Source organism: Mustela nivalis (assembly GCF_964662115.1).
Source record: "Mustela nivalis genome assembly, chromosome: 13".
NCBI lineage: Eukaryota > Metazoa > Chordata > Mammalia > Carnivora > Mustelidae > Mustela > Mustela nivalis.
In genome coordinates this window covers 1,110,040-1,397,004 of record NC_139032.1, presented here as the reverse complement: position 1 = coordinate 1,397,004, position 286,965 = coordinate 1,110,040, and the positions used below count along the sequence as shown (strand labels likewise).

Here is a 286,965-nt window from a genome sequence, read left to right as displayed (position 1 = left end):
CCCTCTCCTGTGTGGGGCACCCGGGCTTTTCTGGGCGAACAGCTTCCTCGCTGGTTCGTGACCTCTCTGCTCCCCGTGAGCTGCCCGCACAGGCCCAGCCCGGACCCCGGGGGCCGCCTCCAGCAGCACCCACTGTCATGGGCCGAACAGCCCTCGTTCCCGGTCCCAGAGCAAACCCGTGGTCCCTGCCGGTGGGGACCCGGCCCACCCACCCGAGTGACATCCGGGGCGGGGGGTCAGCGCACAGGCAGGAGCAGGGGTGTGGAGACAGCAAAGAGCGACGCAGCCGCCGCCGCCCGTGCAGTGCGCAGCCCTGTCCACAAGCACCGTTACGGCGGGTTTCTGACCTCCGGGCAGACGCGTCCTGAAGGGAATCGAAGGCTGCAGATAGCCTCTGCTACTTAGCACGGTGGCTTGGAACGTACTAGAAATACACGCTCCACACGCTCTTTGCTTTGGAATGAAAATCGCCCACGTGGCCCGGTTGGCAACGTCTCTGTCCCGGGGAAATGCGTCCCTCTCGTACCTGGAAGGACTCGGGTCACAAAGGAGGCGGCCTCCAGTGTGAGAGGAGTGTGGGGCCCACCGGGCACGGGCACAGCCCTGAGTCAGGAGGACGGAGGGTCTGTCTGCTCCACCGCACCCAGATGCCGCCTCGAAGGGCAATATTAGAAAAGGTCTCACCCCCCCCCCCCCCGCGTGAGCCACAAACCTGGAGTCTCGGTGAGCTGCTGCGCACGGCCGGGGGCGAGCCTGGAAGGCCGCCTGTCTGTGGGGGCTCCTTGGGACGGGCCCTGTCCCGCACCCGACACCTTGGTCCTCATCGCCTCTGTCAGCCCTCCAGAGCCTCACCACCGTCCCCGCCGCGCCACGAGAGGGTTTGTGCCCGGCGCCAGCCGCCCGCCCGGACACGGCGCTCACTGTCCCCCCCACCCCGCGGGCCGGAGGGAGGCTTCGGAAGGAACAAACCGGTTGGTTTCCTTCGTTTCCAAGTCCAAGTGGAACGCCTCCCGGGAAGGAAGCGCTACGCCGGTCTGCATTTCTTTTTCCTCCACCAAACTGTGATTTCAGTTTCGAGTCTCTTTAAAAACTTCCCCCAAATCCCTGGTGCTGTATCAGCGATTGTTAACGGTCTGAGCGGAGCACGTCGTCCTGCCGCCAGAGCGCATCAGCAGCTTGTCACAAACCAGACGCGCGGACTCACAGCCCCAGCGGGTCCCTCTCCCCGGCGGGCCGTTAGGAGACAGTTTCTGGCAGTGCCCGGGGTCCGCCCCGCGGCACAACTCCGCCCGCCTTCTGTTCCCGCTTCGGGAGGAAGCAAGTGCGTGTGCTGCCTTGCTGACATTTCCAGAGTCGCTGCGCCGGAGTCTCTCCAAGCTACCTCTAACCGCCAGCCCCTCCTCCCCTCACCCTTTCCAGCACGGGGGCACCTGGTGTGACAAACTGGCCCCAGGACCATGCAAGCCTAGGTGGGTGCCGTGATACCTCATCCTGGCTACAGCCATACCCATGGGCTCCCGTCTCTACACTGAAGTAGTGATAACCCGCCAGTTCCTAAAAACCAAGGGCATTCCTCGCCCGCCTGGGGACACACTGGCTGTGCACAATTGCACAGAGAAACGAACTCCAGGGGAAGGAACGGGAGCCAGGGAGGGAGCGGGTCAGGAGGGGGATTGGCGCTCCGGTGCTAGGAAGGAACTCTGTACAGGTGCAGTAGACCCACGGCCAAATGGATTTTCACAAGAGGTGACGGATTACCTCTCCCGGGAGGTATTGAGGTCGAGTCCTGATGGGCACCTGCTGGGGGATTTGTAGGGAGAACCCCTGGAACCGGCAAAGGGTTAGCCCGAATGACCTTCTTAGAATGGTACCCGAGGCATCACAATGCCCTCGCCCCGAGATGCCCTCTCTCCTGTCTTTTTGGGGTGAGTGTTTTAAAGTTAGGTGATGGTGTGCAAATCTGTGACTATATTAAAAACCACTGACTCATACACGTCCAAAAGGTAAATTTGGTGGTATGTTAATCATAGCTCAAGAAAACTCTGAAATGTTTTTAAAAAGTCAAAGGGGATATTTATTTTGAGGGAGAAGTTTTGCAGATAGTGTTTGTGGTCTTAGATTTTGTTTTAAAATGATAATAAGGGCTGACAAAGATTTCTCTCTTTACTGATGATTTTATCTCACACTATATTTGAAAAATGTTCAAAAGTGGTTCTTTTTATAAATTATTATTTTGAAATACTTGAAGCATACAGAAAATGACAGAAAATAACAAAAAAATCCATGGATCACCTTCCTAACTTTGTAGAATCCCAATATTTTATCATATCTCAGGTGGGTCTTTTATTACATAAGAAATAAAATTTTACATCATGGCTAAAACCCCTGAACACCAGGTCTCCGGTCACATCGCTCCTACTCTTTCCCCCAGAGTAACTGCTGTCCTAACTGTGGAGCTGGTAAGTCCCACACATATTTTTATATTTGTCCACCTCCCTCATCTATAAATCTCATTGTGTATCCATGAACAATGCACAGCATGTTCTGGCTTTATAAAATTATTTATAAATGTTCTCATGTTGTAAATACCGCTCTGTAAATCATTCGCTTTAGTCAACCTTATTATGTTTTTGAGATTTATCGATGTTAATTCATTCATTTTACTAAACAGAAAAGCACACAATCTACATTATATGGTTTTTACCAAAGTTTATTGATCCATTCGTCTGGATATGTACATTAAAACCACTGACGTGTTTACTCTCAGGAGTCGCAGTGCACCCATGACTCCTTGGGCATCTGTATGAGCTTCTCTGAGGAGCCACCAGCAGCACAACTGCCAGACCATAAGGGACGCATCTTGTAGATGCCACTATGCTGCCCTTCACCAAAGTTAGCTCCTTGTACTCCTGCCATCAAAGTCAGAGCTCCCAGCCCCCACAGCCCCCTTCAGAGCGTCCTGCCAGCTGTTACTCTGCCGATCTGCTTGCGGCTATGACTTTCAGCTTCTGATTACTAGTGAGATTGTGCATATTTTCATGTTTGTTGGTCTTCGAGGATATGTCACATGTGGGTTGCCTGTCTGTATCTTTTGTCCATTATTCCATTGATTGTTTGCTTATTCTCAGAAACTGAAAGAGTTCTTTATATATACTGCATACTAATCCTTGTCTGCTGTATATTTGCAAACAGACAGTCTCCTAGACTGCAAATTGCTGTTCACTCCTCCACACTGTCTTCTTTTTTTTTTTTAAAGATTTTATTTATTTATTTGACAGAGAGACCACAAGTAGGCAGAGAGGCAGGCAGAGAGAGAGGAGGAAGCAGGCTCCCTGCTGAGCAGAGAGCCCGATGCGGGACTCGATCCCAGGACCCTGGGATCATGACCTGAGCCGAAGGCAGCGGCTTAACCCACTGAGCCACCCTGGCGCCCCTCCACACTGTCTTCTATGCTTGTTTCTAACTTTAGTGTAGTCCAAGGGATTGAGGTTCTGTTTTATGGTTTTGCCTTTTGTCTTTTGAGAAATCCATGACAATTTTAAGATCATAAATATCTCCCGTATATACCATCAAAAATTTTTTATAACTTCGCTTTTCACATTTAGGTCTTTAATCAACCTGGAGTTGTGTCTGACTGTGGCGTGAGATGGAGATTTAATTTTATGTCTTCTGACACTTGTGCCCACTGCATTGATTGAACTCTTTATCATGTCGCTGATCTACACAGCCACCTCCCTCATCTATAAATCCCACTCAGAAGCAGGGCTCTGCTTCCAAGCTCCCTCTGTTTCCTCTGATCTATTTGTTTATCATTGTAGCTTTATAAAAAAGAATCTAATAAGCAAATTCTCCCACCTTTATTACTTTTGCTCATTTTATGCTACTTCTTCTTCTAGGTGAGTTTTTGATCAGGTTGATAAATTTCTCCAAAATATTTGTTGGACATCAATAATTCTTTGGTTGGGGCACCTGGGTGGCTCAGTAGGTTAAGCCTCTGCCTTCGGCTCAGGTCATGATCTCAGGGTCCTGGGATCGAGTCCTGCATCGGGCTCTCTGCTCAGCGGGGAACCTGCTTCCTCCTCTCTCTCTACCTGCCTGCCTCTCTGCCTACTTGTGATCTCTGTGTGTCAAATAAATAAATAAAATCTTTAAAAAAAATTCTTGGGTTAATTCGGGAAAATGGACATCTTTATGCTGTTGAGTTTTCCCTTCCATTGAGATCTTACATTAGTCTATCTTTTTTACGTACTTCAGTGACACCTTGAAGTGTCCTCCATAAAGACCTTTAACAACTTTTGTTAGATTTCTGCCTAGTTACTACATATTCGGGGGGCTGCTATAAATGGCATATTTCTTAAATTGCATTGTAGGTTGTGTGTTGTGAATGACACATTGATTTTACACACCCATCTTGTGTCCAGAAAAACAGCTAAACGCTCTCCCTGATTTTTTAATTTTTTATCTGTAGATTCCCTTGGATTTCTCTATGCACACCATCTTCTCATCTCTAGGAAATTTTGGCTTTTCTTGACTCCTGGGAATGCTGGCGTTCGTCATTTTCCGCCAATATCTTATGATAATAAGTAGCTCCAGTGAGTGACGACTGGTGTTCTCAGCTCGTCTCAGACTTCGACACACTCATGCTGAGGTTTCCCCAGGGGAGCCTGCTTGCTACACGTATTTTGTAGTGGTTTTTTTGTCTATGAAATTAAGAAACTTCTTTCGATTCCCAATTTCCTCTGATTGTGTGCTGTGAATGTATGTAGAATTTTAAACTGTTATTGTGGTGAATTATGCAAATAGTTTTTCAAATGTAATCTTACGTTCCTTAAAAAGGCCAGATTCGTCAGGATCAATTTGTTTTTACATATTGCTGAACTCCATCGGCTAATCTCCATCAGGATTTTCATGCTTGCACCTATGAGGACAACGGGTCTCCTTCCCATGCTGTCCTTGTCTGCTTCGGTAGAAAAAAAATAAACTCGCCTCACAACTTGAGTCAGAGATCAGCGCCTTCCTATTCTCTGGAACACCCTGTGCCACACTGGGATACCTGTTCCTTGACCGTTGGGCAGAATCCTCCTATGGCCGCCTGGTCCTGGCATCTTGGGCAAGGTACGAGGTGGAGTAGACTTCTAAACCGCTGGCCACATTTCTTGATGGTTAAAGGTCTACTCGCATTCTCTTTGCTTTTGAATTTTGCTGACTTGCACTTTTAGAGATAATTTTCCTCTCTGGTTTTTGTTTCGTCTTGTTTGTTTGTTTTTCTAGTATACTCTTATTTTCATCTCTATCTGTAATGACCCGCCTTCTTTCATTCTTAGTGTTGCAGATTTATGTCTTCTGGCTGTTTTTCTTCTCCCTCTGTGGGGGGACATGGCCACTGCCCACTCGCAGCAGGCGGGCTGGGCTCCTACCTCAGCCCTGGGAACGGCTCAGGCTCAGGGCCCATGAGCAGAAATGATGCTCTTCACATCCCGGCCAAGCCCAGACAGGCATGCGAGCTCCCCGCACGCTCTGGGCTCCCCCAAAGAAAACCTTGGAAGAGTTGGATTCATATCTGCACACAGCGTGGCTATGTGGGGCCGAGCTCCCGCGGCTGGACTTGGAAGTGACCGGAGATGGCCCTTGTTGGGTTAAGCCACGGAGATTCACGATTGTTTATTATCAGCTTGAGCCTAGAAGGTCCTGACAAATACTCAAAGATTTATACCCAATGAGATTCACAGGAGCATTACTGATAATAGTATAATTTTAACAACAGCATTAAATGTCAGAAAACGGGAGTTGGACAAATAAATTACAGCTAAGGGTATAATCCCGGAATAAATACAACAAATATAACTTCTCTGTTGAAGGTCTCTAGAAGCAGAGCAAGTGTTCTCACAATGAAATATTGAGGGAGAAGGGCAGAACAACAAAGAATTCACACAGTATGATCACATTTTTACTTAAAACTGTTGCTTTTAACTCAGGGGGAAAAATAAAGTGCCGGCCCCACAGCGTTAGCCGTGGTCGTGGCCGTGAAAGACACAGAGTTAAGGACCCACAGATGGCCGTCGGGGAGTTTGTGAGACGGCACTGAAGGTGAGCGGGACGGTGCTCTTTCACAGACACGGCACAGGTAAGCGAGGGCCGTCGTCCGAGGCCACACGAGCAGTGGCGGAGGGCATCACGGCGGTCACGGGGAGGGTCCGTCGAGCTTACCCGGTACTTGCAGCACCATTTTATGGGGCCCAAGGCCAAGTCATGCCTTATCCCTGAGTTTTGCAGACAGTCACGGGAATCTCAGGCCCCGCGCCGGTTGGCCATGGTCAGGGCGAGAACGGGGGGGCCGAGGCCTCTTCACGCCCGCAGGTCGGAACCGGCTTCCAGCTGCCGCACCCGAAGTCGGGTCGAGGCGTCAGAACTGGGCGCGCGGTGAACCAGCACGGACGGCCTGGCCATCCCCGGAGGTTTGAAAACCATCTCACACGTGGACTGTCCAGGAACACGATGGGCTTAAGAAGGGCGCTGGCTTCCAGAAACAGCAGAACAGCCTGAAATCGGCGGGCCACTGCAGGGCGGGCGAGGTGGCGGACGGGCCGGAGCCCTGTGCTTCCAGAAACGGCCATCGGGCCCATCAGAGAATGCTCGAGGGTCTCGACAATGAGTTAGGAGTTCAACGGTCCAACTGTTTCCCTTGCTGGGGACGTCCCTTGGGCTATGGAAGGGTAGCATCTCTGCGGGTCTTCCCAGCGGTGACACAGAGGAAGTGCATTCCTTAGCACAGCTGGAGCTGGAATCTCCTACAGAGATGCTGATTGTTGCTACCTGGAGCCGAGGCTGCAGCTCTGTGACGTCCCGGCCTCTGAGTGACCCGGCGGCACCCGGGTCGCCGCTCTTCTCTTCTCTCACGGCGGATACTCTCACTGTCGGTGCGGAGGGACTTCGGTCATCCTTGACACGATGGTGACGGTGGTCCATGCGTGTCTGACAGAGGCGTGAGCACAAGGAATTAAAAAATGTCAGGAGCCAAATCGGGTGGGGTTGTTAGTAGGCTCAGGGGGTAGCGAACTGACAGCCTGGAGTATCTGCCGTGAGTAACTCACTGGTCAATTTTTATTTAATGCTCACCTGTGCTCACCCAGGCATTGCTCTGGCTCCCAGGGACAAGTAAGAGTCCTACTGCCATAAAGTTGTTGCCGTTGAGCAGAACACGCAGACGTTCGCGGCCAGACGAGCGTGAATAGAGTGGGAGAAAGGCGGGCCGGTCAGAGACGCAGTCCGGAGCCTCCAGGCCGGGCGAGGGCGACGGACACCCAGGGAGTCCGCCCAGGCTGTGGCCTGGAGCAGAGTCTGTCTCTGGCCTCGGGAGAGGCTGATGGGTTGTGAACAGGTTCCTGGAAAAGGGGTGTAAGCACTGAGCTGTCCCCGGGATGGGGAACCTTCCAGCCTTACAGCAGAGTCTCAGATTTCTGAAGCGCGGAGGGTCTTGCGGAAGCCTGGCTCAAGCTGGCCTTTGTCAGATCGTTCGTCCGAGAGCAAGTTGGAGGCCGGTCCCATCGACAGTCGTACGGGCGCAAGAGTCCTCGGGAGTCACGCCGTGAGATGAGGGGAGAGGGAGACGGGGCGGGGGAGCCCCAGGCTGCAGGGGGGTCTGGGAAAGGCCCCTCACCAGCCCGCAGGAAGCGCCCCACAAAGACAGGCGCACAGAGCTGCGCATATCGGGCACAAAGGCCAGACCTGCTGCCCCGTCGTCTCCTGCCGCTGCTTCAGGGCCGAGGAGAACACGGCCTCCGCCTGAACGCTGCCGCCCGAGGCTGTGCGCTGACTGCACCCCTCGTCCTCCCTGAACGGACAGCCACACCGCAACCCCTCCGGGGCTGCCCACAGGGCCTCGCGGCTTGTTAGTGAGAGAACAGCCCGTCACGGGCAAAGCTGGGGCAAGAGTTAATTCGGGAAGAAAAACCTTAACTAAATAATTTACTCTATGGTCCTTTGGGAGACGGTTCTCCACGGTTTCTGGTGGCTCTGCAGGAACCAGGAGAGAGAAGCCGACTGGCCTTTGCCGCAGACCTTCTGTGCGAAGTCGAGTGGACGAGAAGAAAGGTGCGCCCCTCTGGACCCCGCACCGGGCATGCTGACTGCTCCAGACCAGAAAGACAAGGCCTCCCTGCGGAACGAAAGGCAGGCGTGTGTACGGAAAAGTCAAGTTCCCTGAGCGGGGGCTGCTGCTTCTGCAAAGAACCACCCTCCACCCCGCCGGGCGCAGATACCGCCTGACCCTCGGGATCGGGGACCCAGGAGTTCCCGCGGGGCTCAGGGAGGCAGCATGAAAACGCCGGTCCTCCGGCTGCTGTCTGCCGGGTAGCACGCTGCCCTTCGTCGCTGACCTGGGAGTCTCCTGTCTTCTGCCGAGGAGAGGAAACGGGGCGGGTTGACTCGTCGCTTTGCAGGAAGGGCAAAGCTTGGACCCTTCACGGCTCTTGTCACGGTGAACATATCGGGAGAGAAACCATCATGTCCGGGGGGGACTGTGAAGGCGGAGAAGCGTCAGCGGCCTTTTCAGGAAGGCAGCCAGGGCGCAGACGGCAAGGTCAGGCTCAAGGGAGGGGAGGCAGCCTGCGGGACCCCAGGCCACCGTCCGGGTTGTTTCAAAGGTCCTGTCTCTCAGGATAGATGGAGGGAAATGAGTCTTTGGGGAGCAATGGCCACGCTGGCTGTAAATAACCAGTATCTGTTTTAAATAATCACCGTGAAAGGCTGTCGCAGGACCGCGTTTCTGGATTATTTATAGGCTTCATAGGACAACCTAAGGAGCTGGGTCACATTTTAACGCTGCGATGCTTTTGGTCATAAGATAGTTTATCGTAAAGGTCACCACTTCCCTGGAGGGACGCCTGCCACCCCAGGAGCCTCGGGGGGCAGGTGGTCCTCAGCAAGGACTTCGGGGTCAAGCTCAAGGCCCTGACCCGGCCCGGGGCTGTCTCGTACAGTTTCCGTCTGCAGGTGCCCGCGATCTCCCCAACGCCGGTGTGGGGAGCCTCAGAGGTCAGTCCCACCAACACTGCAAAGCATGGCCTCCTCTTGGTCCGGGGGCACCTCCACACTTAGCTTTTATGCACTAGTGTGCCAAGGAGTCCGCCGCGGAGACACGGTCTCTCTCCGCCCCAGGCGGCTCCTGCCACTCCTCCCTCGGCTGCCGGGGACAGAGCTCCGCGGCGCCCAGCCGCCCAGGATGCCTTTCCCTGGGTTCTCCCGAGCTCGTCCTTCGGTGCCCTAGAACGGGCAGGAGGGCGCGTGGAGTTGAGCCTCTTCTCGTGGGTGTGTGAGGGAGGGACGGCCCTCGGGAGAGAACCCAGTCTGGGAAGCTCAGCGGCCACTGCCTGGCTAGCAGAAACAGGGAAGTGACAATGTTTGTCCAAATCTTAATAGTTTACATGTTCTCCCCCGTCTTATTCCTAAATTAATGCCATATATGGTATATATTTTTAATTGTTATTTTTTAGGTAATTGCAGATGTGCACGCGGTTCCGCTTCGCGGTCTGTCCACCTCTCACAAAACTCACGGACGATCGAGTCACGACACTGACATTAACACAGCCCGTCCGTGGCCCTCGGGTCCCCTAGTTTTCTATGCACCCGTGTGCGCGTGTCGTTCTGCATGATGCTACCAGACGCGCACACGGGCCAAGGTCCTAAGCATTTCCACATCCCTGGGGGCCCCCGGTGGATCTTTTATGACCACATCCAGTAACTTAATAACATTTCATTTTAAAAATAAATTGTACCGGTGCAAGTGTGCAACAGCACAGGCGCTCTGGAAAATGACGAGGCCGTTTCCTACACAACTAAACACGCAAGTCCCACACAGCCAAGAAGCCGGGCCTGCGAGCCTCCATCCCAGACACAGGAAGACTCACGTCCGCACGCGGACTTGCCTGTGGACGGTCCAGAGGCTCCCTTTGTCCGAGCCAAACACGGGAACGACCCAGGGGTACCTCAGCGGGTGAGCTGCGCCGGGAAGTCCTTCGGAAGGAACGATTCATTACTCCATAAACCAGCTGGTGTTACCCTCGGGGGAATGATTCTGAGCAGAAAAGTAGCAGCCCCCGTGAGCATGCATCGTGGGGCTCCGCGCCGGGGCTCTCCCGCAGGGACAGCCCGCGACATACACCTGCTTCCCACCTGCTCTCAGCACAGCCCCGGGACAGGCTGTGCCTCTGCACCGGCAGGGACCAACCGGCGGCCCCGCAGCGAAGCCTGGGTGCATGGCAGCACGCGATCGGCCCCTCCCCCGGCCCCCTCCTCCACTCGAGAAGTCTGTGCTCGGTACCCAGCAGGGGCGACTCAGGAACAGCGTGAGATCCAGCCACGGCACTCTGTCGTACGATTAAGCCAGATGAAGCGCGATCGCGCTCGGAGTATGTTTCCCGGAACCCCCTCCCATGGAACCCCAGCCCGCGGAACCCTCCTCCCGCCGCGGAGCCCCAGCCGTGCTACAGAGTTGGCCCCGGGGCCCCCCCATGGCAGACGAGCAGTGCTCGGGCAGCAGCCGGGAGGGAAGCCGACGCCTCCGTCTCCAGCAGGACGGCATGCGCGTCCGAGGTCCTCCCTTCCCCGGAGGCCCCCAGCCAGCAAAGCCCACCCAGTCCCCTCCCTCCCGCCTCCCCCAGCCCTTGAGGAATAAGAGAAACTCTTCCACCTGATGTGCACTTATAGTGTCTGTTCCTGAGGGAAGTCAAGAGGGAACAAGGTTCCAGCAATGTCCACCTCCCTGTTGGCGGGGGTGGGGGGAGGCGGGGGCCTTTCCACGTGCTCTGATGTCCCGTCGGCAGGTGTTCGGACAGAACCTTCTGCTAACATGTGCGAACGTGGGGACAGACAGGCCGGCACACTGTGCTCAGAAACCTTCCCCACGGCCCTGGCGCCGTGACGTCCAGGGGGACTCTGGGCTGGGCTGCACCGAAGCCGCTTTGTCCCGGAGTCGGGCCGGCTGGACGCGGGCGGGCAGCCCTCGTCGAGGGAGCAGAGCGGTCCACGGTCCACGGTCCACGGTCCACGGTCCACGGAGGATGCTGGCGGCAGGAGGACGCCACCTCCCCTGCCCTGCCTCTTTGCCCTGGACCACGTGAGCACGGCATCTGGAGCCTCTGGCCCGGACCCCAACACTGGAGGCTCCCACCACACACTTGAAAGGAGTTCGAAGGAAATGTGGAGATAAAGCCCAACGGGGCAAGCCAGCCCCATTTCCAGCCCAGAGAATCCGCTTCCTGCTAAACGCACGGAGGGAGGTGTGGCGTGGCGACGAAGCCGGCGGCGAGGGCTGGAACCTCGGCGACTCTGGTCCCAGGCGAGCGCACCTCGGGGCAGGTGGGGGCGGCTCTCGGCGCCAGGGACAGGGACGGGGCTGAGTGGCTGACAGCGGGAGAGGAGCCAGGTCCTCAGGGAGGGAGGCTCAGCAGGGCCTAGCTCAACCGCCCCGGGAAAGCCATCGCGAAGCTCCATCCCTATTTTTAGAACTCGGCATTTAAAAGGTCAAGAGCTTTCCCAAGTATTTATTTTTCTCTCCAGGGCTGCTGCTCTGATTGCAGCGACAGCCTCGCGCTCTCCCCACCCCCATCCCAAACACGGCTTCCTCTTCACCCGAAATGCCAAGGAACCTGGACATTCACCGTGCTCGGGGTTTGGCTTTCTTCCTCTGGCTCCGACCCTGACTCCCGGCACCACGACAGCATGGTGGCCGCTCAGGAAAAGCACGTGAATGCGACCAGACGCCCACCCCCAAGGATATGCCCCTCCACCTCCTCAGAGACGCCCTTCACCCACACCGTCACTGTCCCCTCTGTGCTGTTCACTCCAAGAGCAAGAAGACATGGCAAGGTACGGCAGTCTCCGGAAAGGCAGCGAGCGCGGGCCGGGGGGCTGAGCTGGGCACACCGCGTACTCACCATCGCGGGGCAGCACGGAGCACTGACGTGGTCAGAATCATCTGGTCAGGTGGCCACAAGTTAATGCTCACTTTCCAAAGTAGCCGGCCGTTAGATGATAACTAAAACCCCAAAGTCAAGAAAGAGCAGTGTCCAAAATACACAGGAATATGGAGGTTGTTAAACTCAGATGCTAATGGGGACTAGCCTTGAAGCAGACACAGCCCTCAGGAGCCCTGAGCAGACACAACCGGTGCAATCACACAAACAAAGCTTCATTTAGCTTATTTTGCAAGACTGACTGGACCCGGGTCATCCCTTGCTTGTGCCTCTGGGAATCATAGGCGCAACTTGAACCGCTTCCCAGGGCTGAGAGGGGGTAACCAGTGAGCAGCTCCATAGAACTGGAGAACATTCTAGCATCCTGACCATGCCTGGGAAGCCGCGATTTCTCCCCGTATGGGCTGCTTCGTGGCCGTATCCCATAGAACTGGAGAACATTCTAGCATCACGACCATGCCTGGGAAGCCCCAACTTCTCCCCGCATGGGCTGCTTCGTGGCCGTCTCCCTCTAGGCCTCGCTCCATGCTCTGATCTGAGTGACCCTGGTTTGCAAACTGCCTGTTCGGTCGCGCACAACTAACTTTTACTAACTGCTACTGCGGCGAGTCACTGGTTTGACTTCTGCTCTTTGCGAATTTTCAGCCCAGGTCGGTAGACAGTAGAGACCGTGGAAAGAACTGTGAGAGGGTTGGCTCCCGGGAGGGAGAATCAGGGATTGGGATGAGATAGGAAAGGGATTTTGAACCTGGTGACTGTCCTAACTCAATGAGCTTAATGAAGACATGAGTCAGGGCAGGAGAGAGAAGAGCCCCGGCACGGACCTGTGAAGGGAGCGGAGGAGTGAAAGGCGTGGGTGGACGGTGCCACATGTGGACCATATGCACCTGTTACATATTTGTCCTATCCCGAAAGCTTTTCATCTCCTCAGTTTGGAACAGTGGTTCCCAGATGGAGAGGGGAGGCAGGGGGTACCCGGGCTTGCTGAAGGCATTCTGAGAAGCCAGGCGGGCGACGGGCTCTGAGCCAGCCTGGTGGTCACGGTAGGAGATGATGGGTTATATTCGCCATTTCCAGATGCCTATTCAGACGGGAAAATCTGCCCCAACCCAAGAATGCGGTGGCTGCCAACCACAGGGAGGTGACGATTCTATACCACTTTGGAAAATAATATTTCATTTCTACTAAGGACTCTTCAAGATCTACAAACATGCAAGTTAGCCATGAATGCTAATGCTTTCTTATGAACTGAGATTGTGTCATCTGTAGCAATGTCACTCCTGTTAAGCTTTGACCATCAGCTGCCACGGACCCTTATTCAGCGCCTAATTTGTTTGATTTTTTTAAAAGATTTTATTTATTTATTTATTTGACAGAGAGGGATCACAAGTAGGCAGAGAGACAGGCAGAGAGAGAGGAGGAAGCCGGCTCCCCGCTGAGCAGAGAGCCCGACGTGGGGCTCGATCCCAGGACCCTGAGATCATGACCTGAGCCGAAGGCAGTGGCTTAACCCACTGAGCCACCCAGGCACCCCGTAGTTTCGTTTTTAGAACATTTTTAGTTCTGGAGTAACTTCTTCTTTATGGAAGAGTCAAAGGGCAGCGTCCCTTCCCCGGGCTTCCCCGACTGGCCTCATGTCACATAACCACGAGGCACCTGTCGACACTGACAGGGCAATGTCACCCCCAGCTAAGCGCCAGACTTCGCTCCGAGTTCACCAGTCTTCCTACTCGCGCTCTTTTCTGCTCCAGGATCCCACACTGAATCTGCCGTCCCTGCTTTTCATTTTTTTTTTTTAAGTCTTCGTCACAAAGCATCAAATGCTTGGCTCTGTCTTCAATCTTAGCAAGACCTCGTAAACCAGTCGTGTGGCAAAAGCAAGGCAAGAGGTAAACTGGATGTTCTTTCTATATCAGAAAATAAATGTTCCCCATGAGGTTCTGTCCGTACCTTCTTCTCCTAGACCCTGTGGCAGTGGGAAGCAGCCATGTGTGGCCTCTCCTTTGTCTATGCTTTAACTGTTGGGGTCCTCCAGAGAAGCAGAACCAACAGGGTGTGTGCACAAGGGGAGGGAGGCTTTGGATAGACAGTCTCATGCAATCCCAGGGGCTGCCAAGCCCCAAATCTGCAGGGGGGCGGGCAGGCAGAGACCTATGGGACATGTGATGTGATGTTGCAGTCCGAGTACTAAGGCCATCTGTTGGTGGACTTCCCTCTTCCTCTGAGAAATTCAGTTTCTTGTTCAGTCCAGTCCTTCAACGAATTAGATGAGGCCCACCACTTCAAAGAGGGCAATCTGCTTTCCTCAAAGTCCACCAATTTCAATGTTCACCTCCCCCCAGAACATCCTCACAGAAACGTCCAGAATAATGTTGGACTGCCTGTCTTGGCACTGTGGCCCACCCCGTTTGACACATAAAATTAACACACATCACAAACACTTCTCTTTTTCCACCGTGGTGTCCCACAAAAGACTCCAGAAAGGGGGTAGGGAAGCAACACTGGCCTGCAAGAACCGCCAGTGAAGCAGGCTCCCCGCCGAGCAGAGAGCCCGATGCGGGACTCGATCCCAGGACCCTGAGACCATGACCCGAGCTGAAGGCAGCGGCTTAACCCACTGAGCCACCCAGGTGCCCCTGGTTTGCACTCTTGAGGGGGGTCCAGTATGCACGTCCGGAAGTCTAGCCTGCTGTTTGATTTGAACAGGACATTCTCTGGTGTGCATTGGAATAAGGGGGGGGGGATGTGAACGTGAGATTCTGTCACGTGTCCTTCAAGAAAGAGGCATAAGAAGTGGCTCTGGCTCCGACCCTGGGGCACCCAACATGCATGAAGGGCTTTCCTAGAAAGGCTAGTCCATCTCCAAAGTCAAGAACAGTGAGCCAGAAAGCAGCCAACATCCCTTCTCAGATCCCTGGTGATCCTGAGTATCAGAAAGTAATGAAAGGGCAACCTGGCTGTGTGGGTCAAACCACAGAGACTCTGCTAGAAGAAACCCCCAAGGCCCGCTGGGTACCGCCCGCTGAAGCAGGGGTGAGTGCGGCACGGAAGCACGGGAGAACACATCCGACGTGGTTTCCATGCCGAGACACTCCTCCAGACTCAAGCGGAGGAAGGAACAGAAGCACAGGTGAACACAGGGCACAGCACCCCTACTCGGCGGAGGTGCTCTTGGAGCGTCCTGGACCTGGATGTCTAGACCCGGAAGCAAATCGAGACTCCTGCCAAAGGAGCTCTTAACTTGCCTTTATTTCCAGTAAATTCCACCCCACACCAGAGGCTACCCTTTGGGCTTTGAAATACAGACATCCGGGGAGGCGTAAAGGAAGAACATTGCGCAGCCGGTAGAAAATCTGTAAAGCGCCACATCGTCCAGCACTTTAGGACAAGCATTTAGGGGCGGGTCCTACGGAAGAGTTAGGTTCCCCTGAGAGAAATGCTCTCTCAGTCAGGCAAATGCAGATTTTTCAAATACGCTACAGAGCGCTGGGGTCACACACGACTCGCACGTGGACCCACAGGACGGGAGGGAGGTCGCGCACTGTCCCCCTCCGCGCACTACTGACCACAAGTGTGAGACAAGTGATGTCTGGGAAGACCCCGCCCCATGAGGCCTGGCACCACGTCAGAGCCTCGTCCTGCTGGGGTCCCTTCAGAGTGCTCATTCGATGCCCCCCACAGGTTTGCGCCGAGCTGCATGGCAGGGCCCTGAGACAAGGACCTGCCCATGAGGCCCTCCTCTGCGGTGCTGGGGGGGCGGGTCTGCGGCATCACTCACAGGTCCGCACAACGCAGTGCGAGCCCAGGGTAAGTGACGGACGTGCATTAATGCTAGTGCATCAGCACCGGCTTATTAATTACAGCACATCAAACACAGGAGTGCAGCGTGTTGGTGACAGGAGAACCTGCCTGTGCGACTCCATGAACCACCTGCTCCGTTATACTATAAATCTGTTTTTAAAAGATTTTATTTTTTATTTGAGGGAGAGACAGGAACAGAGTAAGAGAGGGGAGAAGGTCAGAGGGAGAAGCAGACTCCCTGTGCAGCTAGACACCCGACGCAGGACTCGATCCCGGGACTCCGGGACCATGACCTGAGCCGACTGAGCCACCCAGGTGCCCCTTATTCTATAAATCTAAAACCCTACTGAGAAGACCGTCAGAATCTGCTGAGGGCACGAAGGTTGGGGGAGCGTGACACGTATGGACCAACAGGACGTATGCACGGGGTGTTTCTGGGTGGCTGAGGGCAGCTCCGGAAAGACTTCATGATCTACCTTTTCATTCCCTCTGACCTGGGTACCACACGCATGCATTACCTACTCAACAATAAATACGATGTAAAATTCGGTAACACAAGAATAAAGCCGCTGACACAGAGCTAGTCCGTAGCTTCAGTAGAAGCAGAGTCCCGGGGAGCAGGAGAAGCAGAAGCAGACAAACCTGACTGAAGAACGGGGCGGGCCACACGCCCAAGCCTTAGATGCGCTCGGCTGGTTTCTGTTCTTCTCTTGGCCCAGGGAACACCTCAAATATTGGTAAAGTCCAAACGGCAGCCCAGATGTCCGACTTCTAAGCCACAGCGCGGTGGTCACACGGCCCCCCCGGCTCACATGGGACAACCTGGCTGGAGCCGAGGACACGGCCGTGGTCTCTACGTTTCCTCGTCCGAGTCTGTCCTCTGGCTCACAGACGTTTCCACCCGGGGACGTGGCTGGCTCTTCCGCTCGGCCAACGCCTCCCTTTTGGTGGGGACGTGCTCGTTCTGGCCGGAACCCTCCGGCCGCGGGAGACGGGGACGCCTCGTGAGAGACGCGCCACAGAGGTGAAGATGCCGAACTGTCCCCATGACTGCCCAACCCACAGATTTCTAAACAGATCCAGAGGACAAAACTGAACCCAGTCCAGCAAGGCAGTACACAGGGACCTGCCGGTTCATGAACAGACCAGGGCTGCAGCGCACGGGCGGGAAGAGTGGAGAGACCGTTTCCGTGTTGGTGTTCGTGTTTTCTGATCTAATAAGGAAAAAACACCAAACTCCTGTTAGCGGATCATGTTATTTTACGGCGACAAGGCGACAAGGGGCCAGCTCTTTCTTCCTGACAGTTTTTAAAATGCTGTCGAACACGTCACTTTGGGGTTACGCTATTTCTTCTCTTCGTCAGACTGAATGCTGTAAAGACTTCAACAGCATTCTACATTGCTGGCAAGGAGCTCCAGGACCAAGAAGCACTAATGTCCTCTGTTTAGAGCCTCCTTGAACTATCAAGTGGCTCTCGTGGCTTCGTGGAGTGGCAGAAAAATAACGCTTTACGTTGAGGACGTAGCTCACTCCCAGGAGAGGGAAGGGGCCAGGCGGGCGCTCCCGCAGCTCGGGATGTGGCTGCACAGCTCTTTCTGGGGCTAGCTCCCTCTGTTTCTCTCTCTTCAGCAGGTGCGCAGCCAGTTAGCTTCTGACTTTATTAGTGGGACTGAACTCATTGCAACCCTAGCCAGGGACGCTAACAGCCACTGTGCCCCGTGGGATGCTCCAAGGGTCCCACCCGAGTCAGGGTGCAGGGTACGGAGTCAAGCCCGGCGAGCTGTGGATGCCCCTCGAGGCAGCAGGCTGAGGCCCTGCGGGGATGAGGACTCCCCGGGGCATCAGGTAAGCTGCAGCTGCCCTGCTAGGTCTGCTAAGTCCAGTGTTTGCAGGTGGAAACCGGAACATGCCGTGATTGCAGGCACACCCAGCAGCAGCTACCGGCAGGGACACAAGCGTGGCTGAGGACGGGAATGACCCGTCCCTGTAGCCCGTATCAAAGGACTGGTGGGTCGTCTGGAGTAGTTGCTGGAGAACGAGGCAAGGACGGGTTCCTACATCTCTGTTCCCTCGAAGTCTCTGGAATCTACCTGCCCCTCTACTGCAGCCTGGCAAGGAAAGTTTCAAAAAGTCGGGATATAGGACCTTACGGGACACTTTGCCATCACAGTACCTCTGAGGTTAAAAGCAGGGGAAGGTGGCACCAGGCAGCGTGTCCCGCGCCCTCCCTGAAGAGTGAGCCTGTGGGACGATGCCCGCCGCAATCCCACTCACCGGAGCCCGCACGGACACCTGCCGCAGCCGCCTCCGGGCACCCGCGTCTCTCCGGCTCTCTGGGGGGCTGCCTCCCGCACGCAGGGGCTCCCTCAGGCGGGAACGTCCTAGGGGCAGCCCTCCGCCAAATGGGGGGGCTGGTGCAGAAACACGCCCGCTTCCTTGTCCCTGGTGGAGAGATCCTGAGTTCACCGGAGGGGCCCCGGTGGAGAAGGGGCCGCGTCACTCCCCGTCACCGGCTCGTCCTTCCTTCCCTCCCGCTCACCTGTGAGCCGGGCGTCTCCGTCCAAATACAGATTCAGAGCCCGTTACCGCAGGCTGCGCTGCCGGAGGGAAGCCAAGTCAGAGTCCGGCGTCCGCTCCCGACCAGCCGGCTGGTGCAGAGTCTGCAGGCAGTGTGGGCGAGCGAACGGAAGCTGTCCCAGCAGGGTGGGACAGAGCCACACGGGCGGATCAGCTGTAAGTCATTCAAACGGAGTCTAGCCGAAGATCACACCAGGACAGAGACGCAGACCCAGGGGCGCTGACCCTATCGGCCGTGAAGCTAACACTGCAAACTTTAGTCTGCAGCAGCGACGGGTCTGGCCGATGAGGACGAGGAAGACGGCCCGGGGGGCTCTGTCGGTTGAGCGTCTGGCTGGGTTTTGGCTCAGGTCGTGATCTCAGGGTCAAGTGTTGGAGCCCCGCATCAGGCTCCGTGCTCAGGAGTCTGCTTGAGATTCTCTCTCCCTCTGGCCTCCCCCCAACTCTCGGCCTCTCTCTGCCTTTAATAAAAAAAAAAAAAAATCTTAAAAGCAAAAGAAAAAGATGACCTCTGAAATCAGAGAAAGGAATCACACCCAGTAGTGAGGCCAGCACCAGGCCGGCGGGAGCATGCGCTCACAGCCACGGGGGCCGAGCATGGCGGTCGCTCGGAGGAACTGGAGTTTATGCAGAAAAATGTTACAGAGATAGTCACATTCTCACCCCGAGCACAACACATTACCTTACTCCTCCCCCATGGACAGTAGCTCAAGGTGGATCATGGGCTCGACTATAAAAACAAACAAAACAAACAAACAAACCAAAAAGCGATGAAACGGGAAAACTAGAGCTTCTTCAGGGTCTCGTGCTAGTCAAAGGGCTCCTAGATGTAGCCCAGAGGCATCGTCCGCAGAAGAAGAAAGTTGAAAAGCAGGGTTTAACCAAAATTAAAAACTGTTGATTAATTTTCTATTACAAGAAGGAGAAAGACAAGCTAGGGATAAGAAAAACTCATTGCAAACCTTATGTGCATCTAATCAGGAACTTGTATCTAGAATATATGAAGAACCTTCAAAACCCAACAATAAAGAAACAACTCCCATTACAAAATTGGCCCAAAAATAAAATAAATAAATAAATAAAAGAAAAATGGGCAAAATGCATAACACATCTTACCAAAAAGCATGCAGTGATGGCAAACATGCCCATGCAAAGATACTCCACGTTGTTATCCATCGGGGACACGACTTTAAGCCACGATCACCACACACCTGTCCCATCGGCTAAAACAGAGAACAGGGACACCCCCCATGCTCAGGGGTCAGAGGGACTGGACCCCTCATGCACGGCTGAGCCGGATGAACGTAGAACGCAGCCGCCACCCTAAGAAATACTTGGGCAGCTCTTTCTAAACCTGAACGTGCCACTGGCACACGGCGCAGCATTCCATCCGGCGGCATTTACTCCAGAGGAAGGAAAGCTTCTGTCTGCGCAAAACCTCGTACGCGAATACTCACTGGCTTTATTTGTAACACTCAGAAACTGGGAGCCACCACAGTGTCCATCAAGGGTGAGCGGTTAAGCAAACTGTGGTCCCTCCACACCTCTCCATCTCACTCAGCGGTAACGAGGAACAGGGTATTGGCCCACACGAGAACATGGACAGAGCTCCAGGAAGCTATGCTGAGTGAAAAAGAATAAAGCCAATCTCTAAAGGTTACATACATACAAACATGTGATTCCATGGATATGACAAAAGTATGCAAATAGAACAGGCGAGTGGATGTCAGGGGCCGGGGCGCAGCGGAGGGCAGTGGGTGTGGCTGCGGAAGCCATCCTGAGCCATCCGGGCGGCGAGGAAAATGACCTGAGTCTTGCCCGCCTGGAGGCCAGCACCCTGGCTGTGACATTGGATCGTAGTTTTGCAAGATGTTCCCGTTGGAGGAGCGTGCATCAAGGATTCACGGGGTGTCTCTGTGCTATTTGCTACAACTGCATGTGAATTGGCAATTATCTCAAGACAAAAACATTTAACCTTTGGGGCGCCTGGGTGGCTCAGTGGGTTAAGCCTCTGCCTTCGGCTCAGGTCATGGTCTCAGGGTCCTGGGATTGAGCCCCGCATTGTGCTCTCTGCTCAGCGGGGAGCCTGCTTCCCCCTCTCTCTCTGCCCGCCTCTCTGCCTACTTGTGATCTCTGTCTGTCAAATAAATAAATAAAATCTTAAAAAAATTTAATCTTTAAAAATGGAAGAAAACACACAGAGAAATGAATACATTTGGAAGAATTTCAACACCATGTTCATGCATAAAGGCAAGTATTTTACTGACTCTTAACACACATTAAAAAAAATGTTAAATGATTATGGAAGCCAGAGACTCAGTAAATAATCAGCTACTTAATAATCACAAACACCGTTTTTCAGTATCAGGAAGGTTTTTAATTCCCCCCCCCCCAACACTTCAGGAAATTCCTTCCTCAAAGCCTCAAATTGCTTCTACTATTGGAAACTAGAAGGATCTCGCTGGCATTGGCCTGGGCACTCAGCTACGGGGGTCTGGGGCGGCTGGGGTCTGCACACCAGGTCTCTCTCCACCAGCTCCTCTCTGGTTCCGGGGAGGAGCGCAGCATGGGGGACATGTGGGTGTCGGACAGCCGCAGCGCTGGCCCGTAGGACTGGGCGCGAGGGTGACTGGGAACGGCCCAGAATCGGAGGGCGGAGGAGACTACGTGCAAGCTGAGGCTCAACCGGGGCAAAGAAGGGACAGAAACGAGAAAGAGCCTCCCAGCGCGGGTACGAGGGCGGCCTGGGCGGGCAGCCCTGGGCCAGTGTCCTCGCCCACCGCCCCCCGCCCCCACCGCCAGCTTCCCCCACAACATTCAGAAAATGGCGATCACAAGCCTCGTGACCCTGTCTTGTGGCAAGAAATGACACCAAGTAGGGCCGGTAAATACGTGCGCCGAGGCTCCTCCCACGCACACCCAGGAGCGACACGGGGAAGAGCCAGGAAGACGGCAAGAGAGCCCAGCCGGTGGAAGAGGAGGAGAGGCACTATCTGCTGATTCAGAAAATGGAAAGGGAGGAGGCTTCTCAGAAGTGCCTCTGCTCCATGGAGCCGCTCAGCTGCTCTCCCAGCCGAAATAAAAGCTCTTTGAAAAGGCAACAGTTTGCTTAGAAAACATGCATTTAGAATGCCTTGCAATTATTGACACTCTCATGAGATCTTGGCAGAGCCGGGTCCCCCTGGCCGCCCGTGTGTGCCCACCGTGGGCGGCGTCTCGTTGATGAGGACGGGGCATAAAATGAGAGTCCGAGGACCCCGGGCGTGGAACGCCCGTGATGGGAAGCAGATGGCCGCGGGACTGAGGAAGCGCGGAGCCGCACGGTTGTCCACCTCGCTGGCCTGCATCCTGTGTGTGTGTGCGTGTGTGTGTGTGCGCGCGCGCGCGTGTGTCCTTCCCCTCCCCGCCCCTCAAACACTTGAGCTCAGCCGGGCAGCCGTCCAAATGATTCATATTAAATTCTAGCTATATTCAGCACAAAAGTCATCTAGCATCAGAGGATCAAAGTTACATCAACCAACAAGCACCGGGGAATTGATAAGCAGCTAAAATTAGGTCATCGCCTAGCAGCGGCTTTTGATGGATGAAGTGAAATTTAGCCGCAGGTTTGCTATATAAAGATCGGTTACAGATCTCTTCCTGCAGCCGCAATGAACTCGCAACAAAGTATCAGGCCCCTGATGAAATGTTTAATCATCTCCGTTTCCCAAAGGACTGCGGCCGGGATCCACAGGTTCCTTAGAAGAAGGTGCAGCTTTCTCAGCCCGAGCAGCGTAAATAAACGCATTTTCAGTCCCATGTCCAGAGCCTGACCGAGGCTTCTCCCCCCTCCTCCAGGCGAATTCTGCAACGTGATTTTAATCAGTTTTAAAAGCTTTCTGTCCAACGCCTCAGCCTGCGAAGGCTGACCCCGCTCCGCGTTTCAAAGTTCCTCATCTCCTTAGAGCCAGTGCAAAGCCCGATTGCCGGGCCTCCCTCCATCTGCCCCAGGGACCTCGTTTCTGTCCTCTGCCACTTTATTTTTATTTATTTATTTATTTGTCGAGATGGAAGCTTTAACAAATTTACCATTACTGTTCTTAGTTTCGGGGTGGAATTTAGTGACTCATCAGTTGCATGTAACACCCCGCGCTCACCACCCACCACCTCCCCTCCAGCCACCCTCAGTTTGCTCCCTAGAGTTAAGAATCTCTTATGGCTTCTCCCCCCTCTCGGTTTTCCTCTTATTTTATTTTCCCTTCCCTTCCCCTATACTCCTCTGTTTTGTTTCTCAAATTCCACGTATGAGTGAAATCATATGATAATTGTCTTTCTCTGACTGACCTATTTTGCTTAGCATAGTACGCTCTAGTTCCATCCACGTTATTGCAAACGGCAAGATTTCATTCTCCCCGATGGCTGAGTAACATTCCTTTGTACACATACACCACGTCTTCCTTATCCAGTCATCTGCCGGTGGATACCTGGGCTCTTTTTATAGTTTGGCTTGTGGACATTGCTGCTCTAAACACTGGGGGCAGGTGCCCCTTCAAATTATTACATTTGTATCCTTTGCATAAATACCTAGTAGTGGAGCTGCCGGGGAGTAGGGTAGCTCTATTTTTAACTTTTTGAGGAACCTCCGTACTGTTTTCCAGAGTGGCTGCACCAGCTCGCACCCCACCAGCAGTGTAGGAGGGTTCCCCTTTCTCCGCATCCTCGCCGACACCTGTCATCTCCTGACTTGCTAATTTAAGCCATTCTGACCGATGTGGGTGCTATTTCATTGTGGTTTTGATTTGTATTGCCCTGATACCAAGGGATGCTGAGCATTTTTTTATGTGTCTGTTGTTCATTTGTATGTGTTTGGAGAATGTCTGTTCATGTCTTCTTTCCATTTCTGAACCGGATTATTTGTCCTTTGGGTGTTGAATTTGATAAATTCTTTATAGATTTTGGATACTAGCCCTTTATCTCATACGTTGTCCGCAAATATCTTTTCCCATTCTGTCAGTTGTCTTTTGCTTTTGTCAACTATTTCTTTTGCTGTATGGAAGCTACTGATGAACCTCCAGTAGCTCATTTTTGCTTTTGTCTCCCTTGCCTTTGGAGATGTGCTCACCAAGAAGTCATTGCAGCCAAGGTCAAAGAGGTTACTGCCTGTGTTCTCCTCCAGGATTTTGATGGATTCCTGTCTCACATTGAGGTCTTTTATCCATTCTGAGTCTATTTTCGTGTGTGGTATAAGAAAGTGGCCCAGTTTCATTCTTCTACATGTGGCTGTCCAGTTTTCCCAGCACCATTTCTTGAAGAGGCTGTCTTTTTTTTTTTTTTTTCCCTATTGGACATTCTTTCCTGCTTTGTCAAAGATTAGTTGACCATAGAGTTGAGGGTCCATTTCCAAGTTCTCTATTGATCTCTGTGTCTGTGTTTGTGCCAGTACCGCACTGTCTTGAGGATGACAGCTTTGTAACAAAGCCTGAGGTCTGGAATTGTGATGCCTCCAGGTTTGTTTTTCTTTTTCAACATCTCCTTGGCTATTCAGGGTCTTTTCTGGTTCCATACAGATTTCAGCATTGTTTGATCCGGCCCTGTGACAAACGCTGGTGGAATTTCGATCAGGATTGCATTGAATGTGTAGATCGCTCTGGGCAGCATAGACACTTGAACATTTTTTCTTCTAATCCATGAGCATGGAATGTTTTTTCCATTTTTTGGTGTCTTCCTCGATTTCTTTCATGAGTGTTCTATAATTTTCAGAGTACAGACCCTTCCCTTCTCTGGTTAGGTTTATTCCCAGGTATCCTACAGCTTTTGGTGCAATTGTAAACGAGATTCCTTGATTTCTCCTTCTTTTGCTTCCTTGTTGGTGTGTAGTCATGCACCTGACTACTGTGCGTTGGTTTTACATCCTGTACCTTTGCTGAATTCCTGTTTCAGTTCTAGCAATGTTCGGATGGAGTCCTTCGGATTTTCTGCATGGAGTATCATGTCGTCGGGGAAGAAGAAGCTTTTGACTTCTTCTTTGCTGATTTGGATGCCTTTTATCTCTTTTTGTTGTCTGATTTCCCTCTCACTTTAGAACCACACATCCCCTTCCAGAATGGGACAGTTTCCTCTCTTCGTTGGTTGGTTTCTAAGAGTTTGGGCTGGAGACCGTGTTGCATGGGGTCTGGGTGCCTGTGGCTGCACCTCAGCCTGCCTGGGTCTGGATCCTTCCCCACGGGCCGAGTTGGTGCTGCAGGAACCCACAAGGTCTGGGTCAGAGGTCGGTCCCAGCTCCCAGAGGTGGCCACAGCGCCAGGCATACCCAGCACCAGCGGCCGTGCCCAGGGACTGCTGAGCCTCCAAAGGTAAAGACTGCAGAGGCACAGTCGGGCCTGGGTGCAGGGGTGAAGGGGCTTCCGTGGGCTCAGCCGATCACAGGGAGGCAAATGGGCCTTGAACTTAAGGAAGGCTAAGGACAGAGCCCCCTCACGAAGGAGACAGATTCCAGCCGGGGCGGTGGGCCCTGGTGCTGCCCCTCCCTCATTCCAGGGAAGGGGATCCTCCTGTACTGGGCCCCAGGAGAGCCGGGTATGGGGAAGGCTTGGGAGACGAGGGCCCTGTGTTAGGGCTGCGCCCCACCTCCCTGACCAGGGCTTGTACAGCCTGGACTCCCCAGCATGCCACAGAGGGGACTGCCTCGCCACGTGCCATGGTGGGCCGAAAGATGGTCCCAGGGAGCCGGCAGGGGGCGGCAGAGGTCAGGGAGGGACCTTCTGGACCTGCCCAGTCGCCCTTCCCTCTCTTCCCTGCTGGCTAGTCACCTAAGGCCATGATTACTGTGTTATCCCAGAAGCACCACCAGGCCTGGCAATGGCTTTTCATATGCAAATCTCATGCCACTTGCTTCCCATTCTAGCCAACACCCAGACTGGCTTTGCTGGCATGATAAACCCTCTGGGGCAGGCCTGCTGCTATTCTATTAACCCAGTGTTTAAGCAGCACGGCTGCTGAAATCCTACGGCTGTTCCCTGGCGAGCCCCTGGGGCAGGGACCCTACCAAGCGTCTGGTGAGGCGGCCTGGGTGGGGGGCAGCGGGAGCTCTCGTGGGGGAGCCCGGCTGGCGCGGCCGTTGGCAACAGGAACCACCGGACGTGTGCGCGCAGCGCTTGTTCTCGGCTGTGTCTGTGCCTGACTTGGTTAGGGTTCCCCGAGAAGCCACACTTGGATAACGTTCCCGTACTTGAAGCGTATCAGGGGGATTGTTCCCAGAGCTGGAGCAGGATGCAAGGCCGGGACAGGGACAGGAGACAGGTCAGGGAAGGCAGGAAGGGGCCCTTGTCACAGCTGTGGCCGGGGTGACTCAGCAGAATCGGGACCCCCGGCGCCAGGGGGTGTGTGTAAGCTGCTCCGGCCCCGGTGGAAGGTTGGCCGGGCGGGGGTGGGGGCATGACCTGCAGGTGTCCCGGCCCTGCTGGAATGTGGGGCCGGAGTGGGGGTGGCAGGCCCGCGCCGCCGGGAGTGGGGGTGTGGGGGGCTTGCCGGCAGCCCTAGCTGCTCCAAGAGTTGGTCCTCAGAAGCACTGTTCCAAAGCTCCGCTCTGAGCCCCAGGTCAGGGGGGGGGGCTTTCTGTCCGTGTCCATGGCCCGTCGCGTGCGTCTTCCACACAGCAGGTGCTGAGGTCGTGCCACGGGGGACGGCGTGCCCGTGGGTGGGCCCCTCCACCAGAGCCTATTGCCTGCGGCCTGGAAATCACAGCAGGTGCGTCTAGGAGTCACCTTCGTCTACCGCGCAGATGGTGCGAGCCGGGGCGGCGGACTCCGTCCTCCACAGTGGCCACACGCGTGGGCTTAGGCCATGCCACCAGTGCTCCTTAGGGTGCGACGCCAGCTTCCTCGCGAGAGCTGGCGTCTATACTCTGTCCCGGGATGTACGGTTGAAGCCTAAGTCCCAGGACCTCCGCCTGTCACTGTGTTTGGACACGGGGTCTTCGAAGAAGTAATTACATTTAAATGAGGTTGTTGCCAGGGGGGACAGTCAAGGTGACCGGTGTCCTTATGAGGGAAGAAGTCGGGACGGAGGTGCAGGAGGAGGAAAGTCCGCGTGAGGACACAGGGTGCAGACAGCCGCGGGCTGCGGACAGAAGGCTCAGCCCCAGCGAGCCCCTGCTCACACCGCATCCCCGGACATGCGGGCTCCGGGCCACGCGGCGGGGAACGCCTCCGTCCGAGCTGCGGTCTGTGGCACTTGGATCTGCAGCGCTGGCAAACTCCTCCCTAGCCGGGGCACACTTGGTCCCTGCCTCACCAACAGAAGGCCGCGCAGGCGACTCTGTGACTGCGGGTCTAGGTCGGCTTCCTGTCTCTCCAGGACGCACCTGGCCACCATGCTGTGTGGGGCCCCAGCTCGCCAACATGGGGAGACCCCAGCCGAGGGCGGACAGCAATCACCAGACGCTGGGGGACTGAGGCCACGGGGCACCCCAGGCCCCAGACTCAGGGTCCTTCGGTTGAGGTCCTGGGCATGGTGGAGCAGAGCCCAGCGACCCTCTGCGCCCCATCTGAATTCCCAGTCTACCCAGCCTGTGGGCATAGTGGCGAGCGGCACCATGAAGCAGCCTCGGTTCACCAACAAGAACACCCGCGAAGAGAAAGTCGTGACTTTCCAAGGTCACACAGCTGGAAGGAGGCGGGCGCGGGCAAGCGCCTTCCCTGTGAGGAGTGGCCGTCAAGGGGCTCTTACCGAGATGGAAGCTCGCCCAGCCAGCGGCCCGGGGGAGGCCCCTCGCGTGCGCACGCCGGCTGTCCACCCGCCACAAGGACGCTCCCCGCGAACTGTGTAAGCGAATCTGCTGGCCGAGCTCCAAGCAGTGGCATATTTATTGAAAACATTCCTCCCCAAAGAGACGGCCAGAACTGATTCTCAGCCGACGGCGTCGGACCCCTGTGCCAGCCCCGTCTTGGCAGCATGGTGGGGTTTCTGATCACTGGCAACGCTTTTAGTCCTTCCACAATTATCTTCGCAACCTGATATAATACACTTAAATCAGCAGACGCGGAATTATCACTCGGAAGCTTTATCTGGTGTCCTCATGCTGCGGGAGCCGAGGGAAGCAGCATAATTATACCGGTTTCCTTTTTCTTGCTCTCTCTGCATCTCCAAGTTCTTGCTAATTATATAATTATCTCTAAATTGTCCTGCTGGAGCGTTTGCGTCCCGCTCCCTATCTGGAGTTTCCACGCGCGCCGCCTGCGTGTCTCTCTTTGGGCAGACGCGGTGCCCGCCGCCAGGTGTCCGGTCGCAGCCCTCGAGCGGGGCGGCTGGCGCGGGGTCCACCGGCAGCTGCTTATCGGCGGGGCTCCCGGGGCCACAGGCGCCGACCCCTGCTTGTTTGCTGTTTTCTCGTCCCTGACTAGTTGGCAGCCTTTCGGGCACCACCCCTCGCCTCTGGGGTTTCCCACAAAGGACACATTTTTCCTTAGCTTCGACTTTCATGGAGATGCACAGGCTGGATAGTTCCTTTGACTTTTAGCCATTTTGTGTGCATGTTGTTCACCTGTCCTGGGTTTACGAGCCCAGACCCTTCGCGGGGTCTCTGCTGATTATGAGCAGCGGCTCTGCAGGTTCTGCTGGTGGTGACCCGACACAGCTGAGGGACGGTGCTGGCACGGATGGGCAGGGGAGCAGGGACGTCGGATGCCCAGCTTCCGCCTGTCCCTGCCGAGCACCGCGCCCTGGGGCCTCTTTACCCGGATGGCTGGGGTCGCTAGTGCACCGTAAAGCCCGAGCTGTCCACGGTGCAGGCTGCCCTCGCCTCTCTGTCTCTCGGCCGTCCCGCAGTCCGACAACAAAGGACGGCTGTGGCTGACCAGTCGACTGCAAGTCAAGGGACCCCCTTCTTCCAGAGGGCCCTGGAGTAGATCGCGAGCCCCCTTGCCCGCCACAGTCTCCCGCGTCTCGTGCTGCTTCTCGTCCTGCTGCTAGAATGGCTCTGCCGAGACCTCTCCGGGAAGATCACGTCCCGGTTTCAGTCCTGCTACCCACGTAAGGGCCCTGCTTGTTTCCTGCAGCAGCTTCGCTAATTAGAAGAGATTAACCTTGGATAGAAACACAGCCTGAACGTGCGCAAATCATATGAAACAGTGACTTTCCCCGTGGGACAGAGGGCAGCCTAAGGGACTTGTGTCTGTGAACAGCTGTGCCCTCAAGGCGATCCCCAGGCTGTTCCACCGGGACGGGGCTACTGATGTCCTGGGTTCGCAGGGACCCATACGGGTCACAGAAAGGTCATGGGTGGGGTTACTGCTCTGTTTCCCCAGCTCCCAGGGAATCTCAGTGAGGGGCTGGGGTCTGGAGTCCTGATCTGTACTGGAGCATGTGGCCTTCGGGTGGTGACCGCGCCTGCTTTCCTCCTGAAGTAAATGGGAAAGTGAATTCAGGTGAAGTCAAACTCACGTGTCACCTTGGGTCGCGGGTGCCTCCAAGAAGTTTCAAACCAGAAGAAGCATCTTCAGAGGCAGAGGGAGACAGAGAATCCCAAGCGGACTTCCCAGGGGGTGCAGAGCCCACCGCGGGGCTCCAATCACGCTCCTGAGATCTGACCTGAGCTGAAATTCAGAGTCGGACCCTGTGCTCGCTCCGGCTGCACATATACAGAGTCGGACCCTAACCTCCTGAGCCCCCCAGGCGCCCCCGCTCTAACTGTTCTGAAGGGCACGATTCAGTGGCCTTTCGTGTGTTTACACTGTTGGGCAACCATTTCCGCCCTCTAACTTCAGAGTATTTTCATTACTCCAGAAGGAAGCCCTGTGCCCTGTGAGCCTCCTTCTGACCCGCGGTCGGGCTCCCGCCCTCACCCGGTGACCTCAGGGGCCACACACAACCCCAGCACGCGTACGCCGGCTGCTCCCCACCGCCTGGCCTCCGTCTCCAGCAAACCCTGGCTCCCAGGCACCCCAGAAACCTTTTTAAGAAGGAAAGGCAAAGGGGCTGCCTGGGTGGCTCCGCTGGTCGTGCACTGACTCTTCATTTCAGTTTGGGTCGTGATCTCAGGTCATGGGATCGAGCCCTGCGTCGGGCTCTGTGCTCAGTGGGGAGTCGGCTCCGAGATTCCCGATGCTTCTGCCTCTAGCCCCCACCCCTCTGTCTCTCAAATAAATAAGTAAATTTTAAAAATGAAGGAAAGGTATAATATGGCTTATAAATATTTGTTCCTAAAATCCTCAATTTTTGAAGGCAGTTTAATGCTCCCTGGAACTTTACTGTATACGCACTGACCTGAGCAGATGTACGTGTGGACGTCGGTATGTGTCTACAGGTTTCTGCAGCTCAAATACACGGTTTGAGAGCTGCCTTTTAAGAATGTTATTTATCTGGGCGCCTAGGTGGCTCAGTGGGTTAAGCCGCTGCCTTCGGCTCAGGTCATGATCTCAGGGTCCTGGGATCGAGTCCCGCATCGGGCTCTCTGCTCAGCGGGGAGCCTGCTTCCTCCTCTCTCTCTGCCTGCCTCTCTGCCTACTTGTAATCTCTGTCAAATAAATAAATAAATCTTAAAAAAAAAAAAGAATGTTATTTATCAGATATTAAATTCTGCTGAGTCCTGTCTTCCCTTGACTGTCAGGACAGAGCTGGACCTCATGTCCCTGTGCGAGCAGGTGGGTTGGTTCGCACGTACGTGCAGGGGTGCTGCAGTCTGAACTGGGGGTACGGGGGACTCAAGGACACACTTGGTCCCCACACACAAGCTGACACGGGAGCGCACAGACTGGGGCTCTGAGCAGGGCAGCGGGTCAGGAACAAGCAGTGTCCCCGCCCTCTACCGACGGGACCTTGGGATTGCCGAGAGAAACGCAAGAATTCGTGTTCCTCTTGTGTCTGGGGTTTCCTCTTTCTGGGGAGGCTGCATCTCACCTGCCCGTGGGAAGTTCTTCCACAAACCTGCCTGGTACTGAGTTTTCTAAGTTCAATCAAAGTATGCCGCCTTCCCACCAGAGCCTTCGGGGGAGTATGAATGGACGGGCTCCCAGCGCCGGATTGCCAAGCCTCACGCTGCCCCCCAGTTCTCAGGGCACTTACGTTCTTGCTGCGTTTCGAGGGATCATGGGGCCAAGAGCTCAGGACATCCAGCTGGGCTGGGCAGCTGCCACAGTCCTATGTAGATGGTGACAGCTCCACAAGTCACCCCAAGGGCCGGTCGAGGGGTGTGCCCGTGCCGCCGAGCGCAGGACAGACTGACAACACGGTAGCTCGGAGACTCTGCACTTCCAGGACCAGGGGTAAGAGCCGCACAGAGCACGAGGCAGAGCGCTGTCCAGAGCCGTGAGGTCACGGTCACAGCACCAACGTGGTTTCCGTGTTTCCTCCTCTTCATATGTACTTCTCTGTGAACGGGAGTTATTTGTGGCGAATGAATATTCACCTCCCAAAACGAGACCCGCACGAGAGATGGACGCCACAGCCCAGAGAGGCAGATGAAGTCACCCTCACTAGGACGGTGTGTGTCATGCGTTCGCAGACCCCTGCTGCCGGGACCCGTGTTGCTTAGTCGTGGGAAACCGGAGATCTGAGCAGAGTGTTTGTGAGTGGCGTATACTGAAGCCAGTGAGACGGATGGACGGTGGACGGTGGACGGATGGACGGTGGACGGTGGACGGTGGACGGTGGACGGTGGACGGATGGACGGTGGACGGTGGACGGTGGACGGTGAACGGATGGACGGTGGACGGATGGACGGTGGACGGTGGACGGTGGACGGTGGACGGTGGACGGACGGACGGATGGACGGTGGACGGTGGACGGACGGACGGATGGACGGTGGACGGTGGACGGTGGACGGTGGACGGACGGACGGATGGACGGTGGACGGTGGACGGACGGACGGATGGACGGTGGACGGTGGACGGTGGACGGTGGACGGTGGACGGTGGACCACCGTCTGGGTGGTGAGGGTACCGGGTCCCTTTTAGCTTTTCTCTAAGTTTGCAGTTGTTCGTCATCGGTGTCGGAGAGAAAGCCTGTGGCCGAGTGTCTCTCACAGTTTCATCCTTCACAAACCCAAGGAGCTTGTTAAAATCAAACCCCTGCCCCCGCCAGGCCCCCGTGCGAGTTTCTGGGAGTGAAGACAGAGCCGCCGTTGGCACCCCGTGCCGCACTTCTTAGGGACCTGGCGTGTTCAAGACACGGGACAGACGTGCCCGGGAGCACTCACCCCGTACACCAGGCGCAGCCCTGCCTCTCAGCACAGGAGCCCACAGCGGCTTCTCCAACGAGCGGCTGTGGGCGCGACAGCTGGCCGCGGGGCCGGGGAGCAGACCGCCAGCCTCCAGCCTCTGGGGCAGCAGAAGCCTTCCCCTCGGACATCGGACGGTGGGGAGGTGCCCCGCAGCCACACGTGCGAATTAGCACCATGAGCCGACCCAGGAAACAGCCGGACAATGCTGAGGCTCCCCACCCCGCCCCTGCGGCCGACCCTGCAGAAAAGATGTACAAAGAAACAAAATGCCAATGTGGGTCTGTACCCAGGAATGTCATGCTGTGTGACCCTAGGGTCAGCTGTCTCATCTGCAGGGCCAGGAGCCAGATGTTAGTACGGGCCCTGCTTCAAAAATGGTTAAGAATTTCAGAATGGGGGCGGCGGGGCACGAAAACCACCCCGGCTGCCTCCAGGCGTGGGGCCCCGAAGCCGGCCCCGGGAGGCGTGTTCCGGGGGCTACAGCCACGGAGCCAGCGACACAGGGCACTTGAACGTTTGTGCTTTTGAAATCCATTATCTGGTCCAAAATTATACACATCCCCACCATAATCCCAGGAACAGCCTGTGTTTCCTAATTAAGTCACCGGCTCCACATGGTGTGTTTTGCACCTGAAGTGTGGCGGACGGGTTCTTGGTGCACCGCACACATGTCTCCCGGGCACCCAGGAGGCCTCTTGGTTCTAGAGGAACAGCGAGAAGGGGCAGAGTCTCCACATGGAAGTGACAGAGAAGGAAAGACACAAGTCTGATGACCACACGTCGCCCTGCGCTTGGGGACAGAGGGGCCGGGCTGGGGGCTGCACTGGGACCTCTCACCATTTTGAGATTCCCGAGCTCTCTTGTTTTACCCTGAAGGGTTAATTGTGCAGGCCATGGGCGTCCTGGGCTGTAGGGTGAGGACGTTTGAGCCCGTGGTCCCCCACGAACCTTCCCCTGTCCCTGAGCGTGCGCCCCGGACCCTGAGCCCCCCAGGCTACACGTGCCGGTGCCCCCAGCCCTCGGGAAGGACAGCCCCGCGGTGCCGGTTCTCCGCCGGGTTCGAGGCTCCAGGGCAGTGGGCTCCAGACGCACCGTGTGAGGCAGGTTTGTAGTAAGAACACTCCTGACCGGCGAAGACGAGGTTAGGGACGGGCTCCCTGGCCTTTTTCTCGGAAGAACCAGATTCCCCGAGGACGAGGCAAGCGCGGGGCCTCCGCGTCGGTCACGCAGGCCCTCCTCAGAGCCCCGGACGATGAGCCCGAAGTGTCGAGTAGGGCTGCGCCGGAGCCCTCAGCAAGTGGGACAGGGGTAGCTCCTGTCACGCCTACGGCCTGTGGCTGCAACGCCGCGGAAACGTTTGCCGGGACCCTGCACAGTCACGGGTCGCCTCGAGCCGCGGCTCCCTCCTTGGACTGGCTTCGGTGGGGCGGCTGGAGAGCGAAGGCCGGGGGGCGCCGCTCGCACTGCCGGGGGCGAGTGTCCGGATCCTTCCCGGGGCCCCAGTGTGGCTCCCCTAACTGATGCTCCCCCTCCCGCTCCCCGCCTAGGGACCCCTGCGTTCACACCTCACGAAGGTCTCCTTCACCCCCTCACCAGCGGTGCTGCGGCGCAGAAACACCCGGGGGCCTGGCGCGCTCAGACACTCGGATGTGAGCCGCGTGGCCGGCGGCACAAACGCTCACAGGGCAGGAGCGAGGTCGGCACAGAGAAGGCTGAACACACACACGCCGCAGAGGCCCGAGACACACGCAGGCCCCCGGGCACACACGGGAGTGCGCACAGGCACCCGCTCAAACACGCCGGCGGACAATGCTCACAGGATTTGCACCGTCGCTGCTGGAACCTCAAAGCGGGACTGTGGCTGGCTCTGGGGATGCAAGTGGGACCTGGCTGGCCACGTGGAGGCGGCCGGGGGCGTTAGGAGGGACACCTCGCGCCCATGCCGGTGACGTAAATCCTCTCCGCGGCCCCCGGGAGATGCGGTCAGAACGACTCAGTAAGCAGGCTTGGGTAGACCAAACGGGCCCGGGACCGACCCAAGGTCGGCGGCAGGCCCAGTGTCTGGGCCAGTGACGTCCAGGTCCGGCTTACCGCCCCCACACGCTGGAAATGAAGAAGGAAATCCCGCGTTCCTGTGTGTTCTCTGCCACTAGTCACTGGCCACGTGCTGGAGGAGACGCCCCGCTGGGTCCTGCTGGGAAGCGTTGGCCGTGGAGCCGTCTGTGGTCTCCTCGGAACAGAGACTGAGCCATGGAAGGCTCCGGGCTGCCCCGCACAGGCACGGAACCCTCTGGCCTCCTCTCCTTCTAGAACCGACGGTCCATCTTCTCCAGAGGAACGCTGCTCACTCTGGACAGCAGAAGGGTGTCGAGGTCGCAGGAACGGGCTTCGACCGAGCACATGGCCCACGGTTCCTGCAGAGAACCAGGCTCCGAATCACGCAGCGAGGACGTTAAACGTCGCAGTAAGGACGCGAGGGTCCCATGCGTGACGTTGGTGCAAGAGTCTCTCTCGGTCGAGCCCCGGGCTGCGCCCCTTCCGGTGTCCGAACCCTGCGCGGTGCGGGCGACCTTTGTGCCTGTGTCGCGCTGAGGAAATCAGGGAGTAGGGATTTTCGGATGCAGCGCACTCCGCCCCCCTGCCGCTCCCCTTCTCACGGCTGCATGCCCGCCGCGGAGGGGAAGGGACAGCGGGGTCCCCATCCGACGCGGATCTCACGGCTCCATCATCGTGAACGCACACTCATGACCCGCTCAGTGCCTGTCTGGTCACCTGCCCGCGCCGGCCCCGAGCAGCGCTCCCAAGCCCGGGCCCGTGGTGCCGGCAGGGAGGACCGCGGCTCTCCGGGGCGCCCTGCGGGACAGGCGTGGACACCTCAGCCCTTGCCCCCCTCCAGAAGACTGAAAGTCACCTCCAGGATGCGGAGGCCGGGGCGGGGACTCGGGTGGCGGCAGAGCCTGAGGTCCTGCCGGGACAGACCGAACACCGGTGGCAGGAGATGCCCCGCCCCGGGGGGGAGTAGCCGGCGGCCCCCCTTCCCGCCTGTGCAGCATCTACGCGGGTAAAAGACAACATTCAGCCGGCAAGCTTGCCAATCTAACTCGCATTGTCCGACGCCGATTCGTGACCAGGCGGCGTCCCGTCCGGCGAGCCAGTGCTGGAGCAAGCACGCGCAGGTCACAAAGGTTTTCTTAGGCCGCGGCCGGGCAAGGAGGTGCGAGCGAGAGGACGCCTTGTGCGAAGCCGGGACGGCGCTGGGGCGGGGAGCTGGGCCATGACGCCTGTGCCGTTGGGATGATCTCAGCAGCGCCGCCCAGGAAATGTCGGCCTGTGAAAAGGTCACATTCCTGGGAGAGGCCGAAACTGTACTTAAGTCCGGGTTTGCGGTCACGGGGAGCGAATGACCCCATTTGTGCGTGTTGTTTCCTAACGTGTGTGAGTCAAGAGGAGCTCCTGCCCGGGACAGGAGGCCGCGTCCACGGGCCTGGAGGACAGAGCTGAGCGCAGGACAGGCTTTGGTCTGGGCAGGAAAGGCGCACACGGGCCCTGGGAGCAGGGGCAGGGGGCACGGGCGGTCTGGAGACCCTGAGCCCGCGGGGACCTCCGTCCAGCACCCACCCGAGGCTGGACGCCCAGCTGGAAGGGACTGGGCCGTCTCTGCTCCGCCTGGGGCAGCCTCCGGTAGCCTTAGGACCCCGTGGGAGGTGCTCCCGAGGGAACCCAGGGGTGAAGGAAGCGCGGGGCCCGGGCCGGCCGGCCCTGCCAGCAGGAGAGTCGGCAAACGCCGCTCAGCCACAGTGGAGGGTGAGTCTGACGTGTCCCGTCGGCTCTGCCCCGCGTCCTGCGCGGCCTTTCTGTGCGTCCCCAGTGCCGGGGTCTCCCGTCAGCAGACAGGGGAGAGGAGGAAGAGCGGGGAGCCCCGTGAGCTCGGGGTTCGCACGGAGTTGGCCAGCCCCTTCCCAAGCGAGTGAGGGACACAAGCCGGAGTCCGCAGTGAGGACGTGAGCGCGGGAGGGCCGTGCTGTCCAGGGGCTCTTCCCGGAGCTCCACGAGCCCCAGGCCGGCCACAGGTGCAGGTGAAGCGGAGTCCGGCTCCCCCTGGGCGGGAGGGCGGGTCCGGAGGGGTCACCTCCCGAGGATGCCTCCCCGCAGGCAGCCCTGGTTGGGGCCTTACCCTGCCGCGCCACGGGGTGACACGGGCCACGCGCACGGATCGAGCTCAGGATTCCCGTCCGAGCGGCAAAGGGGACTTTCTTCTGTGGTGTGACCCACCCCGGACCCCTCTAAGGGCTCGGCTCGCGAAACACCGCAGACCCACGACCGGGAGGCAAACCAGCCAACCTGACTTCCCCACCCCGTGGCCCCTTTCCTCTCACTCGGAGGCTGAGCCAGTGCGCTGAACGGTGGAGGGACCCGGCGTCCTTCTCTCTCCTCACAAGGCAGGGGGCGCCGACGCCAGCCCCGCCGCCGGACGCCGGCCTCCCTTTCCAACAGGCCGGTCTGAGGCCCGCGCGCCGGAGGGCGCCTCCCACGCGGCCGCACTGTAGAGGCGACCAGGGCCGTCCTGGGGAGGAGGAGGCAGGTCCCCTCTGCCCCCGAAGCTGGCGGCCGGTGCAGGGGCTGTTGTTTCCAATTTAAATTCTCATTTCTTATTCTATTTTGAGATTCTCCCGGGGTTTGGGGAATGTCAAGACGTGCCGGTTGTGAAACGCGGAGTACAGACCGGTCACGCCGGCTGGAGGCGGGGGCAGAGGGCTGGACACCAGCCCCTCGGCAGGCCGGGCCTCCAGGACTGGGGAGAGAGCCCGCCGGCTGGCTGGGAAGAGGCTTCGGGGCACTCGCACTGTCGAGGCCGCCTCCGGACGAGGCCCAGCTCCCGGCACGGACAGACAGTAGGGCCGGCAGCCCTGGGCTGGAAATGCGGCGTGTCTGTGCGGCTGTGGAGCCTCCAGACGCAGCCTAGCTCGGACAACGGGTCCGTTCGGGAAGGCCAGCTGCTGAAGAGGTGACCCGACTCAGAAAGGCGGGGCGGGGAGCTGACAGAGGAGGGGGCAGGGCGGAGGAAGGCCGCCCCGAGATCCCACGGTAGCCCGAGCTCGTGCGGCAGAGCGGCGGGCCCCAGTAGGACCGTCCGGACCTCGTGTACCCTTCCCTGGAAACATTCAAAGACGTTTCTCTACCCTCCTCCCCCCGTGAGGCTCTGCAGTGCGTTTCTGGCTCTTCTCCTAACGTCTGAGCTGTAGAAAGGGCATTTCCGTCTCTAGGGACCCCCTGGCGTTCCTCTGGCATTCGGCCGGTTGGGGTGGGCTGGGTTACCGGATCAACACCGACGGAGCGCCAGGGAAAAGGGCATTCGGTGTTTTCTTGGCTCACAGAGAAATCGGGAAGTCAGCCTTGATGCTGCCGACAACGTTCCCGGTGTCCTGGGCCAGACCCCGCGCGGAGAGAGGCGTCTCTCGGAGTCTCACCCAGGTTCGCCGCCCCGAGGGCCGCCCAGGGCCAGCCTGGCCTTGGGGTCCCGCTCACTGCCGGTCGCCCCCAACCCCAGGGTCGCAGCCCTGCCTCGCCGCCGCCGGGGCTCCCCCAGGACACAGAGCTGGGAGGGTCTCTCTTCCAACTCTCCGCAGGCCGGGAGACAACGAGTCAGGAAGCGGCGGATCCGATTGCTTGAGGAGAAACTGCTGGAGGTTTTCAGACGAGTCCGGCGCGCTGTGCACGTCAAGTCACCGCTTGTGTCTACTTGGAGTGTGAATTTCCATGTTACTAGAGTTTCTTCTTTCTTGAGAAAGTGCTAAATATTTAAAGCTTAAAGTGGCCAGGAAAGTCATAATCTTACATTCAAAAAGAATCTCATTCCGTTCTAAAACTAGAGGTGGAGGAAGTCCCGTCGTTACAGTGAGGATTAATGTTGGATCGAGTCTCGGCACTGCGTCCTTTCTCGCTCGTTTTATTGACTCCCGACAAGCCCTCGCCTCCCACCAGAGCACGGGTCATAAAGGGGGTCCCAGAGGCGGGACGGTCTTCCCAGGACACTCTCGCGTGCGGGGAACGGGCCGGGCCCCGTCGGGATGCAGGGTGCCGCTCCGGGAATGTCAGCTGCGGCGCGGCGGGTAATTACACGCGTCTGCCGTCGGAAGAAGCATTCAGGAAACGGGCCTCAGGCATATCCAGTTCGTTGAAACACTAAGGATGTTCCCGTCCATGGTTTGGCCTCCTCCTTGGCACCGGCGACTTGCTATAGCATCGTCATTCTTCTGTGGGGTCAGGATGCTAACGGGGTTGCTGAAGAACTCGTGGAAATGCGCCAAAAAGAAGCACCTGCATGTGGTGCGGAACAGCTCTCGACAGGAGCAGCAAAAGCACAGTATTCTCCATTTTATCGGAGGCACTGAAGGGCACTTGAAAAAGAACCATGAATAGACCCTCACGCCCAAGACTCAGGTAACGTACTAGTGTCCTGAGCAAGTCTGGAAAGCTGTGCTTCCGGGCCCACCCGCTGGCCTCGGGGCCACCGTTCACCGCCGGGCGCTCTGGGCCGCACTGGGCTGGGCCAGGCCCTGGCGGGTGTAGACGTGTGGACTGCACACGTGACGCTCCCCACACTTTCTTCGCCGTGTTTCCTGGAGCTCGCCACGTGTGCAGATGTGATTCCTTATGTGAACGAAATGTGATCGACTTGACACTTGGCTCCTGCTGACAAATGTTCAGGTTGTTCCTAATCCAATGGCCCCCAGACCCCGCCGCTTGTTTGAATGTGCAGTTCCCTGAGACGTGGGCATCTTCATACGTGATTATCCCCGCGTGTGTGCTTCATTGTCTGCGAATCACCTACTTATCTCGCCCCTTTTTTTTGTTTTTTAATTTCACTCCTTGCAGGGTTCTGACCATTTCGTAGGCACTCTTGATATATTCTGGATATTATTCCTTTGGCTGCTAAGTACTTTCTCCCTATCTGTTCCTTGTCTTCTCCAAACGTTTCGGAACGTTTCTTCTGTTCCTTATCTTTCATACAGATGTGATCTCCCGCTTGCCAACTCAAAAAATAAAAAATCTTGTTTGGATTGTGATTGAAACAGATTTGTGTGATTTGGGAAGAACTGCAATATTCACGACACTGAGATGTGCCTCCAGAAGAACAGCGTCTCGGTACTGACCCGAACCGTTTCTCTGATAGACGGCCTCGGCCAAGTCATGGAAACATTTTCTGTTAATTCAACTGCTCACTTATTTAGGCCGCGGCTCGATTCCTTCAGCGGTGAGGGGACCCTTCGCGGAGCCACCGCAAGCCCGTCACACACAGTGCTCAGAGCTCTGGCCACACTCACTGCCTGTCCTCGTGACCAGCCTCACGGGCCAAACGAAGCCCTAGAAGCTCCCGCAGTCGGCCCTCACAAGCCGACCGCCTGAGCACCCACGGGAACAACAGTCTGGAAAGCCGCCGTCTAGAGATACACAAAGCACAGGCAAACGATTGGCGAACTAGGCAGTGGTGTGTGCGTCTGTCCGTGTCTGCATGTGTCCCTGCTTACATGTTTCTTCTGTGTTTATGTGCTTGGGTACCTGTGTGTGTACCCAGGTGTGTGTGTACCTGGTGTGTGTGTGTGCACGGTGTGTGTGTGTGCCTGGGCATGTGGAAGGGCATCCGACGGAGCACATGAGCGCACATGCGCGTGTGCATGCGTGTGTGTATGTGTGTTTGGGGAATGCCGCACGGACAGCAGAGAGCATCTCCTTCCGCAGCCCAACCTCAGCTGCGCAATGTGTCTCGGCTTCCAGCAGTCTCTAACCCCTGCGTCGAGCGCAGCTTTGCTGGTGTCGCTCACCCAGTGTGCAGAGGGACGCCCCGGCAGTCCCTGCAGAGTTGGTGTTAACACGGACACTGCATTAGCGGGGCCGGCTGGAGTGTACTGGTCTCTCAAGAGACGCTGCAACACACTCCTGAGACACTTAGACACATACGTGTACCACATTTGCATAAAGCCCGAGACAACCCCGGCATGTGGCCCACAGTGGGGGATGGGAGGCACGCTTAACATTTCTTCAAATAAAAAATTTATTCCTAAAATATGTATGGATTGGTGTCCTAAATCGCTTTAGCATCTAGAGAAGAATCGGTCCGTTCGCCGCCTCCCACAACATCTGTGTCCTGCGGCCGCGATCCGCCTTGTTTCCATCAGGCCGGCACGAGTGAGGGGCTGTCCCCTCAGACCAACTCTCTCCTGAAAGCACTGGGAGACTGAATTATGATCTGATATGCAGGACTTTCTGTAATTGTTGAAGCTGCTTCTAGGAAATCGGACAAAATCCGACGATGGTGTTTATCGTGTCCTTCCTTAGTGGGACAGACTGGCTCGTCCGCGCAGACGCGTCAGCGCTCCCGGTGCAGCCCGGAGCGCCACACAAAGCAGGTGGGCTTGGCTGTGCTGCTGCTGCCGCGTCCGTGTCTTAATGAAAATATCCGCCCGGTATGCGGACCTCCACGCCCACAGAAGGGTCCGGCTTGTCGTTCGGCGCTGTTACACAAGGTGCCGCACGCTGGGTGGCTTCATTCCCCCGGTCCTGAAGGCGGTAGGTCCAGGGTCGGAGGGGAAGCGGGCACCTCCTGGAGGGCACAGTCCCATCACAGGTCCCCACCCCGTGGCCTCACCTCATCTATTGCCTCCCAAGGCCCCCACCCCGCCGTGACCGTTGCTCTGTGGAGGTAGGGTTCGACACATGAAATCCGGGGACACAGACTTTCAGCCCATGAGAGGCTCCAAGCCGGTGGTGGGGTCTGCTCCGGCAGACAGACACCGACCTCCCTCGAGCCCCCTCCACAGGCTCGGCTGTAAGGCAGGGCACTAACCAGCTTTCCCCAAGCAAGCTAGCTCGGCCGGTGGCCAGGGAGCTGCTGCCCACCCCGGCCCCCCACGGCCGCACCCAGAGCACGCGGCGTTCCCAAGAGGCCCCTGCCACGGCTCCAGGAAGCGCCTCGCAGGCCGTCTGCAGTGGCAGGACCCACAGCGCTCTGCCCCTGAGCCTGCGAGGCCAGTGCTCAGCCAGGCACCTGTGCCCATGCGGCCACGACCAAGCGCTTCTCTGCAGGCCAGACACCGCGGTGAGGGAGTCCCCGGGCCCACGGGCCGGCACCTCAGCAATGCGGGGCTCGGCCTCCCGGCCTCTGCCCTCAGGGGACAAGGGGGACGTGAGGAGCTGCGTGCAGACCGGGGGGGGGGAGCACGCTGGAAGCCGCGTAGAGGGGCCGCCAGCAGCAGACCAGCCGTTCCCACGTGCTTGCTGCTGTGACGTCGGGAGGCAGCGCTCCGGCCGGGGAGACTGAGCCAGGGTGTGTGCAGCCATCAAGACCCCCCCGTGGCTACGTGCACCCGAACGAATGAGCTCCACCTGCACACCCGGAGCCCGCGCGGTGCCAGCGGAGGCCCGACCATCTCCGCGGGGCAGGCGGGGCTAAGCAGCCGCTGCGTCACTGGCATCAGTGAGGACCGGACCAGTGACAGGCTGGAGGAAATGGGTGCGTTCCCGCAGAGAAAGGAGTGCTAGCCCGGGACGCTAACACAGGACCCCGAGGACAGGCCCCCGGTAGATAAGCGGGTCACCAGAGGACCCTGTGAGTCCTCTTGGCAGAGGGGCCTGAGTCCCTGGCCTCAGAGGCAGACGGCAGAACGCAGGTGAGTAGTCACAGCGCGGAGTGCGGGGACTCGCCCTTCAGGAGGGACAGAGTCCGCTGTGGGAAGACAGAAAGTTCTGGGGGCGGACGGCGGTGCTGGCGGCGCAGTAGTGGGAAAGCACTTAAGGCCTCCAAACTCCACACTTAAAAGGGCTCAAGTGGTCGCTTTTAAGTTCTGTGTGTTTCGCCACAAGAAAATTTTTTAAATCATTTTCACCTGTTTCTTTATTTGAATATTTTTTCTATGAGAATATTTCTGCATTTAAGTTCATTTGAGATGTTGTAGGGTTTCCGGGAGCACATTTGCCCCAACGGATGTGGCCGCCTGGGTCGTTGGGACGGCTCGGGCTGGAAGGCACTCAGGGGCCAGTCACGGTGACAGTTCCAAAGTGCTGAAACATGAACACGGGGCAGCGTAGTAGCCACGCCCTGAGGGCCACTGGCCGGACAGGGGAGGCCCGTGTGCACTCGTGCACGCGCGTGTGTCCAGTGTGCACAGGCAGATCGCAGCTCATGGAGCAGAGCCCCGCCAGCCGAGGCCGCCTGTCATTTGAGAGGCGAGACCCGCCTCCGGCCCCAGGCCCCATGTTTATTGGCCTGTGACCTCGAATAGAGGCCCTCAGACGGGACAGGATGGTCTACACAATGGACCCTATTTTAGGGTAATTTTCAAGCTATTCCTATCCCCTTTAAAGCAAGCTGTGTATTCTCATCACAGGGAGACATGTACTACCCCTTCGGCATCGCGCGCTCCCACACGTGCGACACTCTGGAGCCCCCGTTTGACTGTTGTAAGATGTCTGCATGGTGCAGGATAAAACCCACATATTTGAGTCTGTGCTAACTAAAGTAAACAACACGACACGTAAGTCCATCGGGGAGAAGAGGTAGGTCACCGGCCGGAAGGTATCTACTGATGAGCCCAGGGAGAACGAAGACAGGACAGAATTGTTACCAAACACCAGAGTAATCACCGTCGCAGCAAGATGTGCCGAACGTTCATGGAGAACAGGGTATTGCAGGGTCTCAAAGGAGCTCCCCCAAGGTCTTGATCAATTACAAAGGCAAAAAGAATCATTGTACTGGGGCGCCTGGGTGGCTCAGTGGGTTAAGCCTCTGCCTTCGGCTCAGGTCATGATCTCAGGGTCCTGGGATCGAGTCCCGCATCGGGCTCTCTGCTCAGCAGGGAGCCTGCTTCCCCCCACTTCCTGCCTACTTGTGATCTTTCTCTCTGTCAAATAAATAAATAAAATCTTTAAAAAAAAAAAAGAATAATTGTACTGTTTTCTTATTTATTTTTACCTTAAAACTTCTAATATTTCTTATAAATATTTGTTTACCTTATAACAATTTAGAATACTCCTTATTTTTTCTTCTAGGAAATCCCGCAGCACTGCCTCAGTCCAGTACGCAAGGTCAGCAGCACCAGTCATCACTCCTACCGACATCACGAGCCCCAGCCCCGTGGCCCGGACGGCACGTGTCGCCTCCAGAGCTCGTTGTCACAGCGGCAGACCCAGACTCCGGGACATCCTACAAACTCCCAGACCAGGGCTCCTCCAAGTGCCAAGTTCCGAAGGACAAGGAGAGATGGAGGGACCCTCACGGCTTCCCGGGAATTAAATGCCACGTGGCAAAGTGGGGAGGCCTAAGGGGAAGCGCATGGTGCCGGGCTCTTCCTCACGCCGGACAGAGGCGCCGTGTTGCGACTCGCCTATGACATGGGAAGAATGTTTCCCACAGACGTGCTGGGCCACCGGATATCCACAAGCAAAAGAATGAAGCCAGATCCCTACCTCACGCCATGGACAACAATCAACTCAAAACGGATCACGAATGCAGGTGTAACATCGACAACCATACAGCTCTCCAGAGACGAACAGGAGTAAAATCTTTGGGACTTTGGATTATGGAATGATTTGTTAAATATGATACCAAAAGCACAAGCGACAAAAGAAAACATAAAAACAAAAGTGAACTTCATCCAATTAAACTTTTCCTTTGTGCAAACAAGACTATTAAGAAAGTGAAAACATCCACAGAATGGGACATGACTTTTACCCAGAATGTATAAAGAACTCTTACAATTCAACATTAAAAAAACAACAAATGTAATGGAAAAATGAGAAAAGGATATAATTATACACTTTCTAAAGAAAATGTACGAACAGCCAGTAAGCCCACGGGAAGGTGCCCAGTGCCATCGGTCGTTAGGAGAGCGCACGTCAAAGCCACACGGCGGTGGCCGCCGGGATCCACACCACAGCAGGGCCGTAAGGACGCCAAGTTGGCAGTCGGAATCTGCGAGTAGTTATTGCTCAAAAGAAAGCGAGGTGGTGCAGCCACTGTTTGAAATGACTCGTCAGTCCCTGCAACTGTTAAACACGGGGCGGCCATAGGACCAGCGATCCAGTCCTCCAAATCGACTCGAGAGAGATGAGACGCACACACACGCCCTTCGCCGCGGCGGGACTCGTGACCGCCGGGAAGGAGACCCACTTCAGCCCTGCATCAGCCGGGGAATGGCAAGTGAAACGGGACGGACCGTTCGGTGGGCTCGTACGTCGTGGGTGTGATCTGTCCTTCCTGGGCCATACAAAGGAACGAAGTCCAGAGAAGACAAAACGTGGATGGGCTTGGGGCTCCTGACGCCAAGCGGAAGCGGCCGGTGACAAATGACTATTGTAGGTTCCGCGGATATGACACGTCCGGAACAGGCCCTGCTAGAGAGGCAGAAACTACATTCGTGGTCGCCTGGGGCTCGTGGGAGGGTAGGAGGCGTCCGCTGGTGGAAAGGACACGGGTTTCCTCTTGTGAGGGGTGAAAACGTGGTGAGGTCGGAGGGCCCCACAAGCCCGTGAACACACCAGAAACGACCAGCTACGCTTTCAGGCGGTGATGTGTGCGGTTTAATAGGAAAGCTCAGCACAAATGTTAAAAACGAACGAATAATAAATGAAACCAAATCAAACAAGATCAAGCTCTGAGAAGCCAATTCTTCAGAAGTTTCCAGTTCCCGGCTGTCTTAGGATGTGTCCCCGCCCCCACCCCAGGGAGGGAAGGACCTCACGGGCTGCCCTTTTGCTTTCCCTTTCTGGGAACCTGTGCTCAGGCCGGGGCGCGTGTCCGGGCCCCTGCGTGACTCAGTCTCCATTTTCGCTCTTCATTCGTTTTCTTTTCTCTCGCGTCTCTCCCTGGGCTCTCTCGCAGCCATGCCCTGAGCACGGCCCAGGAGCCTGTGCGGAGTGGGGTTTCTGGGTTCCAGTTGTGACTTCTGGCTGCACGACCCTAACATGAGTCTGGTTAGAAATGTGTGGAAAGTGAGCTAAAACCAGCCCTTAGAACGAGGATCAGCGTCTCCCCTGACTGGGGAAAATAAATGCAGACTTCAGAGCACGGATCTTAGCAACACTGATTGGGTGGCTCAGAGGCCGTCAAGGTTCCTGCTTGTCTGGGGATTAATTCTCTTCCTACCTGAATCGCGGATGAGTGAGGCGTTTACGTTTGGCTCCAACAGTCCTGCTCACCGCCCATAACTCTGCCGTTCTGAAACGGCTTATCACGTGCCTGTTCGCTCCCGTTTTGTTCGTGCGCGACCTCCGGCCCCTTCCGGCCGGGTCTCTTGCTGCTCTCAGTTAACTGTTGGAGACTCCAGCTTCTGCCCCCTGCCCCCACCACCAAAGCCTAGTGTATCTTTTTCATGCATTTACTTACTTTTTTTTTTAATTTAAAAATTACCTAGCCCTGGAAAAATCGCCCAGAGTTCAGAGTGAAATACCAGTATGTCAACCATGATTTTAAATTTTCATTTCTGAAATTTCCTAGATTCTAAATTTCTCATGCACACGGACTACTTCCACGATGGCACAGTTATGAAAACAGCACTAGCGACTGGTCTGCTTTGACTCGGATCCCTGAGCCGAGTAACTTCAGAGCTGGCCTGTGCACGGTGCCGCTGCGGTTTCGGGAGCCGAGTTTACTCCGGGCTGCTGAAATGCCGTCAGGAGTGAAGCAGACAGGAGGGCAGGTGACCCGGCGGGACCCTCGGGTGACCGGCTCCACAGCCTGCCGCATGGCCACTCAGACACAAGCTCACGCACGGAGCTCAGGCGGACTCACCGTTTGGGAAGTTGGTTGGATCCGTGCACGCCGACGTGTCGGGAAGGCAAACGAGAAAACGTACACAAACTGGGTCTGAAACAATTCGACGTCCTTCTCAAGGCGACACCGAGCCTCTGACCAGAGCCGTCGCGTAGCTGTCTCGAAAGAGGCTCTGGGACTAGAAGTGGTCTTTGCCCTGCTGGCCGCGGTCCTGGGCTGAGCTCCCCCCCGGGAATTCCTCTGCCGACCCTGGCCAGGCCCGCGCTTCTGTGCTCTCCTCCGCGGCCGAGGGGATGGGCGTCCGCAGACGGACGCCCGGGACGCCGCAGGCGCCCACCGTCCTCGCCTTCCTGCTCCGGAGGCCGGCCTCCTGGTGAGCTGCCGCTGGAGGCCTGAACGGAAAGGCGAAGGAAAGGCCCTTCGCTCTGCGCGAGGCCCCAAACCCAACGGGCCTGGTGTCCTGACAGGAAGAGGGAAATCTGGACGCCGCGTCGCTGCCCGGAGCCGGCCACGGAGGAACACCAAGGGGCCCCACGACGGTCTGCTCTGCGGTCCTGAGCAGTCGTGGCCTCTGGCCAGCAGGGCAGTGGTGGCAACTGGGTCATGGGGACCCTCTCTAGCAGTCAAAACTGAAGTCTGAACAGCGAGGCAGTTGCCCAGCACCCCCAGAGGGAAGATACCCCCCCCCTGCCATTGCACAGGACCCAGCGGTCCCTCCTGGCCCACAAGCCCCGGCACGGCCGAGAGGCTGGCGGATGTGTCCTGCCCCTTGGTCACTCAGCCGCCGGTGAAGCACCTGTTAGCGGCTGTTTCGCTAGATGTTTGGGCCACACAGGGTGTTGTCTCCTCTCGTGGATTAGAGCAGCTCCTATGCCAGTCGCTAGGATGGAACCGACTGGTAGGCAGGGACGAATGCTGCTCACCAGATGTCCCCAGCTGTCCACCTTGGGCACAGGCAGCACGGCACCTCCTGACGCCCCCGACGGGTGGGCCTCAGGACTGCCTCTGGCACTGGGCGGCAAGCACAGCCGTGTGTCTCCCTCGAGCCCAGAGCACAGCTTGCCAGAGCGGCCTTCCTCCTCCAGGGTCTCCTTCCCTCTGCTTGGCGACGGCCACCCTGGGGGCGCTCACCATCCCATCAGCCCCGGTGACTGAGGGACTGTCCCAAGGAACAAAGCCCGTCAGCCCGTGGTGGACACAGTGCGAGAAAGAGAAGTCTACGGACTGAAGGGGCTCTTGTCACGGCAGCGACCAGCGTATCCCGAGTGGCCCAACAGGAGAGAACCAGTATCCTCTTTTTGGCTGATTATGGTCCCACAGAGGAAACGCACATGCAAGTAGAGGGGGTCACGAACGTGCAGTCCGCGGCACGGGAGTCTGGGCACAAGACGAGGCAGCGTTGCAGGACCCATCAGGAAACTTCTAGAGGAAAGTCCCCCTCAGTGGAGACGACGAGGCAGACACAGCACCGAGAGCACCGGGAACATAGGCTCGTGGACACCAGATGGCCAGGCGCTGCGGTGCCGGCCAGGAGGGGCGGGGCTGGGCAGTCTCCTGGAGACCAGCATTTGAATGGGTCCCAACCAGCAAGCCAAGAAGCGGTTCAGTGCCCTGCACTGAAATAGCTCCAGTGTGCAGCCAGGCTCCTGTCCCGCAGGACGTGCCACGGGCCCGGGGCGGGAGGCGCTACGTCGGGACCAGCGACGTCACAGAAGCGAGCGTGGGAGACGGGGAGGGGCCCGGGGAGGCCGGAGCTGCTCAGGGCTGCGCGGCTCCACGACCAGGCTGCCCTCCGGGGTGCTCTGCAGGCCAGCCGCCGTCAGGAGCGAGGCCCCTTTTAGAATCGGCCTCCAGAGACACAGAAGCCACGGGAGCTACAGGCTATAAATCCGGACGTGGCTAAGACATAAAGACAGAGGGACAAAGAGCCGAAGGGCTTTCCTTCAAGGAACGGGCCCTCGCGCGAGGGAGGCCGGCGAGCCTACTCGTGACGGCGCGCCGGGAGCTCGGGCGCCAGACGATGCTGTGATCCCGGGACAGAATTTCTTCTCCAGGAAACCTCAGTGTCTTTGCTCTGAACCCTTCAGTGGCCTGGTGAGTGCCGCCGTCGCTGTCAATGGTTACTGCCCTTTCCTCAGGGGCCGCTGAGGGCAGAGGTGAACCACGTCTGCTCAGTCCGTCCCTGTGGCCCCCGGGCGGCGAGCAGTTCAGGAGCTGGGACTCCAGCCGAGACGACGCGGCAGCTCCCCGTCACGGCCCCCAGACCACCGCCCCCGCCTCCTCCCCCAAACCGCAGCTCCTCGGAGCCCAGGCCTTCCCTCACGAAGCCCCTTCTTCCTCCCGTCCACACAGGACCGACCCCTCCCCCGTTTGTGGAGACACTTCGCTCCCCGCCCTCCCACTCCCCCCCCCTTCCCTGCTCCTGCGGGTGCGCTTGGATGGGACACAGTGGTGCCGGCTGAGTCACCGTCCGGCCCTTCGCCCCGTGACCTGGCTCTGTCCCCACCGTGAGGGAGGCCGTGGAATCAGCCTCACCCTCCTGCTCCCGGCCCTACCGCTGCACACTTGTCATCAGATAGTCATCGGGGCCCATGCCTAGCCCTCGGGTACGGAGCTAGGACATCCCCGGACCTCTAGCTCCATCATTCCCACAAGCCAGACCCCTCACGCTTCAGAAGCAAACGTTCTGAGGTTAAAGCAACAATCATCCCGAAAGCAATGACTTCCCAAAAGGGAAACTTTTGAGATACGCCTGAGCTCAGGCCATTATGAAATGGCATCTGGGCACAATAATGACCTTTCGAAAATGAGGTGATTTTCAGATAAACGTGTAGATAAACGTGTAGAGGGCGGAGGCGTAGGTCTGTAGGTGAGATATCGTCTCGTTTTATAGGAACTAACGTATCCAGGATCAATACACACAGATCCGTACCTACATCTACATCGACTGCCTCCTCCACGCGAACACCCACTAATACCCGTCCGTCCGTCCGTCCGTAGCCCTCCGTGCACTCTCCTACCCTCCTGCTCCCCCGTCCGTCAGCTACGCACCCACCGCACCTCCTTCTACCCATCCGGCCATCATCACCATCTTTCCCTCCGCCCGTCCGTCCGTCCGTCCGTCCATGCACTCCCCCACGCCCCCCGTCACCTGTCCGTCCACCTGTCTGTGCACGACCGTGTCCTTCGGCTCCAGTGTCGTCTTCCTTGCTTGACAATGGGAACGAGATCTCGACGTTCTCCTCTGTGTACACAGCCGAGGAACCGGAATTGTCCTCGGCTCAGCGGTGCGAAGGAAACCCCCGTGGCACCAAGCCGCCCTCTGACGTCGGGAGGCCTGGCGTCCTTCCCTGCAGTGTGGACTTGTTGTGACCCACTCAGGGAAGACAGGGCCCAGGACCACCTCCCAGAGACACACGGCAGCTCCGCAGCAGTCCCTGCTCCACAGCTCCGGCCACTCCCGGCTCTCACCGCCGGCCCAGCTGTCCAGAGCAGCCACGCGGGCCGATGCTGGGTGACGTGTCCCCCCAGCCCACAGCAAAGTGCAACATGGCCAAGGTCTGGGAGCGGCAGCCAGCTTGCGGGCTCAGGCGGTCAGCGGGGTGGTTACGGGGGCCCGTCAGGCCAGGGCAAGGCCCGAGGACTTACTCTGAGGCCTAGGAGCAGCTGGTTTTATGTTTTATTTTCCCCGTAACCTTCTATCGCTATGAAATTTCAGACAGAGAGGGAAGTTGGAAACAGAGCACGTGTCTGACGGCCACGTGCGGCAGACTCAGCGGCTGCCTGCATTTCCAGCGCCTGCTTTCGTGGGCACTGGGGGCTCTGTGTCTGCCGGCTCGGGTCATCCGGAAGCAGCAGACTCAGGACCGTCTCCCTCGGTTACCCCATGGAACAAAACGGACGCTAACCCCCTCCTAACGTGCTGGGCCCAAACCACGTCCAAATGTCCCCAGCTGTCCCCAGAATGTCCCTCAGAGTCGGTGGAGAGGGCTCGCAGGTCACCACCTCAGCTGCCCCCGACAGGCCGTGTCCCTGCGTCCTGCGGCACCTGGAGCCGCACCGGCTTCCTGAAGGGTCTGGGCCCTCGGGAGGCTGAAGAATGCCCACGTGTGTCCCACAGGCTGGGTCCGTCTCACTGATCGCTTCGGCCCCGTGGGGTTCGCTTCATCTTCCTGCGTTGCTACGCACGGAAAGGGACCCGGGTGCCCCCGCGACATGCAGGTCACACGTTTCTGTCGAGACCACTTCACAGACTGGCTTCGTGTCTCACAAAGCTGGTGCAGCTCTTGGGGGAGCTAGTGGATCGCAGGGACAAGGTGGGCCCCAGGGCCCTTGCCCCAGAGCAGGCCACGCCCTCGCACGTTACAACAAGCCTCGTTGCGATGCTGGGCCCCGGGGCCTGTGGTCCACGTCCCTCTCACGAGCGGCCGAGCACTGACGGTCAGCTCTGCGCCGAGGAGGACGAGCGTTCTGCCGCGTGGCAGGCCGGGGTGGCAGCCCCCGGGGTCTTCCGCCTGACGTGGGACGCTGGCCCGAACCAGGGCGGGACTGGGTCAGAGGAAGAGGGCAGCACAGGAGCGGGAAGAGGCACCAGAAGGCACCCGGGGAGCCTGCGGGGGAGCAGGAAGGTCTCCAGACGCGCTCGTTCCAGGGCCTGGGAAGGGGACCCCGCGACAGGGTGAGAGGTCGGAGGCAGGTCCCCGCAGCGCCCAGACCACGTCCTCCCGAGGCCGCTTCCTGACGTCGCGTGACGGGCCTGGAGACAGAGCGAGTGGAGACATTTTCGGACAAAAAGAGGATTTTTTTTTTATTATTCTTTTATGTATTTTTTATTCTGCTTCATTTTCTTCCTCCAAATTGCGATGTAACTGACGTGCGTCATCGTATGGGTTCGGGGTCTCGGCGCCGTTTCACGCACACGGACCGCGCCGTGGTCGTCCGGGAAGGGTGGGGACCGGCCACCGCCCACAGACACAGCAAAGAGGCAAAAACGAGAAAAGGGAACGTCTCCCTTGGTGACGACGACACTCGGGACCGACTCTCCCGCGCGGCTTTCCCGGCGTGCGCGGCCGTGCGAGCTGTCTCACGGCCGTCCGGCCCCTCCTCGCTCTCGCCCCCCCACAACGGCGGGTCCGAGCCTCCGACCACCAGCGGCCCTGTCCCCGCCCCGGCTCCTGGGAACCACAGGGCCCGTCTCTTTTCTCAGAGTTTGGTGGTTTTTCGCTTTAGGGTTTCTGTTCTGGTTTGGGGGTCCCTGTGTAAGTGGTCACACGGTGCGTGTCTTTCTCTGACTGACGTCACGTAGCGCCACCTCCTCGAGGTCATCCACGGCGCCGCAAACGCCCGAAACCCCCGCTTTCCCACGGCTCGGTGAGCCTCCGCGACGCCGACCCGCTGCGGCCTCTGTACCCCTCACCCGCTCGCGGGCGACTTGGTTTCCGCGTCTCGGCCCCTGGAAACAAAGCGGCTACGGACGCGGGAGGTAGAGATCTCTTCAAAATCCTGTTTCCGTTCGTCTGAGCATCGATCCGGGGCGGGACGGCCGGGTCGTGCGGCGAATCCATCCGGAACTTCCGAGGAGCCTCCGCGCCGCTCCCGGCCGTGGCCGCACAGCCTGCGTTCCCACCGCAGCGCTCGAGGGCTCTGTCCCCCACGTCCCCCCGAGAAGTGCTCACATCTTTCGCGCCAGTGAAGGCTGCCCCGCCCGAGGGGCTCCTGGGGGCGTTGTCGTCCCCCAGGCAAGTCTGCAGAACAGGGCAGGCCGTCTGGCCGGGTCTGGTGGGCTTGGGGCGGGGGTGGGAGGGCGGCCCGGAGAGGGTCTGGGTGTCTGGACGAGCCCCTGCCCAGGGGACCCCTCGGTGCTGTACGACGTCACACTCACCGGCGTGACCCAAGTGACCCTAGCCCCTTGCGGCAGTGGCTGTGCGAGCCTGTCCTCACTGCACACCCTGCACCGCGGGGACCGGGGACCCACCCCCTGGCCGGACCCGGCTCAGGGCAGGAGGGACAGCAGTTGCCCAAACTTCCTTATGTAAAAATCACAACGAAACAAGAACGGGGGCCTGCGTCCTCGCTGGCCCGGGCCGAGGGATCTGCTTACGCGCCTTTCCTGGCCGCACCCAAGGCAGAGCGGTCCCCTCTGTGGGACAAGGAGCATCCAGCCTCGGATTCTTCGTCTTTGGTTTTGGTTTCAAGCCCCACATGGATCCACAGACGATGTTGGGGACACGGAAGGGCGGCCCGAGACTCCGATGCCAGCCGGGTCGTTCACGCACGCCCCCGGCCCCACACCCCACCTGGAAACACCGGCAAGCGGCTTGGGAACCACTTCAGAAACTCTCCTGTCAGGCCCGGAACGGCGCACCGGGCCAGAGAGGAATCACGATGGACGGGAAGCGACCGCGTTGGACGCTCAGTGAACCCGCCCTGCGTCCTGCGGAGGCACGAGTGTCCCGGTGGGTGGACAAGGCAGTGCGCGCGGGTCAGTCAAGGCCGAGGCTCTCCTGTCCCCACGCCACCTCTCGCTCCCGCCCCCCCCTCGTCTTTCAGGAAGGAGCATTTATTTTTTGTTGTTGTGATTGTTTATGATTTTATTTATTGGAGACAGAGAGGGCACGAGCAGGCCGCAGCGGGAGAGGTACGCCGCCCGCCAAGCAAGGAGCCCAACGTGGGGCTGGATCCCGGACCTGAGATCGTGACCTGAGCTGACGGCGGACGCCCAACCCACCGAGCCCGCCAGGCGCCCCCAGGACGGAGCACCGGACGCATTCACGGAACGAGGAAGAAGGAGCACTTGGGTCGGGATGCGCAGAATCCCCTCAACGGGGGGACGTCTCCGGCTCAGAGCAAACGGGAAGCCCGGAGGACGGAGGTGGCTCCGTGGGGAACGGAGAAGGGCCCGGGGCACCGCGTGTGCACGGGGGGTGGGAAGGCGGGTGACGTCAGGACACGGGGCACCTGGCCTGAGGCAGCGGCAGCCTGAGGCCGCGGGGAGTGGCCGGGGGCTCGTCCCAAGGGAGCCCATGCGCTATAAAATCCCCCCCACACACACAGAGCCATGGGGCAGGGGCAGCTGGAGGCAGGATGGGGCGGCTTGCAACATTCTGTGGGCAAGAGTTGGGGGCCTGCAGTTGCCCCATGTGTCCGGGGACCCTCAGGCCTCTAGGAGCCACGGACGCCCCTCTGTCCATAGGACAGCCTGGGACCCTGAGAAACAGGTGACCGGGGAGGAGGCAGAACACCGGGCAGGGGCCTTCTGGAGCCCAGCAAGACGCATGTTACAGAGGCCCCAGGGACCAATCCCTCCAAGAGTCACGGTCACATCGTGTCTCTCCATCCTGTATCCAAGTACGACACCCCACGAGAGGAGGCGGGCGGAGGAGACCGCGTCTTCGCCACGAAGTCGTGTGAGCACAGGTCCTTTTGCTCGTCTCGGGGCGTCGCACGACCAGGCCTGGACATTTCTCCCAGGAACTCACAGCAAGGTACACAGGCGGCGGGCCTAGGGCAGGATTCCCGGCCTTGCTTCCAGTACAAGGGCTGTACACCCCACCGTCTCCTTAAAACCCGTCAGCAGGGTGATCCCCGCATCTTCCTCCCCACCCCCACGCCCCGGGAGGACCGTCATCCCCAGAGATGCCCAGGGTCCCTGCCCCCAGCTACTCTGTGCGGCCACCCGTATCCCATTGGGGCTGGCCCCGTGACCCACTAGAGAGGCTGGGCTGAGACTGCTCCAGGACCAAGACTTGGAAGCAGAGTCTGCGTTTGTGCTTTTAGGAGTCCTGGGTCACCGTGTCAGACGGAATGACGGCCGTCGGACAGATCTGGACCCGATGCCCGTTTTGTCAGTAGAGCTGTACTGGAGCACAGTCAGGCCTAGTCACCTCGCATGGTCTGTGGCTGCTTCTCCGTTACAACTGGAGGCTGCGGGCCAGAGGCCGTGTTCACAAAGGGAAAAATACAGAAAAACTTTGCAAACCCAGATTTAAGGAGTCCACACACCACACTCGAGGCCACAGACAGAAAGAGGGCCCTGCCGTTCCTCGGGGCAGCCACGGTGCCCGGGGATTGGTGGCTTAACCGCCGGGTCAGCGGGCCCAAGGAGGACGGGCTGTAGAAGTGCCCTGTGGACCCCGGCAGCCCGCCGCGTAGGCGGGGAACGGCAGCCTCGAGTCGCTGTGCTGGGTCAGCTGTCGCACAGTGGCCACCCAGACCTTCCTCCTCCTCCCGTCGCCCCACGGTGATGGGGCTGTGGCCCAGGTGCCGCCAAAGAGGAGACATGTGACCGTGGCCAGGGCCATTCCCGACGTGGCCAATAGCAAGACGGACCCGAGGGCAGAGCTTTTCTGGAGAAGCAGCATAACTCATCGTGAAAGCAGCGCCCCGACCACACACTTCTGTTTCCTGCCCCTCATACGTCACCCGACTTGGCAACAGTTTGACCACGCTCGGCTTTGTGGGTTTTTGCCTTTTCAATGAATCTGATCGTGACGAAGGCGTGGAGAACCTGGAGGGTCCCGCGGGATGGGAGCTCCTCCCACTCCCACTTGTGGGTTCTTGCAGAGGCCCTGAGTTCGGGAACGCCTGCTTAAAGAAACGGGCCTGGCACTTACGGGCCCTCGAGCGGCAGAGAGACAGGGAGGTCTGGGGCCTCGCCACGGTGCTCACGGTCGGCGGGTGAACCCGTCCACTCCCTCTGCTCGGTGCTGCCGTGACGCTCAGAACACACTGCTGTGTCCCGGGGGCTCCAGCGCACCTGGCAGAAGCCTCGGGGCCCTTTCCCTCTTGGAGTGGAGGGTGCTACCCTCAGAAGGCAACGGGCAGGGTCACGGTGGCCGACTCGGGGGATGCCGGGGGGACTGCCCGCCGGGGGAGCAGGTCCCTTCCCCAGATGACGGGTCAGGCGGGAGGCCCCACAGGCCTCCTATTGCACGGCCAAAGGGACTCTACAGATGGGTCCAAGGTGATAGATTTTTAAATAGAGCCCGTCCTGGCCTGACCATGGGGCAGAGGGTCCTGTCCGATCTCATGCACCCTTAGGCGCAGAAAACCCTCCCGGCCAGAGGCACAAGGACAGGAGGCGGCTTTGGACGTTGCAGGCGTGATAGGGCTGGGTTTGGAGAGTCCGGGGCAGGGGAAGCGGCGGAAGGCCCCCAGCCACTGGGCAGACCCCACGGGCGAGCCGCACCTGGGCCGGCTCAGCCCTGCTGCTGCGAAGCGCAGTCTCCTGGCCCCTGGGTCGCGCCGAAAAGCCCCACGGCCTGTCACGGGCTCGTCTCCTCCCAAGCAAGGCCGGCGGTCACCCGACTCTGCAAGACCAGTGCTTCTGGTTCTCACGACGCTGGCCCCAAGCACGGAGTTAGCTCTTTTCAGGGGAAGAAGAAAGGGCCAGTCCCCCTGCACACCAGCCACTGTAGCCTTGCCTGTCCGCGTTCACCAAGGTGCCCTCTCCGCTAAAGCTCCGTCCTCCACCGAGTGTGAAATCTCAGCGCTCACTCAGCAGGGCGAAGGCCGCCCGCTCCTGGCAGGATGGGCCCTTCTCCGTGGCCCTGGGGGTGCGGTTGTCCCGGTAAGCAGGAGCTCCGTGGTGTAAAGCCCAGCAAGGGGCTGCTGACTCCCTTCAGGGGAAACCGAGGCAGGAGGGAAGTGGGGACACAGGACGGTTAGCCCTGGATTTTACCATTTTAGAAGCCCTCCTGATTTTACTCAATACTCCACGCTCAAGGAAAAGACCTGATGCGCGCAGTAACGTACCTGCAGGAGAGAACCACGACCCCCTCAGACCGGAGCTCGTCCGAAACCGAGGCCTCAGAATGTTAGTCTCAAAATCCCCACGCACTGCTGAGTCCTGCTTCCTGGCCCCAGGGGCAGCGGCTGCCCCAGCCCAGGAGAGCGGGCAGTGGGAGGGCAGGAGTGTCCCCACCCGCAAGGCCCTGGCCTGGGGGCCGTCCTGGGCCTCAGGCGGCTGTGGATGCCGGGGTTCCCTCTGGGATGCGCTGTGGGCTCTGGAGGACTGCGGGGCCCCACGCGGCGGTCACAGAAGGCATCCAGCAGGTGCCCGTAGGGCTGTGTTCCTACCACTGGATCTCCGCTCTCTGCCTGCCCCAACCCCTCCACCAGGTCAGGCCACCCTGCCCGGCCTGGCCTGGCCCTGCGTGCTGCACGAGTGTGGGAGGGGCCGGCGGAGGCTGACGCCCGCAGGGAGGGGCACTCATGGGGACCGTGGGTGGGACAGAAGCCTGACCCCAGAAGGGCCTCTCAATGCCCTGAGCGGGGCTGTTATTGTCTGAATGGAGCTGGGAGAGAACAGAGCGGGGTCTGTCCTGACTCGGAGGGCCACGGCCAGACAGGCCTCGAGTGACGCTGGTCATGTGTGGATGCCCCCCTGCCCCCCGGGCCCCTCAAGGTCCATCATCAGGCCAGGCCGGGTCTGCGAGAAGGGAAGAGGCTCCAGGCTCAGGGACTGGCCCATTGCCACCAGCCAGGGACGACGAGGGACCGAGGGCTCCTTCTAGCACTGCCGTGTGCGCTGGCGGGAAGGCAGGGAGACGTCAGAGCCCTGCCTGCAGGAGCCCCTGGAAAGCCCACGGCTTCCCCTCCCGTCACGGGGGAGGTCAGCCAGCTTCCTCACCTCACCTCCTGGAAGCTCCGCGGCGTGCAGGGGCCCCGGAGAGGACCCTCCAGGGCAGCGGAACACACGGTGGGCTCCAGGCAGCGTGAGTCCCGAGCCCCGAGCTGAGGGCTGAGTCCTCACTGGCCCGCCGGGGTTTAGCATGGGTTCCCGGCTGCGACACTCGGAGCGAACATCAACCGAGGCCCTCGGCCTCCCCTGCACACTTGCTCCGAACCCTCCACTCCCCGGCCCAGCCCAGACCGCGACCGCAGCAGCTCTGGGGTCGGGGCAGGGCTTCACAATTTTAAGAACCGCCCCGGGGGCAGCAGGGGGTTCAGGAGGCGCCAGGCGGGCGGAGGAGCACCTGCCCAGTGACGGCTTCAGACCCCAGTGCCCCCCTGGGGTCCAGGAGCCGCCGACCGGGCACAGGCAGGCGGGGGAGGGGCGTGCCGCGCGCCGGCAGTTCCCACGGGCTCCAGGGCCCCGCGCCCACTCCGGCGGCAGACACACAGCCGTTCCCAGGCTTTATTTACTTCTGCTTGACTCCAGCCCCGCCGCCGCTTCACATAAAAATCCCACGTACCGGGAAATTAACAATGGCTCTGAAGCCAAGTGTCGGGCACAGGGACAAGGCCCTGCCCGGCTTCCACAGCAGCCGTGGGACGCCTGCACCAACGCCCGGGCTGGGAGCACAGGTCCCCGCTCCCCGCTCTGCACCCGGCCCCGCAAGCCCACGCCCCTCGGGGGGCTCCGACCCCCATCACCAACCAAGAGGTCAGCCAGGTGACCTCCAAGGGCCTGTGCTATGCACCAGGACTGTTGATCATAAATCAGCTTTGAGCTTTCTTTGTCACGTAAGCAGATGGTCTCCGACCGCCGCTGTGACTTGCAGGAATGAGGTACTTTGCACTGGGGTCACCTAGGCCAGGTGCCTTTCTTGAGAAGGGTGGGACCGGCAGGCCAGCGCCAGAGACCATCCCCCAGCATTCCAGAAGGACCCATGGCTCAGGCCCAGAGTCAGGAGGTCGACTGCACAGGGCCCGACGCTATTTCAGGCCTCCCAGGCCTTAAGCTGTGGCCACAAGGTTCAGCTCTGCGGGGGGAGCACAGACCACGGGGACACATGGGTGTGGCTGTGTCCCAATCAAACTTTATTCACAAAAGACGCGGAGGGCCCTGGCCCACAGGTGGTGATTTGCCAGCCCTTGGCCCCACCAGAGCAGCCGCAGCCGAGAATCTCCCGGGCCCGGCGGCACCGCAGGATCCCACCCTCTGGAGAGCCGCTGGCTGGGGTGGGCAGTCAGAGCTCACCTGGGCTTTTGTACGCCCCAGGCGCCTGCGCCCGTCAGCCCTCGCTCAGCTCCCCGGAGCCGGCGGCTTGCTCACCTCCGTGAAGGCTGCTCTCTAGGGTGCCAGCGCCCACACCAGCGCATGTCCCTTCAGGGAACCTTGGTGTCTCGTTGTCAGACATCTCTTGACCTCAGCGGAGAGGAATAAAAACTCTCCCCCCGGCAGGCGGCTTCACAGAAAAGAGCAGAGGCGTGCGGCGACATCGCCCAGACATGCCCGGCTCTCCTTCCGCACGGGGCCGAAGCAGGCGGGAAAGCCACAGTCTTCCCAGGGCTCGGAGGGCCCAGCTGTCCCCGCAGAGGGCCGGCACTGCCACCGGGCCCGACATCCTGCACCCGGGCTCCACCAGGAGCCTGTCACGGGCCTCGCCCCCTAAGTATGTTCCCTGTTTTCCTGCCTTGGGGTCTCCACCTGCCCCATGTGATGCTGGACTGTGGGTCTCAGCTTGCCAGTGCGACCAGGGAGCGGCAGGGGGCCAGGGAGCGGCAGGGGACAGGCCCCGGCCGCCCACCCACCTCCAGTGCCTGCAACCACTGGGCATTTAACAACACGAAGGGGACGTTCTGCGCCTAGTGGCAGTCCCCCCCGCAGCTCCACGGAGGAGGTGTGGCGTGGGCCTAGCGCTCCTGCTGTGGCCACTGCAGAACCAGATGGGGACACGGGCTGGGGTGCCCTAACTCCCTCACACCCACTGCCCGCCCACCCCCGAATCCAGTCTTCTGCAGGATTCCTGGAGCGCAGCCCCGGGGGCTGCCCAGGCTCACCGCAGCCCGGGGAGTGGGCTTCTGTTCCTTCTAGAGCTTCCTCCCTCCCGCCTTCCTGCTGTGTGAGCAGAAGCAACCCTGCAATCGCACCTGCCTCCTTCTCGCTTGCCCAGCCTGTCTCTCTCTACAAGGGTGACAGGGACGGGGGCCTCGCCAGCCACTCCCTGGAGCTCGGGCTCGATCCCTGGGGCCTGGGCCTCTGCTTCTGCAGCCGAGTCGTGGGAGGGCAGGCTTTGCCCTTCTGCCTGCATCGGCTCCAAGCCCTTCCTTTGGCTGCAAAGCCCTGGCCGTGTGAGTACGGCCTGTGAGCGTCGGCCACAGCAGCCTGTCGGAGGAGGAGGACGCCCCGCAGGCAGGCCGTGCCCGGCAGTGGGCACCAGACTTGCTGCCCAGACCTCCGTCCACGGCCAAGACCTCTGTCAGAGACCCGACGGGCGGCGGCACGTCCCACGGCTCCGGCGACCACCCACCTCCCCCAGGGTAGGCGACCACAGAAGGGCGTGCGCAGCCCAACATGCCAGCCCGAGAAGGGGGGACAGACGCCGTGCTCGCAGACCACAGCCCTGTTCTAGGAGCTGGCGGTATATATAGCGGAGCAGGATGTTTGCGGCGAGTCAACATTGCGCCGTAAATAAAATTTGAGCTGAGGACTGCAGAAACTTCTTCTTTTGCCTGCAACGTCGACGAGACGTTTTCCCGAAACCAGCTCGGCATGAGCCTTGTCTCAAAGACGCCCCTCTCGCAGAGGGCTCAGGTGCCTGCGTGGCAGGGGAGGTGCCTCCGCTGTCGGGGGGGGCCGGAGCCTGAGGAGCGTGGAGAAGCGCGCCCCTGGGTAGAGCAGCACGCTGGCCCTGTTCCTCCTCACGCCTGCGCTCTGTGGCCCCAGTGGCCCGTCTGGCCCCCGGCACCAGGCTGAAGACTTTCCGTAACAGGCTGCCCCTCGGTGTAGTCCCATGGATGGGGCTCACGGTTCTTTAAATCGAGGGCTCCAGGCGCCTGCTGGCCCCACGCTGGGACTGACCAGTGAGCGACTCTGCATGAACGTCAAGCCGCCTCGCGCACCTGCGCATCACGTGGACAGGGCGACTCCATCTCCAAGCCTGCCTTGCCCCAACTGTTGGGAAATGGAATTCGGCTCGTTGCATCGGAGCTGCAGGAGAATCCCGGTGCGGAGGGCACGGGGCCCGTGTGCGGGAGGACACCTCGAGGTCCTTGTGGCTGCTGCTCCCTGGGTCTGAGCTGACCAGCGCGGCCGGAGTGACCCGTGGAAACACAAGATCATGGCTCCGGGAGCTCGGCGCTGGGCGGCAGCGAGCTCGGGGGCCCCGTCTTCGTCTCGGACAACGCCTGCCCTCCCCCTCCAGGCCCACGAGGATGCCCCCGCCGTGGAGAGAGGCCAGGGGAGGCACCCCCGCTGGAGCCCGCCAGAGCTTCCAGCCGCCAGGGGCCAGCGGCACGCGGCTGCCTTCTTGGACAGCCGCCCAGCGAGGCCTCTGGGTGACCGCACCTGCAGAGCAGAGCCCGCGGGCAAGCGCCCCACCAGCCCGGCCCACACTCCTGACCTGCGGAACTGGGAGCAAAACCAAATGGTCGCTTTAAGCCGCGGCATTCAGAGTGGTTTGGGCTTCAACGGATGGTCAGAGCACTGAGGCCATGACTCTCAGGGACACTGCACTGGGCATCCTGGTGGGACATTCTAGAAAGGCTTCCTGGAAGAAGGAGTGTCTCGGGGCAAGGGAAGGTCAGGGCTGCGATCTCTCACAGAGAAAATCGCCAAGTGTCGGGCCAGCGGGGAGAGGGATTCCTGTTCTCTCGGGGGCGTGCAGGCCGCGGGAGGAAGAGGGAAGACAGTGACGACGTAGGCAGAGACACTCCGGAGTCCCCGCTGGGCTGACCGCGGAGGAGGCGCACCCAGCTGTCACCCGGGCCTCTGCGGGGGAGCGGCAGTCCCCTCTGCGGCCCCGGGGAAGTCGCGGCGGCTCTGCTGTGTGTCTGTCTGGCGGAGATGGCGGCAGCTGGTGACCAGGGCACGTGCCACTCTCCCCAAGGCTCTTCCGACATGCTCACGGCTGCAAGCGGGTGACCCTGGGCTCCCCGAGACGGGGCGGTGAGAGCAGCCGCCACATGCAGGTCCCACTCCAGTGGAGAAGACCGGGCCTCGCAAGGCACAGGAGCTGCCCGGGACCAGGTCTGAGGCCCGAGGGCTGGAGACGGTTCACAGGCCGCCGAGAAAGCTCACTGGAACGGAAGGTCCCGTGTCTGAGACCAGAAATCCAGACCCTGCGGCCGGAGCAGCGCCACGACAGAGGGGCCTGGTCTACACGCCGCCCCGTAAGGCGTCCCGTTCAGAACCTGTACGAGCCACACTCCCGGGCAAGGCGGGCGACCACTGGGGACGCTTCAGTGCCTGGGGGCGACCTTAACCGAGCCTCTGTGTCAGGGGGCCCGAGCGGGGTCCGGGATCGTGAGTGGATGCTGCCGTGGGGCCAGGGCCATACCCGGGCCAGCCAGGATTCGGACGAGGTCTCCGAGAAGATGGGCCATCATTTCACAGGAAACCGAAGGCTTGTCATATCAAAAAAAGAGGGAAAAACCCAAATAGGATGATACCCATTGTTCCAGGAAACAGGAGACAGGACAGAGCAAACAGCTCACTGCCGCGATCACACGAAGGCCGCCGCGTGGTCGCCTTCTGCTCACGACAGTCACGGACACGGCACTGCCAGTCACTGGTTCGCAGACTCTCGGCTCTGCAGGCCACAGGCCGATGGGCGGGCCGGTGCTCTGCTCAGTGCCCCGCGTCGAGGCTCCCATCGGGAGGCATCGGGAGAACCGTTTCCGGCCTCGTCCCCGCCCTGCCCAGATAATCTCCCCTTTTTCAGGTCAACTGATGCCAACCCCTTTGCTGTGCAAGGTGACAGGTGACACAGCCCCGGGAGCTAACGCTGGGGGTGGGGGTGGGGGGCCTGCTTAGGTTTTTTTCTTTTTTAAGATTTTACTCATTTGTGAGAGAGAGAGCACAAGCAGGGGGAGTGGCAGGCAGAGGAAGAGGGAGAAGCAGGCTCCCTGCTGGGGCTCCATCCCAGGACCCCAGGATCATGACCCGAGCCGAAGGCAGACGCTGAACCGACGGAACCACCCAGGGACGCGCCGGCCCCCACACTTTAGATTTCTGCACCACAAGCTGGAAATGGTACCTGAGGCAACAACAGACAAATCACAAAGACTTTCTTCTAGGAGTTTTATGTCCGTGATCATTTTGAGTTAACTTTGTGCATAGAACACGGGCAGGATTGATGGGTTTCTTCCCCCATGCAGATATTCAATTCTTTGAAAACCTTTCATTTCCCTATCGAATTGACTGGGCATCTTTGTTGGAAATCAGCTGACTACTGCTGTGTGGTTCTCAGTCCACTGACCTACACCCACACTACCTGATTACCGTGGCTTTGGAGGAATTCTGGAACCCAAGGGATATCTATCCTCTAACTTTTCAAAAATCGCTTGGACTATTCTAGTCTAAGTACAATTGGACTATTGTACAGCTGACCTTCAAACAATGTAGGGTTAGGGGTGCCAAACCCCTGATCAGAAATCCACACAGAACTTTCGACTGCCCCAAAGCTTAACTAAAATAGCCAACTACCGATCAGAAGCCTTACCAGTAACACGAACAGTTGGCTAACACAGTATTCTGTGCTATATGCATTATGTACCGTCCTCTTAAAATCGAGTCAGCTAAAGGAAAGGAAATGTTACTAAGGAAATCATAGGGAGAGAAAGTACTTTTACAGAACCATCCTGTATCTATTGGGAAATGATCCGCATCTAAGTGGACCCACACAGTCGAAGCCCGTCTTGTTCAAGGCTTGACTGTATTTTCAAAGTATATTTTAGGATTAGTTTCTCAATTTCTGCACACAGCCCTGCTGGCATCTTGACTGGGATTGCACTGAACCTAGAGACGAGTTTGCAGAGAGCAGGCATCTCTGTGACAATGAGTCTCTCTGTCCAGTAACGCGGCGCATCTGTCCACGGACTCACGTCTGTTAGAGTCTGTCAACACTGTCCTGCAGTTTATCTGTGAACAGGAGTGTGAATCTTCTGTTAAATGTGTTTTTAACTATTTCATTTGGTGTTAGAAATGGAATTCTTTAAAAAAAAAATGTCATCTTTCAATTGTTTGCCGCAGGTACATACATGTACAATTAATTTTTGTACATTAACCTTGTATCCTGCGATTCATAGTAGTGGCTTCATCCTGGAGATTCATGGAGACCTACCATGCACTCATGCCAATTTATGTCCCCTACCAATTATGTCTCCCCTACCAATTTATGTCTTTTACATCTTTTGTTGTTTTATAACCATGGGCTCTCAGTAAGATGACGACAAGTGAAGACTGAGCATACTTCCTTATCAGGTTCCTGATCTTAGAGAGAAAGTATTCAATATTTCAATAGTAGGTACAGTATTGTGTTAACTCTACGTTTTTCACAGATGCCCTTTATCAAATGAAAGAAGTCCTTTTTTTTTTTTTTTTGCTTAGTTTTCTAGAGGAAAAAAAACAATTGCATAATCATAGTAAGAGATGTTAACTTTCCTCTCTCAGCAATTTATTATCAGTTAGAGAAAAGTATCAGTAGACACATAGAGGAGCCAAACATCACCACTTACTTAACCTAACTGTTATCAATACATCATTACATTTACTTTTCAAGTACAGGAAAAAATGACACATACCACAAGTCTCAAAAAATGGAAGTGATCTGAAAATATATGGTGCAGATTCACTGACTGCAACAGAATTAAGTTAGGAATCAATAGCCAAATGATATACAGGAAAAACTCCAATATTTGGAAACTAAATGACACACTTCTAAATAACCCATGTTTTTAAAAACAAGTTGCAAACAATTTAGAAAGTATTTCAAACCTTAGTGGGAGTGCAGATACATTGTATCCAAATGTGTGGGGTGCAGCCAAAGCAGTGGCTCGAGGGAGAGCTATAGCTATCCATGCCTGTGTTAGAAAAGAAGAACGGGCTGAGGTCAGTGCTCTAATAAGGGTCATTCTCAAGAGCCACAAAAGAAAGCAAGCACAGGAAGCACAAAGGAAATAGAAGGAAGAAAATCATCAAGAGCAAAAATCAGCAACATAGAAAACAAACATCACCAAGAAATTACAAAGTGAAATCCTAGTATTTTCAAAGCAACAAAGCAGGTAAACTGATACCTGGACTAGTCATGGAAAAAATAATTACCAGAACATAAAGCATCGATCCCGAGCATGAAAGCCTGGTTGTCCCAGGGGATATGACAGATAGTAACAGGACGACAGGCCAGTTTTGTGAAGGACTTTAGGCCAGTCAGCTTGGTAACTTCACGAACTGGACAAATGCCATAAAAAATGCAACTTACCAAAATCTGGACATGCTTAAAGAGAAAATGGGAGGAGCCCTGTATTCATTAAAGATCTTGGCTTTGTCATCATAAACCCTCCCACCGGGGAAAGTCCGTACCCACCGAGCGCCCTCTGTGAACTCTGTCAAATATTCACAGAAGTAATAACACCGATCGCATATGCAAACACTTTCAGGAAACAGATATGGGGCACCGCGGTGTATTCCTGAAACAAGCATAATGTAGAGAGCAAAACAGTACAGAACAGAACACAAAGACGGAGGGGGCTTATTCTTCAAGTGCTGAAGTCAGAAAGGTAGCGCTCGGGGGAGACTCAGACTCGGCAGGTTCCGTGGCAACAGAAATGACTAATGTAAGGCAACAAGCACGGACTTCAACTCCCGACATCATAATATTAAACTTCATGCCACGATGTCTCTTCAGAGCTTGCCACGTTTGGTAATAAATCATCTTTTTAAAAGAAAAAAACACCGAAAAACCCTTACTCTGAGCAAAGAAACACAGAAATCCAAATATAGTATGTAGGACCCAGAAAAACTATGTGTTGGGAAGGGAACTGCAGGAGAAACGCACAGGAAAGTCCAAGAGGGATATGGCCCGGGCTCCTTGTCGCTGGCGGGGAGCGCGGAGTGTTCTCGGGGTGCAGCGGTGAACGCTTTGAACAGAAGTGAACACTTGCAACGTCTACTTTGACATTGTTCTCGCTGTGGTTTCTCCCTCTCTGCACCGAGGGACCTCCTGGCGCAGCAGATGCGGGAGGACTTCCTGAAGTAGCTCTTCGGAGCCTGCATGCTACCTGGAAGCCGGCGCCCGGTTCTGCCTGTGACTCCTGCGCCGTGAACACCCTTGGGGGCCGCAGGAGGCCGCACCTCCCCGGAACTTCTGATGGGAAGTTCAGGACCCTGGTTCTGACAAAGGACTCCGTGGCCGGCATCTGACAGCCCCGGGGTCTGGAAGCACCTGGTCAAGCTGGAGCACGGTGGCAAGCGGAACACCTCGCAGAAGCTGGTGTGGGGCGGCACACGCCGTCACCATGGGACTCAGGGTCCGAGGCCCTGGGTGCCGGCTGCTCATCCCGCTACTGGACAAGACCCCCAAGAGCAGCGACGGGATCTGGAACTGTCGCCGATTTCCACAGCCCTGCGGCCACCAGGTGTGGGCACGGGGCTCGGGAATTCAGGTTTATGATATTTTACACAAGCACCAGTCCAAAGAAACGGGTTCTTCAGCACGGACTGAGGGTGCTGCTCTGCTGCGGGACAGCAGCTCCCTAGCGCGGTTTTCCGGCCACGGGTTCTGGGGGAGCACCAGGGGATAGAGCACCGAGGAAGGGACGGCCGGATGACATGGCGGGGCTTAGCAGAGCCGAGGGCAGACACATGCTTTCCGGCATGTTCCGGGAGGACACAGAGCGGCTGGAGCCCCTGTCCAGGTGCCCCTGCGTGGGGGACCGCCGTCACGGCGTCCCTGCATCGAGGACAAGGCAACATGAGGCTTCTGCTGGAGACAAGGGACCGTCACGCCACGCGGCGCCTTTGGTGGGAGGCGGAGCACAGAGGCCCAGCTCACCTTGAATCTTCCGAGAGTCCTGAAACGAGTCTGTTTCTCTGAGTCGGCCCTAAGCTTCACTCGCGTGCGGGGCCTCGCACACGCAGGCTGGAAACGCCACGTCTCCCCCCCAGGGCCACCTCCAGCAGAGAGCACAAGCCGGCCCCCGGCCTGGGGTCGCAGCCCCGCTGGCCAGCACTTCAACCTCCCACATCGCCACGGTTCTCTTCTACAACGTGAACAGACTGCGACCTCCTTCCTCGGCTCTGAAACATGCCGACCCCTCCTCAGGAAAACCAAATCCCAGTGAGCTTCGCCATGGCCGCTGATGTCCTGGTAAACGCACCTGGGGACTCGCCCGGGCCGGCTGCAGGCGCGTTTGCCAGGAAGCGGGCCGTGCATCGTTTCTGTGGTTTGGCAGGGACATTGCCAAGCGGGGTGGGTTTGGGAAGCAGAGAAGCAAAGTCAGGTGGGTGAAGGTCTGGCTAGGCATAAAAGGACACTGGTGGGCGGTCCAGGGCTGGGACAGGCCAGCAGAGGCAAGGGCAGCCCCTGGGTCCTGGCCAGGAAAGGCCGTGGGCCCGACCCACCTGGCTCCTTAGCCACGGCCCCAGCTGCAGGGCTGTGCCCTCGGCATCCCTACTCCCATACGCCGTGGTTAAACACCTCCGGAGGAAGGGAGAAGCGGGCTCTTCAGGGTGCAGGGTGAGCAGAACTGGCCTGCGTCCATGAGGACCCGCACCTGCGTCATGCCCCGCCCGACACCCTTGAACCCCTCCTCCCCCGAAAGGCCTCTCGGACCGGCCGGCTGGGGATGTGCAGGAAGCCCAGGGACACGCTGTGCTGGCCCTCCCCATGCCAGGGTGTGTGGGGTGGGGACAGACGGCAGGTCAGTCCAGCGGTCCGTGGAGCTACCAGACAGCACCCATCATCTCCGTCAGAGGCCTGCCCGGCCCTGTAAGCTCGGCGTCTCCCCCAGGACCCCCAGCACCTGGTAGAGCCCCAACAGCACGGGCTCGAGACAGAGGACTGGGCCTCACCACACCCAGGAGTTGGTGGCCCAAAGGCTTGCCACAGGCCACCGTTGTGGCCACCTGTGCCTTGCTTCCATGTTCAGCGGCTGCCCTGAGGGTAGGGGCACCATGTCCCTTTCCCAAACACACTGTGCAGCGACAGCTCTACAGCTCCACATGGCCCCACCAGTGACCAGCTGGCCCAGTGATAAGGGCCACCCTCCTGGCCACAGCTGCTTGGGACAGAGGTATGTTCCTTGGCCAAGGGCGAGCCACCACAGCTCCACTCAGAGCCGAGAGCACAGGGCCAGCCCTGGACAACTTGCCAACTTGCTACCTTACGTTGGGGGCAGGTGCAGGGGGCCCAGGCTGGTTGTTGTTTGTTTGTTTATAAAAAGGGGGATTGGTGAAGGCTGTCACACGAGTACTAATTGCAGAAATGCAACAAAACCAGGACAGCTGTTTCTCAAGGACTGGGCTGGCAGCGTGCTGGGGCCGCGTCCCCTCCTGTTGGGGGTGGAGACGTCAACCCCCACGGCCAGGGGGAGACCGACTGGCAGGAATCAGGGTGAGCAATGGGGTAGTATCTGGGAAAATTAAAACAGTGCCTCCTCAACCCAGGGCCAGCCCTGCGGCTGCGAAGCCTCAGAGCAGCCACAAGGTCCAGCAGGAAAGCAGCAGCTACGAGGAAGAGCAGCCCCGTAAGGAAGGCTATGTTGCTGACTGGGGAAAATGTTCATGATTATTCTGAGTTCAAGAGAGCCAACCACGGGCCTGTCTGGAGAGTATGATGCTATCTTCTGCGGAAAAATGTACATGTGTGTTTACAGGTGTGCGTGTCTGTGCATGTCCCCATGCGTGTTCCTGTGTGTGTGCCAGCGTGCACGGGTGTGCATCTGTCGCACGTGGGTGTGCACATGTCGGCTTTGGGAAGCAGTCAGGAATAATGAGGTCGAGGACACAGGTATGAGGACAGTGCTGTTGGACATGCTGAGCTGTGCCCTGGCTGGGCACGGGTCGAAGCACTGCAGCAACCATGTGCTCTGTCCCATGACCACCCGGCCCGGGGCTCACTACTGCATATCCACTTCACAGATCAGGAAACTGAGGTAGCCAGTAGCCAAGTGACAACCCCCCCAGGCCCCTCGGCCAGTGTGCATCACATCCGAGTGCAGGAGACCCGCTTCCGAATCCCAGACCGCCACCACGGTTTCCCCGTCTGGTCGTGAGCGGCGAGGAGGACTGTCCAACACTTCAGGCGGCTGCGTGTCTTTTACTTTATTGTTTTTTTAACTTTTTGTCTTTTTTTTATTTTTTTACATTTTTGTCTTAGTTCTTTTTACTTTTTCTCTTTTCAGAAAGAAAAGTACTCAGTATTTCCAGTTACTATTTCACAGCTGAGCGCGGTGGCCCCGCCCCCTCACGCGGGCGGGCGCTGCGGGACGTCCCCTGGCCTCGGCCCCCCGGCGGGGGACGGACGCCAGCCCCGCGGAGACACAGCGGGAAGGGCATGGAGTTCCGCCCCCGGGCGTCGTGACCCCGAGGGGCTGCGGTGCTGGAGACGCTGACGAGATCCTCAGGCTGGGACCCGTCCAACGCGGCTGCGAAAACAGGAGGACTAGGCCTGCCACACCCTGCCTGTGGGACCCAGAGTCAGCGGGGGACCGGGAGACCTGTCCGGCCTCGTGCCCTCAGCCCCCCGCCCGAGGGGCTCCTCTCCCGCGGCCTCTCCTGCCGCTACTTTCACCGTTTTCTGGCTCCGGTTCCCGGGGCTGCTACGGAAGGGGCGAGCGGGTGGACTCCGGTGGTCCGTCGGCTGCACGAGCGCCCGTGCCAGCACCGCATCACGGCTGCGGACGCCAGCTCGGGCGAGGAGACGTGCCCGGCCTCGCGGCCCAGCCAGCCAGCGGGGGCTCGAGCTCCACCAGCCCCCTGCCTGCCCTCGGCCGCCGCCTCCAGTCCGGCCTTATGTAATCCCCCCGAGACGCGCGGGTCATCTGGTCTGGATACACGTGAACCCCCAGGGGAGCAGCCCGGGTCGCCCTCCGGCAGCGCTGGCTCCGGGCTCAACAGCTCCTGCATTACCCGCAGCTGCCAGAGACCCCGTGAGACGGCCGGCGCTAGCCGGGGGAGCCCTCAGAGGCCCCCCCAGAAGCAGAGGGCCATGTGGGGGATGGGGTGGTCTTCCGACGACAAGCAGAAGGACAAACTGCCTGCTCAGAAAATGAGGGGCATGTGGGGGCCGGGACAGAGAGAAGAGGCTGAGCCCCTGTGGGGAGCCCGGGTGGCCGTGAGGACCTTTAAGGTCCTGAGTCTTTGGAGCAGGTCCACAGACCCACAGTCTAAGACAACACCGGCCCCTCTGAGGCAGGAGGGTGCCCCCCCACCAAGCCCCAGCAGGCCAGGGATGCGGCCTGAGTGGTAGCCCCGCAGCTATGCAAGGACAGGCAGCCCCGCATCGGCCCAGAGGCACACACCTGAGCAAGGTCACCAGTGCACACCTGCGGGGAGTGGGCAGGGGCTGGGCCCCACAGCCGGAACCAAGATGGTACTCCAGAGAGACCAAACCTCTCCGGGGCGTCAGGGACCCTGGACCACAACCTGGGGATCTGCAGAGCTGAGCAGCGGGGTCTGCCTTCTTCAGAGTGTGGGGTGTGGTGTGTAGGTCGTTGTTTCTAGGTTTCGAGGGACTGAGGGGCATTCCAGAAGTCTGGCCTTGCCCCCTCGCCCACCCTGGGGGTCCTGTCTCTGCATTTGTCAGCGTTCCACATGCAAGCTCCCTGGGCAGGCACACGTAAGGGTGGGTGCTCCAGGGATAGCAGCAGGGACCAAAGGGGGTCCCAGCGATGGACACAGCCCCTGCAGGGAATACTGAGTGTCGGCACACGTCGTCCGGAAGTGGTCTCGTTGAAGCCCTGCGCTGGCTCACAAGGCCTCCTGCCTTCCTCTGCACAGGCCTGGCTACTGCTCTGAGCACAGACTGTAAATGTGTCCTTCTGAGACTCTCATGCCCGGTCCTTACGAGGGTCCGGGCATCCTACTTCCCCAGTGCCACCCGCGGGACGCGTGGAGATCCGAGGTCCCACGGTGAGGCCCTGGGGACAGGGAAAGCCCAGCCGCCCCGCAGAGCACTGTCCAAGTTCTGCAGGACAGCAAGGAAAAAAGGTGACGTGGTCTCGAGCACAAAGTCTGGGGATGGCTCGTTACGCAGCAACACCTGAACCACACTCAGGCTCCTCTGTGCCGCCCGCTCCGTCAGGGACCCGGGAACGGAAAGCCACGGTATGAAATGAAGGAGAATGAGTGAATCACTGTGCATTTAGCGCTAACGCCGAGAACCGGGCAACGGGACCAGAAGGGAAGGAGTCGCACGCGGAGCGCCCGGGTCACTCTGGGGTCCCCTTCTCCCTGGCTGAGTACAGACAGGCGCGCGCATCTTGTCCTGAGCAGAATACTGGCCCTTGGAAGACGTCCGTGTCCTTATCCTGGGACCTGTACATACGCCAGGCTTCTTACCCCGGGGGATTAGGACAGCAGAGGAAGGTAATTAGGAGAAAGGGAAGGTTGTTAATCGGCGTTAAAACGGAGAGGACTCCGGAGAGCCTGGGCAGGCACAGTGCGGCCACAGGTCCCGGCCGGGGCTAAGGGCAGGAGACGGTGGGCGGAGACGCAGAACCGGGGTAGCTGCTCTGTGGGTGCGGGTGGAGACGCGGGTCCGGGGACACGAGAACGCGGGGATACAGGGGACGCTGAGACACGGGCATGCGGGGCACGGGATGTGAGATCGTGGGTCTGGGGACATAGGGGACGCAGGGGTGCGGGAACGCAATGACAGAGGGGTGTGGGGACACGGGAGGCCTCCAACAGCTGGAAAGTCAGCACAGGGATCCTCCCCTGGGGTCCCCGAGGAAGCAGGCCTGCTGAGACCCAGACCTCAGCCCGAGGACACCCGGATCACCTCCAGGCCTCCGGAACCGGGAGATCGCAGGTGTGACCGTGGGGGGCCACGGGGTTGCAGGTGTTTATGCTGCTGCTGCTGCTGCCGCACAGAACGGACACAGCTCTGGGGAGATCAGGAACAGCAGAGACGCTGCCGGCACATCACAGGACAGCAGGGTCAGCTTGTGTCTCCGAGCTGCGCCTGCTGTTCCAAGCACGCGGGGCCCGTGTCCCCAGCGGTCGCACACTGCTGCAGTGGGACTCCCGGCTGCGGGTTGGGGGGCTCCAGCTGAGCGCGGACCACCACGCAGGGCTCCTGCTGTCGACCTCCGGACGGAGGCCGTGGTCTGTCCCGGAGATGGGCGGTCCACGGTGCGAACTGGGTCAGCATCTCGGGGTGAATCCCTACAACTGGAGGACGGAAGGCTCTTTTCCCGCGGGCGGTTTCGATTCCTACCACCCCCCTCGGCACAAACCGGTGAAATTAAGCGAATTCAGCAGCGAAGGAGACCCTAAGCCACCAACACTATCCGCGCCGGGCTGTAGGCTGGGGCTCCGTGCCTGGGTCCGCTGTGGTGGCCTCGTGGGCTTGGCGTGGACTCGCCCGGCCCTGCCCTCCCGTCCCTGGCACCTCCCTTGTCGCCTCGTCCCCTCGGGTACGTGACCAACCCCGTCCCAGGAGCAGTCACGCTCCTCAGCATACTGTGTGCGTCTGTGTCAGTGTGTGGTGTGGTGTGGTGTGGTGTGGTGTGCATGCATGGGGGTGTGTAGGTGTGTGTGCACGAGTGGGGGTGTGCGTGGGGGGTGTGGCATGTGTGTGTCTGTGTCGTGTGTGCTCTTGCACACCGGCCCCGAGCTGTCTTCGTTACTCCCAGAAGGCGTGTGCGGGTCAGGCACCGTGGAGCCCGAGTGGGCTCAGTTTCTGAGCAGAACCGAACCCTGCTGTCGAGCAGCCGGGGTTTGCTGTGCTTGATCATCAGGCAGCGGCTCTGGGAGGCCCTTTCTGTTGGCTGCCTGGAGCCCGTCCCGCTCAGGGCCAGTGGCTGGCAGGGACCTGCACGTGCTCGGAGCTTAGCTGGTCGTGGTCCGACACGGGAGCCTCCAGGGGTTCCAGGGGCTGAGCCCGGGGACTGCCAGGGGACGTACCATCCCCGTGGGCAACACGTCCAGCCACCCGTGACCGGTCCAGGGTCCACCCGCCGTTGGCATGTGGGTCATTTCCCAGATGTCCTGATGGCCCCAGGTACCTTGGGAGGGAGGCCTTGTGCTCCCCAAAGCCCAGTCCAGGTCATAACAGGTGTCCGTGTCGGGGAGTCCCGCCAGCCAGACTCCCCCCTCCTCCCCCCTGCGGAGCCTGGTCTTCCCAGGAGGGACCCCTGCCCACTGCCCCTGGGCCCTGGTGGCCGGCCTCCACCCCCCACCCCCCTCCACTCCCCCCCACCCCCGGCCTGACCAGCCTTGGCACTGAGGCTCTAGAACAACAGATGGGGATGTGTTGACACCGAGAGATTTAAGGGGACTCGGTTACAGCCGGACTGAAAAAGCTTTCTCTAAAATAAGAAAGCACACAGATTCCTCAACTCCCAGAAACTGCTGACAGCTTTGTTCTCAGCCCGGCAGGAGTAAAAAGAAGCTGACGATTTATTTTTGCAGGTTATGCTCATTCAAGTCTATTTTTAGGTCCTTTTCCTAAGTCAGTGCACTAGAATAGCACCGGGCTTGAGAACCACCATCTGCTCTGAGCAGCGAGCCCGGCTAGCAGGCCCGGGCCTGGCGCGCTCGGCCGCTCCCGGCTGTCCCCACGGACCAGAACGAAGGGCCAGCTTGCGCCCTGGGGAGGGGGCCCTCTATCCCACCGTCACAGGCCCTGAGCCCCGGGAGTGTCCACCGAACAACAGTTATGAGTTATTTTCTTTATAAACTGAGCACCACCAAAGAAATGCTCTTGGCTTTTACAAACGGAGCTCAGACAATCCCTTGCATTTAAATAGATTTCTTATAAAAAGGCCATCCAACCTTATCTCGGTCGTTGAGATAAAAATTAACCTGTGGAAACAGAAAGCCGCGCAGAAAGCTCTGAGGGGCCCCTTCCCCTGCTTTCCCGTGTCTGACAGCCACTCCCTCCCTCTGGAGCCCGTTCCTTCGCGATGCTCAGAGAGCGCCTCCCCCCCCCACCCGCCGCTGGTGACTCACACGCTTCTATGGAAGTGCAGTTGGTGCATGACGTACCTCAGCAGAGAGGGGAGCGGACATATGAGTAATGAGCTGCCCGGCACCCTCCGGAACCAGCACTTGCATGTGGTGCCCTGGGAGGCCCGGGGTGCTGGGCCACGGCCCTGAGCCCACAGGCCAGACCCGCCCTGGGGCTCTGCTATTTTTAGACTCCCCTAAACTTAGCTCACTCCACCCTCTCGAATAACCAGGATAAAAATACATTTTTCTCCTCCGGGTCCAAGGGAATTTTGCAAGGGAAACCGGACACCCAGGTGGTCAGTGACAGGCGTTTAAGATGCCGCAACCAAGACAAGCCTGTCCCGGGGTGGGGGAGGGGGCTCAGCTTGGGGAACCACCAGGCAGGATTCAGGGACGGTGGTTCCCAGGCACTGGCCCAAAGGGCCCATCTCGGGGTGGTGTCCAACTACGGACACCATGCGACCCATGGCAAGGGAGGCCCCCGATGGTTACTATTTCTGGCCTCTCTGAAGGTTTTCTGAAATAATCCCCCAGAGGAAATCACGCCGGCTCACACATGCACACACGCCTCCGGTCTCCCCTCCCCAAACACACAGTCCTTCTTGGGGAGACGAGCAGGGACAGAAGCCCGAGGGAAGCTGGGCCACGCGGCTCTGCGACTCGCGGTGCAGCTCCTCTGCCATTGGGAGCCAACAGGCCACCTCTGCCAGGCGCCCCCTCCCAGGAAGGGGCAGCGCTCTTGGCCCCGGCCCTTTCCAGAGCTGCCGCGTAGGCAGCCTCAGCCAGCCCGGGGACCCGCTTCCTGGGCCTCTACAGGGACTTTGGGACAACTCCAAAGTCAATGTTTACCCACCGCCCTGGAACTTCAGGGAAGCCGGGGTGTGGGAGGTGAGTGCGGACCGGAGTCCAAACGCTGAGCCCTCAGCAGGGAAGCCCTAGCCAGGACGAGAACGGTCCCATGGGGAGCACGGCGGCCGCCCGCATCTCACCCAGCCAAGAGCTCAAGTACCACGGGGCCAGGTCCCTCGCAGGGCCGCGGCTTTGGAAGGGGCTGTGCGTGTGTCGGGGGGTGGGCAGCCCCACTTCCCCCTTCTCTCTCCTGCTGTTCTCGGCCACGTGGGGCAGCGCTGTAGGCTCGCGGACCTTCCCCGTGCACGTCGTTCAGAAGGAAGAAAAGCAAGCGGCCTCCTTCAGAGGTGCTGTTGAGGGAGTGGGATGTTATTGAGGAAAAGTCCCCGGTGGTACCTGGCCTACTAGCAGTAGAAGATTCTAGAACTGACCCCGTGTGAGACACAGGGGCTCCTGCACTTCTCAGCTAACACCGGCGGTTCTGAGGGGCTGGCCCCACGTGGAAGGAACTGGACATGTCTTACCTCCGGGAAGAAAACGACTGTAAGTGACAAGCGTGGCTTAGGTGGCCGGTGAAGGGACCAGCTCTACGAGACGCCGCTCTCACGGAGCCGGGAAAGTGCGTCCACGCACAGGCAGCTGCTTCAGTGGGAATGTGGACTTGAAGCAGCCGGCGATCACCAAGCACTCTCCTCAGTGTCCTAGCTGTGGGGCGAGGGCAGAGGTGAGCGAGAAAACGCACGAGGAGCAGAGAGGCCGGGGGAGGCCTGCCCGGGGGTCCTCACATGGCCGTCGGTCGTCCTCACAAGCCAAGGGCGGGGACGTGACCTCTTCGTCTCCTCACCCCACGCGTGCTGTCCTCACCTCCGGCCACAGGTCCCGAGTCCTTGCCCAGATAGGTCTGGATGGAGCAGAGGTCAGCTCGCCCGCTGCCTGGGGGCAAGGCTGGAAGCCGGCCAGCTGGCCGGGGAGCGGGGAGCTGGGAGATGGGGCCACGGGCTGGCGGCCCCGGGAGCTGGCGGCTCCGAGCATGCCCTTCTCTGGTCTAGTTCACTGCAAGTCGGGTGTGTGTTACTCGCCAAATAAAAAGATCCGACGCGGGCCTCGGAGTCTCACCCTGCCCACACCCCTGCGCCGGCCGAGCCCGCGCCTTCGGTGGGCTGCAGCCGTACCTCTCTGGCCCTCCTCGCCCAGCTGCTGGAAGGCGGATCCCACTAAGCGGAGGTCCAAGGAGACCCAATCGCAAAGACAAGGCTAAGAGAATTTGGTGAGAATCACATTACAGGGTTGACAAGCTCTGCCCTCCCTGCACTAACCCCAAATGCGGTTGTGAGGGGATCCTTCGCCCCAGACAAGTTCCAGGACCGTCTACAGCAGCACCAACAGAAGTGAACGAAGGAGCCACAGAAAGACCCCCCCCCCCCCGCCACAAAGAACTTCTCTCCAGGGACCCACTGGGGGGACCATCAGCAGGAGGCTGGGCGGCGAGACTGGCTAAGGAAAGTGGGTCCGCCGGGGACGTCCGGCCTCCACCGACCCGGTCACGTCCCTCTCTGCTGCGGAGTGCTCGGAGCCGGAGAGCTGCCTGCGCTTCAGCCCGGGTATCGACCGGTTCCTTCCCTCGCTGGAACAGCATGCTGAGACCTGAGTCGGCTGAGCAGCAGGGAGGCCAAGCCCGTCTGGCTCTGGAGAGCGACAGAGACCGCTCGTATCAGGGGACGAGCCCTCGAGGGCTGGGCTCAGAGCTGGGCTCGCTTGCTGGGCAGAACCGTGCCGCGGCTCCGAGCAGACATGTGCATCCGTGGACATGCAGGGAGACGGCGCACGGCAGTGGGGGTCGTGGGGACAAGGATAACCGGCTGGGCCAGGGTTGGCCTCCGCGGCTGCCATGCTTTCGGCGGCCGGAACAGCAGCCCTCCCCCCGGTTGGAAAAGTCGCCTGCCCATCCTAGAGCTACACCCACAGCCACGGAGCGCGTGATCGACGTCAGCCCCGCTGAGCCCTCTCCGGGGCGCGTTCCGAGTTGGCGGTGAGGCAAAGGATCCCCTCACCCCCAGTGGGGAGCCGGGCAGCTGGGAGCGGCCACCGGGGAAGCCAGTCGCAAGACCAGTCCCCGAGGAGGAGGCTGCATGCCCGCGAACACGTGACGAGACACAGCATCCCGTCCCCGCGGCCGAGTCTGACAACGCCGCTCCCCGTCCTGCCCGCAGCTGTGCCGGGGGTCCCAGAGCTCTCTCTCCCCTGAGCTACCCTGGGCTGATTTCCTGCCGCTCACGGCCCAAGTCCCAGGACAGCACGCACCCAACTGGGAAGATTTGGAAACCTTTAACAGGAGGCAGAACTGTGTTTGACCTTTTTAGGCCCATGAAATCAGCAACCGCCGTCACACTCCCGTCCGCCCGGCACGGGCATGGGGGGGTCCCATCTCTGTGGCCCGAACAGGGTTTCATGGGAGCGACAGTCTCGTCAGTGTCTCCGTCACGCGATGGAGACACTGTAAAAACCGATCCCCATTTCTTACAGCAAATTAAAGTACGTAAAGGTAAAATTAAAATATGGTAGAAGAGTGTTCACGCACAAGCCAATCTCATGAAACTCCTCCTCCTGGAAGAAAAAACAACAAACAACCAAAAAACCCAAAAAACTAAAACCTCTCCCAGAGGCTTCTCCGTCTTGCTCTGTGGCTTTCAAACAGTTGTTAATCGCATTCACGTTAAGACACTAGAGCACATTTGGTTATTTCTGAAGCACGTTATTCTGAAGCTCTGTTTGAATCTGAGTGTTGCGAATATGTCAGGAAGTTCATCGTTCCCAGGACGTGCGCATCTGGGTAATGAGAACTGTCTTGTGCAAGTGGCCGTGAATCAGCGAGTGCTGTTGCGTAACGGGCTCCGGGGCGCGCGTCAGGGGATCCGAGCCTGGCGGTCCTGCCTCCTGCTGACCTTTCCCGAGGCAGAACTGGAAACGCGGGATGAGAGCTTCCTGCTGACGGACACTCATGGCCAGTAATTAAGTTGGATAATGTGGGGGAGCACAAGGAGGGATTTCAGTTCCTTCAGAGTCCTGAAGAGAACCGTCTTTGAAGTCCCTGGTTCCCGGCCCAGTGCTGGGGCTGACTGGACTGTGTTCCTCTTGATCATTATGAAAACCACCCATTAAAGTGGAAATAAAATATTCTGCTAAGTGATTCCTGGCATTTGTGTTAGAAACAATAGTCATAGCCCCACAATAAGATTACTTTATACGTAAGAAAAGAAAAGCAAAAAAAATCAAAGGCACTAGGAGCCCAAGCTGTACGCGTAATCCATCCAATCTGGGCCCGCCGCATTTGATGTGCTTGAGCAATACTGCTAGCGAGAAACTATTACTTCATCTTGCCAGTATTATCCAAAGAGAACACTTGCGAAATCCTCAAGACAAATATGCTGTAATTATTACATGAATAGAGAGCCTGTGCGGCAGAAACGGCCTTTGGAACATGCACTCAGGCCCGAGAGCAGCAGGGTGGTAATAAGCCACAGCAACAGCAATGCTGCTGTGTCCGAGCGGCCCCGGGAGTGCGTGGCGCCGGCCTGCTGCTGTCAGTGGCAGCTTGACCAGAAAGCTCTTCGGACGCCCACCTAACAGCCCACTGCACAGTCTAGTTAGAGGGTGGCTGTCCCCTGGCACGGATTAGACATCACAAGTCATCAAACTGCACCTTGGTTATTTTCATTTCACTCTTTGTTTTGTTTTAGAAAAGGACTCTTTTTTCCAAAAAGAAAAAGAAAAAAGAAAAGAAAAGAACAGGACTCTTTCTTGGATTCCATCACTAGCGAAGTCCTGCTGTGCTGCAAATCCTGCCCAAGGTCTGACAAGTTCAAATGAGCACACGGTTTGGTCACCATAGTTTCAATGTCCAGCAGTGGAGCGTGAACTGAGGAGCACGGGCGGAAAGTTCACACTCCTCCGGAAACACAGAACACCCAAGTGCCAGATTTCAACAATTACCTCTTGATTTTTACTACTTGAATTCTGCTTCTATGCACTGCTTTGCTTTACGGCTGTTAGCCTCACCGCCGGTGGTAGAGCACAAATCCTCCACCGACCAAGCCAGCCTCCTGGCCTGGCAGGCACTGCTGCAGCTGGAACAGCCAATTTTTGCTTCCCGGGCCTAAATGCACATTTAAAAGACGACACAGCAGTGAACCCTGTATTTCTCTGACTGCAGATACACTTAACATTTGGGGCATAAGGTGTATTTAGTATTGAGGGCTATAACAACAAGACAAGAATAAATATTATAATATGATTGATATAGTATTAGTATTAATGATAACATACTATTATCATGATTATTATTCAACAAACATCAGTTTTGATGTACCGGAAGTCAGGTGGCTACATGCCTTATTTTCCAACATCCGGGATACACGTGGTTTCGTTAGAATCGTCCTGTGGGCAGGCGCAGTGCGCATCTCCAAAGACCAGCTTCTCCGTATAAGCAGTAATTTCTAAGATCAACTTTTACAAAACCCAAAAACTAACCAGAAGCTTGCGAGAATCTGCTGAACACTTAGCCAGGAGCGGAGCTGCATCCCACTGAGAACAAGCAGCTCTGCGGCGCTTCGCACTGCCGCGTCTCCGGTCCACTTTCCCAGCTCCTGGAAAACCAACACTCTCAAAGTCTGGGTGGCCGTGACCTGCCCGCCGTCGTGTCTGTGACCCACCCAAAGCTCTTTCCTTAGAAACGTGTCATTATCTGACCTGTCGGCAGCAGCCCCGAGGATGGAGGACTGAGGAAAAGCCCTCCCCGCGGGCCTGGTCTTTAGGAGACCTGCCTCGGGGGCCCCTCCCTGTGAACAGCTTTGTCTACCGGGCATCTGCAGAAAACAATCAGTGGCAACTGCTTAGCATCAAAGTGACCTAAGGCAGTGACAGCAGTGGTACAAAGAAGAAATGGGCCAAAAAACTTAAAAGGAGAAACTGGAGAGTGAGATGCTGTACAGGGCTGTAAAATGCTCTTGACATGCTCCTAGGAATCTGGAAGGCAGTGTGTATATGCAGGGTTGTCTGCCCACACAGGGAAGACCTGAGAAGGCCCCAACTCTCATCTCTGGCCGACCCCAAGGCTCTGCACAGAAAGGCAGTAAAGGCTAAGGCAAGGCTGCCAACTGTCCCGCAAAGCACTGGAGGCAGGCACGGCCCCGACATGCCCACGGCGCCTGGGGCCCTTCCTGCTGCAAGGGTTTACAGGAACCCTGGTCCAGTCATTACCGGTCACTATACTAACTGGGTGGAGACTTCAGGGACCGCAAACAGCAAAGAACACAGAATTATGTCAGGCGTCCACGCTGCAACCCTAACAAACAGCAACCACAAACCTGGGGGAGGAGAGCAAGGCCCTGGTTTCCAGCAATGCCGTGTTTGATTATTTTATTTGTTGCCGTATTAGGTTATTTCAAATACCCGTTATTCAGTAACATATTGTCAGACGTGCAAAGAGGAAAGTGTCACTCTATACAAAGAAAAGAGGCAGCGACAGAAACTGTTCCTGAAAAAAGCAAGACATGGAATGTACTAGAAATGGTTTTAAATCCGTTAAATATCTTCAAAGAACCAAAGAAAAGAATAAGAACAATGTCTCATCAAACACGGACTGTTAGTTTTTAAAAAATGCAAAAAAGAACCAAAGACCAATTCTAAAGTCAAAAATATGCCTAGAACAAAAATTCACTAGTAGTCTCAAGAACAGATTTGACATAGCAGAGGAATCAATAAACTTGAACACATATCCGTAGAAATCTTCGAATCTGAAGAGTAGAGAGAAAAAAGTTCAAAGGAAAATGAAGAGCAAAGGCCTCTGGGATACTATCAAGTGTGCGAACATGCATACTGGGAGTTCTGGAGGGAGAGGAGGGAAAGGGGCAGGAAGGGTGTCTAAAGAGACCCTGGCCAAAGACTTCACAAATTTGAAAAAAGACATGATTTCTACACCCTGAGCCTCTGTGAAATCTAAGCAGGATGCACTCGAACAGATCCACACCACGACACAGAATAAACTGCCAAAAGCCGAAGCATCTTGCGAGCAGCAAGAAAGAAATGACTTGTCATTCACAAAGGGCCTCCCGAAGAATGAACAGCCGATTTCTCATCAGAAACCACAGAGCCCAGAAGGCAGTGAGATGACATATTCACAGAGCTGAAGTAAAAAGACTGTCAACCCAGAAGTAGATAGCTAACAAAAATTCCCTTCAAAAATTAAGAAGAAATTAAGACATTTCAAGATAAACAAAAACAGAGAATTGTCACTAGCAGAACTTCCCTACGATAAATTCTACAGAGGGAGCCTCTGGGCTGGAGTGAAGGGACACTGGCTGGAGAATAATTCAAATCCACTGGAAAACATTAAGTGTACTGGGAAAGGAAACAGCACATAAAAACAAAACAAAACAAAAAAACCCAACCCCAAACCCAGTATAAATGTTTTTCATCTTTACCTTTTTGGCTCCAATCAGAATTAAAACACAAGTGTGTGGGGCGCCTGGGTGGCTCAGCAGGCTAAAGCCTCCGCCTTCAGCTCAGGTCATGATCTCAGGGTCCTGGGATCGAGCCCCGCATCGGGCTCTCTGCTCAGCAGGGAACCTGCTTCCTCCTCTCTCTCTGCCTGCCTCTGCCTACTGGTGATCTTTGTCTGTCAAATAAATAAAATCTTTAAAACAACACACACACAAGTGTGTAAAACGAGGGTATAGAGCTGTTCTCGCAGACTTACCATGCATACAGATTTAAATTCTATAACGGAAACAGCACAGAGGAAGCAGAAGAGTTCAAACCAACACAGGAGCAAAGTTTTTGTACACCATTGGAATTGGTTGGTATTGATCCAAAATAGATTTTATAAGTAAAAACTGTAATTGTAATTCCCAAGAAAAAAAGTAAAAAAAAAAATTATAGCAAATGAAATAATAAGGAAATAAAAATGGTACACTAGAAAATACCTATTAAACGTAGAAAACCAGTAATGCAGGAAAAGAGGGAGAAAAAGATATGCCAGAAAGTGCAGCGGCAGACGCATTTCTTACCTTATCAATAATTACATTAAATGTAAATGATCAAACACTCTAATCAAGAGGCAGCATGGGCAGAACTAATTAAAAATACGATACAACTTTATGCTGTCTATAAGAAATACACTTTCTTTCCTTTTTTTAAAGATTTTATTTATTTGTCTAACGGAGAGAAAGCAAGAAAGGGAACACAGCAGGGGGAGTGGGAGAGAGAAGCAGGCCTCCCACTGAGTAGGATGCCCGATGCGGGGCTCGATCCCAGAACCCCGGGAACACGGCTGGAGCCGAAGGCAGAGGCTTAATGACTGAGCCACTGAGGCACCCCAAGAAATACTCTTTAGATTAAAAACCGTAAACAGGGTGAAAGCAAAAGAGGAGACAAAACAGATGGTGAAAACGCAAGCGAGAGAACCGGAATGGCCGTCCCAGCATCACACCGAGCAGACTGCAGGACAGTAACGGCCACTGTGGAGAAAGAAGCACATTTTATAATGACGCAGGATAAATCCATCAAGAAGACATAATGATGACGAATATATACGTGTAACAACAGAGTCCCAAAACATATAAAGCCAAACGGGACAGAACCGAAGGGAGAGACAGACAACTCACCGACCGCGCTCACAGACTCACCGCCTCACTTTAAATCACTGCAGAACAAGGAGAAGAGCCACAGGAAACAGAAGAAGGAAACAGAGGGCGCCCGGGCGGCTCAGTCGGTTACGGGTCGGCCTTCGGCTCAGGTCATGGTCCCAGAGTCCCGGCATCACACCCCACATGAGGCTCCTGCTCAGGGCGAGTCTGCTTCTCCCTCTTCCCCTCCCCCACCCCCTGCTTGTGTTCTCTCTCTCTGTCTCTCTCATTGTTTCTCCCTCAAATGGATAAATAAAAATACTTAAAAATCAAAAAAGAATGAGGGAGTCCTGAGTGGCCGTCAGTTAAGTGTCTGCCTTTGGCTTAGGTCATGGTCCCAGGGCCCTGGGATAGAGCCCTGCATTGGGCTCCGTGCTCGGTGGGGAGCCTGTTTCTTCCTCTCCTTCCTCTGCTGCTCCCCCTGATTGTTCTCTTTGTTAAATAAATAAAATATTCAAAAAAAAAAAAAAAGAAGAAGAAGCAGCAGCAGCAGCAAGACTACAAATGAACCAGACCTGATAGAACGCTCCTCCCAACAACAGAGGAATACATGTTCCTCTCGTACACACACGAGATTTCTCCAGGACAGATCATATTTTAGGCCACAAAGTTTCATTAAAATTTGCCAAGGACTGAAATTATACCATGATGAGACTGAAGGACATTTGTCAACCGCAATGTAATTATATTTGAAATCAATAATATAAGGAAATTTGGGATATTCACAAGTATATGTAAATTAAGGAATACAATCCTAAAAGACCAAAAGAACACAAGGAAAAAACACAAGAGAAATTTAAAAATACTTGGAGATGAATGAAAACAAAACCACATGTGTCAGGGTCCCCAAACCACCTTCAGGTTTGGTAATTCAGTAGGAAGACTCCTAGCGCTCAGCATACAGCTTACTCATGGCTATGACATATTACATAATCAACAGGATCCCAAGCAAAAGCAGCAAAGGAAAAGGTGTAGGGGTAAATATCAGGGGAGACCGGTCGCAAGCTTCCAAAGGTCCCCTCCCAGTGGAGTCACACAGGACGAGTGTGATTCCTCCAGCAATGAAGTATAACCAGATGTGTGAAGTGTTGCCAACCTCACTAGAGACTCGGAGCCCAGTTTCCAGGGGGTAGACAGGCAGGCATACTCTGCTTGGCAGATATCCAAATTCCATATCCCAGAAAGGAAAGCATAAACCATTTTGTTTGCACAGTGCAGGCATAACTCTTATCAGTTCGGGAAACGGTGGGAACTCCCCCAGATCTAGGTTTCCCAATGCAGGCCAGGGGCCGATCTCACAGCCAGCCCTTCCCGAGGACAGAAGCTCAGACCTGTTAACTCTTTTCCACAAACATATCAAAACTTATGGGATGCAAATAAATCATGATTAGAGAGACAGGTAGAGGTGTAAATGCCCATACTGAAAAGATCACAGATCAAATAACCTAAGATTCTACCTTGAGAAATTAGAAAAATAAGAGCGAACTATAGCCAAAGTAAATAGAGGGGAAGAAATAATAAAGATTAGAATAGAAATTAATGGAAAAGAGGACAGAAAAATATTAAAGAAAAGAAAACAAAACAAACCAAAGTTGACTCTGAAAGGTAACCCAACAGGCAAACCTAGCAGAATGGGCAATGAAACGAACAGGGAAGCCCAAAATCCTAAAATCACGAACGGGTTAGAGGGGAAACTAGCACTCATCCAGAGAACCGTGAACCCTGCCAGTGAATGTGCAGGACCCAGATGAAATTCACGATTCCTAAAAAGAAGCAAAGTACTGAAGCTGACTCAAGAAGAAACAGAAGCTCTGGATCGAGGTAAAACAAGGGGGTGACCCATCAAAGCATTTCCAACATAGAAAAGCTGAGGTCCAGATGCTTTCACGGATAAACTTTATATGATTGTAGTAGAATTAGCACCAATCCTACACAAACTCTTTTTTTTTTAAAAGAAGGAAATACGTCCTAAATCATTCTATGAAACCAGTATTATCCTGATACCCAAAACAAAGAAAAACACCACAAGAAAGAATATTGAACATTAATGTTCCTTCTAAACATAAACTCATAAATCCTGAATATAATATTAGCAAGCTACATCCAGCAAAAAGGGGTACACACCATGATCAACCAAGCAATTTACCCCAGGAATGCAAGGTGGGTCTAATATCTGAAAATCAATTAAGATAACAGCATATAGGTAGAATAAAAAATAACCACTGCATCCTCACATCAACAGACGCTGGCATGCGGTAGAACAGTTTAGAAATTAACCTTTTTGACAAGTTTATCAAGAAAATACAATAGGAGAAAAATAGCCTTTTCAATAAACAGTGCTGGGACAACTGGCTATCAACATGCAGGGAAAAAAAAAGTTGGATCCTACCTCACACCATATACAAGAATGAACCAAAATAGATTAAAAAATCTAAATGTAAAAGCTAAAACTGTAAAAATACTTAGACAAAACCACATCTTCATCACTTTGGGTTAGGCAATGGTTTCTTAGATATGCCACCAAAAGCACAATGAAGAAAAGGAAAAAATGAACTTCATTTCATCAAAATCTAAAATTTAGTGTTTCAAAGGACACCATCAAAGAAGTGAAAAGACAACCGATGCAAGAAAAGATTTATAGATCATATATCCAATAAGATACTCATATCTAAAGTGACTCGTACCCAGAAGATATAAGGACCAGTCACAACTCAATAATAAAATGGCAGCCCAATTAAAAATGGGCTAAGGGTTTCCACCGGTATTCTCCCCAAAAAAGATACACAAATGACAAACATGCATGGAGATTCCCAGCATCATCAGACATTAGGGAAATGCAAATCAAAAGCACAATGCGGTGCCACTTCACACCCACTGGATGGCTATAACGAAAGTCAAAGTCACCGGCAAGCGCCGGTGAGCACGCTGAGAAGTTAGCACCCTCATATGTTGCTGATGGGACTGTCATCTGGTGCAGGCACTTTGGAAACCAGTTTTGCACTTCCTTGAAAAGTTAAACATAAAGTGGTCACACGACCCAGTGAAACCCCACTTCTGGGTGAGCGCCTGCGACAAACGGTACCCATCGATCCACAGGACCCAAGCCGCACCCGCTGTTTGTAGCAGCGTTGTTGGTGACAGCACCAAAGTGGACACACCTAAGAGTTCGCCAGCTGACGAGTGGATGGACACAACACGGCGTGTGCATGCGCTGGGGAACGTCCAGCCCTAAAAAGGATGAAGTGTGGGTGCATATTACACACGGACGAACCCTAAAAACACTATAGTGAATGAAAAAAGCCAAAGAGAGGTTACTATCGTATGAAATTTATACAAAATGCCCAACATAGGCAAATCCAGAAACAGAAGAGTAGATTACTGGTTGCTGGAGGTTGGCGGGAAGCGCAGTCAGGAGACTGCCAATGAGTATGGGGCATCTTTAGGAGCCCAGGAAATAGTCTACAACTACACAGTGGTGGGCTGTACAGCTCTGTGAATACAGGACGATCACTGAACTGCACAGCTCAAAGGGTGACTTCTATGGTATGTAAATTATGTATTTTAAAAAATAAGTTGAAAAATCCACAAAAGTCAAAAAAGTGTCTTTTTTTTCAATTCTGATGCTAGGCCTCTAAACCCAGAATCAATACAAAATAGACCCCCCCAATGTATCCTTTCTTACTTTTTAAAAAGATTTTATTGATTTATTTTTGACAAAAACAGAGAGAGGATGAGCATGAGTAGGAAGGGGGGGGGGGAAGCAGGCTTCCCGCTGAGCAGGGAGCCCGACGCGGGGCTTCTTCCCTCGACCCCGGGATCACGACCTGAGCCAAAAGCGAGGCTTAACGGCTGAGCTGCCCAGGCGTCCCCCACAATGCACCCTAAACATGACTTCTCCGGGTGCCAGCAGCTGCGGGGAACTCTGCTCTCCTGGGTGACAGACACGCCGAAATCGTTTTCTTACAGATGTGGCCTCTGCTCTGCGTCTGCCGGAGGTCATGGGCCAGCACGGGAGGAGCCGCCCCGGGCCAGGACCCGGCTCCTTTCCCTGGCTCCCGTCGCCACTCCTCACGCTCACTTTCCAAGGCCAGCTCATCCCTGGGGCACACCGGATACAATTAAAACGGTCAGTTCTGCTGAGTTTTATGGGAAATTCAACACAAATTTTCCTACCTACACACGCAAACCGGTTCAGACGCGCACCGAGCGCACGGAAGGTCACACACTGTCCCTGAACTCGGGAGTGCAGGCGAGGGGACAGGCCAGGGAACACTGCTGGTCTCTGGAGGACAGCAGGTGGACGGTCGCATGCCACGTACACACTCCCACAAGGACCAGAGGGAGAGAACGTGCCCTTTCCTGTCGTGTGCCGGCGTCCACGGGAGCCACGGCCGCCACGCCCACCAGGCTCCCCAGGCATCCGAGTACCTTTCCACCAAGTCAGCTGGGCACTGCTGCTTGCTGGCGGGTACGGCACGTCACCTCAAATCGGGGCCACTTGTGAGCAAGTTCTAAGCCTCACAAAAAGTGGGCGGTTCCAGAAAGAGCTATCAGACAACTCAGAAGAACTGTGACTCAACCCACGAGAGGCCGTGAGGAGTTTGAACTTCTCGGGCGAACCCGCGCTTCACTTTCTGTAAAGGGCACACAGGTCCCGTTCAGCCGGCTGGGAGGCTGGAAGTGAAAGTGAGGAAACTGGTTTTGAAAAGGTCAGAAGAGGGCACTTGCCCATCTTCAAATTCCTCCGAACCCTCGGCCTGGAGTCATCATCACGATGGGGTCCAGCCCTGAGCCGTCACAGCCCCGAGCCGTGGTGCCACTGTTTCCCTCATCGGTGGCAGCGTTCTGTCCCACTCTGTGAAATGGGTTCACCACGTCTGATGAACCCACACGGGGTGGTCTTCCGGGCTGCACGCCACGGCCACGCCTCGGCAGGGAGGTGGGGGCCGTGGCTGTGTGGGAATGCGGCCCTGCTCCGGGGGTGGGCACACGCGCCCGCGGCGGCGGCCAGAGCCCCTCGGCATGTCCCCTACGGCAGCCGCGGGACAGCCGGCAGAACACGACACAGGGGCCTTCCTCAGGGACCTGTCCCTCCCCAGCGCTCCAAGCTGGCATCCGGACTCCTGCTCACGGCCAGGGTAGGGCCCAGCCACGGGTCGCCACGGGGCACACATGGTTCTCTGCGCCTCCTCTGACCTAGCCCACCCGTGAGCAGCCCCGCAGCCGGGCATCTCACATCTCAGCCCACGCCAGAGCAGAAGAGCACCATCTGGGGGACTCTGGGGACAGACATGGTGGAGCAGAGGGCCCTCTGCCCCGCCACGCCTGCCGACAGACCTGCCCCGATGGCTCACCACCCGCTTCTGCCCCTGCGGCCAGACCTGGGAGGGCCTCAGCAGCTTCTCCTCCTGTTGACAATCCTTGGGTCTATGAGTGACAGCACAGAGTGGCCCGTGCAAGTGTCCCTGGGGCCGGGGGCAGGTGTGGCTGCTCTGGCCGGTGGCGGCCTCTAAGGCCCCAGCGTCACCCTGCCCTTCTGACCCACAGACAGCTAGCGACCAGCTCTCCCCCACGGCTCTTTCCCTGGGTAAAAGACGGGTTTCTGGATGCAGCCCTGCACCCCTGTCCCCGTCCCAGCCCATCCCTGGTGAAAACAGACACCACATCTGTGGAAGACGGTGCTCCTGGCCGCAGAGCCCTTGGGCACGGACTTGTCCCATCTGGCTTTGAAAACCACCAGCAGCAGCCGGCAGGCCCGGGGGCGGGAGATGCGGAAGATGGGCGGGAGATGGGCTCGGCACCGAATTCAGACGGGACCTGGTCAAAGGGCTCCCGTGTGCCTTCCAGAAAAGCAGAGTGAACCTCTGACCGAGCCGGACCTGAACGCGAGACCCTGGGTGAGTCTGGCCGGTGCGGAGACAGCAAGACGCTCGCGACACTGCCCCGAAGGGCAGGGTGACCTGGGCCCCACGGGCTTCCTCTCCTGCGAGTACCACGGCGGACCTCAGCTCGCAGCCCGGGAGCCGGCGGAGCCGTCCGAGTCCCCGCGTGCTGGCTGCGAACGCGCACGGAGACGGTGGGCGGCCTGCCGTCCTCGGGCCGCCGGACACGCACACGTCCGCGAGCTCCCGGGTCGTGAGGAAACCACGGCACCCATCAGGGCAGAGGCTCAATCTGTCTCTCTCTCTGACACACACACACCAGCCGTCCCCCGGCTGACCAAGATGGCCCAGTCTCTGGCCCCAGCGACGGCTCCCAGCCCCACCACCCTCCGGCCACCACCCTGCGCCCCAGATGCCGCTCCTGGAGTTGCCAGAGCCTCTCCCCTGGGGCTGCTCCCGAGACGACTCCCGCACGCAGGACACGTGGAGACGGTCGGGGCCTCAGCTCCGGTGCCATTCCCCTGACAACTAGCCCGAGCTCTCTGTGATCTTGTCCATGTCCCCGTGAACCCAAACCGGCCACGGAATACAGTGTGTTCTGTACTTCCAGAGGGACTGACACCCTGCTGGCTCTGAGCTCACCCTGGTGCCCCCCGGGAACAGTCAGCTCGCTGAGGACGGCCGCCCCCCTACCTTGCCTCCCGAGGCTTTTCGCAGTGAAGGCCGGCCCCGGCCACTCCAGGCACACGTCTGAGCCCGTCCTCGGCGCCCTCCGTTCTCCCCGTCAGGCCGTCCTGCTCTCACGCCGCCCTGAGAATTCACCTGGAAAACAAAGGCCACACACCAAGGGCTGGAAGGCTGGGAGCCGCCCCTCTCCGGGACAGCCGGATGCCGGAAGGCTCCTGAAGAGAAAGGACTCCACGGTATGGGAGACAGTGGGCTTCTGGCACCCGAGACCCACAGGTGTTGTGAGCAGAGGGTTCCGTCCCTAACGCCCCAAACACCCCCGATCAGGAGCCTGTGTCACCTATGCAGGAAAGTGGCTCTCATTTTGCCAAGATTACCCAGGAACTGTAAAATGCTGCAGTTTTTCCTCTGTGACAAAGGTACACTTATTCTTTAAAATAAGAGCAATTTCACTGCTGTTTTGATGAAGCCTCACAGTGCTGAGGAACACAAGTTAGTATCTAATTGGGCGGGCAGAGGAAGACACAGCGCTATGATTAATTATTAGAGAACGCTGCCTGCCGGGATTTTTGGACCCCAGATCGGAGCGATTCGGGACCTACCACCAGAAGGGAGAGCCGTGGTCCAGTGAGCAGAGGGTCAGCGGCCAGGCCAGCCAAGGTCAAGCGCGCAGCAGACACAGGCCTCTGCCTGCCGTCGAACACGCCGCCCGCGAGGGACACACCACTGCTCTGGTCCCTACAGAGCTCTTTTCCAGGTGTGGCCAGGAAGCTGAGCTCAGTGACAAGCCAGGTTCCTGACAGCCGGAAGAGAGGGGAAGAGAGACTAAGGAAAACCATCGATTTTTTATTGAACACAATGAGCCAAGTTTTCAAGTTTTATTGAACTTGAAATAATCTTTTAAATCACAGAAAGGAGTCCAGAAAATCTGAGTCTTCTCTGGGCCCCCATGACAGCCCGTTTCGTCCCAGAGCATCTGGGACGTGGCGGCCTCTTGTTCTTCGAGAGAGAAGTGACGAGTGAGCCGGCATGCGGTCCTGCAGACCCCAGACGCTGGGAGGTGCTTTTCCCAGGAACCGGGGCAGTGCTCGGTTATGCGTCCTCTCTCCGGGCCTTCTGACACGTCCCGGGGAGGCATGGGGGTTGCCGCGGCGTCGCCGGCTCGTGTCCGCTGGACACGGCTTCGGTGCAAGGACACGCGAATGCACAGTGTGCTGGGGGGCCGGCGGGCACCAGCTCGCCCCGGCTGCGGCCTCCTCCCTGAGAGTCCCGGGACCCCGCGCCGGCGTCAGGACCAGGCCCAGCAAGGCCACTCTGCGGCAGACGAGACCCCGGCAGAGGCCGACGTCTACACTCTGGCGCCGCGCCCTAACACGGCAGTCCGCGCTCTCTGAAGCCCCAGGAGGGATGTCTCTGCTTCTGGACACACTGCAGTGACTTCCTCAGAACTCTGCCAGGCATCCAGCGGCGCTCGGTCCGCCGCAGACCCGGCATCCGTGAGGACACGCAGGTCACCCAGCGCGCGCGGAGCAGTCTCCCATGAACATAACTGTTCCTGCACAGTGAGAACGTGCTGCAGACAGACAAAGCGGCCCTGGAGTCTTTAAAGGACCACGAGAACCACGGCCAGCACCGCACCCGCAAGTCACCCCGTGTGATGTGAACGGCACGAGGCGATCGGAAGACGAAGCGTGCGCCTCCGCTTCGCCGAGCCCCTTCCCCAGGCCCCTCCGCCCCGGGCCCCGGCCGCGAACCTGCAGGTGAGCGCGACGCCCTCCCCCCACCCCCCGCATGGGAGCACCCGACGGGGACTCCATGCTGGCCTCCTGCAACTGAGCGCTCAACTTCCCCAGGTGAAAAACAAAAGTTTTGGTGATTTTTAAAAGGTCAAAGTCTATGTGCTTTCCAAGGAAGCCGCGGTGCAGAGCGTGGGAACATGCGAACAGTCATCCACCCACGTGCCGAATGTCCCCTCCCTGCAACAAAGCACAGCTGTGCTGCTTGGAGGGCAGCGGGCAGCCCCCAAGCCACAGGTGAGGAGGAGCAGGTCCCAGAAAAGCAGGGCTTCCCCAGTACCGCCAGACTCGGCCCTGGACACAGCCTCAGAGGGCAGTCTGCTCGGGTAACACACCAAAGCCAGCTCCAGCCTCCCGGGAGAGCCGCGAAGGTCTCCCCACGCTGCACTCTGAAGCCCACAGCTCTGGCCACGCATGTACACTGTTCCCTCCCCAGGCGAGGCCAGCAATGCAGACGTGCCCCCGAGCCCTCCATTTCTAGTCACTTGGCCTGGCCAGGGGTGAGTCGAGGAGACGGGGCTGCAGCGGCCGTGTTCACCTCCTTTCCTCCCTGAATCCAGGTGCCAGTGCCGGGGCGAAGCAGAGCCGCTGGGCTTCCCCTCAAATCCCTGACCCCACGCCGCTTCGACAGCCCAACCCGGGCGACACCACCTTCTTGGGGAGTTAGCCCAAGGGCCAGGCCGGGTGCTGGGCGATCTTAGGAGAACTCCCGCTCCAGGCCTCCTGTGGCCCCCCGTGGCCACGGGCCCCCGCTGAGCTCACACTGTCCACACTGGCTCTAAGACTACAGGGTGACCCGACAGACTCGGCACTGAAGGGCGGCTTCTCCTCAGATCAGGGTGCGGTGACTTATTTGGTTCAAAGAGAATCGGGGAACAGAAAAATTCCAAGTTTTCTTTCCACCAATTTTATTTTTATTTGGTAATTTTCACTCAGAGTCTTCCAATTCCTTTCTCAGTCTGAGATGTATTATGCGTGGATGTACTGTATAATCCCTTAGAAACTTTATTTGGTATAACTTCACATTTTTGGTATATAGAAATAATTTTATTTCGTATCGCAGCACAGTAGACATACAATCGATATTATTTCCTAGAATGTGCAATATATAAATTATTCACATTAAAAAATTAAGAACAGAAAGCCTCATATGCAGGAAATATTTAAAAATGTGTACCTATGTTGACTCTGTTTCTGACAGTATGCACTACTAGCTTTGTAAATCTGAAGGAACGCGACAAGACGCACATTTGAGCGACGTACACAGATGGGTCCGCTCCAGAAGCTGAACTCACTCGACAGAGGCTCACTTTGGTCGTTGGGTCTCCAGGCGCGGAGGCATGTGTGGGTCCGAAAGATCCTTCCAGAGCTACGCTCCTTACACTGGGGCTGCGAACATTTCTGTGTCTTCTACTCTCCTTTGTAGCGCGGGGACCTTTTCTCTTTAAAAGCAAGAAGACCTTCAAGCCTGTCTTTTGTTGGAATAGTCTAGAGAAACAAAACATTGTGTTACCTACACCAAAAAGAAGAAACTACGAAAGTCTAACAAGCTTTATTTAAGTAGGAGAAAAGGAACTAGAAGGCGATCGAAAATTTTGAGATCTACCCGTCGTTTGAACAATTCTGTGACCAAATTTACATTCTGATTCCAAACACACTTTGCCCCCAATTTCAAATGTACTTTAAAAAACCGACATACTTTATTTTTTAGACAATTTTAGGTTTACAAACAACTGAACAAACTTCAGGGTTGCCCCCTTACTGACACCTTGCGTCAATGCGGTACATCTGTCACAACTGAGGAACCAGGATCCACACGTTCTTTTTAAGCAAAGCCTGTATGTTGTGTGCACCATGGGTTCTGACAAAGGCACGATGTCACGGATCCACCCTAGAGTAGCCACGGAACAGCTTCCCCGCACCAAGTTCTTCATGTTCGATCTTCTCATCCCTGCCCTGTGCCGCCTTTCCAGAGGTCAGACCGTTGGAACCCTATCGTACCTGCAATTTTTAGACGGAAACCCTTACCTTAACAGTACGCGTCTGCGGTTCTTCCGTGTCTTGTCACTGAGTAATACCTGACTGCGTGCATGTGCCTGCACCTCCACATCTCAGCTGCTTCCACATTCGGCAGTTAGGAACTGAGCTGCTAAAACGCCAAGTGCAGACTTTGGTGCAGACATAAGCTTTCAACACAGTTGCGTGAACACCTAGAGCTACAACTGCCGAATCACATGCTAACATTATGCTTAGCTTTGTAAGAAATGGGCAAATCGGATCTTGTTTGTATTTGCATTTCTTTACACCGTGTGATGTGGAGCGTCTGCTTCTGGGCTCACTCGCCATCAGCGCATCTACTTTGGGCAGGCTCAGCTCTTCCACCTGCTTTTTAGTGGGTTGTTTTCTTACTGTTGAGTTTTACAAGCCCCGTGTCTGCTTCGGTGCGCGTCCTCTACCGGTGTGTACTGCAAAGACCCTCCCTTCCTGGGGCTTCTCTTTTCATCCTCTGCACAATGTCACTCCAGCGGGGAAGCTGTTGATTTCAATGAAGTGAAACACCAGTTTTTTCTTTCATAGGTTATACTTTTGGTGTTAATTTTAAAGAAGTCACTGCCAAACCCAAGGATGCCTACATTTTCTATGTGATATTTAAGAAGTTTCATAGTTTTCATTTTACATTAGGTCTATGGCCCAATCTGCGTGAGATTTTGTGAAGGGTGTAATGTCAGTGTCTACATTCATTTTTTGTCACTGAAGGCCCAGATGCTTCAGTACTACCCGTTTTGAAGACCATCTTTTCTCCACCGAACTGCCTTTGCTCCTTTGTCAAGTCATTTCATTTTCTATGAGTCTACTTCTATGATTTTCATATGAATTTACTTCTGGGTTCCCTATTCTGTTCCACTGATCCAACTGTCTGCTCTTTTGTCAACCCACGCTGTCCTGCTTACTGGAGCTTTACCGGAAGTCTTGGAGTTGGGCAGTGTCAGTCCTCCAGCTCTGCTCTTCTGCGTTACTGGACTGCCTAGTCGAAATCTTTGGACTTTCCATATGAACTTCTGAACTGGTCTGTCGATGCAGATCAAGTAACGTGGCTGAGGTTTTTACTGGGATTGTACTGACGGACTCTCTAAATAAAATTGAGAAGAAATGACTTCTTAGTAACCCCGAGGCTTCTTATCCGTGAACAGGTTGACCTGTCCATTTGCTTACACCTCCATCTCTTTCACCACTTAGTTTTCCTCCTATAGATCTCGTACTTTTTTTTTTGTTTAGATTTATACTTAAGCATTTGGTATTTTATATTAATGAAGATCATGTTATGCTTTTAGTTTCAAATCCCGGTTCTTTACTGCCGGCGTACAGGGAAGAAGCTGACCTGTCTACTACCCGTATCCTGCAACCTTGCTCTGCTGCTTCTTAGTGGCGTTTCTGTTGTTGATTCTTTGAGATTTTCTACATGGACAATCACATCTTCTGTGAAGTTTTATTTCTTCCTTCCCAATCTGTGTATCTTTTATTTTTTTCTTGTCTTATTACATCAGCAAAGGTTTCTAGTAGATGTTGACAAGGAGCAGTGAGGACGATGACCTTGGCCTGACCTTGGCTATAACGTATGACGCTGGCTGCAAGTTCTTCTATAGAGGTTCTTATCAGGTAAGGAATCTCCCATCATAGTTTGCTGAGTTTTTATTATGAACGGCTGTTGGATTTTGTCACATGCTTTTTCTAGATCTACTGATACGATCATCTGACCTTCCTGTTTAACCTGTTGGTGTGATGGTTCATGGTTTATAATGCTTTCTGACTCTCAAACCTGGCTTGCCTATCTACCAAAAAAATCCATTTGGTTCTTTTTTTTTTTTTTTTTTTTTTAAAGATTTTTTTATTTATTTGTCAGAGAGAGAGCGAGCGAGAGTGAGCACAGGCAGACAGAGTGGCAGGCAGAGTCAGACGGAGAAGCAGGCTCCCTGCGGAGCAAGGAGCCCGATATGGGACTTAATCCCAGGACACTGGGATCATGACCCGAGCCGAAGGCAGCTGTTTAACCCACTGAGCCACCCAGGTGTCCCCATTTGGTTCTCTTTATACATTGTATCCATATATTTTATACAAATCAGACAAACTGAAATTGTTTTTAAACACCTTTTTATACATTGTTGGATTTGATCTTCTAATATTTTGCTGAGAACTTTTACATCTAGATCAGATCAATGACCTGTGGTTTTCCTTTCTTATAATGTTGGGTTTTGGTATCAGGATAATACCGACCCAGAATGAGTTAGGAAGGGTTCCTTTTGCTTCTATTTTCTAGAAAACTCACTTAAAATTTATATGACTTCATCCTTAAATGTTTGGTAGAATTCACCAGAGAAACCATCTGGGCCAGGAGCTTCCTATTTTAGCAGCTTATTAATTATTATTTAATTTCTTTAACAAACATAGGGTTATTCAGATCATCTGTTTGTCCTTGTATGAGTTTTGGCATGCTGCGTCTTCAAAGGAATTGGTCCATTTCATCGAAGTTATCAAATCCGTAGGCAGAGTTGTTCAAAGTATCCCTTTATCATTCTCTCCGTGTCCATGGGATCATTCGAGGTGGCCTTTCCTGCATTTCTGATGTTGGTGATTATCTTCCTTTTTCCATGGTTAGTCTGCCTGAACGTCTGTCAACTCCACAGGTCTTGACAGAGAGCCAGCTTTTTCTTGTTGTGGTCTTTTCTTTGTTTTTCTGTTTCTGATTTCATGAGTTTTTGTTCTAAAGCTTATTTTTCCTTTTCTTCTGCTGACTTTTTCTTTTCTTTTGCTCTCCTTTTTCTACTTTCCTGAAGCGGAAACTTACTACTGATCCTAGATCCTCCTTCTCTCATACATGTGTTCAATGCCAAAATGCTGCTCTCCCTAAGCAGTGCTCTCAGTAACTTCTCCTTTGACACACGTGCTATTGGAAAGTACGCTGTTCAACCCAGAGTAAAAAGACTGATCCTACCATTACCAGGTGGGATTTCCCAGCTATCTTTCTGTTACGATTTCTAGTTTAATTCCACTGTGGTCTGACAAAATGCTTAGGATTCCTGTTCCTTCACATTTGGTAAGGTGGGATTTATGGCCAAACATACTTGTAAATTCTTCTCTGGACTCTAAGGCTGTCCATTTGTGGGAAGAGTGTAATTTTCTTCATTCGCGGCGTGTGCTCATCATGAAAGGTTGCAATGTACACTCGCAGACCAGGTGCAGGGGAACATTCCACTGTTCCTCCTAATTCAGGACACCGCCATGCTTAAATGGGAGCTCCAGTGAGTTTCCAATTCTCACAAAAGGTAGAACAAAATTCTTTTGCTACTTTGGATGCCCTAAATGAAGTTACATCTTTTAGAAAACAAGAAGGAAAGAAATAAAGGAGCTTTATTCCTCTATACAAAGTCCTACTAATTTGTGTACGAAACAGAAAACTGTATACACGGAATCAGGGAACTTTCAGTGGGCAGGAGGGAAGGCTCAGAACCACTGAGTCTCATACACGGATGCTCCCCCCGTAGGTCCACACCCACACCACTGCCTCCGCCCACCCATCCACACTGGAGGGAAGGTTCATATTGACACCCATAAAATATAACAGGAGACTGAGAGACAGCGACAGCACACATGGTACTAACTTGATAGAGTTTTCTAAATTAGCTAGACAAGAGACATTAGTGTATGGAAGAGAACCAGTGATTAAGGGCTAGTATAGTCAAAGAGCACAGACACCCACTTTCAACTCATTTGTATGATTTGAGAAGAGGTGTGGGCGTAGTCTTGCTCTGAGACATACCATTCACTTGACTTACACAGAAGGTTGACATGATTTTTAAGAGGCAGCCTCGCTGAGTCTGGAGTTGCATTACATACCTGAGCATAACAAGCTTCTTCGATGGCTAATCCTGTTACTAAATCAACCTGAGGATGAAAACATAATACATTTCAGCAGGAATTACTTTTCAAAACATGGAGCACTCGATATAAATTCAAACTCATAACACTGCTCCGAGAGCACAGAACCCTTCGATGACACACAGCAAACCGGCCGTGCGAGCAGCAGAGCAGGCTGAGCTGATGGCCTGCGCTCCAGTTCTGCCTCCGCCACGTGGGGGCTGTGTGACCGTGGCTGAGCTGGTTACGCTCTCCGTGGCTCAGAGAGGCTAACTGTACTGTCTACCACGCAGGGCGATCTCGCCTTGATAAAGCACGGATACACGGCCTGCCATGCAGAATGAGCCACAGGGCATTTGCTGTTAGTGTTGTTACAATTACACGAACATTTTTAAAACCATTCTGCTTTGTACATCTTTAAAACTGTATTTATTGCTAACAAATTCAACCTCTTTCTATTGCTAAGAGACCAAGGAAGATATGGCGGCCTCTGAGTCTATAAGAAAGAGTATCTTTCTGCAAAATTCTGGCATTTAAGCAAAGCCCCACCGGGGTAATGAACGCCCAAGTATACGGATGCCTGCATCACTCCCCCAGCCTGAGGCCTGTGCTCCTGAGAAGTAACCTCCCGGGGTAACCCCAGGACACGCCACCCATCCGCCTCGTTAGTGTGGCTCCCTGCGCAGAGCGCGTGGTGACGTAAGGCAGAGAGAGCTCGCTTCGGCTCTGAGCCTGGAAGTGCTTCTCAGGATGTTTTTTATAATGAACGGTGTTGAGAATACACCGAGTGACCTTTTCTTTTGGTGTTCTAGGAACCACCAGCCAATAAATCTCTTAGCTGAAGGCAGAGACAGGAAGCGTGCCACAAGCTGCGGGACTCCAGGGCAATTCCCGAGTTCTGTGATGGAGGCGAGTCAGGAAGAGCCTGAGCAGAATGAAATCAACAGTAGAGCTAAAAGCAAAAAAATAACCTAGCCTGCAGTAACAATAGCATTGAAACAGCTGGATTTGGGAACATAAAATATAATAAATTAAACAGAATGAAATGCCTACTACTTCCTCTGACAACAAAGTCGAGTATCAAGGCACTCACCTCCATCCCTTGATTAATTGCTAATTTTGCCACTCTCATTGCAACGGGTCCCTAAAATTCAATTAAAGAAATAAGATATTAATTACGATTTATGCAAATTATGTTGTATAAACCAGTAAAAATCAGAAATTCCCATTGCTGGCACCATGGCAAAGAAACATCCGAAGCTGTAAGACAGTTAATGGGAAATCCCTCCCGGCTGCGCAAGGTCTGAACAGCACTTGGAGCAGCTCCTACGTCGGCGACGCAGCCCGCTTGCAGGTCGGCAGGGGCTGTGCCCAGGAGGGGGCTGACCGCGCTCCAGCAGGTCTCCCTAGAAGGGAAGCAGGCAAAGAAAAGGAGGCATCGTGCTTGCCATGATAGCACACCCACGAACAGCCCGACAGGAGCCCAGGCTGGCGATGAGGCCGACAGTCCTGTCCGCGTCCGTCCTACACGCTGGCCCCGCCCTTGTCCTCCGCGGGCCCCTGTCCTGTGCAGACACTGGTGCTCCGTGGGCCCCCGTCCTCCGCGGGCCCCTGTCCTCCGTGGGCTTTCGGCACTGAGCACAATGACGATGTACGGGTAAGGCTGTGCCCTCCAGCCAGTGCTCCCACACCATACGAAAGCTTAGAGCCCTGATGCGTCCTTGGCGAGTGTGAGGGTCACAGAAGGGAGAACTGGGTGTCCTTGGGAGAAGGAGAACATGACTTCTGTCATCTTTGAAAACGAGAGTGCCCAGGTGGAATTTAGCTGTCTGATCACATTTTAAATCCCTAAGAACAGTTCCTGGGTCAGGAGCTAGGCCGCAGCGGCATCTCTGCAAGCGTCTCCCGGACTAACGGGCAGAGCAGGCTCGAAGTGAGGGGAGCCGCGGAGGGTCTGACGAACCAGTGACAAACGCCCGACGGCATGGAGCGTCCGTTTTCCCGCGCAGGGGCTCTGTCATCAACTTTAACCCAGCTAAGTTCTCTCCCTAATCCGGACACTTAATAAATATCTTTCTCAGAGGCCACAGGTCTTCGAGGCTCGCACAAGTATCTTTGTTAGAGCCCCCGGAATGCCGTCTGGGGGTGTGGGGCTCACACGAGAACCGTGTCTTTGAGAGCCTCCAGTCTTCGACTGTTTTCTGAAGCGCGCGCCTCTCAGCGACAGCCTTAGCTGTGCCCTCGTGTGCCCCAGATGACGCAGACAAGATGCCGTCCCGCTCCCGCGCGTGCACGCGCCCCCAGCCCCTCGTGAAAAGGCAGCGGGTCTGGGGCCCACTCCTGAGGATGCCTGGGTTGTACTGGGCAGCGAGGCTTACCTGACTAGAAAAACAGGAAACTGGAAATGCTAGCAGATGCAATGCTTATTTAACACGCCTCTTTCAAAACACAAAACTAACAGCTCTTCTTCTGGACCAACATTTTTTTCTCGAACAGGACAAGGGAACTAACATCCACTACAGATCAGATGGAAATACTAATTTTACAGAGGCTTTCTAGTTTCTGGAAGAGTAATCATTCAGTGACAAAAACTAGAAATAAAGACCACGGCCCCTCGAATTTCATTCTGTAACTCCGGCATATTGTACAGTCACGCATCTCCCGAACCATTCAGCATCTCCCTTGCCCTGGAGAGAAAGCTTAGGGGTTAGTGTCCTCAGAGGCAGGTCCCCCAGGCGAAAGGGATGGGCCGTAGGGACCCTGGCTTGGCCCGCGGTGAAGTGCTGCTGGCTGTCGGGCGGCAGGCGGGAAGGCGCGGGCACGGAGGGCACAGGAGAAAGAGTGACGAGGCCCAGCGGTGCCCAGGGACGCAGCTCACAGCAGGGAGCTGAGCACCGCCGGCCGAAGACCAGGAGAGGCCGTGGTGCTCTGCACGGGAAGGACGCACACCTCAAACACAGCCCTGTTTCGAGGCAGACCTGCACCGGTCCTAGAGCTGTAAGCCGGAGGAAGCCGCGAAGCCGGTCGTTAGTCAGACCCTCCTCCTCCTCACACCTGCGCCTCGGCCGCTCTTCAGGCGACACCACTCCAATCGCTTGGGGAAAGAGTAATACCGAAGTTTCAGTTTACCTTAAAACACTAAAAATCTTTTCTGCTTGCTCTCTCCATCAGCTCCGAGTGCAGGGCTCTGGTTACTTACACGGAGAGCAAATCCCGCAAGAGCGGAGTCCCGGGAGAGGGCGCCGCGGGCTGAGTGACAAGGACCTCGGCATCCGCACGGAGCAGTGTGTTTCCCAGAACCAACCGCACAGGGAGGCCCTGCCCGTCAGCAGTCGGGGGTCAGGCAAGTCCCGGCGGACTGGGGCCCCTGTCGGGCCACCGGAAAGTCTAACAGCACCTTCTGAGGAGGGACGCAGAGCTCCCAACAAAGGTGGAGAGCGTGTGCATTTTCCTAGAGGGAGTATCCGGAGATTCCCAGGACGCTCCGGAGCCCCAGAACAGGCTACGAGTCCTGTTTGCGCCAAATGGTGCAGTCGGAGAGGAAGCCACTCTGATTCCAGGACTGGCCGGGGAGTGGTAAAGCCAGAAGCCCCACTAGGGATAAAGACAAATCGCTAATTACTTGCACAGCAAAAGTCCTCTAATCTGTGATCTCAGAAGAAAGGAGCATCTGGAAAATACACTGAAGGGAGAGATGGAAGAAACTGCTGGAACGGGCCCCAGGATGCGCCCCGCTAGCCCTGCCTGCCGTCACGCTGCTCCTGGGAACATCTGCGAGGAGACGCGGCGTGTCCCAGACTCCAGAGCTTCAGTGTGGGCAGACCACGGCGCACAAAGGGGCTAAAACAGTGCCTACGTCACCGTAAACACGAACCCAAGGAGGGATGTCTGGGGGCTCCGTCCGCGAAGCGTCTGGTCATGATCTCAGGGTCCTGGGATCGAGCCCCGTGTCGGGCTCCTGCTCCGCGGAGGATCCGCTTCTCACTGCCTCTCCCTCTCTCCCTCCTCTATAGTGACGGGGGAGGACACACAAAGGCTGCTGCGCAGGCAGGTCACCTCACACCCGGCTGTGGCAAGGACAGCCCACGCTGCCTAACCGGCTCTGGTCTCCCCAGCATGTGCTTGTCAGTGGGTTTCAGCTTGAGGGGGGCTCAGGGTGACAGCCCATCCATGGCTGTTTCTCTCCACGTGCACAGCTCAGGTCAGAAGGGTCAGATGGTGAATGACGTCAGTTCCTAGGAAGCTCCGACCCATGTGCCGATGGGCGCGTCCGATATTACCGAGCCCGGCCACAGTGGGGGCCCCAGTCCACCTCCATTCTCCCGTCTCGATGCTGAAGGCCCTGCACGTTGATCTAGCTTACTGTTCCTGGTGTTAGGGCGACCAGGTACTTCTCTGCTTGGAAAACAGGACACGCACATCCCCGGCATGTGAGATGACTGTTGTGTCCATTTGCTATAAAGGTCTTTAAACAGAAAAAAGAAAAGAAAAGAAAACAGAAAAGCAATGTAATCAGCAATACCTGAGGTAAAAACTCCCGGGCTAGGTCCAGGGCCTTGCGGTAGGCGGCATCTCCCTCTGGGTTCTGTTCCAGCACGTGGCTGATCAGGCCCACGGCTTTGGCTTCTCGGCCATCGAGCACGCGCGCAGAGAAGATGAGCTCCTTGGCCAGGGACACGCCGATCGCGCGCGGCAGGCGCTGCGTCCCCCCTGCAGGGAGAACGGGGGTGCAAGCCGTGACTTCAGACCGTTCAGTCCTCACATCTAAACGTTTCACTCCTCGGTTTATAAAATAAACCAGGGCCACAAGTTTCTATGTCAAGATCAGTAAGCGGAGAACCACTTCAAGGCAGAATCCAGTTAGTTTATCAAATTAAGCCCACCCAAAAAAGAACGTGAGCATCTTCTGTAACCATTAAGCGATTCTGGCACGATTTAGTCCTTGCGACACGGCTGCTGTGCTCCCGAATCGCACCCACAACCGTAACCACATCAGCGCCCCCCCCCCCCACACCACGACGACCAGTGGGGGGCAAGCAGCTCCGTCCCTCCGTCCAGTCATCAGCGGGGTGACAGGTCCTCTGGCTCCGACGAAACTTGTCAGAGCCCGAGGTCTTCAACTCCCCATGTGCTCTGTGCAGAAGCGCGGACGGCAGATGAACCGCCCACTAACGTCACTTTAACAGAAAGAGACCAGGCGGTCACTGGCGCAGACAGCTCTGTCCCGGTGGCCCCGGAGCTTTCAGCACGAGCAGGAGGTACCCACTCCCCTGCCACCCACTGCACTCTAGCGGCAAGACCAGGATCTCGTTAGAAAGAAAGCTAGGCGAGAGCTAATATGCTTCCATTAATAGTCTTACCTGGAAGCCCCAGTTTCTACCAGTACGGATACGGAGTGACCGCGACACTAGGACTCATCAACACATCCCCTCAGGACGGCTGCGGGGCGCCCGAGGCCAGGGAGCAGGGGCAGGCGGGCTCCCGGGTGCGCACACCCGAACAAGCTCCCGGCGCTTTCTCTGGCCCACAAAGTTCAGATCTCTTTTTTTTTTTTTAATATGAGTTCCCAACACTTAAAAGTGGGTGGTGATTTCTGACAAACACTAGTTTCCCCCTGGAAGCCGACCACCCCTGCAGGGCTTGAGACGGACAAGCTCTGCTTTTGGTGAAACAACCTGAAAAGCAAAGCAACATCTTTTCTTCTTCACATCTCAATCCAAAGCGGCCAAGTGAAAAATAACGATCCCCAGTTCCAGAGGCATACTCCCTCCGCATGCAGCGCACACCCCGACGCCCAGCGCAGCACGCGCGCCCGTGCCCGTGCCGGGAGCACACAGCCTCTGCCGCCGGTATGCAGCCACGGCAGCACGAACCACGAGCGCTGATTTGGGAAACGCGCGTGATTCAGAAACACACACACACACACCCCTCAGCGAACTGGAAAGCACTGCTATTTTCAATACGGCCTGGGTTTGAACATCAGTGATCACTGCGTCTGTAAAACACAGCTTAAGTGTGCACACTGCCCAAGCAGGGGGAGATGGTGAATCTGCAGGTGCTTTACTCGATGGTGCTTTACTGCAGAAAATGTGGGTTTGAAAAAAAAATGAAGCATTGACAAATTTACACGAAACCATACACAGTGATATTGCTCCGTGTACTGAAGACAGGTCCGAGAACTTACGGGACACGGTGCAGGGAAGAGACAGGGTATTCACGGTGCTCCCGATGGCCGCTGACGAGAGGACAGACAGAAACACAGCTCATGCGGCTGAGGAGAATTCTCCGCAGACGGAAGAACTTGTGGAGACAGCATTCGTCCTGGGCACAGATCAGGAAACGACTTTCTCGTTTCTTGGAGAAGCTGGAGGTCGATTGCTCAAAATTAGCGCACGTGACCCGCAATGGTCCTTGGCAGCGTCACACGTACTCAGCCGGAACTGCGGAGCCCTGCAGGTCCGTGAAGCTTACGCCTTTCACACTATCATTTCATCCACGGTGTCCTCCCCCACGAATGAGGACTTTGCAGAAATTAAAGAAAGGAACAGTAACGAAACCAAGGCCATGGAACACATAAACTGCCTGAGCTGAACAGCACATACATCAGCCTCTGCCTGGAGAAACGGGTGCAGAGGGGTCCGCTGGAGGACGAGACCGCGGGGCGGGCTGAGCGCCATGCTGCTGCCGAGAGCTTTCTGGGTTTGCTGGAAACAGTGCACCAGAGGATCTAGGAGAAGTCTAGCCTTGGCTCACCAGCAAACACTGAAGCCTCGGCCTGTGGGCTGACATCACAAGCCATGCAGCCCAGGGACCCCGTGTACGTGGGCCATGCGGTGCTCGTCCTTCTGTGTCTGGCTTACTGCCCTAAGCATCTAGCCCCCCAGGTTTGTCCTAGTGCTCCTTCCTTCAGAAGGCTGGTAAGACTCCACCGGATGAAGACCCAGTTTCGTGTACTCCGACCTGAGGATGTCCCTCGGGTTGCTTCCACCTCTCGGCTATTAGGAATAAGGCCGCCATACACGTGTGGACCTGCTTCCTGTCCTTTTGGGTAGATACCCAGAGGCGGACTTGCTAGGTCATACAGAAAATCTCTATTTTTTTAGAAATAGCCATACTTTTCCCTACTAGCTGCACCACTAGAGCACAAGGATTCCAGTTTCTCCACATTCTCAGGAACATGCGCTCTTAGGGGGTTTTATCTCTTTTGGAGGGGGGAGGTTTGATGTCAACCAACCTAATGGGTGTGGAGGGGGATCTCGCTGTGGTTCCTGACTCCCTAACAGCCGGCCTGCTGACCTTCTGCTCACGTGCTTACTGGCCATCCGTGTATCTTCTTCGGAGAACACCTACTGGAGACCTCTGCCAATTTTTTAACCGGGCTGCTCTCCGGCACCGAGTTGTAGGGATTCTGTCTACATTCGAGACAGCAATCACTTACCAGGTACAGGAGTTGCAAATATTTCCTCCCATTCTGGGGATTGCCTTTCCTCTCTGTTGACTGTCCTTTGAAGCATGAAAGCTTTTCATTTTGATGAAATCCATTTTTTTCTTGTTGCTTGTGATTTTGGTGTCATATCCAAGAAATCACTGCCAAATCCCATGTCATCAAGCTTTTCTACCATTTTCTTCTAAGTTTTTGTAGCTTCACCTCTTACATTACAGTCTTTGATCCACTTGGGGTTACTCTTTACAAATGGCCCGAGAAAAGGGTCCCACTTCATTCTTCTGCATGTGGAAATCAGTTTTCCCAACACTGTTTGCTGAAAGGGGCACTCTTAAATAGTCACACAAATATGTCATTTAATTCACTCATTCCTACTGAAACCTTATCTTTAGGAAACCTGTCCGGTGAGAAGTTCTCTGGCCCCGTTTCTTCTGCTGCAGTCCGCCGGCAGGAATCAAAGACTGACGCAGAACTACGGTACCTGCCTTCAACCCTCGGCACGTTGACTTTGTCATTTCCAACTTCATGAAAAGACTGTGTCTGGTACAGTTTGCCTCGCTCAGTTAAGACGGACACCGTGAGCGACAGCTAAGAACAGAAGTTACTACCCTGTGCACACGATCGACAAGCAGCCTCGGGCCCCCCCATCCCGCCAACAGTGCCCCTAAAGAGGAACGGCTTATGTCAACACTCCTGCAGCTGGAAAGCGCTTCTGTGGACAACTGTTCTCTAGCGTAAGATTAAACGGAACACGAGCACCCGTCAGGGAGTCCAGGCCGCGAGCCGCATGGCGCCCGCGACCAGAGACAAAAGATGCGTGGCCGACACCTGCTGCCAGGGAAAAGGCACCAGATTTTCTGTCCCACGTGCACAGAGAAGTACTAGAGACGATGTATTTCGATTCACCTTTCATTAACTTCTGAACGTTAGATTCCAGCTTAGGTATTAGCGTTAGGTCAAAACAGACACGCCGTGTCGCATCTGTCGGCCGCTTTTCCTACCCCAGGCTCAGCCACGAGATCACACAACCGGCTAACTTCCCGCAGGATTTGAGTTTAGGACCGTAAAATGCCACCTCCAGACAGAGTCTCGGGGACCAAACCCAGCACGGGACCCCACTGAGTCTGTCCCCGGCGCAAGGAGAACCGCTCCACCCCGGCAGCGGCCCGGACACAAAAGGTCACGGAGCGCCTCGAGCCTCTGCGCAGAAGGTCGGGCACTGTCCGTCCCCCGCGCAGCTGTGCCTCGTGCTGAAGCCCCACTGTGCAGCTCGGAGAGTGGCGATTATTCGGTCAGCTGGCAGAGACAGGATTCAGACGTGTTCTGCTGACTGTTACCTACCACGGGGTAAGAAAGCACACAGGGCAGATTATGAAATGCACTGATGCTTGTTTTAGAAATAAAAGGTGTGTATCTGCTACGGACCGTATGTGATCACATACATAGGCAGACACACATATCAAACGTGCCCGGAGAGTTGTCTCTGTGAGTCAGAGAGTATCTGCTTTTCCCTCGTTTTTCATTCGTACAGCCTGGCTGTATTTCCAAAATGTTGTGCAGCGTATAGGAGCAGGACGGCAGGAGTGTGATCTCCAAGATGACAACACACGTGTGCACGCATTCAGCGAGGACGTGGGGCCGCTTCCAGCCCTGGGTGCACACATCCAGCCATGAATGAACAAAGCCCCGACCTCCTGGACCCCACACTCTCACCGGGAAGCCCACAGCAAGCAAACAAATCCCTACTGTCAGAGAGCAGACGGGAAAGTGCCGGGGTGCGCCACGCATGGAGCTTAGACGGGATGGCCAGGGAGGGGCTCTCAGGAGGGGACACTGGATCCAAGACCAGGAGAAAGTGGGGCGCGAACCAGTGCGCTGGTCTTGGGGAGACCATGTCTGACTCACAGAGTGCAGGGAGACGGGGCAGGCTCGAGCCCAGAGTAGGGACATGCGAGTGGCAGCAAACATGGCCCCGGAGGAGCAGGGCCAGATCTGGTGGGCCCCGGAAGGCCCCAGGGAGTACTCTGAGGGTGACAGGAAGACACTGAGCATCTGAGAGCATTGTCTGAAAAGAGGGGCATGGGAACACCCTTCCATGGTGAGGATCTGGGTCTGAGGACAAGCTACGGTCCAGATGAGCGAAGATGAGGAGCGCAGTATGTCCCCACTACTCGTTGTAGGTTCCGACAGGCTTGGAAGAACCTTCAAAACGAGTTCCCAAACGCTTTCAGTATCTGCCTTGTTTTGGCTGCCCCCATTCAAATCCTGGTTTTGCTTTTGGAGACCCCCTAAGGTACGCAGCCTGGGACAGTAGAAACTCCCCCAATGGAGGCCAAGGGGGCCAGACCCTCCTTCTCTCTGCCCCAGCACAGCCGGGCAGGCATTCAAGGGAGCTCTGGTCTGCAGGATGTGATTTCTTGGTGCTGGGCGTCCTGAATGGGTGGCTTATGGGCGATGCGGGGGTTGTAATGTGCAGAGCCGATGACCTCGGGCTTCTACGGACCCCTGCTGCTCCACCACCACCGTGGCTGTCTGATGCCAGGTCTTCCAGCTTGTGTGCTAAGCCTTGTTCTCTACAGACTCGGGCCACCTGACAGTAGATGTCTTTTTCTTTTAGGATGGCCGGAGTCCGTTTCTATCGTATGTTTCATGAAGGACACGGTCATTTAACTAGCAGTTTTGTTTTCCTCTTTCTCAAAACAGATGAAGCCAAATGGGAGTTTATCTGTTGTATTTCTTTGCAAATAAGATCCATTTGTTCAATCTCAAATTGATTGGTTTAGTGACCTACTATGTGCCAGACGCGCCCCAGGTGCTGGGCACACAGCGGTGAACCAGGCCGACCCCGATCTGAGAAAGCTTCCGTCTGAGGCAGACAGGGAAGGGAAGGCGCAGTAAAGCAGCACAGGGACAAGACGGAGCGAGCGTCGGGGCGAGAATTTAATAAAGGCAGGGGAACAGCTTGTGACAGAACCACCAGGTCTAACTGACATTGAGTGACCGGGGAGGGCCTGCTGGATACAAGCGAAGGCCGTGTCTGCGTCGTATCGAGCAGCCCACGAAGACCACGGACAGCACCCAGGGACGATCCCGGCCACGCGAGGCCCCTCCAGCGAAGCCAGGCCCAGGCCGTTCGGAGACGCGGTAGAGGCTTCGGCAGGCCCCCAGGGGAGGGACGTGAGAGGCGTGGAAGGAATGGGGCTGGGCAGGCTTCCGAGCCCACAGCCACCGTGCAGGCTTATGGCTCACTCTGTGGGTGGTGCAAAGAGCCTGGAGGGTTTGGAGCAGAAGGTGACATAATTCAATTTGCATTTTAAGAGATACTTTTAAACTTGCCAGAGGACAGACTACAGGCGCACGACGAAGGCAGGTGCCCAGCAGGAGGCTGCTGTGTCCTCCACGCGCCACAGGATGGCAGCTCGGACGGAACTAGAGTGGGGGGGTGAGGGGGGGCATTTGGTGCAAGTGTCCGAAACTGGTGAGAAATACACGGGCAGACAGGGAACCACTCTGTCAGCCGGCTCTCTGACCGGAGCAGAGGAAGGGGCCCCGCTGTTGACACCGGGAGGGCAGGAGGCGGCGGGGCACACGGCCTGTGACGCGGGCATCTTTTACGTACAGAAGTGCGGCAGTCAAGAATAGGACAGGACGCGCTGTCCCTGCTTAGCAAGCATCACTGTCCCCCAGACGGTATTCCGAGCCAGGGCCTGCATGAGATCCCTTGGGAGACGGGTCACAACACAAAGGAGCAGAGAGCGTGGGCAAGACCCCGGGAGGTGCCCGGCGCGGCGAGGGACGCAGCAGAAGCGCAGGAGGAAGGCAGTGCTCGGCTGCAGCCCACCGTGTTGCCTGGCTACGCCCCACGGCCCACGACAATGCTTCAACCTCCCTGACCGGGCACTGGGTCACATGCAGTGGGGGGGCAGGAAAGGTCACCTTCTTGCTCAAGTGTTTTGCCACCAACATAGGGAATAAAACTGGGGCTCATATTATTAAGAGAAAATGAAAACAGGTGATGAATTAGCAGTTGCCACCCCAAGTGGCAAAACTATATTAATCATAGAACAAGATGTTCTCATGTTTATCTATTATTTGTGTAGAATAAAAATACATTTGAAATGTTATAGTCCTGTTCAAAATTTCCTCCCATTTAACATCTATGAGTGTAAGAAGGCATCAAGAATCTTTCCCCTAGATCGTCTCTCCCGGGACTCTCTGCTTCTAAAGTAGCAACGTCCAGCTAAGCCGTGGCTTAGACCCAGCGAGCTTGTTTTTGCAGCAAAGGCAAGAGGTGAGCGTTTGCATGTTCCTACGATCCGCCCGCTGCTCCGAACTCCCTGCGGCCTCGTGGGCCTGCTGGCCTCCGACGCCACGGGGAGATGCGGGCCCCAACCCTGTCCTCCCAAACCCGAGTCCTAAACTGAAAGTCTAAAGTAAACCAAGCATAGACGCCACCTTCCTGCTGTTCCACTGACATCATGTGAACCGCGACAGCAAGCGTTCCCTGACCTTTCACAATCATACTGCCGCAGCTTCCGGGCTGCGGATCAGGTTTCAGTGGCATTTACAAGGTAGAAGAGGTTTCTGCTCTTTAGCTTTCCTTGTCAGCCTTTATCTTCTCCTTTCTCTTACAACTCCATGAGAAAAGAAGCCACAGTAATACCGGGGACACTTCCAACAAATCAGGCAAGTTGGAAACTGGGCAGCTCTCACATTAAGGGTATGGGCTCCTATAATGAGAAAGGATCTCTGACTTCTAGAAGTACCCCTTCTGAATTATGTCCAAGTCCCCTCTCATAAATAGAAAGCCAATTAAGGTTACTTTTTCCTTGAGTTGTGGAAGAAATACTGCAGGAAAACGTTAGCTGTGGATTAGAATGCCTACAGCAACCAACCCCTCTGAAGCTCTGTCAGGGGCTTCAGGCAGGGGCTTTCTTGACAGATCTGGCCTGGATGTTTACAAAACCGACTTCCTCTTGCTTTTATACCGAAACATCCAGGTCTCTGAGGAATGTGCTATGTGAACAAACATGAGCGTGTACTGGTCTCATGACCGAACATGTCACAATCATGCAAAACCATAAAAATATTTATCCTTCAATCTGTGACCAACGTTTGAAGTGTTGCAATACTTTCTGTTCCCTGAGGGGTTTTAGCACGTTGTAAAGTAAACACACACACACACACACAGAGGAATGACACAGGGGCACGTGGGAAGAAAGTCCTCACTGGCTACCCCAGCAGCACCCACAGAAACGCATCCGTGTGAGCTCCGTGGGTTTTATCCTAGAGAAGCATTGTTAGCAAAAGCTAAGAACTTTTCGGAATCGGGGCAGAGGAAAAAAGGTTGGTTATCGAAAATAGTTTTCCAGAGCACGTTCAGCTGACTGGCAACAAATCAGCACCCCTGTGATGTGGTTTCTATTAGCGCGCACTCCGGAACCCCTGCTCGACTATTCTCCCATTCACTGTAAAGGGAAACAGACGTGGCAAGGTTTTATTCATATTAAGAAAAAAAAAATGTACTTCTTTAAATTGTTTAATTTCTACAGAAAATATCTGAAGCACTTATATTTATTTTAACTTTTGAAAAGAGATACTGCGGTACACCAGATGAAAGATAAAATCTCACTTTCTCCAACCGTTTGAAGACTGCCATGGTGGACCTCTGCCCACTTCGGACCACCCCGCGTCCACCACCACCCTGCGCCGCGCTGCCCTCTGCTACTCTCTGCGGTGCGGGGGCTCTGAACTCCAGTGCTAGCCCTGAGGCCGGGGGTGGCTCCGAGGGGCTGCTGGCGGCTCCCACCGGACCCGAGTCAGCCCGGCACGGACGAGCGGCCGGCAAACGGTCTCCCTCACGGCAGAACCGTGCGTGGAGCACGGGGACGACAGGGGAGGCGGCTGGGCTCCCCGGCTCCAGCACAGGCTTCGGGCACGCCCAGCTGCCGCGATGCTGCCAGGCAGAGCTTTCTGTGAAGGTGGCGGCCGTGTGCGTCTGGGCCGTGCAACATGGGGGCCACCAGCCGCACGAGACTCCTCTGCACTGGAAACGCGCGGCGCGAGGCTGCGGTTCCAGCGGAGCTCATCTTCGTCAACCCAAACGGCCCTGCGGTCTGCAGCCACGGCACGGACCGCACAGCGTGGAGTCACCCGTCCCTTCCGCCCCCCCCCCCGTGAGCTCCTTTCTGGTCACAAAGTTCGTTTCTGCTGCAAACCCAGAGTCTGGTGAGGTCTAGGGTTCATCGGACACGGAGAGCACCTCAGTGGGTAACGCGGCCGAGGTGCCAGGTCCGCGTGACCCGGCACAGCTCACCTGCCTTGCAGGAGGACAGGCCCCAGCACAAGGGAGAGAGGAGGCGGCACCTGCCTGGCGACAGACGTGGTTCCCCGGGCTCACCGGCCTCTGGCACGCCCATGAGAAGGGCGCAGCCCGAAGCCACAGGAACCGCCTGCTCTTCCGCCAGAGCGGGGCCACACACGAGAAAAGGGGGCGTCCGCAGCTGGGACCGCGCACATCACGGAGGCCTTCCTAGCAGCCTGCAGCACGGACCTCTCCCGGTCTGCTGCGCTCAGACACGGCACCTGCTCCGAGGAAACGGAGCTCGTGGAGAGAAGGGACCCACGGGCTCTCTGTATCCTGATGTCCGTCTCTCTGTGTACGTCTACCAAGCAAACTACTACTGCTGTGACTGCAGAAATGTCTCTCCAGCAAAAATTCTGGGCCATGAAGTGACACCACAACTGCCGGACATATGTTCCATCTTCTCCCTTCGGACCCTAGTTAATTATGCAGATCATATACTTTAACATTTGACAAACATAACTGGTTTAATGTCAGTCGCATCTGCAAGTACATCACAAGGATCATGACTCGGCTGAGCCCCCCTGTGTGAAATGGTCTGCGCATATAACTATGGTGTGGACTGAGCATGAGACACACGCGTATATCCATGACAGCCTTAGAGAAAATTCTTAATTAATTTTCTTTAATACAGTGATATTTACTGTATTAAGTTTCATGTTTACCGCCCGGTAAGTCATAGGATTCCTGAAGTCAAACATCAAATTTAATAGCTTGATATCTACAGAGATGCATTTACCATTTTATACTTAAAAAAGATCTCACAAGCGGCGCCTGGGTGGCTCAGTGGGCTAAGCCTCTGCCTTCGACTCAGGTCATGATCTCAGGGTCCTGGGATCGAGCCCCGCATTGGGCTCTCTGCTCGGCGGGGAGCCTGCTTCCTCCTCTCTGACTGCCTCTCTGCCTACTTGTGATCTCTCTCTCTCTGTCAAATAGATGATAAAATCTTAAAAAAAAAAAAGTTAGAAAAAAACAAAAAGATCTCACAAACACCGGAAACAATTAGGCAATAATACTCCCCAAGTCAAATGGCTGGCGAACACGGGAAAGCAGCGGACGCGCGGTCTGTGCTTCAGGAAGAAACGTCTTCGGGAGCCGCGAAGACTTCCCTAGGCTCCACCGCAGGAGTCCGTGCATGGGGCAAGTCACCTCAAAACTCAGCGGCGGGAAACAGTTCCTCCTCCACGGTTTCTGTGGGGCAGGAACCCAGGCCACGCGTGGAGGTCCTGGCCCTGGGCGTGCAGGCTGCCTCTCGACGCCTCGCCCCTGCAGCCCCCTCCGCACCAGCCACCCCCCAGGCCCGCACGCTGACTCGGCAAGAGCCGCCCACGATGAGCCGATCGAGGCAGCAAATGCATAAGCCGGACCGGGAGGCGACCTCCCGCGCACGCTGCCACGTTCTCCAGGCGGCCTCTCCACGCCCAGGCCTGAAAAGGGAAGGGCCCCGGTGGGGGGGCATCTGGGCGGTGCCAGGCACAAGCACGGGGCCTCGGTGGGCAGCCGTGCTGTAAAGGCCGCCGCTTCTCCTGCCCATGTGCCCTTTCCCGAGAGCCTTCGTCCAGGGCGCGTTCACAGAGTACTTCCCAACCGCACGATCACTCTCCCATCTCCCAAAATGAAGGGGGGGCGAGCGGACACGGCAACCGTTACTTCAGCAAGGAACGGGGCCCGGTGCGGAGAGGACAGCGCGGCCGGCGCTCCTTCTGCAGAGCTCAGCCCGCAACGCAGCTCCGCCCCTGCCAAGCGACGCCGGAGCAGACTGGGTTCTAAGAACCAGTGACGGTGCTTTCGCCGCCGCTGTGCGAAATACGGCGTCATGTCAACGATGCACTGACAAAGATGTTCCTTTGAAAAATTAAGTTTGAGATGCAAGTATTAAAATTAAGCCATACTGTGAGTATCTGAAATGGAAAACTTTAATAACACTGGAGACATAACATGCATCGATCACAGGTTTAAAATGTATGTGGCAGATTTCTGTAGGACAGAAATTCCGTGAGCTCGTGACTAATTCTTAGACTCTTCCTTTAAAAAGGCCACAAAAATTAGCTGAAAACTTGATGTGGGGGGAGGAAATAAAAGGGAGAAGTGCCACCCCAGGGCATAATCGTTGAAAAGCAGGTCAGGAACACACACGACGGCCGTCCAGGACGGGCCACGTGGGGCAAAGCCCGGGAGGACAACACCTGCGCGCTGCGGCCACAACCCGTCTCCCGGGTGAGGGCGGAGGACGCGAAGGCAGCCCCGTGACAGACCCTGAGATCGAAGCGGTCTTTGAGAGACAGGCACGCTGCCTCCCTTCCCCTAGCCCACTGGCCTTCAGATACAGGGCGCCCGCAGAACTTCAAACACGATGGCCCAAAGCAGCCTTCGGAAATGATCTCCCGGGTCTACAGCCACAGCATCACAGAACTGCTCCCCCGACCCACCTCGTCCTCCCCATCTTCGCTGAAGTCACCGGCAGGCAGTATTGTATCACTCACATACACAACACCGCGACCCAGCATTAGCCTGCATTATGAAATAATGTCTAAATAAACAATCTCACTAACTCAATCCTTGGGGGAAAATGTCTATTCGGGCCTGATGCCCATTCTTTAAGTGGATTGCCTGCTGTTTTCTGGGTGAGTTACATGAGTTCTTTATGTATTTCGGATCCGGACTCCTTAGAGAACGTATCCTTTCTAAGTATCTTCTTCTGTTCACTAGGTTGGTTGCCGGTTTCCTACCCTATGCAAAAGCTTTCTGTTTGATGTAGTCCCAAGAGTTCATTTCTGCTCTTGTCCCCCATGTCTGTGGAGAAAGATCCCAAACCGCGTTGCCGAGATAATACCCGAGAGCTCAGAGCGCCATTTTCCTGTCAGGCCTTCTTGAGTTTCCGGGGGTCCACATAGGTCCCTCCACTCTGAGCCCATTTCCATGCATGGGGTAAACAAGAGGCCCAGTTTAGTTCTCTGGCATGTAACTACCCAGTTTTCCCAACACCATTTGTTGAAAAGACTGCCTCCTCCCCACTGTGTACTGTCATGGACTACCTGTCTCCTTTGTCATAGCCTAACTGACTAAGTGTGGGTTTGTTCTGAGGTCTTCAAGTTCCACGGACCACGGGTCTGGTTTTGTGCCTGTACCACCCTTTTTCGATTACTGTAGCTTTACAGTGTATCTTGAAATTAGGGAGTGTGAGGTCTCCGGCTTTGTTCTTTCTCAACCTTGCTTTGGCAGTTCAGGGTCTTTTCTGGATTTGTACAAATGTTAGGACTATTTACTTTAGTTCTGTGAAAAATGCTATTAGTATTCTAATAAGGATTGCATTAAATCTGTGGACTGCGTTGGGTAGGATGGGCATCTTAACAGTATTAATTCTTCCAAAACACAAACATGGTATATTTTTTCCATTTATTTGTATCATTTTCCATTTCTTTCCTCAATGTCTTTTTTCTATTCCTTTTTTTTCCCCCCTTCAGAGTACAGGTCTTTCACCTTCTTGAATTTATTCATTCCCTGGTATCTTGCACTTTTTGATGCAACTGGAATTTTCCTGATTTTTCTTTTTCGCTGGTCTGTATGTATTTGCACCAGATGTCTGTCAGTTCTGTATGCTACAACATTACTGAACCCATTTATTAGTTGTGACAGGATCTTGAGCATCTTGGGGGAGTCTTTAGGGTTTTCTATACATACTATCATGTCACCTGTAAATAGTTTGACAGTTTGACCTCTTCCTTTCCAATCCGGACGCTTTTTATTTTTCTTGTCTTACTGCTATGGCCCAGACTTCTAGTACTATGTTGAATGTAAGTGGCAAGAGTACGCATTCTTGTGTGGTTTCTACTCTGAAGCTTTCAGCTCTTTATCCGGGAGCATGCTGTGGGTCTGCCACACGTGGCCGTCAGATGGTGAAGGAGCTTGCCTGCTGCAAGTCTGCTGCAAACAGATGCTGACTTGGTCAAATGCTTTCCTGCGTCTACTGAGGTCATCATATGATCTGTAGCCTTCATTTTGCTAATGGGGCATATCATGCATATTAAACCATCCTTACATCTCTGGGATAAACCCTGCCTCATATGAACCTCTTAATGTATTGCTGAATCTGGTTTTCTGTCACCAAAGACATGGCCTGTAATTTTTGGTTTTAGTAGTGTCTGTCTGGTTTTGGTGTCATAGTGATGCTGGTTTCACAGAATGAATTTACAAGTGTTCCTTCCTCTTCAATTTGTTGGAATAACTTGAGAAAAATAGGTTTTAACTCTTCTTTAAATTTTATTAAGAATTCAATTGTGAAGCTGATTAATTCTCAACTTCTGTTGAGAGGTGTCTTTTTTGCTTAATTACTGACTCTGTTTCACCACTCGTAATTCATCTATCCTGAGTTTCTATTTTCCTGATTCAGTCTCGGAAGACTATCTGTCTCCACAAATGTATCTGTTTCTTCTAAGCTGTCCAGTGTGTTGGCATGTAATGGTCTGCCGTCGCCTCTCATGATCCTCTGTGTTTCTGTGATGTCCGTTATGGAACCTGTCCTCTTCCACTTCTGACTGGAGTTCCCTCTCATTCTTCCTTGATGAGTCGAGCTAAAAGTTTATCAGTGTTGCTTATCTTTTCAAATCACCAACTCTTAGTTCCACTGATCTTGTCTACTGCATTTCTTGGTCTCTGCTTCATTTTTTTGCACTCTGATCTTTATTTCCTTCCCCCTTTTGTTAACATCAGGCTTTGTTCTTCTTCCATTTCGTTCAGTATAAAGTCAGTTTACGGGAGGTTTTTCTTGTTCCTTGAGAGGCAGGCCTGTCTTGCTACGAATGTGCCCTTGGAACTGTTTTTGCTGCATCCCAGAGATTCTGGAACATTGTGTTTTCTTCATTTGTCTCACGGTATTTTTTTTTTTTTTAGGTCCTCTTTGATTTGTTGATTTAATGTAATTTAGTCTTGATGGACTTATTCAGCCATTAAGTCCATGTGGTAAAATGTGTTGTTCAAAGCTGCTCTTCTCTTCCTTTCTACCTGGATGACTGACCCACTGATGTAAGTGGGCTACGAAAGACTCTTACTGTTACTGTATTGCGGTCATTATCTCCCTTTGTGTCTGTAACATTTGCTCCATGTTTAGGTGGTCCTGTGCCGGATACACAGACATTTACAAAACTGTAATACCCACTTGTTAGATGGATCCCTTTAGCTCTATGCAATGCTCTTTTTGTCTCTTGTTGTGAAATATAGTTTCGTATATTTTGTCTGATATACGTAGCTTTTCTTTTCATTTCCATTTGCATGGAGTATCTTTTTCTAACCCCTCACTTCGTCTGTTTTTAGGTCTGAAATGAGTACCTTGCAGGTAATATACAATGGGTCTTATTTTTTTAATCCATGTCTTTTTTTTTCTTGCCCTGTATCTTCTGATCATAGCCTTTAATCTCTTTAAAGTAATTACTGATCAGGTACACTTACTGCCATTTTGTCATTGCTTCTGGTTGTCTTACAGTACTCCGATTCCTTTCCTCTTCTCTTGTTCTCTTCCTTATGACCTGATGACATTCTTTAGTGCTACGTTTAGATTCCTCTCTCTGTGTGTATCTACAATCGGTTTCTGGGTTGTGACTACACGAGGTTCATGTAACACCCTATGTATATAGCAGTCTATTTTCAGTTGATGTGGCTTCAGTTCGAGTACACTCTAAGTGCACCACATCTGTACTCCACGCCTCTGATATTCTTCCTTTGTGTGGGTTTGCCACGCCCGGACATGGGTCTGATCCGACAGCATCTCTGCCTTTCCTGTCACTCTCAATGTGGCTTTTTCTTTAAACCGTAAGCCATGGAAGAGCTGTTCTGCTGGTCTCCGGGTCCTTCTCAAAAAGAGATGTTCTACATGTTGCTGCAGGCTCGGTATCTCCACAGGAGGAAGTGAACACGAGGTTCTCCTATGCCGTCTTGACTGGGAGTCTCAGACATTTTCATGTAACTAAGCTAAGGAAGCTGATTTCAAAAAAACTAAGTTTATGCATTTTATTATTTTTATTTTAGTAAGTCGTCTGTCATTATAACAAGACACATGGGACACTTCAGGCTGAAGAAGGAAAGGGAAAATGCTATAAAATAGATGGGCTGTTTTTTTTTTTTTTCAATTTTTAACTTACATTTGTCAAACGACTCTGAAGTTTCCCTCAAAACAAAAGTAATACATCAATTTTGGATTAAAACCTAGAATGCTGTAATAATTTTTTGATAATGGGTGTCCAACAAAACACCCTGACTGCAGCTGCTGTTCTCGCTGGTTCTGAGTACGAGTGTTACACCACACCCCGCCCCGGACCCCAGGCAAGGACAGTCGTGTCAAGTACATCAGCCAGTGGTGCACACAGGGCTTCAGCAACACCTGCAGGTCTCCTCCACCTACACTAGACTGCGCTGTAACCAGCCAGCAGGCAGGAGGAAGAAGGATGGGTGAAGGCTGAGTCAGCCTAGCTGTCCCAGGTCCTAGCTGTCCCAGGTCCTAGCTGTCCCAGGGGGTCTGTCTTGGACCAGCCACATGGGCCAGCTACCAGGCATGTGAGCAGCCCCCCAGCAGGACTAGGCCTGCTTGATGGGCTCAGCCTAAATCACTCCTGAATAAGCACCAGAGCTAAATGCATGGTTATTATTTTGAGCCACTAACTCCAGGAGTAGATTGTTCAACACTGACATTGTGGTAACAGACAGATGAACGCAGACAAGATCCCTCACAGGGAACAGGACCAGAAAGACACAACTGCAGTGAGACAGGTCCTGAGAACACAGACAGTAAGTACACAGTACACAAGGGAAATTCTGATCTGCCCTATGAGAATCTAGCATGTGAAACAGACGGACACAGCACGGGTATACTCAGAGGCCTATCCATCTATGGTTTGCTCTGAACGTGACGTCATACGGGGACACGCCACACCCACCTCGGTGTGTGGTCCACGGGGCCCATGCAACGCAGCTAAGATAAGGAGTTGGCCCCCCAACCACTAATGGCCCGCAAGGCCTGATAAATTTACCAGCTGGTCCTTTAGAGAAAGTTTCCCCACCCCGATTTAGATACAAATATTAAGTTCAAGCTAAAGAACTCTGCACCCCACTTTGCTTTCAAATACGTAGGTAACATGTATGAAAACTAAGTGTGCCCTAGGTCAGAAAGCAAGTCTCAGCAACGACAAGGTAATTTATGCCAGTCTGTCATCCACAGAGCCATGAAGATCAGGTATCAAACCAAACAGTCTGCATGGCTACCTACACTTCCACATTAAAAGCATACAAATAAGTTAATGGCAGGTAACTACCACAAAAAGACAGTTAAAAACCAGATGAGATTTCTATGTAAGTGACTTGCAAGAAAGTACCTAATATGATAAATATCTCAATCCTAAAATTCATCTGCATGTTTCATGAAAAGCAGAAAAGTCTAGCCGACTGAGATATTCGGATCAGACAGTTTTCCCTTCTAAAGCAAACAAAAGAATGCTGGGTTTCAAGATTTACATATGGATCAAGTTAAAAGCCCCGGGATCTGAAGGGAGCCAGGAACACCTGACCCACGCCAGGGAGGAAACCAGACTCACAGAAGTAAGCAGAATACAAGGGAGGGCCCCCGTCACCCACGTCCCAGCGCAACCCACGGGTGCCGCAGCCCGGGCTCCGGATCCAGGTCCCAGGGCTGTGGGACGGAGGGTAAAGCTACAGCCAGAGCCGGGTTGGGGAGGCCAGAGGGGTTCTTTAAGAAAGCTGCCCTCGGGCTCATGTTGAAGACAGCAAGCGGGTGGCGGGGCCGGGGGGCGCTTTTAAAAAAAGAAAGAGGAAAACTGCTAGGGCAGTTTTGGCCACAGACCTGCAACCCTGCAGTCCTGCTACCAGCGTCCCAGAACCTGGGACCGAGCCCCGTGTCGGGCTCTCTGCTCAGCGGGGAGCCTGTTTCCCCATCTCTCTCTGCCTGCCTCTCTGCCTGCTTGTGATCTGTCTAATAAATACTAAACAAAAAATCTTAAAAAAAAAAATCCAATCAAGAAATGGGCAGAAGACATGAACAGACATTTCTGCAAAGAAGACATCCAGATGGCCAACAGACACATGAAAAAGTGCTCCACATCACTCGGCATCAGGGAAATACAAATCAAAACCACAATGAGATATCACCTCACGCCAGTCAGAATGGCTAAAATCAACAAGTCAGGAAATGACAGATGCTGGCGAGGATGCGGAGAAAGGGGAACCCTCCTATACTGTTGGTGGGAATGCAAGCTGGTGCAGCCACTGTGGAAAACAGCATGGAGATTCCTCAAAATGTTGAAAATAGAACTACCCTATGACCCAGCAATTGCACTACTGAGTATTTACCCTAAAGATACAAACGTAGTGATCCGAAGGGGCACGTGCATCCGAATGTTTATAGCAGCAATGTCTACAATAGCCAAACTCTGGAAAGAACCTAGATGTCCGTCCACAGATGAATGGATCAAGAAGAGGTGGTATATATACACAATGGAATACTATGCAGCCATCAAAAGAAATGAAATCTTGCCATTTGCGACAATGTGGATAGAACTAGAGGGTATCATGCTTAGTGAAATAAGTCAAATGGAGAAAGACAACTATCATATGATCTCCCTGATATGAGGAAGTGGAGAGGCTACGTGGGGGGTTAAGGGGGTAGGAGAAGAATCAATGAAACAAGATGGGATTGGGAGGGAGACAAACCATAAGTGACTCGTTATCTCACAAAACAAACTGAGGGTTGCTGGGGGGAGGAGGGTTGGGAGAGGGGGGTGGGGTTATGGACATTGGGGAGGGTATGTGCTAAGGTGAGTGCTGTGAAGTGTGTAAATCTGGCGATTCACAGACCTGTACCCCTGGGGATAAAAATATAGGTTTATAAAACATAAAAAATTTAAAATTAAAAAAAAAAAAAGACAGACAAATCTTCTCTAACAAGGTAAACTGTAACCACTGCGTAACCCCCCAGCAGCACGTCCCCTCTGTATGTCCTATTATCTTAAGATAGTGCACGTTACAGAAAGAACTACGTTTCCTCACCGGAGGAACGCGGATGGATCTCTAACAATGGGCATTTTCAGTGTCTGTCATTGAGAGATTACTTGGATGCTTTCGTAAGTACGAATGCTCTTCATCTTCAGGGAGAGTCACAGCAAGGACTTTGACAACAGCTTTCTGATAACTTGAAGGGTAACACAACTACAGGGTAAGAATTTCTAGAACTAATGGAAAAACAGCATTCAAGAAAACAAGGATTAACTACATGCAACTGCATAAACTTACCAGGAGGAGGATTAGGATTCTTTTTTCAATGCAGCAATTTAATCAAGTGGATCTTTGTAAACAAAGATGAAACATTTACTTTTTCTCCGGCTCGGACCCACCCAATTTCAGGAATTCTTGAGTATTCTACTCAAGGCAACAGATCTAGTTATCTGCTTCAGTTCTACAGAAACCTGTTCTGCTCGTGACAGGACAGAGTTGGGAACCCTAGCTATTATGACCGTGGCTCCGACTGGAATGACTCCTGCAGGTAAAATCTCACAGCAAATCCTGGGCATGGCTTGCTGGCCTCAGGGGCTCTCAAAGGTCCGATCTGAGATCCCCTACAAAAGGTTTCAGGAAAGCAGTTTCTAAAAAGAGCTACAAGGTCAAAATCTATTCTTGCACTTAAGTAAATAGTCTGGCCAAGCCGAATGCAAATAAATGAAGTCTCACTGTGACCATCTTCAGTAGAAAGTGGGGGTCATCATAGAAACAAAAATTAGGTTCGTACCTTTGAAAAGATCAGATTCTAGTCCTGTTAACTGTCTTTGAGGTTTTGTTATGTAACTTTAAACTGGACTGGATCCGGAATTCTGCTGACTTCCTCAAATATCTGGGTATGACTTTCCAAATGAGTGTTTCCTATGTTCTTTGGAAGGACTAAGAATGGAGACTGATCTTGAACCTCCTGGTAAGGCGCGATACCAGGTCCGCCTCACTACGCAGGTGGCAGGCAGACGTCAGCGGCTTGAGCCTGGGTCTCCATCTCCTGGCTGAAGAAGGACCCCCTGACATCTGGTCCTATGTGCGCGCTGGAGACCCCGCATAAAACGGACTAGGAAGAGACGTAGCTGACCTTGAAGCAGACCGCTTCCTCCCAGGACAGCGGATCAAGACGTCATACGTGAACCACGGCGCGCTTTCGGACCTCCTTCTGCTGCTCCTCTCCTTGCTCTGGCACTTGGCCTGTGACGATCACGGCCTCAGCCGCACGGCCCAAGCCACTGCTAAATGAAATAACCTCTCAGACTGCTGGATCTGGAGTCAAAATCTCTCATCTGACCAAGCTGCTCTGCCCCACTAGCAGTGCCACCCTGGCAGGCGTGGTGTGGCCCTGACGCGAGTTTCCCGTGTCTGTGGCGGTCCTCGTTCCCTCGCACCTGCGAATGCCTCGCGGGCTGGCACCTCACTGGGCAATGCCTCTTATCAACTGCACCCCTGACCACAGACAGACACCCGCCCGGTCCGCTCTGCAGGATTTACAACATCGCCTTCAAAAGCTCTCCCAGCCTGCGCCTTCCCTAACCCCCGGCAGGCGCCTACTTCCCCGGTGAGGAGTACGTGTAAACCCCGCTACGCTCGGGAACCTCTCCCGAACCCCCGGAAACACCGCAGAATCCACTGCCGAGACAGCTGCGCACCGGAAACCCCGAGACGCGCAGGCAAGGTCGTTCTTGGCAGGGGAGCCTGGATTTTCTTTCAGCCCGGCACGGAGGGCCTGTGCTGTGGCCAACACCACCTCCTGTACCTGTAGTAACACTTTTGGGGAAGTTGAAACTCAGCTACGTAAGACCACTGAGCCACACGGCTTAAGAAAATGACTCCTTCAAAGGGTTTACTTGATTTTTGGGTTTACTTGATTTTGAGTGGTTTTGGTCTTAAGGACCTGTGTCTGGTATTTTTACCAGAAGTCTCTCTGCTGTAGACATCATTGCCACAAACATTTGTGCCACATGACTAATGACTGTAAAGCGATTTGCCATAAAAGATAAAATAACACAAAAGAGGGGCATTCACTAAAAAGGATACAATGAAGCGTGAAAAATAACAAAGTAACTCAATCAGTTAAGCCACTGCCTTCGGCTTAGGTCAGGATCCCAGTGTCCAGGGATCGAGTCCCACACTGGGCCCTCCGCTCAGCAGGAGCCTGCTTCTCTCTCTGCCTCTGCCTGCTTGTGTGCTTGTGCTCTTTGTGTCTATACGACAAATAAATAAATAAAAATCTTTAAAAAAAAAAAAAAAGAAAGAAAAGTTAAAAAAAATTAAAAAGATTTTATCATACAAAATACAAAATATTTATTACATTTAAAATGTGTGTAGATTAATGGCAAGACTGCACAAACGACTGATTTTGTTTTGTGGACGGTACCTAAGTACTCGTCTTTACGTTCCTTTGTTCACAGTAATACACACACACGACACACGTCCGCAGCCACTAACCACCAAGCAGACGATCTCCCGAAGGCCAGAATACCAGGAGAGGAATGAAAAAATAACCACCTAAGAAGCTGCGAGCCTGAAGTTGTGACTGTGAATACCACAGAGAGTCAGAAAGAAAGAAAACACACACCCAAAGCCATCATGACGTGTGACGGTCACACAGAGATCACTGAAAGCCGTGAGGACAGAGAGGTCCTAGCCGAGAGTGACACAAGAGCCTAAAAGTCTGATCGCATCTTTCAGCTCGGCTGAGGATCCAATCCAAAGGGAGGACGTGTTTAGAAAGGACACAACTGGCCCCAGATGAGAATCCCGTGTGCCCAGCCCCAGGTCAGCCAACCAAGACCCCCTACCCACCCGACTAACCCTAACCCGACTGCAGCTTCGGCCTCTCGCAAACGCGACACCTTTACCCAAGCAGCATGGCATCACCCGGTCGGCACGAGTGACGCTATCTGCCCGATGGACCCCTTCTTCCCCCAAAGGAATGTAATTTTGCCCAAAACAACCGACTCTTCACCAGAATCTTCCCTTCTATGTCCCCTTCTGCCTGTAGATGCTTCCACGTGGTACAGCTCCTTGAAGCTCCACTCCATGTGCTAAAAGGATGCTGCCGATTCATGAATCATTAAATAAAGCCAATTAAATCTTCAAGTTTACTCAGCTGAATTTTCTTTTTTCAACAGAGTCTACACCAAATGAACATATTCTTCAAGATTGAAGGCAAGAAAGTAAGAAAGATGAGATCATTTCTCCCAGCACATACCAGGTTAAAATTCCAAACTGAGGTCCAAAAGTAAAAAAAAACCAAGGCTATTCAAAAACGAACATCACAAACATACAAAAACAGATGAATCCTTAATCACCTGGGCTTGTATCTCAAAATCTATAAGTAAAAAAGATCAATGCATTTTTTAAAAAGCTCATAAACAGAGAGAGAGAGCATGTGCTAGCAAACTTCCAAGACAAATTAGTAAAGAGGAAAACTGGTCAAGAATGGGCCGGTGGGGAAAAAAGGCACAAGGAACTAATTGTTCATGTGTAACAAACTACTCAAACGTAAGACGGACAAAGCAATTTAGTAATAATGGAGAAAGCCAAAGTCACGAACAGACCATGGAAAATTCAGACGGTGCGCGGACACCAGAATATGCTCCAGAGAAGGCCACGTGGGCAGGAGGACTATTTTGAGCTAAAGGCAACGGAGAAGCAGCAGACATTAAAGCTGTAAAATTGAGCCTACATTTTCCTTTGGTAAAAGGTACATTCATATAGGAATTCCCATCTGTAAAGGTGCCTCCCTCTCTCGCATCGGGAAGAGGACAACTCCTAATAATTCCCATCCGCGGAGAAAGGCAGGAACTTAAATCTGTCTGCATTGCGAACCTTACTCAACAGGACCCGATCACCACCGTTCTGCACACCCCCTCCCAACAGAAATCCAAACCTCTTTCCTTGGGTTCAGCCTAAGACGGCACAGAAGATCCTGAATCCCAACGGCCTCCTGGAGTTACTCACCACTGAATTTCTCCCAGGTAGGGTCACTGCACATTTCCATACACTTTCTCTCGCTAATCTGTCCTTTTGTCAGTGTGACTTTCAGGGCCCCAGGCAGACACCTGCCCATGGGGGGCCGAGGAAAAGCGCTGTATCCCCCACACAGGCCCTTGAAAACACAAAAACTACTAACTTTGCTTATAAAGAAAAATGAAAGTTCTATGAACTCAAAAATGCCCTTCCTCGCCTATCACACTGGAAACGTCCCACAGACGGCCACTGTGTTAGTGGGTGCATGGGGTTAGCCCCCCGTTCAGGAAGGCCAGCGGTACCTGGGGAGAGCACCCCGGGCCTCGGCCGCCTCACTCCTCGCGACTCTCCTCAAGACACACTCGTACAGTCCTGTCATGAAAACAGGTACAAAGCTTTTCCTGTGACTTCGCCATTACAAGAGAACAAACAAGTCGATCAGTCGGGCACAGGCCGCGTGGACTAGAGCACAGCTGCACGACAGACGGAAGCAGGAAAGACGTCTTTGCGGCTGTGACGGCAGGTGTGTTCGACGTGTCTGCCCAGTGCCTACCATACGCGGCACGTGGCAGGTGTATGCTTAACTTTTTAAAAAAACACCAAAATGTTTTCTGAAATTGGTGGTACCATTTTACACTCCCGCGTGTGGTGTACGCGAGTTCCACAGGCCACGTCCCTGCCGGCACGTGGGACAGTCCATCTTCTTAATTTTAGCTACACTCGCCACTCAGGGTTTCGCAGGGTTTCGCAAGTAAGAATTTTCATACTGTGGGTTGAGTATGAATTTTCATACTCACTGTGGGCTCAGTATGAATCTCCCTTGTGATGCTAGACATCTTTGCACGAACCTATTTTCTAGTCACCCATTTTTGGTGAAACGTCTTCTCCAATCTGTTGATGAGTTTTTAATTAGGGCAAGTCTTCCCCTCTTCCTACTGAGTGTGGACAGTCCTTGTGCACGCAGAGAGTGCAGCGCCTCCTCTGTACACACCTCCCCGCCCACCACCCCCCACCCCGGGCTGGGACTCGCTCCTACTCTCTCAGCCCCGTCTTTTGACTAGAAATGTGTTCATTTTGATCAAGTCCAACATTCACATTTCCTTCTCATATAGACTGTGCTTTTGATATCTAAGAAATCTTAACTTTCTACCTGAATAGCAAAAAGATTGTAAGTTTTCTATTTTTAGGCATCGTGTTTGTGTCTGTGATCCATTTTGAGTTCACTTCTATATATGGGGAGAGATAGAGATCAAAGTCAATTTCTCTGGACAACCAACTGTTGAAAAGACTATTCTTCCTCCCAATTTTCTGCCTTTATGCCAAGCTTTATTTTTAAATGTTCGCATTTGTATTACTCATTACTTTTGTCTGTTAAGGGGCCTACAGAGCAAGTCTCAAAATATATTCCTTCTTCCTAAACATGTCTAAAAGTAGGGGGCGCCTGGGTGGCTCAGTGGGTTAAGCCTCTGCCTTCAGCTCAGGTCATGGTCTCAGGGTCCTGGGATCGAGTCCCGCATCGGGCTCTCTGCTCACCGGGGAGCCTGCTTTGCTCTCTGCCTGCCTCTCTGCCTGCTTGTGACCTGTCTGACAAATAAAAATCTTTTTAAAAAATACTAAAGGCATAAATTCTTAACAACGCTGGATTTTGACGAAGGAGGCCGTAGCCTAAAGGCTGTAAGAAAGCCCACGGGAGGGGAGCAGCTGCAGCAGACGCGGACACGTGGGCTGGGCCGCCACCAGGGCGATGCGCGAGGACACAGAAATTTCAAGAGTTGGCAGGTGAACCCTACGGTCTAACCACCGCTCACTTAGGCGGTACTCGTGTTTGTCCGTCCCGTTTCCCACTGAAATGGGGTTCCACGCACGCACGCACGCACACACGCACACCCTGGAGTGCGGCTATAATTAGCAGGCCAGCCTAACGGCATCTTGCGCTTATGGTCACCAGTGGAACAGAGCATCTGTCCGAGGGGAGAGCTCCGTGGAAACGACAGAAGAGAGAATCAGAGAAATGAGCAGAGACAGCAGTATTTCCGAACAGCGGCCGAGGGTTGTTCTGTAAACGCTCGGGCGGCTCCGGGAATATGAAGGCCACAGGCTCTGTGACGCACGAAGGAAATAGTGTGTCACAAACCACCGCGGCCGCCTCCTCCTCCTGCTGCCGTCCCCCGCAGCCGTTCATGTAGCAGTAACGTAAAGCCAGCGCCAACACATACTCCGTGATCCAATATGTTGTATACCTTTGCTCATTATCACGAATGTGACAGACAGAAGTATAAAGACCATGTTCAAAATACGCTTATCAACTACTCTTTTCTTCATTTTAATTTTTAAATGTTTAAATTTAAAAACTCAGAGCTCCTTGGAAACTGCAGTCTCTACTAAGCCCCTGCTCTGGAAAATGGAAAAAAGCTGGAGAAATAAGCAATAGTCTCCGGGTCCAGTGGGAAGGGCGGAGAAGCTTTAAAGGGACGCGTCTGCACCCGAGGAGACAGGTAGTCCCAGGGCGCCCAGGGCGTGGGGGAGAGTCACCCCGCCGCCACCACCTCCCCGCTGGCCCCTCGGCCCCAGGCTCCTCAGGCCTTGCCTGTCCCAGCGTGTCCTGTCGTCCAGGCCTTGCTCACACCCCTGGAAAGTCACCTTCATGCCACAGTCGTGTCGCACCAATCCGTGAAGGGCCATCGAGGTCACTGTGTCACTCAGCAAACATGTACTACATTTTCCAAGTTCTCGTTCTCTGCCGGGTCCGGTGTAAGGCTCAGGACTCACAAGAACGGGCCTCGTCGGTGCGCACACTTGGACGCGGCGGGGCCTCCCGCACTCCAGGGAGCAGCGGGACATGGGCCGACCACCTGGCTGAAGCCACACGTTTAGCGAGTATTGGATTCTAAACCAGTCATCAGAAACCTTAACCTAAACGTGGAGGGCGTGTTCATCGCGTCGTCCTGCCTGCGGAGAACAGCGCCCACGACCGAATCTCATCACACGCAAGACAGTGTCAGTCTCCCGCCGCCGTGAGCCGCGGGCTGGCTCCTCCCGCGGCCGCCTCCCCGCCCAGCCCCCTATCGGACTGTGCGCGGCCGAGATGTGCCGACTCGCTCCCCGGGAGCTCTGTGTCCTCCAGCCCAGAAAGGAAGCCCCCTTTCCTAGGTCACTCGTCAGTGCGCCCTGCGGGGACTTGCGATGACACACAAGGGCCTGATAGCCACCAGAAATCCCTCGCGCTGAACTGGCAACTTCCCTCCGTACGCAGAGAAGCCGCGAGCCCGTGTGACATCTCGCTGTGGCCTCAGAGGAAGGTGCCACTCCAGGAGTTTGGGGACCGGGGCTGCAGGGTCCTGAACCAATCTCAACATCGTGAAGGGGAGGAAGACGGATGACCTTGCCACAGTCACTCTTCGGCAAGGTCAAGCACACCAACTCCCGGCCGGCCCCTCGGAGAGCGGCAGCAAGGGGCCCCTGAAGTTGGGGTGACCAACGCACGTTCATCCAAGTGCTGGGCCGTCAGCCGAGACGCGGTCGCGAGCTCTTCCCTCCGGTCCAGCCCGTACAGAACGTCCCCCTCCCGGGTCCTTCCACTGTGCGGGAGGCCGGGTGTGCAGTGCGAGCGCTCACACTCACTCCTGCTGCGTCTCTGCTGCTCACAGAGGACCCGGGCTGCTGGTAGGGTCACTGAGCAGCGGGAAACCCAAGCCAGTCACCGGCCGAGCCAGTACTCACCACAAAAGCCAGAAGCTGTGCCTTCCACGGCTACCTGCGCCCAGTGAGCCGTGAGAGAAAACGGAAAACGGAGCCGATCGTGGCCACGGGCCGGCCAGAGGGGTTGTCCCGCGCCCCTAGACCCGCTCCACACGGCTCCTCCCCGGAGAGGCCTACAGCCCGCCGGCTGGCAGCTCGGCAAGCACGGAGCACACCGGCCGGCCCACGGCGCGGGCTCACATCCGCACTGGAAGCTTCCCCACTCGCCCAGGTCCCCACGGCCCTTCCACGGCTCTGTGTCGAGCTGAGCTCGGAAGCTGTCGAGGACATCGACCAATCGACCAGCCCGTTGCCTTTCTTTCCTTTCTCTCTGTGTGCTTGAGGGCGGCATGGGGAGAGAAGCGGGGACCAGCTTTGAAAACTCTCACCAGCAGCAAGAACAGCTACCCGACAACAGACAAGCCTTGTCAAACCCAGAGGCAGGGGACATCTGTCTCGTGCTTATCGTGGGCCAGGTCCTGCTCTAAGTGCTTGATCAACTCATTTACCCTCACCCCAGCTCTGTGGGGTGCTGCCTTCGGCCCCGGAGGTGACCGTGAGCAGTGCTGGGGTTTGTACACGAGCATCGATACTTCGTAAGGCTGCGTGGTTGACCGCACGGGAACCCAAACTCCCCACGGGCTGCAGGAGCACAAAGGGTAGGGGACACTTGGGCAAGAGGAGGTCACACATTAGAAATAAAACGCAAAAGAAACCTGAAGTCAGCACTACTGGGTTAATTAAGAGACCAGTGGCTGTGGACATCACGCATGTTTGAGCTACACTGGAACAAAGTTACTGCTGAACTTTCCAACCTCAGGCTACACGTAAACGACTTCTTTCTCATGCAAAAGAAATTAGTTCTGTGGCCACTGTTCCCACGTCTGCTAGAACGCATAGGGGAGGGCCCTCTGCGCATAACGTGACATGAAGAGCTGAGCTCTCAGGTCTAGCACACACTCTGGCTTCAGACAACAGGTCATGACACATCCCGGAAACCGAGCTGCGCACACTAGCTTCCTCCGTGTTATGCGAAGTTCACACTCGCATTCCACAGACCATGTGCGGAAGCCTGTGAGCTCAGATTCAAGAGGCATGTGCGGGAACTGCCAACAGGATCAGTGGTGGCCCTGCGTGCCTTGTCGCCCGTAACAGCCACCTCGCGGCTCCCATGGAGCGAGAGGCCTGGCAAGTGCAGGGAGACACGGGGGCCCCTCCGGGATTCCACACCGCAGGGTCTTTGGAGCCGCGGATGGTGCGCAGTCACGGCCCTGCAGGCCGCTCCCAGAAGTGGTTTCTTCATCCTCACGAGGCTCCTTGCGATCGAACACTCCAGAGCCTCTCTCCAGACCGGAGTCTGTCCAGGGCATCTGACCATGTCTCACTGCAGGACGTGATCTCTCCTCCTGCAAGAAACTCTCCTGCATATAAACTGCATTTTAATGGCACTAAATACAGTGAGAGTCGAGGAAACAAACTAAAATGAGTAAGGAATTAGCATAACAACGTCGCATAAGATCAGAGTGAAAAGAATCACACTTCAAACTAATTAAAATGGAAAGAAAAGTACTGTCCATTTTGGCAAACTTGAAGATTCAAGATCCACAGCCTGTCCCGAATGTACAGGCTCCCTTCAGAGAACAGGCAGAAGAAAAACCGGGCAAGGGTCGGGAGCGTGATTTCTGGCTGGCGCGCACCTCCGGTGTGAGCCTCGACGTCCTGGAGCTCGTGATGTGGGGCTACAAGTGCAGGGTGCTCTCGTGGCGTCGGCAAGTGCCCCGGCCGGGGCCCGGGGAGGCTGCTGGGAGGAGGGGCGAGGGGTGCAGGGAGCCGGGAAGGGAGGGCATGGCCCCCGACCTGCAGCTCGGCTCCGGCCCGCGGGGAGAGGGAAGGTCTCCAAAGGCGGCGATGGGGCATGGACGCTGGTGCCCACGGCAGCCCCGGGAGGCAAGAGTCAAGTGGTCACCACCGGGACGAGTTTACGCTTTCTTCGGCGAGCGGCGTCGGCTATGCACGGGTCGGCAGTGAGATTCATTCGGCAGTCATCACACGGACGTACACACGGACGTACACACGGACGTACACGTACGAGAGAGGAGGGACTCCCAAAGCCCAGAGCTGCGCGGCTCACCTGGCCGGTAACAGAAGTCCGGGGAACCGAGCGGAAGAAACAAGAACGAGCTGTAACGTGAGCGACGGCAACCGTCCCAGCCCGTCCTCGGTTAACGCGAAGAGTAAACAGCTGGCGCCGTCGGCAGCCGCGTCGGGGCGGTCAGCGCGGACGGTGTACAAGTGAGGGCCGTGCCCGATGCCTGAGCACCGCTGACCACCGACAATCCGGAGCGGCAGAGGGGGCAGGGCAAACAGCAGGACCCGACACGGTCAGTGGCCCCGGGGCCCGGGAGGAGGTCCGGCTTCCGCTCCCGCAGCGGCGCCCGCAGGGTCTAGGGAGGAGCGGAGACGAGAGGCGACGGCCACCACCGCGCCGCGCTCCAGGGCGGACTCCAACGCCAGCCGAGCCGCTTCATGCCCGGAACGGACGACGTTTCAGCCTGACACCGGACGGCGGCGGTGAGAGTGAAGTCTAAGGTTAAGTAACAGTTCATACATTCCGTAAGATCCCCGCCGGGTCACAGGTTTGGAATTCCGGACTTCTGACAGTCTCACACATCCACTGAACGTGCGCGCCAGCACCTGCACGTTCCCCGCACGCGTCAGATGCTGCGCTCATCTCGGCCCTCGGGATGTAAGTCCAGCCACGGCCAACCTCAGCACGGGAAGTTTCGGACTCATAAACCTAAGCACGATAATCCACATGACTCATGACTTGTGTTATGGCTGAAAAAGCTTTTACTATTTCCACTTTAAATGGCCCCCAAAGACTCGTTTTTCCACGAAGGTATCATGACATAAACATCACACACTTTGTCTAGCTCCACAGTTTACTTGCTTTTACACATGTAAGATGTGAGTGACGGCGTCACGACAAAAGGATGGAGCCCTGAAAAGCAGCAGCTTTGCACAGCTGCTCGTCATCAAACCGCCAAACCTCGCAGCAAAGGCTGATTAGATAAATATAGTCACACATGCCTAAGTCTGAAACAGAGCTGAGAAAAACTGTCACAGAGGACATTTCCATGGCTGTCCTGACAAGTCATTTTTAATAATTACATGTGCCCATGCAGTACACGCATGGCCTCACAGAAAAGCTGTTTTGGATGCCCCCTTGTGACTTCAGAGTCACAAAATGGCATATGTTAAGCTCCCAAACGCTAACCTGGTACCCCGCCATCATTCACCGGTGACGTCTATTATTTAAACTCAAAAGCATAACGTGAATTAACTTAGAAAAGGTCTTCTCTTAATTTCTCAAAACAACCTCTTTGCTCACAAAGTGAGGCGCTGGAGGTTGTGCAGCTCTGTCTTAAACACAGATAAAGCACAAGTTCTAAGTGGTAGCATGTTATCCACTATTTACAGGAATAAAGTACAATTAGATTTAAATAATGTCATAAAAACATTTTGTTTCAGTTTCACCTTATTTTAGAGACACCAGACACTGGTGGTACGTGGTACCTGGGAGGCCCTGACATCGCTCTGGCCGGTCTGGGAGAATCCGTCAGTGAGGCTGAGCCGTCAGACACACCCAGACGGCACCGAGTAAGCTTACACTTCAGTTAGCGGCCTAAAATGACACTTCGTAGAGCGTGTCCTCAAATAACCGTTGCTAATAAGACTAGGACCGAGATTCCGTGAAGTTCCGACGCCTCTCGCAAGGAGACAAGAGGGACGTCCTTCGCCGCCCGCCCCCGGCCCCCGGCCCTCCGTGCCCTCCGTGCCCGCGCCTCTCGCCCGGCTCTGTTCTCACCCCAGCATCGGGACGTCTCGCTCGGGTGGCCCTACCTTTGCCCGTACCTTTGCAATCAGGCTGTGTAAGTCAGCCAACATTGTTCTTTGAATCTCCATATAAATTTTACCATCTCTTTCCCATTTCATGCTAAAAAGGCTGCTAGGATTTTAACTAAGACCGCGCAGAATCTACTGATCAGTCTGGGGCGAACAGAATCTCATCTCCCGACGCACGAGCAAGTTCTGTGTCTCCATCCGCTTTCCGCTTCTTGCGTTTCTCTCTGCCACGTTTGAGCGTTTTCAGTGCAGAGTTTGCACAAATTAACAAAATATTTCCTATTTTTAACACTGTTATATGAATAGCATTTAAAATTTCATTTTGCAATTGTCCCTTGCTAGTACACAGAAGTACAACTGGTTTTTATGTATGATCCTGTATCCAGAGACTCTGCTGGATCCACCGACTAATTCTGACAGGTGTTGGTGAGGTGCCTGTGAAGATGATCCTGGCACCTGTGAACACAATTTTAATTCTTTCCAATGCACATGCCTTTTACTTCTTCTTCTTGCCCACTGCACGGGCGAGAGCCTACAGTTGCAGTGTTAGGCAGAAGTGATCAGAGTGGACATCTTGCCTTGTTTCCATTATTAGTGGGAAAGGGTTTAGCTTCTCCTTACTGAGTGTGTGGGCGGGAGGTATTTTATAAAGGCATTGGGTCAGATTGAGGGGGTACTCTGCTAGTCTAATTTACTTTAAATCATGCATCACTGTTAATTCTGTCAAATGTTTTATCTGCAAACATTGGCATGATCGCACAATTTTCCTTTTCTTCTGCTAATGATGAATTATACCAACTGATTTATAAATGAGATGAAACCCGCTTAGTTGTGATATATTATCTTTCTTTAAATTTCTTTTCATTTTCTAGAGACGTTTATTGATTGATTGTTGACTGACTGGGAACTGGATCCAAGGCATTTAGAACAGCGCCTGTCGCGCAATTTAATCAGCGTCAGTCAGTGAGGGAGCTCGAGTTCACTGAGCAAGAAAGTGGCAGAGCAGGACAGACGCGAGGTCTTCAAGCTCCCAGCATGTAGCCCTGCATCAGCCCTGCCCAGTCAGAGTCCTAACCCCCACTCGTCACCTCCATCCCCAGCCTCTCGGCAACAGACAGGAGGAGAAATACAGCCACAGAGTTCCGACTCTGAGAAGCAAAAAGCTCAGTCCCAGGGGACCCTTTTCCAGCATTCACAACAGTGTCCACGAACCGGGAGCACCTACGGGGGCTTCAGTTTACTTGCCACACCCAACTTTCCTTTTTATATATTATTGGGTTTGATGTCCTAAATTGTCAAGAATCACTACATCTCTTTTCATGAGGGACACTAGGTTTCCTTCCTTTTAATAATCTGGTTTGATCCGGCAGGAAAGTTGAGGACATCATAAAAAGTCAGAACGTATCCTCGCCTCCTGTGCTTCCTGGAAGGACTTGGGCAAGACTGTTAGTAGTTCTTCCTTGAAAGGCTGATAGATTCTACCAGTGAAGCTGTCTGTGCCCATAGTTTTGGTTGAGAAAAAAAATAATAATTACAAATTCAAAACCTCTTAAACCAAACGCGTGAGTATTCAGATTTTCTATTTCTTCCACTATCAGTTTCGGTTCTCCTGGGTCTTTCCAGCTGGTGAATTTTCTAGCATAAAATCAGACATAATATCCTCTGATTATCCTGTAATGGCGACAGGATCATAGCCATAGTGACGGCATGCAGAGTCCTTCTTCAGTAATTCCCGGTTCTTAAAAGTAGAGGTTTATTAGTTCACTAATCCCAGATCTTTCTCTATTCTGATATAAGCTTTTAAAACTGCAATTTCTAAGCAGTGCTTTAACTATATCCCACAAAATTTAGTGTTGTTTTCATTTTCACAAAGTTCAAATATTTCCTAGTTCTTCACTGACCCCCGGGTACACTCTGAAGTGTATTCTTTTCTCTCCAAGAATCTGGAAACTTTCATGTATTTTTTCAGTTACTCATCTTTAATTCAATTGTGTTGGGGTCAGAGAATACAGTCTGTATTATCTCAATCTTTCGAATTTATTAACATTGATTGAGATTTATTTTATGTATTTAAGTTCCATCTTTCTATTCTGATGAATACTCCATGTACGACTTCAAAAGAATGTGCGTTCCATAGTTGTTGGGTGGAGTTCTCGGAAAAGATCAGTCAGGTCACAGTCATTTCAGAGTCAAGTTCAAGCTTTCTATACCCCACTGACCTTCCCACTTCCTCCATCAACTTATGTGATCCCTGGCAAAACAGGTGATTTCTTTATTTTCCTTTTATTTCTGAGAAAATTCTGCTTCTCGTATTTTGCAGTTCTGTTATTATACTTGCGGGCATGCTTGGGATTCTACCAGCTTGCTGGTGAATGTGCTCTTGTGTTATTAGGAAATGTCTCGTGACCAGGCAGTTTCCTTGTCCTGAAACCCAGGTTTCTGGCACTAGTGCGGCCATTACGCTCTCTTGCCTCTTGTTAGTACGGCGTACCTTCTTCCACCCGGACGGCTTTAAACCATCAGCAAATAACTGAGTCTTACTTTTCCAACCAGTCTGTCTGCTTTGCAGACCTTACAGAAAAACTCACTAAATATAGTTATCAAGGTTAGTTTTAAGTTCGCCATCTTGATTTCTGTTTTCCACTTTGCTCGTCGGACGTGTACTGCTGCTTCTTGTCTTCGGGACTGACGATTTTTGAGCTTTAATCCGATTTACCTTCACTATCACCTTCTTACTCTCATCTGAGAACTTTCCAGTGGTTCGCCTGTAGGAAAGCAGCCCTTCTTGCACAGTCTTGTGGAAACAAAGCTCACAGAAATGATAGGAATGAGTGTTTATGCATCTTCCAATAACACAAAGACAGTATGCAGTTCCCATGCCCTTTAGCCTGCACCAAATCTGAAAACACTTCGGCCATTACTTTTTCAAGTATTTTTTCTTTCCCCACCTCTACTGCTAGCGTGGAGACCCCGCGTACAACATGTTAGACCACTTGATACTGCCCCACAGGCCACTGAGGCTCTATTCATTTTTTAAAACTTTTTAAAAGTTTTATTTATTTTAGTAATTTCTACACCAAATGTGGGGCTCAAACTCAAAACCCCGAGATCTACTTACTGAGGTTCTACCTACTGAGTCAGCAGGGCATCCCTGAACTTTTTCTATCCTTTGTGTGCTTTTGTTTTGATTTTCTACCTGTGTCTTCAAATCACTAAAGTTTTCTTCTGCAATATCTAGTTTGTTAATTCCACCATTTTTTTTTTCGCTTCAGAAACTGTAATTCTTAGCTTTTGAAGCTCTGCATGGTTCTCTGCATGCTTGCAATTCTCTCATTATGCTCATTTTCCTTTTAAATCCTTGAGCACAAATATAAACAACTATTCTGAGTGTCTTCTGCAAATAGCATCATCTTTGTTGTATCTGTTTCTTCCTGTTCACTGCTTATTCTTCTGTGGCATATTTTTGTTTCACTGTGTCTACTAATTTTTGACTGGGTGCCAGGCATTATGTGACCCTGTCTCCTGCTACCTTTTGTTGTTCTCCTTTAAAGCACACTGGCAATTAAGTTCTCAGCAGAGCAGGCGGTCCCCTTGTGAGGTTTGTTTCTAAGCTTTGTCAGGGCAGGATTAGAGAATGTGTTATTTTAAGGCTAGTGCAGGTCTCCTATAGCATAACCTTTCCGGTATATACTTGACTCGGAATGCGGAACCCTTCCAGTCTCTCTCTGTGGAAGTCTGGGGGTTATTCTTCTTACAGTTACCAGGTGGTTCTCGGACTGGACAATGCAAGCACACCACAGCATTCAGCAACAAACTCAACAAATTGTGCAAGTTTCTGGAATTCTTCTTTGGTATAACTACTTCCTCTCCCATACTCCTATACTGTTTCCCACATATTTAATCCATTTCAACTTCCCATGAGACCATCTCAGACAGCTTGGTTCTACTTTCTTGCCCTGGAGTCTAGAAAATGACTCTAGGAAGAAAGCTGTGCTGATTGCAAGGCTTCCCTTGACTGACTGTTTTGTCTTAGGATTAAGGATCTCTACTCTCCGTACCCAGTTGTTTCATATATTTGCCCAATTTTTTGGTATTTAAGATAGAAGGGTAAATCTGGTCTCAGTTACTCCAATATGGCCAGAAACAGAACAAGGATACACTTCTGAATTAGACCTAAGACTGAAGCTTTGAACTGGGGTAAACAGAGGAGTGTATCTCTCATAAGTTACAAAAAGTGACTAAAAAGTTACTGAATCAATGAAGAATTCACTGATGGATGGAAAAGAAGATTTTAAAAAGTTCAGCTGAAGGCACGTGAAGAAAAATAAAACCACCCCAAGTTTCTATTCCATTTAGTTCACACTTTTCAACTAACTACCCAGTTCTCTAAATATATTTCTTTTCTGCAAAATGTTAACAAAATACAACTTTAAAGGGTGGTTTGTAATATTTATTGTCTGCCAACCTTAAATTTACATTAGTTATATTCCTATAAAATTTAATGTAACCTCAAACAATCTGGGTTGAATCTATTTTCCAACAGCAACAATTTTTTTTCAAGATTTATTTATTTGACAGAGAGAGATCACAAGTAGGCAGAGAGCTGATGCGGAACTTGATCCCAAGACCCTGGGATCATGACCTGAGCCGAAGGCAGAGGCTTTAACCCACTGAGCCACCCAGGTGCCCAGACAGCAACATTTTAATGTAGCATTATTTCCTAATCACAGAGAGATCACTTGAGGATAGGAGGATCATTTATAAGAGGTAGCAAAGACCTAGACCAGTTGCCATGGTCTCTGTTCTCCCCTCAAACACAGTTAATTAGACAGGATTTTTTCCAGTGAACGCAAACATGGCCTCCCAGACTCTCACCATGGTAAGTCAGCACATGAAGGTCAATTTAATGGCCACTTGAACCCTATTTCAAACCGTAGCTAAGCTTGAAAAGCAGCTGCATGGCCTAGGCACTGTTCTCAACTACCTAACATATGTTACCTCATTTAATTCTCACAAAACCATGTGGACTGGTGCTTCCAGTATCTTCAGCTAAAGCTGAGAAAACAGAGTAACTCAGTTAGTGGGCAAGCTAAACTTCAGATCTAGGTAGTTGGTTGGCTCCAGAGTCCCAAGTATGACCTTTGGGCCAGCTGCCTATTTTGTAAAGAAGAAGTTGCTTTTGCCAGGATGAGGGACGACAACTTTTGGAAACAGTGACAAACTAAAAAGGCCCCCGTGAGAAATGTGCCTGGGGAAGATAGACGGGAGTCATCAATCCCACTGACAAGGAACTCAGGAAGTGAACTGCCCTGGCAAGCGCGTCCTCTTGTTGGAGGCCCTCTGGTTGTGCGGACGCTGCGGCACAGCGTGGCTGTGTTTGAAGTGACTCACATGTTCGTTCTCCTTAATTCCATGTATCTTTATCTTCAGTAAAGAAAAAGAAGAGCACCAGGGCTGCAGACAGATCCTACTTTTCAGTCAACTCGACCGGAAGGAACTACACACGACACGCGCGCTACATACGCTGGCAAGTGTCCTGTGACCCCTCCTCCCTCCAGTACCGCGGTCTACTACACGGGATGTTCTCTGGGCCCCCCATGTGCTTACTACTCTACCGGATTCAGGGCTGGAATTCAAATCTATTAAAATAAAAGTGAGCTGAATTCACTTACTCTATCCATACACCTGAGAGTACAGAGCACAAATGTTTTTGGCGGGGGGGGGGGGGCTGTTCGGTTTAGTAAGGGGAAAGAGAGTTACTCATTCAATTGATGACTGCTATTGTTGTCCAAAGTGATGACGCCTAAAAACCGAAGAGCAAAGAGAAAGTTCTCATATTACTTTATTTCCTAAGGTCATTATCACACTCATTCAGGTAATTACTTAAATCGTTAACTCTCTTTGGTAAAACTTTATTATTGGTCTGGATTAGTGAAACACTAAATTAGGAAATATTTTAAAATGCTTCATTTTCTCAAAATATGCATATGTAGAACAAATCTAATACAGAATTTATGTGTTCCCACCCTTCCTGAGTCCCATTCTCCAGAAAAACATTTCTGTTGTTTTTTGTTCCTCTGATAATTACCTCTATGCCCAAGATAGTAAACATATTTAGGTCTCCAGATTTAATAACCTTACATAATGTGTACAGGTTTTCCTAGATTAAAAAATCAGAATTTAGTTCATCAGTCTTCAACTATCTCTCTCAATTTTTAGCCCATCTACCAACTGTGATTTTTAAGTATACGGAGTATAGTTAAGCTCCCTGTCCCACGGACGCGGCACTGGGTCTCACCTCCTCACTGGCGCGGAGTCTCTGTGCTCCCACAGTACACCTTGGGTCTGCCACACTTTTCCTGTAACAATGTCAGGACTGTGACCATTCATACTTTGAAGTAAACAGCAACCAAGCCTTCTTTATTACAGTCTTGTTCTAGGTGCTGACGATCAACTAGCATCTACAGTGCGATATATAAATACGATTTAATGCCAAGCCAAGAGGCATGCTGAAGTTACATTTAATTCTTTACAAATCCAATGCCATGATCTCCTGGCCACTCCAAGGGAAAAAAAAATACTAGTTTTAAGATTGAAGGGCTCTACACTTCCTGCTGATTACTTAAAAATAAGGCCTCTCCTCTTACATTTAACCACAACAGGAATGTTTCCAAAGGTTTCTAATTGTCTCTTTCAGGGACGGTAAGGTCAAAGGTGGACAGAGGTCATTCCCCAACGGTCCGCCCTTGCGCTCCGGCTCCCGTCTGGAACGGCTGCTGTCTGGACCTGTCTCACAGGCCATCCTCCTGCATCAGCTGTGGCCGCCCAGTTAGGTCACCTACTCCGTTTCAGGCAAGTCTGTCTTCTGGGTATTCTCCTGCTTTGCTGGTGTACACACTCAGCTACATTCTTAATAAGGGTACCTGGGGAGCTAACTTTTCTAGTCCTCAGCATCTCAAGTTCTTTTTTCTGCTGTTGTAACTGAATTCTAAGTGAAAAAAAAAAAGTATGTTTATCTTTGGAGTTTGTTGGCAATACATATAACATCCACTACCACTGATGAAGACTTTGATGCCAGTTTGACATGGAGAATTTTTCTTCCTCCCTGAAAATTTCTGCAATCTTATCTTCATCCTTAAAGCACTGAAATTTCACAAATACATACCCACGGATGACTTGTTTCCATTAATTGTGCTGAATCTCCATGGGTCCTTTTGATATAAAGTCACCTCTTTCCTGGCTCAGGAATGATCTTCCTTTGCTTTCCTGACCACGGCCTCCCCTCTCTTTCCTTCCCTAACTTCTGTGAAAGCCGAGTGTCATACCGCGTAGCTTGGATTCCTTCGGTCTTGGATTTCCATTTTGGAAGATCACTTTATCCTCTTTTTACTTACGTTTCATTTCAGCAATCCTTTTAAACAATAAATCTAACGGCCCCTCTGGGTACCGCCACTGCTCCTGCGTTAGCTCCTTCATCGACGCCCTTTTTCCTCGTCCACGCCTGCAGCTGTCGCCCGCCCGGTGACCCGCAGCTCTGAGCATGGGAGCTGGTCTCCTGCGCTCTTGGGTCAGCTGGCATTTTAGGAAGGCCTCCTCTCTGAGAGGCAATTCTGAGCTCTCTGCACGAATAAGACAGGCAGGCTTCGCCTGACATAAACAGAAAAGAGCCTGACTGTTGAGCAGCGGACGCTGAACAATGAGGCGGGCTTTACTGTGGGACCAAAATCCACACAGAAAGTCCCAGTTCTCCCAAGTTCATTTCGTGTGTACAGAAGAATCAGTTTTTGCCTGTTCTGGCTGATCCCACACCCCAGCTACCTCTGCTTTGAGTGTGTGCACATGCACTGGGAGGCTGGGGCGCAGGGCCCTGGTGACCATGACAATTTTATACCTAGCTCCTCAACTGGACCCTGTTTTGGGAATCCTCACGAAAACAGCTGGTGGCTTTGAGCCCCTCCAAGATTCCTCTGCAGACAATAACACCTTCCCCATCTTCACAGGCCCAATGGCAATACACAGGCTAGAGCTGTCTCATCTCCTATATTCCTTTTTCTTTTTTTTAAGACTTTATTCATTATTTATTTGACAGACAGAGAGAGATCACAAGTAGGCAGAGAGAGGGGGAAGCAGGTTCCTGCTGAGCAGAGAGCCCGATGTGGGGCACGATCCCAGGACCCTGGGGTCATGACCTGAGCCGACGGCAGAGGCTTTAACCCACTGGCATCTCCTATATTCCAAACAAATTTGCTGATATCTCATTTGTTGATGAATTCTCTCCCCTTGGTTTGCTATTTATTGGCGAATGGTTATGACTCCCCCACCAACGTTCTGTGCTATCATTTTGATGAGGTTTTAAAATAGGCAGGAAATGGGGCGCCTGGGTGGCTCAGTGGGTTAAGCCGCTGCCTTCGGCTCAGGTCATGATCTCGGGGTCCTGGGATCGAGTCCCGCATCGGGCTCTCTGCTCAGCAGGGAGCCTGCTTCCTCCTCTCTATCTCTGCCTGCCTCTCTGCCTACTTGTAATCTCTCTCTGTCAAATAAATAAATAAAATCTTTAAAAAAATAAATAAATAAATAAATAAATAAAATAAAATAAAATAGGCAGGAAGCAAGTACCAGTGTTCAGGGTCTATCCTCTTGAACGGAAGACTTATGGTCTAGAAGCTTATAGTGGCAAGTTATGACACACAAGAACAGAGAGAACAGCCTAATAAAACGTCATTTACTGATGAGTAACACTCACAAATATTTTAAACAAATAAAATTTGATAATTTGTGGCCTCGACAATAATAAACTCTATGGGGCAAAGTCCCCCATGACCAACCTAGATGGATAAGAATTACACAATATCTAGAAACCACTTTGTAAGAATGAGCGTGTTGTATAATTTGATTTTGTAATCAGGTCAGGAGTTCCTTGCGATGTGCACTACGTGCGCTTTCCCAGAACAGCTGCCCAGAAGGGGACACAGGACACAGTCAATCCTCTTCTTTAACAAATAAGAACAGCCCAGGAACTGGGGGTGTGCGCTCCAAAGTCCAGGAGCACATGATGTCACTGGCTGGGCCCCCCCATCCTGTCCACCAGTACAGAACAGCCGGGGCCCCTTCCCTCTTTTTAACATCTTGTTCATGGGTAACTGAAAAGGTAATCGGAACTTAACAGAAATATTGTTTGGGCTGGACTGCAAACTGTACACAAGCTGGGAAACAAAATGTGACGTCAGAAAAGCCACCAGCACGTGAGGACGGCCTGCACAACCTATGTGCGTGTGTTCTGGGTTACGGGTGCTTTGGAGGGAAGTGTGAGCAGCACAGTGCCAGGAGCATCACGATGCGGGGGTCTTCACTGTCGGTCCCGGTGGCACCCAGCGTCAGCGGAGCCCCCGACCCACCACCAACACCCAGATTCAGCAGCACGTGCACGAGAAAGGTCCGCCAGCCGGCAAGTGATAACTCCCTAGAAAAAGTAGCACTTGCATATGGTGTCTGTCGTACAGTTTACGGAGCAGTTTTTAAAAGGCGGCTGAGATAAGGACTTTGCAACAGCTCAGCAGTACAGATAATCCCGTCACTGTCACTTCACAGAGAAAGAGAAGCTCACAGACCCAAGGAGGTGGCCCTGATGAGGACCCCACCATGCAGTCAATGACGTAACCCCAAACCTGCAGCCTGTCCTTCCCCTGACCACTCAGCTCCTCCCGCCACACAGGTCCGCGCTCGTGTGACAGCTGTGCCCGCCAAGAAGAGCCATGGCCTCCAGCTGCCTGCATTCTCCGGTTCCTTCCGACGCCCCCGATCGCCCCCTGCAGTCCTCAGGCCTCCGTGGGCGCAGACGGGAAGCGACTACTGGGACCGCGCACTTTCCCTCCTTGGCCGCCGCTGCAACTAGAGATGAGCACGTTCCACTGCCCCGTCTGTCCTTGCTGGCGGAGGCTCAAGGCGGCGTCGCCCATGGGCGACACTCCATGCCCTCGGAAAGCAACCCCCGCCCTGCTCCCATCCCCCTGCTGTGTGTACTGTTCTCTGGAGGCAGCTGCCACTGGTTCCACACGGTGGACAGCAGAAGTGCCGCAGCGGGGTCCAGCCGGCTCCGGCCCAGAAGCCCGAGTCCCGGCCTCCCAGGCGTGTGGCAGTGTCCCCAGCTTCAGCCCCACGGTCCTGGTCTGCCAACGGTGGCTCCGGACGACCGCGAGGACGGCCTGCAGGCTGGCGCGATGGCGAGCGGACTGCCTGGCCTGGGGGCCGCCCAGAGCCCACTGGCCCGGCACGCTCCGCTGCGGGGGGTGGGGGCAGGAAGCACCGGGCCTGAGTCTGAGTCGGTCAGGTTCTCGCACTACTGCACCAGCCCGCCGCGCAGCACAATGCTTCTGCAGTGACCACGTCCCTGGGACGCCGCAGCGGGCAAGAGCCTGCCGTCGGCACCCCGCCGCCCCGACAGATGACTCAGGGCAGCAGAAGAAGAAACACCTTCTGGAGCGGCTCGACCTAGAATTTCGGTTTGGCTCAGCCTGTGACCCACAGGATCCAAGAAGCAGTCTGGGACACATTCTGGCTGGCTGACCTGGTGCCGTAGGCGGTCACCGTCACCCACAGAAATAAACCTCTGCGCAATCCAGGGATTCTGCAAACTGACATTCGTCATCTGACATACAGAGGTTGGTCTCAATGCTTTTCAAAGGATCTAAATTTTACGAAGATTAAACATGATCGTATAAAACTCAATCCTTCCAACTGAAAAGGATGGAAGAAAGTAAAAGTAAACATTAATACGATCAAACTACCTTATTAAAAGATACTAATGCATAAATTAGAATTTATATATTTAGAAAAAGTTAAATATTAATAGTTCAAAAAAGATTTATATATATATATATATATATATACACATATAAATCTTTCTTCGAAAGAAATTTCAAATATTTCTAAAATAGTGGCATTTCTAAGTTCCCTGCCTCCAAACATTCAGTATTACAAAATTCGGAAACACCCCTCCCACGGAGGTACTCCGGATTTAACTGAAAGGACTGTCGCTGGAAGCACCCGGCCAGGCGCCCTCGTGAAATACTCTCCACGGAACCGGACAGCAACGAGCTTCCAAGTGGCGGCTGCAGCCCGTGCCTCTGCTCGCGGAGACGCGCGGCCGGTGAAAGCTTCGCGACGTCTCCGTCAAAGCCCGGCAGCTCCCGCTTCTGCTTCACACGGGGTCATTACAGCAGCCGGCGGTGAGGCTGAATGTCTGCTCTTTCTTTTCTTTCTGGAATGGAATCAACGAGATATTAAGATGGCTTCGGCTCAGCTTTCCTTTCGTCTTCACACCGACAAAAATGAATCTTCAATCACCAGGCGCGAGCGAGCGGTGCGGGGAGGAAAGGCCTGGCGGCCGGGAGCGCCGTCCCTCGACCCGGCCCACCGACCGAGGCCTTCACAGCTCCGGCCTGTAGCAGCGCCCGTCCTTGGCCAAGGAGACGCGGGCTCTTCCCTGGGCCCCGCACGCGCTGCGGCCGCCGGAGTCGGCCGAGACCGGGCCCGCAAGGGCGGCTCAGCGCGCAGCGCCCGTGGGCTCGGGACGGAGAGCCGGGTGCTCCCGCCAGAGCGCGGGCGGCGGGCCAGCCGCGGCCCAGGGCAGGGTGGCGGCGTGGGGCACACGGTCAGCAGGCCGCGCTCCGATTCCTCAGGATGACAACGGTCCCCGCACGGCCTCGGGTTAACGAGCCGCGGCGCCCGTGTCCGCTCTCCTCGCACCTGTACTTGCGGAAGGCGGCGGAGGCCGCTCTGGTCTCCTGCGGCCCCAGCGCCGCGGCCGTCACCTTCCCGGGCCCCAGCACGTCTCCAGAAACCAGATCCGGACGCCGGGCGCCGACCGCGTCCCAGGCCCGCGGACCGCCCGCGCTGCGGCGTGAGGCCGCCGTGAGGCCGCCGTGAGGCCGCCGCAGCCGTCCGCGGGGGCAGCCCTGAGCGCGGCCCGGCGCCCTCCTCCCGCGCTGCGCTCGGTCTCTCCGTCCGTTTAGCGCCGGCAACGGCGACCCCGTGGGCTCCTCGGCCGTCAGTCGGCCTCCTCGCAGGCAGGGGCTGCTCTCCGGCCCACCGCTGCGTTTTCCAGCCACTACGCGCACCTGACACACAGTAAGGCCTCCGTCACATACTTGAGAAACAGGTGACTACATCGCAGACACCGAAACAGCCGGGCCACACATCCAGGCACAGCAAAGGCTCGCGAGCAGAAGGAGAACACGACGCGGCCGTGAGCCTTCGCACCCGAGCGGTAACCGGCTGCGCTTCACCGCCGGGGGCTTGGCCGACGGAGTACGGGGTCGGCGGCACAGGCTCCGTGGCTGCTGGCAACGGAAACCAACTTGGGCGGATTTACAGACCGAGAATTCACGAAAGGTTTCTGGGCGCCTCCACAGAACCAGGAACGCTAAAGAACTGTGCTGAGAAAACAGGGAGGAACCAAGACTCCCCGAGCGAGGAAGACAGCCCCGCACCCCAGCGAGGCCACCTCTAGTAAGAACCCTGCCCCCCAGGGTGTGGACAAAGCTGCCAGCAGCAGAAGGAACCCTCCACCCACAGTCCCTACTTCTGAGGTCACGTTTTGACACAAAATCCTGAGCAGAAGCCTCCGCTAGCAGCCACCCAGTCAGACCCGTAGAGCAGGGAGCCACGGCCTTGGAGGAAGGGGCTCCGATGCCGGGCAAGTGCACACGCGGCAGCAGCGTCCGTCAGGACAGGTAAACACGCTTCCCCTAAGAGCCCCTCCTGGCACGCAGACACCCGAATATCCGCACTGCAAGGACGGCACCGTGCTCGGCTCGCGATGCGTCAGTGAATCGGCTGCCCATAGCACTGTGTGTGAGAGCAGCGCCAAACCCACATGCCAGCCTTCACACATCTGAGCGGCGGTGCAGATCTCTGCAGTATCAACCGGCATAGAAAATGTCACACAGGCGCCTGGGGGGCTCCGTCCGCAGAGGGTCTGCCGGACTCTCAGTGCAGGGCGTGATCTCGGGGTCCTGAGACGGAGCGCTGCCTTCAGGCCGCAGCTGGGCGGGGAGCCGCTTCGACCTCGCTCTGCCCCCCCAGAAGGAAGGAAGAGACAGACAGACAGAGGAAGGAAACTGCCGTCCGACTTAAGGTTTTCGAAATAAGGCTCCATTAAAGTACTTTAACTGTCCGCCTTTACAACTGAACAGAAATGATTTTCAGGGCATCTGGAATAACAGGAATATGTGTACATTCATGAAGCAAATCAGTGAAAACCTAATTACACAGTGACCCAAATAACAAGGACTGGGCTGGGGGGGTGGGCACTGCTCCAGTTACAGAGCAATCACTGACTCGTGACAATTCAGTTGTTTGCATCTAAAAGGAGTCTGGGCTCTATGACTAATGCTCTTTTTGCAGCTTTAATTTTACGCAGCCACAAAATACAAACAACTCCTGAATCTAAATCTACTTTATTTCTCACTTCTCAAAAGTGTGCAAGGACCAGCCAGCTTCGCCTGAGTTTGAGAGAAATAATCTGTTCCTTTCTTCCTTAGGCTCAAATGATGTGCACAAAAAGCCTCCGCAGGTCCACCAAAGGCAGAGGAGGGAAACAGCTTGTACAAGGTCCCTAGAATCTCAAGAATGTGTCCCCAAGGGCACTGAGATATGCCTAGTTAAAGACAAACTATACCAAGGAAAGCAGCAGAAACAGAACACAAATGTGCTAAAAACCGATCCAAAGAGCATGTAAACATAATTTCGAGGTATGCCGCCTAGAACTCCGCGGAGCTACAGCATTCAAAAAAACAAACAAAACAAAACGAAAGGCTTCACGACAGGCTTCACTCAAGGAACACTTCCTCAATACCTACCAGTTAACAAACCCGGGACTGGACGCTGCCGTGAGCCAACCCAAGGGACCAGATCCACCCCGGCCACACACGGCTTCTTCTGTTTGCAGTTTCAGATTTTTTTTTTTAAGATTTTATTTATTCATTTGACAGAGATCACAAGTAGGCAGAGAGAGAAGGAAGCAGGCTCCCCGCTGAGCAGAGAGCCCGATGCGGGGCTCGATCCCAGGACCCCGAGATCATGACCTGAGCCGAAGGCAGAGGCTTATTAACCCACTGAGCCACCCAGGCGCCCCCAGATTTTTTTTTAAGTAAACTGTACCCCCAACGTGGGGCTTGAACGCATGACCCCAAGATCAAGAGTATATGCTCCACCAACTGAGACAACCAGGAGCCCCCAGAACCCTTTTAAAGTGGCACCGCTGACTCCTTCCATTGTCACAAGGCCGGCGTCAAATCCTTGGGACTGTCACCGCACCTCACAGGTGAGAGACAGAAGCACGGGGAAGCAAGTCACCTTCCCAAGGCCACAGAGCAAGGATTCCACCCACTCCAGGGCCACTCCTGGCAAGGTCAGTGGTTTTACAATGGGTCGTATGTTCTCTGCCTCTTTCAGAAACCCTGAATTAATATATGGCTGACTTCAAAGTCGCTCATTTCAACTGTCAGGTATTTTGGTACCTACAGATCATTTAGCTGGAGTTCTTCCCTGTTTTTGCAAGTACTTGTTTCTGGCTGCGTATGAACATGGAACTTCCCCAATCATGTTTAAAGTTGGCCACAGCAAGAGAGAATTCAAATATATATATCTAGAGAGAGGCGATCTGTACCATATATTCTCAGCGACAGGAACCAGTGGGTCCCATCACGGCACCGGGCAGAAGCCTGCTTGATGAACAGGTCCTCGGTTTTCATGAGATATCAACGATCCCAACAGGCCGACCTCCAAACTTAACAAAACCGCACGACAGAACATCCAACGGGGAAACGGACAATGACCATTTCCAGACGCTGCTTCTGCCTCTGAGACGCTCATGGTCACGTGTGATCATTAACAGGTCAACGAATGAGTGAGTTCCAGGGCCCTGGAAATTATGTTCATGACATGAAAAGTGGCCCTGCTGACATCGCATCACTATTTCCAGACAGTGCACTTGAACATCAAATAAATCTCACATCATGGAGATGTGCCAAAAGCTAGTGACCTAGTTTCGTCAGGATGGTAAAGGAACAGCAATCCGTCCTTCGAGAACAGCACCAAAATAGCTTCCTGAAGCACAGCGTCACATTTCTAAAAAGTTTTAAATAATTTTTCCATGCAAGAGCAAGAATAATATCCAGAGTCAGTATCAAACACGAATTTCCTCCACGTGAGCCCGTAAGTCCACGTGAGCTCTCAGAACGTTATCTCTACTTTCAGCTTTTGTGAAAAATGAAGGATGAGTAGAATTAAATGAGAAAGTATTTCCAACATCTACCAACAGCCATACCAGCAGACTTAGATTACTTTTGAGAAACTCCATAAAGGTAATTCGCTAACTTTGAAAATTCCAAAGAAAAATGCAAGTATGAAACAAAACTTTTAATTACATGACATGTACATAAAGATATCAAGAACAACGGAGCCCGCAGACAGCATCACAGAAGCAAAGCCTGGCACGACCAGCAGGGCCCAGAGCAATCGCTTTCAGACAAAGGAAGGGCAAGAAGCCGGTCTGAAGACCCCGGGACCAGGAAAGATGAACTCTGAGGTCCACTTCCGAAACAAAGGACGTGAAACATGGGATAAAATTACCTCTAAGAATTCATTTTATAACATCTGCAAACTGTAATGTCTGCATGACACACACGTATAACAAAGCAACTCCAAGGCAGAAAGAGAAGGCTGCGTAAGGCACATCTGGAGCGTGACGCTCAAATGAAGGGTTCCTAACCCTCACAGGTGGGTACGCGAGACGTCAAGGTAAAGACGCTTCCTGGGAAAACGGGCACATCACACTGGTGGAGTGCTCTAAACCAAAATGAAGACATGTGCCATGTCTAGAGGGCGCCTGGGTGGCTCAGTCAGTGAAGCGTCTGCCTTCGGCTCAGGTCATGATCTCAGGGTCCTGGGATCGAGTCCCACATGGGGCTCCCTGCTCAGGGTGAAGTCGGCTTCTCCCTCTGCCTCTGCCTCTGCCCCTGCCACGCCCCCCACACCCTTTCATGCACACTCCCTCTCTCTCAAATAAATAAAAATCTTAAAAAAAAAAAAAAAAGCAACGCAAGCACTGGGGCAAAGAAAAGGTAGAATTAATGATCAAAAAGCAGGAAGTCATAAATCAGAAAAGAGAAAAAGAGTCAAAGAAAACAGAAACCGTAAATCTAAGAGTCGGTTCTGTGAAACAGGAAATCGGGAGAAAAGGGAAGGAAATAAAAACAAATTGAAGAATGAAGAGAAACACCCAAATGACAGAAAATTCAAACAACGACAAGAAAACATAACATAAAAGTCTATGTTCATACATCTGAAAATCTGGGTAACGTTATTTCTCTAGTAAAGTCATTTATTACAAGGGAATTTTAAAATGTCCAAACATAGCAGGATACACAAGTAAAATCAGCACAAACTTTCAAAGACGAGTTAATGCCATTATTTCAAGTATTCCAGAAACCAGACAAATAATAAGACTTCTAAATAATTTTTTAAGATGTTAAACTACTACCAAAATCTCACAAGACAACACACGAAACCAAACTCCGAACTAATCTCACCTATAACAAAGATACCCAAAAAGTACTGTTCTCATATAGGCACCTCGAATCCAGAAGTATCATTAGGAATGAAAGAATAACACAGCACTGTCAGAGCAGCTCATGCAAAGACAGCTACAATCTTTTACCAATAGAAAATGTACCTAAATATTGCAAGTACCAAAATAATTCAAGGTTATTCATATATCATAATATACCCCCATGAGATTACGGATATATAAAAAGACCAGGAGAATGCTTTCCGGTGAAACACTGAAGTTCTTCGGCTAGTTGTAAGACAGACAAGCAGAGACACCTAAAATACCAGCGAATCCAAAGCGGCAAGTCTCAGAAGGGAACGTCCAGTCTGGTCTCACTTCTAGAGAAAACAAGCCCGCGGACGCCTGTACTCATACCCTGGGAGATGCAGTTTAGAACCGGGGAGGAAAAGCTCCAAACCGCTATGGGGATGGTTACTAACGGAAACCAAACCAAGGGACAGTAGACAACATAAGCAACCGCTTTTAAGAAATTCAATTACTAGAAGATTAATTCTGAAATTCCCCAAAACTGTCACCCATTATTATTTTGTACGTCTCATCAGACATTATTAGTGTCTATGTTTCCCTTTAAAAAGCCCCCGCAATCTGACATTTGTATGCAAGGGCTCCGGAACGTAAACTCTCACGTAGCACTACCACTTCTCTTCAGGGAGGGCACCGGGGCCGCGCCAGCAGACCCCCCAGGAGGCCGGGCCCCGTGGGCGCCCGTTCCCGGCTCCCTGCTGGAAGGCGCAGGGCGGGAAAGCGGGGCTGTGCTCGGGAGAGACACTCCGGGGCAGAAGGCGAGGGCGACGTGCCGGAGGAGCACACAGCCAGCCACACAGAGCGGGGCCGCCCACGCGCTCCCAGAAGGCTGCTGTGACTGCTGGCGCACGGGGCCCGGCAGACACCCAGTGTCACCTCAAAGGAAAACGCACACACAGTCAAAGGGGAGACGCCTGACTGCAAAATCCCACTGTGGCTTACGGTGTCACCCCGTTTATACCAAAAGTCTAGTAAAAGCCCATTTTACACACACACAAAAGAAATCTGAACATTAACCCACGTTTCTTAGTCCCGCCACAACCAGGCCGCACAGCGCGCTCCTGACCAACCAGCGCCACCACCGTGCGCTGTCACGGAGCCCTTCCCAAGGAAGCAGGCCTCGGCAAACATTGCATGCCAAACAGCTTTTAAGATCTTAAGATTTCAACATTGTAGAAAACAGACCCTGGAAGGACCCTGGCAAGATCTCCGTGAGGGGGAAAATCACCGTCAGGACGCGTACACTGAGAGACCTTTTCTGCTTAACGGTCAGTAACTGAATAAAATAATGCGATGGATTCCAGGTCCAGACAGTGGAATACCAGGACCCTGAGCCGACCTCCTCCCGTGGGCACATCAGATCTACAGCTAAATACAGAACCATTTCCTATAAAACACCCAAAAAGCTGGCTGAGGAGTTCCTACACAGTGGGTGAATGAGAGAAAACCCGCGCAGAAACAGCAGGAGAGGCTGAGGGACCATCTCGCCGTCAGCGCCCCCCAGCACGGCGACACACAACCAAGAGCGAACTCACGAGCGCAAGACTGTGCCTGAGCAGGAAAGGTCCGAACTTCACCGCGGGCAGCACCCACGCTTCCAGCCCTGCGCCCTGACAGATGACAGCACAGAATGTCTAGTTTTGAAAGTCATCAGAATTCATGCCGGAAAACCCGCAGGGTTAGTGACCTGAGAAAGAGACTTCAACTGGCTGCCCCCCAGCCCCCCCCCCACCCAGCAGACCACAGAGAAGCACCCAGTGTTCCTGTGAGAGAGGCCTAGTTCATGTACTCCGTAACTTCGTGCTGGGGGCCGCATCTCACGCAGCGCACGTCCAGGGGCTCCAGAAATACTCTTCAGGAATTACAAGGCTGGTGGCACAGCTGTGTGCCCCCCCCCCCCGATTCACCCCAGGTCACCGGCGTCTTCTGGAAATGAGCCTGCGTGCAGGGACGGCACGCTGATTGTTGTGCCGACAGCCCTCGACCCCCTGGCTCTGGGGGCAAGGCTTCCACGTCCTGTACATTATGTGGAACCCAGGGCACACAATGGCAAGTTAAGTGTCCCGGGTCCCACACAACGGACCGTGGAGACGCAGCCCTGGACAGCCCAGGATTCTGGTGACAGCAGCTACCCACTTACCTCCACAGCTGTGGCCAAGGGGCCACACATCGAGGAGCCCACCACAATCCCCACAGCAGGGGCCACCTGGGAGCGCTCCATCTGCCCGGCTCAGGTCGCTGAGGAAGAACCCTGTGCACATCTGGCAGCCCAGCATTTGTGGCTGCCGCCCAGAAAGCCTGGATCTAGGGGCCAGCTGGGCCGTGTGAGCACGAACAAGAGGACAGCGGCAAACGCAGCCACAGTTCCTGACCGGCTGTCGCACCAGGGCTCAGAACGGACAGGAAACGGACAGAAACACCCGTTGCCAGTGGCCCCCAGGGGTGTGTCTGCAGACTGTAAAGCTGCTGCATCACGGCGGGGCTTGCAGGCCGCCGGCGGCCAGACGCTCGCTGAGACCTTCCCCTCTGGGGCACGGACAGGGCAGCCGCAGCCTCCGTGACTGGGAGTCACTAAGGATGAAGCAAGCCGCTCGGACCAAAACCTGGTTGCGAGAAACAGCTAAGAGCTGCGTCAGACGTGAATGACAAGGCTCACTTCCACCACTGGGAGAGGCGGCTGCTCCACCCAATGCAAAAAAAGCCAACACAGACTCAAAGAAAAGGAAAAACCCCCGAGGATACATCCCAAGGGAAAAACCAAGACGATGCCTCACAAAAGGCCTCAATGAAACGGCTCTCAAGATGAGGGCCCTAAAACTGCTCACCGAAGAAGGGAGAAGCATCTGTGAACAGAGCGGCAGTTTGAACAAAGGCGAATAAAAGGTGGTGGACAGAAGTCACAGCCTTGAAACACAGGACGGCCACTGTAAAAAACCCCAGGGGGCTCACGACAGACTCAGCAGAGCAGAAGGAAGGATCAGGGACCTCAGAGACCTGCGGGACTCTCATAAGCAAGGTGGGGGTGCCCGCGGGAGGAGGGGAAGAAGGAAAAACAGTTTAAGAGGCTCATCAGACACCACGAAGAAAGCCAGCACCCACGCGACAGAGGCCCCAGGAGGAGAAAAGAGAAAAGGGCAGAACACTTCTTGAGAAAATAATGGCTGAAAATGCCCCTAACCTGGGGGATTAAGGACATAAGGTTCCAGGAAGCCCAGAGAGTTCCACACAGGAAAACCCAAAGAAACCCGCACCAAGACATACGACCAAACTGCCCAAAGTGAAAGGGAAGGCGAGACTCTCACAAGCAGCCAGACAAACACAGCTTGTCATAAGCAAGGGGCCTTCCCCAAGACCATGGGCAGATTTTTCAACAGAAACTCCGGGCCAGGACGGAAGGGCACAGAATGGTCCAAGTGCTCAAACGAGACCTCCAGCGGAGAATGCCGGGCAAACTGTCCTCCCGAATTGGAGAGAGTTTCCTCAAATCACCGCTAGACTGGCCTTCCAGAAAAATCTTAAAGAACCGGCTTTAAGCTGAAATGAAAGGCTACTAATTACTAGCAGGAAAGCCCTTCCTGGCAGAAAGTCCAGAGTGACTTAATGCTGTGAAGGTGGTGGGTCAGTCACTTCCTCGGCCAACATGAGGTACCACGGAACAGGCAGTCAAAGGGCCTGGCACCCCGATGTGTGAATGCAGCACGCAAGGATGTGAATAGCATGGACCATCAGAAGCAGCAGCCGTGAGGGGGAATGACGCGCAGAATGCATTCCAGCTTCACCCGACGTGGATGAACCTCGGCTCTGAAACGTGAGCGTCTCGGTCACCACCCGCACAAACCGGCAGCAGACCCACCGCAGACCAAGGGCGAGGGGTCCGCCCCCCACACAGAACGCCATCGAGGGAAGGCATCAAAGGAAGACAGCCCAAGAAGGAAGACAAGGAATGACAAAACCGCAAGAAAACCATTAGCCAAGTGGCAGTAATTATATACCGATCGGTAATTACCCTAAGTGTAAAACGATGTGACGTCCGGTCCAACGACACAGAACCGCTGAAGGAATGAGAACAAAACAAAAGCTGCCTCACAAAGACAGACTCGAGCTCAAAGGACACAGGCAAACCCAAAGTGAAGGGTGGGCAAGTCTTCCACACAAACGGAGCCCAAACACGGGACGGCTCCGTCAGTACGGGGCGCAGTAAGCGTCAGGACAGAGACGGTCATAAAAGGAAAAAAGGGGGCGCCTGGATGGCTTTGTTGTTGCTGTTGTCTGCCTTTGACTCTGGTCATGTTCCCAGGGTCCTGGGGTCGAGCCCCACGTCCAGCCCCTGCACAGCGGCAAGCGCGCTCCTCCCTCTCCCTCTGCTGCTCCCTGCTCCATCTCCCTCTCTCTAATAAAATCTTTAAAAAAAAAAAAAAAAAAAGACAAAGAAGGCTGTTACATAGCGACAGGAGTCAATCCAAGAAGAGAACAGCACAGTTACAAACACTGATGCATAAAGCGGACATTAACAACAAGGGGAAATCGACACCAGTGCACCAGTAATGGGGACCTGAACACCCAACTACACCCCAGTGTACAGACCGTGAAGACAGGGAACCAATAACAAAACACTGTTCTAAATGACACATCAGACTGGATGGACTCAACAATCGTTTACAGAAAGCTCTACCCTAAAGCAAGAGCGTTCTTCTCAAGTGCGTGTGAAATGCTCTCCAAGATAAATCAAAGGTTAGGCCACAAAAATGGTCATTAAGCTGAAGGACACGGAAATCAGACCAAGCATCTTTCCAACCACCATGGTGTAAAGTCCGCAGTCAATTAAAGAAGAAAACCGAGAAATTCCTAAGTATGTGGAGCTTAAACAATACACCACTGAACAACCAGCGGATCAAAGAACTCAAGAAGGAATAAAAAGTTCTCCTGAGACACAGAGAGTGGGGGAAGATGGAGCGGGAGGGTCCTGAGCTCCCTCCGGCCACGGACACACCAAGATAACAACTACGCATAAAGCAATCTGCTCTTAGAACATTCTGAAGATCAGCATAACAGATCATTCACGACCGAAGACATTTTTGAAAAGGAAAGGAAAAGAAGCCGCATCCAGAAGGGTAGGAAGGACGTAGAGGGTGTCAGGACCCAAACCTCCAGCACGACGACCACGAGCAGGAGGGACGTCGCGGGCGCGGGGAGCACCACCACGGAGCGAGGGGACGGAGCCCCACGCGGGGCAGCCCCGGCCCCGGGAATTCGTAGCCAGAAGCATCGAGCTCCAGAATCAGCAGGGCTTCACTCCAGGAGAGCCTGAGGACTACAGGAAACCAATGCTGTTCTCAAAGGGCTACCGTGCTTTACCGTTTGGTCTCAGACCCAGCCCAGAAGCCGCAGTCTGAAAACAGCCTGAGCTATATATGAAGGAGATTTACTGAGTAATTTTAGGGCATGTGCCACAGAGGCAGGAATGTGTAAGTGCTCTGTCAGGAACAGAAGAGTCGGTGGTGCCATGGCCCATGCCCTCTTTCGGTCTACCTCACTAGATGCTTGTGGGAGCCACTTCTGAGACGTTCGATCTACTTTCGTAGCACCCCTTGCCCCGCCACCCCGGGCATTCCCCTGAGAACACACCTGTGCCAGGCGGGCACCCACCAACGCAGCTGCACCTCACCAGCACACACAGTGGGCAACCGTGATCAGGACCACCCAGAGCGATCAGCACTCTGCCATGGGGATGGGACGGGGCCATCTAGCCACCTGAGCCTGCTTAGGACCCGTACACCAAAGCAACTCCTGCCCTGGGACGCGAGCCCCCTCACCCGTGTGCACACAGCAGTTGTTACTGGGGCCTGGCAGCCAGCTGTGCCGAGAGCTAGCCCCACCCAGCAGCAAGCCCTCTGTAGCTACAGTCAAGCAAGCCGACGGGGGGAACTTCCCTTCTCACCAGTGTGTCCAGTGTGGACGCGGCCAGTCACTGCAACAAGCTGGCTGAGAGCCAGCCCTGCCCAACAGCACGCCCATAGCAGACACAACCCGGGGTTCTCAGCCAGCCCCTCCAGCCCCTCCAGGGGCCAGCTCCTCTCACCAGCACACTGGCAACAGTCACTGCCCCATCGCAAGATGGCCCACGCACCTCAGTCAGGAGACATCCACAGAGCACCTGGATCTGGTGACCAGGAGGCATTGCGCTCCTCAGACCCAAAGGAAGCTTGCTACAGGAGGCCATTACACTGAAGAACAAGAGATCTAGCCAAGCCACCTGACGCACAGAAGAGACGAGACCCCCAGAGACAGCAAAGATCGAGGAATGTGACCCAGATGCAAGAACAAGACGAAACTTCAGGAAGAGAACTAAGCAAAATGGAAATAATAAATCCACCTGATAAAGAATTCAAAGTAACAGTCTTAAATATGCTCGTGGGGTTGAGAGAAAAGTTGATGAACTGAGTGAGTACTTCAAAAAAGATAAAGGAAATGTCAAGAAGAAACTATCAAAGCTGAAGAATCCAGTAAGTGCAAAGAAAACCACACTGGAGGGAGGAAGCCGAGCAGACGATGCAGAACAAACCAGCAATCCGGGAGACAGGGCGGCAGGAAGCAGCTAAACTGAAGGATAAAAAGAAAAAAAGAGTTTTAAAAATGAGGATTGGTTAAGGGACCTGCGAGACAGAAATCAAACACACTAAATTCACATTATAAGGTCCCAGAAAGAAAAGGGAGAAAGAAACACAACATTTATTTGAAAAAAATAGTAGCTGAAAACTTCCCAAATCGGAGGAAAGAGAGATTCATGTCCAGAAAATACAAAGAGCCCCGAACAAGACGAACCCTGGTAGCCCCCACTGAGACAAATGACAATTAGAATCACACAAAAAAAGTCAAGACAGAGAATCTTAAAAGCAGCGAGAGAAAAGCAAACAGTTCTGTATAAAGGAAAACCCATAGGCCACGAGCTGGTTTTTTAGCAGAGCCACTGCAAAGTCTTAAGGGAGTGACCTGACACATATTCAAATAGCAGAAAGGAAAAATCCTACAACTAAAATATGCTTTATCTGGCAAAGTTCTTCAGAACTGAAGAAGAGTTAAAGAGCTTCCCATGCAAACAAAACTTAACAGAGTTTATCACCACTAAACTGGCTTTACAAGTAATATTAGAGGGACTTCTTTAAGAAGGTGGGGGTAGGGGGCAGGGAGAAGCCATCCATAACTAGAAATAAGAAAATCGTGATAGGAAAAAATTTCAGTGATAAAAGCAAAGCGAACATATAGTAAAGGTAGTAAGTCAATCCCTTATATGGGTAGTATAAAGGTTAAATGATAAAAATAGTAAAAGTAATTGTATCTATAAAAACTAATTAAGTAAGGGATAAAAAAGATTTTAAAAAGTTTAAAATATGACTTTGTACACATATAATGTGGTGCTTCTGAAATGTGTTCAAACATAAGTGAACAACAACTTAATATAAATTGGTACGTGCACGTGACATGTCACATATGAATCCCAGGGTCACCACAGAAATCAAAGGGGAGATCAAGAAAATCAGAGTAAAAATGAAAATGTAAACACAGCAGTTCAAAATCTTTGGGACACAGCAAAAGCAGTTCGAAGAGGGAATGTTTATAGCACTGGAGGCCTACCCATACAACAAAAAAGAAAACTTCAAATAAGCAATGTAACGTTACACCTAAAGGAAATGGGCAAAGAAGAACAAAGTCCAAGGTTACCAGAAGGAAGGAAAAAAATAGAAATCTGAGTGGAAAAAAATTAACAACTAAAAAGTAAAAAATAGAAAAGATGAATGAGACCAATAATTGGTTCTTTGAAAAGGTAAACAGAACTGATAAACCACTAACTGGACTAAATCAAGAATAAAAAGAAAGGATTCAAATAAATAAAATCAGAAAAATGAAATAAAAATTAAAACCAATACCACAAAATACAAAGATTTGTAAGAGACTACTAGGGAAAACTTGTGTCAGCAAATCAAGGAACTTAGGGGAAAAAAATGGGTAAATACATAGAGGCACACAATCTTCCAAGATTGAGTCACAAAGAAAATCTCATGAGACCAAGTAATGAAACTAAATCAATTAAAAAAAAATAGCAACAAACAAAATCCATGACCAGATGTAAAGAGGTATTAGCCATCTTTCAGTGAAACACTGAAAATTTTTTGGGAACAAGACATGGACATCAACTCTTGCTATATAGTACTAGAAGTCCTAACCAGAGTAACTAGGCAAGAAAAATAAAATGCATCCAAATCTAAAAGAAAAAAAAAAAAGAGTGAAACCTGTCACTGTCTGCACAGGACATACTGCATACAAAATATCCTAATAACCCAGCACAGAAATGTTAGAACTTGTGTCTGAATTCAGCAAGATTGCAGGACAGAAAATCAATCACAAAAATCAGCTGCATTTCTACACAATAATAAGGAACTATCAAAAAGAGAAATTAAGAAAATAATCGGCAATTCGAAGGGAACACTGCCGAGTCACACGCACTATGTTCCCTCCACTGCGACTAACGCAATGGCCCGTCCACAGTGTGGAGTCCACAAACAACTCTCCAAACACTGCAGTTAGAAGAGGTCCCTGAACTACATTTTTAGTACAAAGAAACGGGAGTCTGCAGAGTAAGCAGCGTGTTAGTAAATGCACCTAACGGGGCGCCTGGGGGGCTCCGTGGAACATCTGCCTTCCGCTCAGGTCAGGACCTTGGGGTCCTGGGATCGAGTCCCACATGGGGCTCTTTGTTCAGCAGGAAGCCTGCGTCTCCCTCCGCCTCTCCGCTGTGCACCACTTTCTCTCTCAAAATAAAATCAATAAAATCCTTAAAATAAACCAACCAACAAAGAAATGCACGCACAAGAGAACAAGAGAGCGGGCCTCCGCAGAGGTCAGCCGGGGAGCGGGCACGAAGCCCAGCAGTGCTGCCCACGGCTCGCAACACAGGTAAACGTCCGACCTCAGGGGAACCTCGTAAGAAAAGCAGTCATAGTTTTGCTGTTACACTATTCTTCCTCCTGAAACAGTCTGACCTTAATTCATCAGATTGGGTACAGAAAGGTCTTTTGCTACTTGTGAAAACCAAATTCACCCTCGCAGGATAAAGATGAGTCACTACTAAGGATGTTCGCAAGAAGCAGCTGCCATTCTGACGTGAATTCTAAGAGGATTTCAACAAAGGTTACAAACAACACTTTCCAAAATGACTACGGTGTTCAGGACAACAGGCGCGCAGGGTCTAAACATCCACATTCCTTCACGGGCACACCCTAAATGGCATTCCTGCTCCCCGTGCCCAGAGCCGCCTTCCTGCAGGGCCCGGCCCGCAGACAGACGGAAGAGACCCCCACCCCTTGCGCATGACGCCGGCGTTCTCGAGTTTCCTTCCTCTTGCTTTTATTTGGGGAACGGTCAATGCCAACCGAGTAATTAAAGATTATTTTCCTAAAAGGTTTCTAAAAACAGAATGTTCAAAGGTTAGTCCTAGTTAGTCACCACATGAATTAAGGGATCAAAATTACTGTCCCCCAAAGGGGGACAACCTACCATCGAGAGTCACCGCTAAAACGAGAAACGGAGCACAGCCCACTGAGTGTTCTTGGCTCAATATTTTCACCTACATCTAAATTTGAGGAAATGACTCAGTCATATCCAGAATGTGTAAACCTCAGTAAGATAATATGCCTGAATGCTTAAAAAAAATATGTTATAAAAAACAAAGAGATGGAAGACTGGTCTAGATTTAAGAAACAAAACAGTAAAACCCCATAGATCTAACCAAATACAACATGAATTATTAACTCGATCCTGAAGTGAAAAAGCAAAGCCAAAAGCCACCACAAACACGGTGAGCCCCGTGGGGAACCTGAAGTTTGTGCTCATCTCGTGCGGGGTGGCGGCAGTGCTGTGGTTCTGTACGGGTTTGTTCTTCCCAGGAAAGGCGCTGCTGGCACATCCAGGGTTCACCTGCTCATTCCTAAAAGGCTCGGCAGGAACAAACGGGTGTGAACGAGCCCAGGAGGGGGCCGAGGGGACGGGCAGGGCTCGGTGAGGCAGATAAAGAGGATCAGTTTTCCGCCTTTCAAATGTTCCGCAGTTTGAGTATTCCCTCCCGAAACAAAAAGCTGGAGGAGATCTGAGAAAACCATGGGGCGGTGAAAGCAGGGCACGTCCCGTCCTGGTGGTGCGTGCGCGCCCCGAGCAAGGGGCCTGGACGTGCTCGGAGCAGCACGGAGGGTTCGTGCCACCAACCCCAAGTCCTCCAGTCGAAGCGGCAAGAAGCACAGGCCGGGCACGAGGCCGTCTGCCACTGCTTTCTGCACGCACTTACGAGAAATGTCCTCCACTGTCATAAGAACTCTAACCCTCTGGACTTGGTTTTGCTTGCTTCTCGCGAAGGCGTTAAAGGGCAGTATCACCAGAGGGGCTGTTTCTGGAAGGGACCTTCAGCGTGCACTGCTGGAGCGCTCGCCGCTGGGAAGAGCGGAGGAGCCGCAGCCGCCGTCGGTAAGGAGAAGAGGCCGGAGGCCAGAGCAGAGCTGTGAGCCGCACGGAGACCCCCAGTGTGATTCAGGATGCTGTACCAAGGTCCTTGGGGACAATCTTAATTATTCTCAGATCAGCTAGTGCTTTCACTCATTGACATTGTGTATTTTGTATTTTATAGTATGTGTCTATAATCAAACATACATATTACGAGTAAATGCACGGGTTAGAGTATATGATACTTCGTCACGTTTAACTTTTCCAATTACATCTGCTCTCACACTATTTAAAGACGTTCAACTCAGACTCGTACGTTCCGCATTCCTTTCCATCAACTACTTCCGACAGTCGTCCCTGAACAAGCTCTCGTCTCATAGACTCTAAAATTTAGAATACTCACCTAAGAATCACACTATCGGTGATGGCCCACTAGTGCTCATGTTCACTAGAACAGTACTCTCCCCAAAACAACCATTTTTCATTTAACTTGTTTTGCGAAGATTTATAAAATGTATCTTAAAAGGAACCGGATTATCACTCGGGCTCAAGCTCAAGTGAAAATGAAAGGAAGGAAGGAAACCTTTAGAAAGCTACATGCTAGGCTTTGTCGACTGCTCCCCCGTGAGCTGTCATCACAAAGGGGAAGTGATGCCAACAGGACGGCCAGGGCCATCTGGCGGGGGGCGCAGCCTCTACGAGCCGGGAGGGGCTCAACCCTACCAGACCTGCAGCACCGCGGTCTCCAGTGTGCACGCAGTCAGACCCTGCACCCTCAGGAACTGACCGACGAGGAAAGCAAAGCATTTGCTGTTTCCACAGTACTGTCGCTCCTGCCCCGTTCTCTACCCCAAGGTGGCCGTCACAGCTGGTCCCGTGTGAAGTGGAGGACCAGCGGAGCTGTGGACACTGACAAGGGCTCAGGGACGAGGGCCACGCTGCATCTACAACAGGAAGCAAGTTCAGCATCTGCTTTTAGCTAAGAGGTCCACCAACAAGGGAGAAAGAAACTCCGTCTACACTGTCTATTCTAAGAAGCTCTTACAGCAGTTCACTGCCCAAAAGACAACATCTCAGGGATCACAGGAGCCAAGGCAAGTCTGTCAACTTAAAACCAACTTTAAGAAGGGGCGGGGGGGACGCCTGGGTGGCTCAGTGGGTTAAGCCGCTGCCTTCGGCTCAGGTCATGATCCCAGCGTCCTGGGATCGAGTCCCGCATCGGGCTCCTTGCTCGGCAGGGAGCCTGCTTCTCCCTCTGCCTCTGCCTGCCTCTCTGTCCGCCTGTGCTCGCTCTCCCCCCCACCCCGATAAATAAATAAAATCTTTAAAAAAAAAAAAAAAAAGAAAGAAAGGAGGAGGGGGAGGTGGTATTCTCATCTACAAGAAAGGAGAGGGCAGAAATATCTGGGGTCACAAACCCACCAGAGGATTCCTCTCCACAGAGAGTGCAGAAGCGCCCCCTTCAGAGAGTCCACTAAACAGACCTTAGAGAAACTACATTGTTTAGAAAAACAAACACACACCTGGGCCTGACTTAGGGTGCATGAGTCACCGTCACACGAACCTGAACGCAAATGCCTGCGTCTTTCTTCATCGAAGCGGCACGTGGCTCCCAGAAAACTCGGCTCTCTCGACAGAAAGTGCGACACAACGGAGATGCACGTGCACGAGGACGAACTTGAAAGTGTCATTAATTAAAGGAGCAACTGAGACACAGTCCCTCAGACTCACTTAGGAAAAAAAGACAAAGACAGAAGACGATTCTTTCTAAGTAGATGGGAAAATGGTAAAGCATTCTGAATTTTATCACAAATTCACTCAATAAAAATTTTAGAAATAATCATAATCATGAGACTGCACGGTCCAATATGAATCAAACTTACAAGTGGGTTCTAATCAACGGGTCCCTGGCTGAGGAGGACCCTGAGCAACTTCCGTACCCTGGAACGAAGACGCTAGTCCCCAGACCCAAAAGGCAGGGGTGGCTCAGGAGCCAAGAGGGAAGGAGCGGGCGCTCGCACTCGGGTTTCTGCAGGGCAGCCAGTCGGGCCGCTTCCCTCTAACCAACACCAACATGAGGCTCATGCGGCCGTTCTACCTTCTCGGGCTTTTAACACAACATTTCATCTCCGAGATGATGACAAATACCCCAAACACCAAGTTCTTCCTCCCACCCTGTACCGCCGCCACCCACTAACCCACTGTCCGGAAATACATCACTGAAACGTTGACCACCACCGTATTAGTCTGCAAGGGCTGCTGTAACATACTACCGTAAACGCGCTGGCTTAAGACCACTGAAGTCTCCTCTTCGAGTTTTGGAGGACAGAGTCCAAACCCGAGATGCTGGCAGGGGTGGTTCCTTCCAGAGGCTCCGAGCTTCTGGTGGCCGCCGGCAATCCTTGGCCTTCCGGGACCTGCGAACGCTTCTCGCTTCTCTTCCATCTCTGTCTTCACAGACCTTCTGCTTCTCCTCGTGTCTTCGTATAAGGACGCTTATTATCAGATCCGACATCCATTCCGATCACCCAGAATGAGGTCATGTCAAGACCCTTAACACGTTATCTGCCAAGACCTTTTTTCCCAATAAGGTTACACTCACAGGTTCCAGGCTGACCTGTCTCGGGGGGCAGGGGGAGTCGTGAGGGGGTGGTCACCATTCTACTACAGGCACTGTCTTGCTAGGGTCAGCAGTACCCTAGTAACCAACAAACGCTTCTTAGAAGAATTTCAGAAACATCCCACCATCCTCCTTCCCTAACCCTTGTTTTATTTCCAGGATTGATTTCCTGATCATTCTTTTCAATCGGATCCATTTCCACAGAAATCCACCTGCCAGCATCTCCGCGAGCATCTGTGAACAGGAGCCGCGCGGTCCAACAGGCAGTTACCAAATGCTTTTACCCACAAGATTAGCGTCTTCACGGACAACTGAAGCAGAAACCTTTCCGTGAGTCTTACACATTGACCTGGGTCGTCACCAATTTAACTGAATTGTGTTTTAGTTTCTCCCTAATCAGGATAAGCACTCTTCTAATGATAAGTTTAAACACACAATTTTAACTTGTCCAGGTACAAACATACCTAAAATGTTCAAACGCCGCTTTTAATTTTTACCTTGTTACTGTTTGTTTTTTTTAACGCTGTTACTGTGATTTAATTCATACACTAATAAATCATCAACGCGCACATCTCAAACGAACCCTACTTTCTGAGAGAACAACTTCATGAAAACCAAAGTAGCTCCAAATTCTCTCATCGGACAAAAGAACACAAATTTCAGATTTATTGGGTGATACATGATTTCATTATCAGTGTTGGAAAAATGCTTTCTTAAATGAGTCTTCCCCAAAGGCAGCTCACCTGTCTTTATTGTAGTGACAAAAGAAAGACCTCCGCTCCGAATTCAGGCCGCCCACTAACCCCAACCTTTGTCCCGCTGCCCAGAAACAAAGAAGCCGGCATGAAGCCTGGGAATCCCTGCCCACCCCTCCAGCAGGGTCGGACCGCGTGCAGGCTGCTTTCAAAGTATCAGTGCAATGTTTCAAGAAAAATGTGGCTGGAAACAATAATTTAAAAATTAAGAAATTATACAGAAAAGCACAGGAGACACCACAAAACCAGGGCAGCACCCAACACACCCAGCCTCTTCTCAACCACCTAAATAAAAGAGCACATTTTACATAAGGCAAACAATACAGTATTAGTCTCTTCACCCAAAATGTCACCTTTTCAATTCACACCCTTTTGCCTTACACCCTGTTGTTAAGAATAAATCAACGGGCGTGGACACTTCATACCTCCACCAGGAATAATTGCCAACTTCGTCTCGACCAAGCCCATTTTCGCAGAGGAAGCTAGAAAAGGAAGGAAGAAAATTAAGTAAAATCCGTATCATCAGATTCAAATATTACAACTTGAAAAAGTTACTGAAATCAGCTACAAATATTCTATTTACTAATTAAACCTGTGTCACAGATCTCTTTACGTCACTTCAGAAGGCATGTAGTGACAGAAATAGGTAAAGACTGTAAGTGACAGACATTGGGGGTTCCCGTAACATTTCCTCTTCAGAACTGGCCGGCAGTGAAGTAATCTTTGACGCAGAAAGACCAGGGTTGTGACCGCATGATTTGACCTGACACAGCCTGCAGGCTGAGGCCCCGTTATTGTTCGGGATGAGGCGCGAAGCTGTGTCTGACAAGCAGGGCCTCCAGCGGCCTGAGGAGTCCCACGAATCAAACAGCTTCACGTACCACGTCACATATGGCAGCTCTTCGGGGCCGAATCTCTGGTTACTTCTGACAAACGGTTTTACTATTCTGACAGCTGGACAGGTTCCTTCCTCCTGCTGGGTTTTGTTTTCACGGCTACTGGAAAACCTCTTAATTGGTTATTTGCATCTGGACCACCTCCCACACCCTAACGCCCACAGTCTGCACTCTTTCAGAAATGGACTATGGGTACCTCAGCTTTTCCATTTAAAACTCGTGATTTCAGACAAGTAGGTAGAAATCTAAAATAAAGTAGAAAGGGGGAAAGAGCCCACATGGACCGGCAGCTACAACGCCCAAGAACTAGTCCAAAGTGACCGGAACATAATCACACCGACTCACTGTTAGCAGGCGGCTGCTTCAGGAGCCCCGGTGGGAGCCGGGGAACAATCGGTGACACACAGCCTGCTGCCTGCTTCACCCGCTCCTCAGGGCCAGGGTCCCTGTCACCCCACCGTGGCCATATGGTGGCAGTCCGCGGGGCTCTGGCAGAACGGGGGGAGTGTGGGCCGTGGGGCCAGACCGTCTGGGGTCCAGTGCAGCTCGGCCACGGCCCCGGGCCCCAGCGTCCTACAGCAGCTCGGAGCCTATCACGGAGGGCTGCGGGGCCGTGGCGTGACGTCATCCAATAGGGGCTCGGAGCCAGGCTGGGCACCGGGACAGCGCTCAGCACGGACCCGCACTAATTGTTCTCAGTATTATTTTCATAATCGCCTCATCCCACCCACAGGAAGCCAAGCAGGCAGCGAGTGAACCCCAGAGAGATCAAGCTGCCGTTCCCGCAGCGGACATGACCGAAGTGCCGGGACCGGGCAGAGGCCACGGATTCGCTCACTGGACCCTCGCGCCGCCCTGTCCTTTCCCCCACGGCGGAGGAGGAAGCTCATCGGAGGAGGACAGGGCCCGCGCCGCACTTTCAGTCCTGTCTGACCCGCTTCCGTCTCCCTCTCCTCCAGCAGACCGGCCCCCACACGCTCGGTCACGCCCAGCGGGTGCCTCCTTCCAGACGTTCTTCTCAGCACGGGGCAGGAGCAGAGCGTCGGAAGCACCTGGAGAGCGAGCACACCGTCATCTCTGACGGGCCGTCCTCACCTGCCACGCGAATGTCGCACGCCAGAGCCAGCTCGAGGCCACCGCCCAAGGCAAGCCCGTCGATCGCCGCAATGGTGGGCACCGGCAGATTAGCTGAAACAGAGCAAAGAGTTCAAGTTTCTTCGGGAAGATCGTGACCTTACTATGTAATTTATCTTAGACTCTTTTTGGTGAATTTATTGTTCAAGGGCATACCGTACACAGAATTTTGCAGCCCGTTTGCCTTAAACAAAATAGTCATTTCCTTTGTTACTGTTCTTCAAACATGCGATTGTGCAGAGTTCCAGCAAATAAACATGCAAGAATGTCTTTAAGTCTTCCCATATCCCTGAAATATTCCCATAAATATTTTCTGCTCAATTAGCACAATCACAATTCTGACTTCGTGATTTTTTAAATATTTTTATTGTGTTATGTCAGTCACCATAGAATATATCATTAGTTTGGGAGGAAGTGCTCCAAGATTCATTGTTCACGTCCAACACCCAGAGCTCCACGCAACACGTGCCCTCCTCAATCTCTGAGCCTAACGTCCTTTATGAGACGTTTGGTTCATACAAATTTCTGTTTGAAATGACTTCTGTGTAACTGCGAAGTTCCAGATCCTTTATGGGTCACCAGGGAACTCGGAATGATGGTCTCACCCGACGAAGTAACCGGTCCCTCGGCGCAGACAACAGCCGACTAAGCGGCTGCTGGGACCCCGCCCACTAGCTCCGACCCTGCGGAAGCAGCAGGACGCACCCCGGCTAGAGAACCAGGCTCTACCCGGAAGCACGTTCCAGAGGCACACGGCTCAGAGAAGGTCCCGAGGGCCTGCCCAAAAGCATGCCTGGGGAAGGTCAGCCACCAAAGAGCTCAAACCAGACTTTCTTGAGCCCCAAATATTATTTTAATGAGATTTTATAAATTGGAACATACAGACTTAGTTTTTATAGCTGGTTCAAAAGCTGACTGATGATTAGGTGAAGCAGACTCCTCCTATTTAACTTTACTTCTGACAATGGGCCTGCGAAGCGAGGCCGGCCAGCCCTGCTCCCGGACGAGCAGAACGTGGGCATCGCCTCGGACTGCCCTTGCGACAAAGACGGAATAGTCACGTGGCGGGAGGTATTGGCTAGTGCTCTAGGGTCATCGTGTCCTGACATATGAATACAGCCAATCCACACGTTACACACCTTAAACTTCCACGATGTTACATGGCAATTACAGCTCAATTTTTGGAAAAATAAATAAAACGGAAGGAAGGAAACGGACGACGCCATCGCGAACAACCTCTTTCTTCCAAAGCTGTTCTGAAATAGGACGTGCCCGTCAGAGAGGTGCATTCTCGGACTTCTCAAACATACAAACTTGCTGAAGTCCACGGAGTTTCATTCACACGTGAGAACTTATCAGACTTATTTTCCGAGCAAAGACGGAAGCGCCGGGCCGGAGCACTGCCACTCACTGCCGCCAAGACAACAGCCGACCCGGGGAGCAGGGATGGGTGCGGGGCAGACGCCTCCAGCAGGCGGCCCGGCCTCAACGTCCGGGGAAGGGGAGGCCGAGGGGCTGGAAGACGCACCCCGGGCGCACGCGACAGGACACTTGGGGAGCAAGCAGACAGCTGCGTCAGGGTCTACCATCAGGAAATAAACTGAATGAAAAAACAGTGACTGGTAATGTTTATTTGACCAAAAAAAAAAGGAAAGAAAGATCAGTAAGGAAATCTGACGGCAAGTCCCTCTGAGCGGCTTCCAAGATCTTCTCCAACCGCGACAATCAAGTGGGGTGACTCTGCGACCCAAGGCTCACGCCTTCCTTTCCAAGATCCCGGCGGCAGAAATGACCGTGACTTCTAAACCCCCGGCCTCCTGTCTCCGCGGTCTCACGGCGCTCCCAGCAGGCCCTCCCCCTCCCCCTCAGCTTCGTGCCGGCTCCCGTCAAGGACAAGAGGACAAGCTTCCCGAGGGAGGACAGTAACGGAGGACCGCCCCGGCCGCAGCCCCTCCGTCCCCCGCTGCTCCTGCCCTGCTTCCAGGGACACCAGGAGGTGGTCCCGAAACCAGTGGCCACGGTCTGGCCCCTGTGCAACTTGTTGGTGCTGAGGACCACACACTAGCGCCGCACACTCCTCCGTGAGTTCCTCTCTTCGTCCGCCTGGCGAACCCGTCAACGTCCCTGTGTTTCTTCCCATTTCCCGTTCTTTCTCAGCCTTCTCCTTCGCCCAACAGACACCCCGCCCAGAAGGTCTCATTCCCACCCAGAACCCTGACCACACAATGCCAGGGACGCCCAAATCCCCACCTCCGCCCAACGTCCCTGTCGGCCGCACGTCCTGCCCGCCTGCCTGCAGCACGTCCGCAGTACCCCATGGACGTGCTTCAGCTCAAACCTGCTTCTCTCCTCGCCAGCCCTCCTTCTAGATGCTGGTTCACACCTCGTAGTGTCGCCAGCCCCCACGTCACCCAGGACAGAGGCCCAGAGCCGTCCCAGAGGCCCTCCTTCCCACAGCGCACAAAGCCGCGAGCCCCTCCCTGTGCTACAGTCGGTTCTGGGTCCCCTCATCCCTCGGCAGCAGAAGGCCCTGCCGGAGCTTCCCTGCGACTGGCCCTTCCAACGCGCCTTCCAGACTTCCTGGGTCTAATCCTTCTAAACGCCAATGCGGTCATGCTACTGCCCCCAGTTAAAAGGGTGCAGTGATCTACTCCACACTCGGGATAAAAATGGAGAAAACAATAAATACGGCACAGGAAGCAGCCGATAAACTAGGCTCTGTCCACCCGCCCGACCTCTTCGCCAACCTCAGGCCCGCACTCTATGTTCCAGAAGCGCTTCCCACCCAGGCCTGCGGACAAGCTGCCCTCTGCCTGGCGCGCCCAGCTAGCACCTACGGGCACTGCTCCGGGGTTCCTGGCTTCGCATCCCCGCGGCACCCCGTCCACGCTCTCCTGGCGCAGCGCCGATCGCCGCGCACCCACGCTGCAACGGAGATGAACAGCACAGGCGCGCGGGTCAGTAACTCCTTCTTCCTACCTGGGACGGCTGCTCCCGTCCCTGTGACGCTCAAGCTCCTCTTCTCCCTGCTTTTCTTTTCATCACGAACGCCTTTCACTTAGTACTTTAAAGAATGACATGAATGCAGCTATGGGAAAGGCAGCGCGCAAAGGCTCCCGAGCGGGGACAGACCAGAGGAGGACGGGCGAGTCCTCCCTCCGCCGGCCCTCTGAAAACGCCAGGGCACTGCCCCGCGGGACGTGGGCTCTTCTGAGAGCAGAACCACAAAGAGGAGGGTAAAGGCCTCTACGGTCAAACCCGGGCCTGAAACATACGCACTCCTGAGTCCAGCTTCTGAAAATGCCAAGTCCCGGCTGAGAGGGTGGCCTCCCCCCGCAAATGGGAACAGACTGGGAACTGAACATGCAGACTAAGTTAGGGGTCCACGCAGTGAGCTGACTGTAAATTACAAGAGGAACACCCCACAAGCTCATGAGCCCCGAAGCGTCCCAGGAAGCACACGGCAAGTGGTTACGACCCGTGCCTGTCTATAACGTCCGTGTTAGTACGTCAGGGGACGGAGGCCCCAAAAACATCAGGCAAGGCTTTGCTTTACAATTCTGTTAGTTAGTTAATGTTATCAAATAAATATCATACTTAAAAGTCACACTAGCCAACAGAAAGTTTAAAAGCTATTATTTTTTAGAAGTAGAACATGTCATTAAAGGGAAATAAGAGAGGTAACGTACTACACATCAAAAACACAAATAAAGGGATGCCTGAGTGGCTCCAATGGCTGCACATCTGCCTCTGGCGTGGCTTGTGACCCCAGACATCTGGGGTCACGTCCCACATCAGGTTCCCTGCGTGGCGGGGAAGCTGCTTCTCCCTCTGCTTGTGCTCTTTCTCTCTCTCTCTAACCTATAAATAAAAACTTTTTTGAAACATTAAAAAATTTTTAAAAAACGCACAAATAAAATGGCCTAGTAAATATACCCTCCTGTGACTGTAAGAGGTGCTGTAAACACACATACGTTGATAAAATAAAATGATGGGTGAGAGGGCATTCGGGGTCCGCCCGGCCCGGAAGAACAACGTAGGAACGAAGGAGAAACAAGCCAACGCAGCAAACACGCTCATCTGGGAGGTGGGGGTGGGGAGGCGGAGCCATGACTCGCCTCCTGCTCAAGTCTTAATCCTAAAGTGCAAGAATCAGCACTTTTCCCCTAAATGCTTAATTCTTTGGAAATGATGATAATCATTCTTAAATTTGATAGTTAAAAACTGAAGACATTTTCTCAAGGGGCTGAAAGGTTTTTAACATTACATTTTATGTGAAGTATCTAAAATAAAAGACAAGAAGTGTAGGGTCCTTACACAAAACAAGAACAAGGTAAATAGGGTATGAACACTCTCAGATTATTAGAAAGGTAAATTATTTGCACCTCTCAAATGCTAATTAGCATAAATTAGCATTTCATAAAGCAGTCTATAAAACTTTTTCCTACTAAAAAATTATTTAAGAACAGCTCAATTAGCATTCAATGAGTAATTAAATTTCAACCATTTTACAATATTATAAATTCTGAAGTTCTAGTGAGTCAACTGTATACTTCAATTTAAAATTTTTTTAATTAGATTTGTTTTTGAATCTTGAACTTTATGCAATCTCAATCTTTCCCTGAAAGATGTCTCTCTTAGCAAATTTTCTTGGGGAAAAGATGAGCCATCCCAAAGCACATGCTAGTTTCACAGTTCCCTCATACGCTGGTTTTCACATCCAGTATTGTTTCTGCTTGGTAGCACTTAGTAATCTCAGGGGACTGAATACACACACTTCAGAAGGGCCGATTTCCCGTCCCCGAGAGCTGGGAACCAGCACAACGGCAGTTGTGTAAGAGCACGGCTGGATGCCATCGGAGCTGCCGGGAGCACAGGTTATCCCAACAGCAAAAGGAAGAAGTGATGACTCCGTGTGTTACGCAACCAACAGGATCAGAAGCTATTTTGAGTTTAGTACCAGGAAATGGGCCAGGTATGACAAAGAAGATAATAATCCTTTGAAAGGCTCCTAAAAATATAATTAAAAGCAAACAATTAAAGTTCTGCTATTTCAAGAGAAAGATAAAGGAGCTGCCCGGGAAGGCTGTGGTCTCCCTCAGTGTCCGCAGGAGGACCCCAATGACGGAGGGGCACCGGAGTCAGACCAGGAATGAGGGGGAACCGGGAGCAGGCCAACTTTCAGCTCCAAGAAAGGAACTATACGTAACAGAGGTTTTCAGATGTTTCCAGAAAAAGAGAGATTCAATTATTAAGGGAAAACGTTACTGTCAGTTGTGATTTTTAAATATGGCTTTGACTGAAGAATCATGTTCTTATACAAAATGGAAACATTTCAAAAGAAATGGTCATATAGCATACTGGAGGTCTGACTTTACTGGTATCATTCAAAAAGAATAGAAATAAAATGCAGGTTAACTGAAAATCACAACCAATCCCTAATTATCACGCATTCCAACTCCAACCTTCACACTCCCGCGTCCTCTGCCATTCCCATCCCCAGGTTTCAGGGGAAGCGCAGAAACAAAACACAACCACTCCCGGCCCAAGCACGCAGGGGCTGCGCTTCTGGGGCCCAGCCAGGACCTCGGAGCAAGAAGGAACCAACCCGGCACCAACACACACTCGCGCCGCATCATAGCGGGGCTCGAGGCCTGTCAACGGGAGCCACTGCTCCCACAAGCCGGGGGCGACCACTCTGCAATCTGAGAAAATCTGGTGCTTGATTTTCCTAGCCCTACCTCTTCTCCACCTGTCTTAACTTTCCATACGGCTGCCTGTGGATTGAGCACATGCACAAAGTGCTTACGAGGTGGGTTCACTGTCCTAAGCACCTTACGAACATCACGTAACCTTCCTCCCAGCGTTGTGACCTGAGCAGCACCCTGACCGTCACTGCTGATGGGGACACAGGGCAAAGGAGCTGCCGTCGCCTGCCTGCTGCAGCCGCAACTGGAGTCCCGCTGGCCCGACAGACCATCAGCAGCTCTCACAGCCTCGACCCAGAGCCCGCGACCCAGGCCTCAGCTCGGCAAGACCACAGTCCGGCCTGCCTCGGGGACCCATGACTATGCGTCCGAGGAAGTCTGACAAGCACAGTGGCTCTGAGCTCTGCTGTCCGTTGACTGGAACAGATTTCTGACTTGAGGCTTCCCTGCACACCTCCAACCCAGACTGTTCCCAGTGCACGACTCCAGGTTAGCAGACGAGGGCCAACACCAGAGCATCCCTTTCCGACCAAACTTCCAAAACAAACAGGGAAACACAGAGAAGGGGAAGCAAGGTTCGCCGCCCCCCGCCCCCCCCAGCCGTGTCTGGAAGAACAGACCAAACAGAACTGGGTGGTCACGTTCATCGTCAACTGCTGCCCCGCTGCTCACGACAAGCATGATCGCCCGAATGAAAGAGAGGCGGTCTGCTGCGAGCAAGCTCTTGGAACGTCTACTGCTGACTGACATGATACGTGGAGGTATCTTCATTTCCGAGGAAAACCTGATACGAGATGTAGTCTACTATTGCCTGGTAGGAAAAAATACACTATTCCGTCTGGCTCCAAGAACACCAGGCTCTGTACCCTCGCTCTGCAAAGCGCGGTCTCGGCCCCGCGGCACTAGCACCACCGGAGCTCCTGAAACGCACAGCCCCAGGCCGCACGCCGCAACTACCGCACCCCCGCAAAGGCGCAAAGACCTCCGCACGAGTGTCTGTGGCAGCTCCATGTGCACCTCCGTAGGACGGACACTACTCGCGGTGAGAAGGAACCAGCGACTGACCCACCCGTGCTAGACATCAATGAACCTCGAGAAAAATCTGCTGCAAGATGACATGCAAACTGATACAAACTGTGCTCCGCTGATTAAAAACTCTAAAAATGGAAAGTGGTCTCCAGTGATGGAAAGCAGCTCAGCAGTTCCCCGAGCACGGGTAAGGAATGGGAAGGGGCAGGGAAAGGGACCACTGCGCGCCACGAAGGAACTCCTGCGGGGGATGGGCGCGCTCGCCACGTGGGTCGGGCGATGTGTGCGGAAGTCAAACCCCACACACGGCACGTGCTATTACCTCCAGCTCAGCACACGCCACTTACACCTCAACGGGTCTCTTCCTACAGCGTCCACGACTGCAATAACATGAAAATGGTAAATCCAAGAGAATAAAGTAGACTACTTCTGGGTCTCTTATAAACAGGGCTCAACTAAATAGATAATCTATGTTTATTTTTTTAGATAATTTAAAATCAAGTAACACAGGTATGAATCAATTTAAAATGATAAAGAAATAAAATTTTAAAAACCTAAAGGATGGGTAGGGCGTATCCCAGAGTCCAACACAAAGAGTCATCCCATGATCTTAACAAGTAATGGGAGACATCTGAGTAAAAGCATTACATGGGCAAAGGAGAAGCACTTTAGGCTTAATAAGGGAAAAGTCCACAAGGAAGGTCTAGCAGCAACAAAATGTCCACTGCACACAAAACACCACAGCAGGAGCATCCACAAAGCAAACACATGAGAAACAACAAATTCGTCACAGCACAAACATTACAGCCCCTCTCTGGTCGTTATATAATGATTAAACTAAAAATCAAAACAAAAACACTAGCTAGTTGGGGACAGACAAATACAGATGGGCTGAGGGCACACACAAGTCTTCCCTGTTTTAGTGGCTGGGCAGAGACTGCAGGCTCCACGGATGAGGACGGGTCCCGTGGAAGGTCAGGACCCCGGCCCCTGCCTCCAGAGGTCATTCCCAGCAAGGCCACCTTCGCGCCTTGCAAAATGTCCAGTGCACACGGCTGTACAGAGATGTTCTTCCTCCCTGATGCCTCCCTGTCAGAAATGGGACCCACACTCTCAGCACTATAGCCCTAAATCTCTTCTACCCCAACAAATGATTTATTTAAACGGACAGGACAAGAGAAAACAAACGGGCTTATCCTTAGCTCAGCTACCCCTGCTTCGCTCCCAGAACACCGATCCTCCTCCACGCCCCGTGAAAAGTGCCCCGTGAGTCACACAGTGCTGGCGCCGGGCTAGCTTCCACGGGCAACTTCAGGTGCCGACCCGGTCGCTGTGGTGGGGAAGCCGGCCTGAGAGGGGACAGCCAAATGAGCAAACCGCCTCATCAACAGATCTAGGCCACAACCTTCAGCTCGGCTGTATCGGTGATCAAGAGAACATTCTGTCCCTGTTTCTATACTTCATTTTATTTTTCAATTTATTCCAGACCCTAGACAGAAGGAGGATTTCTATTATTAAGGCCCCTTAGATTCCGTGTAATACGGATGGTGTTTTCTGCGCTGTTTGTCATAGTAAAAAACTAGAATCATCCAAATGTCCATCAATGAAGGAAATAGTGACATACATTATGGTATGTCTATAGCAAGTAATACAGGGAAACAAGTCTTTTAAATGCAATGGTAAAACATTCCACACTACAGAACACTAGACTCCAAACTATTCCCAGAAATAATTTTTCAAATACAATGTTTATCATACAAAGGATAACCAGGAAAACGAGCTACAGTAGGAAAAAACATTAAGAAAACACCCGTACAAATCTGAGATCCATGGTCTTCTAACGCTGACTCTCAAAGACACGAAGCCACGCATGAAACTGTAGATGACAGAAAGTGACAAAACAGTTTTTTAAAAGAACGAAAAAGCATTGTAAAATGAAATAAAAAACTCAATGTTTGTAACGAATTGGGTGCAGCTTCTGAAAAACCAGTGGAGCTGTAAAGTGTTCGGTGGGAAGGAAGGAGGAACACACGGGAGACGACACAGAGAAAGAGGCAGACACACAGAAAGAAGGTCTGGCACGAGTCAAATCGGCAGAGAACAGTGAACCAAACATCCCTTGTCATGGGTTTAAAAGAAAGCAGCCAATGTATCCTGAAGAAACAAAATTTAATGAAAATCAGGATGGAAATTAATAAAACAGAAACAAGAGACGGGATTAACAAAGCCCAAAACCGATTTCTGAAATGTGTCCTAGATAAACCTACCGGGAGGCAGACCCCAGCAGCAGACAGAGCGAGCCCCCAGCCGGCCCACGCAGCGTGAGAGGAGACAGCCACTGCGGACTGCTCAGAGACACTAAGAGAACGTTACCAACGGCTTCACACTGATGCATTTGAAAATCTAGGTGAAATGGATAATTCCTAGAAAAGTATTAATTTCCAGAAATAAAACTTAAATACAGACAACTTATGCGTGTGGTCATTTTCATATATGTGTTTGCATATAATCTAAATCAATGTATGCATACAAATATATATTCACGTAGCAGCCGAGAAAAGGCCGACAAATACTAAAATCAATAAATATTAAAATATTAAATCAGGGCACTAGCGGTAATTACTTTTGTGGACAGAAAGGGAATGGGGGAAAGCTGCTAAAAGAAGTTCTACTTTTTTCATTAAACACACACTCAGATATTCCTATGGAATTCAAAGCTAGCAAACATGAAAAGGCTCAGAAACGATGCAAGTATTTCCCTTTTTCCCTTCAAAAAGACTGAAAGTGAAATTCTAGAATATTCCAGGGTAGTGTTTTAGAGTAAGCGACCGAGCTCGGCTGATAAGCCTGCTTCTTTGGCTATATTTAGCAAAACAGTACCCTTTGCACACCACCATGCCAAGTCAGAGTGTGATTAATACCCAGTGGGAGTCAGCAAAAGCAAAGAATTCGACAAAGGGAGGAGAAGTTGCAAAGGGAAGTGTAACTGGATTCGAAACTGTGACTCAGCAGGCGGGGATGGAGCACTTCCAAGGGAAGACAAGCGGCTCCCAGATCCTCGCGCCGGCCTCCTCCGTCAGATGACGAAAGGAGGAAGGGAACGGGACGCAGGATCTGGAAGTTTCCACTCGGCAACTAGGAAGGACAGTTAACATGAGTGTCCATAGTCGCTCCCTTACACACCGTAACTGAGCTCTTCCAGTTTCTACTGACTACATCAGGTTAGGGGGAAAGATAAAAATACAGGCTGAAATTCATCTAATTTAACAAAACTAATTATTTAAAAAATCCCCTTGACCTTCAAACAAATAAAAATAGGCGCAGTGAACATAAATATTTTGGGTCAAGCCGGCAGACTGACAATTCTGCAAACCTCAAAAATGTTCTTTACTGGGGCGCCTGGGTGGCTCAATGGATTAAGCCTCTGCCTTGGGTTCAGGTCATGATCTCAGGGTCCTGGGATTGAGCCCCGCATCGGGCTCTCTGCTCGGCAGGGACACTGCTTCCCCCCCACCCGTTCCCCCACTTCCCCCTCCGCCACTTGTGATTTTCCTCTCTGTCAAATAAATAAGTAAAAATCTTTATAAATAAATAAATAAAGGTTCTTTACTAAACAGTTCTTAACACATCTAAAATCCAAGTCAAATGACCAGCGCATAGCAGAGAAAATGCAGCAAGTATACAACCTTCCAACCGGGTGTGGTAGCAGTCAATGTGGCACTAGGGAAGTAATTTGACAGTAAGTCCTGTTTCAGGTCAAGCGACACACAAATGAGTGTCTGAAAAAGCTCTGAATGGTATAACGGTGATAAACTATCAAACTAAAAAAAAAACAATCACAATTCCCAGAAGCTCACCGCACAAAGGTAACGGATGAACGCCACTCTTCTGCAGCAAGTAAACACCTTATGGCAACTTCTCTGGGCAAACGATAAACAGCAGCGACGTCTGACTCTGTGCGCACCGGGCGCCTCTGAGTCAGCGGAAAGCTTAAAAGGGGTATATCTGGAATCGCATGCAAGCCCTTTTGCATTCATCCCTCAAGAATGTCTAAATATTAAAATGGGACCCTAGGGAGTTTTAAGTGGACTTACACCTTTACAAAGCACAGGCCTCAGTGTAACATGTTGTGTCATTAAAAAGACTGTGACGACGAAATGCATGAAGCCAACAGGTACACTTTCTAACCTTTAGCAAAATGTTGATCAGACCTTATTCATGTTTCAAAGCTCTGTGTCTCACCCCAGAGTAAATCAGACTTCATGCTACAAAGAAAGGTGTATACAAAGTTTCAAGGGAAGAAAAAGAAACCTTCCAAAACCCTCACCTACAGTTTACTTAGAGGGAATCGAACAACGGCAAGTTTTCATCCATAACCAGCACAAGTTTCAGATAACTAGTTCCTTCTCCAAGGACCTACACCAGAAAGCCCAACAGTCTGTCTAAGGGGCCGTCCACAACCGTCCAAGGACGGAGCTCTTCCACCACGGCCAGCCGGCCAGGAAGCAGCTGCCCCGGGCCCCAGCGCTCAGCTCCAGAAGGATCCGCGCAGACGCGCCGGTGCCGACGGCGCTGCCGAACGCAGCCGTCCGTTCTGCCTGTGCGTCCTCCTGGACACGGCGGCAGCGTGCGATCGAGGCCCCCAGATCAAGGACTTTCTTCACCTGGCTCTCCGAGCACTGTCTTCCTCCTACGTCTCCCTCTGAGTCTCCTCTCTGGTTCTTTTCAGCCCAGTCTTGAAACGTCAAAGAGCTTCAGCTGGAAATGCCTGGATTTTAAAGGGTCACTAAGGAACATCGACTCTACAACTGGATATTCTGGTGAAAACCTATCTCAAATATCTCTTTATCATTAGACGACAATTTGTGGAGACCTCAACCTGCGAAGGAAGTAGACTAGCTCCCGCAGACTGTCGATCTGAGAGAGAATTCTGCATGTTTTCTAGCTGTTTATGAAACACCATCTAATGAGTCAAGCCTGGCCATCCGGAAGGAAGTAACACCTCTGCAGCGGGAGTCCCAACAGTGGTAAGGCCCTGTCACAAGGGAAAACAGGAAGGGCGGTGCAGACGGAGAAGGGGCGAAGTTCAGATCAGCAGCTCTCAGGAGCTGCAGACCATCTCGCGGCTGAGCGGCTGTGGCGGCCTGCTCAGCCTCAGATCTCAGACCCACCTGCTACTGCTCCCGACCTAGGCTTCCCCTGAAAGGGGAAGGAACGTGAAACAGTGATTAACCTTGGAGATATCTGAGAATTCACCATTTCTTTACAATGAAACATCTCAAAAAGAGCCTTTTCTCTATGAAAAGAGCAACAGAACCAAGTTTTGTTCTAGGATTTTGGAGCTACTTTCTAAGAAGAGCCTTTCTAAGAAGGTAGGAGCATTAAGTAAGGAATTTAGTGACGGGGAATAAAATACAGAACTTCTTTCAGATCTGTATTTTAATAACAGAGAACAACTTTCACGTGAGTCCCATTCCCGTCAGCTCCTTACAGACTCTTCCATTAAAAACAAGAGGGACGCAGGGGCCACCACGGTCAAGAAGGAAGTCCGTGGCCGTTGAGACCCCAGAGAAAGATTCTCCAGGTGTGGAAAATGCAAAGATAACAGAGCAAGAGGAAAAAGTGGTATCAGACAGGCAGGATATACTCTGATTCACACCACTACTGACAGGGCCACAAGGGCTGTGGCAAGCAGCTCACCCAGTTTTTGAAGAGCAGCAGTCCTCCCGAGCCTCCAGGAACAGGCGTCAACGCGTCTGCGTACGAAAGAGCCCCACGAGTGCCAGGGAGGGTTCTCACCTGCCGCATCCACTCACATCCTCCAGACAAGACCTCTCCGTAGACACCCTGGACAGAAAACCAACTGACCGCACCGGCAGAACTGGTGGGGAAGGACCAACAAGTAGGCTGCAGGCCTCCGTGCAGAATCTGGTCCATAAACCAACTGTGTTGCACATTCAAAGGGTTTTTTCCTCTCTCCTGAAAACCTAACTAGGAGATTTTTTCTAAAAAAAAATCTAGAATTCTGGCTTCTCCTGAAAATAAGAATCAAGGTGGAAAATAAAAATCATTCAAAAAGTAACACTGGAAATGTCTGCAGATTCAAGATAAATGAGTATTTTAAAAACTGATCTAATTTGGCAAATATGAAGACCGTGTACGGCATACCCACGGAAGGAGGCGTTAACAACAGACTTCCTCAGGATCACCGACGTAAGACCCGTGGGCAACCCCATGCGCACGAGCGCGCCTCACCGGCTGGCCGGCTGCCTTCCCAAACCCAGCGTCCTGCCTACTGAGACCTCCCTGCGGATCGCCCTCTCACTCTTCCTGTGGCTGTGCCCGTGTGTGACGTCAGTACACACACACTTCTACATTATATACTATTCTGTATGCTTTCAGTTCGATAAAAAATTCCTGGTTTTAATTCTATGTTTCAAAGATTTACTTGTGTTGTTACACTTCCAGTTATTCATTTATGAAGCGTACAAAGCCACAAAGCCGCCCATCCGTTCCCCTGCTGCTGAAAGCTGGTTGACTTCAGCTTTTTATTAACAATATTGCTACTAGAAAACCTTTCTCTTATATTCTGGCATAAGCTTCCCAAGGACACATGCACAAAATGCACAGACTCCAAGCAGCAACACATTCACTGAGTCCTATCAGGTAGTTTAAAAACAAGCGAGCACAGCGCCCGAATGCAGCGCACAGAGGAAGGTCACGATTTGCGGGAACCCTTGGTGCCCACCCTATGTGTCGACTGGGATGAACTTTACTACGGGTCCCATGGAAACAGTGTTAAAGGGCTTAGGCTTACCCTCTAGGTAAATGCCTTCTACAGCAAGTGAACGTTCGAGGTCTCGTGGAACGTGAGTGTTCGACGCCGTAAGACAGCAGCACACTGTCCTCCGCCACACCTACGTCAGTTCGTGTCCCGCTTCTTCAGCAGCTCGTGGTAGTTTCAGGCACAGAATACGTGGCTTATCTCACAGATGTGTGAGACAGGACTCTCTCCTGCCGTCTTACACACTCCCGGGTGGCACACACGCGTCCCTGCTGACTCACACGTGTGTGAGACAGGACTCTCTCCTGCCGTCTTACACACTCCCGGTGGCACACACGCGTCCCTGCTGACTCACACGCCTGTGAGACAGGACTCTCTCCTGCCGTCTTACACACTCCCGGTGGCACACACGCGTCCCTGCTGACTCACACGCCTGTGAGACAGGACTCTCTCCTGCCGTCTTACACACTCCCGGTGGCACACACGCGTCCCTGCTGACTCACACGCCTGTGAGACAGGACTCTCTCCTGCCGTCTTACACACTCCCGGTGGCACACACGCGTCCCTGCTGACTCACACGCGCAGGCGCACGCATGCACACTTCAGCAGCTGTGTGTTTCGAGTACTTCTTCCCAGTCTGTGGCTTTCCTAATTTCTTTATAGCACCTTCTAATGAACCAATGTTCTTAAGTTTAATTTGGTAAAATTTATAGACTTTTCCTTTTACAGGCTGCATTTTGTGTTTAACAATTTTACTCTGTCAAGATCACAGACATAGGGGCGCCAGGGTGGCTCAGTGGGTTAAGCCTCTGCCTTCGGCTCAGGTCATGGTCTCAAGGTCCTGGGATCGAGACCGGCATCGGGCTCTCTGCTCGGCGGGGAGCCTGCTTCCCCCCTTCTCTGCCTGCCTCTCTGCCTGCTTGTGATCTCTGTCAAATAAATAAATAAAATCTTCAAAAAAAAAAAAAAAAAAAAAAGATCACAGACGTCCACTTTCTGTCATAAATGCCTCCCCTCCCCGGCGGCAGTGCCCCATTTACGAATGTCTGCCGGGCGTCTGCAGGCCATTCCGCAGTGCGTTTGTCTATCCCAAAGCCCATAGCGTACCAACTTCATTCACACATCTGTAGCGTAAGTCTTGATTGCTGCTAAGGCCAGGGTCCTCTGCTGCTTCTTCAGTAGTGTCTGGCTTCATTATGCTTCTTTATGCTCATCAGATTCCTCACAAAATTCATGCTGAGAACGTAAGTGTGATTACAGTGAATCCGTACGCGGAATCATTCGTGAGAATCATCTTCTGGATACTGTGTCCTCCTATCCAAGAAGATAACGTGTCTCCGTTTAATCTTTTTAACATCTTCTGACAAAGTTTCACAATTTGGAAATAGCTCACATTTATTTCTAGATTCATTTTTTTCCTGCTGTCAGTAGGATCTTTTCTTGACTGACATTTCTTGGCTGTTGCTGGTAAAGAACAATTAATTATTTTTAAACACGCATCTTATATTTGGCTCTCTCGAGACACTCATATCCTGAATAATTTATTGATCCTTTGAGATTTCAACCAAGACAATCATACCACTTGAGGCAGGCAGTGCTGTATTTCTTCTTTGTGTCCTCCTTTTCTTTCTATTTTCTTGCCTTTGCACACAGGTCAGAGCACTGCTGTACGGAGGTGGTAACGATGAGCCTTGGTTTCTTCCTGATTTGGAGAGACGGGTCTTAGGACTCTTAGGTTTTACTGCTAAGAAACAGACACCTCTCATCAAGCTAAGGAACTTCCCTTCTCTTTCTTGTGTGCCTGAACCTTTTTCTAAGGAGGGATCTGACATCTCAAATTCTTTTCATTAATCTAGTAAGACAAAACATGATTTTATTTTAAATGACTAACGTCACAAATTAAAGATTTTCAAATGGGAACCTCCTCCTCCCCCTTATATTCCTGAGAAAATCCAACATGGTCTTTTTATTTCTAAACCTATTGGATTTCATCCATGTTCCTAAGCAAGACGGGCTCCTCTCACTCTCTGTTCTATTGTTTCTGTCACATGTGCATGCGAAAGTCATGCTAATCAAAAACACTGAGTTTAGGAATAAAGTCTCGCTGCCCCGTTGGGCGGAGGAGTCCGTGGAAGGCTGCACGGAGCCGGCACCCCACCCGCCGGCACCCCACCCGCCGGCACACCACCCACCGGCACACCACCGAGCTTGTGAAGCTAGGCCTGGTGCTGTCTCTGTGAGCAGACTGCCAACCCCTACTCAGTCTCTCCCGTGGGAACAGGGTTACTCCAGAATACGATTCCTTCTTGAGACAAGAACTTCTTTACTGGCATAAAGACTGCCCCAGCCCTTCCCACAAGCGACACAGTCTCTGCTTTACCTGCGATCACGACCCTCCTTCTGTCTGTGACACAACAGTCCAGGATCCTCTCCGCCTTTGCTAGAGGCGCGGCCTCAGGCCGACTCCCCACTGCAACTCCAGCTTCTGCCTCACTAACTCCGCAGCCCTGTAATACTGCCTTCCTTCCCCTTCTTTGGGTTCATAGCTTTTTAAGGCAATGTGTGCCACTTACTGCCGGTGGCTTTCCCTTGCTAACACAGGCACTTAAACTGTGACCTTCCCCTCAAACTATCACTTTAATCAAATCTCAAAATTTTGGATATACAGTAATTTTATATTCACTCAGTCTTAGTACTTTTTCCTTTAATAGTTCCTTCTTTGACCAATGATTAACTTAGCAGTTCTTTTTTTTAATTTATAAATATATGGTCTTTAAATCTCTAAGTTGGGTTATTTTATTTCTAACTTAGTTGCATTATGAACACAGAGCATGGTCTCTATGTATTAATCTTCTGAAATTTAACAGAGATCTTAGGGTCCAGCACATGATTCATTTTTGCGAATGGTTCGTAGGCTCGTGAGAAGTACACATGTTCTCTGATTTGGGGTTAAGGGTCTTTTAAGCCAACTTTGATACGCACATTGTTCAGGTCTTTATTTTTAACTTTTGTCTTTCAAACTCATGGTAAGTTGGGAGAGAGGAGCTGAAATCATCCACAATGATGAAGGATTTGCCAATTTATCCTATACATATCCAATATAGCTTCATTTATTTGTATACTTTTAGATCTCTGTTTTCAGAAACATACCAGTTTAATCTTCTGGAAAATTTAACCTTTTAGTACATGCAGTGTCCTTCTCTTACTACTAACGGTTTTTGTCTTAAATAAGAGTATGACTCGTAATCTCCTGGTATGAAAAAGGCTACAACAGAGGTAGCGACTATAAACAATACACACTTTCTTAATCAAATCTGAACATCCATGACTTTAACAAGTTTAGTCAACTGACATTAATGGTGATTACCAGACTTATTTCATCTTATTATTTAATTCATCCTAAGATTGTACCCCTTTTATCCTCTTAACATTTTGTTAACGTTTGATGAACTTTCTTTTGGTTTTTGGTTTTTTTTTTTTTTACTCTGCTCTCCAGTCTCCAACCTCCAACTCATTTGTAAGAATTATGCTCCATTCCTGATCCATGAATAATGCCTTAAACTCCCTAGGAAAGGACACAAACATCTTAAAACCTTTAAATCTCCAAAATGCAAAAATCAAAAAGGTCTGAACCAAACACGAAGCAAGTTATCCAAATCAGAACTAGAAGTCAGTAGATTTCTTTAAAAAAACCAAAAAACTAAAACTAAAACTAAAAAAAAAAAAAAAAGGTGGAAGATTAGAATTCCAAAAAACAGGAAAAATAAAGACGACAGGAGACCTCGGAGCTAGAAGAAATGGATGCATGACGGGAGGGAGGAAGAGAAGTGCCTGTTTTAGTAAAAACCTGTGAGCTAATATGGTTTCTATATTTTTAAGCAGCTGGAAAAAAGTAAACAAATAAAATAAACTGTTTCATAACATGTGGAAACTATTTAAAAGTTAAATTCACAGTGCATATAGTTTTACTGAAACAGAGAAACACACATTTGTTTAATACATTATGTCTGCGACTGCTTCAGCACTATCTGTCAAAGTTGAGTACCTAGTACATGGCAAGGATGTCTCCTATCACTAGTTCTTTTCAACATTATACTAAAAATCTTTGCAAATGTAATTAAACAAAAAAAGGAAATGAAAGGTAATACAGATTGAGAAAGAAGACATCAAACTGTCTTTGCTTTCAAATGACATGACTGTCTACAACACAGAAGATATGAGAGAATTAACAAAAAAATTTGTAGAACAAATACACAATTATACCAAGGTTGCAAGACACAGGGTAAATATACAAAAGTCAATTATTTTTCCACATACCAACAACGAACGAGTGGAATTTTAAGTTAGAAACAGTTACATTAACATCACTTACATTAACATCCCTCATAATAAAATACTTAGGTATAAACCCAACAAAATGTGTACAAGAGCTATATGAGAAAAATATAAAACTAATGTATGAAATCAAAGAATCAAATAAATGAAGAGACAGTCCATGTTCATGGACAGGAGGACTCTGTATTGTCAAGGTGTCAGTTCCTCCTAATTTGAATTATAGATTAGATGCAATCTCAAGCAAAATCCCTACAAGTTATTTTTTGTGGCTATCAACAAACTAATTCCCAAGTTTATGTGTAGTGGCAAAAGACCCAGAACAGCCAATACAGTAGTAATGGAGAAGAAAAAAGTTGTGTCACTGACACTACCCAACGTGCAGACTCATTGTAAAGCTACAGTAAACAAGCCAGTGTGGTTACTGGCCAAAGAACAGACAAATGGACCAAGGAATAAAACAGAAAACTCAGAAACAGACTCCCATAAATCAACTAATCTTTGACAAAGACAAAAAAGCAATACAACGGAGCACAGATAGCTTTCCAACAAATGATACTGAAACAGCAACATTCTCCAGCAAAATCAAGAATCTACACACAAACGGGCCTTATGCCCTTTACAAAAATTAACTCAAAATGGATCACACATCTAACTTGGTAAAGCACAAGACTATAAAACTTCTAGAAGATAACAGAGAAAACCTAGATGACCTAGCAGACAGAAAACTTTTTACTTACAACACCAAAAGCAAAATCCATGAAAGAAATAATGAACTGCACTTTACTAAAATGAAAGACTTATTACAAAAGATAACGTCAAGAGAATAAGACTACAATGAAAGCTACAAGCTGGGAGAAAATACAGAATTTTCTGATATTTGATAAAGAACTATTATTTAATACCTACAAAGAACTCTTGAACTCCACAAGAAATACAACAACTCAATTAGAAACTGGGCCAAAATCTCGACAGCCACCTCACCCTGGGTATACAGATAGGAAACAAGCAGATTAAAAAGATGTTCCGCATCACGGATCATCACAGAAATACAAATTAAAACAAGATACCACTATACACCTATTAGCCTGGCTCAAATCTGGAACACTGGCATCAAATGCTGACAAAGATGTGGAGCTACAGAAACCTCCTTCATGGCCGGCGGGAATGCAAAGTGGCACACTTACTTTGGAAGACAGTGAGGCAGGGTTTTTTTGTTTTTTTTTACAAAACAAAACACTCTTGCCATTTGATCCTGTAATTATGCTTCCTGTTATTTTCTCAAAAGCATTAAACCTGTGTCCACACATAGATGTTTCTATGAAATACAGGTGTTTCTAGCAGCTTTATTCAAAACTGTCAAAACTTGGAAGCCACCAAGATGTCCTTCAGTAGGTAAATGGATAAATGAACTGTGGTCCATCCAAACAATGGAGTATTTTATTCAGCACCAGAAACACAGAACAACATTAGAAACACAAGACAGCAAGGCATAAAAAGGGAGAAAACTTTCAAGTGGCTACTAAGTGAAAGAAGCCAATCTGAAAAGGATACATACTATATGATTCCAACTATACGGGAAAAAAAAGGTGCATAACCACAAAACAGAACATACAAAGCCTAAGTCAGTATCTGTCCCTTTAAAAAAAAGTTTGCCTGCCCTGCGTTAATATATTAAATGAGTAGATTAGGTCAAGACACTTAGTTTCTATCTGCCCCTTCAAATCTCAGTAAGTCTCCACAAAAGACAACTTAAAAATTTCATGTCCAAGGGCGCCTGGGTGGCTCAGTGGGTTGAGCCTCTGCCTTCAGCTCGGCTCATGATCTTGGGGTCCTGGGATCAAGCCCCACGTTGGGCTCTCTGCTTGGCAGGGAGCCTGCTTCCCCCTTTCTCTCTCTGCCTGCCTCTCTGCGTACTTGTGATCTCTGTCAAATAAATAAATAAAATCTTTTAAGAAAAAATTCATGTCCATTGTAAGGTTGTAATAAAAAGTATTATTAACAAAACCTGGGGAACTTCTGGGGCAGAAAAAAGTACACTGGATTAGGATTCAGACAGAAATGCTACAGCTACAATCACTGAAAAGAAAATGCCATTGAAAAAACAGAAACATCCTTCATTTTAAATGTCCCAGAAAAATTCTAATTTCAAAATCAATATAACAAAAAGAAGCTTGGAAAAAACATCAAGGTAATGTTTACAACTGGACAGTCTCGGCCACTCCTCCTACCACACATACAAAGTTAAAGACAACATCAACCTCTACATCCAGGATCAGGCCAACATGGAAACCAAGTCGGTGCTCTGTCTCCGGGGACATCTGATCTGACCATGAGGCCGGAAACGAAGAGAGAAGCAAAGCAGAGCCACTAGAAACAGCAGCACGGCATTCAGGAAAGGTAGAAAGCGGACAACCACCATTCCAGAAATCAAAACAAATATATTCTAAAACTGAACTCTAAAACACAAAAAGTAAGTAAACAAAACCACACAAGCCCCCAAAATGTTACATGGTCAAATTCTACCAAGCCGAAAGAACAGAGGACTGCCCTGCACAGCACAGAGAAAAAGACAGAGAGCTTTTCACCTCATTCTACGAAGTTAAACCACCTTGATACTAAACCAGAAAAGGGGAACAGACAAAAAACTGGAAGACTGATCACAGCAAAACACATAAAAATTGAATCCCCCGTTTATATTAAAAACCACTACAGCCACTAACCACCATGACCAGGTGGCGTTGATTCTAGTAACGCGAAGCCAGCACAGCATTAATAACTCTACTAATACAATTCAGCATACTAAAGGCTAAATAAGATAAATTCTAGTATATACCAGTTGCAGCTGACCCTTGAACAACACGGGTTTGAATTGTGCAGGTCTATTTATACAGAGATTCTTTTCAGGAAATACAGGACCGTCCTGTAAATGTATTTCTCTTCCTCAGGATTTCCTCAGTAACATTTTATTTTCTCTAGCTTACGTTATTCTAAGAAATTCACTATATTAATATTTAATCATTATTAAAATGTTACTACTTTATTGTAGGAATATACTATATAATACCTATAACACGTCAGGTATGTATTAGCAACTATTTCTGTTATCAGTAAGGCTTCTGGCCAAGGGTAGGCTTCTGCAGTTAAGTCTCGGGGGAGTCAAAAAGTAACACACACCGTTCAATACACCCCCACATTGCTACGGGCTCAACAGCATAAATGCTGACATGCACCAAAAACGCATTTGACAGACATTAACACGTGCTCCTGATGAAAAAACAGTAACAACGCCTAAGGAGGTGAAACAGAAGAAAACTCCCCGAACTTGCTGATCACTGGCAAACACTAAAAGCACTCATCAGAGTGGAAGAAAGACAAGGAAGATAGCGATGGACACACTGCAACCACTGAGTGTTGTACCAACCGGCTTACCAATACAAACATGAAAAACACGTAAGAGTAAAATGCTAGGAGAAGCAAAACTAAAAACAGCATTATTTACAGATAATGAACTTTCACCTGGAAAACACAAAAAAATTAACCTAGAAGTAACAACAGCTAATAAAAGTAATTATCAAGCTGCTGTTACATAAAATAAGCACTTGAAACCTCGTCACTTTCCTACAGAACTACAATAACCAGACTTCACCAGGAGAAAAAGGACCCGTTCAAAGGAATAAATGCTATAAAAGAGCAAGTGTAAATCTGAGCTGGAGAAAAAGACGGAAGACCTAGCAAGGCAAAAGTCAAGAAAACTTTCTTGAAGAACATTAAAAAAAAAGACTCCCGCCCCCCCGGCCAAACACACGGAATGAAACCCATACACATCACAGATGGAAAGAATCAGTATTACAAAAACGCCAATTCTAAATAAGATTCAGAGAAATTCTAATCAAAAGCCCCGCGACAGCAGTTTCCCCCCTTGCTTTAAAAACTAGCAATTCCAAATTCATCTGGAAGAACTGACATGTGGGAACCAAAGAAAATCTTCACGGAGAAAAGAAAAAGTGTAACGAGGGAACGTCATACCCTCAAGATTTAATACCGGCACAAGTCAGGGTGACGCACCAGGAGCCGGGCACCAGGAGCCGGCATCCGTAACACACTGACAACGAGAGGCCCTCGCTGCGCACTTGTTAATGAGCGCTGCGCAGGGGAGGGGGAGCGCCGCGAAGGGGCCATCCACACAGCAGGGACAAAGTCTAACGGGAAAGCATCTGCCAAAAGCAAAATAAAATGCGAAGATTCAAAAAACAAATTTATTCAAATACAATAAAATGTTAAGATGTCTTTTGTTTTAAACCTTGGCAAACTTGAAAAGCAGCAACATTAAATGCTGGCAAAAATATGAAGAGACAAGTACCGTCATGTAAGTGATGGGAATGTAAATTATGACAATCTTCTTGGAATATAATCTGGTAAAAATGATTAAAATATAAAACAACATGGGACGCCTGGGTGGCTCAGTGGGTTAAGCCTCTGCCTTTGGCTCAGGTCATGATCTCAGGGTCCTGGGATCGAGTCCCACATCTGGCTCTCTGCTCAGCGGGGAGCCTGCTTCCTCCTCTCTCTCTGCCTGCCTCTCTGCCTACCTGTGATCTCTGTCTGTCAAATAAATAAATAAATTATAAAAAAAAAAAAAACACATGATACCTAGAATTGCAATGCCACGTTCAGGAATCTATCCTGTAAGTACACATTCTAACGCTCTCGAAGACTTGATACAAAGATACTCACCGCTTTATTATAAATAACAAAAAATGGAAAGAAATCCCTACACATTAATGAAGTAATTTAAAATTTCAGATATGACAATGCTGTGGATTACTACACCGCAATAAAAAGTATTAATGATCCAGTAAGTTGATATGCACTGAGACATTCATATTACCAGAAGTCTCTAATTCTAAGGAAATAGCATGATCCTATCTACACAAGCAACAACACAATGCCAAATGCATAAATATGTGTGTATGCAGTTATATGCAGGGAGACATTCTCTTTGGCTGCTAATAACCACCTTCACCCGCCATGTCATCACGTATAGGAAGCATCTTTAACTATAAAATATTTTTCACAATTTTTCAAGTCAAGTATATTACACTGCGCTCCACAGCAACCCGCTAGAGATGATGATTATCTAACGACACAGTAAGTAAGTACCCTAGCGAAAGCTTCTACGGAAGGACCGCGTGCAACTCTCGAAGTCTGACATTTACGGTCATCTTCAGCATGCTAAAAGGAGTTAAACTGAGCTTACCGATTTCATTAATCACCGCTCTTATTTTGGAGACGAAAGGACCAACTTCACTGGGATTCATTTTGACTCTCTCCTTAAGGTCAGCACCTGCAAAGTATTTTATTTACAAACACAGTCTAGTTATAAACAAGATTTTAAGGCAATGAATTGAAAATTTACTTAAGATTCACAGGTAACTTGAATATCAACTGAATTTACCCACTGAAGGAAGTAAGTTACTTAGGTTTTCCCTCTCAAAGACCAGCAAAGGAAAGAGTGAAACACCTGCTCATACAGCATGTGCCCACAGCAGCGGTTCTGGAACCTGGTGTCTCGGGGCCCCTTTACACTCTTAGAGGAAGAGGTTTACTTGAGATGGTATCTACCAATAGTTATTCTATTAAAAACTATTAAATGTTTTTAAATTATGTATTCATTAGTTTAATAATACAAACGAACCCATTCGTGTTAAGATAAATGACTGCAGACGGACGTTAGCCACCTGCTCGGCGCCTAGAAAGCCGGCGGACTGAGCAGTACCGCGTTCGGCTGGAAGTATAAACGTCAACCCGGTGCAGAGGGCAGATCCCAGAATCAGTCTGATTCCACAGATGCCGCCGTGGGGGCTGCAGTCTTAACTTATGCACAAACTGACAATTTCATAATTATGAGTTTATCACAGAATCATAAATTTGGAGCAGAGAAGAAATTCTTAAGGGATCCCTTACTCTGTGGCTCAACAAAGAATTCTTTTTGATAAAATAAAATTGTATGAGAAATGGCTCCCATTTACATGAACAAATACAAAACAAAGTAAAATGACAACCTAGAAGGTACACACTCAGCTATTTACTCTCTGAAGAGTCCGTTATAAAGAAATTGGGACTAGACAGAATACCAAGTGCCAGCCAAGCTGGGATATTCTGAGCCCACACACTTCCCGTCAGAGCACATACCCTACAACTCATCAGTTCTTAGCTATATTTACCCTAGAAAATTGCAAACATATGCCCAAGGAATATGTACAGTAGCATTCAATGCAACATATATAAAATTGAAAAAAAATCAGAAATAACCTAAATATACATCAGAAGAATTTTTAATAAAATTAAGATATATTTATACAGAATATTACACGTTCAGCATGAAAATGAAGGAATTAAAAGTAGAAATACGGAAAAAGCTAAGTGTTGAAGAACACAGAATTATGTATATTTATTATACCTTAAAACACTAATACGCATTTATAGATTTAGTGACACTACGCTATCATATTTACAGAAACACACACGGGATGCTCACCACCGACATAACTTTTCTTTAAACGGATGCTATTGAGGGGGGCAGCTGGCGGGCTCAGTCAGGGGAGACGTGACTTTTGATCTCAGGGTTCTGAGTTCAAGCCCCACACTGGGCACATAGCTTAAGAAATAAGTCAACAGCAAACGAAAGCTCCTTAGGGAAGGGAAACGTGAAGGGAGATGATAAATGCCACAGTCGGTCCGCAGCGAGCTCTGCGAGAAGGGAGTGCGGCCGGCAACGGTCACCGGGAACGGCTTAGTGTGACACGGCGCTGCTCAAGTCGCCGACGGCCACTCACTGCACCGGGCTTTAAACACTTCTGATGTATGTCTTCCTAGGAAGCTTGTTCCGTGAGAAATATTTTTAGGGCCAAAACACTTGTTAAGCCACTTGGATATGTTTGTGGAGGAAAAACCTGTGGAGCCCTGAGGACACAGTGCAAGTGACAGCACGAGGCGCGGCGACGGCCCGCGGCTCCCAGCACCGGTCTGTGGACGCGGCTGAACGCGGGGCCGGCCCGGGGAGGGCGACGGCCGGGGAGCCCAAGCGACCGAGGGGAGAAGCGGACGGGAGCCCCGGGGCTCTGCTCGCGGTGGGCCGGCAGGAGGCCGGGGCTCTGCTCGCGGTGGGCCCGCAGGAGGCCGGGGACCGCGGCACCGACCCTCAGCGCGGGCTACGCCGCAGGCGGTGCCCTCGGACACGGCACCGGCGCTCCAGACCGGGCTCTCACCGGCCTCCGCGCCCCGGTTCCAGAGAGCGCGTGTCGGGAGCCCGCGGGACTCGGGCGTCCAGGCGCACACCCAGGCCCCGCAGAGCTGGACGAGGCGGTCTGGCCCTCACCACTGTGGGAGCCCGCCACGGGACCCAGCGTGTGTTTTAGAAATCATGTCCCTTCTCCGTGGGATGTTGGACACTTGTGACCTTGAGAATACATGTTAAACACTGTAATACGCTGTTGTTTTTACTTTAGAAACGCACCCTGGAACCTTGAACCTGCGGAACCTAAACGTGCAGCTTCGCCTCGATCCCTCCAGATTTTGTCAGCTTCTCCTCCGCTAAGATCGGGTGTATTTGAGGTCTGGCATCTTTCTCTTACTTTTTTTAAATCCCCCATGTCCACGACCACTCCCTGCGGGTGCGAGGGCCTTCGTGCTGCCACGGAATCCCACGGCAGCCCCCTCCTGCTCCACCCTCAGGCCATTTCCTAACACCTCGCTCTCCTTAAACCTCAAGCCTCCCAGCCAAACCTGACACCAACTGACTAAGAAAACGGATGCACTCAGAAGAAAAGTTTCACCAACACCCACCCCCAAACCTACCCACGCACCAGGAGCGGACTCTTACACTCTGCCTCCTCCTCTCACTTCTGACGAACTGCTCACGACCAAAGCCGACTCGTGCCCTAGATCCCACCCCTTCTCTCTTCCGGGCCACCACGCGAGCAACCATCCCTTTCCTGGCTGGCATCGCCAACAAAGAGTCAAGTATCCCTCTCCTGAGAACCATTCCCATCAGCTACAGGAACACCGTAACCCTGCTCACCTTATAAAAAAGAAAAGAAAATTATGTGGACTCTCACTGCCAGTTCCAATGGAAGAGTTGATCATCAGACCGATTCTCTCATGAAACCCGAGATACGAAACCTAAGGCAGCTAGTCTGAGGACAACGGAGAACAACTAAGACGGTCAGAATGTATGAGAACATCAAGGCAAATGTAAGTTTTTAAATAATTTCACAGAAATGAGAAAAAAATTGAAGCTCAGGGCTTGCCAAAAAAGAACACCAGAGGCTTCTGTTCGGGACCTCTGAAGGTTAAATATAAAACAGGGTGAACACGAAGAAAACCATACCGAGACCAAATGCTAAAGAGAAAGGACCCAAGTGAAAAAAAAAAAAAAATTTAGAACCTGCCCAAAAAATAACTACTCACTTAGAATTTTAACCTAAACAAAGCAAGCAGCAAGAATGAAAAGGAGGATAATACGCCAGATTCTCCGTCGATTAAAACAAGAGAATATTACCAACAACCGTGGCCCTATACATTTAGAAAGGACATGAAATGGTCACATTTCAAAAAACACAGCTTATTAAAACTGACAAAGAGAAAATCTGAAAACACCAATACTTCTGAAGGAAACTGAATATGTTAATTTAAAACTTTGCTACAAAGGAAACCCCATGCTCATGCGGCTCCAACAGTAACGTCTTCCAAACACACAAGGAAAACACTGGATGGGCGGGGGGAGGGCGCCTGCAGGACTCAGAGGTCAGCGCTCGCCTGATCCCGGGGTTGTCATCTGGAGCCCCACGATGGGTACAGAGAGGACTTAAAAAAGACAAAATCATTAAAAAAAAAAAAAATTAACATGAATCTGACACACGGAGAATTGAAAAACAAAAACCCAATTAAGAACACCTTAAGAAAAAAACATGACAGGCTAATCTTTCTCATAAATATAGTCTCAAAAAATCCCTAAACAAAACATTAGTAAAGCACACACAGTGGTAACATAAATAAAATGCCGTATTTCAAGACCAAGTTACACTCAGTCTAAGATTCAAGACTGGTTTAGCATCAAGTGTTTAAATTTGTAAAACTAACAGCATAAAAGGGAAAAATCATATAAACTTTCAGTAGGCATAGAAAGAGTACTTAAAATTCAACTCATTCTTTACCATCTTGAGACATAAGTTACAGGAAGTAAAATGCAGTCATTTTAAGTACCATCGAGTAACCGTTCGTGCATTTACGAAGGTGAACAACCCGCACCTCCGGGCGACTGCAGAGCATTTCCATCCCCGGGCTCACGTTCAGACGCTCCCCGCCCCCACCTGCTTGCCCGCGAGCCACTGTTTGCCTAAACCCGTGCCTGCTCTGGACACTCCACAGGAACAAACGCGTACAACAGACAAGACAGTCTCCTGTGTCCTCCTCCCACGTGGCAAGCGCGGCGTGTTTCAGGCTTACCCATGTCCCAAGAATGGATCTGGGCTTTTTTATTACCGAAGAGTATTCCTCCGTAGGGACAGAGACACGTTTTGTCTACCCACTCCCCCCCTGAGGGACACCTGGGCTGTTTCCACTTTTTGACTCCTATGAAAAATACTACGGTGAGCGTTCACACACAGGTCCTGTGTAGACGAGTGATTCTGTCTTGAGCAGATACACAGGAGCGCCACAGCTCATACTGTAAATTTCTACTCAGCAACAACAAAACTCGAATGTCACTGTTTCTGCACAGTGGCTGCACCGCTTTACGTTCCTACCAGCAACGCCTAAGGGTCCCTGTCACCCTTGTATGGCCACCAGCACTAGCCTGTCATTTTTTTATAGCATTTTATGGGAGTGCAACGGTATCTGTTATGGTTTAAACGTGCATTTCCCTAATGACTAATGAGGTTAAGAATCTTTTCACGTGCTTATTAGCCATTCACACAGGTCTTTGGTGAAACATCATTTCAAATCTTTTGCTCTTTTTTTTTTTTAACTGGACAATTTGTCATCTTACTGAGTTAAGAGTAATATCTTAGACACAAGTATTTTCTCCTAAATACGATTCACATTTTCTCCCCATCTGTGGTTTTTCTTTTCACTTTCTTGATTTTTTTTTTGAGTTTTAACTTCAGTGAAGTTCAATTTATCAATCTCAATCACACATGCTATCGTTGTCATATCTAATCAACAGTCACTCTTAATGAAGTTCACAGCAAACTAGGAAGAAAAGAGGATCTTTCTGAATCTGGTTAAGAGTAATAATAAAATATCTCTAACTACCATCACCGTTACAGGTCAATTACTAAGACAGTAACAGATAAAACAGTCAGTACAACAAGAAAAAAAATTAAGTTACATGGATCAGAAGGGAAAAAATGAAACTGTCACATGAGCAGATGACTTCATTATATAAGAGGAATAGCCAAAAGAATTTAGAAATCATGAAAACAAGTGAATTTAGTAAGGTTGAAGAATACAGTTCAATAAACAAAAATCAACTGTCTTCATATATACTAACAAAAGAAATGTGTAAAATTTAAAAAAGATACCATCTCAGTAACATTCAGAAATCAAGGAGCCGGGGCGCCTGGGTGGCTCAGTGGGTTAAAGCCTCTGCCTTCGGCTCAGGTCATGATCTCAGGGTCCTGGGATCGAGCCCCGCGTCCGGCTCTTTGCTCAGCAGGGAGCCTGCTTCCTCCTCTCTCTGCCTGCCTCTCTGCCTACTTATAATCTCTGTCTGTCAAATAAAATAAATAAAATCTTTAAAAAAAAAAAATCAAGGAGCCAAGGAATGACTCTAACAAAAGATGAATAAGATCTTTTTTTTTTTTTTTTTTTGACCGAGAGAAATCACAAGTAGACGGAGAGGCAGGCAGAGAGAGACAGAGGAGGAAGCAGGCTCCCTGCCGAGCAGAGAGCCCAATGTGGGGCTCGATCCCAGGACCCTGAGATCATGACCTGAGCCGAAGGCAGCGGCTTAACCCACTGAGCCACCCAGGCGCCCAAAAGATGAATAAGATCTTGACACAAAAACCTACAAAATCTTCTGAGATAAATTAAAGAACTAATTAAATGAGGAATACATCATGCTCATTTTAGAAGACTTTCATGCTAAAAGATAAAATTTTCTTTGAATTAAGAGAGTCAATGCGGTTCCAATTAAAACCCCAATGCTTCTGGAAAATGAGAAGCTAAGAATGCAAAGCGCATTTTCAAAGCCTCCTGCAGGAGAAACAGTTGGACCATTTATACTAAAACAGGAAGATGTTATTATAAAGCTACTCTAATTAAGAAAACTAATACAGTCTCAAAAATAGAGAAAAGAAAACAAAAAACCGACAGAACAAAACAGCAAGTCTGAAAAAGACCCACCTGATTTATAACAACAACGGCACTATGGGAGGGAGACCAGACGAACGCCCTGATAAATGGGGCTGGGACCACTGAACGCTCATGCAAGAAAACACAGTTCTGGCCCTTCACCTGACACACACACACACATCAATACACGGTAAATTATATCCTAAATGTGAAAAGGAAAACAATCAAACTTCTAAATGAAAACCAAAAATATCTTCAAGACCTTGGTATACACAACATTTTTTTAAAGATTTCTCCAAAGACTTAGGAAAACACTGGACTTCATTAAATTAAATATTTCTGTTCATCAAAGCACACCATTACAAGAATGAATATGCACGTGAAAGAGAGAGAAAATGTCTGAGAAAAATGCGGGAACTAGAAGCCCGGCATGTGTAAATCACAGAAAGTCAAAGGTAAAAAGCAGGCAGAAGACTCCGATAGTTCTAGAGAGAGGAGACTGGCTAACCAAGAGATGAAAAGGAACACCCATGATTAGTCATCAAGCAAACACAGCTCGGAGACACAACTTCACAAGCCAGCCACAGCGGAGGTGTTGGGGACGGCACAGCGCAACGGGGCGCTGACTTCATGCTGCTGGAAGCAAAGACCGGTCAAAATCCCTCTGGAAAGTAATTCCACCCCAAGTGCAAACACCCATATCCGAAATACATGAGCGTGGAATAAAAGCACATTCCCAGAAGCATTATTCACGGCAGCTAAAAGCCGGCAACGCCCCGATCGCGCGGCACCCACAGAACGGCTGAGCGGTGCCACGAGGAACAGGACTGTACCACGCCTCGCCGAACGGCACCAACCACGTCCCACAGACACGGCGGAGTCAAAGTCAACCTTAGAAGAGTACCTGCGGGATGATTCCAGGTACGTAAGATGAAAAACAAGCGAACTTGGGATCTGACGATCAAAATCAGAAGAACCCCAGTCGCTCTGGGTGAGAGACGGCCAGCGACAGAAAGAGGCTGCGGGCCTGCTGGTCGCCGCCGTAAGGTCCACTTCTTAAATTGGGGGGGGGGCTGCACAGGTCAGTTCATTTCACAGAAACGTATTACACGCTCAGGACTTGTACAATTGTCTGTACGTATATTATAATCCAACTGAAAAGGTGAAAACAAAGTTCCTGACTCCATCCGCTCCGCCTCCAGCCACCGCCGCCCTCTCCTCCTCCTTGGAGGCAGATTCCCCCAAAGGGCTGCTCGGTCTCCCAGCTCCCCTCTGACACGGGGTCTTTGAGGCAAGGGAGAGGGAAAGACAATAGAAAAAAGACTAAATAACCAACAGAGGAAGTGGTAAAGGTTTGGGGTGAGAACAGGACAGTGCCACAGAGGTGGGGGCTGGTGAGGCTGTGGACAGCACGACAGTATCAGTGGTGCGGTCACCCTGGTGTCACCGAGAAAGTAGCATGAACTTCAGTCACATCTGCTTGCCACGTTACTGAAACAGTATCTGGTTCTAAGTTACACATTTTCCTAACTTACGCTCTTCTGCACTGTCTGCCCTACTGCAAACTCGTCCCATCTAAATACATAGTTCAGTATTTAATACACCAGACACACAACGCAGAGTTAATATGTAATTTAGCAACTTAGCAATTCTGAGAAAAAAACCTATTTCACTTAAATACTGCCCACTAAAATGGCCCTCCCTAAAACTCCTGGACTTACTCTTTGATATAAATTCCCACGTTTAAATATGCCTGAAGATGACTGTGTGTGAGGTTTCTGCTCATTGCTCCGTGCAGCGGACCATCCAGGAGGACGTAAGAAAAGTCACACACTGCAGGAGGTCTACCTCCCTCGGCCCCAACAGCCGGACCGTAAGGCCTTCTCTCACTGCACCGACCGAAGAACCCCCTGGATTCCAACGGGCTCCCCTGTGTGTTCCCATCCCTTTGGCGATCTACTGCGTAAGCCAAGGGTCTTCAACCTTTTTCATGCCTGCTAGATACTGCTAAAAAGAATTTTGAAAAATAGGCTGTACTGAAACTTTGTATATGACATTTACAACTCCTATCACTTGCGTTTAAACACTTGTAAGGATTACAGTGGGTCCTCAACACTGGCATCTTACAAAGCAGCTGACTCAGACCATGGCAGTGTGCCCAGTGCAACCCCAGTGACCGGATTCACGAAAGCACCCACGTCTAACACACACGAACAAAGCCTAAATGTTACATCGTTTCTGTTCTATAGGAACTACTATTTCTACTTCTTTCCTGTAACTGTTTTTGCTGATATACTCAGTATTTATGCATAGAAAACGTTTTTGCAATGAAATACATAAATGAATTGAGTTAATTTTTATTAAATTTCCTGTAACTATGATAAAGCACTAACTTTAAAGTTTTCCTCTAGGGGTGACCGGGTGGCTTGGTTCATTAAGTGACTGCCTTCGGCTCAGGTCACGGTCCCGGAGTCCAGGGATCGAGGCCCACATCAGGCTCCCAGCTCCATGGGGCGTCTGCTTCTCCCTCTGACCTTCTCCCTTCTCATGCTCTCCCTCTCTCTCTCAAATAAATAAATAAAATCTTAAAAAAAAAAAAAAAAAAAGCGTGGGGGGGAGGGGGTTTACCCGGCACTGACTTCATTACGAGTCTGAACCGGCGCACCCCCGGCCGCAGCGGCCTTGGAGCGCACGTCCGGTAACGATTCCATACTCAAGGCAACCTTACACTGGACACGTGTCTCACTGAGATCCTGGGTCCCTCTGCCTCCTTCCACTCATTATCTCGTGTGTCTACGCATGCAAGTCCATGCTAGGAGGAGGCAGGGTTCCTTATCAAGTCTAGTCGTGTGGAGAAAGCTTTCTCACATAAACAAAGGAGTTCCACTTCCGCAATGCCGCCCGATATCTTCAGCTCCTTCGGATCCACCACTTGAAAAATCATAGAGTGATCAAGAAGCATTTAACAATTCCATAGGAACTTTATTAGGCAAAGAGCTGGAAACTGCCAGAACAGGAGGAGGATCCCAGTTGACATTCTCAATATTCATATTAAAAATAAAATAAAATAAAATAAACCCTTTTTGGCAATTCAGAACCTTTTCTCCATTCCTGGAGCAAGGAAGCAAGGAAGATCAAGACGACTTGTGAAATGCAAGGACCGCTGTGACACGGAAGATGGTGGGAGTGACCGTCACGCACAGACTGGTCAGAAGTCTCACGAAAGCGCACCTACGTCTGTAAGCTGTATCAACTAGACACTTTGAAAACAAGCTATTCCTCCTGAATATTCCTCCTGAAAGCCTCTAGAATGCCTAGAAATCTCCCCACCCCCATCTGGCAGATCGTCGCTGAAGTCCTTTTCCCCGGAGTGCAGCGGCCAGATCATACGGATGGAGACGGCGGTCTTTACAAGTTTCCGAGGTATTCCCGCCTGCACACCTGGCCAGCAGTGCGCTGCACCTGTGCCTGGCACTGCCACACTTGCTAAGTCTTGCCCATCTAATGGACAAGAAATGGTAGCTTTAACTGCCTTTTGCTCCGCAGCAGAAGATGAAACGCCCACGATTTGTAGCGGTATCGATATGTGCAGCAGCGAAGTTGACGTTCCCAGTCATTCCGGTGTCCGTACACGTGCTGCCAATCCAAACACCTTGGTCTTTCTCGCTCGCACCCCAAAAGGGCTTTTATTGCTCCCATTCAACCGAAGTATCAGGTCAAGATAACAAGGATCTCCAGACCGCTCAATCTACAGCGCAGGGGGAGCCGATGCTCCCAGGGTTCTGGGCAGGCGTCCGTCTAGACGCCTCCCGTCTCTCCCCTCCTGCACGGCTCTAGCATGGTGCACAGAGCCGGGTCAGCCTAGCCTCACAAAGAAGCTGGGCAAGGGTCTTCGTCATCTTCTCCAAGAACGATGTGAGACGGGAATGATCTGTTCCAGACACTCCGCGCAGAACGCCTTTCTGCGATCATCGGGCCACGTATCTTTCCACTGTTCTGGGATTAGTCAATTTCCTGTTTCTTAAGTCAGTTCTGATTAAGTTTTATTTTGTGATAATTTATCTATTTCACGTAAAATTTTCAAATGTATTGACATCAATTATCGGCAAACATGACCTTACCAGTTTAATGTCTATGGAATCGATACCTCTGGCGTCTTTGTGCGATCTGCACATTGTGTGTGTTTCCGCCCTTGATCTAATGCCGCGTTCTCTGCGTCGTGCGTGTGTGCTCACCTGCACCGGCTTCCTCCAGGCCTACCTACGTCTCGCCTGCAGCTATCTGTGTCTTGCCTCAGCTGGATTCTCAGTCTATTCACTTCAAAACTTCATTCTTTCCTCAAATACAATCTTAACTGTATTACACAACTTTCAAAGTATTTTGTTAGAATGTAATTCTGAACATGCTCTATTTTACATGAAGATTCCTCTGTTGAGCCGTTAGTTATTTAGAAGTGATTTTAAATCTCCCAATGTATGGAGACTTCTTCTAATTACCTTTTTGTAAATGACTTCTATCTTAAGTGCTTGCAGTCACAACACAGCCTTTCAAATCTGGAGAGGTTTTACAGCCAAGCAGATGGCCGACCGTCAGGCGTACTGCCCCGGGAACGCGTAATCGCGGCCGGCGGAGGGCAAGGACCCGCTCAGGTGCATCCCCCGACCCTCAGCACACCTTCATCAGCTGAAGATGAGAAACCATTGTATTTTATTTAATATGTGGGTCATTTTATAAATAATTTACAGAAAAATGAAAAAGCAAATTTGACATTTTAGTCAAAGTATAAATATACAAACCCCATATTTTTAAACACTCCTGGTATGTGCATATATGTGGGGACACACACACACACACAACAAAGACATTCATATATATGGATACATACACAAATACACACACACAAAGACACACCATGTGGACAAAACAGCCCATCAACTGACACATATGAACCTGGAACATGTAGATTTATAAAAATCTGATCCCAGATTTTTATAAAATAGATGATCATTACTTGCAGTTCTTCTTGAACTTGCACTGTAGAAATGCAGTGCTTTGAAAATTTTGACAGCTCCCAATTTTGTTAGAATAGCCATATTCTTTGTACTCTGTGAAACAGATTCAGCTTAGGACGTATGAACCTTGGAGCGACAAAGCCAACGATGTGTTTTCATCCGCACACCACCTAGTCCTTCCTACCGCACATTGGGCGCGCACCAGCCTTCACCTCCCGCCCCTACAGCTGCATTGAGGAAACAATCGCGCGTGAACATTACGGGAAATTCAGGAATACGGACACACAACCTCTTAGCAAAATGGGATGTCCGAGAGCTCGTCACAAACCACTGCGTAAGGAAGTCCTTCCTACCAAGGGACTCACTGAAGGCACCTCCACACTTCCTTGTATGAATCACTGTCCACGGTTCACACAACAAACTGCTCACTTCTCCAGTCCTGACTTCAAGAGAACTCACCCGGGACACTGTCATCTGACCACTCAGTCTCCGATTTCCCTTACATGATCAACTTCACTTTCAATGATTAGAGCCTGGAGTCCTGCTGTCTCTATTGATGATTATTCATCTGATAACGATGAAATATCTTCCTCTGTCAACTTTCTACTCCTGGTCATCAGAGGGAGAAAATTAAAAATTCTAAATTCTTAAATGTGTTCAATAAAAGCTAAAAGAAAGAATACAGGGGCGCTTGGGTGGCTCAGTCGTTAAGCATCTGCCTTTGGCTCAGGTCATGATCCCAGGGTCCTGGGATGGCGCCCCGCATCAGGCTCCCGGCTCAGCGGAAAGCCTGCTTCTCCCTCTCCCTCTCCCACTCCCTGTACTGCCTCTCCATGTCTCTGTCAAATAAATAAACAGATACATACATAAATAAAAGAAAGACAGACTACGAAGATGGTGCCTCCCGATTTCATTTTTAAAAAATTTTTAAAGGTTTTATTTATTTATTTATTTATTTGACAGATCACAAGTAGGCAGAGAAGCAGGGGGGTGGGGAGCAGGCTCCCCACTGAGCAGAAAGCCCAACGCAGGGCTTGATCCCAGGATGCTGGGATCAGAGGCTTTAACCCACTGAGCCACCCCCCCTCATTTAAATTTTTAAAAGACAATGCAATTCTTGAGGCAATGCAATGAAGAAGCAATGATCTGACTATTCCTTCATCTTTCTGGGCAGTTCCATCATTCTTCATGTGTGTACTGTAGTCCTTCTCAGCACAGCCGTGACCAAGAGGTAAGTAATAATAAATCCATTCCCAGATGATGAAATTACTAATACAAATAGTGATACAAAGCAAGAACCCGCAATGCATCTTAGATTCAGAAAAAAAGGTCCAATGAACCCACACTGTAATTGCAAGAGGAAATGAGTTTTCACCTTTTTTTAAAATAAATTATGCACAACTAAGTGAGATTTATCCCAGGTACGCAAAGCTGCTCAGCATTCAAACATCAATCAAAGTAATCCTCACATCAGCCGCTATATAAGAAAAAATATCACATGACCATATTAATAGATGCAGAAAAAGCATACAAATACCCATTCATGATATGCATACTTCATAAAGTGAAACAGAGGGATACCTTTTCAACTTGGTAAAGAATATCTATAAAATATCTACAGCTAGTATAATGAATGGTGAGAAATTCAAAGTTTTCCCACTACGATCAAGCAAAAGTCAAGCACGCCCCCCCCCCACCACACCTTTCAGATCTCCTACTAGAAGTCCTTATGAACGTAATATAGCAAGAAAGAAGTAAAAAGTAACAGACTGGGAAGGAAGACATAAAACAATCACTATTTTTTTGCAGATGACATGAAAATCCAAAAGACTCAATTAAAAGAAAAATTCCTAGACTTTGCAATTATACCAAGATTGCAGGATACAAGTTAATATATAAAAGTCAATCACTTTTCAATACCCAAGCAAGGAACAAGAGGGATTTGAAAATAAAAACATGATGTCCCTTACATTAGCACCCCCAAAAATGAAATACCAAAGTATAAATCCAACAAAATATGTGTAAGGTCCGTAGGAGGAATACTACAAAATGAACAAAATCAACGAAGAACTACGTAGGTGGAGAGACAGTCTATGTTCATAGACAGGAAGACTCAACATGGTCAGGATGTCCCTTCTTCCCAACCAGGTCTACAGATGGAGGGACATCTCCAGCACCAAAGTCACGACCCGTGAAAGACGTAACGGATAAGCTGGACTTCATCCGAATGAAGAACTTCCGTTCTGCCAAGGATAGAGTCAAGAGAACGAGAAAGGCAGCTGCAGAACGGGAAAAGTATTTGCAAAAGACACACCTGATAGAGGGCTGTGATCTAAACTATACAAAGAACTCTTGAAACTCAAGAAGTAAACAAGCAACTCAATTAAAAACTGGGCCAAATGGGGTGTCTGGGGGGCTCAGTCAGTTACATCCAACTCCTGATCTCAGCCCAGGTCTTGATCTCAGGGTCATGAGTTCAAGCCCCACACTGGCATGGAGCCAACTTAAAAAACCACCACCACCAAAAAACAAAAACAACAACAAAAAAAACTGGGCCAAAGACTTTAACAGACACTTTACCAAAGATATAGAGACTGGAGATAAACATGGTGCTCCACATCTTATGTCGTCATGGGAATACAAATTAAAACAGGGAAACACCACTGTACACCTATTAGAATGGCCAAAACCTGGAACACTGACACCACTAAATGCTGGCAAAAACATATTGTTCATGCTGATAGGATGCAAAATGATATGCTTCTCTAGGAGACAGTTTGACACGTTCTTAGAAAACTCAACTCACTCTTAATGCGTGATCCAGCAGTCCTTGGTATTTACCCCAAAGAGTTGAAAACTTCGGTCTGCTTAGCAGCCTGTATACAGACCTTGATAGCAGCTTTATTCACAACTGCAACACTAGGAAGCTGCCGAGATGTCCTTCAGTGGGCAGAGGACCGAGCTGTGGCACGTCTATAAAGTGGACTGTCATTGGTAAAAAGAAACGAGCTACTGTGCCACGGACATGGAAAGACATAAAGAATCTTACGTGCATCGTATGAAATGAAGGAAGCCAATCTGAAAAGGCTACACAGTGTGGTTCTGGTGTAACATACCGGAGAGGGTAAAACCACGGACACAGTGAAAGATCAATGGTCACCAGGGCTTTATAAGGAAGGGACAGACTACAGACAATTCTTAAGGCAGCAGACCCATTCTGCATGATAGTGTAATGGCAGATACGTGTTCTACATTTGTCCAAACCCACGGAGTGCACAACACCAAGAGTGAACCCCAACGCAAATGAGAGACTTTGGGTGCGTAGTCAGTGTAAGTTCGTCAGACCCAACACACGGACCGCTCTGGTGGAAGGTGCTGCTTATGAGGGAGGCTATGTGTGTATGAGGCAGGGCGATTCTGGGAAATCTCTGAATGCCCTTCTCAATTTTGCTGTGAACCTAAACTGCTCTAGAAACACTTAAGTGTTAAAAAAATTTTTTAATTATACAGTAAATTTTCCCCAGGTCATTTATAGTAACTCCCATTTGACAAGAGACTGTTCTGCCATAGGATTTTATCTGAATTCAAAGCTCTCAGACACAGAGCTTCATTCTCCCTCAGTGAAGCACCCTTTTACCGTCCCGAACCCAGAACTTTCCTTCTACCAGGCATGCCAGGCTCTCCAGCTCACTGGGAGGCCTCCCCGCTAAGATGGTGCCATTTCTCCATCCCCTGCAGAGTCTGGGTCCGTCCCGTCACTGCCAGCAGCCCACCGTGGTACAGTGGGTCTTCAGAAAGGCTCCTGAGCCCCCCATACGCTGCCGGTATCCTCACATTCCTGTGAGCTAATTTCTACGCTACTATGAACTGAAACAAGTACAAAGAGTACAGACAAAATTCTACATGAGAAAAATGGGAACAGGCACACAAGCACGCCCTTAATTCTGTAAAAAGGAAACCTGATGGGTGAACGAGGAGCTGATGAGACTCCGTAACGCCCTCAAGAGTGCGGATCCGCTGGCCGGGCGGAGGGAGGACGTGAGCGGGGCACGTCCGCGGAGAGCTCTGGCTGTGAAACCGCGCTGGTATTTCATAGTCAAGTAAAAGAAACAAGTGAGGAAACCTAACTCGATTTCATATGAACAAGACAGCACTGCACCGAACGAGAAATGACACAGTGACTTCCAGTACAGTGCTTTACTCTGCACCCCAGTCTAAAGCCAGAAATGCTCTAAGGAAATCGTGAACCCTCGTTAGAAAGTGTGCTTATCACAGCGGTATCAATTCAGCAATTCTGAAACTATTTTCTGCATACTACAGAACTGAGCAGATGAATAAATGTATTTCAGATAACACAAGTATAGAATGGGAGAGGAGGGGCGCCTGAGTGGCTCAGTGGGTCAAGTGTCTGCCGTTGGCTCCGGTCATGATCCCAGGGTCCTGGGATCGAGTCTCTCACTGGATTCCCTGCTCCCTGGGGAGTCCGCCTCTCCCTCTGCTGCCACTCCCCCTGCCTGTGCCCTCTCTTTCCCCCTCTCTCTCTGACAAATAAATAAATAAAATCTTTAAAAAACCTAATGGTAGAGGAAAATGGATCCTACAGTGAGGAACTGGAAATGGAGCTGTCAACATGAAGTCATGGCTTTCCATTCATAAATGCACCGACAGGAGAGTGTGTGTGTGTGTGTGTGTGTGTGGAATACAGTGTAATTCATTTATCTAAGTAGCTCTTAGCTTTATCCAGTAAAAGGGCCTAGAGACAAAGACACCAAGGGACAATGAGCACGGTTAGCACCCAGCTCTTACTTCCTTAACACCATTCCCTACAAAGGGAACTGAAAATTCAAAGCTCTGACTACGACGGGCTAAGGGACAGCAGACTAGCCTTTTTTCCTTCAAATACTGGAAACTTCCTGCAGAAGCTGATCAACAGGTAGTGACAGACTGCACGGGAGTCCACTGACGGTTCCAGCTTTCTTTCTAAGGGTGCTTTCCAGGATGGGTGCAAGGCGGGGGGCCCTAAACAGAGCGAGCAGGGAGGCTGGGTGGCTGCAGTTTGCAGAACAGAAAACCAGAGAAATGTCACTCAGAGAAAGAGCTCCCCTAATCTGCACCCAGTTCCCTTAACCTTGAAGATGAAATGCCCATTCACAGGCAGTTATCAAAGAAAGAACATCGACAGGAAGCCAGGGTGCGAACAATTCTGCTGTTCGCCTCATGACCAGCAGGAACTGAGAAAATCTACAGAACACCCTGGGCACTCAGTAAAGGCATCAGAAGCTTTAAAAAAAAGCCTCAAAAGGGTCAGGTCAGGCAGATCGTCCCGGAGAACATACCAAGTAGGGGTGGTCTATTCATCACAAACGTAACTGATGTGGGAACAAAGGCAGAAGAGAAATTATTAAATTATTAAATTTCCTTACTACCTACAGCCCACAGACAAGTCCTTGAAACAGGCGGCGTGACCTTGGTCTAGGGACTCCACTGCCTCGATGCTGACACTTTGCTGAAGGCAAAAGTCCACATTTCCACTGTGGACCTATAGGATCCTTCAAGTCTACTTTAACACAGAAATTCTTTTAGAAACGTCCTTTATCGCTACTCCCCAAAATAGAGGTTAGCAATCACCGTCCGAGCATACGGCCCACTGACACACATCTGGAGGGTCTCAAGACTAAGGTTTCATTTGCCGGTGATAAGTGGATTTTCCCAACAACAGCCGGCCCCCTCGAGGACCTGGAAACCTTGCTCCCAAATTCTTTAGAGACTTATGCTCCCCTAACCCCCTCTCGACTGAAAGTATGTAATGGGCCCCGGTGCAGCTCTTTCTGACTACCCGTCCCGTCCCCAGGCTTTAAGAAAACCGCCTTTTTGCACCAAAGACATCTCAAGAATTCTTTCTTGGCCATCGGCTTTGAACCCTAATATCTTTCTTACATCAATAACCAATCACAGATATTTCATACAATTCAAGAAAAGAAAATCACCAAAAGTTTATAGTGAGGAAGAGATAACAACTCAAAGTATGTGACATTTTTATAAGTGCTTTAATGAATACATTACATTGGTATCTGTTAACCATGTGGCCTATACTTCTGTTTTAGAGAATGTGAAAATACTGACTACTTCCATGTCTCAAACTTGATTTTGCCGAGCAAGTCCTAAGTTATTCAAACGGACATTCTAATGGGGGGTTTCCAGGAACATAAAGCACAAGGTGATCCTCGCTGACAGGGGCCCCAAAGGCCACTAAAGCTACGCACCTGTGCGACTGCGGGCTGCAGAGCTTTCTGCAGGGTCACTCCTCAGTCGCACAAGACAAAGGGCACTTTCACTGCTGATTAGAGATGCAGTCTCCAGGGGCCAGGCATCTAGCACCTTCCGTGGAACCCTACGGACGGAACTCAGCCTGGCTTCTCCAGCTGCAGGCCGAGAGGCCAGGTCCAGGGAAACATGTGGACCAGCAAACGGGAAAAAGAAATCGAGTCTGGCCTGGGGTGAGCACATCACAGCGGGCAGGCTGGTCTGCCCCCAGCTAAAAGGGGTCGTTCTTGTCTCCTGAAGCTCAATAAAAATAAAGGAGACAAACAGATAGGTAGTCAGATACATGACAAAGACTGTAAGAGGCCCAGAGAGCCTCAACTATCTGGCCCTTTCTGAAAGCGTTTGCTGAAGCCTAGTCTAGACGAACTTCCCCTCAGAAAGCGAGCTCTGCGGCTGAGTCTCCACCGCCGGAGCACACGGATAAACACTCCATCTGTTTCTAAGTCTTTGTGTTGGTTTTTTTAAAGATTTTATTTATTTATTGGACAGACAGATCACAAGCAGGCAGAGAGGCAGGCAGAGAGAGAGAGAGGGGGAAGCAGGCTCCCCACTGAGCAGAGAGCCCGATGCGGGACTCGATCCCAGGACCCCGAGATCATGACCCGAGCGGAAGGCAGAGGCTTAACCCTCTGTTTCTAAGTTTTTAGGCTCTGCCTTTGTAGCCCCTGGAGCTCCACGGGACCTCACCCAGGGTCACAGGCTGAATTACATCCCCTGGGACTCCCCACGCACAGGAGCTCTTCTGGCCTCCAGTGTCCTCCTCGCCACTGAAGGCAGCAGGGCCTCCCTGGGAGACCTGGCAAGGGGCCCCGAGAGACAAAAGCCCAGGCCAGCCACCTCCGGCCGAGCCGCCGCCTATGGAGGGGCCCATTCTCTCCTCTCCCCAGAAGAGGCAGCTCTGTTCCTCGGAGACATGCCTGCACTTCAGACGGTCCCTTTAATACGGGAGGGTGAGGAGACAGAAGGCGCACAAGTCCCTCCAGGAGCGGTGACTTCTAAGGCAGGTAAGACGAAGCTCTGCCGCTCTGCTCTGCCGATGGCGCTTCCTCAACGACCAGAGCCCTTCCGCTCTTCCTCCCGAACTCTCTGCTCAGGGCCTGCGACGGTCCAGGCACCGCTCTGATAAAGGCCCTGCCCCAGTTCCAGGGAATCGGCAGATCTGCAGGAGGAGCAGGCCGATCACACAATCACAAGCAAAAAATAAATTCCGGAACTGAAAAGTGCCAAGAAGCAGCTAAAATAGGAAACTGTGGTGGAGGGTGGGGGGCATGGCTACAGCGACAAGGGAACAGCCAAGGAGATGACATCTGTGCCAAGGCCCTTCGGAGCTACAGGAGCTCGGGGTCTGAGCGGAGAAACGAGCTCCGGCGGGCAGGGACCAAGGCGGAGAGAACAAGAGAGAGGAAGAGGCCGACGGGGCAGGGAGGACAGCAGCCGGACCTACACGCCGGGCGTCCGTCTCCTCCGAAGAGCGGCTGGCTTCGTGGCATCGTCCTCCGGTTTGAGGCCAGAAGCAGAAACTGCAGGCTCCTGGGAGGGTGAGATGCCGGGCCTTCCCCAACTCCCGGAGGCTGCGCACGGGCCCGGGCTCACCCCACTTCCCTGCACGACAAGGACCTTCCCAGCTTCGTCTCTCCTGCAGATCCCTGTCCTCCTGCCTCTGACACACCCTTGTCGTTGGGCTGCGCCCACCAGCTAACGCGGATAACCTCCGCAGCTCCAGATCTTCAACTGATTCCTGAGGATGGCGTCCCTTGTGTCATATAAGGTCACATAGCTCCAGGTCCGGGGTTCAGGACATGGACAAGTTTGGGGACCACCATTCACGCACCACACATTCACTTCGGAGATCGGCTGAAGCAGGGCGGTGAGGCGATCCTTCACATCAGCCCGCCGGGCCACTCTGCTGGGCAACGTGCCGCAGCGGGGCTGGGCTGCCAGGGGAAGTCGGCGGATCACTCCTAACGCGCACCCCTACTTCTTAAGAGGAAAACAGGATCTACAGAGCATAAAGTATTACTTAGGACATTTTTTTAAGATGCACTTATTTTAGAAACAGAGACAGAGAGCAGGGGGAGAGGGAGAGAGAGACCTCCAACAGACTCCCCACTGAGTGCACAGCCCAGCGCAGGGCTCGATCGCAGGACCCTGAGAACCACGTGAGCTGAAATCATGAGTCGGACACTCAGCCAGCTGAGCCACTTACTTAAGAAATATTTTTTTAATGGAAATAGGGTTAGAAATGAATTAGCAGCAGCCAGTAATTATTACTTTCTCAGAAAGGCCGTGAGTACTCTGAGTTATTCTTAATGGTATCTCTGGCATGTCCAAATGAAAAAATTAAAATTATTTATAATATTAAAAGCATCTATTAGGAAAGAAAAAAGGTTTAAGATCAAAGATCTAAGCTTCCATCTTAAGAATCTAGAAAATAAGGAATAAATTAATACCAAAGCAAACAGTGGAAAGAAAAAAATGAACCAATGAAACCAAAAGCCAGTTCTTTGAAAAGATCAAGAAAAGTAATAAATGTTTTGCCAGAATTTGAGAAAAAGACACAAATTATCAACAGGAAAAATGGAAGATATCTCTAAAAATTCAGTCGACATTAAAAAGATAAGGGTATATTGTGAACTTTATGCAGTAAATTTGAAAACCTAGATGAAACAGATAATTTCCTTAAAAGACACAAATTACCCCAATTTAAGAAGTGGGTAACTTGAATAGCCCTAGATTTACAGAAAAGATTAAATTCACAGTTAAAAATCTTCCCACTGGACCCAGATGGCTTTGTTGGTGAATTTTACCAAACAACTACAGAAGAAATAACAGCAATTCTACACAACCTCTTCAGCAAAACAGAAGAACCAAAATTGGAACACTTTCTGATTCATCTCACGAGACCAGCAATGCCCTGACACTAAAACCAGACACAGACGTTACAAGACAAACTATACTTGAATTTCCCTCATGAAAACAGCTGCAAAATTCCTCCACCAAACGTTAACATATCGAATCTAACAACATGTAAAAATGACCAAGAAGGGTTCATTATAGGAATACAAGGTTGTTTAATAGCTGAAAATCATTTGATAATTGCTATTTTTAAGAGACTCAGGGAAAAAAGATACAATCATCTTAAGAGACACAAAAGGGGCACCTGGGTGGCTCAGTGGGTTAGGCCTCTGCCTTCGGCTCAGGTCATGATCTCGGGGTCCTGGAATCGAGCCCTGCATTGGGCTCTCTGCTCAGCAGGGAGCCTGCTTCCCCCTCTCTCTGCCTGCCTCTCTGCCTACTTGTGATCTGTCAAATAAATAAATAAAATCTAAAAAAAAAAAAGAAAAAGAGAGAGAGAGAAAGAGATACAAAAGAAAGAAATTTGACAAAATTCAACACCTATTCGTGATTTAAAAAGAAAACCAGCAAACTAGGAATAGAGTCTTTTACAACCTAATAAAAACACATTTCTGAGAAAACCACAGCGAACAGTATACTTATGGGTGAAAGACCAAATGCCGTCCCTCTTCAGCAGAGAGAAGACTAGGACGGACATTCTCATCAGCTTTATTCAAACTGTAAAGGAGACCCCAACTGATGTAACAAGAAACAATAAAGGCCAACATACTAAAAAGGAAGAAGAACAACTGGGTACAGATGACTGCCTACAAAGAAAAATCCCAAGAAATCTACAAAAATAAAAAGATTCCCAGAACTAAAAAGTGAGTTTAATAAGGTAGGATACACGGTCAATATATGAAAATCAATTGTATTTCCACATGCCAGCAATAGAAAATCAAAATCTAAATTAGAAAATGCCACTTAGAATAAATCAAAAAATTATGAAATATTTAGGAATAAGTTTAGGAATAAATTTAACTAAATATGTCCAAGATGTATACACAGTAATTGAGACTGAACAGCAAAGACAGCCTGGGTATAACTCACACATACATATATTTTTTAGAAAGTCCTAAGATAATTCAATGGAGGAAAAGTTACTCTTTTCAATAAATGCAGTTAGAAAAATTGGAATATGCATATGCAAAATTTGTTTTTAAAAACCTGCAATATAATACAAAATACATTTGGTCCTTTTCACAGGATCCTGGCATAGGGCTTTCAAAATCCTTTAACTATCCGGAGTGATAGAAGTGTTTTTATTCTTATTCATAATGAGCCCCTCTCAACCATCCTTAAGCATATGCTAATGAGATCACTGCTGGGGGGCTCCGAGTAGCTTCAGGACAGAGGCTCCTCACCAGGAAGACAGAGGCACGGACAACCTCTGGGGGCCCGCAGGGCCAGAGGCTGAGTTCAATCACCAAAGGCCCATGTTTTAATCAATTGTGGCCATGTAACAGAACCTCCATAAAACCCATAAACAATGGGGCTCAAGGGCGCTTTCAGGTTGTTGAACACACGTGCTCGCCATCCACCCTACTCTTGCCCTACGCATTTTACCTTGTTCCTGTTTTCTATCCTTTATAATAAACTACTGATGTAAGTAAAGCACTTTCCCGAGTCCGGGAGTCAATCTAGCAAATCTTACTCCTGACACCAACTGGCGGGGGGGGGGGGGGGGACAGGGGGCTCCACACCAATTCTCTAATTATCCACGCCAAAGGGTGTCCAACAACTTAATTCGATCCTGATGCTAACTCCCAAAGTCAGCAAAGACCCTACAGATTAAAGGCTCAGGGCCGTGAGCCTGCTATCACTTCAGATACCAATCACTGGTCCCAGAAGGCACCCAAACTTCTGACTGGCCAGCTCTAAATTCAAGGGTTTCCACAAAACCCTCATCAGGTTCAAGAATTCACTAGAATGACTCACAGAAGCTGGGAAACACTTTACTTACATTTACCAGTTTATTAAAAGGCTAAGACTCGGGCAGGAACCGCCAGGTCGAAGAGATCCTGAGAGCAAGGTAAGAGGACGGGGGACACAGAGCTTCCACGCGCTCTGCGGGCACGGCACCTCCCCAAACACCCATGTGTTCAAGAACCCAGAAACTTCCCACTGTTTACGGGTTTTGACAGCCTGCACTACACAGGCACCAAATCCTTCGGTGACTGAACTCCATCTCCAGCCCCTCTCCCCTCCTCAGACTCTGGGGCAGTGGGACTGAAAGTTCTAACCCTTTAATCCCATGACTGAGTCTCTGGCAACCCGCCCCACCCTAAAGCTATCTAGGTACCCCCAGCCTTGACTCAACTCTTTAGTATAAAAAGGCCCTCTTAGCACTCCGGGAATTCCCGGGTTTTAGGTGTTCTGTGCCAGGAATCTGGGGCAAAGACCAAAGACATGTTTTATTTTACTACAATACCTAAATCTACATCTCACAATATATACAAAAATTAAGTCAGAATGCATCAAAGGTCTAAATGTAAAACATAACAACTAAAAAAATTCTAAAAGACAACACAGTTTGACAAAGTCTGTGCTCTGGAATAAGATAAGAGTTCTTAATACACAAAGTAAGTACAAGCCCCACAAAAGAATATGCAAATGGATAAATTAAACTTCAAATAAAAACCTTCATTCTTCAAAATGAACTGTTAATAAAAAGGCTAGTCATAGAACGGGAGGAAAGACCCCAGAAACACTCCTCAGATGAAAGGCCTTGTATCAGGAGTATGCGAAGACGTCTGTGACTCAGGAAGAAGACATCTGATAAAAACATGGGGAAAAGACTGAATAAACAGTTCACCACCAAAAAAAAAAAAAAAAGACCAAAAAAGCACCAGAAAAGATGCTCAAAACCACTAGGCGTTAGACACAGGACAAGCCGCTCGGCACGCAGAATGAACACGGAGCCCGCAGCACCCCGCCCACGTGCCACCGTGCTCAGTGACGGAAGCTCCTGCACCAGACCACCTTCTGCAGGGGTCCCTTCAACCTGAGTGATCGCCACACCCGACACGGGGCTCGAACTCACCGCCGAGAGCTCAAGAGTCGCAAGCTCTTCAGGCTGAGCGCGCCAGGCGTCTCGGGAGACGCTTCACAAGAAGAAAAACTGTAGGAAGAGCGAGGGAAGCTGTCCGAGCGGCCAGAGCCGTGGACGGGACTGACCACACGTGAGCCCGCTCTAGAGGTCACTGCGGAGATCGTGATCAAGATCTCAACACTCAGCGATTACATACTTCCAGAGTCGGCACAGTTTTTTCCCAAGGTGCTATTTTACTAAGTGATCTCTACATCTACCATCGGGCTCCAATTCCCAGCCCTGAGATCTAGAGCGGCTCCTCGCTCTGAGCCGAACGGGGGCCCCTAGAATTGGTGCATTTTATTGCAAGAAATACATACCCCAAAATTAGATTATTTTAATTCAAAAAAAATGATACACAACAAAAGAACCCGATGCTAAACTATTACAGATTTGTCTTTCTTATCAAACTCTGTAAGGGCTACCATTTACGTACATAACTACGACTCAACCTGAGATTCTGAAATAAGACTGAAGAGAGAACCTCACCCGTCAACAGCCCCCACGGATCTGTATCATGACATCTGTCTGAACACTACACACAACATTCAATAAAGCATGTTGACAATTTTAGTTAGAAGTTTTTAGTGAAATCATAATTTACTAGAATTCAAAAGCAGAAGCAAAACTACATTTCCTTTAAAAAAAAAAAAACCCACACTATTATGTATAATTCAGTGAAACACTCAATTTAGAGTTCTGAATACAAGAATCAATTACCAAGAATTGTTTATAATCTATTTTAGTAATTTCAAAGGAAAAAAATCCTTATTCTCAGTAATTTCTCAAAACTTTCATTTCTAAAAATTTGATGGTAAAAACGACACACATGTCCTTTGCTACTTAGTGTTGGAACACTGGAAGAACAAAAGTAAAAATCCAGGGTTACGCACTTACATCGACTTCAGTAACCCAGCCAAAAGAACTTTTTCATAATTTCATTACAGGCAATATATTAAAATTGTGTAGTAGAATTATTTCAGCTTTCCTCTGTGTGTGGATGTGAGTGTGTCTTTATGTGTGTAAGAAACAAGATAAAAGTTTTAAATGAATAAATAACATCTAGACTATGCAGGGAAAGCAAGCACACATTTTGGCCACGGCTTCACGATGACTGTGACTATGAGACCGACATGTCTTAGTAGTCCCGGAGAAACACAGGCAGGCCGTGAACCCGGACGCAGCGTCTAACCTACGAGGAAGAGTGCACTTCAGTGATTCCCAACCTGGGCCACGCCTGGGTATGGCATGGCATCTGAAAACATCCACGTCCACCCGTGATAATTGTGATTTCTTTTTCTGTAGCTAGGTATCACTATTAATTAACAGAAAACTCACTTCTATACAATGCTGTACCCAGACTGGCATTTTGACATTATCTATCTTCTCAATCGACTAGGACACGTAAGTGCATGGAGTTTTCAGAATTTAAGAAGTCCTCATACTCCAAAAGATTAGAAATCACAGTGCAGTTAAAAAACGAAACAAAAGAACCGGGCTCTAGGAGTCCAGAGAAGTACTCCAGCTAAGTCCTTCCCTTTAACCAGGCCCGTAACCTCACAGGGATTCTGTCAAATAAGAGCATCTGAATGGCTGTATGAGATCTTCTTATTTTAAAGCTTTTCCTCTCACATGTCGTTACAATAATTCAGAAACTCGGTCAATGTCACAATTTTAGGAACCTGGTGATTTTTTCCCCCAAATTATTTACTTTGTGTATCACTGGTTACTATAATTTATGACTGGAAGATGATTAATTCACAGAAAGCGTGGAGACAGGGACAAGAAAGTAGCACTCGGACTCCCGGGAGCACACAGCCCTGGTCCCGAGGCCGGCCGCGGCGCACACGGGCCCTCCCAGCAGCACCCGCGTCCCGCCCCGCGCCGCCTGCCAGGCCGTCCTGTCCGTCTTCTCCCTCCCGAGAGTCCCCTAACGTCCCACTGGGTCCGTGTGCGTATCCGTGTGCGTCTGTATAATGAAATACTAAAAGGATAAAAATAATCTAATAAATTTCAACTTTTATTAGGAAAAGAATGAGCAGAAGGGTAGAAGCGGGACTTCTCTATTTGTACACATTTTAGACATTTTGTGTACATTTTGATCACCAATTAAGTGAAATACGGCTATCAATTTTAATAGTACACTTAAAAGGCAAAGTAGGGGGTCACTCAGTCCAACCTTCAACACACTAGGGATCACTTCAATAGCGCCCCTTCATCTGCTCTCTGGCGTATTCGAAAAAGGATATAAGAACGTTGGGACATGTGGGTGACTCAGTGGGTTAAGCCTCTGCCTTTGGCTCAGGTCATGATCTCGGGGTCCTGGGATCGAGCCCCGCATCGGGCTCTCTGCTCAGTGTGAGCCTGCTTCCCGCTCCCCCCGCCCCCCGCCTGCTGCTCTGCCTACTTGTGATCTGTGTCAAATAAATAAATACAGTCTTAAAAAAAAAAAAAAAGAAGAAGAAGAATGAACCGAAGTTGAGCGCCGGAGCCACAATGAGTGAGCAGAAGGCGGTCTGAGACGGCCGTGGAGCCGCGCACTACCCCCGCGCTCCCTGAACCACAGCGGTTCAAAGCCGGATCGGGTTCAGCAACCACACGCTGAGTCCCTGTCGGGCTGTGTTCCCAGAATACGAAAGATGACTTTTAAAGAACGAAAAGAGTTCCCGTCCTCAAGAAATCTGAGGCAAGACCGCTTTACAGCTCCAAGTTTCGGGAAACAAACCGGGCCCGCTGGAATACAGACGGAGGAGAGGAACCACCGGCGGAAAGGGAAGGGGAAGACCGACCGGAGGGGCTGCAGGACTCAGAGTAACGAGCAGCGGACGACAATGGTGAAATTAAAGTTCTAACTACGAGACAGTCTGCATTCTTCAACAGTAACACACGAGGCCTGGCTAAATTCAGATTTCTACACTGGTCCAAACTATGAAAATTGTAAGTGCTCATTGTCCACTCTGCAAAGGGATTTTATGAACTGGACTTAGAGTTCATGTGCACCTACTAGTAATGACAGGCCTACCCAACTGCCTCTTTCAAATATATGTAAGAAAAGAAAAACCTTCCCGAGAAATTTGAAAGAATGATTCCATTACATATACTGAGTTACTAACATAAATGACCTGCCCCAATTTTACTAAAATTCACACTCTGATTTTTTTTAACAAAATCCAGTAACAAATCTCATGAGTTAAAGCAGACAGCAGAAGATGATCCTGGTCGTGCAGAAGTTACAAAGCAATGCCACAGAGGAAATAAACCTGATGGAGTGGCCTCGAACACTGTGTTCACCTGGGGAAAAGCATGTGGTATATTACTTAATACGTCCCCCAAAAAGCAACCTATAAAAAGGAGTTGTGAACTGATCTAAAGCCCCACAGGCTTTCTCAGGGTACCAACAAGCAAGAAAAGCAAAACACACAGGCAGCAAAGGAACCGGGAAAATAAGAACTCTCCTAGGAGTTGCCCCGTTCCGTCAGCCAGCGGCGGGGAAGCCACAAAGGCAGGAAGGCCGGCAGGCTCGGGAGTGCTGAATTCTGAAACGCTGTTCTGCCTTCACCGGATCTCTGTCACTCCTCAGAGATTCAGGTCCCTGGGCTTTCCTTCAAGGCCCCTGAGCAGCCCTCCCAGGCCATCGGACGTGGGCCGGACTCAGTCGCCTGGAGACGTAGTCTCCTGGTCCTACAGTCACAGATACAAGAATCCGAACTCGAACACTCTCCGTGGAAGTTCTCCATCCTGTTCAGGCAACAATGGAAATGTACTTAAAGCCCGCCCTGTAAGAACTGCTAAGGGCCATCAGTGAGGGCCTCATGGGCCATACCGGACCGGCCCCAGGCCTCCAACAGCCCCGCCAGGCGGACGGCCTTCTCTGCCTGCAATTAGGGCGGGGCAAGCAGAGGCTCTACCACAAAAGGCCTTCACCCCTCCGCTGAGGAGGATAATCCCACTCTCTCCGATTACCCAGCTGGAGTGAAAACTAGTCTTTTCAGGCACGCCATGGTACACTGGAAGCCAAAATGTAACTCATTTACACTCAGTGTTTCTTAAATACCACAAAATTCTGCAGTATTTTAAGGTGGAAGCCACAGAGGCTGAACCCTGACTGACTGAGGGCTCTTGAGAAAGAAACTGAAACCTGTCGCCCACAACAAAGACACTCTCCACATTTCCCGTCACTCTCGGCATTATTCTGGTTTTACTCTAAAGCTTTAATAGATACTTGTTTAATGAACAAAATACTATGTGCTGTTCCCTCAAACGTCTAATTGCCTGAAGGCGATTATCTCATTTATATTTTTACTGAAAAAAATGTTTACGCTTCAGCCAACTTCTACTTTGATTTGTAGATAAGGACGATGCTGTGGGTCATCAGCATTTACCTTCCTCATCTACATTTTTAGTCGTTTTACTATTTTACTAGTTGAAACCGATTCATTCAATCTCATGGCACGGAAACAATTATAAAAGGAAAAGGCAAGGCAACTTAATCTTTAGCTTTTGGTAATACAGTACCATCAGGGGGGAAATCCTAATTTTCACTGCTGTAGATGCCAACTTACAAAGACAGTCTGTAGACACATCCCATCCTTACGCAGCAGCTACTACAAACAGCGTCCAAAGCAAATGTCTATACCCAATGCTTTTCAGTGGGGGAGCTGCTGCTGGGCAGTCAAGGTCTTCGGTGAGCAAATGCGCACAGAGCACACTGTTCTGGGTAGAAGACTCGACTCTTCCCCCCAGCTCATCTTTCATAAATATTTCACATGCACTACAAATATTTTAGTGGCTCAAATTATTTTTTTGATTTACGAAACAATCAACAGAAAGCTCCTTAACTAACAGAAAGCTTTTTTTTTTTTTTTCTTGTAAAACAGTAAAAAAACAGACAAAGAAAATGCTGGTAATGGAATTCAAATCACAGAACACTTCATAATGGAAAATAGGCTATCACAGAGGAAAACTTAAACTATAGTTCAACGTCCTAATAAAGTGTATGTACATACCAGCACAGAATACCCCCGGGACTTCACTCCGGACTATTATGGTCCGCACTTTCTTATCAGATTTTAAAGCATCCACAGCTTTTGAGAGCTAAACAGATAAAGGGAGGGTAGGGAAGGAAAAAAAAAGAAATGAGGAAAAAATCACTTTTCAGATTGACGTCAACATTGTATCTTAATGTTAGAAACAAATAGCTTAATCTTTATACTCACCATTTTTATCAGATTTTTACTGAATGAATTTTTGGCATAAGCTCTGTTTATTCCCAGCACCACAATTCCTAGTGAAAAACAAAACAAAATGGCACAGCACCTGAGTTAGTGAGTTCTCAGGGTATAACGCCCCCACACACAGCTGGTAACTTGGGACTTGGGAAACCTGCCCCTTTCTTGAGGTTCCCGCCAAGAGCTTCGTCCTCATGTTCACGTTTAGCCTCCTTTTCAAGGTAAGCAGATTTCAAACAATGCGGTATCCGTGATACATCTGTAAGCGCAATCCAGGGCTCCACACGCGGTTTCTTCTATCAGAAACACCTTTATTAACATCCTGACGCCTGCCCTTTCTCTCCTCTTAAGCCCCACCAAGGTAATCTGGCACATTTTACTACATGTACTTATTAGTGAAAACTCTCAATTACAGAATACTGTTTAAAATGTGGCTTCATCATCTTCAAGCCCATACAGAAGTCACAGCCAGCAAGGCCTTGTTCCAGGCGAGCCCCGTGGGACCCGCTTTTCCCCAGACGTCAGGAGTTGGTATCCACGCACTCTTTCCACCACACCACATCATTCCAGCATTTCCATCCCAAGTTTCTCGCTGGCTCTGTCTGACATACTTACCTGAAAGCACTTCCACTGAGACTGAGCCCAACAAGTAAGTCAACCTCAATCTCTAAAAGCAAAGCTCCTTCTTTCTCCCATGAAGCCCGGTCCTCCCTCCCCACTCCCCTAAGTCTACAGGGAACCCACCACCGCACTCCAAGCGCTTCAGTCCAACCATCAATCTTCCAAAAGCAATTATGCACAGAATCCACCCCTCCTTAAATTCCTTTGTCTCCAAAACATCTGCATACGAAGAGTTTGGCATGATATTCAAAGCCCTATATGACCTGTACTTGACTGTGCTTGTCCCATGAATAAGCACAACTTCTCCCAGTGCAGGGAAATGCCTTCCACCTCCTTGGGGCTGGGGGTTAGACTGAAGACAACAAAACGTGTGCATGCCTTCTCCAGGCAAGAACCTGCAAACCTATTTTCAAAGTGAGTACAGAGATCAACTTCAGCTCACAAAATAAATTTTCAAGAATTCCAAATGATCTCAGCATGAAGAAAATCATGAAGAACTCGTATCTACGGGCTCCTGAGTGGCTCAGTGGGTTAAGCGTCTGCCTTTGGCTCAGGTCATGATCTCAGGGTCCTGGGATGGAGCCCCACACCGGGCTCCCTGCTCAGCGGGGAGCCTGCTTCGCCCTCACCCTCTGCTGCTCCCCCTGCTTGTGTGCTCTCGCTCTCTCGCTCGCTCTCACTCTATCTCTGAGAAATAAAGAAAATCTTTTTAGAAATAAATAAGAATTAAAAAAAGAAAAACAGGAACCACCACCACCAGCAGCAGCAGCTGCATCCAGAGCAGGCTCTGCACTAAACCCGAATGAGGACAGCCCTGTCACTAGCAGAGCGCGGAAGGATATGCCAGACAGGCTCCCAGCGCTTCACGAAGCCAAAGACCCTCACAGCAACCCGAGAGGAAGGCACTATTTCTATCCTATTGAACAGGCATCCCCTGAGTGTGCATCCTTAATTTTAAAGATGCTCCTAAAAATACTGTCTCCATCAACCACCCAGCCAAAACACTACTACCTATTTGTTCACAAGAGCAGACGTCAGTGGTATGAAAGACATCTTGGAAGGCATTTGGAAAATGTAAAGAAACATCCTGTAACTGTCACCAAGTGGAATCCAGGGTTTGCAGGCCTGAAGCTTCTAAAATCTAGGGAGCCCTTGTAAGTAAAAGAATACAAACTCACACACAGAGAACCAGGGACAGAAATAAACATTAAAACCTTCAGAATTTTAAAAACTTGAGAACTACTACATTTTCTTTCCAATTATGTAAATGACCTACACACTACCTTCCCTACATCTTTCAATTTTTATATTTATCAATAATTCTGAAAAAATACACAAAACTAATCAAATGGAATTGTAAGGAACCCAAGGGGTGAAAATCTTGAAAAAGAAAGATGGAAGTCTTTTTTTTTTTTTTTTTTTTTTTTAAAGATTTTATTTATTTACTTGAGAGAGAGACAGTGAGAGAGAGCATGAGCGAGGAGAAGGTCAGAGAGAGAAGCAGACTCCCCATGGAGCTGGGAGCCCCATGCGGGACTCGATCCCGGGACTCCAGGATCATGACCCGAGCCGAAGGCAGTCGTCCAACCAACTGAGCCACCCAGGCGTCCCGAAAGATGGAAGCCTTAATTGAAGGACTTAATCAGGACACTTCCCGATTTCAAAACTTACTACAAAGCTACAGTAGAAACAGTGTGGAACTGGCACAAAGACAGACATGCAGATCAATGAACTGAGAGTCCAGAAATAAACACCTACTCCATGGCCAACTGGTTTTCAAAAGAGATACTGAGACAATTCAGTGCTAAAAAAAAAGAGTCTTTTCAACAAACAAGGGTGGGACAATTGGAGATTAACCATCACAGAATGAAACTGGACCGTCCCCGCACACCAAATATAAAAATGTTCTCAAAATGGATATCAGTCACACTGTGAGACCTGAAACTGTAGCTCTCAGAAGGAAGCACATACAAATCTTCATGACCTTGGATTAGGCAACAGAGTCTTAAACATGATAACAAAAGCACAAGCAACAAGAGAAAAAAACGTAATTCATTAAAACTGCCCAGTTTAAAAAAAAAAAAAAACTCATACAACAGAAAGTATTTGCCAATGATACATCTGACACAGGGCTAATATCCAGATTATGAAAGAATCTGCACTACCCACTACAAAAGGACAAACGACCAGAATGAAAAATGGGCAGAAGGTGTAAACAGCTTTCTCTACAGGAGACACACAAATGGCCAACAAGCCCACGAAGTCACGGTCCACGTCGTTCGTGAGCAGGGCGACGCACACCAACACCACCGCGAGTCACCACCTCCGGGCAGCAGGACTGCAAGGAACACCCAATGGAAAGAAGCGTTGGCGAGCAGCGGGGGGAAGAGGAACCCCTGCGCGCTGTTGGTGAAGATGCTGAAATGGCGCAGCTGCGGTGGAAACCACTCCGGTGGGTCTTCCGGAAACTAAACATAAAATCACATGACCACGGACTCTAAGCCTAGTATCTACCCAAGAGAAACGAACACGTATGTCCAAACAAGTCAGTCCAGTGTTCAGCAGCATTACTCAGAACACCCGAAAAACAGAAGCAAAATGTGTCTAGCCATTCCCTGCAATACAAAACGGGACAGGGCACATCATCAGCATGAGCTCAGGAGACGTTTAAAGTGCGACCTTTGGTGGCGGGGCCTGAAAATGAAAAGCTGGCACCATCCCACCGTGCTTATTCTATTTAATCTTACCGTGTGCATATATAACATTTTTACTTTAGAAATTTTGTGAACTTGAATAATTTACTATTATTACTACAAAATAACATGTAATGCACAACGTGCTGAAAACCAGGAACAGATTACCTCTAATAAACCACGTACAGACCCAAGTTCTTCAAAATACACCATTAAAAAACTGAAAACTGGGGCGCCTGGGTGGCTCACTGGGTTAAGCCTCTGCCTTCAGCTCAGGTCATGATCCCAGGGTCCTGGGATCGAGCCCCGCATCGGCTCTCTGCTCAGTGGGGAGCCTGCTTCCTCCTCTCTCTGCCTGCCTCTGCCTACTTGTGATCTCTGTCTGTCAAATAAATAAATAAAATCTTAAAAAAATAAAAAAACTGAAAACCCACAAAATGGTGGGAAATTTTTCTGCAAATCATAGATCTGATGAGGGACTTGCATCTGGAATATCTTAAAAAAAAACCCACTCTTACAACTCAACAATAAAAAGACACAATTTTATGGTATGTGATTTATACATCAACAAAGATTTAAAAATACATGCATCTTGGAGCACCAGGGTGGCTCGGTGGGTTAAGCATCTGACTTCAGCGCAGGTCCTCACCTGGGGTCTGTGGCTAGGAGTCTGCTCGTCCCTCTCCTGTCCCCTCTCCGCGGCCAGAGCTCTCTCTAGGTCACATGCTCTCACATAAATAAATGAAATCTTAAACATATACATACTTTAATATATATTTTTATAAATGTAATTCCCATGCCATAAAATGTATGAAAATGCATTGTTAAAAACATGAGAAAGTAAATAAATAAAGATTAAAAACATGAGGAAAAATATATGAAAGAAATCAATCTGCTGAAAACGAAAAGCAGGCGGATGTCGGAAGACCTGCCGGCAGAACCCCAGAACCCCAGAACCCCTTAGGGACGGAGCTGGCTGGGACCAGAGCAGCGTCGGCAAAGAAGTCAGAGGACAGTGGGAAGATTGCAGAGACCATGGGGCAATCCGGACAATCTGGCTGTAAACTGTAGGCAAGGGGCAGGTCTCCAGCATGACGTGCGTGAAGGCCTCGCTCATCGGCTCTGCTTCTGCCCGCAGTTTTCCTGACGTGGCTCCTAAAGGATCTCTGGAACGGGTCACAGCTGGGAGTCGAGGCTCCCCGACAGGGAGCAGTCTGGGAAGCAGCGGGAACAAGCGGCGGGACCCTGCGAGGGGCCTGCGAACGGACCGCAGCAGAGCAGGAAAGGCCGGAGGGAGGCACCAGCGGCTCCTAAGTGGGCAGAGCAGCCGGCCTCGCCTTGAGGGACGGCCACCCCCGGAGTGAACCGTCGACCTGGGAAGGAGACCCCGATGAACCACGGCCACCACGGCTGCTGACATCACGAGGCGGTCCGACGACAACGCAAGAAACACGGGCCACGGAACGGGTGGTCCCTGCGTCTCCTCCACACATCAGGATACGGGCCCCGAGCACGGACGAGGCCAGTGCATCCCGCACCTTGTCACTGCCCGCAGCCTGTCACTGCCCGCAGCGTCGAGGGCCCCCAGGGTAAACAGCACTTTGGGGCTGCTCTGACCCTGCGTCTGAGAGAACTCTGGGCTTCTCCTACCCTCGCGGGCTGCGGAGCCCCCCAGCTCTGCACGGGCCTCCGGGGACGCCGGGCACCGAGAGGCGCCTCCACCTGCCGGTTCCTGGCCTCGTGTGTCCGCACGGTGCTGGTTTGGGGTCGTGCTCGCCGAGCCGGAGGCGGAACCCGCTTCGCGGAGAAGCCAGGACTCCGAAGACTGGGCTCCCGCAAGCTGACGGCCTCGTGACCCCTGTCCTCTCCGGGCTCCGTCCGGACCGTAACTACGGACTGACCCGACCCGCCTCTGTGCCCCTCTCCGTCCTGCGGACCGCCCGCACCTCGTCCCCGGAGCGACCCCCGTCGGTCCAGGCTCGCCCAAAAGGCTTCGAATCACCCCGTCCCAAATCTACTTTCCGGCTGGACCTTCAGTCCTCGCCCGCGGGGCCAACCGCCGCGCACGCGCCCTCGAGGGCTCCGGGAGCGCCCGCTCCGCATCCCACGCGCTGCCCAGGGCGCACGGGCGAGCTCCGCAGTCCACGGGGCGTCCGCGGCCCGCGAGGACCGGGCGGACCCGCAGCCGCGCCGGACGCTCACGGAGGCCCCGCGGGGCCGGCGTTGCTTCTCCCACTGCGCACACCGGGCGCGGAGCCCCTGGAGGCCGCGCTGCCCGGTCAGCCGCGCCGGGGACGCCCAACCCGGACCCGCGAACACCCCGCCGCGTCCTCCACCGCCGCAGGCCGAACTGCGGCGGGTCTCCGCGGCTGTCCCGGCCCCGCGCCCCCACCAAGCCCGCAGGGGCCCTTCCTCGCCCCGTGAGCAGACGCTGCGTCCCGCACCCCGCTCGGCGCACGGCAGGGGCTCGGGACCCGCGTCCCCGTGAGCGGCCGCTCGTCCGGCAAACGGCTGTGCTCCCTGTCCCGACCCCGCACTCCGCGACCCACACCCCGCACCCCGAGACCCGCCCCCCGCGCCCGCCCCCGCACCCCGCGCCCCGCACCCGGCACCCGGCACCCGCGCCCGCCCCCGCCCCCGCGCCGTCGCGCCCCGCCGGTGGCTCACGGGCACGAACCGCAGCCCCGCACCCGCCGGAGCCGGACACACCGAACTTCCGACACGCGCCGGGGGAGGAGCCGCGGCGCCGAGGGCGCGAGTCCCGGGCGGAGGCGTCTGGCCGCGGCCGCCGAAACCCCCGGCCCCGGTCCCCGCGACGGGCGGCACGCGGGGGGCAGACAGCACCGCGGCCGGCGACCTCGGCCCGGCCGGACACCCCGCGCGGGCGCCGGAGCCGCTCCCGGGCCGCCCCCGACGCTGCCTCGGGCTCCGAAGGCGCCGACCGCGGGCGCGCGGGGCCGGCGGGGGCAGGCGGGGCTCCGGGCCGCCCCGACACGGCCGTGGACCGCGACCCCAGAGCGAGCGACCCCCGGCCGCGCCCACCTCGGTTCTCCTCGTCCAGGTGGCGCACCCGCAGCTCGTCCTCCGGCCTCACGTCCGAGCCGTAGCCCCTCCGCGGGGCCGAGCCCCCGGCCGCGCACGCCCAGCCCCGCGCCCACACCGCCGGCGCGAGCCGCGGGCCCCTCCAGGAGCCGGGCAGCCTCGCCCCGGGGCCCGGCCGCCAGCGAGCGCAGCAAGCGGCCGCCAAGCGAGCGCGGCCGGCCCGCAGACTGCCCAAGGCCCGGGGCGCCGCCGCCGCCGCCATCTTGTCTGTTGACGGCGTGAGCCCGCGGCTGCCCCGCCCCCGCCGCACGCCGCCGCCGCCGCCGCCGCCGCGCACGCCGCCGGGCACGCCCACGCCCCGCCCCCATTCCCCGCCCCTCGCCGCCTCGCCCCGCCCCGGCCCGGGGACGCCGCGCTCCCGCGGCCACTTTCCTCCGCCTCCCCTGCCCGGCGCCCGGGACGGAGCGTCGTCCGGCGGAGGCCGGAGCGGGCAGCGGTCGACCAGGGGGAGGGTCTGCGCAGGAAGAACTCCCGGTCTCCCTAGGACACGCCCTGGGGGCCCGTGAGAGCGGCAAAGGGGAGCGGCACGGTCCGCTCTCAGGTTCCCGGGCTGGTGGCAGCGGTGCGAGGGACTCCCGGGTATCCGCGAGCCGCTGGTCGTCCGGGCACGTGCCTGTGAGCGGGGGCGAGCGGCGGGGCTGCGGGCTGGGGGGGGGGGGGTGCCGCGGCAGGCCCCGCCCACCCGCGGCAGGCCCCGCCCACCCGGAGCAGGTGCACGGCCTTCCCCGGGCCCCGCTGAGGCCCCTCGACGGACCGACGGGCCGGGGTGGCGCCGGGGGCAGGGACAGCGTTTGGTCCCGCCTCGGCCGCGAAGGCAGACGACCGCCCGGGGGTGGGGCGCGCTCATCGGCGCCTCGGCCGGTCCCCGCCGCCTCCCCACCCGGTCCCCGCCGCCTCCCCACCCGGTCCCCGCCGGCCGCCGCGGTCGTGGGTCCCGCTCGCGCGCTGCAGGCGCCTGTCCGCCCCGGAGCCTGTCTTCGGCGGGACCCGGCTCTGCCCTGGGCGCAGGGGGAGGCCGGGCGCGCGGCCGCGGGCGCTGTGCAAGCGTCCTGGAGCCCGTCTTGTGTCCGTCGTCCCCCCTTTTCCGACGCTCAGGTTCACGTCGGTGCCGGGACACTCGAGGACGTCGTTCCGAGCGCGGCCGCGGCAGAGCCCCGCGTCCTGAGCGACTGGCTCTTCTGTCCAGCGCCGGCGCGCGGGTCCCCGGCCAGGGCTGGGGTCTCGCACCGGCGTCGGTTGTGGCACGGGCCAGCCGCGACGGGCGCCCCATAGCGCAGTCACACTGCGCAGCCCGGGTGGCCACTGCCCTGCGGGGCCCAGCTCTCCCGCGCACGCACCTGCCCCTGAAAGGCCTACGACGCCTTTTAAGAGACACAAAAAACCTTCAGCGGAGCCCTCTGACTCTAAAGAGAACATTACAAGATGTGTCTTACCTGCAAGCAGGTAAGAAATACAGTTGGGTTGCCTTACACAGCTCTGTAACCCGTCTTTTGCCACAATAAAGGAATCCAATGATAGAAACCATCTAGAAGACTTTACTGTAGAGCCGAGAATGTGACACAACTCCATGGCCACCACCACACCACGCACGGAATACAGCCCGTGGTATCTGGGGTTGTAAGGAGGTTGTGCAGTGACAGATCGTGGCTATGCTTGTGGCCCGCAGGGCGTTAGGTATAGGGGAGGTCAATCACCGTGTTGCACACTTGAAACTGATGTACCATGGTGCGTCAACTATACTGAGAAGTTTTTTTAATAAAAAAAATGGACACTATGTAAATTTGAAAATACGTTCAACTTTATGAAAATTTCTAAATTATAGTACACATTCTGTACTAAGTTTTTAATAGGGTCAGAAGAGAGACACTCAGAAAGTTGTTCAGGAACCATCAAAAAAGCAAAGAATGTCAGAAAAATACAAATTATTTGTAAAGTGCCAAAGTTTCATATTTTAACAAACTGGATAAAGGTAAGCAAAAAATAATACAACCTCAGAAAATACGTGGTTGATTAGGAGAGCTGCAGAAAGACCATCGTCGATTGTTTGGTTATATTAGAAGGCAGATGAAGAAGGACAGCCCTGGCACAAAGACACTAGCTCCGTCCTCAATAATTTTAACTCTGGCTCTCACTGAAAGACAGTCATGGGGATACCCCAGTCTGTGAAACTGCCTCTTAGAAGTCAATGCGGGAAAATATCTAAGTCCCTTTAGTTCCTTTGTACTTTTCCATAGAAGATGTACACCAGGAGCAGAGGGTGAGTCGGCAACCTGTATCAGTTTTCGAGAGGAAGGTAGGGCTGGTGTTGGGGGTATTCGGTTACTAGTACCACTGTCTGTCTGTAGGACTGGGACCTTCGCCTCCAGCCAGCGCGCAGCTGCCACTCTTTGATTTGCCTCCCGCTTACTTCTATACCATGTTAAGTGCGTGTGAGTGACACAAGAGGGCCACCCGCGGCCTACTAGAATACAGGCAGCCCTCAGTGGCAGAAGCCATCCCTCCTTGAGCACAGCTCTACTGCCCAAAACCGGCAGGAGAACAACAGGTGTCCCCGGCAAACTGAAACACTTGCCAGCGCGTTATCAAGCACAAGTGGAGAGACAAAACTGGTTTAGCAAATGCTGTGTGAAGATTGAAGCAGAACTGTCTGGACTTTTCTGAAGACGGAAGCATAGTCTTAAAACTATCTCGCCTGAAACAGTCGACAAGAAAGTAGGATTTAGCGTAAAGTCCGGGCCCCAGGATCTGAGGCACCCGTGGACGTGACCGCTTGCACTAGAGAAGTGTTAACGGTCCCGGCATATACGACAGCTCCCCGTCTTCAACATGGGGCGTCCGCCTCTGGGTCTCGAGTGGCCACTCCCTGCCACCAGCAGGACGGAGGAATGGGCACCTGGCCCTTCTGCTTCCCTTGGGCCGCACCAGGCAGCAAAGTGGGCCTAAAAATGTAACCTTGCGCAGGGCGATGTGTACCCAGCTTCGATGCTATTACTGCATGCAAAGGTGGCAATGACAGATCGTCAGGAACCCAATCTGCCTTACACTCTTTGGATTTTTTACTCTTAAACCAAAATTTCTGTGAATCCTGAGAGACATTCACAGCCCTAAAAGGTGGTAGGTTTCACAAGAAACAGCTGGAAGACTTTTGTCACCGTGAGCTACCTGGAAACAATTGGCGGTTCTGTCTCCAGCAGTGAAGAGGCAGGTAAAAGATAGCATGGAACGTTGTGTGTGCGGCCACAGCCATGTTGAGTCTATGAGGATCTGCTCACACAGCGCGACGCAGAGAGCTTGCAATCTGCACGTTCTACAATATACAACTATGGGAAACTTTCACAATGGTGTGTGCTCATAGATAGCGGTAAGAAAGTGATAGAAAAAATATATGTAATTGTCTTCAACTTGAGGTATTTGTGTGATTTTTAATACAAAGTTCTCTAGGTATTACACAGGCATTTTGAGTGCTCGCTTCGGCAGCACATATACTACACAGGCATTTTGAGTATCTGTTTCTTTAAGGCACAAAACAGTGGTCACAGTGCATTTCAAGAGGGGTGCAAAGTTTCACTCATGCTTTAGTCCCAAAATAAAAATCAAAACAATAGCCCCTTTGAATTTCTTTGAGTCTCTTTTTAATGCTTTGAAATAGGCTTCTTTCTCAAGTGTTCTCTAAGCCTCCAGAGTGGATTTCCTCTCCAGAACCATCTCGCTTTCCATCCAACCTGAATACTCACCTCAGAGTGGGAGGGGTTGAATGGCAAATCCAGGACAGCCCAGGTCCAGAGTCTGGGAGTGTTCCAGCAAGCCTCGCCCAGGGACATTGTCCCCACAGAGAAGGTACAGCAGAGAACACCCTCTGAGGAAGCCTCTTCACTGGCCGCTGCACTCCGCCCCTGCCGAGATTTTGTAGGTGCCCTTCCTAAGCAGCAACCATGACGACTTGCGCCTGTGAGCTCCCTCTACCTATAAGGCAAAAGATAAGTGTTGCACAAACAGGGAACGTGAGGCTTTAAATTACTGAGAGTTCCATGACTAGACTTTGCAGAGCAGAGTCTCAAACACTCAACTCCACAATCATCATGACTGTGTTGCCCCCTTCTCTTGGGTGGTCATCAGGGCTCTGCCCTACACGTCGCCACCCCCACTCCCTGCTGTGGGGACTTGACCACTCTCTTCTCCTACCCTCTCATTTGGAAACTTCACCTTCTGCGTCAGATCCTCTGTGGTTTTAAATGGATGTGCATTTAAAATGTGCATTTTAAATGGATGAATTGTATGGCATGTGGAATTATATTTCAATAAAAAGAGGAGGTGGATTAGGGTTTCTAGAAGATACGACTGATTGTATATCTGAGACAGAGAAAACACAAGGCAAGTCCAGAATATTGTTGTCCCAGGATGCAATGAGGTGCTCAAAGACTGGCAGAGGTGAGAGAGACGTGGATTGAAAGAGATCTCTCTGGCCAAATCTGGGACAAGGGGAACATCCATAGGAATAATGCCAGTAATGGATATTAATGATTAGAATTTCCTTTTAAGTCAGTAAACAATTAACTGAATGTCTGGCAGTTGGTGTGTGAGACTACAGATAAGCCAACCAGGGGTTGTGCTAGGATTACCCATGGGATAGGAAATCACACTGGAGACACCCATGTAAAATCATGCTTCGTTTAGTATGGATGCAGAGGGTTACATACAGGAAGAGATAAGTGCATATCCATGCGAGGACTTACATGTCCTTGCCCCCAGTTGTGATGACTCAGAGGCAATGGTAGCCCAGTAGCAATGAGCACACTTAGTTCCCAAATCTTGGTTTCTAATACCATCCCTCAGTGAAAGTGCTCCTTGGAGAAATAGCTGATTTTAGGACTGGGACATTATAGAAAATATATGGAATGAGCCAGAAGGATGCTGCAGAATCAGAAAGTAAGAAAGTGCTAAAAAAAAAAAAGAAAAGAAAAGAAAAGAAAAGAAAACACAGAACAAAGAAACCCACCATCATGGGAGTATGTCAAAGAGACTCAGTAACCAAGAGAAAGACCTCTCCAGTGGCCAGATCTGGAACTAGTTGGACATAAATAAAGCACTGCAAGATTATAACAGAAAGCAGAAATTAAGTATCCACAAATCCCACTGATATAAAATAAATGATTGAATAAATAAATGGGAGAGAAGAGACAAATCTCCCAAGTAGAAGAATTCGGAATAACGTACATAGACACTACCCTCAAGGAGGAAAAGCACAACCACTCTGAGTGGGCTGCACACCTCCTCTCCATTCTGCTGTTAAGCCCGTCAGTGAATTTTTTACACTCAGAGCTGGAGACTGCTGAGATTTCTTATTTGATCATTTCTTCTGAGCACATTTCCATTTAAAATTTTGGGCATATTTATAATAGCTGCTTCCCTGCTAATTCAAACATCTGGGTGATCTTGAGGTCTGACTCCATAATTTCCATTTCCTCTTGTGCAGATGCTCTGAAAGTATGGTTTGCAAACTCCTGAGGTTCCCCAACATGCTTTCTGGGGCACTGCAAGGTCAAAACTATTTTCATGGTTCTACTAAGATGTTATTTGTCTGTTTCAATATGTTGACATTTGCAATTATGGTACAAAAGCAGTTGTCAATTAAACTGCTGGGATGGGAGCAGGAATCAAGGCAGTAGCTATACTGTACGACTGAGAGAATTTCTTTGATAAAGCCGGATGAGCTATTATTTTCTTTAAATATCAGCCTTTGAGAGCATATCTTTTTAATATTCTATGCAACAAGATATGAGTCATCCATAAGTCACTTTTGCTGTATAATGAAGCAGATAGGAAAAGCACTTATGTGAATGATTCAGCAGAACTCACTGATTCTTTCATGAAACACCACTTCTAATTGAAAGAACAATGGGTAGTCACACTGGTTTCTCAGAATTTAGTGTTTGATAGATATTAAAAAAAAAAAAAAAAGGAAAGAAAGAATCATGTGAGTGTGTAACTTCAAAGAAAGTGACTATTTTTGGCCCACAATGAAATCTGAAGTTTCAAGTGAAAATTTAAATTTTGAAAAACTTGTATCCACCGCTATCATGAGCATAAGAGTTTCTTGATATTTAAAGATTGACCTGGGGGTGCCTGGGTGGCTCCGTGGGTTAAAGCCTCTGCTTTCGGCTCAGGTCATGATCCCAGCATCCTGGGATCCAGCCCCGCATTGGGCTCTCTGCTCAGCAGGGAGCCTGCTTCCCCCCTCTCTCTCTCTGCCTGTCTCTGTGCCTACTTGTGATCTCTGTCTGTCAAATAAATAAATAAAATCTTAAAAAAAAAAAAAAGATTGACCTGGTGAAATCAGTTATGATACTCATGAATGTTTTTTTAATAAAATATTGAACAATGAAGTACGCCAACATCTGAAAGATCTGCATAACTCAGTCAGTATTTTACAAATGACTAAAGCTAATATTGCACAATAAAGGATCCCTTCAAAGTGCAATATAAAATAATGGATTTTAATATAATAGAATGTGAAAATCAACAGGCTGTGATATAGTTTCAAATTCCACATTGCAACAATCCTTTAAGGATCTAGCACTTGTCAAATTTTAGTATAGTATGAAAGAAGAATATCCACAATTATCTGGAAAGGCTGTTAAAATACTTCTATCTTTTGAACTATGGGGGACCACATTATCTTCACAATGTAAACAAAACCAAAAGATTACAATAGATTGAATGCAGAAGCAAATATGAGAGTCTTACTAATCTTCCATTAATTCAGACATCAAAGAGACTTGAAAAAATACAACAAAGCCATTCTTCTCATTGTTTCTGTTTTGGAAAATATAGTTATTTTTCATGAACATGGGTTATTGTTGTCAACATGTGTGAGGTTTATTTTTTTAATAATAAATAATAAAAATTTAAGGAAATAATTTTAGATTTTATCAGTTTTAACTTCTAACAAATTGTTAGATTTATCAGTTTTAACTTCTAACAAATACCAATAGAGGTAAGATGCATAACAAAGTCCTAGCAGAGCCTCAGTAATGTTGGAGTGTAGAGGGACCTTCCGTTCACAACGTTTGAGAGGTACTGCTCTCAGCATGGGTCCTACTCCTCTCTTTATTCCTGTGTCTAATAATTTTGGATTCTATTCTGGACATTGTGTGACAGATTACAGACTCTCGAGTGTGTTGTTCATCTACTAGTAGTGATTATTTTGTTTTAACGGGTGGTCCACTTACGAGAACGCAGACTCTGTCTCCCTTACAATGGGCAGTGGCAGAGATCTCTCCTTAGTCTCTCAGCCTTTCTTAGCTGTGCTGCTTGGAATCTGCCCGGCTCAGGCACCATTCAGGGACCAGTCGGCGATCTGGGCAGCACTGACACACATAATTCGGGACACCTGCCCGGCAGCTCCACCCTTCTGAGATGTCTCCCTTTATTTTCCAGCTTCTGTGGTTGTCTCAAAGTTTCTCCTCTGTTATTTCAACCAGAAATCTGCAGGCTTTGGAGTTCCAGGCACCGTGTATGACACAAACTGAGGCTTGTCCTCAGGCAGAAAGCTGCACAAGCAGGAGACTCACCAGCACTGAACTTTTCTTCCAGGTGTCAACCCCCTCCAGTTTCTCCCCACATTCTCCTCTGCAGGGCCAGCAACAGTTGTGTTTGTAAATTTGTCTGTATGAGTTACTCTGCCTTTACCAGAACAGAGCTTCAAACAAAGGCAAAAACAAATCAGTTGTACTTTTTTGAGGAAAAAAATGATTTACTGTGTTTGATGTCACGATACCCAGGATCTCATAGCAAGTTCCTTAGAAAATAGCGTCAGGAGGTAAGGGAGACTTTCCCTATTCTTCTCGTGCATATTGTCCTTCCCATTTACATTTTTAATACTATTTTCAAATATTATTTGAAAATTTTAAAAATGTAAAGGAAGAGAAGTTAAAAATATATTGCAGAAACTCAGGTGCCTTTTTCAGGTGACAGCATGGCAAAAGCATGGCTTTGGGCTTCAAACTACATAAATTTCAGCAAAGGGATTTCTCTTACTAGCAGCATGAGCCCAAGCAGAGAGCTTTCATCTACAAGAGGGGAAAATAGTATCATTTGCTCTCCTTGGTTGTTTGAGGATTAAATGAGATATGGAAAACAGTTCGTACTGTAGTGCGTGTTGTAAACATCCTGTAAGTGTCAGCTCTCATTCACTGTTGTCTTTAAGAGATCGTTAACTGAGCAATGAGCTCCAAGACAGTACACATTGGGGTAGGTTAGAAAATGTTAGGACTTCTGCTTACATTTTACCCCTTCCTACAACTGCTATTTGTGCATGTTTATTTTTTTTTTTAAAGATTTTATTTGTTGATTTGACAGACAGAGATCACAAGTAGGCAGAGGCAGGCAGAGAGAGAGGGAAGCAGGCTCCCCGCTGAGCAGAGAGCCTGATGCGGGACTCGATCCCAGGACCCTGAGATCATGACCTGAGCCGAAGGCAGCGGCTTAACCCACTGAGCCACCCAGGCGCCCTATTTGTACATGTTTATATGCACACACGTGAAAGTGTATGCTGACCATTTTTTACCCTCTTCTTGATGGTATTTAAAAAAAGGGTGATGGTGATTTAAAAAAAAAAATGGAGACTATTGGCTCGGAGATTCAGTCAAAACCCAGAAGTATATTTATATTCTCCCAGAAGCATTTTCATTCTCAAAATGAGGCTTCTTTTATGCAGACCACAAAATATTTTCAAACCATTCATTAATTATTTAAGTTTGCCTACCTGTCCTAGGGGACGGGATAGTCCCACTTTGGACTCTGGCCTGAAAAGCCAGTGTGCTGTGTTCATCCACAGCCTCACGCAGTCAATGAACGCTCCTTTGTCAAACCCCCAGATCAGGAGCGGTGTGTTGCCTTGGATACTTAGTTTATATTAAGCAACCGGATTTATAAATAATTCAGGAAATGAGACAGACCTTGTTTTAATCAGCAGCATTCCTATAGATGCGTCCAATAGCAAAACTACGTAAGTCATCTCATCTGAAGTCACTCGAGAGTTAGGCAACTCCAAATTAGAAAATTGGGGCTTGGGAGGCATGGAAGGAAGAACTCTTGACTTTAATCCCCGCTCGTGTGCAGCGGCGCAGACCCTCTGCGCTTCCCCACACACTCGTCCTGTGTTACGTTTGTGCGCGGCAGCCACTCCAGAGATTAACACCGCGTACGTGCCACGGTGGGCCCTCTGCCTTTTTTCTAAAAACAGGTAGTGGTAGGTAGCAGTTCAGGAGGAAAGAGAAACAACATCAAAGTTTTGCCGAAGGAGATAATAATCACATTGAAAGAGAAAGAGGAGAAAGCCCAAGAAATGGCGCGCTTAGGAAACAGTAACTTTTAAAAACCTGAGATATGTCCTTCCAGAAGGAGAGGTGTTGGGATGCAGAGCCCAGGAGGGGGGCGGCGCAGTCTGGAAGCTCTTGTGATTGATGTCAGCTTCGAGGCAGTCTATCATAACCCAGCAAATGCCCTGGCAACTTCTGGCCTTTCGAGCCAAAAGTCACGTTCAGCCCCAAAGAGAAAGCCAACTCTATTTCCCATTAAATACGATTGTTAGAAGGTGTGTATTTTACAGGCACATCCCTGTGTGTACTGCTGGTGCGTAGGGTAATTAGGGAAAATGTAATCCAGACCCACATGTCAAGTTTTGCTGTTTGGGGTTGAGCACTCTTCTTTTTCCAAGTCAGTGAGCCAGGACTGATTTCTAAATTATGGTGACGGAGGTCTGTGGCTCTTATGTAAGTTCTCAGGATCAATAGCTAATTCCTGCTAGACTGTAAGATCCTGGGAAAAGCCCCTCTTGTACATCATACTCGCCACAGCATCCCAGCGACCTCTGCAATGCCCGAGACACATTGGATAGTTGAAAATATCTGTTCTTGGGGCACCTGGGCGGCTCAGTCGCTTATGCACCTGATTTCAGCTCAACTCATGATCTCAGTGTCCGGGGATCGAGTCCCCGAGATCGAGCCTGGTGTCCCGTTGGGCTCCCCACTCAGTAGGGAGTCTGCTTATCCCTCTACGCCCTACAACTGGTGCTCTGTCCCAAATAAACAAATCTAAGAGAAAGAAAGAAAGAAGGGGGGAGTGGAAGGAAGCAAGACAATATTTATTCTTCTTGTTGGACAAATGAAAATAAGGTGTGTGGCTTTCCATGAAGTCAGAACTAGAACTCACCCCCCAAAATTCCGCCTTAATTTTAGATGTATCTCAAGACCCAACATGTGGCTTTTAAACTAGAATTGTAAAGTAGCCAGTGTCAATCTGATATCACTATACTAATTCTCACAGAATAAATAATTAAATCATCATTTCTTTAATTATAACATTTTTTTGAAGATTTTATTTTTATTTATTTGACAGAGATCACAAGTAGGCAGAGAGAGAGAGAGGAGGAAGCAGGCTCCCCGCTGAGCAGAGAGCCCGATGCGGGACTCGATCCCAGGACCCTGAGATCATGACCTGAGCCGAAGGCAGAGGCTTAACCCACTGAGCCCCCCAGGTGCCCCTGATTATAACATTCTTTAAACATTTCATTCTTCAGTGGGGTCCATGAATTAAATGACAATATTTAAAGGTATTTTGAGATGTTACGGTAGGTACACATTTTCAGCTATTTTCCAGTTAAAGATTATTGTACCTTTTGCTTTAAATATCACAGGTTGTTTCACTTATCTCTGAACAAAGTTAAATTCTATGATCAGTATATTCCTCTGCAAGCAATGTAGTGTTGATTTAATAATGTGAACTTTCATAATAACATTGAGATGCTCAGAAAGTTCTGCAAGAAGTCTGTTGATACAAAATCCAACAACTAATCATCTTGACGTCCTGTGAACATAGGGCTGTTGTGCCCAGGGGCAGACGCGCCCCACATTTGGGAGTTCCAACAGCTTAGAACACCCCTTACACATATCATCAATATTAGGAATGATTTCTCACTCTCAAGTATTGGGTGAGGTTGAAAAACTGAACAAGAGAATGACCTAGGACGCGTAACTACTACTACTACTACTACGCGTGTTCATGCAGTCATCTCTTCTGACTCGAGTACTAGAAATCCTCATTTTGTCCTTGGGAAGTCTGTTTGGATTCTGGTACCATTTTGTATTGCAATTCTTTTTCTTCCCACTTCTAGAAAACCCTGTTTCTGTTGTGTAGTTTATGAAAACACCTGTAAATGTTAAGACTGAATAGGTCTGATTAGTCCATAGTATTTCATCAGAACGGAGAAGAGTGCAGTCCCCTGTCTGGGTCTATTGAGTCCATGATGGTCCAGAGGGGACAGACTTGGGATCAGTAAGGATACTGACAAGTGCCCAGAGCCTTTGGGTTCTTTTGTTATGTATTCCAGTTGCTAGGGAATTACGAGGGTTCTGTGTCTAAGAATACACATCAGTTCTTGGACAGTTTTGCCCCAGTCGTGATGCACAAGGCCATGTATGTTCTGCTCAACCCGAAAAGCAAACAGTTAGTGACACACCAACTGTGTGTGACATTTTAACACCGTGTAATCAATCACGTTCTCTTTTCCCATCTGCCAGTTTTGTTTTCCTTGTGGACCTAGATCAGGGCAGGGAAATACCAAGAGTGTCATCCAACATTTAAGCGCATCAAGATACGAGCATATGTCCTCGTTTTCTAAAGAAAAGAAATTATTAAAGTCCGAAAAGCAAGGTTTAAATTAAGCATACCGGTAAGTAGATTCAGCTTTTTAGAAACGAGGAGCTTTTGTTTAAAATGATTTAAGAGGCACGCCGGGGGAGCGGGGGACGGGCTCATCGAGTTCAGCCTCTGCCTTCCGCTCGGGTCATGATCTCGGGACCCTGAGATCCAGCCCCATGTCGGGCTCCCTGCCCAGCGGGACGTCAGCTTCTCCCTCAGCCCCTCCCCCACTCCTGTTCATTCTCTCTCTCTCACACTGAGACAAATAAATTAAATCATTAAAATCAATCCATCCATCTGTCAATCAAATGATTCAAGAAATCAGTGCAAAGCTACAAACAGGAGTAGCTTCCTGAAGTTCTGTTCCTGGGGAGATGAGAGCTAACGGGATGGTTCTGTCCTCCACAGAGACAAAGAAACGGTTTGTTGTTTCCCCGGTTTTTTCAGAGAACACTGCATATTCAAGGATTAACATGATACTCATCTGAACGACTCCTCCTCCTCTTCATCCTTCATAAGCTTTTTCAGTTAAACACATTTTACATGCATGTTTACTTCTTTCAACGCACACACATGCATGTACGCAGTTGGACAAGAACGTAAAGTTTTAAAACAAGTTAACCGTATCCAGGCAATATACATCCCACATACTCAGTCTTAATTGGAACTTCACAGAAAGCAAGGATGCGTTAAGAGCGTGACGGATCATTTTTAGAATCTGTATTTATGCACTTTAATCCCCCAAGATTCCAGGTGACGACGTTATTCACTAAATTAATTTAATATTAGTCCCAGGTGTTAAAAATCAAAAGATCTCAAAAATTACATCTGAAGTGTAATATAATTATCAAGTTTAACAATGAAGGGACGACATTTAAAAATCATATACGGATCGCAGAGGGGAAACAACCGAGTTAAAATGATTTGCACTATTTTTTGGAGTCTACAAAAACCAATTTTTGTTTAATAAAATGGCAGTTTTCCTTCAGTTAAATACACATGTTTATATTCTCATGCCCTAAAATACTTCCTATAAAGAATAATTTATCTGACCCATTAAACCAACAGACGAAATCAGAAGGTTTAAAATAATGAGGCTAGAATGAAGACACACAGCCACTTTTTAACTCAGGACGTCAGACCGATGCCGTTGGCCCGAGGACTGGTGTAAGACGGCGCTATCACTCCGACGTTCTGGACACGATGTGTGCGCCTCTGCAGGAAGCGACAACACGATGTGTGCGCCTCTGCAGGAAGAGACAACACGATGTGTGCGCCTCTGCAGGAAGCGACAACACGATGTGTGCGCCTCTGCAGGAAGCGACAACACGATGTGTGCGCCTCTGCAGGAAGCGACAACACGATGTGTACGCCTCTGCAGGAAGCGACAACACGATGTGTACGCCTCTGCAGGAAGCAACAACACGATGTGTACGCCTCTGCAGGAAGCGACAATACTATTTGTACGCCTCTGCAGGAAGCAACAACACGATGTGTACGCCTCTGCAGGAAGCAACAATACTATTTGTACACCTCTGCAGGAAGCAACAACATGATGTGTACGCCTCTGCAGGAAGCAACGGAATGTTTGAGCTTGTTTACCTTACAACTAATGGGATTGATTTTTTTTTCATATTTTATTTATTTGACAGAGACACAGCGAGAGAGGGAACACAAGCAGGGGGAGTGGGAGAGGGAGAAGCAGGCCTCCCGCGGAGCAGGGATCCTGACATGGGGCTCGATCCCAGGACCCCGGGGATCATGGCCTGAGCAGAGGGTGGACGCTTAACGACTGAGCCACCAAGCATTCCAGTATTGACTTTTTAAGTATTTTTTCTGCCTTTTGGTCAATCCAGTATGTGGAGATTCCGTTACTGTTACAGAGTTCCTCTTGGAGCTTCTGCGAGAGAGGGTTTATCTCGAAACACCGGCACCCGTGAGACTGCAACCGTTGAGTCTCCTGTGCACCCTGTTTTCTTGTTTTTGAGCTCTGACCTATTTTTTAAATTTATTTTCTAAGCTTTTTAAAAATGTTTATTTACAGTTGAAGTGTAGTTGACATACAATGTTGTATTAGCTTCACGGGTGCAGCAGGGGAATGGGGCAATTCTGCCCATTACTCAGGGCTCCCCAAGGTAAGGGCAGCCGTCACCTGTCACCGCTCAAGGCCATTACAATATTATTGACGGATGGTCCCGTTCCTGCATTTTCCTCTCCAGGACTTATTTATTTTATAACTGGAAGTTTGTTCGTGATCTCCTTTATTGTGCCCTACACCCTACCCCTCTGGAAACCACCAGTTTGTTCTCTGTATTTCTGGGTCTCTTTCTGCTTTGTTTATTTTGATTTTTGGATTCCACCTGTAAGTGAACTCGTATGGTATTTGTCTTTCTCAGTCTGACTTGTTTCATTTCGTGTAACACCCTCTAGGCCCACCCATGTTGTCACAGCGAAGATCTCACTGTTTTCTGTGGCTGATGCGCACGCGTGCGTGTGTGTATGTGTGTGTGTGTATGGGGACACACGTGCCACCTCTTCTTTATCTGTCAATCGATGTCCGGTTCCTTCTATTTCTCGGTCATTGTAAATGATGTTGCAGGAAGCATAAGGACACATGTACCTTTGGAATTAATGTTTTCATTTTCTTTGAGTGAATGCCCAGTAGTAGAATTACGGGATCAGATGGTGGATCTATTTTTAATTTTTTAAAGGATCCTCCATACTGTTTTGCACAGTGTTTGCACTGGTTTATGTTCCCGCCAACTTTTACTTGGTGCTTCTTAACTCTCTCTAGGCCAAAGGAGTCAAAGGAATTCCGTGCACTTTCCATTTGGAGAGGAGAAGCAGCAGCCTTGCGCGCGCGGCAGCCTGATCGGTGCGTCTGTGGGGAGCGGTGCCCTGACAGCCGCGGAGGCCAGCCTCCTCGAGCCGAGAGTTTGAACCTGTGCTGGTCTGCTGTCGCCCGTCCACCGTGTCCAGCTCACATCATCTCCTGACTCCGTTTCTCCCGGGACGGACAGAAGGCTCACTCCCTTGGACGGCTGTTAAATGGCTTTCTGGGTCGGGGGATGTGGCTTCGTTCCGCCCTCATTACCGAAGAATATTCCCGCAGTGTTCTGAAGGCTCAGGAGCACAGCTGGTGGGCTCCTGTGAGAGGTGAGATGCGTCATGTCCAACCAGCGTGTTTCTGTCCTCTCCGAGCCCTTCGCCCACCGCGTCCTGTGTTATGGCTCCGGATTTTCTCCTTAAGGTGTGCGTTGGGCCACGACCCACGCGTCCCTGGGAGAGGTTGTGACTTTGAGCTGTACGGCCGGAGCCTGTCGCCGACAACGCCTCCGCGCACGGTCTGTAGCTGGCCGTCCCGGCACCGGCCACTCGACACCGTTCAGGGCTCAGTGCAGAGCACGGCTGCGTGTGCAGCAACGAGAAGGGACCCACAACTGATGCACTTAGCACGTGGGGTCTGTCTCAGGGGCCTGGCTCAGGGTGTCCAGTGTGGGGTGATCCCATCTGAAAGACATTCTTGGAAAGGCAAAGCCACAGTGACGGAGTGGCCGGGCGCAGCGTCTTCTCCTCCTCACTGTTAACTCATGATGTTTCCCAAGACTTGATCCAATAATTTGTTCCTCTTTAGAGTCTGACCTGTTAAAGTTCTTCATTTTCGTGACGGGTGACAGGGCCACGGGCAGTATTTTCGGATTTGCAGGTCACGCTCTGCACCGTGGACCATAGCGGTCCTCTCTCTGCCCCCCGGGCATTGGTGGGGGGCTGGGGTGTGAGAGCACTCTCTGAGGTCAGCTCCCACCGGACGTCTCCTCACCCCTGTGCCCATGTCCTCACAGCTCCCAGCCCTGAGGACATTGCCTTCGGCTTTGCGTTTTCTTGGCTTTTTTTCTCTATATATTTGATCAGGCCTCCATTGAGTTTTGACCTGGATTTACTTCCTAACCTTCTGCTTTAACAGCTTTTTTAATGCTAGACTAGTCGTTTTTCACAGTCTCCCAGGTTGACGGTGTCCACTTAAATACTGCCTTGATCTCACAGAGCCTTCCCCAGACCCAGCCGGGGCTCACCCTCACCGTCAACGGACACCCGCAGCCCAGCGACCCCAGACGCCCAGCACAGAAGGTCTCATCGGCCAAATAAAGCTGCTCCGAGGACTTTGGTTGTGAAGTCCGTTAAAACACAGCGAGGAGCGAAGGGAAAGGAACAGGGTTCAGGAGCGGCGCAGGGAAGGGTGCGAGCAGGCGCTGGGACTCCCTCCCCGAGCCCTGGCCGCTCGGTGCTACTGTCCACTGTGTGTCTGTCTGTCTGTCTCTGCCGTGAGCAGGCGCTGGGACTCGCTCCCCGAGCCCTGGCCGCTCGGTGCTACTGTCCACTGTGTGTCTGTCTGTCTGTCTGTCTCTGCCGCACAAAGCGCCCCGGCCCTGTTGTTGACCTGGGAGCAGGGAGACCCGTCAGAGGAGAGGCCGCAGCCAGGCACCCCGTCCCATCACGACGGCCCGGGAGCCTGCAGAGTGGCCCAGGCTACACTTGCGTTTCTCAGGGCCAAGACACGGAGGCCACAAAGGGCGGTTGAAGGGAACCCTTGGGAAACGTCGAGTCTCGAACTGCAAGGAGCCCTTCGTCTCTCCGCTCCTCTCTGTCCGGGTCCGACACACACATGCTCCGCTTACGAACCTCCATCTGCCCGGCGTACCTGGGGCGCTGCGGCGCGGGCGGCCCGCGGGCGGCCACGGACCAGCTCAATCCTCCCCTTTCTGTGTGTTCTCATCCTCGCCGGCAGCCCCGGACGTTAGCCAACGAGACCAGAGATGCACATTATGCCCCATGGCCCACCCCACCCTGCGGAGCACAGGGGCGGTGGGAGAGTCAGCCCCGTGTTTGTGCTACCGCGGCCGCCTCTCTTCCTCTGGTCGCTGGTAGGGCCCTCGGCGAATGTGCTTCTCCGTCCGCAGCCGAATGCGCTCGCTCGCAGCGGCTCCGGAACCAGACCCTCCTCCTCAGTCCCTGACGAAACTGAACGCCACTGGAGGGGACCCAACTGCTTGCCTCCCGTCTTTGGGGGACCGTCCCCTAAGACCCGGCGTGGGGAGCAGAGAAAGCCCACTGCTCCAGAGAGGTAAACACAAAGAGAGCAAACAGAAGGAAGGGGCTAAGCCACCCACCCTCAGGTCCCTCTTCCCAAATGACCAATCAAAATCCTTCTACTATAATGTGAAGAGTGAGGGCGCCTGGGCGGCTCGGTCGGTCAAGCACCTGCGTTCGGCTCAGGTCATGATCCCAGGACCCGGGAGCGGGCCCCGCATGGGTCTCGGGGAGTCTGCTTCTCCCTCCGCCCCTCCCCCTGCCGTGTGTGCTCCCCCCACTCTGTCTCTCAGATAAGTAAATCTTAAAAGAAAAATAAAGATTCAGAAAATGACAAAAAGACAAACATGTGGCCTAATGATTTTTTGTAAGGTATATACTTGAAACCACCACCTAAGTCAAAAAACAGCTTTGCCCTCCAGCCTGGAGGTAGCTCCCACGCACCCCCTCCCACCGCAGACACCCCTGCAGCAACAGAACCACCGTCCGACGTTGGTGCTGATCAGTCGGACGAGTCCTTTCTCTCCCCTGGGGCAAGGCAAGCGTGGAAGCGGCCCAGAGGGTCACTCCAGCAAGCTCCCTCCCCATAGACACTGGTGACGTAAGGAGGTGTCCACTGCCAACCTCTGGTCCCCACGAGTCTGATCAGAGCATATCTTTCCCGTGTTGCATCTTGTTCATTGCTCTTTCTGCTTACGGATTGCATTTATAGCCTTAAAATACCACTAAAATCCTTCTTTTTAACACATAAAACAGCTCCAGCTTTCCTCTTTAGAGTAAGAGCCATGCACAGCCCTATCTCTACAAATACACACATACCGTGTGCTCTCGGCCCCGTGACTCCACGAGGCGCATCCTATGTACTCAGTTCTTGTACGGGCTATTACGGGGCTAATGCTTTGAGATGGAAAGGTAAAATTTATTTGCTTTCACCCTTAAAGTCACCATCTTCTCAAAAATTTGTTCCTCGGCAGTGTATCTGCATGAGAAACAAAGTTAATATGATCAAGAGAGAAATTTAAGTTCCAAGAAAAAGCAAATAGATTTAAAATCAGTGGCACATAATACATGTATATGTTTCTATCCATTTAAAAGTAATTGGGTAGGTGCCTGGACTGCTTAATCATTAACGTTTAGAAACGGAAAGCAGCTCCGGAGCTGTGTTATTTAGACTCTTCATTTCATGGAAAAGGAAACTGAAATCCAAAGAACCTGTTTCTCTCTCTCTCTCTCTTTTTTAAAATTTATTTCACAGAGAGACACAGCAGAGAGGGAACACAAGCAGGGGGAGTGGGAGAGGGAGAAGCAGGCTTCCCGCCGAGCAGGGAACCCGATGGGCTCGATCCCAGGACCCCAAGATAGAGACCTGAGCTAAAGGCAGACACGTAACCGACTGAGCCACCCAGGTGCCCCCAAACACCTGATTCTTGTCAATCAGGAATAGTAGTGGCCCAGGGGCAGCCCGGTGCCGGCGAACGTGAGTACCGTCTGCTCCCGCTCTGTTTGCTCATTAATGTGTGTGTGCGGGAAGTATCGCGTGGGAACTACGGACGGGACATACAGATACGGCGCGGCTCCTCCCAGTAAAGACCCCCCCCCCCACATCTTCCCCTGCACTATTGGCGATGGGAGTCAGAGGCATTTTGGCGGTTCACCCCGAACTACTTAAGTACCATTTCTTGTATTTAATTAAAAAGAAACTTTTACTTGATACTCACATGATCACGGCCAACCTGACCAGACCCATCGTGCCCTGGGACCTCCAGCGTCCGGCCGCACCGCAGACTTCCAGTTATTTTGGAACTTGACTTTCGGGGCACCCAGGCTCCAGTGACTGTCCTGTTGTATCTGCTCGTGTGACCTCGTGTGACCTCTCTTAATAAAACGGAGGCCCTCCCGTCCCCCGGGAGCTCGCTGAATGACCCCGACCTTCGGAAGGGCCAGTTCCGCGGTCCAGTGAGGGCGGCTGTAGGCGAAGGCCCCACCTCCTGACTGTATCTGGTGGTTTCGCCGTGGAACTGCTTCCCTCGCTCCTTTATCCTGGATTTATCCGTAACCCACAAGGCAGCTACAAAGGCTCCTTCAACTCGGGCTCACCCCTTTGAAGAAGGACACTTCCTAAGGGCTAGCATGAAGCTCCCATCGTTCCAAGGAGGAGGGGCCGTGGTCACACGGCTGTCGGAGGAGCTCGGCTCGGAGCTGCCAACACCCACCGCGCCGGCCCTCCCGCACGGGGAAGCCGGGGTCCAAGCGGGGGTGTGCGGGCACCCCACCTTGCCAGCTGCCCTCAGAGCCTCAAAGGGAAACGTTCTAAGAAGCCATATCCCAAGCAGTGACATTTCAGGCAAATACAGAGGAGCTACAAAAATTGAGCAAGCCGGTGTAGAAAATCGGCAGTTTGAGTGTCTGCAGTCAGTCAGGGGAGGGCCCAGATCCGAGTGTGGACGCGCCTCCTCCCAGTGCACTCCTGCGGTCGCGCTCAGGGCTCTGGGACAGCCAGGCCCTCCCCCCCCCCGCCGGGCTTCTCCTGAGTGTCATGCCCAGGCCCTTCCGGCTCCCCAGTGTGGACGCTGGGGTCGCTGTCCCCGGTGCCGTCTCTCTGCTCCCACCGGGCCCTCCTGGGATGCTCTCACCCACAAACGCGGCTTCAACTGCAGCCTGTGAGTCCTACATCTCAGTCCTGGGGTTTTCCAGAGAAACCGAAACAGAGCCTGTAGGATGTGTGTTTACTTACAGCTACGTACGCGCAAATATCCGCACGACAGATACATATCCCGCGCGTGGGAGGGAGACGGGGAGAGAGCTTTATTACGAGGATTGGCTCGGGCGTCATGGAGGCTGGGTAGCCCTAACGTCTGCTGTGCAAGCTGGAGACCCTGCAGCGTACGGTCCCATCCGAGTCCCCACGCCTGAGACTCGGGGGCTGTTGGCACAATCCCAGCCCAAGGACAGAAGCCCGTATCCCAGGCCTTCCGCCGTCGGACTGAGGACCACCCACATTGGGGAGGGCAAGCTGCTTTATTTTGTAAGTGGACGCCTAATTCCAGTGTCAAGCTACGTGGAAACGCCCTCACAGACGCGCTCAGAAACGTTTAGCCAAGTGCCTGGGCGCCCTGGGATCCGGTGCAGCTGCCACAGAAAGCGCAGCATGACAGCCCGAGTACGTGGCCTCTCGGCCCCTGTGGCCGCTCCTGCCCCCCGGGTGGGTTGAAAACAACACCGCGTTGCAACACCGAGCTCGCTCTGCGGCTCTTCCCAACAGTAACGTGTGTCATTACTCGGGTGTCTCAAGCCTCTTCCTGCTTTAGGAAAAACACAAACAAAAAAGATCTCTGCCTGTTGAACTTGGCCAGATCTGATCATGTGAACAGTCGTCCTCGGCTTCTCGGATGACCTCCTCCTCCTCCTCCTGCTCCGGCTGTCCCAGGGTGGGGGACACGTGAAGAAAGCATGAGGGAGGCTGTGGCCGTCCTGGTCCCCTCGGGCCCTGGGAGCACCCGCAGCTGCTGGAGTGTAACGTCCTGGCGTTCCCGACGACCTCCGAGGTTCCGTCCTGGGGAAGAAAACGGCATTGGACACAAAACAGAATGGAAGCACACGAGGGAGCAGCCACAGCTGGACGACCCTACAAGGTTCTGGGCTATTCCACCTCCTTTAAAATAGAATGAAAAAACGAAACAAAACAACAAAAAAACCCAAACCGAAAACCCGAAGAGGAAGGCGCTGGGGATACAAACAGATGCGGGGCGCGCCTGGTGTATTTTCAGATCTTCTCAGTATCTTTCCCACCGAAAATCTAACACCGAGTTGGCCGGCGTTTGTTTTAAGGAAACTCTCTTGAGGCAGAGGTCCTCCGTGCCTCTGTGCCCCGTCCCCCGTGCGGCGGACCGCGCAGGTGAGAATCTCATTCGGTTCAGCACCGCTCTGTTCAAGCAACACGACTCACGCAGAGTGTTTACGTGTGTCCAGTCCGACGTCGGGAAGAACGAAGACCGGTCACGCAGCGGGATCATCGTTCTGCCTTCTTGGGCTCCCCACGGGAAAACCTGTGCGGCGGCCCCGGGGTCACTGTAGCCGCGGCCAGGAGCTTCCCTACGTGTTGAACGTACTCTGCAGCCGGCGTGGAAGTGCATCGAGCCGTCGCCGGTGGGAAAGGGAGCGGAGATGTGGACCGGTGCGGGGGATCCTCGCCCAAGGCCCTACCGCGCAGGGACGGGGCCGGAGCTCGCGCTCGGCTTTTCCTGCTTCCCGCCTGTGACCCTCCCCGAGGCCGTTGTCCCGGAGGACACCGTTCTGTTGACCCCGCGCTCTCACGTCCAGGGAGAGTCCCCGCCCCCGTGTCCGCACCTCTGGGATCTGTTCTCTCTCCCGGGCCCTTTGTCAGAGCTACTCACCGCGTCTTGATTTCTTCGGATTTTGCCGCTTCCATCTGACTGTCCGCGCCGCGGCCCGCGCTCACCGTCCGGAGTGCGGGACCAGACCGCGCGGCTTCTCTGCGGAGCAGCGTCACGGTTCTCATTTCAAATCGAGGCCTATTTTTAAAACTACATTTTGTTTTTCCTTCTGCAATGCTTAGAGATTCTTCCTCCTAAAATTCCTTCGAAAAATTTTAAGTCCATAGAAAGCTCGGGAAAAGAGTACAACACACACCTGTGTAGCTTTCACCCATTCGTTAACTGGGAAAGTCCGTACTGGTCAGCGGGGAGCAGGTCCGCTCACCAGTGGTGGCGTTGGTTTCGCTGAGGAAGTTGCGACATCGTGACACTGGCCCCCACGGGTCCGCGTGTGTCTGTCTTGAGGACGCGGAAGCTGTCCTGGGTGACGCCCTTATCACACCAACACCGGGTAAGCGCCCATGAAACCACCTGCACTTACGGCTTCCTGCTGGGTCCTCCGCAGCCCGTTTCCTGTGAAAACAGCGCAGGTTGCTCTGGGATAGGCCGGTCTTAAACTAGAGCAACCCCCACTCTTTTTATTTTTTTTTTTTGCTTCTGAAATCATGCCCCTTCTTGACGAGGCCAGTTGTCCGTAGAACATTTGGGTTCCAGGCTGTGCTTCTTTCCTGATGGTCAGGCTGAGGCCGCGGGTTTCGGCGTGAGCACCTGCTCCGTCGGGACGGCCGTCGGGGGCTGCTTTCCCTTCTCGAGGGCCGCTCCGTCCAGCCCGCCCGGGGGGTGGCCGTTGCACCGCTGCACCACGCAGGCTTCCCTTTGCCCGCGTCTCCTCGCTGTGAGATTTGGCATTCCTCCGACGGGTGTTACAAGCACAACGCAACGGTGGACGTCCTAAGAGGACAGAGACACGGCCGGCTTGGCCATGAGACCGAGGTTCCTGGCCGGGGTCTCCTTCCCCGAGGCTGTGTTTGCCACCTCCCGCGGCGGGGGCAGCCCCGAGAAGATGATGGCAGGGGACGGCGGAAGCGAGGAGGGGACACGAGCACGCGGCGGGCACCTCCGTGATGCCTGCCGGGGCAGCGGTGGCGGGAGCAGTGGCGTCTCCTTCCTGACTGCAGCCGCACGTCTGGCCACAGTGCGCAGAAGCCCGGCCCCGTTCTCAGCTCTGGCCTTCATTCTCCCGCACGGCTTCTCTCTGGGACCCTCAGGTTCTCCCTCCTTCCCACCGCCCGCGGCCGTCCTGGCCCGAGCCTCTTTCCCTCTTCCTCCGGGACTGCGGTCACCCCGACGGTCTTTGGCCGACCTCCCCCCCTGCTGCCCACGAGTCCACTCTCCTGCTTAAAAATCTGTGCCAGCTTCCTGTTTCTCTTTTCTTTCTTTTTAAGATTTTCTTCATTTATTTAAGAGCAAGAGTGACCAAGAGCAGGTGGAGAGGCAGGGGGAGAAGCAGACCCCCCACTGACCGCAGAGCCTGGCACAGGACTCGGTCCCAGGACCCTGAGATCATGAGCGGAGCCCAAGGCAGCGGCTGAACTGACTGAGCCCCCCAGGCACCCCCAGCCCCCTGTTTCTTAGAGAGAAAGTTCAGAAGCTTTTCCTGGGACACAGACTTACCCTCATCCATTTTTAAGTGCAAGAACTGTGTCCGCTGAAGTATAACAGAGGCACAGAAAATACGGGGTGATAACTGCACGGCAGGACTGTCCTCACAGAGGGACCCGCCAGGTCAGGATACCGAGTGTCGCCAGCATACCTCTCCCCCCGCAAGGCTCCGTCTCCCTTTCCCCACCAAACCGCCACTTTTCTGACTCCTGACACCAGGCAGGAGTTCTAACCCCTTTTTTAAAGTTTCTGTCAGTGGGATTGTGCAGCGTGGACTCTTTTAAGTCTGCGTCTCTTCTCGCCATGTCGTGTTTGTGAGCCTCGTGAGGTTGTCTGTGGCTCTGCAGACCGCCGTGTGTTGCACAACACTTCCGTGCGGGAGACGCGCAGGACTGTGACCTCTTTCACTGTTGATGGATGCTTAGTTATTTCCCGTTTGGGGCCCAGAGTCATGCTGCTGCCAGCACTCAGACAGGCCTTTGTGTTGGGCTTGTGGCTGCAGACCTGCTGGGTCAGGACGTTTGCATACGTGCCCGTCCTTGGTAGATACTGACAAATAGGTTTGAATTTATTAGACCAACTTAGATTCCTACCAACGAGCTGTGAATGTTCACTTGCTCCATAGCTTTGCCGATACTTGGGATTTTCTGCCTTTTGATTTTAGGCGTTCTGGTGGGTCGTGGCAGACCTCGCCGTGGTGGGGACTGGCCGTGCTCTGATAACCAAGCGCGGCGGGCACTCCTCCATAGCTCGTTAGCCAGTTTGCTGTCCTCTAGGTGAAGTGCAGCCCTTTCTCGCCACAGGCACGCGTTGTTCGTAGAATCTGACCATGACTCTCTTGCGGGCTGCCGGCGTGGTAGACATCTTCCACTCTACGGGCCGACAACTCACTCACCTCATCCTGTGTTCTGATGAGCACACGTCCCTAATTTCAACGTGGTCGCTTCCTGGGGAGCTCTTCTTCTAGAAGTTGGCCCGGCCCTGCCCCCTGGGCCTGGTGGCCTCAAGCAGCTTTATCTCATGGCAGAGAAGAGCGTCGTGAACACCGTCCCTTCATCGGGAGACACAGATCTTTCTCAGAAGCCACAGCTGGCTTCCCTCATATATCCCTGACAAATCGGGCCACATTAACACCCCTCCCTGCAAGGGAGTCTAGGAAAGTGGACATCTCTTTTGCTCCTACCTCTCCACCAGAGGACAGGGCACTGGACATAGCGGTCAGGGGACCGACCTGCGAGGTCTGCACTAGAAGTCCGGCGGGACTTCCTGCTGTTACCGCAAGTGGAAGGTGCGTCCCGGTCCCCTCCCCCGAGAGGTGTTGATGATCGTACCGTTGAGCTGTCACGTCCACTTCCACTGAAATCACGTCACGAAGCTGCGATATGATGACAGATGACTGATAAAAGTGAAACGGGTGTGAAATGCCTCCATGCGGAGTCCCACGTGTGTGTACGTCTGTGTTCACTTTCATGTGGAGAAAGGCACGCTACTGACCTGCCTCGCACTGGGCATCTGAGAACGATCGGCTCGGAGAAGTGGACGTCTTTGCATTTTCCTTCTATACTTCCGTGTCTCTTGTACAGCTTTATCGCCGGAAACTCACTGTACACGCATCTTCGCTTGAGTCCCACTGGAGTCGGATCCTGCTGCTGGGAAAAGGGCGGCTTTGGCTCGCCGGTGCTGGTTTCGTGGTGTCTGCATTTCCGAAGCGACCGGACGGGGCTGGGAACTCACAAGTGGCGGCGTGCGTGGGGAGAACAAACCCAGTGGGACACTTTATAAGGCTTCGCTTTCTGAACACCCCACCAGACGCTTGCTGCGCTGACCGTAGTCACTTACGGGCTGAATCTGTCCTCTCCAGACGCATGCGTTGAGGCCCCATCCCCCGCCCCAGACCTCACCCCGGGGGCAGGGTCTCCGCAGAGCTAATGGAGTTGGAACAAGGTCATCCGTGTGCTAATCCAGTGTGAAAGGGGATAGGGATAGACACACACGCACACACGCACACACGCACGACAGGACCACGTGGGGCGCAGGGAGAAGGCAGCCGGCCCCAAGCCAGGAAGAAAGGCCTCAGGAGAAGGCTTGACCTCGAACTTCCTGCGTCCAGAGCGGAGAGAAGTGAGTCATCGGATGCCCGGCTGTGGGGCTCTGCAGCGGGAGCCCGGCACGCGGGCCGCCCCGTACGCGGAGGCGGGTCACCTTCATTCCCTCCGACCGGGCTTGCCGAGGTCCCGCCAGCAGGCCCGGAGCGTGAGGGGCTCGGCCAGAGGACGGGCCGCGCTCCGTGGCTCCCCCGGGACTTGCTCCTCACGGCCGCCGGCGCTCGTGCTCGCTCGCTGGGGCCCGAACACTCAGGGTCTCCTCTCGCAGCAGGTTTCAGCTCTACGGAGTTTTGTGTCGGAGCCTCAGACCTCGGCCGCTCTCCGCGGGACGCACGTGTCCCTCCACCGGCCTCTCCGCACGCCCCGGCCCGGCCGGTCCGCTCTTCCTGCTCCCGCGCTCGTCTGCGCCCGAGTGTTCGTCTCAGCTTGACCTTTCGGAAGTTCTTCCGCAATTCTCTCCTCTTCACGGGCAGGACAATTCAGGGAGGGGAGGTCCACGGGTCCTGCTGCCTCACAGACAGGGAAACCGAGGCACCAGGGGATCCGTGACGCGCCCGCGTGCGGCGAGGGAGAGGCCGAGCCAGAGCGGGCCCGGCCGCGAGGTGCTCCGTTGGCCACCGTCGTCCCGTCGGACGGAGCGTTTGCGGCTCCGGACACGCCGGCGGCCGCGGGGTCGCGTCCCAGATACGCCCAGGGCAGCCACGGCCGCTCGCTGAGGCCGCGTGTGTCGGTCCTCAGGCAGCCGAGGGAGCAGGCGATGCAGATGGGCAGACAGACGCCGACACACGCAGCACCTCGGCCGGAGGGACAGCCCGCGGCAGCCGCGTCCCGGAGGCCCTCCCGGTGCGGCCGAAGGGCTTGACCTTGAAGCAGCAGGTCGGCTGGGGACGGGGACTTGCTGCGGAAGGAGCTCCACGTGTCGAGTCCAGAGTCGTGCGAGCTGCAGGCCAGAGCCCGGCGGCAGGACGGCGGTTGGAGGGTGATGGCAGTTGGGGACAGTCGCAGACGGGCTTCCGCGCCCGCGAGGGAGCTGGGCCTTCGCTCCATACTCCAGACGTCCCCAGGCGTCTGCGCGTCTCTCGTCCGGTGAACAAGAATTAACGGAGCGCTGACACACAACGATGGGTTTTTATTTTCCTGGGTAAAGAACCAGACTGCTGCCGCCTGCGGCTCAGCATCCGTTTACACAAGCAACGCCGTGAGGACACAGAGTTCTACTTTTCTACGACAAAAACCAAAAAGTTGGATGCACTTGTTTAGCTCTATGAAAAACTCACTATCCTGGCCATTTCCCACACATTTCACCAAGACAGCGTTTTGGGATCCGGCCCTGTGGACCACACTTCTCACCCTTCAGTGTGGATGCCCCGTCACCTCAGGATCTCACAGGAAAGCCATGCTCATTCCGGGCAAGGCCCGAGACTCCGTGTTTCTAGAAGCTTCTGTGCCAGATTCCCCCTGCTGGAGCTCAGACCACACCTCCATCAGCCAAGCTGCGTCTCCACGGCAGGACGGCCGAACACGGGCTTAGGTCGCATTTGTACTTGAAAAAGCTATAACCAGGAATCCACGTGTGAGACGGTTGTGAGCGGGACGGCCTCCCCGCCGCCGACCCCAGGACGGACGCTGCCCGGCCGCTCCCCCGTGGGTTGTGCGCGGTTGCTTCAGCCCGGCTCTCACGGCCTCTGACCCGCCAGTTTCTCAAACGCGCGCGACCCCTCTGAGATGCCCCGGGAGCGCATCCCCTGGCCGATGGCGCGTCTCCTTCCTGCCTGAACCTCCGGTCTTAGCGTCAGGATGGAGCGTGGGGTAGAAGGAGGAGCCGTGTCAGGAACAGCACAGCTACTGCCACAGATAAAATGACTTAAAAACACTGTAAATCAAACCAGCAGGGGTTGGTTTTGTGCCGTCGCTTCCCGGGGACTTGAGCAATGACGAGTCCTGTGCGCAGAGAACAGACTGGTCCATGCGAGGCCTCTGGAAGCTAACGTTAAAGCAGATGTTCTGGAAGCTTCTGTCACCATGACAGACACGCTGTTCTCGTCTTATAGAAAAACACATACGTAATAATAAATTATCACACACCTTAATGGCCTCACAAGGACTCGTTCGGAAACATTCATACAGAGGGGATACGTGGAAGGACGTACATTTTGAAACAACACGTTTATGACCCTGGAAGCCGGGCGCGTGGTGAGCAACAGCAGACGGGCCTTAACAAGCGTCCGACCACAGCGGACGGGCCGCCCGGACCCGAGGCGGGGAATCATCAGAGAGAATGACTTTGGGGTCAGGATTGGTGTTAAAGAAGCTCTACGTTCGGCGGCCAGGTGGGATCCCTTACAGGACCGATCTAGAGATGTTCCCCACAAAACCTTTAGTAGATGATTGTGTCCCGGAAGCCTTTTGAACACCAGCCTTCAGAGGACTTACCACTTTATTTTTTTTTTTTTAAGATTTTATCTGTTTATTTGAGAAAGTGAGCAAGAGAGAGAGAGAACTAGTTGGGGAGGGGCAGAGGGAGTAGCAGACCCCCACGGAGCAGGAGGCCTGACATGGGGCTCGATCCCAGGACCCTGGGATCACGACCCGAGCTGAAGCCAGACCCTTCGAGGACTGAGCCTCCCGGGCGCCCCGGACTTAGCACTTGTAAAAGGGGCTCGTATATTCTCTGGCCCCGTGTTCCGCAAGGGGGTGTCTGGAACCCGGAGTAAAGCCGACTCGGGGTGGGTTCCCAGCCGGGCCTCCTGTCGTTTTCCGTGTCACCCGACTTTGCTCGCTGGCGTGCGGGGCAGCCACGGGAAGACGCTCGACTCTCCTTACAACAGGCCAGACCTGAGACACTTAGGAAACGCAGCCTCCATGCCGAGAGAGTAGAGGTGTCGAAAAGAGTGCAGAACTGGAAAATATCAATAATGCTCTATTACCTACTAAAATCCAGGCTGGGGAAAAGAAACTAAGGGGAAGAAACACTAGGCATGTGTGTGTAACTTAAAAAATCAGAGACCTCGGGGCGCCTGGTGGCTCAGTGCGTTAAGCCTCTGCCTTCAGCTTGGATCATGATCTCAGGGTCCTGGGATCAAGCCCCACATGGGGCTCTCTGCTTGGTGGGGAGCCTGCTTCCCCCTCTCTCTCTGCTTGGCTCTTTGCCTGCTTGTGATCTCTCTCTGTCAAATAAATAAATAAAGTCTTTAAAAAAAAAATCAGAAACCTCTGAGAGCTTTGAGCGGAGGTCCTCAAATATACCCTTGAAAAAAATTTTAAAACGAGATTCCCCATTAGGGCATCAAGTGTACGAAGAGCTCTTAGTCCTCTGCCCTGTGCCCCTGACACAGAGCTGTGGGCGTTCAGAGGGGCCATGACGCCCAGGATGTTTACAAGATTTGAGGACAATACTGGAGACTTCTCTGACATTTATTTGTCCAAAAGTGTGATCCATTAACCTTTACTAATATGAACATTTTCAATGACTGTAGTGCGTGTGTTCTCTCTCTCTTTCTGCGGGTTGAAGGGTAGGTGGACGGACGGATGGAATTATGGATGGACTCATTTTTTAAGAAGCTGGACCTGGGCGTCCAGCTAGCAGACAGCACATCGTGGGACTTCTCAGCACCCCCACTGCATGAGAGGATTACTCAGACTCAATCTCGGTCTGTCTCCCTGTCTGAATCTACAGGTTCCCTCACTCACTATTGCTTCTGCTCCTCTGCAGAAACAGCAACTTTGCGTCTCCATCGTGGGCCCAGGAAGAGCGTCCCAGAGCACAGACGCCGTCGGTGGCCTTGGGCACAATCCCAGGCACCGTAGAGCCTCGCGCATGTGTGCTCACTCGAGAGCCCAGCGGTGCCAGCTGCCCTCCCCGAGGCAAAACCGTTGCCATCAGCGCGCAGGAAGCTGCGCGTGCCGCCTCTGGGTCCACCGTCCCCGCACACGCCTTCCGCTTGCGTGTCTACACACAGCTCCCTTCCCACCGTCACGCAGCGGCCGTGCACCCCTCCCAGAGTCACTCCTCCCTCCCCTCCCCTGGCCTGCCCTGTCCTGCAACAGAGGGTCCCGAGACGACGTCTCCTACAGCCGCTCCCCAAGTGATTCCGGCAATTTCTGCAGCCCAGGACTGCAGGCCCTTCCGCAGCTGGGTCTACATTTACTTTCGGATTTTGTCTGCGCACTCCTCTAAAGGGATTCATTCTCCGGGGACGCAGCACGGCCTCGTGCTTCCCCGTGGTGGGAAGATCCCCGCTCTCCGCTCCTGGGCCGGCCGCGCTCCAGCCCGCCCCTAGCCGGCTTCTGCGCTGGCTGCGACGCCCGTGGGTCCGCAGCCCCTGCTGGGTCGGATGCGAGCTGCTTTCTCAGCTCCTTCCCGCAACGTCGGCTTCTCGCCGGAGCCTACGGCTGTTACCACGTTCAGAGTTTCAGTCTTTCTTTCTCAAGCAAATTCAAAACTCAAAACGAGATCTCTGTATGGGACTGTTGCCCCCACAGCATGCTGAGCTGCACGAAGCCGGGCCGGGCATCCAGAGGCAGCGCATGTCTCTTGAGGGCCACAGGGCCTCCCTCGCCCCCAGGCCCAGGGAAGGTGGCCTCCGAGCCTTAGCCGCCTGGGTGGTCAAGGTCCAGGCCCCTTCCAGATTCTCCGGGTTCCGGAGGGCGTTCCGTCACCACCCCCTTCGCTGCCTGCCCCCGGGTGACAGCCTCGCTGTGCGGAATGCTGACCCAGACGCACGGTCCGTCTGCGGACACGGTCAGACACCCACTCGCACAAAGCGTCGGAGAGCCCGGAGGACGTACTGACGGTGCGGGAGGACAGGGAGACGTGTTTCCCCGCACGTGCATCGGTGGCCGCCCTGGGCCTCTGTCCCCTCCTCCCTGCTCTCCGTTCCCTGCCCTCTTCCCGGCCAAAGCGCCCACGTCCATGTCTCGCACTTTCTCTGCCCAGCACCCACCGCTTTCTCTCGGGGTCAGGGACCGGTGCTGCCACTGTGTTTAGGGGCCCCCTGGGACCCCAGCAGCAGACCAGAAGTTATTTTCTCAAAGAGAAAGTTCCCCGTCTCACGGCTGGTAGACTTCTAACCTTGTTACACTGAACCATCTGCTTCCTGCGGGGGTGGTCCACTCCGGGCGCCTCCTTCCTCGGCTCCGGTGCTGGGCCCCAGGCCGGCAGACCCACGGTGCTCTCTCTTCCATCCTCGGGGTTTCGTCCATGTGCATTTGCAGAACGGCTTTGCTCTGGACCCCCCAGAAGCCTGGACTTGACTCAGGCGCTTTCCCCACGGTAACCTTTTCCTTCTCGAGGGGGAGGACTGACAAGGGGGGGCAGCGGGCGTGCAGGGCTACTCTGCTTGCTCAGTGTGTCCGCTCAGCGACAGCCACGCCTTGGTGGCCCCCGCACGGCGGCACGGCGGCGCGTGCTTGCTCTCCGGACTCCCTCAGCAGTGCTCCTTGTCACCGGACGCCACCTGCTCTCCCTTGCCTGCATTTCTACCGCTTAGTTCCGTTCGTCCTCCGCTTCCTTTTCCCCGCGTCCGCTCGGATCAGCACACGCCGGCTCCGTGGGAAACGCTGCCTAAGCCTTCCTGGCAGTCGTGCGCTACCTCGCCGTCCGGAGACATGCCCGTTCTCTACAGCGCAGAGTCGTGCATTTTCTCCTCCGGCCTCTCGAGTCCCCACCTCTCACGTCCTCCGCAAGTTTTTCCTATTTCAGTTTTCCTGGTGCCCGTAGCTTGGGGGCCCTGGGCAGGTCACGCCCAACAATTGTATCAATTCCTAAACAACCTCCACTCCGGGCTCCCCAATCACGGAAGCAAAACCCGAGAGGGTGCCGCCGGTGACTCGCACTTCCGAGGCATAATTCCTAGTTTCAAAAATAAGTTTCATAGCTGCCAGGGGGTTGGCTTTTTGTAATGTAACATGATTTTTGAAAGTGGTTTGTAACGCGTAATTCCTGTGTGCCAAGACGTGACTCGGCTCCGGAAGCGGCTACACGTGGAGACGCGTGCGGCCCCGAGCGTGGGAAAGCCGGCAGACGTTAGCTGTTTTCTGTGGGAATAGCTGCCCCTTGCAGATAAGCAACATAGTTCTCCCTCGACGGCTACGCAGCAGAGAAGTCGAGATTTCTGCAGCAGCCCCCGTAACCTACGGAGAAAAGCCACTCACGAGCCCGACCAGTTCTCCGATTCCCGGTCTTGCGCCTGCCGCTCGGACATGCTGCCACTCATCTCGCGGGGCTCCTCCTGGGCATGGACCGAAGGGGCACACTGGGTACACGGGCCCCTCTCTGCCTGGTGGCGAGAGGCCCGGTGCTGGCTGCTGAGAGTCTCAGTCTTCCCCTTCCTAAAATGGGCGCAGGAACTAAAGAGATCCTGTTGCAGGGGGCAGGGGGCAGGGGGCAGGGGCAGGCATGTGCTGCTCCGTGGGCCCCGCTGGGGATGGATATGCCTGCCTTCTCCGCCAGGCCATGCCCTACCTGTGGACCCTCCTCCTGGGCAGGTCAAGGGAAGCGCAGCCGCTCCTGCGGCCGGGGCCCCGGGACCCCTGCCAGCCAGCGGGCTGCCCTCCCTCTGTGGCGCCCCACGGCTGCGGTGGGGCCTCTGGGCCTTCGCAGCTTCCTCCCCATCAAGCCGTACGCGAGCACCGCCCTGCTGGCAATGCTTGGGGTATTCGGAGCCTCTCATGCTTGTCTGTGGAGGACGGTTACGGATCGATTCGGCGTGCGGGCATTTGACAGGACTGTGTGCAGCTCTGTGACGGGGAGGGAGAGGCAGCCGCGTTTCCCCTGCCCACAGTGACAGAAGTGCCAGTGTATCCGCACGGTATTTCTTTGGTTCCTGGTGAGTGTGGAATTGGTTTATGCCATTCTTTTATTCTTAAGGAGCAACATTCTTCACGTCATCCCAACGATATCTTAGATCCCTGAAATTATAAGCCAAAATGATGGAGGAAGAAGGGACGCAGTTGTGTTTCAATCCAAATGTTCACTTGACAGTTCCTGTCAGCAGTTACTGTGGAAGGCGCCGGGGCCTCAGGCAGGCCGCTTTGCTTCTGCACTGCTCTGACAGAGGCCTGCTTCTTCCCTAAAATAACTCAGACCTACCTTTCTTTTTGAAATATGTATTTTGTGAGTTTATTTATTTACGTGCTCTCTACCCCCTTGTGGGGCTCGAACTCATGACCTGGAGACCAGGAGTCACGTGCTCCCCTGACTGAGCCCAAGATTCACCTTTCCGGCTCTCATCGGCCGGCTTTCACCCCCGCTCCAGCACCACACAGCACAGATGCTTCCCCCCGTTCCGGGGCCGTTTGTCCAGTCTCCTTAATATCTTCTATTTCAAAAAACATAAAGGAGTGAGGCTTTATGACAAGTATGAAGGAGTAAGGCCGTGGGGTCTGACACGTCTGCTCGTTCCTTTGGAGCGCGCCCTCCTGGGCCTCGTAGCACACCTGACCCTGGGCAGCGGGACAGGTGTCCTCAGGCTTGGACACAACCGCATCCCTACAAGCCGGAGGACACCAAAGCCCCGCCCCCCACGGACTTACTGTTTTGTTTTCCCAACTGTGAACTCGGACGACCTCTTTTTTCCCGTTCAACACAGGAATCTGACTTCACACTGTGTCCCTACTGTGCCCAGGCTGGGCTCGTTTTACCCATTCCAGGCTACCGAGCACTTTGGGATCGTGACCTGCATGCGATCTTCTCGGTCTCCTGGGCTTCAGAACGGTGGAAATGAGAGGGGTTTGCCTCTGGGCCTCACCCAGTCACTGGTACAACATGAACAGGGAAGGCCAACCGCTGAAAAGAAGCCACATCTCTCTACAAGCCACGAAATTTCCAAAGAAATCTGGTCACCGTGACCAAGGGACAGAGTGGAGGGCACGTATGCGCATTATTAACATTGCCTTTAATTGAGAGGGCAGAAATATAAATAAAAATATCATTTCTTTATATTTTAAAAATACAAAGGAGTGAGCTTTTGCTCAAACCTGTCTGCCAAAAAGAAAATGGGATGTCCCCATCCGGCCAGGCCGCAGGGGCAGGTGAGGTAGCGGCGGTGAGCAGAGCGAGGGTGAAGCCCCTCCGCACACACCCCTGAGCCTGAGCCCCTCCGCCCTCTGCAGAACAGGTCGGTGTGGAGTGAGCCGGAGCCAGAGGACAGCAGCTTCGGAGGGGGCTGCACGGGACCGGCCTCCGCCCGCCCCGCCGGGAAGCCAGGCCCACCCTGCCCCAGAAGACTTTCCGACCCACCACGCCGGCTTGCACAGGCAGCCCCGGAGGCCGCGACCGTCCGAGCGTCAGCGGACGTACAGGGACACTTTCCTCTGGGCGTCCGCGTTACCGTTTCTACTGTGAGCGGCTAGTTACGCTCGTCTCTGGCAAACCGGGAAAGGACAAGGGTCATGTGCACCCAGACCATACGTGCCCGCATGGGATAGCTGGTGTGTTCTCTGAAATTTCAGAAACTAAATAAAAATGGAATTTCACTAGCTTAATGCCCTAGACTGTTAGAGTCAAGAACGGTTAAGATTTAGAATGACACAAAAGTGACCTCATCCTTAGTCTTCAGACGCTCTTTCAAAAGAACCTGTGATTAGTAAAGTGGGTCAGTGACTCAACTATTCACATGGACGTGTCAGACTCACAGAAGAGACGGCCCAGAGAGGGTGATGCTGGACCACTTGGATTTTTCGACTTAAAACAACAACAACAACAAACACCCAAAACGGAAGCTGAGAGCAAAATGGATAAAGGGAGTGAGTTAATAAATCAGCCTCAAATGCAAGCAAAGTCATTGTGATTTGTTTGCCCTCTCTTCGGGATGTTTCTGAACTTCCTATAGCCCGGACCAGACTAGAAGAAAACCAAACCATGTGCTGAACTCACATTTCGGCTTCCTGAACGCAGGGGAGTAAACTTCCCTGAATGAGTAAAACACAGAATATCTTAATACCACTTTTGGAACTTAAATTGCTTTTTCTCTTCCGTAAAATCATGTGCAATGGAGCAGAGGTTCTGTGCCTGTCCCCAATCCTTTATTGAAACTGGCAACAGACACGCTTTATAGCAGAACAACAAAAATAATGTCCGATATATACAGTCTTTGCATGGGCTATGTGACTATACACAAGGCAGAGTGAGAACACGATCTAATCTCCATAATAATTTGTGCACAAAAAGACACCCAGCAGACAACGTGTGAACATTACAGTGGAATGACATCACAGGTCCAGTGGAAATTCAGCCTAATACAAAACGTACTCATCTATTGCAAAGGACGGCTTCGTAAACAGCCAGAGCTTCTCAGTAGTGATTCACCCAGAGTCCGAAGCAGAGATCTGGTGTGTGGCGATGAGTCTCTTGAGTGACACCACCTCTGCGGACAAGCTTGCCATGCCCCGCTTCAGAAACAAACCCTCTGGGTCAGACACTTTGTAGCCACTGTCTTGCATCTCCGCAACTCCCGTTTTGAAGCTGTTCTGAGCTTTGCCGTTCAGTTCTTTCGGATGCCAGTGTTCCGATTTGAGAGACCAATCCTGAATGTTGGTCACCTGCACGGAGAAAGGGGGGAGAGCAGAGTGTACCATACTTGGGGCGGCGTGCTGCTCCAGTCCGAAATGCCTCTTGGGCGCCGCGTCGACAGGCGAGGGCGGTTTCGGCGTGGCGTCGAACTCGTGGTCCAAGGCTTCCACTTTGATCTGCATGGCTTTGGCTTTAATGCGCAGCTTGTGCGGCAAGGCGGAGGAGTTCACTTCGGGCACCTTCACCACGGTGGCGTGGGCGCGCTGCAGCTCCACGGGAGAGTGGATGGGGCCCTTGGGCACCTGCTGCTCGTCCTCCCCGTCGGACGACTTCCCCACCGCGCCGTCGTCCGTCTCGGACGTCCTGGGGGAGTTGCTGGAGGACCGGGCGACCTGCAGCAGAGGGGGCGAGTGGGAGAAGCCGGGGAACGCGGCCCCCATCAGGCTCTGGTACACGGAGGCCCGGAAGGCGCCCCGCTCGTCGCCAGGCTCCCGCACGTAGGTCTCCAGCTCCACCGGCTCTTGCTTGATGGCCTGGAACTTGCCGTCGGGGCTCCCGCAGCCGCCCCGCGCGGCCCCGTCCAGCGAGGGCTCCAGCGAGGACGCGTCGGAGACGTCGGACAGGGAGGCCTGCGGGGAGTGCTTGATGACGGAGATGCAGCCGCCGCTCACCACCGACGGCTCCTGCTCATCCACGAAGGGGCTGGCGCTGGACTTGGACGCGGGGTAGTCCTGGAAGTACACGGCGGCGGAGTGACTGAGCTTCTGGATCTCCTGGGCATAGGCTGCGGAGCTAATTAAACCAAACTTCAATTTGAGGGACAGCAGCTCAGCTTTTAAAGTCGCGTTCTCCTCTCCCAGGGCGATCAGTTTGTTCTCCAAGACCAGGTCATTGAGGCGGCGCTTCTCCCGAGACCTCTTGGCCGCTTCATTATTTTTCCGCCTCTTTTCCCAATACATGGCGTCCTTCTTCTCGTCGGGAATGAACTCCCGCTTCCTCCGGCAGGCCGAGGACTTGCTCTTGCCCACGCTGCCTTCGCTCAGAAGCAGCTCCTCGCCCGCCGTCAAGTCTTCCGAGACCTCGGTCAAGGCCGCGTTCAGCACCATCTTGTCCACGCCGTTGCCAGCGTCCAGGGACACCTGCTCCTTCTTGATGGTCTGCATTTTCCTCAGCTGCATCAGAATCACACAGAACCCCTTCCCCAGGATTCACAAGCGCTTTAAAAGCTGCGGTGCACAAGCCATCAACGTTCTCTCTCCGGCTCTGCTGTCGAACGAATCTCGCCGGCGCGTCTTCCGAGCGGAGCAGGCGCCCTCCTCCCACGTCCCTGCAACACAGGAAAAGAACGTCACCCACCGGCCAACAGGTCCCGCCAGGCGCGCACGAGGCACTGCGCTCGGCAGGGTCCGAACTCAACACAGCGCTTGCCCTCGAGGAGGCTGGGGACGGAGATGGGGCCCCGCGGCCTGGGCTGGAAGCGGCGGAGGACAGTCCCCAGCGAGACCTCCCAGCAGGGTGCCGCGTGGCCCACGACGGAGGGAGCAAACACACGCGAGGCCGGGGAGAAACCGAGGAAGCCGTTTCAGGAGCGGAAACGTGTGTGCGCGGGGTGGGGGGCAGGCGGGGACGAGACATCCCGGGAAGGAAAGCCCAGATCGCCTCTGGCTGGTTAAGTCTTGAGCGGCAGCCGCGCGTCGTGGTGGTCCCGAGTAACTTCGGCGGACACGCCAGCAGCGCAGGGCGAACACGCTCACCCCCCAAGAGAACTTTCCCAGGTGAACGCGCGCCCGTACAGAAATTCTGCAAGTACGCGGAATAAAGTACATTTCAGAGCAAAATCTGTGTCTGAACAAAAATGAGAACAAAAGCCACAAGCCGGCGGAGTCGTGGTGGTTCTGCTCCGACTCCAGCGCCGAGGCACACCTGCCCGCCAGGCCCGGGCCGCGCTGTCCCAGGACGCCCACAGCCCCCGCCCCGGCGCCTCCCCAGCGCCAGATCTTGGGGTGCGTCCCTGCTATGACGTCAGATCCGTTCCTTCTTTTTTCTGGCTCCTCCACACTGATTTATCAAATGTCCCCTTAAGGCTGAAGCACGCCAGCCAGGTGCCTGATTTGGTCCTGGAAACTGTCCCAGTAGATTTCATTGACAACAGTTTGGGACTAGAATAAACAGTTACTCTTCAAAGGGACCTTTTTCCCCCTTTTTTTAAAGTACAGTGCATTCTTGAAACTTAAAATTATTTTAGACCCGGAGAATGTAATTTCTTTCCATTTTACTAATTAGTTTTAAACTAAATATTAAAAAAAAAAAAAACCCTCAAAAATAGAACCGTCAGCTAGCTTTCTTTTCCACTGATGAGATATTTATAATCTGAATTTGGGTTGACATGAGGTAATAAACCCATATTAGATTCCAGTAACAATCTTTTTATGGTGCTTTTGGGATCCCACTGTGTTTCTCGACGGCTTCTCGGCCCGATTTCCCAGTAGGTAATACTCTCGTAAAGCAGACCACCGTTCACTCAGTGCTATCTGCATACGGCACTCTCTCCTGCCACATTAAAAAGATTTAATGTTTTTGTTTTACATCACCCTCCCTTTCTTGTGCATAGTTTTGTAATGACTAATGAAGTAAAGGTTAATTTTATCAGCTGGAAAAGCGTGCCAGCTTCTTGCGCCTTTTCCAGAAGGAACAGAAGAAATGATGTAATGATTTCAGGATCATAAAGACTAAGGTTTTAATGCCACATTTTTGTCCGTCAGGCTGAGCCAACGTGGAAGCAGTTGCGACTTAGCGAAGCCCATGATTAATAATACCGAGGTTCTGTTTGTTTTTGACGACAGGACGGGAAGGCGAGGAGTCTTTACGGCAGGCAGAGGCGGCGTCAAAAGGAATCTCGTTATCACTCGGTACAACACTGTTCTGCACATTCCCACTCAGGCTTCGCCTTCCGACACCAACACCCGTCTTTCCTCGACACTATCAGTGGACTCCTGGCTGCGGCCCCCTGGGTACTACTGGTTTCCAAGCATCATACAACTCCTTGAACACTCATTCTGGATAGATTTTCCACCGGAGACGCACTCTTCTCCCCTGCATTTTAAAATGCATCCCCACCTTTAAAAAAAAAAAAAAAGTCACATTCCTTTTATAGCCGCCTTCCCCTGTGAGCTCCGCACTTACACGTTGGAAAAGCCCCACCATCCTGCCTTAGTTACTCTTCCTAAACTTTTCCTTATTTCATCACCTCTTACCCATTTTCAGCATTTCAAATCCACCAGGGGGTGGAGACTTTCCAGCCTCCCGGCCCAGGGGCCTGGCAGAGTGGGGCAGGCGGCCCTCACCAGATTGCCCCGCTCCATCTACCAAAAGTACCCCTAGTCCTAGCATCTCCATGAGCCCTGTCTTCTCGCCGTCGGAGCGCTGCGTGTCCACTCTGTCATCTCTAGAACTTCCTCGGGACATTCAAAACCTACGGCAAGTCTCCTTTCTTTTTGATCTTCTTCCCACGTGAGTTTTACCACACGGACTAGGATCTGACGTCTGCCCTCACCTGCAAATATTGTCTCTCTGAGTCACGGGCAAATCACCACCTACTATCTTAAGAGGATCTTCTGTAACATTTTTTATCAAATAATCTTGCAGCGTTGGAAAAAGTTTCTCATGCACGTGAGGCACCGCAGAGCAGGTGCACATTTCATACACCGCACCCTCCGCGGGTCTGCTCTGTGCCCCCAACCAGCCTGCAGTCCTTCCCAGGGGCACGTCCTCGTAACACGCTGGACACAGGGCATCTGACATTGGGCTGGCAGACGCTCATTCGCCTTACCCGAGAGAATTCTGTAAACGAAACACTTTCTGATAGTTTTCTTGACCGAATATTATTACGTCTTCTATGACATCACGTATTCTAAAAAAAAGACATCGTACTTGTTAACACACAGCTTCTCTCATTAACTGGTTCACCCGACACACACGGCGTGCGGGCCACCAGGCACTGAGCCAGACGGGGGCACATAAAGAGGGAGGGAACCAAACTGGAGAGTCCGGGAGCTTCTCGTCTCCGGCAGGAGCCAGACGGAGAACCCAGCGCTCGCGAAGGCTCGCACCACGGGCGCCGTCAGCGTGGCGTCGGGTCCCACCTGGGACGTCCCACCTGTTTCTTGGTCGTGGTGACGACAGCACAGCGATCCCAACGGGTGCCGTGTACGGAACACGTGCCGCACAGCAGGTGCCGGGGGCCTGGCCTGTCCCATGTGCGTCACCCCCACGATGACGCTTTTCAAAACAGAACCGGCTCGGAGACGTTGGTGGCTTGCCCCGCGGCCCCAGCCGGCGACGCAGCAGAGCGGACTCCAGCCCAGACCCCGGTCCGGCTCCGGCCCGCGGCGTCTCCACGCTCCGCGGGTGGGTCTGGCGCGCGCCCGATTCGTCTCCTGGACGCCCGCACGGACACCGTCACTGCCGGCAGTACTGCACCACGAGATGTGGCCACGACTGCCTTAGGGCAACCCAGATGCCACCCGGAGCTCTCCCCCGCGTCTCTGGCCGTGGTGTGAGATCCCGAGTACAGAATCAGCCGCAGGAACAGGCTACGCGCTGGCCTCTGCCGAGCTGCGGTCTCCCCGCCATGCGGCGCGTTACAACAGGGGACGAGGGAAACTGCAGCGGCGGCGGCGCCTATGATTTTTGGGTCAAAAACAAAATGTACGCAGGTTCAGCGTGGAGGGTCGGTAAGTGGCTGAAACACAGAGAGCCTGAGTGACTTTCCCAGGATCACACAGCGCTCATGGGCAGAGAAGCGCCTAAGAATGCAGTCGTGTCCCCTGACAGTGAACTCACAGGAAAGACCTCAGGGGGCTTATACGCGGCCTTCTGACACATCATTTGTACTCCGCCTTCATACTCCACTCGTGACTTTCTTCCAAACCCCAGCATTCTCCCTTTGGGTGGATTTAAGCCTCTGCATCACGCTTTCCGGCCACCACCCGTGCTGGGCTGCGGGCACCCCTTCGAGTTCCCTTCTTGAGTAACTGTCCCTTAGTGTCCTTTCTGGGACGCTGGCATGTTCGGGAGGTCAGCCTCATCAGCTCCGTTAGATGACAGGGCTGCGTCATCAGGACACGGATGAAAAGAGCAATCGAAGCGCAGAAGACACCGCTTTCCAGCCGATGGGTCCTCCCGTCCCCTACACGGGCGCGCCGTCTCCAAGTGCTTTTTCACAGCACGGAACGTTCCCTGGGTTTTGTAAACGCTGAGTTGTGATGTGTATTCAAGTCAGAAGACCCCAACGTGATCTTTAATTAAGTTTAAAATTTGGTTTAAAAAAGTCTAAAAAAAGAATAAAAGTTCACAACATGAAGCCTCCCCCTAATTCTTTCTCAAGGACGGACAGAGTCACTTCTGCTTCCGGAGACAGAGCTGTGCCTGTCCCGGCCCCCAGCGCCCCTCTCAGAAGAGCCAGGGGAAGTCTTCTTGCAAACAGCCTGTGTCACATATTTTGATTTGAAAATTCTGTCTACACAAAATGCGATGCTATCCGATGTGCTTCATGTTTTGGAAACATTTTCTAATAGAACGCTCGTCCCCCACCCTCCGGATGTGCCACTTACGCCCTCGGAGCACAGTGTAGATGCCGTTCAAGGAGACAAACAAACCATTTCATCTCCTGGTAAACTCTCGCGGCACTAAGCAGACAGCTGCTTGTCTTTGCGACAGGTGTCATTTCGGTGAAAAATAAGTGAAGTTAATCAATTCACAGCTCTTTAAGCTATTAAAACGAGCAAAATGTCAACTGGGCTTCTTGCGGTAGGTGAACCACCGAGGACACGACTGTCTCAGTAAAACGCTTTACTCTGTTCATGGATCAGAACGACATCAGGACTGAAAAGCGGAGCCCAAGCGGGGAAGAAACACGCATGTGCGGTCACGGGGGCCGGGTGATGAAAGATCAGGGAGCACTGAAGTCGCAGGGGGATTTTCTAATCAGGCTGAAAAATTCAAGGCTTTTAGTTTTTAAAGTAACCTCTATGCCCAACATGTGGCTGGAACTCACGACCCCAAGATCAAGAGTCGCACCCTCTACCGACTGAGCCAGCAGATGCCCCAGAGATTTTTTAAATAAACAAAACTACGTGAAACCTGTCTAATTGCCAATGAAGTACCTTCCGTTCAAGAATATAATTGTGTCCCGTAACACAGACTTCAGCCCTAATGTTAGAGAGGAACGTGTACTGATCCAGATAGAAACACAATATACAGGGACCCTCCTGCTTTGCCAGAATCTGTCCTGTCATAGCAACAAACTAACCTACTTTTTCTCCTTGGTCGTATTTGTAAACAAATGTGTCAAAATCTGATCAAGTTTACGCTCCGTGAAAATACTTCAAGTTTCTTGCTCTCTCAGTCCTCAACAAAGGACCACTTAAAAATTAGATTCAATCTTAACAAAAAGGACAACATCGCATTCTGTGGTAGCTGATACAACTTAAGGGACTGAAATATGAAACAGTATCACTCGGCACTCTTCTGTAAGAGAGTGTCTGTGACCTACAGCGCACCGTGGAAATTTTCGGAAGACGGTGCGGAAGCGCACAGATGCTAACACACAGGAACGACGGGACGGCTGGAGAACAACAGACCAAACACACCCTCCTGACGAGGGAGAGGAATGGGGAGCGGGGCCGGGGGGAGAAGGAAGAGGAATCATAACGCATTTTAAAAAGCCACAGACCCTTCAAAGTGGGGACCCCTAGTTTCCTTGCTACTTCCAAAGATCAATGTATCTTTGACAACGAACCTGCAATCTAAAGGACGCCAACAAGCACAAAGTCACCCTGTTACAGGAAATTCTGCCATTGGCTCGCACCAGCAGAGCCTGTGCAGCACGCGGAAGGGTGACAGGGAATGGTGTAGGTGCAGGGCGGGGGGGGGGGGCAGGGAAAGTTCTTGAATGCTTGTAAGTTCCCTGAAGAACCACTGCGGCGCTCCTCAGCTTGACGTTCTGATCTCTTCTAATTTCACTTTCCTGCCCCCTTGAGCAGATAATCACAAATGTCATTTACTTTATTACATGCCTTGTGAATAGGATGGATTTTTAAAAAAATGTTTCCATGTTTACTTGAAGACTGTTGAACTGCCAGTTGAGATCCTTGGAGAGTTAATTGATAAAAGACACCATATTCTGATAACTAAAGGCCTATAATACAAAGATCATTCTGACTCCAACGAAATTGAGTCCTCAAAGCACATATTATTATGAATGGCATCTAGAAAAATCCCTGCTAACTTTCTTATCATAAAAACAACCTTAAGCTCTCTAATTAAAACCATAAGAGAAATGGTATTTTTTTAAGTTTTTTTTTTTTAAAGTTATTTGCAAAGAAATTTGAGAGGTAATTGGGGGCAATGGTAATACAGATTCATTTTGAAACCAAAAAACTCTTATGTAATGTCTGTGATCAAAGGTCAATGTCTTTCGACATTCTCAATGAGTCTGATCTGGATAAAAATCAACTCAAATACAACTTAGGAAAATAACAGGATATCAGACAATGTGTCAATGCTGTGAAATACTGGCACACCTCACAAAACCCAGAAATGCATATTAAAGGAGCTTCAATTGCATTGTTTCTGTCATATTTTGAATCGAATCCCAAGTGTGCTCTCATTCCCTCAATACAAATTAAAAATAAACAACTCCTCACGGCATCAGTGCCATCTGGATTACAATGGAAATAATGAAGTATGTGTGATTTCAGCGCGGGTAAAAATAAAGCCGAGGCAATATGACTGCACCTTTTCCATTCCATGCGGCAATCACATTCACTTCGCGGAGCTGACGACCGACCAAGGCAAGGTCAACTAGAAATATCCACTCCGTGGGTGAGTCAGGCAGTTGCTCAACGCGGGAAAGCGCTCTAACAAAGGGTTTTTAATTTTCAGGTTGTTGCATCACACTGATGTTATAATTGGGCTGCGCAAAGATAAGCCTTTAACACAGAAAAGGAAACTGTTGCAAAGACTCCAGTGAGCTAGCATTCACACTCTGGGGAGGGAGGGGGAGTGTTACTAGCACAGCCCACCCCCCCTTTCCCGTTCTCGGGCTGGTGGACTGGGCTGCTAACCCATGTCTCCGTGCCTCCAGTCCCTCACCTATAAAATGGGGATGGTGACAGAACCAGCCCAGAGCCAGGCACAAGCAGGCGAAGGGGCTGGGAAGTACTAGGTCTTCGTCTCGGCAGCATCAAGGCAAGGAGGCTGGCGAGCCAGGACGTTTGAGCCTCTCGCGATTCTTAGGGAAGCCCTGCCCTGCGCCGCAGGTAGAAGACTCAACCAGATGAAATCTTGTGTATTAGTCAAAAGGGCCAACCATCAGCAGTTTCACGGGGCACGGCCTTGGCTGTCAACCACGCAGCCCGCACACATTCCTTCCCAGAGGGCTCATCTGTGGGGTCTAAGCAGCCTGCGCTGGTCTGGGGCCACAGAAGCGTAGAGATGCGCATCATCAGGCCACGGAAAACCATCCGAGTGGTCCAAGGAACTGGGCAAAGCCAGGGCTCTGTGGCACGCGTCTCGTCACTCCTGCCACAGCGACTGGCCTCTCTGTTCCTGCCAGCACTTCCCCTACATCAACCCGGTGATCTAGGAGGCCTGCAACACGGCCAAGAATTCACTTCCCACTGAAGTTACCATCGAACACAATGGCACACAGTTTTAAGAGAAGAAAAAAAAGTAATCATTGTTACAACAAAAATGGATCCCAAGAAGGATCTTTAACTACAGGGTCTAACTCAAACCTCAGTCCCTACTACTGTTACTGGACAGAGATGCAGGCAGCGAAAAATGAAGGTGAATATTTTTATTTAAGACAACGAACCAGTCTGTTTGCTGGTGGTTTGCTGAGCTCCTCACAACTGCCCAGCCGGATAGGTCTTACTCCCTCAGTTTGCCCTGGACACCGGTGGAGATCACAGCGGCTCCCAAAATCACAGGCCCGGGCTGAGGGCGCAGCTCTTCTGGACCCGAGCTCTCAGCACTCCGCCAAGCTGGTCGCTGGCGCTGGACAGTGGCCTGGACTCCAGAGAGGAACTGGATCAGGGGCACGGACTTAGGATGTGATCGCACAGAAACCAACTTTTCAGCAAAGCGGCCTGCGGGAGAACACGCGTGATGCCGCCCGAAGCCCCGGCGCACCGGCTGCCCCGGTCTGCGCGCGGGGACGGGCGGGCTGATGTCCGACAGCAGGACCGCGGCGTCTGCGTGGGCGGTGTGGTTTTTGTTTTATTTTGAACTCGGGGGATGCAAGTTCTTTCTACTCTAGCCTTTGACCACACTACGTGAAGGTTCAAAAAAGACCAAAAAACACAACATCAGCTCGACTGTGGCCACAGCCAAGCCCGGCGCTCCTTTCCGTCACCAGCGGGGCGGGAGCGCCCCCACCCCCGGGGCCGCGGGCCGCTGACATTTGGAGGCGTTGTCGGTCTCCCTCACTCGGCGAATCGAGAAGCGCGCGGCTCCCAAATACAATGACGGCTCCAGGAACAAAGGTGTCCGCGGCGCTCGGAGGCTCCCCGGGCAGAGGCAGGAGGCAGGCCGCTCCGGCCGCTCCGGCCGCCCGGCCGCCCTGTCCTTGCGCCTCGCCCCGGGCGCCGCTCGCTCCTCCCCAGCTCCCCTCCCAGCCCTCCGCCGCCGCGCTCCTCTCCCCGCCCTCGGCCCGGCGAACCCCGAGCGCGCCCGCGCTCCCCGGCCCAGGTCCCTCCGCGCCCCCAGCGCGGCGCCTCACCGGGACCCGCCCCCGCCGGGTGGGCGGCGCAGCGGGGCCTCGGCGCTCGCAGGACCCCCTCGCCAGAACAAAGGAATGTGGGGAGGGGGCGAGGACGCGCGCAGGCCGCCGTGCGGCTCCGGCCCAAGCGCCGCCCAGGGCGCTCCCGGGTCCCGACCCTGGGCCCCCACGCGCCGCCCCCACCTCCCGGCCCCCTGCCTCCTTCCCCCCAGGGCCCGCAGGCGGGAGGGGCGCGCCACTGGAGGTCGCGATCGGAAGGTGGCGCTGCGCGTTCCGCGGCAGGCCCGGGGCTCCCTGCCCAAGCTCCAAAGTAGGTCGGGGTCTGACACCGGGGGGCCTGGAGCAATATTAGCTTGTTGGAAAGCAGCTGCGATTATTGGGGGTAATATAATTTGTTCTAGGGATGAATGTCTATAACACGCCCCCCCCCCAAAAAAAAACTCGAACCCTGTTCTGTAGTTATTTAAATGTTAAGTCAGGGGGGAAAAAACCTGACATATACACACCATCATATACATATATTCACACCTAATTACACTACCTAAGAGTGCTGGAGGAAATTTAAAATCTCGGTATATTATATGTCCATATATACTCACAGGAATAAAACTGGGGTATCTACACCAAAATGCAATCCACTAACCTATATCTGTTTCCCATAAATCATGTCTAGCCTGGAGAAAAAAAATACCCACGATGTGAAATAAATACTTGTGACCTCATTCCCTGTTGTTATTTACAAAAGCCAAGACCAGAAGACGACACTTGGCCATCCCCTGCTGTTCTCAGGGAACACAGCAGTTTCCTCAAGTGTCCTTCATAAAGAGAAACGGGAGTCCGCATCCAGCAAGTCACCCGGCTCTGCGAAATGCCTTCCTAAAAATACAATCTTATCAAAGGTCTCCGAAGGCGTGGAGTTAAAACTACGGCAAATGGCCTTGAACTTGAATCTGCACACAGCCCTGGAGAAAACACCAGAAATAGCGCGGCGAGGCCACAATTGTTAAAACGCGATAGGCTAAATTTAGAAGAACGCACATTTCATTTAGGGCTAAAGACACACATTCGGCAGCGTGAGCCAACTCAGTGCTTTACCGGGTTGTCTACTTTCCTGTTTAAAATATCCTTAAAAAAAAAAAAAGAAAGAAAGAAAGAAAGAAAGAAAAGGAAAACTGTTACAGTGACATTTTAAAGGCTGGGACTGTCCTACTTTCTTTGTAGCAGGAATATAAAATCATGTAACGAGCTCCCGTTTCCTATGCTGACTGCCAGCAAAGTCGGCGGTTACATAAGGCCACATTTCCAGGAAACTATTATGTGATCTGTCTCGTGTCTGAAAAAGCAATGACAAGAAGGTGAGAAACAGGGCGGATGGAACGGAACGCGTGAAAATCAAGAAGCTGGGGAGGTGGACGCCACAAGGGTTCGTCCCGGATTTAAACAGACTAGCTCGGGACACCTACGGGGCGAACCCCGGGAGGATCCAAGATCGGAACGCGGCGCGGGGAATTCTGCACGGCGCGTAGGAGCGCCGAGGGCACGTCTTTCTCCTGGGGTCGCGGCATAGCTGTCCACAACGTCCCCAGCGCCCGCATCCCGGCGCCGTCCGCGCACACGCCCACCGCGGCCCGGAACCCCGGCCCGGGTCCCGCGGCGGACAGATTATGCAATCCGCGCAAGGACACAGCCCACAACCTTCCCGGGCGCCGGCCGCGCGCGCTGACGACAGACAGGGTGGGAGACGTCGGAGCCGACACAGCCCCTGACACGGGCAGACGCGGGCGCGCATTCCCGGGATGCCGTCACGGTTCACGCTGCCGACGCGCCTGCTCCGCCGGCCGCCCCGGACGAGCCCCGGCCCTCGGCGCCCCGCGCCCCCGCCGCCGGCCCCGCGGGACGGACGAGGAAGCAGGCAGCGCCGCGCTCCCCGCTCGAGGTGGCTCAGTCCCCGGCGCTCTCCTCCGCCGAACATCAATTTTCCCGAAATCCGGAGACATTATGCAACCGCGGCGGGGGGGCGCGGGCCGGCGCGAGGGCGCTGCAGCCGGGGCGGCCGCCTTAGGGTGGCGAGTCCCCCCCCCGCGCCAAGGCAGCAAAAGTTTATGTAACGAACGCCCCGCGCACTCTCGCCGCCGCCGGCCAGCCCCGCGCGCAGCCCGGCCCGCGCCCCGCGCCCCGCGCCCGCCGGCCGCGCGCCCCGGCAGCGAGCGGGGAGCGGGGCGCCGGGCCGGGCCGGCGGTGGGCGGAGCGCTTACCGTGTTCCTGCTCTCGGGCCGGCGAGCCCGGGCGGCGGGGAGAGCGCGCGGGCGGCCGGGAGCGGGGCGCGGGGCTCGGGCCGGGCCTCCGGGGCGGCGGGCGGCGGCGAGGGCGCGGCGCGGGAGGCGGGCGGCGCGCCGGGTCCGCGGGCGCCGTGGCCGCGCCGGGAGATGTGTGTTAGTAGGTCAGTTCCGAGCGCCGCGCTACGTCGCCGCCCGCCAGCCTCGCGGTGATGGGCGGCCGCGGCCCCAATCGCCGCGCCCGCACCCGCCCCCGGCCCGCCGCCAATGGCCGCGGCCGGCGGGGGCGGGCTCTCCGCGGCCCCGCCCCCGGCCCGCCCCCCGCGCCCCCCCCCGCCCGCTCCCCGCCCCCCCGCCCCGCCCCCACCTCCGCGCTGCGCCGCCGGCCGCCCGCGTCCCTCCGCGACCGCGGCCAGCGCCGCCGCCCGAGCGCCGCGAGGATCCGCGCTCCGCGCTGGGCTGGCGCAGCGGCCGGCGCCGGCGTCCCCAGCGGAGGGACCGAGACGCCCCCCGCGGCCCCCGCCGTCCGGCTCTCCCGCCGCCGCCTTCGCCCTCCGGCGCCGCGGAGCCTCCGGGAGCCCCGGTCCGCGCTCGCTCGCGGGCGCTTTTTGTCTCCCGAGCACGCAGCGGCGGGGCTACCTGTTGCCGACCCGCTGCCCGGCCGAGGCCCGCGGGCGGCGGCGACCCGGGCGTGGCACGGACCTCCGCGGCCCCTCCCCGCCCCCTCGCCGAGGACCGTCCGCCGCCTCCGGGTGGGCGCCGGGGAGGGGGCGCTGGCGAGCCGCGGGCGCGCGGGGCGGGGGCCGTGGGGAGGGGGCCGGGCGGCCGGCTGGGGCCCCGCGGCGCTGCGTCGGCGGCGTGTACAATGCCCCGCGCGTCTCCCCGGGGAGCGCGACGGCCCCGAGCGGGAGACCGCGAGCGCGCAGACGCCGCCCCCTGCACGATTAGGGCGAAGATGACGGACGCGAAGTTGTTGCGTAATGGCACTGGGGAAGGAGGCTGGCCGAGGTCCGTCTGCGCCCGGCCGCGCCGAGAGGCGGCCGCCGCGGGTGCCCGGCCGCTGGCCCGCCGGCGCGCGGAGTGTCCCCGGCGACCTCGGAGCCGGCGCCCCCGTGGTGTCGTTTCTGCCCCGACCGGACGCGGCTGTCTTCTCCCCGGAATTCCCGGCTGCGTAAGACGCGTACAGGAACCGGAGAAATGGCCCCTCGCGGCGCGTTCCCCGGGCAGCGCGCGCGGGAGGCCGTGGCGGCACGTGCGCACCGGGCGCGTTTGCGGACTGAAGCAGCGGACCCGCGGGTCGGCCTCTGCCGGGGGAGCCACGCTCCTCGCGGGGACGCACACGCTGGCCCGGGCGCGGCGTGGCAGGTGCGGGAGGACCCCCTGCTCCGCCGGGACCGCGGGAGCCGGACGCAGTGCCTTCGGGGACGTTCCATTCTTTTCCCCATGACACATTTTTTTTTTTTTTTAAAGAAGAAAAATTTGAACCAAACCCCGAAGGAAAGAGGAGACTGAACCCCCGGCGACCACGGCCGTGCCCGTCATCAATAGAAAACCCTCCTGTGTCTCCCCCGTTCTCCTACTACCCAGTAGTCACAAGCACCCAAGGAGTGATGCTTAAAAATGTTGATCACTTATCACCTGATTTTTGGAAAGCTTCACACTTCGAAGTGTTCTTCAAGGACAATGCTGTGTTTCACAACACACACTTCTTCACAACCCGACTGGTAAAGTGTAGGTTTACCAACAAGGCCCTGACAATTTAGGCACGCAAAATAGGTTTCAATATCTTCCCCAAATCCACTGTCCGGGCCCTCACCAGTTCAAGAGGCATGTCCCTGGCTCTGAGTCTGCCCCTTCTATTAGATATTCATTCCACAGAGCTGACTCTGTTGATGACAATAAGTCTTGGTTTTGGTTTATAATTTCCACTTCTCTCATTTTTTTTTTTTTTTTACTATTAGGTTTGCTTTTTCCAAACCCTCACAATGCCTATTATAGTTTGAAAACTTCCCTTAGATGAAATTAAAACGATATCCGTAAGTCAGTTACCTTTTCAGGGTTAGAAATGCAGCTAATTCCTAGAACCCCAGAGCAATAGAACTCTCTTACCCCACACCTACATATTCTCCACATTGTTCTGCTTTTTGCATAATTTTATAAAATTCCAAAGCTGCTGTAAAATGAATAGTGAATAATGGTTTTATAGAAGGAAAAACTGAAGAAAAGTAGGTAACATGCTTGCAGTCACCCCAGACAATGATGGTGGGGGAGGTGGGGGGGGGAGTCTCTGAACTTGGAAACTGGTTCTGTATGCTGGATTTTGAGACCCGATGTTCCCTTCATTACTGGGGGAGGGTTGGTTCTAGACTGTGCCTGTGCCATATCTGTGCATCGATTTTTGGTGCCATCCTACTCGGAAATCAGAGGCAGTGCAGGAGAGGTCTGTGATACCAACTCAGAAAGTAACTCTAGAGCTCCTCCTGGTGATTGGGAAACCACGGAGCATTACAATGAAGGATCTGTCCCCACTCCCCAAGACGTGGGGTGCCTGATGGCGTATCCTACAATGTTCCGCAACAGGCAAGTGCTTGCAGATGAACACAAGTCAGGGGAGCCTGCGTTGGAAAGAAATGACTCAGCGCAGGGAGGCTTCTAGGAAGACGTCTGGTCCGCAGGGGCCTGGCCGTGGAGCAGGGCTGTGACCAGGCCCCTGAGAGGAGGAGGAACAGGGTTCTTGTTGAAGAATGAAGTCACAGCTTCCTTGCTCTCAGCCCCTGTCAGTCCAGGGGCGGGAGGATGCCAGGGAGGAGGAGGAAGAAAGGGACTCTGATCGGGACGAGGGACAGAAGACGGTCGATCCCATTCAGCTACGTCTGATGACACGCCCAGCGTACTTTCTGGTTAACCAGATATAGGGAGAGCAGAACGATGGACTCCAAGGGTGGCCTCTCCTTCCCGAGCTGGGCAGTGACCTTAAACCTGCAGAACATGGCAAGCTAGAAGATTCCTGAGAGGCAATCTGTCTCCAGAGGTCTTTCCTCGGGGCCTCGACAGGCAGAGGAAGATGCAACCTTGGATACGTAGCGAGAACTGGGGTTAACTGGGTTGGACCGTGGCCGCGGGAGAGCCGCACACCCTGCTTCGTCCCTCGTGGGTCCTTGCAGCACAGGACAGAGTTCCGGGGGCCTCAGGCTCCAGCTTCTCAAAAGAGAGTAGACATCAACAAAATTTTTATTTGGTAAGCTCTCCTGATTTTTCAGTGTTGGCAAGCAATTGGTTAACAAAGAAAAGACCCCATGGCTCGGCGGGCTGGAGGCTGGGCGGGCTGGGCCACCTGATGGGGAATTCTACAGGGGTGCCCGGGGTGGGAGCCATCGAGGGGAGGAGGGCAGGCTCCTAGCTGGAGGCCCCGCTGGGACAGCTCCACCTCACCTGTTCCAGACTGTGGCTTCTGGATTCTTTCTAGGAAACCGTCTGCAGTTAGAAACCCTTTGGCCACCGCTGGGGCCCCAGAGCCAGGCTCAGGGTGGCGAGCCCAGGACCCCGGTGTTCCCACCGCACGGGGCCGACGGAGGGTCTGACGCCCATCCTGTAAACTTCCCAAACTCCAGGTGAAACAATTTCCTGGAACGCAGAAGCTATAGATTCGTTTTGTTTATGAGGTTAGGCCTAAAGCCGAGAGCTAGCGATTGCCACAGCTGGTCCCCCACGGGAGGCTGCCCACACCCGTCAGTATGCGGTACACGCTGGCATTTGGCTTTGACCTCATGAGTCATCGGCTGTTTAGGCCGAAACTTCCTGGAATGGGCATTTCTTTCTTTCCTGCTTGCTCTTTGTTTTGTGTATTTGATGCCATTTCCAGTCATCGGGCTTGATCCTGTCCTCCCCGAGCCGCTCTTTCCTCCTCCTGCCGTTGACCTTTATTCTTCTTCTGTGGTTTCTTCTCCTGATTTATTCCATGTAGGCTTTTTATTATTATTATTATTTTATTTTTAGCTTGCAAGGAGGAGTGGGGGGAATGGCGGGGAGTGACCAGGAGGAGAGCGGAGTTGGGGAAGGACGGACAGAGACCCGTAAGCAGGATGCACACGGGGCACAGAGCCCATTGTGGGGCTCGATCCCACGACCCTGAGATCATGACCTGAGCTGATCAAGAGTCCGACGTTTAGCCAACGAGCCAGGCGCCCCTTACTCGATCATTCTTAGTTTTTCCTTTGGCCTTTCCCCAGGCGTCAGGCCCTCACTAGTCCCTGGATCGCCTCCTTTACCAAGCTTCCGCCTCCCCTGCTTGGCCCCTGCCTCTCCTGGCCACAACCCAGACAGCGTGAGGGTTTAGAATCCCCACCCTGCCGGCCCGTTCCCTGCCGCATGGTCCCATCCGAGGAGCTCCACGGGCGTGCTCAGCCTTATTATTCAAAAACTAGTTGTTGTGGGAAATTGGGTAATAGAAGTTGGTCAAACAAAGTCCCCTAGAAGCACAGGCTTTAGAGTACGAGAAGCTGAAATGTTGCGTGTTAAATGGCTCTTGCTCAAGCTAAGAAAGAAATTAGATCTCTACACCGACGACATGATTTCCCCAGACAAAAGCAGCTGATGGCCTGAATGCATTTCAAAGCATCTGCAAAGACCCAGGAAAAGACCAGAAAGAGACGGTTTTGCAAAAGCGGACAGGATGTTGCAAGTCTAGCATTACAGACACCGAACCGGGTCTTCAAACTCGGCCGTGCGGACGGCACACGCCGGCCCTTGTCGGGTCCGTGTCTGTGCTCCTTCCGACTCAATGGCCGGTGTGAGTAAAGGTGTCAAAATAAGGGAAACTCCTAGGAACGGCAGGTGACAAGCAGGGGAAGACACCAGAAATGGTCCAGACGTGGGAAGCGGCTGATTGCATTTATTGCAAAATCCCCCAGTGATGGGGCAAGGCCTGTGGCAGCAGTTACCTGGCGACGGGGACCTGGCAGGGTCACAAGAGTGTGAAATAAAAAATTGTGAAACATGTTCTAACACAAACATCTCACTGAAAATAAGAGGTGACCCATCCGCCCAGCAATGCAGCTCTCGCCACCGAGGCAAACCTTATCTAAACATTTCTGTGAAGTCAGGCCCCGGACGTCCGCTGGAAGGAGCCAGGGCTGCAACCCAGGAGGCGGGGTGCTCACGCATGTTTGACCCCAGACACACGCAGGGAATCATCTCACCTGTCTGATCCCCGTTTCTTCCTCGGATGGCTGATGGGCTTGACCAACTCCCAGCGTCCCTTCTGGCCTTGCAGTGCGGGGTTCTCCAGGACACGCCCAGGCGGAGGGCAGCACATTCAGCATCTGCAAAGAAGCAGACCCTGGCTCACGCTGGCTCTGCCCCTGAGCTTCACTTTGCCTAATTGCAACTCACACCGTAGGAAGTTAACGGCGAAACTACATGGACGGGCTTGGACAGAAAGCCTCTTCTAGGTGCGGGTTGTTTCCGCAAGAGATGCAGAGGAATGCTATCAGTTTGGTAAAGGCCCCGGAAGCCCGGAAACTGGGTGCTTGACCACATTTCTGGTCTTCTGAGAAGCTTCCAGCTTCAAAGACTCTGAGCAACGGAGCAGAAGTGCTTTAGACTTTTGTGCAGCTCCGAGGTGTGACGACCTTCCTGAGTAGGGCAAAGCAGCTGCCGAGGGCTGTCGTAGGGTCTGCTGTCCGAATGATGGCTGTGCAGGGCCTCGGGGGGCCGTCACCCAGCAAACGGGCGGAGAGCCTGGTGGGGAGGAGCAGACAGTGCTGGGTCCGCCCCTCGGCCTCGCGGCCCACGAGCTGCCCATGAGAGGCCCACGAGCGGCCCACGAGCGGCCCACGAGCTGTGCGGACAGAGCAAGTTACCTCCCTGCCTTCTCTCTTGGTCTCCGCTTCCGGCGACTGTCGACGACCACAACGCCGATGTCACAAGTTGTTGAAGGTGAAAGTGAGCGAGGACCCACCACCTGCTTCGGGAAGTACCCGACACGCGTTAGGTGTTGTTATTAACCCAACCCAGACTCGACCTGCGTCAGGGAAACCATATTCACCAGCAAAGCGGGTGTCCATGCGCATCGCTGTGTATGTGCACAAGTGTGTGTCTCCATTAAGTGGTGTGCACGATGAATGACACTGCAGAGTCGGTGCCTCATTCAGTGGGACTGACCAGTGAGGGCTCACTCACATCTGCGCGAGGGCCCTCAGACGTGCCCTGCACCATGAGTTCATTCCTTCTCCCCCTCCCCTGACACGGTTCACTGACCAGGGCCCAGGGACTAAGCTGTGCCTGTGCGATCGCGACGTGGAGCTGTCACACGCGATGCCGGACCACGGGCCACCAGACACAGTCCCCACTGCAGGGAGACGGGAATTCTTCCGGAAAGAGGTGCAACTCGCCAGAACTGCTAAGACGGGTGGGCGTTCCCCAGGTGTGGCCACTGGTGGAGGGGACCTGACGGAAGGAAGTGAGGGTGGAGGTCAGGGACCCCGGGGGGCCCAACGAGCTCCCGAGTCCGGGGTGTGCAGGGCTCTGCGGCCGGGGAACAGGTGGGAAGGCCGGCCGGGCCACACCAGCGAGACCTGACCGTGATCCAGGCAGGCAGGAGCACAGCCGGTCTGGCAGACGTGGTCTCCAAGAGCGACACGCTGTTTCAAACATGCTCCTACGCAAAATGTCACACACCAAGCGTCAGCGTGGGAACCGGTTGAAGGCCTGGACCTTGCCGCCTGATGGCCCTGCGTTCCACCCTGTTCAACAGGCGACTTGCTCAGAGCCGTGTGCCAGAAGGAGCAAGCTGGGAGCGGCGGGCAGGATGAGCCCGCTGGGGGGGCCTCTGGGGGGCTGGAAACGGGCCACTCGTACGGGCGAGAGGAGCTGAGGGAGCAACGCCTGGGTAGGTGGGGACGTGCGGGGTGACATGGTGGTCCCAGAGGACACAGGCCCCCCATGCCGTTGGCAGCAGACAGGAAGGTGGCGGGAACAAGCAGTGGCCTGGTGAATACGGTCCCCTCCAAAGACAAGGTGGCAGCAAATGTCACACGCTCTGGGATTTTGAGCTGCGTGGCTCTGCCCCACTCCCAAGCCCCCAGGTGTCCTGATGTTCCTGCTCTGCTCTCGGGGAGGACGCTGTGTGACTCCTGAATGGTGGGCACCGGGGCCCCACACTCCCAGGGAGGGGACACTGAGATCTGCGCCTCCCCCGGGCTTGCTGAGCTCACCAAGACACGCGAGGAGGAAATCTTGATGTGTGAAGTTGGTTTACTTGCCCACGGCTGAAAATTCCTGACCGAGGCCTAAACGCGTAGGGCCGGAACAAAGCCAGATGCACCGAGGCTTCAGCAGGGGCTCTCCGTGGGCCGCACGTGCCCGTCCATTCCAGTCGTGGCTGTGGTCATGGGGTCCACCGGGGCTCTTGGACAGAACTGTGCACGCCCACGGCGTTGCACTCTCGTGCCATCGCGCCGAGAGGTGAGGGGTGCCGGGACCAGGGCTCAGACCCCAGCTGCCCACACTGGAAGTGAACGGGGAGCTCCGTGCCTCGGGGCTGCTGTCCTCCTGTGCGGTGTCCGCCCCGTGGGGACAGCCCGACTGGCCCGTGAGGCAGGAACAGGGGTTGATGGGCAAAACTCCCGCTGAGACCCACGTGTCTTTGGCCCCCGGGCATTGACCCCTCGGCTCACGGCCGTCTGTTAGGTGATTCCTGACGCAGGACTCGTGCTGCCCCTGCCCCCCCCGACCCTGCCACACAGGACCTCCTTCCTAACATGCAAGAAGGAAACCTCTTCCTGATGAGAGCGACTGCTGCCCCGAGTCCCAAGGTGCACTCCTCCTGGACTGCCTGGCCTCAGCCGTCCGCCCCACCCCCACCGGCGGCTCCCCAGGGGTGCAGAAAGGCCCTGCCGGGCACTGTCCCCCCTCGCACCCCACCCGCCGCCCAAGCGCTTTCCTGTGTGGGTGGCCTCATCTCCGCTTCCTCCCTGCACCACGTCAGCCCCAGCAGACTGGACAGACACCCCAGTGCCTCCATCACTGAGAAACTCAGACTGGCGCTGAAGGGGGGAGGCCTGTCCTTTCCCGAGGTTGCCCGTGGGGTGGGTCGCGTGGACCTCCGAGGGCAGGGGAGACGGTGCAGCGCAAGGAGGCCTCACAGGTTGAAGCGGGAGCTGGACAAGCCGCTCTCCAGCGGCCTGGTGCTCCCCTCACTGAGCAGGGCCCGTTTGTTTGGGGACCTGGGGTCAGCCTGGTAATACACACCTCCGAGCCGGTCGCCCCTCTGCCTGGCTTCCCTGCCCTCATCGCGCAGTTCTGGAACCGTCCCTCCCAAGAAAGCCTCAGGGCACCGGCTCTGACTCCGGCTCCAGTTTCTAGAAATCCCAGTCAGCTTTTTTCTTGCTTCCAGAGTCTGTGGAAGGTGTAAAATGCGGGGGTGCCTGGGGGGTTCAGTAGATGAAGCGCCTGCCTTCGGCTCAGGTCATGATCTCAGGGTCCTGGAACAGAGTCCCCCATCGGGCCCCCCTGCCTCACCCTCTCCCTCTGCCTCTGTGCTCTCTCTCTCCCACAAATAAATAAAATAAAATCTTGGAAGAAAAGGGAGTTAACGTGTTCCTGAGAAGTATCCATTTTTATCATTAACTATCAGAAGAGTCTTCTTTTCCAGGACAAATATGATCACTTAACAGCAACTCAGGAAAGCTTTCATATTTAAATAGGAAAACCAATGAGAACACCCCATATTTTTTAACGTCAAAACAGAGAAATGAGGAAGGGAAAGAAAAAGAATTATCATTATTACAGGGAAGATGTGACCCAATGCATTCTTTTGCGTAAAGTAGGCAGGAAAACAAGGATTCAGCAGCGTAGCGGGACAAAGTGTCAGTGTTTAAAAACGGCGGCTTTCCTGCCTACGGGAGCCCGGTGTCCTGGAGCGGCTCGGCTGCAAGGTCGCGCTCGGCGCCGCAGCTGTGTGACCACGGCTCGTGGCCCAAACTCCTGGTCCTCCTGCTCCCTCAAGCGGGAACCAGGGGTGCGGGGCCCGCTGCCCTCGACCTTCTGGCCGGTCACCGTAGTTTGGCTCCCTCGACACCTAATCCGAGGCTTCTCCTTCCAGGCCCCTGGTCTTTGGGGGTTTTGCAAGTGTCATTCACTTCCAGAGACTTCCTTGGAGCCGGGGTGGCCCTTTGACGCAGTTCCGGCCAGAGAGGCCGACGAAGTCCAGGTGTCTCCTGTTTCTTTCGGAGATCAAGGTCACGCTGGTGATGCGGCCCATGTGACGAGGAGGGAGGGCCCCGTGTCGGCCTCTGACCACGTCTCGCAGCATCTCAGACGCGTGAGAAACAGCCCCGGGTTTGTTCAAGCTGTCGTTGGGGGCGTGGCGGGCCACCCACACGTCTTCATTTGAGTCGGAATAATATGTAGCCTAAGACACAGTTCTCGTGCCTAAACAACGCTTCGTGACCGTCCGCAGGCTCCTGCTGTTCTGTGCTAACAGACTCTATTTAATGTATTTAAAATACGATTGGGAAAAGTGTGCGACTCATAATAAAAACGGGTAAACCATACCGCATCCCGCGAAACAGTGCGGGCTGATCTGGCGAAGAAAACCGCTCGACGCTGAACACGGGTGTAAAAAGAGACACATAAGTGGAAAGATTGAACACATTTCTGGTTTAAAAGAGTCAATATCGGGACGCCTGGGTGGCTCCGTCGCTTGAGCATCTGACCCTTGGTTTCGGCTCAGGTCACGATCCCATGGCTGTGGGATCGAGCCCGCGTCGGGCTCTGTGCTCAGTGCAGGGCCCGCTTCAGCGTCTCTCTCCCTCCCTCTCGCTCACTCTCTCTCAAGTAAATAAATAAAAATCTTTAAAAGAAAAAAAAATGAGTCAATATTATAAGGAAGACAGTTACCCCCAAATTAACCAATAAGGATAACCCTACGCAGTCAAAATTCCAATGAGCGATTTGAGGAACTTGGAAAGTCAATCCTCATTTTCAACTGGAAGAATAAATATTCCAAAATAACTGAACTGGCTTTGAAAAAAATAAAATAAACGTTGTGAATTCATTAATTAAAACAATGCGGCATCACGGAAAGAAACTGACCAATGGAACGGAATTGAAATTCTAAAAATAGATTCTCCTAGAAAGGTAAGACTGTGTATGATAAATGGTCATTTAACCCAAAGAATGGATCCGTCGGGGATGAGCGCCAGAAGCAGAAGTTCTCCGGGTCCTGCAGACGTTGGCAGCACCCACGGGAGTCCTGCAGGGCACCTTCTAGGCAGGCCCCCCGCCCCCCCGGCATGACTGCACAAACAGAGCTGGTTCAAGGGGGAGCCTTTGTGGTTCCTCAGACTCCGCCGCCAAAGCAGGCCAGAAGCCAGCCGCCGTCCAAGAGAACAAGAAGCGACACATCCAGGAATCCAGACCATGGTGTCCCAAGCTGTGCTCCGGGACCCAGAAGTCACAGTAAGATGCTGTCCCTGTCACCACTGCTTCTGATTCCCAGGAAGCTGCAGGATGGACATTGGGGTGTCAGGCAAGGAAGCTTCGCGTTTCCTGGGCTCCTTGCAGCGGCCACATTGAGGGGCGGGGAAGACGGCTCACAGCTGCCCTCTGCACGCTCTCGCGAGTGCGTCTAAACGATGGGAGGTGATTTGCTCCGGAACCTCGGCTTCGGGGGAGTCTAGAAAACATCTTCTCTGGCTTTCCGGTTTGGCAGGTGGAAGCCGGATTAGACGGAAGCTCAGAGAACTGACCGGAAGCACCCACTCCTGATGGAAAAGAGCATGATTTCAGGATCATTGGTCAGACCTTCACCTCCTTCCAAATGTAAAAATACTCCCACGTGATTAAAGATCTCAGTGTTGAAATCATGCTCAAAACTACTCAAAAATATATGGGAGAACTATAATCCTGGGGTAGGGGATCGCATGGAACCCAGAGGTTATACAAGAAGAGATAAGCATCTTTAAGTGAGTAAAAGTTAAGCGTCTTTGGTGTGATTGTGGATATGATAAACCAAGTTCAAAGACAAAAAGCTAAGGGTGTGCGGGTGGCACCGTCCGTTAGGCGTCTGACTCTCGGTTTCAGCTCAGGTCAGATCCCACATCGGGCCCCTCCCTCAGCCTGAGTCTGCTAGAATTCTCTCTCCCTCTCCCTCTGCCCCTTTGCGCGTGCTCTCTCTCTTAAAATAAAGTAAATAGATCTCTAAAACAAACAATCAAACAAAAAACCAAAGACAGAAAGTCAGGGGAAATATCTACAATTTACGTTCTAGATAAAGAGTTAACATTTTTAATATGTAAGAGTTCTTACAAATCCACAGGAAAAGATCAACAGCCAATCGTAAACTAGGCAAAGGACAGGAATAACTACTTTTTGGAAAAACGCAAATGCGGATGACTTTGAAGCCCATGGAAGCACGAGTAGCTTCATTAATACTGAATACACAAGATTACAATGCGAAGTTTTTACTTATCCAACCGGCAAGCACAATAATATCCACGGCCGACGGGAGCAGTGTGGAAATCGAGTGGTAATGGATGCGAACTTCAGAAGTGAATCTGGCCGTATGCGTCGGATGTTCAAGTGTCTTCACCCTTCAACCTGCATTACACTTCCCAGAATCTGTCCCTCGGACGTCGCCACGCCAGCGAGCAAGGACGCGTGCTGCCAGGGTTTTGACTGTAGAGTCATTGGTAGGAGGGAAACCTGGAAACGACTGTTCGTGCCCATCCAGGGGCCATTAGTTGAATAACTGATGCAGTGGGATACCAAACAGCCATGAAAAAGCTCTAGTTCTATGGACTTCGAAAAATGGCCATAATATGGTAAGTCGAGAGTAGGTGGGTAACATGATTCTACGTGCTCCTTTTTTTAAAAAAGGTTTTTATTATTTTTTTTCTGAGAGAGAGGGGGGGAGAAAGACAGAGAAAGAGAGAGAGAGAGGGAGCACAAGCAGGGGGAGGGGCAGAGGGAGAGAGAGATGCAGGCGCCCCGCCGAGCAGAGAGCCCGATGCGGGCCCCATCCCAGGACCCTGAGACCATGACCCAGGCCGAAGGCAGAGGCTTCACCCACTGAGCCACTCAGGCAGTTCCACTTGTTTCTAAAGACAAAAATGTTATTATGCCCACAGCCACTCGGGAGGGGTGCACGCACAGTTGACCGCGGTGTCCCCCCCCCGGGCCGCAGGCGTAGCGGTCAGTGTGGGCAGAACCCCACTTCTCACTGTGCGAACTTCTTCCAGCTTCCACACCTCGGAAAGACACGTATCTAAAAGCATGAAGGAGTGCTGTGAAGTGTGTAAACCTGGCGATTCACAGACATGTACCCCGGGGGCTAGTATTTCATTGTATGTTAACAAAAAAAATTAAAAAAAAAAAACAAAAACGGAAATAAATAAATAAATAAATAAAAGCATGAAGATCCGTACAGGACAAAAGCCATTTGCCATAAGCAGCATGACACCGAGGTGGCTAACCCCCCCTTTAATGTCCAAAGTTGCTTAGAGCTCACGCCACGCAGGTGGAAATTAGGGCTCCCGCCTCCTGGGTCGGAGTCTAGGTGGGAGGGATTGCATGACTTCCGGAGGCCATTATGTCCGAGTTCTAAAACCAGAAGCAGAGAGTGTTCTGGCATTTTAAAGTTGCGTGACACCTTCCTCCAGAGAAACTTCTGCTTCTGGCTGGCGCGATCCGCTTTCCTGCCAAGGCCGTCGGGTCTGCGAGACCAGCGCCTTGCAGCAGCCTCGAGGTGGCCTGCGCAGAGCTGCTCTCCTGCTTGGCGCCGCAGCCAGGACGTGCCGTCGGCCCCTTGCCTGCCCAGTGTGCGTTGTTTTGTTTTGTTTTGTTGTTTGCCCAAGCTCGGTCCCCTTATCTTGGCTTGCTGCTTGCCTGGGCGAGCTGTCGTAACTGGCCTGTTGCCGTAATTTCCTGCGTGCGATCATAGATGCTACATTGCTTAAAAATTTCCTTTGAAATGTTGCACGGGAGCCTTTGTTTTCAACCCCGCCTCGCTTGTAAATCTATCCTTTGGTTCTTTCTTGCAAAGAAGTCAATGTCCCTGAACCATTGGCAAGAAAGCACTATGCTTCGGTTAACAAAAAAATAATAATAAAAATTTATTTTAAATTTGTCAGAAGAGCCCAGAGAATGTGACAGAGTGCGCAGCCGGGCCTCTGTGCCCCTTACCTGCTGCGTGGCTTTGGGCTGGTGGCTTCGCCTCTGAGTCGGCTGCTTCCTGTGTGAGGTCTACACCAGTGCTTGTTACCCTGAACAGAACACTACTGTGCTAAGTTTTGCTCAATTACCTGGTCACTACAGCATCAGAGCTTCACTCCTTCAACAAACCTTATGTGATGATCAGGTTACAGGGAGCCTCCTGGCTGCTGGGGTGGGGGGTGTGCGGACGGTAGAGGACCCCAGGTCGAGCAGGGAGCCTCCACATCTGCCCCGTCTTCCCACCTTCACGGTCACCACCTCGGTCCCAGCCATCCTCCTCTCCACGGGACCTTGTCTCAGCCTGCCGGTTCTGCAAACGGGCCAGGACCCCCCCAGGCTGCCCCTGCTCTGCGGAGCTTCTCGGCCCCCATCGCGCTCAGGGAGAGGCCGCCCCGAGCTGCGATCCGCGAGTGTCTACACAGCCCGCTCCCTTCCGTTACTCCAGCTCGTCCACGCCCCTCTTCTTGCTCCCAAGGCGCTAGACACACGAATCCTCCTTCAGCTTGTTGACTGTGTTACACTCTTTCCTGCCTCAGGGCCTTTGCCTATGCTCTTTCCTCTGCCTGGAACATTCTACCTAGTGTTGTGGATGGCGTCCTTCTCTTCCGCTGGCTCCGCTTAAGTATCATCCCCAGCAGGAGACCGGCCTGAGTCCGCCCGGCACCGATTCCCGTATCTCTTTCTTGGGGGACCGGTAGTGCCCCAGATTTCCTCTGTGTTCCTCCCACCCCGCATGGGGTTGACGCAGGGCAGCCACACCAGGCCCAGCGAGTAGGAGCTACGGAGTCTTTCTTTTCGTTTCCCCACAGAGCGATCTTCCGGGCGTCCCCGCGATGGCGTGGACACAGCGACACGGTGACCACGTGGACAGAGCACTGAGGAATCGAAGCGACCTTGTACCCAGACTCTCCGTCGCTCTCCACGTCGCCCCCAGCTTCCCGTTACTGATCCCGAGTCGGCTGACAACCGCGCGGGGAATCTGAGCCCTTGGCCCCGGTCTGTCACTGTGGGCAAACTGTGGGCAGCCACCCCCGCTCTGTAGCACCCGCTCCGCGCCCCGTCTGGTCCGCGGGCGCGGCTCGTCCTGCAGCGGCTCCTCGCCCTTCCCGCGCCCCGCGACGCTGACGCCCCGACCAGCCCGGTCCCCTCCTGCTGCTTCCCTGGAGTTGGCGTGAGAAGAGACCCCTCAGAGGACGTCTGTCACCGGACTTCAAACGGGGCCCAGCACGCGCAGCCCGCACTGCTCAGGAGAGGACGCGGCCTTTTCCTGCTTCCCTCGGGCCTCCTGCCTCGCCAGCGCCTGCCCAGGCCCAGGGAATGACCTCATGTGCCCTCGTCCCGCAGAGGAAAGCGAACCCCCCGCGCGGTCTGTGCTGGCTGCAAGGCTCGGCTGCGCCCATAACCTCCTTTCTGTCTCGCGTCACCACGGAAGAGGAGCCCTCTCCTGTCTCAGCCCGATAATGGTCCTCTCAGGAGGCTCTGCCTCAGTCTGTCCCCGTGGGGCCTCGCTCTGTAGCCGGGCACCCCTCTTTCCAGCGCTGGACTCGAACCACATCTCATCAGCGTCTGAAGGACGGTGACCGCCCCTCGGTTACTGGGGAGTGAGGGGGTTCCCTGGACTCAGGGCATTTTCAGCCACAAAAACCAGAATGGATTTTCACCAGGTTTGTCTCCGGGACCCAGCGACGGCTCCCCGCCCCGCCTGTGCCTCATCTGCTTCCGTGGCTCGCCCGACCCACGCCGGCTTCATAAGCAGGTGTTTGTAATCTGGGGGTTGCCCCCCCCCCGTCCCTTCAGTAGAAAAGCAACAGTCTGGTGACCCCAGGAGCACCTTCAGGCGTCTGCCTGCCCTGCACTCCCCATTCCCCGTGCCCTCCATCCCACGCACGCTGCCATCTCGTCGGGAGTGTTCTGAGCAGGGTCCGCGGTTCTCGTCCGGGCACACACCCATCGTCACCCCGCCTGGACGTCCGGTCACCGATGCTCAGCAGAGGCGAGCCCCGGCCGCCGCGCCCTCTTACCGTCTCGGGCCGCATCGAGCTCTGCGGCTCGCTCGCAGGCTCCGTCCTTCTGACACGGTGTGGCTCGGCCCTCTTCTCATTTTACACACTCACCGCGGGAGCCCACCCTCTGGGCCGGCTGGACGTATCCTCTCCATGCTGGCAAACACAGGTGTGTCTGCATCACATCCCTCCCGGGGACAGGACCGGCATGTCCCATGGACGCACCCGTTGGGGTGTCTCCAGGGCAACGCCCGCTCAGCTCGTCCGACCTCCTCGTCCTCCCGGTATCCGTCTCAGGTAGTGGGACCGGGACCCACCCGTCGCACAAGCCACTGGGCATCTAACTGTCACCCTCGATTCTTCCCTCGCCACCTACTAGGGCAGTGAGGATTCTTGCTTGCAGCTGGGAAACCAATTCTGATTCAGCTAAGTCCGGAGGATTTTACTGGAAGGGTCCTCAGTAGCTCACAGATGCTTCAGCCAGACTGCCCAGCCAACAGTCCATCTTAGCTGAGCCAGCACCGACGCCTGGTCACCGAAGGAACCAACGCTGCCTCTGGGCGCAGGCACACTACTGTGCCCACGATGAATGACGCCCACCCGGGACCTGGGTCAGCTGCTAAAATCCCAGCAGATGCCGCCATCACCAACGTCCCGGGACGGAGCGCATGTGATCCCAGCTTATTTTCATGACTGGTTGACGACCAAGAGAGAAAGACAGGGGCTGGCGGGGGAGGGTGCGTTTGAGAGACGAATATAGTGGCTTCATGCGGGGACACTAGGGAGTGAGGGTCCGGCATGTTTTGCTTCAGGAGTGGGCAGAGTGGGCTTGTGCCTCACAGGACGGTCGATTCCTCAAGCATAGGACTGAGGTTCTGACGTCCGGTGGCCACCAAGAATGGACAGCCCCCTCGGCCCCTCCCACTGACTGCTCAGCGTAAGCTCTTCACACACCGACACTTCCTTGTTGTTTTAGATTTTGTTTATTTATTTGCAAGAGAGAGAGAGACAGTGCGTGCACACAAGTAAGGGGCAGAGGGAGAAGGAGAGTGAGAAGCAGACTTCGCACTGAGCGGGGAGCCTGACTCGAGGCTCGATCCCTGGACCCTGAGATCCTGACCTGAGCGGAATGCAGCCCCCAGGAGCTCCTCACACACGTACACTTTTTAACGCTTAACATAATGCAACTCTCCCTCCTACAACAAAGCCCTCCTGCTACCTGCCCAGACCTTATCTTATCCAGACCCCGGATCTTGCTATGGCCATTTCTGCCTTATCTCTACGATGATCACCTCTCCATACTTTCTCACGTAGGGACTGTATGTCAGTCACATCTCAATAAAACTCAAAGAAAAAGAATTCTTCTTAACGGTGTAGGAGAAATTCACATGCGGTAAAATTTACCCATTTAAAGTCTACAGTTCAGTGGTCTTTGGTACGTTACATTACGAATGTTCGTAATTTGGGATAAAATACGTAACATAAAACTTGATCTTTAAACCATTTTAAACGTACAGTTCAGTAGCAGTAATTACATTCATAACGGGTGAGCCAGTCTCATCATTCCAAAGAGAATCTCTGTAATCATAAGCAATAATGTTCTCTTCCCCACCCCGTAGCCCCAGGGAACCTCTGATCTACTTTCTGTCTCTATGATTGTCCCTGTCCTGAGATTTTGTATGCGTAGAATCATACAATATTTGTCCTTGAGTCTCGCTCACTTTTGTGTCTCGCTTAGCATAAGGTCTCCATGGTGTAGCCCGTACCGGATCTTCATTCATTCACGGCTGAATCATGTCCCTTGTGTGCGTAGCTCCCATGTGTTATGCATCTGTCTGTTGGCGGACACTGTCCCACCTTCGTGTCATCCTGAACACGGGCCTGCACGTGTTTGTTGGGACGCCCGCTCTCCACTCCCTTGGGTATGTATCTAGGAGTGCAATGGCTGGTTCACATGGTAATCCAATGTTTAGCTTTTAACCCTAGCAAAAATATAAGAAGCCTGCAGGTTGTTTAACGTAGAGGCTGTGCCATTTTATATTCCCCCCAGGAATGTGCAAAGTTTCAATTTCTCCATGTTCTTGCCAACTCGTGTTATTTTCCATTATTTTATTGTAGCCATCCTATTAGGCGTGAGGTCATATCTCAGTGTGGTTTTGATTAACATTTCCCTGATGATTAGCAATAGTCAGCATCTTTTCATGTTTAGATGCATGTGTACATCTTCTTTGAAGAATTTTTATTCAAGTCCTTTGGCCATTTAAAAAATTGAGTAATTTGTCTTACTGTTGTTGAGTTGGAAGAGTTCTTTATATTTTGTGAATAATGTACCCTTATCAGATATACAGTTTTCAAACAATTTTCTCCCTCATGTGGGCTGCTTTTTTACTCTATTGATAGTGTCCTTTAATGCACAAATATTTTTACATGTGATGAAGGGCAAGTTGTCAGTTTTTTCATAGTTGTTACTTGTGCTTCTAGTGTTCTATCTAAATCATTGGCAAATCTAGATCTTGAAGATTTACTCCTAAGCTTTCTCTTAAGAGTTTTATGATTTTAGTCATTATATTTAGAACATTGATCCATTTTGAGTTAATTTTTAATTTTGTATATGGTGTGAATTAGGTGGTCTAACTTCTTTCTTTTGTGCCACGAGTTGAAAACTATTTTTCCCATTAAATGCACTTGTCCCTCTTGCAAAACCTGTTCACCAGAGATGCATGAGTTTATTTCTGAACCGTCAGTTCTATCCTACTGGTCTCATGTCTATTCTCACGAACACCACACTGTTATAACTCTAGTTTTTGTATAAAGTTCTAAAACCAGGAAATGTAAGTGCTCTAACTCCATTCTTCTGTTTTCAAAATTGCTTTGGCTATTCAAGGTCCCTTATAATTCCATATGAATTTGAATTTTGGATCTTTTATTTTGGCAAAAAGGGGCCATTGGAATTTTGATAGCAATTGTATTGAATCTGTAGATCTCTTTGGTTAGTATTAACATCTTTACACTACCAAGTGTTTCCATCCATGAGCATGGAATGACTTTCCATTTACATAGGTCTTAATTTCTTTCAGCAATGTTCTATAATTCTTAGTGTTCAAGTATCTCACATCCTAAGTTATATTTATTTTCAGGTATTTTATTTTATTTTATTTTTTTCAGTTGCTATTGTTCCTTAATTTCTTTTCAACATCCTCTTCTGATTATATGTAATGGGTGTATAAAAATACAACCGATTTTTGTGTTTTGATCTTGGTTCCTGCAACTTTGTTGAATTCATTTATTACTCCAGTAGCTTTTTTTGTGGATTCTTTGGGATTTTCTGTATGTGGAATAATGCCATCTGTAAATAGAGATATTTTACCTCCTCTTTTCCAATTTGGATGCCTTTTTTTTTTTTAAAGATTTTATTTATTTATTTGACAGAGAGAGAGATCACAAGTCGGCGGAGAGTCAGGCAGAGAGAGAGAGAAGCAGGCTCCCGCTGAGCAAAGAGCCCGATGCGGGGCTCGATCCCAGGACACTGAGATCATGACCTGAGCCGAAGGCAGCGGCTTAATCCACTGAGACACCCAGGCACCCCTTGGATGCCTTTTAATTCTTTTTCTTGTCTAATTGCTCTGGGCAGTATGATTTTAAGTAACAGTGGTGAATGTAGGCATACTTGCCTTGGTCCTGATCTTAGGGGGCAGTTTTATGTCTTTCGCCATTAGGTATAAGGTTAGCTGTGGGTTTTTCAAAAGTGCCCGTTAGCATATTGATGAAATTCTCCTCTATTCCTCATTTTCTGAGTGTGTTTTTTTCAAATCATGGAAGTATGTTGGATATTGTCATATGCCTTTTCTGAATTGACTGAGAAGATCATATGTGATCATATGGATTTTTTCTTTCATTGCATTTATGTGATATATTACATTTATTGATTTTCTTATGTTTTACCACCCTTGCATTCCTAGTACAAATTCCACGGGTCACAGAATATAATCCTTTCAATGTGCTGTTGGATTAAGTTTGCTAATGTTTTGTTAAGGATTTCGCATTTCTATTCATAAGGGTTGCTGGTCTGTCTTTATCTGGCTTTGGAATCAGGGTAATGCTGGCCTCACAGAATGAGTTAAGAAGCGTTCTCTCATCTTTAGTAGAAAAGGTTGAGAAATATCAGTATTAATTCTTCTTTAGATATGAGTGAAATTTACCAATGACGCCATCTTGTCTGAGACTTTTCTTTGATTCAGTCTCTGTTGAGATTTCTATTTCCTTCCACTTTTTTTTTTTTAAGATTTTACTTATTTATTTATTTAAGAGAGAGAGCAAGCAAGGGAAAGAGCAGAGGGTGAGAGACAGGTAAACTCCGTGCTGAAGGTGGAGTCTGATGGAGGCTGAATCCCAAGACCCTCTATCAAGACCTGAGCTGAAATCAAGAGTCACATGCTCCACCAGCTGAGCCACCCAGCTGACCCTAGATTTTCTATTTCCTATTAAGTCAGTTTAAGTAATTTGTGTTTCTGTGTATTTGCCCATTATATCTATAGTATCCAATTTGTTGCTCTACAATTGCTCATAGAATTTTTATGATCCTTTTAATTGTTTTCTATGGTCAGTAGTGATGTCCCCACTTTCATTTCTGATTTTAATTTTTTTCATCTTCTCTCTTTCTTCCTTTGTCAGTCTAGCTAAATTTGTCAGTTTTGGTGGTCTTTTCAAGGAACCAACATTTGGGTTCATTGATTTTCTGTATTATTTTTGTATTTTCTTTTCTATTTATCTGTGCTATAACGTCATTATTTCTTTCCTTCTGTTACATTTGAATTTAAATCACTCTTTTCTACCCCAACCCCCATTTCCACAAGGTGTAAATTAGGCTATTGTTTTGCGATCTTTCTTATTTTTTTAAGATCTTATTCCCAAGTAATCTCCATACCCAGCATGTGGCTTGAACTCACAACCCTGAGATCAAGAGTTGCATGCTCTACCAGTTGAGCCAGCCCGGTGCCCAAATCTTTCTTATTCTTAAAATTTTTTGACAGCTATAAATTTCCCTCTGAGCTTTGTATTTGATGCATCCCATAAGTTTGGGTATGTTGTATTTTCATTTCATTTGCCTCTAATTATCTAATTTC

General features: G+C 52.4%; 2 protein-coding genes and 2 long non-coding RNA genes across 7 annotated transcripts; 1 reads left to right on the top strand and 3 right to left on the bottom strand.

The window, feature by feature from the left end:
• Window positions 1–16,324: 16,324 nt before the first annotated feature.
• LOC309846863 lies at window positions 16,325–18,796 on the bottom strand. Its single transcript, XR_014302165.1, has 3 exons — window positions 18,314–18,796; window positions 18,049–18,216; window positions 16,325–16,987 (listed from the first exon to the last, which is right to left on the bottom strand). It is a non-coding gene; the product is annotated as an uncharacterized lncRNA (long non-coding RNA).
• A 71,147-nt stretch (window positions 18,797–89,943) lies between these two features.
• AUH (AU RNA binding methylglutaconyl-CoA hydratase) lies at window positions 89,944–220,391 on the bottom strand. 3 transcript variants are annotated; one of them, XM_082694160.1, is made up of 10 exons: window positions 220,105–220,391; window positions 213,737–213,804; window positions 213,527–213,614; window positions 185,101–185,187; window positions 161,949–162,041; window positions 160,383–160,439; window positions 99,488–99,675; window positions 96,059–96,109; window positions 94,945–94,992; window positions 89,944–90,540 (listed from the first exon to the last, which is right to left on the bottom strand). In XM_082694160.1, the coding sequence occupies exons 1-10, from the start codon at window positions 220,364–220,366 to the stop codon at window positions 90,463–90,465; spliced, it is 1,020 nt and encodes a 339-aa protein (XP_082550286.1). In that variant the 5' UTR covers window positions 220,367–220,391; the 3' UTR covers window positions 89,944–90,462. The 3 variants fall into 3 exon arrangements, with proteins under 3 accessions (XP_082550286.1, XP_082550288.1, XP_082550287.1); XM_082694162.1 differs by lacking the exon at window positions 220,105–220,391 and adding an exon at window positions 219,065–219,087; XM_082694161.1 differs by lacking the exons at window positions 213,527–213,614; window positions 213,737–213,804.
• Window positions 220,392–221,507: 1,116 nt separating this feature from the next.
• On the top strand, window positions 221,508–223,752 carry LOC309846954. The gene is made up of 3 exons (XR_014302218.1): window positions 221,508–221,607; window positions 222,510–223,616; window positions 223,658–223,752. It is a non-coding gene; the product is annotated as an uncharacterized lncRNA (long non-coding RNA).
• Window positions 223,753–254,055: 30,303 nt separating this feature from the next.
• NFIL3 (nuclear factor, interleukin 3 regulated) lies at window positions 254,056–267,507 on the bottom strand. Of its 2 annotated transcripts, none has more exons than XM_082694967.1 (2): window positions 267,264–267,507; window positions 254,056–255,891 (listed from the first exon to the last, which is right to left on the bottom strand). In XM_082694967.1, exon 2 carries the CDS (start codon window positions 255,740–255,742, stop codon window positions 254,357–254,359), a length of 1,386 nt encoding a protein of 461 aa, XP_082551093.1. In that variant the 5' UTR covers window positions 255,743–255,891; window positions 267,264–267,507; the 3' UTR covers window positions 254,056–254,356. The 2 variants fall into 2 exon arrangements, with proteins under 2 accessions (XP_082551093.1, XP_082551092.1); XM_082694966.1 differs by lacking the exon at window positions 267,264–267,507 and adding an exon at window positions 266,604–266,869.
• Window positions 267,508–286,965: the final 19,458 nt, after the last annotated feature.

Coding starts and splice junctions, on each gene's coding strand:
- AUH (XM_082694160.1), bottom strand. CDS start 220,366: ATGGCGGCGGCGGCGGCGCCCCGGGCCTTGGGCAGTCTGCGGGCCGGC. Junction 162,042..185,100: donor AGCGGTGATTAATGAAATCG/GTAAGCTCAGTT, acceptor GCTCTGTTTCAG/CTAATCTGCCGGTGCCCACC. Junction 90,541..94,944: donor AAGAAGCTTGTTATGCTCAG/GTATGTAATGCA, acceptor TTGTTTCTCTAG/ACTATTCCAACAAAAGACAG.
- NFIL3 (XM_082694967.1), bottom strand. CDS start 255,742: ATGCAGCTGAGGAAAATGCAGACCATCAAGAAGGAGCAGGTGTCCCTG.